The sequence below is a fragment of the Melospiza melodia genome, chromosome 18, assembly GCF_035770615.1.
Source record: "Melospiza melodia melodia isolate bMelMel2 chromosome 18, bMelMel2.pri, whole genome shotgun sequence".
Lineage (NCBI taxonomy): Eukaryota > Metazoa > Chordata > Aves > Passeriformes > Passerellidae > Melospiza > Melospiza melodia.
This window is the reverse complement of record NC_086211.1, coordinates 14,991,918-15,270,837: the sequence shown is the minus strand read 5'-3', so window position 1 is coordinate 15,270,837 and position 278,920 is coordinate 14,991,918. Positions and strand designations below refer to the sequence as shown.

General features: G+C 52.5%; 11 protein-coding genes across 24 annotated transcripts in view; 3 read left to right on the top strand and 8 right to left on the bottom strand.

The window, feature by feature from the left end:
• Nucleotides 1-24,036, bottom strand: part of CAPN15 (calpain 15) — a 59,302-nt gene extending 35,266 nt beyond the window's left edge. The window contains exons 1-5 of one of the 4 annotated variants that reach the window (XM_063171306.1): nt 23,950-24,036; nt 18,407-18,787; nt 18,148-18,318; nt 15,507-15,547; nt 7,926-8,242 (exon numbers count right to left, since the gene is read on the bottom strand). In XM_063171306.1, the coding sequence (XP_063027376.1) occupies nt 7,926-8,101 (176 nt within the window). In that variant the 5' untranslated portion in view covers nt 8,102-8,242; nt 15,507-15,547; nt 18,148-18,318; nt 18,407-18,787; nt 23,950-24,036. The remainder of the gene's footprint in view (nt 1-7,925; nt 8,243-15,506; nt 15,548-18,147; nt 18,319-18,406; nt 18,788-23,949) is intronic. The other 3 variants (XM_063171304.1, XM_063171305.1, XM_063171307.1) reach the window with 3 other exon arrangements.
• A 6,463-nt stretch (nt 24,037-30,499) lies between these two features.
• NDUFB6 (NADH:ubiquinone oxidoreductase subunit B6) lies at nt 30,500-33,149 on the bottom strand. The gene is made up of 4 exons (XM_063171302.1): nt 32,914-33,149; nt 32,746-32,838; nt 31,752-31,796; nt 30,500-30,652 (listed from the first exon to the last, which is right to left on the bottom strand). The coding sequence occupies exons 1-4, from the start codon at nt 33,091-33,093 to the stop codon at nt 30,584-30,586; spliced, it is 387 nt and encodes a 128-aa protein (XP_063027372.1). The 5' UTR covers nt 33,094-33,149; the 3' UTR covers nt 30,500-30,583.
• A 1,180-nt stretch (nt 33,150-34,329) lies between these two features.
• On the top strand, nt 34,330-41,954 carry EEF2KMT (eukaryotic elongation factor 2 lysine methyltransferase). 4 transcript variants are annotated; one of them, XR_010029965.1, is made up of 9 exons: nt 34,330-34,437; nt 34,515-34,577; nt 35,173-35,253; nt 35,451-35,555; nt 36,151-36,284; nt 37,451-37,758; nt 38,832-38,981; nt 39,698-40,070; nt 40,353-41,954. XR_010029965.1 is itself a non-coding variant. In XM_063171299.1 (8 exons), exons 1-8 carry the CDS (start codon nt 34,354-34,356, stop codon nt 39,796-39,798), a joined length of 1,026 nt encoding a protein of 341 aa, XP_063027369.1. In that variant the 5' UTR covers nt 34,330-34,353; the 3' UTR covers nt 39,799-40,262. The 4 variants fall into 4 exon arrangements, 3 of the variants coding, with proteins under 3 accessions (XP_063027369.1, XP_063027370.1, XP_063027371.1); XM_063171299.1 differs by lacking the exon at nt 40,353-41,954 and having other exon boundaries at nt 39,698-40,262; XM_063171300.1 differs by lacking the exons at nt 35,173-35,253; nt 40,353-41,954 and having other exon boundaries at nt 39,698-40,262.
• Nucleotides 41,947-52,975, bottom strand: ALG1 (ALG1 chitobiosyldiphosphodolichol beta-mannosyltransferase). The gene is made up of 13 exons (XM_063171468.1): nt 52,732-52,975; nt 52,548-52,625; nt 51,252-51,355; nt 50,643-50,791; nt 50,127-50,216; nt 49,384-49,494; nt 46,638-46,777; nt 45,699-45,737; nt 45,078-45,137; nt 44,260-44,370; nt 43,236-43,350; nt 42,464-42,539; nt 41,947-42,160 (listed from the first exon to the last, which is right to left on the bottom strand). The coding sequence occupies exons 1-13, from the start codon at nt 52,973-52,975 to the stop codon at nt 42,026-42,028; spliced, it is 1,452 nt and encodes a 483-aa protein (XP_063027538.1). The 3' UTR covers nt 41,947-42,025.
• Nucleotides 52,976-60,272: 7,297 nt separating this feature from the next.
• Nucleotides 60,273-72,442, top strand: NAGPA (N-acetylglucosamine-1-phosphodiester alpha-N-acetylglucosaminidase). Its single transcript, XM_063171467.1, has 11 exons — nt 60,273-60,297; nt 60,848-61,874; nt 64,679-64,818; nt 65,785-65,893; nt 66,326-66,454; nt 67,191-67,399; nt 68,104-68,151; nt 68,481-68,609; nt 70,572-70,703; nt 70,856-70,910; nt 71,440-72,442. The coding sequence occupies exons 1-11, from the start codon at nt 60,273-60,275 to the stop codon at nt 71,645-71,647; spliced, it is 2,211 nt and encodes a 736-aa protein (XP_063027537.1). The 3' UTR covers nt 71,648-72,442.
• Nucleotides 72,443-84,089: 11,647 nt separating this feature from the next.
• SEC14L5 (SEC14 like lipid binding 5) lies at nt 84,090-125,303 on the bottom strand. Its single transcript, XM_063171298.1, has 17 exons — nt 125,234-125,303; nt 121,485-121,590; nt 119,589-119,664; nt 105,118-105,267; nt 104,879-105,010; nt 102,683-102,811; nt 101,748-101,958; nt 100,023-100,135; nt 95,386-95,575; nt 94,483-94,571; nt 94,016-94,086; nt 93,145-93,316; nt 92,413-92,547; nt 91,307-91,444; nt 90,395-90,640; nt 89,364-89,542; nt 84,090-88,400 (listed from the first exon to the last, which is right to left on the bottom strand). The coding sequence occupies exons 3-17, from the start codon at nt 119,649-119,651 to the stop codon at nt 88,295-88,297; spliced, it is 2,124 nt and encodes a 707-aa protein (XP_063027368.1). The 5' UTR covers nt 119,652-119,664; nt 121,485-121,590; nt 125,234-125,303; the 3' UTR covers nt 84,090-88,294.
• Nucleotides 125,304-131,817: 6,514 nt separating this feature from the next.
• On the bottom strand, nt 131,818-181,496 carry LOC134426352 (syntaxin-binding protein 4-like). Of its 2 annotated transcripts, XM_063171296.1 has the most exons (22): nt 181,386-181,496; nt 170,588-170,661; nt 162,756-162,851; nt 161,907-161,976; nt 160,863-160,937; nt 152,637-152,722; nt 151,364-151,484; nt 148,318-148,459; nt 148,026-148,132; nt 147,128-147,281; nt 145,493-145,565; nt 142,522-142,619; nt 140,915-141,011; nt 138,838-138,965; nt 138,277-138,369; nt 137,729-137,794; nt 137,440-137,628; nt 136,855-136,971; nt 135,684-135,733; nt 134,702-134,832; nt 133,390-133,447; nt 131,818-132,625 (listed from the first exon to the last, which is right to left on the bottom strand). In XM_063171296.1, the coding sequence occupies exons 1-22, from the start codon at nt 181,451-181,453 to the stop codon at nt 132,523-132,525; spliced, it is 2,196 nt and encodes a 731-aa protein (XP_063027366.1). In that variant the 5' UTR covers nt 181,454-181,496; the 3' UTR covers nt 131,818-132,522. The 2 variants fall into 2 exon arrangements, with proteins under 2 accessions (XP_063027366.1, XP_063027367.1); XM_063171297.1 differs by lacking the exon at nt 134,702-134,832.
• A 7,723-nt stretch (nt 181,497-189,219) lies between these two features.
• Nucleotides 189,220-219,073, top strand: PPL (periplakin). The gene is made up of 22 exons (XM_063171313.1): nt 189,220-189,330; nt 198,284-198,383; nt 199,921-200,075; nt 201,245-201,365; nt 201,881-202,006; nt 202,272-202,313; nt 202,873-203,034; nt 203,437-203,544; nt 204,045-204,140; nt 205,084-205,206; nt 206,041-206,187; nt 207,193-207,344; nt 207,827-207,924; nt 208,179-208,336; nt 210,439-210,617; nt 210,701-210,839; nt 212,080-212,273; nt 212,599-212,749; nt 213,036-213,119; nt 213,646-213,762; nt 214,387-214,479; nt 215,517-219,073. The coding sequence occupies exons 1-22, from the start codon at nt 189,269-189,271 to the stop codon at nt 218,199-218,201; spliced, it is 5,292 nt and encodes a 1,763-aa protein (XP_063027383.1). The 5' UTR covers nt 189,220-189,268; the 3' UTR covers nt 218,202-219,073.
• Nucleotides 219,074-219,736: 663 nt separating this feature from the next.
• On the bottom strand, nt 219,737-248,870 carry UBN1 (ubinuclein 1). Of its 6 annotated transcripts, XM_063171314.1 has the most exons (18): nt 248,833-248,870; nt 247,992-248,394; nt 246,407-246,493; nt 245,424-245,519; nt 244,747-244,881; nt 244,206-244,309; nt 242,672-243,101; nt 237,824-237,894; nt 235,329-235,458; nt 233,929-234,047; nt 233,344-233,466; nt 232,418-232,561; nt 229,626-229,676; nt 228,524-228,566; nt 227,003-228,226; nt 225,381-225,633; nt 225,006-225,095; nt 219,737-223,619 (listed from the first exon to the last, which is right to left on the bottom strand). In XM_063171314.1, the coding sequence occupies exons 2-18, from the start codon at nt 248,229-248,231 to the stop codon at nt 223,519-223,521; spliced, it is 3,441 nt and encodes a 1,146-aa protein (XP_063027384.1). In that variant the 5' UTR covers nt 248,232-248,394; nt 248,833-248,870; the 3' UTR covers nt 219,737-223,518. The 6 variants fall into 6 exon arrangements, with proteins under 6 accessions (XP_063027384.1, XP_063027385.1, XP_063027388.1 ...); XM_063171315.1 differs by lacking the exon at nt 248,833-248,870 and having other exon boundaries at nt 219,737-222,134; nt 247,992-248,637; XM_063171318.1 differs by lacking the exons at nt 232,418-232,561; nt 248,833-248,870 and having other exon boundaries at nt 247,992-248,638.
• A 2,523-nt stretch (nt 248,871-251,393) lies between these two features.
• On the bottom strand, nt 251,394-256,846 carry LOC134426351 (nucleoside diphosphate kinase 3-like). Its single transcript, XM_063171295.1, has 5 exons — nt 256,730-256,846; nt 256,286-256,416; nt 255,806-255,907; nt 254,807-254,919; nt 251,394-253,508 (listed from the first exon to the last, which is right to left on the bottom strand). Exons 1-5 carry the CDS (start codon nt 256,836-256,838, stop codon nt 253,391-253,393), a joined length of 573 nt encoding a protein of 190 aa, XP_063027365.1. The 5' UTR covers nt 256,839-256,846; the 3' UTR covers nt 251,394-253,390.
• An 11,596-nt stretch (nt 256,847-268,442) lies between these two features.
• On the bottom strand, nt 268,443-277,931 carry SPSB3 (splA/ryanodine receptor domain and SOCS box containing 3). Of its 2 annotated transcripts, none has more exons than XM_063171288.1 (6): nt 277,803-277,931; nt 274,382-274,562; nt 272,498-272,685; nt 270,619-270,721; nt 269,704-269,829; nt 268,443-269,473 (listed from the first exon to the last, which is right to left on the bottom strand). In XM_063171288.1, exons 1-6 carry the CDS (start codon nt 277,914-277,916, stop codon nt 269,127-269,129), a joined length of 1,059 nt encoding a protein of 352 aa, XP_063027358.1. In that variant the 5' UTR covers nt 277,917-277,931; the 3' UTR covers nt 268,443-269,126. The 2 variants fall into 2 exon arrangements, with proteins under 2 accessions (XP_063027358.1, XP_063027359.1); XM_063171289.1 differs by having other exon boundaries at nt 274,382-274,559.
• Between the last annotated feature and the right edge of the window lie 989 nt (nt 277,932-278,920).

Here is a 278,920-nt window from a genome sequence, read left to right as displayed (position 1 = left end):
ACCCAGGGACAACAGGCCCTGCAGAACACAACCCAGGAACAACAGGTCCTGCAGGAGAACACAACCCAGGGACAACAGGCCCTGCAGAACACAACCCAGGGACAACAGGCCCTGCAGAACACAACCCAGGACAACAGATCCTGCAGGAGAACACAACCCAGGGACAACAGGCCCTGCAGGAGAACACAACCCAGGGACAACAGGCCCTGCAGGAGAACACAACCCAGGACAACAGGACCTGCAGGAGAACACAACCCAGGGACAACAGATCCTGCAGGAGAACACAACCCAGGGACAACAGGTCCTGGGGGGAAGCTTTGCTGGAGATTCACTGGGCTGTGTGTGAAGTGCTCAATGCCAGTCCCTGCACGGGCCACAGGGGCAGCAGCAATGCCACTGGTCACTCCATTCTTGCCATGGGCTGCAGCCTGAAGCTCCTGCAGAACAACAGGCTTTCCGTATTCCAGATGCAGCAAATGTTTCCCTGTTTGTCCCTCCCCACAGACAGGCACAGCAGCTGTGGGTGAGGCAGCAGGAGAAGCTCAGCTCCTGGGCAGGGAAGGTGCAGCTGGTGGCATGGCTCTGATGGAATGTCCCAGCTGCATGGGGCACATGCCAGCCAGCACCAGGGCTCTGAATGAAGGGTGGCCTCTCCTTGGTGTCCCAAGGAAGCAGGGGAAAAAATACAGCTATATACACATACACATCTATCCATCTACCTATCTATAGCTTCACTTTTCCAGGCAGGGAGATAAAATCAGATTTTAAGGAAGACAAAAGATCCTACTTGTGTCTGTTGTGGAATGCTGCTGAAGACCAAGGAGTGCACACACTCTTCTCTCCCACCAAAAGCTGGCAAGATCCAGCCCCCCAAAATCCCCTTTTGCTGTAGCCAACCTGCCATGCTCCAAGTGCCAGAGCTCAGCTCTGTGTAAGCACAAGCCTAGTGTGCAATGCCCAGGGAGCACTGGGAGCAGCAGGGCTGGAACCTGAGCGTCTGCAGCCCCAGCTGAGCTCTGCACAGCTCTGGGCAAGGGCAGGCAGGGCCCCCCCAGCCCCCTGCAAGCTGCTGCCTTGGCAGCCTGCGAGCACCTGCAGCCCAAACTCTGCTCACCCCCACACGGCAGCCCCAGCTCTCCTGCTGCCATCCAGAAGGGCTCCAGGCTGCCTTCACACTCCACTTCAGCTTCCTTCTGGTGTGGATGTCCTGCTGCAGCCTCAGAAATGCCATCTGTAAGGCAGGAGCAGCTCCCTTCTCCTGGGATCAGCTCCCCACAGCTCCTGAGGGTGACCTGGAGCACCTGCCCCTCTCAGGGCAGCGATGCCCGGGGTGCTGTGAGCTGGCAAGGGCTCTGCCTGCCATCCTGGTGCCCTGCCAGGCAGAGTGGCAATGCTGGCAGGGTGAGAAGCATGGGAAGGTGCCCAAGTCAAGGAAAAGCCCAGGGCAGTTTGTTTGAAGAGAGTGACTGAAAAGGCACAGGCACCTGTGGGTGGGTTGTAGGTCCCCAGGCAGGAACAGAGAGATGCAGCACAGCCTGGCAAGGGCAAACAGCACCCAAGCAGGGTGCAGCACAGCCTGGCAAGGGCAAACAGCACCCAGGCAGGGCTCTCTTCCCTCTGAGTGCCCTTCTGCTGGCAGCAGCCCCGTGCTGAGGGTTGCTCCATCCCAGAGAACAAAGGCCTGCAGAGGCTCCCTCAGCACAGCCTCCCCTCCACGCTCAGCACCAGGCTCTGGCTGCACTGGCATCAAGGGGCCTTTCAGGGCTGGGGATCACGGGGGAAGAGGCTGCAGGGAGGTGGGTGCAGCTCTGAGCACCCCCCCAGCTGTTTGTGACTCATGTTAGCCAGATTCCAGCCCAGAGCCACCAGTGTCAAACTGGATTAAGTTACTGGTTGGAGAAATCCAGCACGTGCCTCTCACAGCAAGCAGCACCTGGGAATCTGAGAGGGGAGCAAAGGGCCTGGAGTGATCCCAGGGAGTGCAGGGGGCAGAGAGGGAAGGGAGCTCCCAGCAGGATATTCCTGCCTTCACCCCTCCTCTCACAAAGCCACACCACGAGGTCACTGCAGACCCCTGTCCCTGCAGGACAGATGCTGCACACTGCTAGCAGGAGGTGTTTGCAGTTTCCATCCTGATCCTGAGAGAAGAAATAACCCTCCAAACACACACCTTCCTACAGTTCCTCCTTCCTGCAGCAGCTCAGCCAGGCTCCTGAGCTTCCCACTACCACCAAATCCATGCACCAGCTCCTGCCAGAGGACTGAGGCCATTCCACAACTCCAGGCCACGTGTGTGACACCTCTCAGGGGGACAAGGGATGTGCCATGAGACATGAGACCACGTTCCTCTCTATGCAGCCAAAGAAGCAATGCAGGGTTACTCTGGAAAAGAAAATCCTTGCTCTGGTTCCTTTTACTCTTAAAAATTTTTAAAAACCAAAAAGAAATCACAACCTGCCAATTCCTCTCCCTCCCCACCCTCAACATCCAAAGCAAAACTCCCCAACACCTGCACTTGGAGAAGGACCTGAATCCCTGGTCCTGGAGCAAAAGTGCTCAGCTCCTGCAGACAGGAGCATCCCCAAACCAGGTAAAGATGCTGGTTTTTCTCAGGTGCTGGGTTTTCCCTTCTCCAGGCTGGCTCTCTCAAAGGGACAGCTCTGCTGTGCTCTCTATGCTGTGACAGCAACATGCAGGCATTTTGCTCAGCTTTGGCCAAGCCTGCCATGGGAGATGAGGACGTGCTGCAGCTGCCTCTGCCCTGGATCTGACCTCCTTTGGGGCAGGATGGCTCTTGTGGGACATGGAAATGAGCAAGGTTGGAGGGCACACAGGGAGCAAAGGGAGGGTTTGTTTGGGGATCTACTGAGAACTCTGCTCTCCACTCTCTGAGATATTTGTGGCTCCAGAGCTATAAATAGCCCTAATTTAAACAACTAATAGGCTTTGTGACCCTGGAGCAGGCAGTGCATGGGCAGGGCTGGGAGCCTCAGGCAGATGAAACAGGCTCCATGCTGCCAACTCCTTGGCACTGCAACTCCTCCTTGAGCAAGACACTGCTCCAGATCCCACAGGCTCTGCTGAGAGCTGGTGAGCAAACAGTTACAAACCAAACATTGCCATCAAACAGGTATCCACAACAACCTGCAGCATCTTTACTCCACCAAATCCCAGCTGAACTCCTCAGCAACTTCCAGAGGGAGCACAGCCCACACAGGGATGGATCCACCTCCCTGCAGCCCCTGGGGAGCACAGGCTTCACTCCTGTGCTGAGCAGGCTTGTCCTGAGTATGAGAGCTGCTGGCAGTGTCCTCTGGTTTGGAGCATGGGCTCCTTTTTCTGTGGACACACACTCAGAGCATGTGCTGGTGATCCCCATCTGCCCCACAGCCACATCTGCTCTTTGCATGGGGGCTTAGGAAGGGACATGGACCAGCTGGACCCCAGAGATCCCTTCCAGCCTCAACCAGTGGGTGAGGTTGATGTGGTTGAGGTCCGTGATTCTTGAAAAGTGCAAAATAAACTCTCTGAGCACACCCAAATCCAGGCAGGTTGCTGACCAAGCCCAGGATCTGTGCCCAGCCCAGCTCTGCTGGGGTTCCTGTCCTGCTGAGGCTGCCAGAGCTCCCAGGGTTGATGCCCAGCCTGAGATCTGATGGCAGAAACAGAAGCAGCTGATCACCAGGTGATTGATTCCCTGTAGTCACCTGATGCTTTACCAGGAGCTTTTTTTCAATAATCTCATTTCTCTGGGCTCTGTTTTCCCCAGCAAGAAACACACAGAAACATTTAGTTGGGAAAGGCCCTCTAAGTACATTGAGCCCAACCACTGCCCCAGCACTGCCAAGACCACCAGTAACCCAAGTGCCACATGCTTTATGAACACTTCCAGTGATGGTGACTCCACCACTGCCCTGGGCAGCCCATTCCAATGCCTGACCACCTTTTCTGTGAAGAATTTTTCCCCCAGCTTGCAACCTGAACCTCCCCTGGCACAACTTGAGGCTGTTTCCTCTTGTCCTGTCCCTGTTCCCTGGGAGCAAGCAGAGCCTGACTCTCCCTTAGCTATACCCTCCTGTTGTCAGGGAGCTGTGCAGAGCCACAAGATCCTCCCTGAGCCTTCTTTCCTCCAGACTAAGCACTGTCCTGCTGTCCTCCAGACACTTCTGCCTGTGCTGCACTCAGAGCTGAAGTACCACAGGAGGAGGCTGAAGGAGCAGCACAGAGCCACATCCCTCCACACAGCTCCCTGCCACAGTTTCATATGCCAGAGTTCAGCTAGGAAAATCTCCACCAGCCTCAAAACAACTCAGAGCCCGCAGAAAAGGCCCCTGTGATGCTGCCCAGCAGCTCTGACTTGCTGCTGTTCATGGATTTAAGCCAAGGGCTCACAAACAGGACACTCAGGCTTGCCCAGAGATTCTCCCCACAAGTGAGAGGTGCTTCAGGAGCAGGGGATGGCACAGCAAGTGCCCTCCCACCACTGCCAACAACAAAGCAGGTCCCCTCACCTCCCTCAAAAGCAGGGAGATTTACATATTTTTAGCATACCATAATAATAAAATAAAAGAATAATAAAAGAGTGTGTTCCTCCCTCCACAGTCATTGAGACCCAGAGGTATTTCATTCTGCAAAGGCTTTTATGGAAAAATAAAAATCCTTTGCATGACACTGCACGAAACCCAGGAAATGAATATTTTATGGAAGAGAAGGGAGTTCAGAGAGCTTCAGCCAAAGTGAGTAGTGGGCAGAGACCCCCAGGTCAGCTGCACAGACCTTGCAACCCTTTCCCCAAAAGCCTCTCCCAAGAGCAAAATCCAGAAGTTCTCAGTACTCAACAGGACACTCTTCATGAATCCTGGGAGTGAGGAGGAGGTGAACAGGAACATTCCCTCAAATCTTATCAGGAAACAGTTCAGAACCCAAATTCCCTCCTAACCCCTTGCAATGAGGAAGGATGCACCTTGGAGATGTGCCATCATCCCTGGAAACCACTGTGATCCCACAGCTCCCAAACCATCCCACAGGGGCAGCCACAGCAATGGAGCCATGTCCTGCTGCCAGCACCAAGCCTGTGGCACTGCCCCTTCCTGCTCCCAGCTCCAGGAAGGGTCTGGCACATTGGCAGCTTGGCCAGGATGGATCTCTTGGCTCAGCTGAACCCTCCCACCCCACAACAGCCCAGGTCAAGCACATGAGCAAGACAGAGCTCATTGTAGCTGAGCCAGAATTTGGCTGCACACAGCTACCAGAGGTGAATTTAAACCCAACATCTTTGCCCTAAGCAGAGATTTCTGCAATCAGATCCCTCCCCCATGCACCTAATACCTGGTACCTCCAGTCTCTCAATAACTTGTCCTCCTGGCATGCTGGGAAAGGGACAGACTCCTGTTTAAATGCTGACACACAGAAAGAGACTGTGCAGTCCTGTCCAGAAAAGACCAGGGACCCCAATCTGGTTGTCACAAGTCTGCTGCTTCTACCACTAAGACCCTTTTTCTACTCCCTCTTGTCTCCCTGTCTTCAGCAGACAGGGAATTCCACACCATCAGCCTCACCCAGGCAACAGGAGACACTGAAGCCTCCTCCCAGGTTCTAAATCTTGAAAGCCAAACAGCACTGATTTCTCCCCTTATTCCCATCCCACCATAAGGAATGACTCCCCCAGCTCCCCCATCAAGTACAGACCAAAGTCACTCACTCACTATTTGTGTCCCTGTTTTTCTGCCAAGGAAGGTTTGTGTTCATCCCTGAGACAGCTCAGAGCAGCTTGGCTCTGTGCTGCTCCACAGCAGCCAAAGCATTATCAGCTTTGAAGGTGGCTGCAGGCAGGGACAGAAAATCAGCAGGAAAAGCAAAGTCTATCCCAGAGCTCCTGCCCAGCCTCAAATTGACTCCCCAGTACTCCACTTCCTTCCTACACGACGTGACTGCGGGGACGAGGACAGGCACAGGCAGGATACCTACCCTGACTTGTTCTATTGACTTACTTAATTTTTAAAGGAATATATTTATCTGTTCCTCTCTGGAAACCAATCCCCCACTGCTGCTGGGCCCTGGGGCTCCTGGGGAGGGCGGCCCTTTGATGCCTGGCAGCCTGGCTGATCTCAGCAGGGCTTTTGAACCCACTTCCATCACCAGCGCCTGCAGCGAGCTCTTCCCACGCAACTCGCTGCTAGTGAATCACAGCCCCTGCTCTTCCTGTCTGCAGGAACCACGCCACACTGAGTGGGGATGAGCTCTGCCCTCCCTTTAGCAGGGGAATCAGGAATTATCACAAAAGGCACTCCTGTCCCCACAGGACACCGGCGTTATCTGCGCCAAGACCGGCAGTTCCTGTTCTTGCCCCCACATCCGCTCCACCACCAAGGCTGGTTCTTCAGGAAATTTCTTTCCACATGTCAAGATATCATTTAGTTCCTCAAACTACAGACTTGGAGCCATGAGCAGCCTCAGCTGCAGAGACACTGCCTTTTTTAGTGCCCAGGGCCAGGTGTACACTGGAAGTTCCTAAATTCCAGCTGTGGCTGTGCACAGCCAAACCAGGGAGTTATCTGTGAGCTGAGACACCTTCCCAGCTCCTCAAGGTAACAGAGGGATAACCAGCAGTCCAGAAGGGATAATCCTGCAGGAAGGGCCCAGCTCTGTTTGCAGAATCCCTCTAAACCAGAGGAGACAAACCCACACAGCACAGAGCACCGAGCAGAGCTATGGACCAGCCACACAGGTTGGCACACACAGCAACAGAATTTGGGAACTGCACAAAATATCTTTTTTAAAAGTACTCAAGTCTATGCTAGAGAGTAAAGACAACAACTTATTGGTTTCATACTGTTCCCAGCTCAACAAGAAGACCCAAGAAAGGAGCAAAGCCTGACATTGCTGGAGGCTCTAGAGTCATGCACCAGAGCCCAGGAAGCACATCCTGGGCCTTGAAGCAGCAGAAGGCAGGAAAACAAGGACTGCACCACAGATACTGCACCAACATCACAGCAATCACCTCCAGGGGAAAGCCAGGACAGCTCAGGGACACTCAGCAAGCAGCTACTCCTCAATGACCAGCAGCTCCAAACAGACTCAGGCAGGTATGGAACCCATCCAGGCTGGAGTCCACACAAAGCAGGCATTAGGCAAAGGCTCAAACATTATCAGTACAAAACACGGCAGCCTCTACAGCCAAGCCCTCGGGCAGAGGGGTGGTGGATGCTTTTTGATAAATCTCTCAACTTGTCAGAGACTGAATGCAGGACACCAGGCCCCCAAAACAAGAGAAACTCCTCAATGCAAGTGGCTGATGCAGAAGGGGCAGAGGCAACAGCTCAGAGATACATCTGAAATGCTGATTTCATCGAGGTGGGATAGGAATTGAGGGCTGGAAACACTAATCTGGTTTTAAGAGTAATTCTTTTTTGGTGCATTTCATTCCCGTGGATCTGTTACTCAAAAGCATTTCACTGCTTTTGCATGAAAACAACTTCTCTGGCTCTTCCAGGTTCAGAAACTCTTGCAACTTGGTGCCACCCAACCTGGAGACACAATCCTCCACCTGAGACACTACAGTGTGGCTGGGAGGCCAGAAAGAAAAGGAGCCACGAGAACATGGCAAACAAGGAACTGAGATCCCATTCCCAGGCAGCCACCTTGACAATTTAGGTGAGAGAGGAAGAGCTGGGATGAGTCCTGCAGCCCATTCTGCAGGAGACATCAGCCCCCCATGTAAAGCCAGGATCTGGCACCACTCAAATCAGTGAGAATTTGGCTCTGGCTTCCCGAGGAACTGAACTGAGCCTCTGAATGCAGGGACCCAACAGTGAGTAGGATGCAAAGCAGCCGGTGTGGCAGAGGCAGCGGCGGGGCTGAAGCCGAGAGGTGAGCAGTGGGCAGGGGGCAGGGAGAGGTGAGCAGGCTCCTCCCCTCGTCCTTACCTGCGCAGCCGGTGCTGGAAGTGCTGCTGCTGCCGCGTTATAAGGGCACTTTCCCACACGGGGCCGCCGGGGCTGCTCCTATACCAGCCCACGGCCGGGTGCCCCGCGTAGGGCGAGCTACTGAAGCCATGGTCCGACTCGGTCTCTGCGGCCAGCGATGAGGCAGAGCTCCCCATGGCTGCCCCTGCCCGCCACGCCGAGATTGAGCCTAGGTTAGCTGGGAGCCAGCGGCATGGGCAGCTCGGCTGGGATGGGCGAGGCGCCGCGGCATGGGCTGCTGCACAGATCCCAGCACGCTGGACAAAGGAGGGTCGGTTCTGATCAGAGTTGGGAAAAAAAAAAAACAAAAAAACAACAACAAACAAACACAGAGAAAGGGGAAAAAAAAGGAAAGAAAAAGAGAGAAAGATAAGGTATGATTTCAGCAACAACGCTCCAGTTTTAAAGCCTATCAATGCATGCTCTGAGCAGGGTCCCCGTCCCAGAGCTCACTGGGAAGGGAAGGGAAGGGCTGTGTCACCGAATCAGCTTTTGCTGCTGGAGATGGGGAGTGTGGGGGCTCTAGAAAAGGCTCCCCCCCAAGTTAAGCACCAGGAGCTCCCAGGCACAGGGAAGCACAGCAGAACCCAGCACAAAGTCCTTCACACACAGGAAAGAAGCAGAAAACGGGACAAGCCAGGCCCACCTGCAGCCCAAACCAGCAGCACTTGGGGACCACACAGACCAGGTTAGACTGGGCTCTGACTGGCACACAGTTCTAGTTACTCAGCTACAAGCACTGGATGGTTTGTGTACTCACATATAAAATAAAATATTCCCCTTTTCCTGTTTCCCACTAACACCCCAGTAGGACTGGAACTGGACACACTGGGGATCTGCACAAGTATTTTCTGTGACTATTTACTTTCAGCCCAAGGCAAGTTTTAGCTGATCCTGAGCACGCCGCTACCCACAGAAGCAGATCTGGGGCTTTGCTCCTCCTTTTCTCCCTCTCTCTTTCCTACTTTTCAGAATTTATTCTTCAAGCATGCTCACAATTAAACTCCAGAAACATTTCATGTCCTCTGTATTAAAAGAAGTTGAAACACACACACGTCTCTCCTTCAAGTGAAAAGGCAGGACAATCTGGATGCATGTCAGGAGCAGTGGATCAAGGTAACATTTAACAGAGCAAAAAAGAAGAAACAAGGAAGATGGGAAAATTAGCACAGCTGAGCTTATTCAATTACCCACCAGGATTTAAGGAGATGAATGAACCACAGAAAGACCTTTGCAAAGAAACTACTTTTGCCGTAAAAAGGCTGAGATGAGGAGTCCTAAAATACAGCTTTTCAATCCCAGGATTGATCTAAGGGATCAAGAAAGACCTTGATAGATAATGGACTCCCAAAAGGAGCAGCTCAAGGAACAGGTGCAATTTTGTTACAAGCTCAATACCAGAATGTGCCTGCATAAGGTCATTAACTGGAGAATGTTAACTGCTCTGTCATGGTCTCTGTAGCCTGCAAAGCCTGGATGAACCAACCAAATCTGAAAAAAGTCCAAGAACACAGTTTTCCCTACCTCCTCCTTGTTTTAATTGGGCTGTCTCCCTGCTGTGTATCAGCTCCCCCATCCCCACTACCAACAGCAAGGTTTCACTGATTTCTGCACATCCACCCAAAGTGGATCCCTGGCACATCCCCTCTCATTTCCTGCTATTCAAGCAGTTAATTTGTAACAAATCTGATTTTCTGGCTACATGAAAGCCACACGATGTGAGGGGAAGAGCACTTCCAAATACCATCAGTCTATCTGGAGACATCAGTCTTCCCACACCTGTGGTGTCTCTGGCTCTTCCACCCCATCCCAGCAGCAAAGGCACAGGGGATGCAACTCTGACACCTACTAGAAGAACAAACTGTCTCTTACCTCAAACCCTCAGGTTCTTTCATGATAAAATAGGTAAAGTAAAGGCAAGGTGGCTAGAACAGCCCCTCAATGCAGGCCGAGCCAATCCGAGGAAGGATGCTCAGGCGTCAGTAGCCTTTTTCCCCCTTGAGTTGGGTTAAACTGCCACATAAAGCAATTCCACAGCCTGGTTCAAGATCACTTCCTCAAGCAGGTAAAGCAGAACCCTCGGTTGCTCCAGCTGCCCATGTAAATGCCAGTTTCAGCTCATCCCAAGAGGAGGCAGACATGCCTGCTGCCTGCATCGCTGCCAGCTCCCACCGTGGTGCTGCTGTCCTCCAGGAGCCAGGACAGGCAGCTGTGCTCTGCAGTGGGGAAAGGCTGGGAGCCCTGCTTCAGAACCTGCAGTAAAACCCCACACTGGGTGGAGCTGGGAGAGGAAAGGAGCTATAAATAGGTGGAGGATAACCATGCTAAGTCGGAGTGATCTCCGAGACTGTCTGGTCTAACTGGGCTGCTTGGCTGTGAGTGCTGCGTGAAATCGGATTTCTCCAGGCAAAGCAGTAAATCCTTCTCCTCAGGGTCATCCTCATGCCAGGTGAGAGCAGCCAATGAGTGATACTGAAGGGGGAGCGTTGCCCAAAGGTGGGGAGAGGGCAAACCAGTCTGAGAACAGGAGTGGCAGCAGGTTCCAGCCCAATGCAAAGCAGTACGTGCTCACCATGCCGAGCCCCAAAACGCCTTTGGCCAACACTAAGCAAATGAGGAGCCTCCAAGAAGTCAAGGTGAGAATGGAAACTGCACCCCAGAAAGGGAAAGAGTCATTAAGGAAGAAGAAAGCCACTCTGGAAGCACTCAGCCTTGTTTTTGAGGAATTTCTGCCACTGGGCAGGGAGCTGCCCCAGGAGATGACCTGCAGGCACGTGGCTGAACAGGGGAGGCCTCAGTCACTAAAAGGGAGCCAAGTGCCAGGAGTTCCTCTGTCTTGGCAGAAGGGAGCAGGATTTTTTCTCTAATTAACAAAGCACTGCTTCCACCTATCTAATCTGGGGAGGAAGCAACAACGTGAACAGATTGAAGTGTCTTGAGAAGGGTGGATCTCACTCATGGAAATTATCAGTTAAGCACCTTAGCAAGATGCTGAGTTTGGATTTTGGTTTTCTGCCCCTCACAGCTGCAATAATTACCAGGTTTGAACTGATGCTGGGTAACTGCTCTCAAAATATCCCTTCCAAAATGAAACCAGGTTTGATGTTGCCAGCCACAAGCCACTCCCAGCTGTTTAACCTGATCTGTGCTACATGATGCAGACCCTCCCTCAAATTCTGCACCACACCCTGGGCAGCAGGCATGTACACAGTGTGCAGGACAGCAAAGCTGTCCCATGGAGCTCCTCCTGCTGCCAGGACAGCCTGGATGCTTCCACATAACCTTATTCCTCCTTACCAGTGAGCAGTGCTGACCCTTGGGCCCCAGCTCTCGTGTCACAGCAGAGCAGGCAGGAAGGGTGGGGATCTACCCAACCCCCTTTCCTTCCCTCCAGTTTCAAAGCAGGTTTTGGCTCTGAAGAGAGAAAAAAAAAAGAAAAAAAGGGAACTAGCCCATGTGTTTCAATGCCTCTAGGAAGTTGCAGGATCAACTTTTCCTAGCATCAGCCTCAAACTCTTCCCTTTGGCACGCAGCAGGAAGAGGAGACAGAGGTCCCTGGAGCTGCTGCAGCCACTGAGGAAACCAGGGAGGCAGGCTCACCCCAGCTGGTCCCTCATGCAGCAGCCCCTCTTTGTGATGGGATATCCACATCCTCCTTTTCCTGGTAATTTATTGATCCACGTGGCACGAGCCAGCTTTGCTCCTGCTTGAATTTTCCAGCCTCCCTTGGTTCTCAGCCTTGGAAACTCAGGGACAAGACTTTGCCACTTCATTAACTCCTCCACTCCCCCAGCCTATAAATCAAGTCAATCCTGAGCTACTCCCTTGCTCCAGGGAAGATCCAGGAATGAAAATACCATCAGACACACTGAGATCAGACAGCTCTGGTCTGAAGTAAGGGCCAGCAGCTGGCCCAGGAGAAGGCTCACCATGTACCTGAGGGAAACACATCCCTCAAAGCTGTGCCCAGAGGAAGCTGCAGGAGATTGAAGGTGAAGTACCAGCCCTTCTCCTCCCTCTGCTGTGGGAGCTCCTCTGTCTGGGGGCTGACTGAGATCCACAGAATGTACTGAGTTAAAAGGTACCCAAAAGGATCCTAAGTCCAACTCCTGGTCCTGCACCAGGACTCCTCAACAATCCCACCTGTGCCTGAGAGCATTGTCCAAACACTCCTGAAGCTCTGGCAGCCTGGGGGCCATGACCATTCCCAGGGGATCCAGATGTGCTGGGAGCTGGTATACCACCATCCCCAGCAAAGGAGGAGCTCTCTGCCTTCTGCCCCATGTCAGCTGCTGCTGGCAGGGAGAAGCCAGGGCTCCTGAAGAGCTCTCACTGTCCAGTGCCCACACACAGCCCTGGAGGAGCAGCCTCCTCCCTGGGGACTGCAGGATGTGACTCACACCCTTCAACACCAAGGACAGCTGGAGGAGCTGGGGCTGCAGGGGGGAATCCAGCTGGAGGAGAGCACATCAAACATCCTGGAGGAATGGGCAAGCCTTGGCCTCCCACCAGTGCTGCCTCCATGCACAGCAGATCTGCCCTGAAGGAGGCACATGCCCAGGGAGGCCAGGGCAAGCAGGGAATGGTGTGCAGGGCTGCAAGGTGCACAGCATGAGATGTGACAGCCTAAGGAGGTTATAAAGTGCCAGAGCAGGTTGGGATAGCTAAGAATGCAAAGGGAAGTGTCTGATGGTGTTCTGCTAGCCAAGGAAGGAAAAGGAGCTCAAACATTTGTGTGATCCAGCCAGCCCCCAGCTCCAGGCAGGGTGGCAGGACTTGAGGATGTGCAAAACCATGGCTGGAATTCACCAGGCTGAGATGACCCTGAGAAAAGCAGCAACCCCAGGAGAGGAAGTGAAAAATCCTCTTTTTTTCCACAAGGCAGCAGGGGAAGAGCAGACAAGCAACAAGACACCCACGTCAGGCAGACACAGCACTGAAACCCAAGCTGCAAACACCAACCCAACGAGAGCTCCCTGGCTCAAGTGCAGCAGGAGAGCTGGAACACTCTGTGCTGAGCAGGTGTCCTGCACACAGCTGGGGACAAGACAAAGTTTTGCTGTTCTTTCTCCCTGCCCTCATCTGCCAAGCCAGCCCAAGTGCTGCAGTCTTGGCAGGAAATGAAGGTGTCAGCAAGTTCCAATTCCTTGCAAAGCTTCTACCAGGGAGGGGTGGGAAGGCAGCTCCAAGGACAGACTGAGGCAGGGGTACAGCTGGAGGGATGGGACAGTGGTTGGCACGTTCTGCTGGGATGGGGGAGGCTTTTCCAGCCCTTGTCCTCCACACAGAGCTCCCCAGGGCTCTGTGACTCAGAAAGCTCTGCCTTACCTGCCAGGGCCAAGGAGCCTTGAGGTGTGCAAGGCACGAGGATGACAGGCAGAGTGCAAACACTGCAGATGGGAGGACACAGAAAAGGGAGAGAAGGGTGAAACTCACCCACCCAAATGTTTGTTCTGGGGCAGAGGGCAGAGGGAAGAGAGTCAGAGATTGTGGCCTTGCAGGAAACTGAGGGGACAGGAAGCTTTAAGTGAGCTGTTTTGCAGGTCTTGGTGAGAAATAAGACCAGTACACAACTTGCAGAGATATCCCCAGCTGAAGTGAACTGTCTGGAAGCAGATTTCCAGATGGGCTATTAATGAGGTAACAAGATAATTGAACCTGGAGTCCCAGAACAGCACAGAACAGGATCTCACACTCCATGCCACAAAGTCCAGAACAGCAGCACCGGTCTCTGGTCACAGACATCAACATGCAAAGGTAAGCTTGAGGGTCTTTAGCTTCTTTCAGCTGCTCTGAAACTGGTTCTGGCCCAATTTTAGCCCAGAAGAAACTCATACACAGCAGCTGAATTGGGCTAAGCTGCATTAATGCACAGCATTGACTCTTTGTAAGTATGCAGGCAGAGGAAGAGGTGTCTGAAGTGTGAAGTGAAAGACTGATAAGGAAAAGCAGATGTATTGCAGAGCCAGCTTGGCCACACAGCAACTATCATCCAAGTCTGAACAAAGTTTCCTCTTCTCCCTTGCACTGGACACTGTAAAGCAGTGACAGATAATCCAGGGAGCTCCTGGAAATCTATCCCGGTCACTTTGAGAGAGGGGATTACACAGATCTGAAAGGGCAATCAGCATCTTAATCACAAGCAGGAGGGAGAAAAAGAGGAGTAGCAGGAAGGATTTTTCAAAATAAGGGTTAACTTCAAACCTCATCTCCACTGACAACTGTGAAGCAGTTTCTGAACAGCGTGAAAATGGCAACAAGGGCGCTGCTGCAGAAGGGTCTGAGTGCACACACGTTTAAGAAAACCCACACAACGAAATCCCTCCAAGCCCAGGGCTCTATTAAGTCAATTAACACTGCTCCATTGAAGTGCAGCGAGCCGCGTGTGTCCCGCAATTCGCGGCCAATTGTGGGGACTCCGGAGCTCAGCACGGCGTGGGTGGGCTGGCAGGGCCCTCCCTGCACCAGCAGCGAGGAAAAGCCACAGGGACACTCACAGGGGAAGGAACAAAACAACACCAGGCACAGCATCCAATCCCGGCAAGCTTTAGCAGCAGATCTCATTTCCAGATCTTTTCCTCCCCGTGTTTATAATCCTTGCAGCAGAGTTCTGCCATCCTACTCAGCTCGCAGGCTGCCCCAGCTACAAAAGATGTCAGGCTGAAAAATCACCTCGACAGACTGCCTGCTGAGACCAGTTGCATTATAAAAACAGGAAGCTCTTGCCTGCCTGCTCCCAATATGCTGAGGATTGAATGGGAAGGAGCATACGCAGGGATGCTTTGCAAGAAGAGCACACACATGGGACTCTTGCCAGGAAAAATGCATCTTGAGTAACACATGTGCTCTTAGTTTCCTCTTTTTTCTGAAAGGTTTAACTACACTCTGAGCTACCCAGCAGCAATAAACCACTTTTTTCCCCTCTTTCTCACTTATAGCAGAGTGTTGCTTGGTAAACAGCAGATCTTCCTGTCTGAGGCTGTGCCAGCCTGTGCTGAACAGAACTGTTGTTATTGCACATTCACAGCTAGAGATAAACATGAATAAGAGCCACAAGTAAGAGCCAGGCACTGGTTCTTCAATACACTGCTTTATCAGCTTCACCTTGATTCAAATGTTTCTGACATCTCTCCCTCCTGAAGGGGCAAGGTGGCACAAGCAGCAAGGACAAACATTAAAAAAGAAAAGACAAAAATGACAGCAGCACATAAAGTGCTCTTCTGTGCTCGCTAACATTCACAAACTGTGCAGCTCACAGCTCCACCTGCACTTGAAACACTCAAAAGCACAACAAGGAAACAAATGGGCCCAGCCAACCCAAGCTGCCCAAATGGGAAAACAAAACAGCCTTCAGCACATTCCTCAGGACAAATCTCCAACCAGAGCCACAAATGCTGCAGGACATAAAGGTAACAGAGAACCAGGGAAGGAAAAAAATGTGCAAGTCATCATCTCATCTGCAAGCTAACACTCTGCAATGACACAGGCACAGCAAACCAACCCAGGAAAAGTGGACACTGGAAGCTGAGGAGGGTTTCTAACCTTTCCAAGAGCAGACCTCTGGACCAGCTGCTCCAGAAGCACTGGGGAAAAAAGCACAGCATGAGTTCCAATAATTAGTTCCTGGACAAGTTCATGACCTGCATGAGATGACTGCCCATCTTCAGCAGCATGGAACTGGACTTGATGACCCATGAAGTTCCTTCCCCCCATCACTCAGCAACCCAAACTCATAGAGGCCCAGACATAGCACAGACACAAGGTCATTCCCAAAAGGACAGCAGGGATTGTATCTTCAGCTCATGCTAAGTTGACAGATAAGCAGATGAAGGGCTGGCCACTGCAGAAGGGAGGGGAAGAGAATTGCAGCAAGAAACAGTCTCACAGCCAGTGAAAACTCAGGGCACAGACTTGGAAAGCAAAGCCTGAGAGGTGGAGATGTCCCCTGAGCACACTGTCCCCAGACACTCCAGTCACAGCTGTAATTCTAACATAGATTACACAGACAGTAAATATATCATTTGCCAAAGACACATACAGTTGCATCCCTTCCTAGAGATAGCTCCAGTCCACACTGCAGTGCCCAAGCCACACAGGCAGCAGCACCTGGCTGTCTCCTTCTGCCATTTTAATGCAATTTGGCCTTCCCTGGCTTTCATCAGGCACCACGTCCCAATTTCCATCCAACTGGCCTAGATTTAAGCCAACACATCTCTAGCTGTGCCTCAGGCAAGCGCAGAGGTGGAAGAAGCCTGTCAGACAATGGTGCCATTTGGCATTTCCATCACAAACAACCAAGAGATAAAAGCACAATAATTGCTGAGAGCTGCACAAGAGGCCCCTGCCTTCCCCAGGAGCACAGGGAACTGGGAGAGAACAGGGAGGTGAGACAGACTCAGGGGGCAGAGAGGAAGTTCCTCATCTAGAATCAGAATCACACAATGGTTTGGGTTGGAGGGAAGTTTAAATCCCACCTCCTACCACCCCCTGCCACCTTTCACTATCCCAAGCTGCCTCAAAAGTTCCATCCAACCTGGCCTTGAACACTTCCAGGAGTGGAGCAGCCACAGCTTCTCTGAGCAACAGGGAAGCACAGCTCAGCACAATCATTTAATAACAGAGCATCACATTACTGCTCACCACCTCTTCACCTCCAGATGACACCTGAAAAACACATCAATCCTTCTGCACACTCATGTGGCAGCCATGCCATTGCTTGTGTTAGGAGATTATCCTGTATTGAAATTACAGGTGTGGAATAACACCTGCCACAAGGAAGTGATACAAACAAAACAGTGCCTGAGACCACCACAACCTCCCCTCTCCTCACCAGAGTAGCTTTACTGGCTCACTGTCTCCATCAAAGTGGCTCCTCTTCAGCTACACCAGTGCAGCTGGAATTGTAGGATGTGTTCAATTACACACACTTTAAGCAGTATTTTCTGGGAACAGACATTTGAACAAACACAATGGTCACATGAGGAAAAGGCTGTCTGTACTCTGAGAGGGCTGAAACACAATGCAGATGGTTTGAGTAATGGTGGAGCAAAGCCAGGCAGCCATGTGAGGTACCTCCAGCATGAGGAGGGAGCTGAGCTTTAACCAAGGGCTTTAACCAAGGGCTGCTGGCTGCATCCTGAACCAAAAGGGCAGATGGAGAGGAGCTCATGTTACTGGAGCCACTCCCACATGCCTTGCAAGGCATATCCACAGGCCTGAGCCTTGTGTGGTGCTGCAGACCCCCAGGCTCCCTCCAGCAGGCTCTGCTTGCTGAGACATGGCAAGGTCAGGAGCTTCTGGAAGACATTCCAAGGCTGCATCAAAACAGATCCAAGAGCAGGAACACCACCTCATCCCTCTCAGCCATGAGAAGGAGCCGTGGTGGAGATGTGACCAACACCTGCCTGCTGACAGTCACCAGCCAAACACCAGAGTGCTCATGGCCCAGCTTCACTGACCAAAGCCACGAGAGGTTCCTGCAAACCTTCTGCTGTGGCTGGGCATCAACAACACAAAAAGATTCCAGCTAGTCCATAACAACCAGCCAGGCCAGACCACACAGCAAGCACCAGTGTCCATCTTACTCATCCAAAGCCCCAACCTGGATGAGGCCACATCAACCTGGATCATCTGAATCCAAGGAAACACCATCACACACTGCAAATGCATCCTGATGGTCCAAGCTCAGACTGGCTTCCCAGCACCTTGTCCTGCCTCCAGGCTCTGAATTCCCAGCCACACAAGGCACAAGAGTCACCTCTCTGTCCCAGTGGGCTGGGAACTGCCACAGCTCTGTGGTTACTGCAGGCAAACCCATGCAGAGTTTCTTCATTTATTGCCCTGTCCTTGCACTGCCTCAAACACACCCTGGGACAGCCACGTGAGATTAAGATTGCGAGGTGCTGGAAGACCCCCACAACTTCTCTTCCACTTTCACAGTTCCTTCTTCACATGAGGAAACCAGAGGACATTGATATTCCCACCATTTAAGCACGTAGCCTTCACACAGCCAGCACAGAAACACTCAGAGGAGGAATTCAAACAAGGAAGAAAGACAAGAACCAGAGGCATGAGAGACACGAAGCAGGGTAACTGTGCTCACAAACCAAGAGAAGGTCTCCTTACTTCCTTGCAGCCCCTCCCAGCCCAGCCCAGTGCCAGCTGAGTCAGAAAAGCCTCTCACCCAACACGATTCCTGCTTGGCAGGGGCAGTGCTGGTCACTGGAGGGTCAGCCTGGTGTCCTGCTGCTGGCACCCACTGAGAGGCCTGGCTGGAGGAGCATGCTAGAAGGTCCCTGCACCGAGCACTGGGAGCACACCAAGCCTGGCAGGAGCAGCTGCTGTCCCCAAGCTGCTGGACAGAGAGTGAAAAAAGGCATGTAAGAATAGATGACTGCTGAGACTCCAGACCCATCAGCATGGCACCAGCAGAGACAACCAACCTCACATTGTTGGTCCCTCAATCAGCATCCCCTTGAACTCCAGCTTGCAGGGCTTCCCAGGACATCCAGCTGGAGCTTGGTCCCCCCTGGAGACAGCTTTTGGGTCAGCTCAGACTCTCCACTCGTGCTCTCGGAACTCTTGGCTGTGACTTTACAGTTCCGTGCCCACCACTGGCCTCCCTCCCTGCTGGTGGCTGCTGCTCAGCATCCTGGTGGGAGCTGTCATCAGAGCAGGGATGGCACACCTCAGGAGCACAGCAGGATGGGGCACAGCAGGATCACATGCAGGAGGACTCTGGACAGCTCTCCACAATTAGCAACAGGGCAGGATCTCCCGCGGGGCCGGACGGGAACGCAGCGATGTCTGGCGGGGCACGCTGCCTGAATGTTCAAATACAGAAACAGATGTTAATTACTCTGCATAGCCAGGACATCATTACCAGCTACATCTCCTGGAGATTCTCAAGTACAAATTCCTCTGATTATGGCAAACATGCCCATCCCACCCCCAGAAGCCATGACGTTTGATAGTTGCCTCGGCAAACCTCCCTCCTCTGAGATATTTCCCCTTCCTCCTTCATCCTCTGTGCTCTCAAAACAACCTGTTTCCATGAAATTGCTGCTTTGGGAAAGTGCTGTCTCCTTTGGGACAGGCTTTTAGCAGATGGAGGCAACAAGAACCCTTGTCCATAAGTGTCTGGCTCTCCAGCACACTCTCACTTCCTCTATTTTAGGCTGGGGAGGGAGGACAGAAATAAGGATTCAGCTGGCACCATGTGATCAGTGAGCCTCTTTAGCAGCATGGCAGAGCAAGGGACCCCATTCTGCCCCCTCACCTTGCTCACCATCCCCACAGCCACACCATCAGATGCAGTGTGATACCCCTGGGGTAGGTGATGAATTCACAAAGAGCTTTTCTCTTCCAGCACTCCCCAGCACTGACAATTCCAGGCAGTGGGGAGAAGGTGCCCTGTGCTGAACACCTGGACAGGTGCTGCTGAGGGAGGGTGTACAGAATGGGCCAGGAACACCACTCAGGAGCAGTAATGAGTAAATAAGGGACTGATTCAGGAACCCTTCAGGCTCAAAGGGACCACCCTGATCCTTTTAGCCCAAGGGTCTGTGCAGCTGCACAGGGAATTCCAGGCCCACAGCCCCTCCAAGGCACTCACTGAGTTGCTCCTGCACTGAAAGGCAGGAGAATCAGGAGAGCTAACGAGGCAGGGAGACCAACACCAGCAGCCAGAGCACCCCCCAAGTGCCACATCACATCAGTATCCTTGCACATTCCAGGGGATAGGAAGGGAAAGCACTCAGCCCCCAGCAGCTCAGCACAGACCTGCTGGCCAGGGCTGGAATTCCAAGGACTTCCCGAGCTCTGCCTGCTGGCCAGAGTCTGCAGGAAGCAGACTGACAAGGGGCAAGCTGGAGAGCAAGACCTTGATCACATCAGTGCTGCAGCCTCTGTGGATTGAGCACAGAGCTCAGCACACAAAGACCCTGGTGCTGTGCTCCCACTTCCACAGACCAGCACAAACACAGGGGATTTGCTGCCAGCAAAGCTGTCCATGAGTAACTTTCTCTTTTTGTTACAGGAGCAGAAGGACACAAGTTGGGAAGCTGCCTGTGATATCCTCAGTAAACTGAAATCACCTGGGCTGGGACTGGGAACAAGATGCTGAAGGGGAAACTTTGGTGCCACTGGAAGCATCACATTAGAAATGGAGCTGGGCAGCATCACTGGAGGAGGACAACAGCTTTTTGTAAGGTCTTGGTCTCTATTTCACCAAACTGAGAATGCACTGATAACCCTGAGGTTATCAGGGCTGCTCACGCCAGGGCTGGGGCAGGACACCAGCTCAGTCCCCTGACACAGTGACACTGCCACCATCCCTGGTGCTGAGCCTGCTCAGGCCCACAGCATTTCCTACAAAAGGGGCTGCACTGCAGGAACAGAAAAGCTCTTTCTTTTTTTATGAACACTCATTAGAGTTCACACCATTGGCAAAGTGTGGAGGCACGCATTTGTGGAGGAACAGAGATATGGTTCCAACACTGGTTTTAATGTGCAAGCCTAAAGACTCGGCTTCAGTTTTTAGAAATCAAACTTGATCATCTCAAGCTGGCAAAAATAGCCCCATGTTCCCTTGAGTTATTTTCTTTTCAAATAGGCAGGGTACAGCACAATAGGAAATATCAGCAGTTATGTATTCAACCTCCAGAAACCCAACGGGCCAATTCCAGCAACCCACGGCAGCTTTCCAATCCTCCCTGATCTATTTGCTGGAGTTAGTCTGAAAAGCAGGCTGCCCCCGAGCCATTCAGCAAACTCCACATCCCGCTAATTACATCAATATAAATGTATTATCTTGGCTGTCAAACATGGGCTGCCTCAACAGGACAAGGCTCTGCCATGGAAATGCAGGAAAACAATTGCTCTTTCTGCTGGTGACACATTTCTCTGGATCCTATTTCCTTGCCAGGGCTCCCCCTTCTCCCTAGGCACCAGGGCACCAGCGTTCTTTTCTTCCAGAGCAAGAGGAAATGGCACACAAAAACCCTCCTCATCCTTTGAGCAACTGAACACCAAATAATTTTGGGAACACCACCAGCATTTCCTCTCAGCCAACCTGAGAGCTGCCAGCACACGGGGAAGGGAGCTGTGAGGGCAAGAGTTAAATGTTTCTCATGAGCAGGCAGCAGCTCTTCAGCCTCTCTTGGCTTCCTCAGCTGCCACTGCTAAACGCAAGGCAAGTGTCAACACTCCAAACAGCAAATGTGACAGAAATTGGGAGCAGCCTGCTCCTCCCTGCCCAGCCTGGTGACTGTGGCCTGGAGAGCAGGGAGCCTCTCAGGAAGGCTCCAACAGCAGGCAGCAAGGCTGAGGTGAGCACAGGCAGATGCAGAGGAGCAGGGAGGCAGCTCGCTTCGCTCCAGAGTGGGATTATGACAGAAAATGAGGAGGAAGCCACTGACTCACCTGTCCCACCCGCATAAGCAGCTTTCCCACCCAAGGCTGCACTGAGTGTGACCTTGATCAGAGCCCCAAGTTCCAGCAAAACAGGGGCTCACAAAGTTCTCCTCAGCTCCGGGCACTGGGAGAGAGCCGTGGTGGCAGGATACTGGGCTGACACACACTGTCCAAATCTGCCTCCTCTGACCGCAGGCAGCCACAGTCCCTCGCTCCAGCTTCCCTCTGCTTCACAAAAATCCTCACTTGGAGAAATGCCACAGGGTCAGGTCCTTCCCAGACCCCTCTGTTCACAGGAAGGGTCAGAACAAAGCCAGAAAGAAACAAGCCTGGATTCAGATGAAGTGGGAAGATGGGAGGAAAACAGCATTTCTCCACCTAGGAGCAGACAATGTTTCCAGCAGCGGGGATTAACACAACCATGGGCAAACGACACAGAGATCTAGAGAGAGACTCTAGATCTCACAGATCTCACGTGCAACCAGCACAAACCTGGAAAGCCCCCACAAAACCTCCAGGACAGAAGAGAGCAGCATGTTTTCCATGAGTCAAAGCCAACTGCTCTCAGCTGGCTGAGGGAACACCAGGGCCGTGGCCACTTCCCTCTGCAAAGGCAGCAGAATTCCAAGCACAGATAAAGGGTGCCAGAGCAAAGATAAGGGGGGAGCAAGCAGGAGAGTGAGGGGCAATCAGTGCATCTGCTGAGGACATCCAGGCTCCTCTGTGGGGTCACCCAGCCCTTCCGCCACCACGAGACAGCTCCAAGTCTGGGCACGCCGCCTGACCTTTTTTACGTGCAACTTTAGCACTTCTGGGTTGTTTTCCAAGATTTATTCAGATTCAGGAGACACCGTGCCTGGCCCACGCCTCCAGTTCCCTTATGCACCAAGTCATCAGGCTGGAGGAGGCTGCTCTCCCTCCTGCCAAAGCAACCGGGCTTAGCAAAGCCAGCCACTCACATCAGGCCTTCAAAGGGCTCTCCAGCCATTCCACCCCTCCCAGGAAGGGAGCAATGCTGGGTCTTGCCTTCTGCCTCCAACTCCTAAAGCCTTGGATGCAAACAGAAGCTGATGCAACTCAAAATGAGTTAATATCCCCACACACACAAAATCAGGGTAATTTGAATCATGCCTTGCACAGGTTATGCTCAGACAGCTCAGCCCTGCTCTGGTGCACTCAGGGGCACGAGCCAGACTGCTCAGCAGGATCTCAAAAAATGGCCAGACAAAAGCCACCAGCAGACTCTCGGAGTCACAGGCAGCCAGTCTGTCACTGCAGGTGTGCTCCAGTTTAGGGAAGAGCACAGCCCTGAAGCACAAGTCCCAGGTGACAACGTGCAAAGCATGGCAAGATCTCTGCATTCAGAGCCACAGTCTGGGATAGCACCCCTCACCTCAGCTCCCTCCAAACACATCTCCCAGTCTCCATCAGCTCTTGACCCACCCACAGCAGTGCAGCAGTGTCCTGCACCAGTGCCCCAGGCCACGTGCACGGAGCAATTCCCACAAAACCTTCTGCCCGACCATGGGAACCCACCCAGCCGCATCCCGGGCCTGCGGGCCTATGGAGAGCCAAGCTCCACTGAGATCCCCAGCTTGGAGGAAACAGTCTGACATTTCAAACACAACGTTCACATTATCCCATCTCCTCTAACAGGCCCACGGATGATCACCCTGAACAGTGGTTTCCTGGTGCTTGGGGGGATGCACCCCAGGAGCAGGGAGAGGAGAGAGCTCGGTAAATGGAGAGGCTGGCAAGCACAGAGCTTTTCCATCCTCTAAGACTCCTGCATCCAGGACCTGGAGGCTGAGATGCTTCAGCTGCAGCTGAGCTGACATGCAGCAAAATCCAGGGGTCTTGATGAGACACTGGGACCCAACAGCCTTAGGATGTTCAAGACCCAAGGGTAACAGCCAGACAACTGATTCTAAAGGGCAAACTCGCAGAGGCACGAGAAACACTGCATAAAGCCCTGCTCAGCCCCAGCGCGGGTGTCTGAGCTGGAGGTGAGAGTGAAGAACTGCAGGACAGGCAGCCCGGGGCGCTGGGGGCTCCGCCGTGCTCCAGCCCGGGGCCGGCGCTCGGCGGTGCCCCAGGCGTGCCCTGCCCGCGGCAGGACCGGGAGCTGCGGGGCGCGGGCAGGGCAGGCACTGCAGCCTGAGGCGGCCAGTCACGGAGCCGCCCCGTCCCCCCCGGCTGCTGCACGACCCTCAAGCCCGTTAAAACCCCTCCGGCCGTGCGGCCGGGCCGGGGGCGAGCGGGGCCCCCGCAGCCCCCGGGTCTCCCCGCAGCCCCGGGCAAGGCGCCCCGGCCGCCGCACAGCCCCGAGCCGGGACCCCGGCACCGCCCGCCCCCCCGGGCCGCCCCGGCCTCCGGCCCCCGCGCGGGCCCACCGGCAACAGGTGGTGCGGGGCGGCCCGGGGGCGGCGGGGCCCAGCCGACGCCTCCGGCCGGGAGAGCCCCGGGCAACCCCCGGCGCGGACGAGAGCCGCGGCCCGCGGGGCTGCAGCGGGAGGCCCCGGGCGGCCGGCCCGTCCCCGCTCCCTTCCCCCGCGCCCCCGTCGCCGCTCACCTGGGGGTGGAGGCGCCGCGCTGCCGCTCCGTCCCCCCGGCCCCGCGCGTTCCCCCGAGCGGAGCAGCTCGCGCCCGCTCCGGCCGCCCCGCCGGCCCTTCCTCCCGCCCGCCCGAGCCCCGCGCCCGCCCTACGCCGCCGCCGTGGCGCAGCGCCCCGTCCCGGCCGCGGGCGTGCGGCGCGGAGACAGCGCAGGGACCGTCGTGAATAGCGCGGCGGGACTACGAGCCCCGAGGGGCGCCGCGCGCAGGAAGCGGAAAGCGGCCGCCGAGCGGGGCACCGGGAGCGGCGTTTCGGGGCCGGGGCAGGCCCGGCGGAGTCCCGGGCAGCGGCAGTGGTTCGGACCCGAGGGAGCGGCGAGCTCCGGGCGCGCGGAGGGCGCGGGCCGCAGCGGCCGTTGAGGGGCGGCCGGCACTGTGCGGTGGGCGAGGACTACGACTCCCAGCGTGCCTTGCGGCCCGTGAGAGAGCGCCCACCCCCGGCCGGGGGTCGCAGCGCAGGCGGCGCTGGCCTCGGGGGCGGTGGGACCCGGAGGGGTGAGGGTCCCGCAGGGTCCCGGAGGGTCTTGGCGTGCTCCGGGGATCCCGTGGCTCCGTTCGTCCGAGGCCGCGGTTTGGGAAAGGCGGGTGCGTGGCCCTGAGCCCTCACACGGAGGCTCCGTGCGCCCCTGAGCGTCCCCGGCGCTCCCCTGAAGGCGCCGCCGTGAGGGGATGGAGGATCCGGGCGTTCCCTCTGCGGAGCAGAGCCCGCGGCTGAGCCAACCTGGGCAGACACCGCTCATAATTACAGCTTTAATGACCTGGCGGCACATGAAGCGAAGGTGGGGCCGCAGCGATGTGCTCGGCGCTGCGGGCGATGTGCAGCCGCGGTTCGGCGTGGGACGGGGAGCGGGGCCGGGCCGGGGTCTGCACCCACCCGGCCTCGCAGTTCCGACCCACGTCCCGAGCCAAACCAAGGCCAGACTCGCCGGGCTAAGAAGCGCCTTCACACCCTCCCACCCCACAGAGATGAGAGATGAGAGATGGGAGCAGTCCGACTCTCCGTGCTGGGCTGCTCCCTCCCGGAGCCGTGAGGGAAAACAGAGAGAGGGCCCCAGATGGGACCCAGCCCAGCTGGTCCGGCACACCCTGATGGAAGTCGGTGGTCGTTGTTCCAGCAAAAGCAGCATCATTTCAGCCACCAGTCTTGGAAGGCGATCACTGCCTGCTAAGTGAAACATGACAGTTGCTAAAGAGTGAGGAGAATATTCTCTTCAGGCTGTTGGACCCTCCCCAAAAGGCACCTCAGGCTTTCTCTGTGGGGTGCTGAAATGGCAAATGTTCATGAAACCTTCTGTAGCACAATGCAGGGACCAAAAGCTGATGAAGAGCTTGGGCTTCCCTTCATCCCTCTGTAAAATGTGACTGCCAGTCATATCAACACATTTATTTGCAGACATCTTTTCTAGAGGCTGCAGACAGTTCTGCTGGTGTTCTTTGGCGTGGGCCAGGGGAGAAGCAGCCCCATGCTGCCCTCACTCACAGATGGGATTCCTGGTCTGGGGAAATTGAGGGCTTGGTGCTCTAACAGTGCCTGAGGAAAGCACAGAGCAGGTATTCCAAATATCACAGGTTTATGGAATATCCCAAGCTGGAAGGGACCCACCAGGATCATCAAGTCCAACGAGCCCCTGCAGCTCCTGTGGGCTTCAACATCCTCACAGCACAGAGCCCAGCCCTGGCATGACAGGGACTTCCTGGCTGGAATTATGTCACCAGCCTGGCCATCTTTATTTGAAGAATAAATGTGTGAAGCAAACTTGGCCCAGTTAGAAAGGGGTTTCAAAAAGTGAATGTTTTCAGTGTGTTCAGTTAGGAATTACAATCGTGGGAAGGTTTGGGTTGGAAGGGACTGTAAAGCTCATCCCATTCCCACCCCTGCCATGGCAGGGACACCTCCCACTGTCCCAGGCTGCTCCCAGCCCTGCCCAGCCTGGCCCTGGGCACTGCCAGGGATCCAGGGGCAGCCACAGCTGCTCTGGGCACCCTGTGCCAGGGCCTGCCCACCCTCACAGGGAACAATTCCCAATTCCCAATATCCCATCCATCCCTGCCCTCTGGCAGTGGGAGCCATTCCCTGTGTCCTGTCCCTCCATCCCTTGTCCCCAGTCCCTCTGCAGCTCTCCTGGAGCCCCTTCAGGCCCTGGCAGGGGCTCTGAGGTGTCCCTGGAGCTTCTCCTCTCCAGGTGAGCACCCCCAACTCTCCCAGCCTGTCAGAAATTCAATGAACTGGGATCCCCATTCCCTAATTTTAGCTGGATAAACTGAGGCCCATAACTGGCAGTGCCCATCACATCTGTGAGCACTGCAGAAAGACAGAGGTTTCCAGTTATTCCAGGATAATTCCTGTTCCTGTCTTGGATGATAAAGTGGATCTAACATTCAGTTGGTGCAGCAGAGGCATCAATATTGCAGTGAGCTGCATTCCTGGGAATGAAAGGTGAGAGGAATGTCACCTCCTGCTCTGCCCTGAGCAATAATAGAAACAGAAACAATAATTTCCAAGTGTTGTTACCCAGCTTCTCTTCCACCTACCATGCCTCCTAAAACCATTCCAGGGCTTTTCCTGGAGCTGCCTGGACCATCCTGAGCTTTTCCTGACCATACAAACCTTGCTTTCCTCTGGCTGCAAAGGTTCTCCCCCACCACCAGCACTTCCCAAATCTGTCAGAGGAGAGTGTCAGCCAGCTCTCCCTGATGCCTTGTGCAGGCTGGCCTGGAACAGAGACTGGGCAGAGTTACAGAATAAAGCAGGGATCTGTTAGGAGGGCTCAATGGATCCACCTTGGGCAGCACAAGAGCCCAGCCAGAGCTGCACCCAAGGTGAACCAAAATGGTCACAAAATGAACAACTGGTCATGGGGTCTCTCACTTTTATAAGTTCTAGACTATTTACATATTGGAGTTCATTATCCAATGACAGCTTTAAGTTATGCAGTCCCATCCTGCTTATTTTTCTCCATTGTTTGTGCTCTTGGGCCTGATATTTGGATCATTTGTCCTTAATCCCCTGCTAGACAAGGAATTGTTTTGTGTCCCTACTCTGTGAAGAGAGCTTACCATTCCCCAATACAAAGTTCAGAAGTGCACACTAAAGCAGTGCAGAATCTGAAAAATAGATTCTGAAAAAAAGCCAAAACCTGAGGCACCATCCCCACACCATGGACGGGCACAGTGGATCGATGTGTGTCAGCCCAGACACGGCTCTGGATGTCCCTGAGAGCTCCCCTGGCCCCGATCCCGAGCTGCTGTGCCATGGGACACCCCAGAGCATGGGCAGACCCAGCTGGCCAAGGCCAGGGTACACACCCAGGGCTGGCAGGGACTGGAGGATGCACAGGGAGAATTCCCTGTTGTGTTCTGGCACTGCTGGAACCAGCAGCTCCTGCCTGAGGCACCTCAGGTGAGAGAGAGGAAGGGTTGGCATGTTCCACATGCCAGGATCTCCCACGGGATTTCCCAGGACACCAAGCTTGACTGAGCCTCCCCTCAGTTCTCACCTCTGCTGCGACCTCCCCTTCACACTGGCAAGTGGCTTTTCCTGGTGCCTGCCCTCAGCCCTGCCAGCTGCAGGTCCTGGTGGCTGTCAGAGGGCAGGACAGAAAGCCTTAGATCCATCATTGTTTTGGAGGAGATTTCCTCCTTGAGCTGTTGCAATGGAAGGTGCAAGGCAGGTGCAAAGAAGTGTTAGAGTAGCTTCTTTGAGTTAGGTTTAATAAGCTTTGGAGGGCTCTAACACACCTTAGATAGCTCAGCTATCTTTGGAGGCATAAAAATTGGTAGGATGGCTTTTGTTGCAGTGTTTGAAACAAAAAGGTTTAATAAAAGGCAAAATAACAAACAGAAAAACGGAGCTGGGTGTCAGACGTTCTTGTTCCTGGTAAAACACTTTACAAAGCCATTCGTTTCTTTGTTTTCCTCTTTTTTTTAGTTAATTGCTTAGGTGGGACCTTTTGGCTTCTGTTTAATTAGCTATATTTAAGTTTGAGGTGAAGTTCCCTGGGCCTATGACGTGGCTTTTTTCAGCTAATCAAGCAGAGAAACTTCTGGGCTTCTTTCTTTTTTGAGGGGACAAAGGATAGTTTTGTCACTCAGTCAACGGGGGCACACTCTTACATCTCACCCTTTCTATACACCTAAAGAGGAGAAAGGAACAAGAACTGAAAAAGTTTGGTTGACAATTTGTAGTTCTGCTAATAATTTTTAAATTTGGTTCTAATCTTCTATCTTAACAAGGAAATGCAACCCTTGACTAAATATATAATGTATATATTGTATAAGAGTGGGCAGGCCCTGGCACAGGGTGCCCAGAGCAGCTGTGGCTGCCCCTGGATCCCTGGAAATGTCCAAGACCAGGCTGGGCAGGGCAGGGCTTGGAGCAACCTGGGACAATGGGAGGTGTCCCTGCCCATGGCAGGGGGTGAGTCAAGATGATATTTAAAGTTCCTTCAACCCAAACCACTCCATGACTCTGTGATTGTCTATGTGTGCATCTATCACTGGTCAGTGATATGTTTTTAGTGGCAGGGATCTCAAAGTTATGTAGATGTCGAGCTGTGTGTAATATCTGTGTGTGCAACACTGAGGGCACCTGAGGGAACAATGTGGTACAAACCCAGATTTCGCTTTCATTGTCAAGAGAATGCATCTCCCACATTTGTGGTGTGAGGGAAATTGGACTCAGTGACTTTGAGAGGTGCAGGGATGGCCCAGGGGAGATGCACCCTGTGTTTGTGGGGGCACATGGTCCAGCAGCTGCCAGCAGTGCCTGGGCTCACACCAGGCTCGTGGCTCCTCCTGCTTGCCCAGCACCACGTGCTGCCACCTGCAGTGGGACAGCTCAGGGGATGGAGGTGAATGCTCCTGCTGCAGCTGTGCCAGGACATGTTCAAGGTGCTCTGTTGTCTTTTTTTATGTGGTAATGACACTTAAACCTCTCCCTGCTTGAGGGAAAGGTATCCATCCCCTCTGTTCAGGGAGGATTATCTGTTCCAAAGCCCCCAGGTGACCCCAGGGCCCCACACCTGTCCCTGGGACTGAGTCTGTGCCTAAAATGGCCCCCTGGGCCCCATATCACAGGGACATGGGGAATTGGTGTGTCTCTAGGATTGCTGGAGCTGTGGGAGTGCTCATAGCACTCTGGGGGTACAAGGAATTCCCTGCAGTCCTGGGGGAATTCTCACTAGAGGAGGAGAGTTGTCAGCATCTCCTTAGGGGAACTGGAGAGTCCTGGGAGTATCAGGGCATTCTTGGGGGAATCTGGGAGCTCTGGGAGTATCAGGCATCCATCCCCCTGGGTGTGTGGAGTCCCCAGGAGATGTCACAGTCCCCAGTTCCTCACAAGCACTGCACAAGTGCCTGGGGAGCCAGGGATTTGGGGTACCCCAGCTGTCCTCAGTGGGGTGGGGGTGTCAGAGGAGCCCAGGGAGGGAAGGCCACCCCGATCACTGGCCAGGGGGGTGGGCTCACTGTGGCCCTTGGGCACACCTTGGGGCAGGGGTGGTGACAGGGACCCCCAGGGCCTTGGGAAGGACAAGTCTCATCCCCCTGCAGCCCCTCTACCAACCCCAGCACCCCTCAACTCCCAGGCTCCCCCTGACTCTCTACTTCCCCAGTGCTCCCCTACAGCCCCTGCTCTCTCAACCTTCCCCAGGGATGACCCAGAGGATCCTGCTGCCCCCCAGTTCATTCCTCAGTGCTGTCTCACCCTGAGCCACTGTGTGGCCAAGGAAAGAAAGGGATGTGGCTTTGGCAAGGGCCTGGGGTCCATGGCCTCCCTCATCTCCTTTGAGTGCTGGGGTTTTCCCTGTGTTTGCCACAGCCCTGATGGTTCCAGTCCCTACTCCATTATGAGGAGTCTGGCTGTCCCCAAACACAGTACAGGGGCTCTGACCTGTCCCCTGCTCCTCACACACACAGGCTGGGCTGCTCTCTCATGGCTCCATGAGGGAATTGTGTCACAGGCACCCAGGTTACCCTTTGGATTGTGGTTTAACCATTCCTATCCCCAAAGTACCTACTAAAGCCTTCAAATCATAGAATATGTCAGGTTGGGAGGGACCCAGAGGGATCACTGCTCTTTCAGAGACCAGTCTTCCCAGTGCAAAGTGCCCCTGGGATGTGGGGGCTGGAAGACTCTTCCTCAGAAAGGGCTGAAGGCAGAGGGAAGAGTGGTAAAAAGGGTTTTGGCAGCAGGGCCTCTTCTGCCACCCCCCCTAGGCAGAGAGGTGGGATGACAAAGGTGGAATGTCTGGAAGTCTGTCAGAAGGGGTTGGTAGAGTGGGAGAGAGAACCAAGTGTGTGAGGGGCTCAGCTCTGCTCCAAAATCCCTGAGATCTGGAGTGTCTCTCTGGTCACCCCAAGCCCACACTGTCCTTCTGCCAGGTCTCACTGAGAGCTGAGCAAGGGCCTTGGAGATCCCCAGGATCCAGCAATAATGAACTCCCACAGGAGGAACACCTGGAATGACATGGATTAATGGGACAGTAAATGACAGAGGAGCTGAGACAATGCCCAGTGAACACTCTTTTATGGAACAGACACAGCAGGTGCAGCTCTGGCCATGTTCCCCCACAGAGGAAATCAGCTCCTGGCCATCAGTGGTGCCTGTGGTGCTCATCTTTCAGGGGTGGCATGATCTCTCCAGTCTCTAAAATCCTGTCCCCCTGTGGGAAGAGAGCATGGTGAGCATTCCCTGTGGCACCCAGGCTCCCCCCACACAGCCCAGTCCTTCAGGGAACCTGCAACTGTCCCCACTTCAGGCAAGGATCTCACAACACACCCAGAACACTCTAATTCCTCCAACGTCCCCAGAAAGCTGGAATAACATCACAGCAAAATTTCCTGGAGCCTGTGCTTGCTTTACCCCTTGTTTTCACTACAGAACAGCAGCCACACATTTTGAGTTGCTTTGTTTTAAAAATTACTTCTAGCACTGCATAATCCCCTCCAGCAGTGATCAGTGAGTCCAACACCATGGCCCAGAGCCCATGGAGAGCCATGGAATCCCTCAAAAATCAACCTGCTGCCCCAGTGTCACTTGTTCCAGCTCCAGGCACAGTCCTGGCCTGCTGAGCTGCCCTAACTCAACTGAAAAATGAGGCTGAAGACAGAGGCCAACAGCTTGACCTTCAGCATGTTGCTTTGTGGCTGTTTGGGATGTAATAATTTATAATTTTATTTTAGACAGAGCTGATTAGGAGGTGTTATGCCAAAAATGGGCAGCAGTCAGAAAGGGCAGAGCTGATTTTCTGTAGGAATATTTGCCCTCTGACTTATTACACCCATCAGTAACAGCTCAGAGCAGCCTGGAAAAGAAAATACCAAACATTGTGACACTCTCTGCTTCATAAAACTTGTCCCAAGCTGAGGTGACACAACTCTTTGGGGACACCCGAGTGTGGGGCACCTTCAGGGACAAGTGGGACCAAGCCAGAACCAACATTCTCAGGGCTTAACAAGGAGAAGCAGAGCCACTCCTGTGTGATTCCATGTGTAAACAATCACTGGGGCTTTGGACACCCATTCCCAAAGGGAATGTTTGTATTTCCCACCCAGGAGGGGCAGCATCAGCCAGGTGCTACAGAGAGGTAACACTGAAACAGGCACTGAGACAAGATTAAAGTGCCAAACCCACTGTTGCTATGCTGCCCACAGGACCCAGCACATCCCTTGGGAAAGCTGTCACTGGACATTTCCCAGATGCTCCCTGGAAACCCTTCCTGTGTGTGTGACAGAAGATAAGACAGGCCATGAGAGACTTACTGGGAATATCCGTGGGTTGGCCACAACCACCCCGTGCGGCGATTTCTGGAACAGGGGGAGAACACAGGGAAGGGCAGAGAGAACAGTGTTACTTGGAGAAAGCACAAAGGGTGTTCAAAATGGGCACCACGACCCTTCCAGGATACAAACTGTGCTAAGCACAAGTCCTGTTAAACCTTCCATTGCTGAGAGAAACACCTGAGGCTGCAGCAGTCACACCTGCCAGGGAGGCCAGGGCTGGCCCTTTCCCTCCCCACACCAATTGCTGCCCTGGTTATTCTCAGGGCTGTTCCTGCAGGACAGGAACAATTCAGTCACAGCTTTTCTGCTCAGATCACAGGAGAAGCTGGGCACTGCCATAAATCATGGAATGACTTTGGTCGGAAGGGGCCTTAACCCTTCCACTATCCCAAGTTACTCCAAGCCCCATCCACCCTGGTCTTGGGCACTGCCAGGGATGCAGGGGCAGCCCCAGCTGCTCTGGGCACCCTGTGCCAGGGCCTGCCCACCCTCACAGGGAACAATTCCCAATTCCCAATATCCCATCCATCCCTGCCCTCTGGCAGTGGGAGCCATTCCCTGTGTCCTGTCCCTCCATCCCTTGTCCCCAGTCCCTCTGCAGCTCTCCTGGAGCCCCTTCAGGCCCTGGCAGGGGCTCTGAGGTGTCCCTGGAGCTTCTCCTCTCCAGGTGAGCACCCCCAGCTCTGCCAGCCTGGCTCCAGAGCAGAGGGGCTCCAGCTCTTGGGCATCTCCGTGGGCTCCTCTGGACTCTCTCCAGCAGCTCCAGGTCCTGCTGCTGTTGGCCCAGATCTGGGGGCAGCTCTGCAGCTAGGGTGTCACAAGAGTGATTCTTTGGGATGAACAGGCCACGGGGAATAACCTTCATCAGCAGCCGAGTGTGAGCAGCACCGTCCCCCACCCGCTGTGGGACCAGTCCCGCTCCATCCCCGCGGCCCTTCCCGGCCATTCCCTGCCCCGGCGGGCCCGCACGCACCAGGAGATGGTACTTCACGAAGTAGGTGATGGCCCAGGCGGGGAGCAGCACCCGCAGAAACACGAAGCGGCCGCCCTGGTAGAAGTTGTGCACCTGCGGGCACAGGGGCGGTCAGGCGGGGCCAGCGGGCCGGGCGAGGCCGCGCGGTGCCCGCGTCCCGCCGCTCACCTGGTGCCGCCAGGGCTCGCCGGGCCGCAGGAAGCGCTCCCAGAAGGCGGCCACGGGCCCGAGCCGCTGCGGCGGCAGGACGGGCTCCCGCGGGCTCAGCTCCTGGTCCCGCAGCCAGCGGCGCCGCAGGGCGCGGAGCTGCTGCACCCGCAGCCTCTCATCCTGCGTGGGGCTGCTCATGGCGCCTCTGCCCGCCTGGGCCGCTCGCTCCGCTCCGCTTCGGTTCGGTTCGGTTCGGCCCCGCTCAGGTCACTCCGGTCCCGTTCGGCCCCGCTCGGGCGCCGTGTCCTTCGCGGCGGCGCGCGGCGGTGACGTGCCGGCGCGCGCAGTGGTGACGCGCCAGGCAAGGCCGCTGAGGTGGTGCCGGGGCCGAGGCGGCTCCGTGAGGGAAACCGGGAGGGTCTGGGGAAAGGACAGCGCAGGGGACTCAGCTGGGACCGCTTCCAGTGCCCGCAGGGAGCAGATAGGGCAGGTGTACTTGTAACAGCATGGAGGGACAGGACACAGGGAATGGCTCCCACTGCCAGAGGGCAGGGATGGATGGGATATTGGGAATTGGGAATTGTTCCCTGTGAGGGTGGGCAGGCCCTGGCACAGGGTGCCCAGAGCAGCTGTGGCTGCCCCTGGATCCCTGGCAGTGCCCAAGGCCAGGCTGGGCAGGGCTGGGAGCAGCCTGGGACAGTGGGAGGTGTCCCTGCCCATGGCAGGGGTGGGATGGTCTCTAATGACCCTTCCCAGCCAAACCACTCAATTATCCCTTGATTCCATTATTCCAATATTCTGTGATTGTGTGTTTCCATGTTTCCAGTGATTCCACGATTCCATAATTACAACGTTTCCATGGTTCTTATGATCCCAATGATTCATTTATCCAGTGATTCCACGTTTCCCCTATTGCAGTGTTCCATGATCTCGATGTTCCCCCATCCCGGTGCGCATTCCCCCCATCCCGGTGTGTGTTTCCCCCCATCCCGGTGTTCATTCCCCCATCCCGGTGTGTTCCCCCCCATCCCGGTGTGTTCCCCCCTATCCCGGTGTGTGTTCCCCCCGTCCCGGTGTGTGTTTCCCCCCATCCAGGTGTGTTCCCCCCCATCCCGGTGTGTTCCCCCCATCCCGGTGTGATCCCCCCCCATCCCGGTGTGATCGCCCCCCATCCCGGTGTGTGTTTCCCCCCATCCCGGTGTGTGTTCCCCCCCATCCCGGTGTGTGTTCCCCCCGTCCCGGTGTTCCCCGCTCTCTCCGTTCCCGCTTGGGCAGCGGGTCCGTAGCGCCCCCTGGCGGCCCGGGCAGCTCTGTGGCGGAGCGGTGTCCGGGGGTCGCGGGTTCGATCCCCGCTCTGGCCGTTCCGTGCTCCGGGCCCGTGGGGCGGCGCCGCTCCGCCCTCGGGGCGGCTCCTGCTCCGGGAGCCGGGGCCTGCCCGGCCGTGTGTGCTCCGGGGCCATGGCCGAGCCGTGCCCGGGCCTGGCCCTGCGCTTCCAGCGCCGCTTCCTGGCGGCGCGGCCGCTCCGCTCGCTGCCCTGGCCGGTACGGACGGGCCGGGCGGGGGGAGGCGGCACTGCGGCGTTGTTAATTTATTTATTTATCTATTTATCCTGTTCTAGGAACTCGAGCAAAGCCTGCGGACCGCGCCGGACTCCGCGCTGCTGGCGGATATTCTGCACAAGGTGAGGAGCGGCTCGGAGTCACCCCCGTGCCATCACCGGGGTGTCCCAAATCCGCCGGAATTGCTCAGAAATACGGAGATCGGTGATCTGGTGTTGCAGTGCTTCTTTAGGTCCCGCAGAACCGCAGATTTCCTTCTTTGCCCGGTATTTGGGTGTTCTTAGATCAAAACAGACCCGCGTGCCGGAGCACTGATGTGGTGGTGAATGGCTCCGGGATGCTCGGGATACAGGGATGGGGGTGCTAAACTGTCCCTGCGGATCACAAATCAGGCAGCAAGCCAAAACGGAAAGAAGGAAGAGCAAAATAAAGAGGAGAGGAAATTGGATTATTCTCACTCTGTTTTCCTCTTTGCTCTATTGAAAAATGATATTTTTGTTGCCACAAAAAGTAAGAACTCTGTGGCCACAGTTCTGTAAACTCACAAACCTGTCAGAAATTATCCCATTTCAATTTCTGGCTTAGCATCTCTTGTACAGACTAAATTCCAAAGTATTTCATGGCACCCAGACCCAATTAATGGTCCTGCTGTGGTCCTTAGTGCCTTTCCTAAACCCTGCCCCGGGTAATTGGTTTCCATGGTTCTTCTCACTGTAGACAATTCTTCACCCTCTGTGTGTGAAATATCCTCCTTCAGCCAAGTACAGGAGGTGCTTCCTGACTGAGCTCATCAAAAAGGTACCTCTTGCTTTTCAGCTTATTTTTCACTTGTTTTTCTCTCTTTTTTTTTTTTTTTCCCTTGAGAATACCCCATGTAATAACTAACCACAACATTCAGTGTAAATACTCTGTACTAAAATGGGGCTTAGGGTGCAGTTGTTTTCTCTTTGATGACAATGTGATGCTCAGAGCTGCCCTGTTCTCCTCCCCCACAGCTGGAATCCACAGCTGCTGAACCCCTGGATGAACTCTATGAGGCACTGGCAGATGTTCTGAAAGAAGAAGAAGAATCTACTCACTGTTACAAAAACTACTTACTGGTAAAAACTGACTCTGCACTGTTCTAAACCACATTTACTCACCCAAATGAAGCAATAATTGGCTTTAAAAACACTCACCTTTATTGTAAATGCAGGGTGCCCTGACAAAGGCAGGAATGATGCATCTGACTCCATGTTTTCAGAAAGCTAATTTATTACTATTATATTAAAGGATACAATACTAAAGAATACAGAAAGGATACTTACAGAATGCTAAAAAGATAATAATGAAAACTTGTGACTCTTTCTAGAGTCCTGACACAGCTTGGCACTGATTGGCCAAAGAGTGAAAACAACTCACAGCAGAATCCAATGGAACAATAACCTGTGGGTCAACAATCTGCAGACACATTCTAGATGAGCAAAACACAGGAGAAGCAAATGAGATAAGAATTGTTTTCCTTTTCTCTGAGGCCTCTCATGCTGCCTTTCAGCTTCCCAGGAGAAAAACCCTGGGTGAAGGAATTTTTTCAGGGAATGTGAATGCAACGCACCCTGAAGCCTGGAGTGCTTCCTGCCTTTTTCCAGGTGCTCCTGTTGATTGTAAGCTCTCAGTCATGGCCTGTGCTGATCTTTGCCTCCCTGTGTCCTGCAGCCCTCGGGGGACTGTGTGAGCCTCTGTGAGAGCACAGCGCTGATCTCCGGGGGCACCACGGGGCTCCTCACCTGGGAGGCTGCCCTGCACCTGGCCCAGTGGGCCCTGCAGAACCCCAGCCTCTTCAGGGGCAGGTATGGCAGCACCACAGAGCTCTGATCCTGCAGGGTCACCCAGGGCTTTGGCTGGAAGGGACATATTCCATGGGCAGGGACACCTCCCACTGTCCCAGGCTGCTCCCAGCCCTGCCCAGCCTGGCCTTGGGCACTGCCAGGGATCCAGGGGCAGCCACAGCTGCTCTGGGCACCCTGTGCCAGGGCCTGCCCACCCTCACAGGGAACAATTCCTCATTCCCAATATCCCATCCATCCCTGCCCTCTGGCACTGGGAGCCATTCCCTGTGTCCTGTCCCTCCATGCCTTGTTCCCAGTTCCTCTCCAGCTCTCCTGGAGCCCCTTCAGGCCCTGGCAGGGGCTCTGAGGGGTCCCTGGAGCTTCTCCTCTCCAGGTGAGCACCCCCAGCTCTCCCAGCCCTGCTCCAGCCCTTTGGTACTGTGAGCTACACTACTGTAGTTTAATAACAGAAATATTTAATAACAGATTATGCACCCAAAATAACTGACATGACACCCTTTTGCTGCTGAGTAATTGCTGCTCTTGTCTGTTCTGCCAACTTTAACCCAGGAGAGGGCCTGGTTTAGGACCTGGTTTGGGATGGGACCCTTGCACTGTGCAGTCTGACCTGCTCTGTGAGGTCATCTGTTCAGTTTTCAGTAATTTCATTAATGACCCTCACCTCATGATGGAATTCACCAAGGATTATTTACATTAGATTAGTGTGCAGCTCTGATCACATAATTTCCAATTTATTTATAAGCAGTCAAGATGAGCAAGGAGTTTTGAGGAAAGATAATTTAATAATAATTAAACTCACAGGGGAAGGCACTGTGCTGCTCAGTGTCTGTTTCTCTCAACTGACTAAAAGCTGGAGAGCCAGCTCAGGAGGAAACAACTGTGCTGCCGATGGCCAAAGCCAGGTGGGAATGTCTCTCCTCCCTGTGGTGGGAATGCTTTGTGCCTTACAGAAATCAGCATTTCAGCTAATTAATTTTATGCTGACAATTCCACCCTCAGTTATCCCCAACTCTCCAGTTGTTTGGGACAAAGGTTAGATTGTGGATGGTTCACTCAAAAATTATTGTAATTATCTGGAACTGATTTTACCTTTAATTATATTTAGAATGTTTTGATTTTAACTCAATGCAGAGTCCTGATAGTCCTTTTTACTCCATTACCCTCAGGACAATCCTGGAACTGGGAAGTGGGGTTGGCTTCACTGGAATTGCCATCTGCAAGAGCTGCCAGCCCAGGACATTCATATTCAGTGACTGCCACCCCCTTGTTCTCAGCCAGCTGAGGGAGAACCTGCAGCTGAACGGCCTCAGCCTGGAGCCTGACAGGACCTGGAGCCCCCAGACAGAGTCCCAAGGACAGGAGGGAGAAGGACAGAGCTGCCAAACCCCAAAAGTGATTGTGGCTGAGCTGAACTGGGGCTCAGTGACAGAGAAACAGCTGCTGCCTCTCAGAGCTGATGTTGTGATTGCAGCAGGTACCACAGGGAGCAGGGGTGGGCAGGGCTCAGCAACCCCAGCAGCCTCTTGAGGAGTAACAAATAACAACAACCAACTACAGACTGTGTTTGGACTTGTCTGTGTATAAAATCAGAGGGAGAGCTATAAAAAATTAGTCGTGGAAAACCTAGTGGCAGTAGGATGATGGTGGTGATACCCAGTGAGAGCAGAATGCCTCAGCTGTAGGACTTACACCCTGATTTGGGGCTGTGCAAAGAAAAAACCTGAGAATCCAGGTGCAAAAAAATGATTTTGGCATCCCAGGTATCACAGGATGCAGTGATTGGGAATTGTATAAAATGAAGTCCCTGCATGGTACCTAATGGCAGTGACACTGCTCAGTGCCCAAACCAGCCCCAGCTGCACTCTGAAGGGAAGAGCTGAGGGGCACTGACATCTCTCTATTTGCTGTTACTCACTGCAGCACGAGTAACTGCAGTGGAGCACACACCTGCACTCCTCTGTGTAGGAAACCTTCACACCTGCACTCCTCTGTGTAGGAAACCTTCACACCTGCACACCTCAGTGTAGGAAACCTTCACACCTGCACTCCTCAGTGTAGGAAACCTTCACACCTGCACACCTCAGTGTAGGAAACCTTCACACCTGCACTCCTCTGTGTAGGAAACCTTCACACCTGCACTCCTCAGTGTAGGAAACAGCCCCCCCTGAGCATCAGCACTCTGCTCCCCTTGGTGTTCCCTGACCTCTCACCACCATTTCTGCTCTCCAGGGAATGACTCCAGATGAAAACTCCTTGGCAGCAGCTTCTAAACCACTCATTCCTAACAAGGCAGGTTTGTTTTGCCAGGGGCAGTGGGAACAGAGCACCAACACTCAGTGGTTCTGCTGCCTCCCTTAGGATGGGCTTAAATAAAATATCTGACAATCCATTTACAAAAAGGAGCACTGATTTTTAGTGATGAGGGCATAGCCCATAAAATATCAATATTCTCCTGCACTGTGAAGATTTTATTTCTGCTTTGCAGTTTTTTGTCTGGTTTTTGCTCAATTCTCAATAAATATTGTATGGGGTTTTTTTTTCTTTTAGATGTGGTGTATGATCCTGAGATAATTGTAGCCCTCATTGAGATGCTACAGAAACTCTCCACCTCCAGAGCAGACAGGAAAGCTCCTGAGGTGTTCATTGCCTCCACAATCCGAAATCCAGCCACGTATCAGCTGTTCCAGGCTGAGCTGGGTGGGTGCTGTTCCATCCAGAGCTCAATAGTTCTGCCTTTTTGCCTTTTCCCATTCCTTGTTTTGTGGTAGAGGAGCAGGAGCATTGTCCAAGGGCAGGATCTTATCCTTGAGCTGGATTTAGGAGCAGTGGCTTTTGCACATGGATTTCATCAGCTTGGAACTCACTTTGGGTCCATCCTGGCTATCACAGCTCACATCTGTGAGGGATGATTTGTAATCTGGTGCCAGTAGGAAATAAAAAGAGGTTTAAGCTTAAAGGAGGGAGCCATCAGTGCTGCACTGTCAGTGATAACAGCTAAGATGCAGCCTAAACCCTTAATCTTATCTTACTTGTTCCTTGACCTGACTCTATTTTCACCTTTTCTCTTTTGACAAAAAAACCCCAACTAGAGATTAAGTAAAATAGATTTGGGGATTTTTCTTCATATAAACTCCTAAGGCCTATCTTTTGCAGTGTCAGCTGGTGTTCACCACCTGGACCTGATGATCCCTGTGGGTTCCTTCAGCTCAGGATATTCTGGGAAATTCTGGTTAATTCACAAAGTGACACTGAGTGTTCAGCACAGCCATTTATGGGATTTTTACAAAAACACTCATAAGCATTTGCCTGACAATCACAGCATGCTAAAGATCTCTCCTTACAGAACTTGTCATGCAACTTTTGCTCTTCATTTTATTAGGCATAAATATGATTCTCAGTGTTTCTCTTCACAGATAAAGCTGGGATCAGGTGGCAGGTGATTCCAGCCCACAGCAGCTGTAATTTTCTCTTTGATGTGCAGCCAGATGTAACTATTCTACAGCTATTTGTATAACAGCAAATAGAACTGGAATTTAGAGACCAACAGGAGCTGTGTCAGCCTTGTAACAAGATTATCCTGAATTGTGGAAAGGAGGTTCTGAGGATACAGCTGGACACATGGAGTCCTTCCTCTAATTCCCAGCATGGATCCAAGCCTGCAGCTGCCCCTGGGAAGTGACTGAACCTCAAGCAACAGGAACCAAAAAGCCCCAATCACACTTCACTTGGATTCTGTAGAAGACAGCAGAATTCAAGCAGGGATTTTTCCCAACTCTGTTGTGATTTGTAAGTATTGGGGGCAACCTGCAAATCACAGGGTGAGGATCTCCCAGACAAGGGAGCAGAGCAATGTTTCAGAGTAATCAGTGGGTTTTGGTTTTAAAACCAGCTGTAATAATCTACTCTGGTGTTTTTCTGTGTATATTTGCAGTTTGGGTTGGCTTAAAAACTCCCAATAAACAGTGAGCAGTACCTGCAGCTGTGTCCCAGGGTGACTCTGCTGTAAATCAGGTGCATCTTCACTCTGCAGTGATGATGAGTCAGAATTGTTGTCCCTTTCTCTCACAGTGGCTGCTGGGAATCCAGGCAGGGCTGGCAGTGGAAAAGGAATCTCTCTCCATAGCAGTGTTCCAGGGATCCTGCAAAAAGGACTGAGCTCCCTGCTCTGAAACCTCCCATCATCATTCATCCCTCTCCTGTTGGGCAGCACTGGTCCTGAAGCACAAACATTAAAGTGATGCTCATTCTTCTCTTTTAGCTTCCTTTTCTCTACTAAAAACTACTTAAAATGAAATGAAAACACTTCAACCTCCTCCTTCTGTAGCAATGGAGAGAAAACTGATGATACCTAACTTGAAACCTGAAGAATCTTCTTATTCTTCAAGCTTAAGGAGACCACGACTGCTGGGATCAAGCAGAACCCCAGGCCAGGTTTTGGCTCCCTGTGCCCAAAAAGAACTCAAAGTTGTTATTTCCAGAGTAAACACAAACTGGCAGCCCACACAGGAGCTCCTTTATCTCCCCTCACACAAAATTCAAGACAAAGGTTCTGTATAGAGCTCGTTTTGGATCTAAAAAGTTCTGTTCTATGAAGAGGAAACCTCTCTAAAGCCTTTGGCATTAGTGTTTAATCAGAAAAGTGCCTAATTTACCTCCATGTGCACAAGAATGGCCAAATCTCTAGACAGGATTTTGACTGAAAACAGGAAAAAAACCACTAAAAAACAGGCAAATCAATCTTTAGGAATCATTCTTCAATCCATAAGCTGGAAGTTTTGCCGAATTCCTGCAGTAAAGCAACTTGACCCTATATTTACCTTTTCTCTTTTGACAAAAGCAGATATTCAAGAGTTGCTCAGAGTTTAAAACTGCTGGTTCAGAGCCCAGTCCTCACTCCCAGCCTGAAGCAGGAGCTCTGTGAGAAGCAGTAAACACATTCCAAGCCAAGTTACCAATGACTGACATCTGTTTTATCATCAAAAAGTTGATGAAAAAAATCTTGTAAGCATTAGGCTTGCATGTGAATACTGAGCTTAACAAAAAGCTGAAGGCTGTACCTGAGTAAGCACTCACAAAGCAAAGTGCCTTTTGACTAAGTTATACATACTTTGTTCATGTATTTTGGGTTTATTTTTCCCTTTTCTGTTCAAGGAGATAGGAATTTTAGGTCCTTTCCCAAGGTAAATGGGCACATTCATTTCAGAGTACAGGGACAACACTCACTGCAAGCTCTGCTTTGCTCCAAGTGCCCAGTAAAGCTGTCACACACCAGTGCTGTGCTTCCACACCCTTGCACACATTGTCAAAAGGAAAAACAACTTGGAAACAAAATGGTTCTGTCCCAATAAATCCACACAGGAATATTCAGTGCTCGGGCAATTACTGGCCATCAAACTGACCAGATTAAATGAAACAATTCCAATGAAAAGCATCTGCCATGTGCCAAAGAAACCATACCCAAATCACCTACTGAGGTGCTGACTGTACAGGATGTGAAGCTGGTCATAGTTTCTATCTGTATTCAAGGATCTTCACCAAAAGAAGCAGCACAGGTTCTCACACAACAAACAGCTCAGCACCTCCAGCACCTCCTACTCACCCAGGAAGCTGAAACTGTACAGGAAGAGTGGGAGAGCCAAGAAAAGGAGTTAGAAACTCTAAGTGCAGACAATACAAAATCTTTATTCACTGTTCCCCAATCCCTGCAGCTGCAGGGATGTGTCTGACACCCTCCTGCCCCATCAGTCCCTGCTGCCCAGCAAGGGAAGGACAGTCTGGTCCCAGCTCTGCTCCCAGCGCAGCTGCCGCGACTCGCGCAGGTTCTCTCGGAAGCGCTGAAGTTTCCCTTCCAGGCTGGGGAAATCCAAGAAAAGCATCTGTAATTTAACAAACAAAACCACAGAAAAATAACTGTGAGGTTCCATTTCAGGCTCATTCCAGCCTCCCCTCAACTACAGCTGCAGTTCTGGGGTCTGGCTCCATGAAGAGAGACCAAGGACAGAGTTTGAAATGCTTTTTTCAGGTTCACATTCACACAGAAGTGAGGCAGACAATGCTCACCAGGCCAGGCCAGCCTTGTGAGAATGCAAAACAGGTGATGTTAGACCTGAAAAGGCTGCTCACACAGTGGCACCTCTGGGGTTATTTCTGGGGGGAAAGAAATCAGTCAGAGCCTTTACCTTCAGCTGCTTTGCAAGTTCCTGTGAGTCCCTGAATATCAGCCCATTCTCATTGTGCTTCACCAGCTCGTGTAAACTGTGAAAAAAGACACAAAAAAAGGAGAACTGAGGCAAAAAGCAGTGAGTGGGACATTTGCAGTGCTGCACAGTGACATCCAAAGGGACCAGACCAGGGTGTCTGTATCATTATGGCCCCACAGCTGACATCAGGAGTTACACAGGCAGTGTTAAACACTTCTTCTCCTTTCTATGTCAGACCAAATCTACCACAACTGTGCCAAAGGGCCCTCATTCTGTCTTTGTGCCACTCATCTGCACATCCATTAAAAACCAGGGCAATTATCACTTTAATTCTTGTTCCACAAGGAAAATCTGTCCATGATCCATCATGAAATCTTCACAGGAATTTATCTTCTTTATAAAGCTGCTGTTTTCCCAAAGGACCATTAATTCCAAGAATGCCCAAGCACACACTCAGCCTTTCACTGAACAGGTGTGTCTATGCAGAAAAAAGATTGTTTTTAATTAAATATATGGAAACAGTGCAATACAGGGATTTTTTAAGACAAGTGTTTGCATTAAATGCTCCCAAGTTTTTAGAAACTAGTATTAATTTTTAAACTTAAACCAACCTTGATTTCTATCTTATTTAATTTTTAAAATGGCAGAATACAGGGATCTCATTGAATTCCTGCAGTAGCTGCTGAACTCTGGCTTTGTAAGAATATTGCTTTATGTGATTGCCTTGAGCTGTAACAGAAGAAGCTCTTACCATTCAAAATGTATTGCACACACAGGTAAACAGCAGCCAAACATATCCACCACCTTCATGGGCAAATCCAAACCACTGGAGGATTTATGGAGACACACCCCCAGGTCTGCTGAGCCTGAAATCCAACACAACACAGTCTGAACTCTCTGAAAGCAGCTCCTCTGCCCTGCAAACCTTCATTTTCCTGCTGCTTTGGATGGTGCAAGTGAAACTTTCAACTACCCAGACACAATTTCAAGCAATCAGGGAAAAAAACAAAGCATAGTGTGTTCTGGACTCAAAATTAGTTATGTTTTAGAAAAATGGTGAGTGCATGTTAAATTAAAGAGGATTTTGAAGTTTTATGTGTCTTAAAACAGCCTTTCTGCTTCTTAATCTGTTAAAAATGGGCAAGAAAAGGAAAATCCCATCCCAACCCCATCAGTAAACACTGTGACCTCACTAGTGACCTCTCCCAGCTGAAGGCAGCTCAAACAGAGGAACTGTAGTGTGATTTTACAGGCATTTTGTTTATTATTTAAAAAGGACCAAATAAACAGGGTTTTACAGCCACATAGACTGTCAGGCTCTAACCCTGCAGAATGAAGATCACATTGAATTTGTATTTTATAACTCTATTACTCCCCCTTTGTGCTGTTGCAATAAGGAATAACATTCCAATGACATGTTAATTTAGAATTTCAGCTCCTTTTGGTTGCTCAGCCAACAACATTTTAATTTCATTTACTGGCCTGACCCTGAAGGTAAAGTAGAACAGGCACTGGAACCTGTATTTCAGCACAGCTGGAAGAAACAAAGAGTGCCCAGGACAGGCTGAAACAGCACAGCTACTTCTTGGGAAAGCAGGGAAAAGCCAGCCAGAGGAATTTCCAACAATTCTTTGCTGGAATGAGTCAAATCCATGAATATCCTGTCACTAACAGCAACATTCCTGACTATGTTCTCCCAGTCTGCATCAGCTCCTGCAACTGTGCTGAGCTGTTTCCCACACATCCTCAAGGCTTTTCCATCCCCCACTGTTTACCAAGCAGAAGAGGGTAATCCTCAGCCTCCAGCCATGGGGTACAGATCTGGATGTGTTTAAAGTGCAGCTTTTGGATCAGCCCATTGTAGTAATTTTTTAGAGGTCCTTTACCTGTGTAAAACAGAAAAAAAAAATGTTTTATCCAGATGACTGAAAACAGTGTGGCCTGTGAAATGCAAGCTCGTGTTGGATCAGGAGCACAAATAGGATACAACACTTGTGGTACCCCAAAAAGACATGAAAAATCTTAAGTTTCCTTGAAAGGAATGTGCACATGGACTTCTCTTATTCAGTATTTCAATGAGTTTCCCATCAATGGAGAATCATGGAGTTTTTAAGGTTGGAAAATCCCTCTCAGATCAAGCCCAGCTGTTCCCCAGCACTGCCAGGGCCAACACTGACCCTGAATGTCACACCCCCATGGCTTTCAATTCCCCCAGGGATGGCGAATCCACCACTGCCCTGGCAGCTGTGCCAGTGCCTGACACCCTTCCCATGCAGGAATTCTCCCAATACCCAGCCTAAGCCTCCCCTGGCACAGCTTAGGCTGCTCCCCCTGACATTGCTTTTGCAGCATCATCTCAACATTGGCCTTAGAGTGTTTTTCATGCAGAGCTGGAGCAGACAGGGAGGCTCCTTAAGATGTGCCATAATTGGTGGATGGTGCAATAACTCAGCTGGAAATCACTGTCCTGATAACCAGCACAAAGGCAACAGTCCCTCCTCTCTGCCACCAGCAAGAGAAGAGTCAGCACAGAACAAAAGTGACAACTGAACCTTCTGCTGGCACTGAAGAATTGTAACACAAACATCCTCACCTGTTATCACACACACCAAAGCTGGAAGTGCAGCTCCCTCCTCAATAAACCTCTCATAATCTGGAGAAGATAAAAACTGGTCAGAGCTGACAGGGTGCTTGGCTGAAGAGTGGTGACAGTGCATGAATTACTGAGCTTCTCACCACAAGCAATTTCCTTACAAGCATGTATGAGTAACACAGCAGTAAATCCAGCAATGTTAACATTTACATTTCCTCCAGAAATAAATCAGGCTGTTTGTGCATGAAGCATTTCTTCAACTGCTCCCCAGTCAGTTGCTTCAATAGATCAATTTGGAACTGCAGCTGCAAAGTCTACAAGACAAGACCAAGTATTCCCTCCCTTCCCATTAGCAGATACCTGTGGAGAGCAGATGTAATAGCTCAGAAAATAAAACTGCAGTTTAGGAACCAGTTAGAGATTTAACTCCCCCTGACAACTCCTCTAATTGAATTCAGATGTTGCACTGCTGTATTTCAATTACTAATCTGAAATTAGTGCTAATTAATCAAATACAACTGCATTTTCACCTGAATATGGAAGCATTGCTCTTTAGCAAAACCCTTCTTAAGTGGCCAGAAGACCTCTTTGAAAGAGTGAGACCAATTCCTTCATACCAACCTTCTAAAGCTCTTAAAAGGACTGAGAAGTCTTCATCCTCTGAAAGAGAAGGTTTTATTAGTAACATTCATATTTCTACCATTTAAATTTTTTTACTTGAAATAACAATTGAGATTTTTCTCACCTTCACCTACACAATTTAAACACATACCAGGTACTCAAAGTTAAGTACATAGTTTGTACCTAAAGGTTACTATATACTAAAATGTTCTATTAAAAATCCCCTAGTTTATTTTCATAAATAGAAGTCCATAACCATACACAGTGTTTATTTATCTCCCTTGTGGGCAACATGACAGATAAACCAGCTACAAATACTTTATATCTTTGAAGCCATTAAAATTTGAAGCCATTAAAATTTTCTAGTTTCTGAAACTGAGAATTAAGTGTAAAAACTGCCCTGATAATTCAAAGATAAAGACAATCCTGCCCATGATCACTGGCAATGGATTTGTTTCTAATCTTTGTTCCTTTCCCCATACAGAGGGAAAAATGGACATAATTGTGTAATAAACATCATCAGAAATCATGGAATCACAAATTGGAGTGGGTTGGAGGGGACCTTAAAGCTCAGCTCATCCCAGCCCCCTGCCATGGGCAGAGGCACCCTCAGGGTGCAGGGTGCTCAGTAAGGAGTAAATATTTGAGTTTTTTCATCTGTTTTACACCACCATGCAAGCTGTATGTCTAGAATGAAAGCTAAAAACCAAAACAAATAGGAAGCCTCTTTTAATTATTCTTAAAGTTGAGCTCTATAATTAAAATCCAACTTCAAAAAAAACCATTCATTTGTAGTATTATTTAAGTCACACAATACTTCATTGCATCATACACACCTTGTCTTCAAATTCTCCCAGGAAAACAAAGGACAAGCAAAACTTCAAGTGTGAGAAAGCACAACCCCCCTATTTAACACGGAAAACAGAAGCGATTCCGGACCTGTCCAGCTGGTGCTGCTGATGAGAAGGGCGGGCCGGCCCCTGGCCCTGAGCACGCTGCCACTGCTGCCGTCCGTCTGGGTGAAGGCCGACCTGGCACCCATTCCCACACATTTGGCTTCAGATTCAAGCTCAACTTGTCTAGGAACAGAATCATTGCAACAGAAATACCAGGATAGGGCAGGCCATTTTTCCCTCTTTCCTGCTGCTACAGGCACAATTCCACTTTCCAGCCAAATGTTTTCCTTCACAAGCTGAGCAGAGTCAGGTTCCCTTTCCACAGTCTGTCTCACACCACAGCATGGAGGCCAACAGCACATTTACTTAACTAAACTCAGAACTTATGTAGTTTGATTTTTTTAAGATTTTTCTAAGCTTTTTGATGTTTACATTCTTGTAACGAACTTTCTCACACACTTTCTGTAAATAACTTTTTGGTTTGCATTCTTTTATAGAGGAAGAGAAATTTGATGGACTGTTGGTATGTCCAGTGTCATTGGAGAGGTGGCACTGTCACCCTCCAATCCACTGTCACTTTTAGAAATCTATAAATGTTGGAGTCAGAAAATAAACTTCCCTTTTTTCACCTTGAGAACAGTGCTGTGTTCTTGTGTTGTTTCATGTCCTATAGTGACAAACCTACACATTCTGAGCAAGGCATTTCCAAAAAATCCCCACCATGCACTGTGGATTTCACTGCTTTTTCAGGCCTTAGTTTGGTGAAGTCAAGCATCTGGTACATCTGCTGTAGGTGACATCCTGCACTGCCAGAGGGGAGTGTTTAACTCTTGGACCAAGATCCTGAAAGCTGTGCACAGTAATTAAGGAAGGGATGCTATTAAGGAAGCATCCAAGCAGTGGGGTCAGTGGGAGGCAGAGCTCCACCCCAGACACTTGGCACAGAGAGCCTCAGTGCTGGTGTCAGCTGCTTTAAAAACAAAACACTTCTACTGCCTGTGTCACCACAGCTCAGTCCTCTCACTGCCTGTGTCACCACAGCTCAGTCCTCTCACTGCCTGTGTCACCACAGCTCAACCATCTCACTGCCTGTGTCACCACAGCTCAATCCTCTCACTGCCTGTGTCACCACAGCTCAACCCTCTCACTGCTTGTGTCACCACAGCTCAATCCTCTCACTGCCTGTGTCACCACAGCTCAACCATCTCACTGCCTGGGTCACCACAGCTCAACCATCTCACTGCCTGTGTCACCACAGCTCAGTCCTCTCACTGCCTGTGTCACCACAGCTCAATCCTCTCACTGCCTGTGTCACCACAGCTCAGTCCTCTCACTGCCTGTGTCACCACAGCTCAACCATCTCACTGCCTGTGTCACCACAGCTCAACCATCTCACTGCCTGTGTCACCACAGCTCAGTCCTCTCACTGCCTGTGTCACCACAGCTCAGTCCTCTCACTGCCTGTGTCACCACAGCTCAGTCCTCTCACTGCCTCTGTCACCACAGCTCAACCATCTCACTGCCTGTGTCACCACAGCTCAGTCCTCTCACTGCCTCTGTCACCACAGCTCAACCATCTCACTGCCTGGGTCACCACAGCTCAATCCTCTCACTGCCTGTGTCACCACAGCTCAGTGCTCTCACTGCCTGTGTCACCACAGCTCAGTCATCTCATTTCTTCTGGCCTCTCTAGTGACAACTGAGGTGTAGGAGAGACATTCTGTGCTGTTCTTGTGAGGCAGCAAAGGCCTCCTGAAGAGAAAGGAAAGCCCCACATCTCTCCTGAGGAAGACACCAAGGTTGTCACCATGGAGATGTGATGAAGGAGTGAAAGTTGAGAGATACAGACTCTAGCTGGCTCACAGAATGACATGGCTCCTTGGTCACCCACTGAAAACTTTGTTTCTTTCCTATAACCACTGGGCAGTGAATGTTATGTTAAGTGAATGTAAATATCTTGAGAAAGTATAAAAGCAACATGTTGCTGTAATAAATGTCTCTTGCACCCTTCTGAGGGAGCTGTGGTGCTTTGTGCTGTGTTGTGCTCTATGATGACACTAGGGCCCCTCAGTGCCCCCTGTGCCTGCTGGGGTCAGAATGCCCCACACAGGATTTTGGTAACTGCAGTGCCACAGCTCCATGTGCCCTGGGCAAGGATGCAGTGTTGGGGAAGATGAAACAGGAAAGCCTTACAAATATCATTGCCTGGCAAAAGATTTTGAGAATATAGAAACTATAAGTGGGATTGAAATGAAAGCAAGCTTTGAGATACCTCAGTTACTGAACAACTGGAAAACAATGGCATGCCCAGCTGAAGGTGATCCCCTTTTTATGGAACAACACCCTCTGCTTGCAGGCAGGCCCAAGGGTCAGAGCAGACCCTACAGCTTGGCAGAAGGGGTTGAAAGATGAGTTTACAGGGTTTAAAATGTAACACAGTATGGTAATGTAATGATTCTTATAGGCTGTATGGAAATGCTGTAGGATTTGTATCTTGTACTAGATTGGTTAGTGAGAATCAGAATATTCAACACAGAAGAAGATTTATTGTATTGTAATGGGAACCTTGCTGTCTTACTCTTTTTACTCTCTATCCTCTCACCCTCTCTGCCCCTCTCTCCTCTCAGCCTGCTCTGAGCTGTGTTTGGCAGCTCCCAGCAGGGCCCTGCCCCCAGGCCCTTTGCAATAAACCCCAAGTTCCTGACCTGGTGCAGAGATCTCTGTCTCTGTCCTCACCATCCTGCCCCCCAACACTCCTACAATGCAGGGGCAGCTGCCCTTGCCCATACCGTGCTCTGAAGGGCTCGTAGTCCTTGGCAAGTTTCATAAACAAGTTGTGTTGGAGGTCTAATGGTGTTTCTTTAAAATAAGATGCTGGTCTGTCATACAATGTTACAGCCCTGGGAGGAAAGAAGAGGGCAGCTTAAATAAGATACAGATGTAACAACATGCACATGGTACAGTGGCAGGCTGCCACAATGTAATCAGAAAAAATTAACTAGAAAACTAAAGAAATAACTATACAGCAAAGCAATTTTTTGACTCTTACAACTTCCTGTATTCCTGAAGTTTACTGGAACACACCAAGGTGGGCACAAGTAACAAAGAACCCCTTTCTTGTGTGCTTATTCTAGGGGTGAAATGCACCACACTATGTGTGCTGATTTTCAAACTTACTCCATAACTGCCCCTGATCTTGAAGCCCTCAAGATAAACTGGCAGGCCAGAGTAATTGCTCAAATCCCAGTGCCACCTGTCCCTCTCTGGCTCCACAGGCAGCCTGCAGCACACTGCCATGGCTCCTGGAGTGCCACCTCAGTCACTGGGGTGTGTTAGTTCAGAAGGATGATGAAGATTCCTGAATGCCCACACCACACTGGCCCATCACAAAACTGAGCTGATGTGTTTCAGTGGTGATGGGTGAGCTCAGGAGAGCTGCTTTTGTCAGATCCCTCTGAATCCTGAATCCTCAGGGATCTGTTCTTTCATTTACTTAGTACATACACACAATAAATTGAGGCACATGACTTACTTGATCTTGAAATTCACCCAGAGATCTTTCCTCATGGCATCAGTAACACACAGGTTATAGTCAGACAAGCGCCCAAAAAGCTTTTCATACCTGACAAAAATGAAATATCAGTCAGAAACCACAACTGCAGCAACTGCTCCCAGCGCCCATGCTTGATGAAAGCCAAACAAAACCCAAAGAAACCCAACTGCCCCCAGAACTGAAATTTGATTGCTTTAACTACACAAAACCATTTCTATTCAGCAAGGAGCTGCTCAAAGAAGAGCTGGAGTGTAAAGCAGCATTAGAGAATAAAAAATTCAGGACTTAGAAAGAAATTCCAATAACAAGATCAACATTTGCATAGGTAGGTAAAAGCAACCCCCTCCCACGTGTTCAACAAAGAAGCTGCAGAACAGAAACCACACAGCAAAGCCCAGAAACCCCTCCCTGTGCCAGTTACACCCTCCCCACTGGCCTCCACTGTGAATTCACCAAGGCACATCATTTACAGGGAGCAGAAATGAGTGCACAAACCATTTTGCAAGCAGGACCAGTGGGTGGCTCCTCCCGTGACTCAGGCTCATGATGCTGTACCCATAGTTGTGCCAATCAATGATGAGGCTGCTCCCCCACCACAGCCCTGCCACCCAGGCAACAGCTATACTGGGTAAGCCTGGGGGATTCTGCTCAAAAACAAAACCAAAATAGCATCAGCTGTGACCAAGTGACAAACACAAAGCAAATACCAGAAGCAAAAATCAAATTGAGGTTGCATCACCTTAAAAGAGCTTCATCAACAGAGACTGTTTGTGTTCACTTATGAACACTGGCAGGTACTTCAAATTTAACCCTGGATCAAGATGAAAATTCCCCTCCAATAAACACACCAACATTTCCAGTAAGATTTATGCTTTACTGCCACTCATGGCAATGAAGTTTGAAAGCACAAGAACTAATAGGAAGAGAAAACTTGACTTGTTAACAGACCAATCCAAGTTTAGAGCCAAAAAATACCTGCATACAGGTTTACACCACTGAAGAGGCCAGCTCAGCTCTGAAATAATTACAACAATGTCTGAGATGGCCAAAACCACCCTGTGAAGCATTTATTTGTACTGAAATCAGTCCCAACACAAAACATACCTGAAGGAGAATGTAGGATGGCTGCTCTATCCTCAGCAACGTGTACAGTAACTGCACTGACTGCACGAGCACCTTCAGGACATACTGCAAAAGCTTTGGCCCCACTGCAGAGTGACAGAAAAACAGGTAAGAGTATTACAGCTCTCCCCACAGAAATGTGAATGTCAGAACCAGCCAGCTCTGCAGAGACAGGGCAGAATAACATGAAAATGGAAACACTTTACCAATGACCTGGGTACACCAGGGGCACCCTGAGCAAATTTGCACCAAGCTGGGTGAGAGTGTCAATGTGCTGGAGGGTGGGAAGGCTCTGCAGAGGGATCTGGACAGGCTGGATCACTCCAAGGCAGACACTGAGGGGCTGGAGCGTGTCCAGAGGAGGAAACAAAGCTGGGGAAGGGGCTGGAGCATCAGGGGGGGCTGAGGGAGCTGGGAAGGGGCTCAGCCTGGAGCAAAGGAGGCTCAGGAGGAACCTTGTGGCTCTGCACAGCTCCTGACAGGAGGGGACAGGCGGGGGGGTCGGACTCTGCTCCCAAGGAACAGGGACAGGACAAGGGGAAATGGCCCCAAGCTGTGCCAGGGGAGGTTTAGGTTGGATATTGGAAACATTTTTTCATGGAAAGGGTGGTCAGGCATGGGCACAGCTGTGCAGGGCAGTGGTGGGGTGCCTGTCCTTGGAGGGGTTTAAAGATGTGGATGTGGCACTTGGGGACATGGGTCACTGATGGCCTCGGCAGTGCTGGGGGAATGGTTGAACTCAATGGTCAAGGGCTTTTCCAACCTTTGTGGTTTTATTCTATGATCACTGTAAAGCCTTGTAAACATCTCGTGATCCCTACAAATTCTCATTCTGTATTTTGTATAGAAAGAAATCCTACACTCATTGAATGGTTTGGGTTGGAAAGGACCTTAAAGCTCATCTCATTCCACACCCTGCCATGGCAGGGACACCTCCCACTGTCCCAGGCTGCTCCAAGCCCTGTCCAGCCTGGCCTTGGGCACTGCCAGGGATCCAGGGGCAGCCACAGCTGCTCTGGGCAACAGGGCTAAACGCAAGGTGGGGGAGAAAGAGGCAGAATGAAAATCATGTCCACATTTCACTGTGAAATGCACCAATTTCACACGTGAACAGCACCAATGCACCAGCAGTGTTTATCTCCAGGGCTCCTGTTTAAAGAGAAAGGCAGAGCAGGGTGGGAGCCGGGCGTGCGGCGGGGCTGGGCCCGCACACGCTGCGGGCTCTTCACGCTGCCCCGTTCCCCCGCAGCCTCGGCTCCCGGCCCGGCCCTCACGCACCTCGCAGCCCGCTCAGCTCCGCCACGGGCACCAGCCGGATGTTCTCGGAGTGCAGCACGTCCCGGTGCGGCCGGCTCTCTGCGGGGGGAGAGCCCGGTCAGCGGCCGGCTCTCTGCGGGGGGAGAGCCCGGTCAGCGGCGCGGCCGTCCCGCCCGGCCCCACGACCCCGCGGCCCCTCACTCACGGAGGTAGCCCAGCAGCGCGACCTCCCACCCGTGGCGGGCCAGCGCCAAGGCGTGGTACTGCATCCGCGGGCTGCGGCCCAGGTCCCCCAGCACGGCCACGCACACCCGGCCCGCGCCGCCCGCCCGCCGCCGCCGCCGCCGCCGCCACAGCAGCAGGAGCAGCAGAGCCGCCACCACCGCCCACAGCGCCGGCCACAGCCCCGGCCACAGGCCCTGCCACGGCCACGGCGCCGCTGCGGCCATCTTGGAGCGCCCAGGGCGGGAAGGGCGCGCCGCCAGCGCCCCCTGGCGGGGCGGAGGGGCAGCTCTGAGGGGACCCGGCCGGAGCGCGGTACCGGCAATTACCGAGAGAACGGTTCATTATTAAATTAATCACAGCATAGATGGGGCTTAACTAATTACAGCGGCACTGGACTCTCGTCCGCAGTGAGACAGAGTAAAGATCCATTCTGAATTAGGTGAAGTGTCTAAGAGAGGTGAAAAGTCTGTGAGGCCAAAGCTGAAGGAAGAACTCGCATGCCGAGACAGCAAGGAGACAGAGAGAGAAAAACAGAAAAGACCACAAGGTCGATTTGCCCCCGACTTAGAAATTCCTTTGATAAAGAAGAACTGGTGCTAAATGTCACACGGAATGAATATGTATGAACTTATTGTGAAACTGTATGCATATGCATTTGGAAGGGGGATAAAAGAAGACCCGAGGTCTTCAGAAGTACGCATGCCTTGTTGGGGGACTTGCGTCCGGCACGTCGTAATAAAGGCATACCGGGCTTTACAACTTTTACAAAGTTGTGAGGTTTCTTCTTTTCTCCGCAAAACAGCAGTGTGGGGTTTTCTCGGACATTTTAGAGCATCTCAAATGTCGCAATCTCTAGCTTGTCAGAGTGACCCCGAGAAGAGTTAGAAAGTCTCTTTTCCCAGCCCAGTGCTTTAAGAGTCAGAGCTCTTAATTTCTCGGTCTCAAGGTTGTTTATTGTCCTTTATCTATAAAATTTTTTCTCCTGTCTTGCTGAGGTCTGTCCAGCAGGACAGTTCCAGGCATTCTGTCTGCCCCTGGGGTGGTGTTATATCTTTATACTAAAAACTATGTATACAATGTTTACAATTACTTTCCAATACCTATCACCTGTGTTAGACAGTGAGCTTCTACTCTGAACGAATCTAAAAGTGTCAACATCACAGCAGAAGATGGAGGTCAAGAAGAAGAAGGAGAAAGGCTGGACATGCCCAGTTCCCTCCATCTTGCCCCCCTGAATCCCCATACCAGAAACCCCAAAATCTACTTTTTCACCCCGTGATAACTTCACTATTATTCTACCTAAACTGTTGTGGCTTGCTGGTCTTCATGTAAGGTTGGTAATTTGTTCCATGGGTAATAATCAAACCCACAGGTGCTTTGGGCTCAGTGCCAGGATCTCTGAGCCCCCTGGCAGGGTCTTGGCTGTCCTGGACAGCCACAGGGATGTTCTGGGTTCCGACACTTGAAGTCAGGGTTGATTTCAGTGCAGTCCCATTACCATCCAATGCATGTGCTTTTCCTTAGTTTGAATTCAGCTAAATTCTAACCAGCCCTTCTCTGGATCTGAGTTAACACTCTATGTGTTTCTGTGCTATCCCTTGAGACTTTGTTGTCTCAGTCCCTGATCCTACTAGGTACTAAATCCCTTCAACATCTGCATCCCACTGATTTCTCATATGTGTACCTAATAAACAATTTCCATCTGTTTTCATCCTGCTGATCCCTGTTTTCTGATGGAAATACAGGACAAACAGAAGCCTGATGACAGAAGCATTTGCCACTTTACCTTGGCACCATGGAAGTGACTGAACAACACGTTGAAGAAATCATTAAGTTGTACAAGTGTTTAAAAATAAGTTCAGTTGTACTGGCCAAGTGTGGTATTTTCTGAAGCCCCCATCAAAGGGAAGAAATGATGAATCTGACTCCATGTTCTTAGAAGGCTAATTTATTATTTTATGATCTATATTATATTAAAGAATGCTATACTAAAGAATACTAAAGAATAGAGAAAGGATACAGACCAAAGGCTAAATGACAATAATGAAAAACTCTTGACTCTTTCCAGAGCCCCAACACATCTGGACAGTGATTGGCCATTAAGTAAAAACAATTCACATGAAACCAATGAAACAATCACCTGTTGGTAAACAATGTCCAACACACATTCCAAAGCAGCAAAATACAGGAGAAGAAAATGAGATCATATTTTTTTCCTTTTTCTCTGAGGCTTTTCAGCTTCCCAGGAGAAGAATCCTGGGCAAGGGGATTTTTCCAGAAAATATGATGGTGACAGGCCAAGAATTCAATAGGGTTGTCGCACAATGCAGAGAGCAAATGGTATTTCTTCACTACAAACAGGGATAAAGACACAAATTAAAGATGTTGGTGACCAGAGACAGGACTGGCTGGAGCTGTGTCAGGGCAGGTTTAGGTTGGATATCAGGGAGACCTGAGGGTGCTGGCACTGCCCAGGCTCCCCAGGGAATGGGCACAGCCCCGAGGCTGCCAGAGCTCCAGGAGAGCTTGGACAGCGATGCCCAGGGTGGAATTGCTGGGGTGTCTGTGCAGGGCCAGCAGCTGGGGATGCCCAGGGTGGGGTTGTTGGGGGGTCTGAGCAGGGACAGGGGCTGGGCTGGATGATCCCTGTGACACTCCTCCCAACCAGGAAATGTCACAATTCCACAATTCTCTCTGCAGACCTTTTGCCCACCCCCCATCTGAATGGCATCCTGCTGTTCCAGTGCTTCTCTCTCCCTTTGACAAAGGCAGATGTCAAATGTTGCATTTCCAGTGTAACTCTCCATATTGCCTAACAGCAAGCAGGCAGTAACAATTAAACCATTGTTTCCTTTTAAAACATGTAACTAATTATAAGTGTGGGCAGACTGGTTTCACAACAAAATAAAGCCTGGAACGTTTGTTCAAAGATTCTGCTTGGAATGCATATTTTTCTACTGACAAAACATGGAATCACAGAATCTTCTGGGTGGGAAGGAACCCTCAGGGATCATCCAGTCCAGCTGCTGGCCCTGCACAGACACCCCAACAATCCCACCCTGGGCATCCCTGGCAGCGCTGTCCAAGCTCTCCTGGAGCTCTGGCAGCCTCAGGGCTGTGCCCATTCCCTGGGGAGCCAAGGTTTCCTCAAGAAAAGCCCCACATCCCCTCCTGCTCTTACACACATCCATTCCAACCCGCAGGAGGTCTGATCTTGTGGGAATCCCTTCTTCCAGTCCCTCCTATCTCACCTGACAGCTCCTTGCTTGTACCATTTTAATGCAAAATGCAAATTGTTTTTCTGTTTGCTTCCTTGAGTAAAGTGCAAATATCCTGGCTGCAATGGAATGAGGACTGATGGATCCTTGGAGGCTATCAGGCTATAACACCCCAACTCCATACAGCTGTATTTTCTGGCAGGTTATCAAAGTGCTTAAAATTACAAGTGTTTCAGCTTTAGGGATGCAGTGACTTTTAGTTTATGAAGGTAGAGTTGCAATAAAAGTCCTTTTGACCTGTATCATCTTCAGAATACTTATCTGGAGAAAGATAAATAAGGTGCAGTCATCACTTCTGGCTGAGGCTCTGAGAACAGGGATGCACTTTAGAGAAATGCATTTTCAGAGACTACTGATCTCTGCCCGGAGAATTTTTCATATGTATTGAACAGCAGTTCTCTTTTACAAAAGTCTTTTCCTGTCTCTTCTTCCTGACCATTTCAGAAAGTTTGGAAATGCTGTTTGCACCTACCCTAGAAATAGTGTGTTTAAGCTCCATGCCCGGTCCTCCTGCCCTTGATGGACTGCTGTGAGTGCAATAAACAGAGACAGAGCAGCCAAAATCCCTCTCACAAATGGAACTTCTCTCATCCCAGAAGTCTCCACTTCAAATGTCTCAAGCAAATCTCATGACAGCCTGCTGCTACTGTGGTTACTCTTATAGCCACATGATATATGTAGTTGGAACCTTTTAAAACCCACCTTTTAATTTTTATTTATTTATTTGCACTGAAAAAAATAACATGGAATGTTCCAGTAACAAGTATTTGCACTTGCACTGTGGGGCACAATCCTCCAAACTCACCATGACTCCAAAGGGCTGCAAGCACTGGCACTGTACTACACCATGAAGGATAAATTATGGCCATTTTTAACAGCAAAGTGATTTGCTTCTCGTGGTTTTTTTCCTCTTTTTGCTCCATTTTTAAAGCACAACCCCTGCCACAGTGGAGATGAAAGGAGCTGGCTGCAGAATAGGCTCAGTTTGGAAGCCATTCCAGGTGGCCTGAAATGCCCCTGCAGGTGTCCCAGCCCTGAGCCCACAGCCTGGGCTGGTGCTGCTGGGACAGCCCTGGGCTTTGCCTTGGAGATGGAAAACCTCTGGTGTTTGAAAGGAGGACTGGCCCTAATGTTCCTCTAACCCTCCCCGTGCTCTAAATTAGTAAATTAATGTTATTGTTTAGTACCTGCACCTGCTTTACCTCATCTCATCTCAGCTGTTTCCCATAAACTTTTCACCAAGCCTTCCAAACTTCCTGTCAAAAGGGAAAATGGCACAGGGTCACAGAATCAATGAAGAGTTTGGATTGTAAAGACCTTAAAGACCATCTTGTTCCAACCCACTGCATGAAAAGACACTTTTAATGCTCCTTTTTCCTCAAACACTTCAAACTCTGCACCCATCTTGCAGTTGCTGCCTTTTGACCTCACCAACTGCTTTTCATCTGCATTATTCATTTTCCCCTCACCCAAAAAATACCTAAGGAAGGAGTGAAGGTAAAAAGTGACCTAGGAAATTTTTACATAACTTCCCAAGGACAGTTTCCCCTGAATGGTTTGTATTGGCTTAGACAACTTTTCAGACAGGTACAGGTTTAGGTTATAGAATTACATTTTTTATTCCTCCCAGGGCTTAGAACAGGAAGAAAGGAGATAATCAGGAAAAGCAAAGCCAGTGTGGTTATCAGCCATAGGATAATTCAAATTAGCAATTATTAGACAAGTTTTTTTCACAACACAAGATTTTCAAATTGCAGGAAAAGAATAAAATAATTCCTAATTGTGGTCATGGCCATATTTTCAGAGCTAGATTGAACTTCAGGCTCAAGACAGAAGAATATCTGCCTTATATTCCAATATATAATTGGAATTAGTATTAGCTCTAGACATCAGCAGGCACATTCCTCTCATGATATTCACTCTGATAACAGAGAAAAACACCCACTGGCTGACCTCCACTGAGTGGAGTAAACAGAGATATTTAAAGCCTGACTTAGATTTCAGTTGGGGCTGGGGTTGTGTCTTCATGCCAAAGCTCAATGTGGTCACAAGGTGTTTTCCCAGCCCTTGCACACACATGTACTTTAGACCCTGCATTTTGGGGACATGAATGTGGTTGTGACACAACCTGGAATGGAGACTGGTTATCTTTAACAGCAGGTGCTTATCTCAATTAGTGGGGAAATCATGTGTCACTGCAAAACAAACACTGGAATTCTGGCAATGCCACCCTTTCCTCTGAGCAATTCTGGAAAAACAAGTCCCTTGAACTCCAATTATACTTAATACTAATCAGGTGGAAGGAGCTGCTTTAGAGAGGAAAGTAAACTGAAAAGCAATTCACTATGTGGAAAGGAGACACTATTCCTTTTTGAAGTACTGCTTTGTTTTTCATTCCAATTTGGAAGAGGTTTCTGTTCCCCAGGGATTTCCCAAGGTGGTTTTTGGCCCATGGATTCCACACTGCATGTTGTGATTCCAGGCTCTCTTGGAAGCCATGGAAAAGCCTGGGTGAGTTTGGGAACTGGGTGGAAGCCTCCCAGTGGAACTCTTAGTACATGAAGGTCTCTGTGAAAAGGGTTGAGCAAAAGACCAAGCACAAACTTGCAGCTCTACTCATGCTTTATGTAGAGCTGAGTTTAGACCATGAAAACCACCTTTAGGCCACCCTGGAGTTCCACTGGACAGCTTGTTTCCAGCTGGAAACACAAGCAGGACACCTGCAGTTCTCCATGGCTGAATAAAGCTGAATAATAACCCACTAGCTAAGATCTTTGAATGCACTGGCTTGTCCTGAGGGAGTTTTCTGGTTAATTTGTGACATAAAACTCCATTTTCCCACCTGCAAGACACCTGAGAGAGCAGCACATTTATTTACCTGTACCAGGTGTGCTAATCCTGGGAAAGCTGAGGCATAACCCCCTGGCTATGGAAGCACTGGGCTCTGCTCCTGCAGTACAGCCTTGGGCTTGTGGCCCCACAGCCCCAGGGCACAGGGCTGGCTCCTTGTCACTGTCATCTCCTCTGGAAAAATCCCTTGGCCAGGATTTCTTCTCCTGGGAAGCTGAGAAGCCTCAGAGACGAATGAAAACAATAATTATCTGATTGCTTCTCCTGTGTTTGCTGCTTCGGAATGTGGTGTGGAGATTGTTTACCAACTGGTCATTGCTTGATTGGTTTCATGTTAATTGTTTTAAGTTAATCATGTCCAGCTGTGTTGAGGCTCTGGAAAGTCACGAGATTTTTATTATCATTCTTGTTAAGCCTTCTGTTTGTATCCTTCATTCTTTAGTATAGGTTTTAGTATAGCATAATATAATATAATATAATATAATATAATATAATATAATATAATATAATATAATATAATATAATATAATATAATATAATATAATATAATATAATATAATAGCCATCTAAGAACATGGAGTCAGAGTCTCAATTCCTCCTTTGTTTTGGAGACCCAGCAAATACCACAGTTCCTGTCCTTGTGCCACCTCATTGATGGAATCAAGGCCTGAAGAGAGCTGGGGGGACTTTGACAATGGGATAAGACAAGGGGAATGCTGTGTGTCCAGGACCCCCATTACCCCCAGAAGGGAATGTGGCCTGTGGAGAACCTGCTGCATGTTTAGGTGGGCTGCAAGTGAACCACAGGCTGAGACTGCAGGAATTTGTCTTCTTGAATACCTCAGTTCTTGAATGCCTTACTAAAGAGTTTTGCTGCTATGGGGAAACATGGATATAACTACTACTCACTGAGTAAACCAAGCTGCTGCCTGCCCTCTCTCTGAGCAGGCTGAGTGTCACTATCACCCCATTAAATTCCACTCCAGCAGTATAAACACTGATAAAAAATGTGGTGATAGGACAAGAGGAATGGCTTCCCACTGCCAGAGGGCAGGGCTGGATGGGATATTGGGCAGGAATTGTTCCCTGTGAGGGTGCCCAGAGCAGCTGCGGCTGCCCCTGCATCCCTGGCAGTGCCCAAGGTCAGGCTGGACGGGGCTTGGAGCAGCCTGGGACAGTGGGAGGTGTCCCTGCCATGGCAGGGGGTGGGATGGGCTGGACTTTAAGGTCCCTTCTAACACAAAACATTCCATGATTCTGTAAGTTAGATTCACTGAAGTTAGATTCAGGATAACCCAGGTACAGTCAATGTACAATCAATGTACCATCATTCCCTCGGTGTAGCAATTTTTCCCTTCTGGAAAACAGAGTCTCGGTCCTCCGAGCGGGGGGGATGATCTGCACTGGCTGTAAGGGCGGTGGGTGCTGTGCCGTCCCTGAGGGTCAGAGGTGCCGTGGAGAGAGAGACGGACACTCAGAGCCCGGGCTCCCGGCCCGTGTCCGTGTGGGAGCTGTCCCGGTTCCCGCCCTGTGGGAGCTGTCCCGGTTCCCTGTCCGTGTCTCTGTGGGAGCTGTCCCGTTTCCCGCCCCGTGGGAGCTGTCCCGGTTCCTGCCCGTGTCTCTGTGGGAGCTGTCCCCGATCCCGACCCGTGTCCCTGTGGGAGCCGTCCCGGTTCCCGCCCCGTGGGTGCTGTCCCAGCCCCGGCCCGTGTCTCTGTGGGAGCTGTCCCGTTTCCCACCCCGTGGGAGCTGTCCCGGTTCCCGCCCGTGTCTCTGCGGGAGCTGTCCCAGTTCCCGACCCGTGTCCCTGGGGGAGCTGTCCCGGTTCCCGCCCTGTGGGAGCTGTCCCAGTTCCCGGCCCATGTCTCTGTGAGAGCTGTCCCGGTTCCCGCCCCGTGGGAGCTTTCCCGGTTCCCGCCCGTGTCTCTGTGGGAGCTGTCCCGGTTCCCGCCCGTGTCTCTGCGGGAGCTTTCCCGGTTCCCGCCCTGTGGGAGCTGTCCCTGTCCCGGTTCCCGCCCTGTGGGAGCTGTCCCTGTCCCGGTTCCCGGCCCCGCTCCGACGCCCGCCCGCCCCGGCAGCCGCTAGGGGGCAGTGCCGCCGCCCGCACTCCGAGCGCCCGCCAAGATGGCGGCGTGTGGGACGGCGGGGGCCGCGGGTGGCGGTCCCGGCCGGGCGGGGGTCGGAGCGGGCCCGGCCCCAGGACGGGGATCGGGGCGAGCAGGGGTCGGGACGGTCCTGATGGCCGCCTTGGCGGTGCTCGGCTCGCTGCAGGTGGCCCGCGGCGCCGGGTGAGTGTCTGGGCACCGTCTGTACGGGGGCTCCCGGTGCCCTGTGTCGGGCCGGTGGAGCGGGTGCCAGGCGGGACGGCCGCCCTCGAAGCGCGGCGGGTCTCACCGGGGACGCGGGAGAAGCGGGCCTGGGTGCCAGCGAGGCCGTGCCCACCCCGAGCTGCGCCGCTCTCACCACCCCGCCTGTGCGGCCTTGGGACAACCGGGTGTTGTCGTTGCAGGAGCGGCCCCGGCGAGCCCCCGCTGCGGCCGTACCCGCCCGGGCAGCACGGCCCCCGGCACGGCCACCGGCACGTCAGGGACTGCCAGCCCGTCAAGTACGGAAACCTCACCCACGAAGCATGGCCCGGCGACAGCAGCACGGGCGGGCCGGTGGCCGTCACCAGGACGTTTGTCTCTTACATCCACCCGGAGGGCAGCGAGCGCAAGGCCATCTACGGGCACTTCACGTTCGTGAGGAACCCCCTGAGCACCTTCTCGGTGCTGGAGCCGGGCGGGGCCGGCGGCTGCCGGGCTCAGCGCAGAGCCACCGTGGAGGAGACTGCGAAGCTCAGGAAGTGTCTGGTGGCCCAGAACGGCGGGTACTTCAACATGGAAACTGGAGAGTGCCTCGGGAATGTTGTGAGCGATGGGAGGCTGGTGAAAGACTCGGGAGGCCTGCAAAACGCTCAGTTTGGCATCCGCAAAGATGGCACCATGGTGTTCGGGTAAGAGCTGGGGGGTGTTTGGAGAGTGCTCTCCAGCCTGAAGAGTTTCAGGCATCGCTGGGCAGGAAGCTCATCCCAGCACTGCCTCCTTGGCCTCCCCAGTTAGAGCAGAAGCTCACTTGGAATGCTGAAGATAGGGATGTTCTAGCTGCGCCTGGTGGTGGCCCTTGGCTCATGTCCTAGGATGAAGAGAAGCTCAGTAAGTGCTGACCTCCAGCTGCTTGGGCTCCAGTATCTCCTCTCCCAGCTTGCAGTGGGGACACTGGGTGGGGTAGAAGGAGAGAGGGCTCTGTGTTTTCCACAGAGGAGGCACAGAGTGCAGTGTGTGTGCTCTGGCTGCAGTACAGAAAGGCTGGGTTTGAAGGGAGCTCAGGAGGTGCCTCATCCAGCACCCTGCTCAGCACAGGTGGGATGGAGTGGGCTGCTCAGGGCCATGTCTGTTGGATTTTGAACATCTCCAAGGATGGAGACTCCACATCCTTCCTGGGCAAACGTGTGATTGACCATATTAGCACATTTTTGGAACACTTTAAGGGTGGTTACTCTTTGGAACTCTTTAAGGCTGTGGGCATCTGTGCCAGTGCCTGACCACCCTTTCCATGAAGGAATTTTCCCCATGTTCAACCTGACCCTCCCCTGGCACAGCTTGGGGCCGTTCCCTCTCCTCCTGTCCCTGTCCCCCGGCTGTCCCCTCCTGTCAGGAGCTGTGCAGAGCCACAAGGTCCCCCCTGAGCCTCCTTTTCTCCAGGCTGAGCCCCTTCCCAGCTCCCTCAGCCCCTCCTGGTGCTCCTGACCCTTCCCAGCTCTGTTCCCTTCCCTGGACACGCTCCAGCCCCTCAGTGTCTGCCTGTCATGAGGGGCCCAGCACTGGAGATGTCCCAGCAGTGCCAGCACGGGGAATGGTCACTGCCCTGGCCCTGCTGCCCACACTGTGGCTGGTCCAGGCCAGGTGTCACTGGCCTTCTTGCCCACCTGGGCATGTGACCCTCCCCAAGATGGAAACAGAAGTTCTAATCACCCTCTGATGAGGAATATTTGACTGAGAGACTGTAGTGCTCTCTGGAGTGCAAGGTCTCCAGGAGCTGCCCTTCCCCAGCAGCAGGAGGGTCCTGAAAGGCCCAGAAGTGTTCCCAGGACCCTTCTGCTGGTCTCAGAAGATGCAGCAGCAGCCTGGAATTTGCATCTCCACCCTTCTGGTAGCTCAGTCCCAACCTCAAGAAGGATCCCTGCACTGATTGTGCCAAGCCAGGGCTTTATCCCGCAGCCATTCTGGCAGGCCTGAGCACCATGGCCTTGATTTGTGTGAGAGAGGGGCTGGGTGGGTCAGTGACACGTCCTTCAATTCAACAGCAGTTTCAGGGTCCCTGTTGAGTCCCTAAGCTCAGCTCTGCCCTGCTGCTCCCCAGCTCTGGCAGGATGTCCCTGTTAAATGGAGCTGTCGCGGTCTTTGGTGGCTTTGTGCCTTCCAAACCATGATCAGAAAGATAGTTTGGGTGTGATTGTGGCTGTCGGGACAGTGGGGAAAGTCGTTGACACCTTCACTGTCAGCCTGCATCAGGCCAGCAGGACCGCCCGGGGCAGTCACCCCACCCTGCACAGCTGCTGCTGCTCCCTGGGCTGCCCGTGGGTGACTCCAGGCTCTGAAAGCTGTCACTCCCTGCCCAAACTGTTTTGTAGTTTGATCTGTTTTCAGCCACGTTCATGTTGTCTTCTTGTTCCTTTCCCATGGGAAAAGGGGATTGGTTTGGCATGTTTTCCTTTCAGGTGTTTGCAATTACACAAAGCTTTGTTTGCCTACAGTCATGGCTACCAAACAAAAGCTGAGCATCCAGCTCCCACAAGACATCAGAAAATTCACCTTTAAACCCAAAAAGCAGAGCACAGCTGTCCACCCCTCAGCTGCAGACATCCCCCAGCCCAGGCTCCCCTGAGGCAGGTGTTCCCCTGTATCCCCAATATCCCTGTGGTGACACACAACACCTGGGCATGGAGGTGGCACCTGAACTGTCCTTTGGCTGTCTGCAGGAGCAGGGGAAGCTCCTGCCCAGATGGAAGGAGCAGGTGCCACCCAGTGCAGCTGCAGGCAGGCTGGATGCTGCAGCTCCACATGCTCTCCAAAGCTGTTGGGTGTCACAGTTTTGGAGAATAGAAGCTGACAGGCAGCAAGATGTTACAGCTGCTTCCACAGATCCCTGAGTATTTGGCAGTGGCTCTGTGACACTGTTGAGTCAGGGATGGATGAAATGACTCCGTGGTTCAGAAGGTGAAAAAGAGAGATTTCATTAAGAGGTGGTGTCCTTTTATAACCAGGATCACTAAGGTGTAACCAATTGGTCTCAAAGTAAAAACCTTTCACACTATGGGTGAACTATGAATAGCACACTCTGAAGGTACATATTTATAAACAACATGAACAGAAAGAGAGATCATAATTGTTTTCATTCTTCCTCTCTAAGTTTCCCAGGCCTGAAGCCTGGCAGAATTCTCTTTGACTGAACTGAGACTCTCCACAGCTCTGTCCTTGTGTCCTGCCAGATGCTCTCTGTTCATTACCCTGGCTCAGATCCCCTGGCCACATTGCTGCCATTGTGTGAGGCACAGTGACCTGGGACCATGGTTAGCTGTGGCTTTGTCAGAGAGCAGGGGCTGCTCTGGCTGCTCAAGTGCTGTTTCACACTGCTTGGTCCCTGGATTTGGATGTAGCTGTCCTTCATTTTGCCTTTTCCTGCCCTCTCCCTAGCTCAGGAGAGGCTTTAAGGTGGTGTGCAGTGCCTGTGGGTGACCCTGGTGCCCTCTGTTCCCAGCTACCTGTCTGAGGAGGATGTGCTGGACCAGTCCAACCCCTTTGTGCAGCTGGTGAGCGGCGTGGTGTGGCTGCTGAGGGATGGAGAGCTGTACATCAACCAGAGCCGGGCAGCCGAGTGTGGGGACACCCAGAGCACAGGTAACTGCTGTGGGCCTGCCTGCAGCTGGGGCTGGCTGTCCCTGGCACTCTGGGCACAAGGGCACTTAAGAGGAATTGTGTTTGGGTTGGCCCAGATGAAGGGAGGAATGATGAATCTGAATCCAAGTTCTCAGAAGGCTAATTTATTTTACATTGCATTACATTACATTGCATTACACTACACTACACTACACTAAAGAATATAGAAAGGATACTCACTGAATGCTAAAAAGATAATAATGAAAACTCATGACTCTCTCCAGAGTCCTGACACAGCTTGGTCCTGATTGGCCAAAGAGTGAAAACAACTCACAGCAGAATCCAATGGAACAATCACCTGTGGGTAAACAATCTCCAAACTCATTCTAGATGAGCACAGCACAGGAGAATCAAATGAAATAACTCTTGTTTCCCTTTACTCTGAGGCTCTTCAGCTTCCCAGGAGAAAAATCCTGGGCAAAGACATTTTTCAGAAAATGCGAATGCCACAAAGAGGTCAAACTTTCATAGAATCATGAAATAGTTTGGGTTGGAAGGACCTTAAAGGCCATCTTACTCCACACCCCTGCTGTGGGCAGGGACCTTCCATTATCTCAGGCTGCTCCAAGCCCTGTCCAGCCTGGCCTTGGACACTTCCAGGGGCAGCCACAGCTGCTCTGGGCACCCAGGGCCTGCCCACCCTCACAGGGAACAATTCCCATCCTGTCCAACCAGAAACTCAAAGCAGGTGCCTATTACAGGAGTTTGATGCCAAGGGATTGTGAATCCCCTGCTTTGTCCCTTTGCCAGACAAAAGCTTAATCAAGAGCACTTTTGTAGGGCTTGGATGAAGGAGAGGAGGTTGGGCTGTGCTCTCCCTGTGTCTCAGTTCAGATGAGGCCCTTGCTGGGAGCTCTTTGCAGCCAGATGTGTCTCAGCAGCCTGTTGTGTGCCCCAGCTGAGTGTGAATTGTTCCCTGTGCTGCAGGAACCTTTGACAAGTTCATCAATGTGATCTCAGCCAGGACTGCCGTGGGACACGACCGCCAGGGCCGCCTGGTCCTGGTCCATGTGGATGGACAGACAGAGTCCAGAGGGTAAGGGCTGGGGAATTCCTCAGTTCCTGGGCTGGAGGGCTCTGCAGCTGTCAGGGACATGTTTTAAAGCTGAGCCTTGCAGAGCTCAGGGAGCCAGAAAAGGTTCACAGAAAAGGCTCAGCTACTGCACTTTCCCCTTAGCTGCCTTTCACCGAATCTGGCCCACGTCACTAAAAACTGTCTTCTCTTGCACTGGCAGAGCCCTGAAGTTGACTAGACTCCCCTTATTTATACATCCACATATTGTCTCCATGCAGGTCTTCTGCCCTGCACTTGCCTCTGGCTGCTGGGGAGTTCCCCTCATTCAGTCACCAAAGAACTGCCAAAAGCGGTCTGGGGTGGGAGAGCTTCCCCTTCCCCCACAGAGAGCAGCAGGCTCCTGGTCTGACAGCTTCACTGAAGGCAAATCACCAACCAAGCTCTGCTTTGCAGGGTCAGCCTGTGGGAAATGGCAGAATTCCTGAAGCAGCAGGGAGTCATCAATGCCATCAACCTGGATGGGGGAGGCTCTGCCACGCTGGTGCTGAACGGCACCCTGGCCAACTACCCCTCTGAGCACTGGTAGGTGCTGCTGCCTCTGCCCAGACCCTGCAGCTCCTGCCAGCCTGCAGAGCCCAGCCCACAGCCTGGGAGGGCACAGCCAAGGCAGGAGAGAGCAGCTCTAGGATTTAAAGAGATTGAGTGACTCCATGTTTTTTGCACTTAGTCATCCAGGATTAAAGCTGAGCTGGTTGCAGACAGGCAGCAGAGCTGTGGCTGTGACTGAGTGGCTGACGTGGGAATGGGATAAGGCAGCAGCTCTTAGTCTGGGAGATTCAGAGCTGCACATCCAGGGGAATTAGCAGAGATCTGTCAGCAGCTTATTATTATGGAAGAGAAACACTGACTGGGAGACTCTGTCCTTCCTCATTGGAGGGAATCTAAAGAATATTTTGTTTTAAATTCAACTTTTTAGTCGGTTCTGACTGTAAACATGAAGGGATTTAACATTCAGTTGCCATAACTACGGTGATATAATGTATCTCAAAGCAAATAACATTGAAGAAAATGTGTGCCAAAATGAGGGAATCTGGGACTGTTGCTTCTGTAATTCCATGTTTGAAACGATACCTATCAGATGGGATTTAGAACTCACCTAAAACATTGACTCCAATGCAGTTTGGTGTTTGTATTTCCCCAGTATTACCGTTCATGTTTGGCAGCGTGGCTCGGGAGGAAATCTCTGGGTTATGTGAGGGCTGTTGGTCGTGCTGGGCAGCGCGGGGTGAGCTCAGGCTGTCCCCTCTGCTGTCCCCAGCTCCTTTGACAGCATGTGGCGCTGTCCCCGGAGCATCTCCACCGTGGTGTGCGTGCACGAGCCGGGCTGCGACCCGCCCGACTGCAGCGGCCACGGGCTGTGCGAGGCCGGGCGGTGCCGCTGCGAGAGCCCCTTCTGGGCGGGACCCGCCTGCGACACCCTGGACTGCGGCCCTGCCAACTGCAGCCTGCGCGGCGTCTGCAGCGCCGGTGAGCGCCCGGGCCCGTGGCACCGGGGGGCGGGACCTGGCCGTGCAGCCCTGGGGATGTCCCGGGGGAATGTGGAGTGCCAGGCAGCAGCTGGGTGGGTGTGTGGGGCTGCTTCCCCTCTCCAGAGCATCCGAGGCACAGGTGGTCAGAGCACGTTGCCTTTAGGAGCCAGCTCTGTGCCTCAGTTTCCTTTTGTGCTTCGGGGTTGTGCTCTGGGTTTTTGTGAGGCTGCTGATGGGCAGAGCTATATATTACGCTGTGTGACAGCAGCTGCTTCTCTCCCCTACCCTTACTGCTCCTTCTTCACCTCCCTCTCCTACTTTATAATATTTACAAGTGTGCAGTTGCTACTCTTCCATGAATCTGAGCCTAGGGATTGCTGGAATGTGTGTCCCCAGCTTCTGCCCCTCTGTGCCCAGCCCTGTCACCCTGTTCCTGTCCTCCTGACTCCACTCTCATTCAAGTGAATGAGAGCTTGCTGGGTGCAGGTGTTGCCAGTGCTGCCCCAGAGCTGGTCCCAGGGAATGCCATCAGGGATTCTGCTGCATTTGCAGCTGGGGAGGGGGCTGTGAACCCACCCTTTGTGTGAGTGCAGGGTTCCTCCTCTTGAGGGCACTTCCAGAGGCAGAGGCTCCTAATTTCAGGTCCTTGCTGCCTGCCTGTGTGTTGTTGTTGTCAGTAATGCCTGTTCTGTGTTTGCACAGCTGGATGCCTCTGTGACGCCGGCTGGACTGGCAGCAACTGCACTGAAGGTAAACCCTGACTGCTGCTCCTGTGCCTCTGCACGGCCAGGGAGGGGCAGTGGGAGCCACTTTCCAGCAGCTGCCTGCCCCAGGGAGGGGCAGGGAAGGGAGAGGCTCCCTGTGGGCTGGGCTGCTCTTTTCTGGCAGTGTGAGTTCAGTGCAGCTGGGGCATCTACAGTTGGCTTGGTGGGAGACACTCGAGTCGTTGCTGCTTGTTCAGGGCACACACTCAGCTTGTGGGAGCATCCCTCCCCAGGGATGGGCTGTGGCTGTGTGCTGCTGGCACTGCTCACCTCTGCCACCAGGGTCCTGGTGACATCTCTGTTTGTGTCCCGCAGCGTGTGCTCCCGGCTCCTTCGGGCCGTCCTGCAGCCAGCGGTGCCGGTGCCAGCACGGCAGCTCCTGTGACCCCGTGCACGGAGCCTGCTCCTGCCCTGCCGGCTTCTACGGCGCCAGCTGTGAGCACGGTAAGGGTCACAGCGACCTCTGGGGCTGGGACAGCGCTGTGTCACCCCTGTGCCACCTCCTGGGGGCAGTTCTGCCACGGCAGCTCAGGCCTGAGCATCCCCAGCCGGCTCCCAGCTCTTCTGGGCCTGCCTGTCCTACCCAAATGGGCTGAAAAGGAGAGGAAGGAGTGTGGTGGTGGTCACAGGGGTCCCGGGATGAGGGAAGAGACGAGGGTCTCACTCCATGTTTCAGAAGGGTAATTTATTATTTTATGATATATATATTATATTAAAATTATACTAAAAGAATAGAAGAAAGGATTTCATCAGAAGGCTAGCAAGCCAAGGAAGGAATGGAATTATAATAAAATCTTGTGACTGAGAGTCTGAGCCAGCTGACTGTGATTGGCCATTAATTAGAAACAACCACATGAGACCAACCACAGATCCACCTGTTGTATTCCACTGCAGCAGATAATCATTGTTGACATTTTGTTCTTGAGGCCTCTCAGCTTCTCAGGAGAAAAAATCTTAAGGAAAGGATTTTTCATAAAATGTGTCTGTGACAGAAGGAGCAGAGAGGAAAGAGGAGTTTGCTTCCTCAACAGAGAATTGTGGATTCCTGTTCAGTCTCAGCCCCAAAGAGCTGCATTCTTTTCCCAGAGCCCCTGAGTGACCACAAAACATCCTCTGCTCCAGGGTGTTGCACGAGGCCCTGCTGAAGCCCAGGCTTCAGGTGATGCAGTCAGAGCCTGGGGAATGCTCCACAGGGCTGTCCTGCCTTCCACCCTCACACTCCCTGTGCCAGTGCTGGGAGTTCTGTTCTGCCTGGTGTCACCACTGCAGGTCCCCTGTGTCTGAGTGAATGAATTCCAGAGGGCTGTGAACTTCCTGGCTGCCTGATTGTGTCAGTGATGCTCTGTTCCAGCCTGGGAACACTCAGCTAATCCCGTCCCAGAGATGTTGCCCAGAGCAGCTGTGGCTGCCCCACCCCTGGAAGTATCCAAGGCCAGCTTGGACAGGTCTTAGAGCAGCCTGGGATAGTGGAAGATGTCCCTGCTCATGGCAGGAGGTGGAGCAAGATGAGCTCTAAAGTCCCTTTCAACTCAAATAACCATTCCATGATTGTGTGATCCCAGTTCTACACAAACTTCCCTCTGAAGCCCACCAAGGAGCAGCCTTGACCTGCAGCATGGTGCTCCCAGGCTGCTGCAGGCTCAGCTGAGCTGAGGGAGCTGCAGCCACGGCCTGGGTGCTCCCCGAGCAGGGGGAGCCGTGGCAATGACTGAAATAAACAGGGCCAGGAGACTTCTTCTCCTTTTTAATGCCTTTATTAAGAGTGATCAGCTCAGGATTGGGTAGCTCGGCAGGTCCTCAGCGTCCGTCGTCTTTCCCCAGGCAATTCTGAGGAGGAGGATAAGCACAGCTCTGTCCACAAGGGGCAGAGCTGGGGATCAGATCCTCTTGGGAACTTTTAAGCCTTGCTGATCCCCTTCCAATTGCTGGTTCTCCCACCCAAGTCGGCCCGGTCTCATCGCCAGGGACGACTCCCGCGGTCAGGGCGAGAGGGACTCCGAAGGTGTTCCGCATCTCTGCAGGTTCAGCACTCGGCTCCTCACGTCCAGACATCACTCCAGTCTCTCAACTCTTATTTGGCTCGTTGTTTTTGGGGTTCCTGCACGTTTGGAGTAGGGGTCCCACAGCATGCTGGTCCTTGGAGTCACTTTGCACAACCCCCCCCACCCTCTCAGGTCTCTTCACCCTTCAGGGAAAAGTACACCTTAGCCTCGGGCAAGGCTCTGCTGATACAAAAGGAGCGATTAGCCACAACGACCCGTGATTACAATAACAAAACACGAAGAACTTCGGCAGCTACAGTGATCTGGCTGCCTTTTTGTAACTTTTTCTCACCAAAAAAAAAAAAAAAATTAACCGAATTTTTGTTCATAACAATGACCAGTCCCTTTGTGATGCCATCCCCAGAGTGTCCCCTGGGCTGGTTTGGGCCGAGCTGCCGGAGCCGCTGTGCGTGTGACCACTCGTGTCCCTGTGACCCCGAGAGCGGCAGCTGCAACATCAGCCACCACGGGGCGCTGCAGGAGCTCCTGCACAGAGGTATCCCTGCAGGGGCTGGGCCTTGGGTAAAAGCTGGACCAGCAGCTTTAGTGCATAATGGTGTTTGCTCAGCCACCAGCTCTGCTTAACCTTGCTCTTTTTTAGTGGAATTTTACACCCTGCCCCACCTTTCTTCCCTCTTTGCTTTCCAGCTGGACAGTGTTTGGCTTCCCAGGGAAAGAGCAAAGACAAGTTCTTCCTGTCAGAGTAAGTGTTTGGTGCTCACTGTGCATCTCAGAGGCTGCCACAGAGCATGGGGGGTGTTCAGTCTGCAGAAAAGGAGGCTCAGGGGGGACCTTGTGGCTCTGCACAGCTCCTGAGGGAGGGGACAGCAGGGGGGGGTCGGGCTCTGCTCCCAGGGAACAGGGACAGGACAAGGGGAAACAGCCTTGAATTGTGCAAGGAGAGGTTTAGATTGGGGATTGGGGAAATTCCTTCATAGAAGGGTGGTCAGGCACTGGCACAGGGTGCCTGGGGAGGTGGTGGAGTGCCCATCCCTGGAGGGAATTAGAAGCCATGTGGATGTGGCAGCTGAGGACATGGGTCAGTGGTGGCCTTGGCAGTGCTGGGACAATGTTTGGACTCGCTGATCTTGGAGGGTTTTTCCAGCCATAACAATTCCATGGTTCTGTCCTGAGAGCAGGCCACAAGCTTGGGAACACACGGCAGGGAGGGCGATGCTGTGTACACTGGGGCACACAGGGGAGCTGTTGGTGCTGTGATTTGTGTCCCACAGGAGCTCGTGGCTCTCCCTGAGCTCTGCCCTGGCCCTGCTGCTGGTGCTGAGTGCCCTGGGGAACGTGGGGCTGCTGCTGCAGGGGCGGCGGCGGCAGCACCGCGACTATCGCTACCTCCCGCTGAAGGACATCAACGGGGACAGCCCTCACAGCCCCACCTCTGCTGCCTGGGACCACGAGGACACCCAGGAGCCTGAGGACACTTAGGAGCCAAACCAGGAGTTCCTTTAGAATCATGGATGGGATGAGGATTTCACCCTGCATTGCCCCTCAGCACCGACTGGGACTGGGGCTGCTCCCACTGGGAGCCTCAGCCCAGAACTGCCCTGTTGTGGCTGTGCTTTCCTTTCCTCTGCTGCCCCAGCAGCATCAGGGGATGCAGGACATCCCTTGGGTGAGGGAATTCCACAGCTGCAGCAGCAAAGGAGATGGGCTGGTTCCTTCCAGAACTGAAGGCAAACAGGTGAGGGATGCAAGTCAGCACCTCCAAAAGATCCCTGCTCACCTGAGCAGTGCTTTTTAAGATGCTAAGCTGCCTCTAGTACAAAGCTGGGCTTAAAGGTACTAATCAGTGTCTGTCCTTCCTTGCTAAGCTGATTTTAATCAGAAAAGTGACCAAAAGTTTGTTGTAAAACATTGAAGCAGGTGCAGCAGCCAGTGCCAGCAGAGCCCTCCTGTGCCAGCTGTGGTGATGGCTCAGGTGACATGCAGGGTTGTGACAGCCCCTGCAGGGCTGGGGTGCTTTCTGACCAACCCTCAGGCCAGAGCAGCCCCAGAGGGTGCTGAGTGCTGTGCTTTGGGGCAGCTCCTGCAGCACAGCACCAGGAAAGGCCTCTCAGGTCCCAGGTTCCATTTGTGCATCTCTCCAAAGGCTCTGCCCAGCCCTGAGGGACCCTGGCACAGCCTGGAGCTGTCCCTGAGGGGGAGGGCACAGACTGGGCCAGCCTGGCATGGCTCCATGGCACAGACAGGAACAGCCTGGCATGGCTCAGACAGGGACAGCCTGGCATGGCTCCATGGCACAGACAGGAACAGCCTGGCATGGCTGGCATGGCACAGACTGGGCCAGCCTGGCATGGCTCCATGGCACAGACAGGAACAGCCTGGCATGGCTGGCATGGCACAGCTGGGCTCTCCTTAGAGGGACCAGCAAGGGCTCCAGCCCAGCCAGGACCCTGAGCTGCTCCTCTGGAAATGTGGAACAAATCCTTGCACAGTTCCACTCAAACAGTGTTGGAATTTGCTGCCCTGTGAGGGAACCAGCCCTGGCCAAGCCCCTGGGTGCTGCAGAGGGGTGAGAGCCTGAGCCCCACACACCTTTATGCACTCACTCCCTTTTTACCTCTCCAAGTAAAGGATGTGTATTTTCTGTGCCAGTGTTGGCACCAAATCAGCCTGTAACCAAGAGACTCTATTTTTCTATGATTTACAGAACTTTATTTGAAACTTGAATAAAGTCTTTTAGTGCTACCTGCCTGAAACTCAGAATTCCTGATGTGCAGCTGCAGAAGGAGCTGATCCTTTCCCAGCTAACCTCAGCCCCCCAGTGGAACCCAGGGGCTCTTTTATGTTTAATAACACCCACACTGCAGGATGTGCTGTTCCAGCCCACTCTGTGCTAGGAATGCCAAATTTTGCCCCAAACAGGCAGAGTGACTGCCTAATCAGACTCAGCTTAAGTCAATTAAGCAGGAGGTATTTTTATTAGCGACGCGTCGGAGAAATCACAAAATGGATTTCTGAGTTCACATAGCAAAAGCAAGCCTTATATACATTTTTGGGTATAGGATTACATCAGATCAGATACATAATCATGCATATTCATATGGGGCGTGGTGTAGGCGGAGCGCGGGCGGAACGTAGGTGGAGACATCTCTTTTGGGGGATTCTCAGGTGGTCGTTCCTGTTGCCTTAATCATAGACGGGGTCTTTCCGATGAGTCTTCCTCTTTAAACTTTTGAACTCCTTTCCTAATCTGGTCAATTCCCGGTGTACTTGGCTTAGATCCCGTGGCTTGGCAAAACCCTTAGGGTCGTTTCGACATTGCTGGCTCTAAACCTGCTTAGCCCATTAGTTTCTCTTATACTTATCTCTTCCCCTGTCATGATGCTCTACCTCTTATTTAATTCATTGCTCTGTTTTCCTAGTGCTGTGCTTTCTCCGTGTGTTCTAGTGCTAGGCCCTGCTTTACATGCCTCACATTCCATGTTTTAACCCATTACTTCTGGAAGGCTATCTGCTTTAGGGCTTCATTTCCCCCCTTTTCTTGTAACTTACGAATTCTTTCGTCAAGTTCTGGTTCTACAGGACGCTGATAGGCTCGTACCATTGCCCAAATCATTTGGGTCCTTTTCATTATGCTCTTTAGTCTCCACCACAAACAAATGTTTGTAAGAGTTAGTAATAACAAAGCTACAATTACTATTAGCATTGGGTGCACCAGGTAATGGAAGACCTGTGTAGCTGTTGGGGAATATCTTGTAAAGATGTCTCACCAGTGATGCTGGCCTACTTGTTCTACTTCGGTCAGGACATTCTTTATTCTTTCTGAATTGTGTTCTATCTGCCATACCATTCGTTTAGTTGTTTGATTCACCTTTTGCACTAATTTCTTTACTTCAGGGTGTGCAAGCATTGCTTTGAGAATCTTGACGTCCATCCCTATTTGTAATTTCGGTATTTCTTGATATAGGTTGAAATTTGCGTTAATTAGCTGTTGGGTAGTTATTGGGACAGTGTAATGAAAATCACAACCTATGATCTTGGTAAAGTTACATACACAAAAGTTAGTATTGTTAGTCTCTTCTTGGCAATTATCTATAGTGACGTTGTCACAAGCTGTCCTTACACAAGCACACCCATTTCCTATATAGTAAACTTGTGATTGTGTTCTATCATGTGGAAGCATTTCTAAGGTACATACACTATTTTCAGCATCTAAGCATAAATCTTCGGCTTCTACCACAGCATTTTCGCAAACATAGCCTAATTGTCTTCTAGGGATACATGCTTCTGTGCTAACTGATTGCCACCTATTTTTGGTGTAATCATAACTGGCCCAGACGTTATGGTTTATTGGCCTGACAATGACATCTTGGTGTATTGTCCCTAGGGTGAGGATGGGAAAGATAGCTCTTTCCTCTGCCGCACTAATGGTGAGGACATAAGCTTCAATGTGTTCTTGTTGAGGCTCATAAGTGAAGTTTACTAGTTGCCACCAAGCCTGATGGTCCCTCTCAAATTGTGTAGTATGATTGTCCTTTAATATTGTTTCCCTTATTTCTTGAGGTAATATACCTGACGTTCCTTCTCTCATTATTCCTGCCGCTACTGATTGTACCCATTGTTGCGTCTGAGAGCATTGGATAGCGAGTGCAATGTCTCTGCTAAGTTCTCCTGTGTAGTCAGTGAGCTTTACAAAATCTTCTGCAGTATGGTTTGCTACCATGGTTAGTAATTTCACCACTAGCGATTGTGTTTCAGCTAATGTAAGCATGGATGAACTGAGGGGCATCTTAAGCTTTCCTAAGCTCGACGTGACGGTACTTAATTTGTTTACTAATACCTCTTGATCTATTGTGTTTACTATGCTAAATCCGGTGCCAATCCACCCACTTAGATCTCTTTTTGTTCTTCTGTGATGAGACCTTGTCGCTAGCCATGCATTCTATCCCTTAAGGCTTTGCTGTATAAATGGTCGGCAATCTTTTTGCAAATAAGTAATATCGGTGTGAATGTTCATTTGCACCTTTTTCAGGGAATAAGTGGGGTCTAACAATAATTTTAGTTCGTTAGATTTTCTTATCACCTGAGGCCCTATAAAGGTTAGGTTATGTACTGCTTTACATTCCACTGGTAGGGTGGTTTCTTGGGGCAAGTCTAGATCTGGATATAATGGGATCACGTCTCCTGGTAATTCTATCTTATATTCGACAGCACGCCCGGGGAAGCTAAAACCCTGTCCCAGTGTTTTCAACTCCCTTTCACATGTGAACGTCATTGACTGATCTAATCTAAATGCCATCTCACACTGTGCTTTTCTTTCCTCAGGACCACTAGATGCTACAATTTCTCCCGGAGAATGGAGAAGGGGGTGAGGGTTATAGGTTATGTTTTGAGGGTGTAGCTCCCCAAGTGAATCTTTTCTATAAATCACCGAGTTTCGGGGTTGTGATCCAGGTGGATCTTCCCTGAAGTCACTCCACTGACATGAAATTGGGCCCTTTTGCTGAGTCCAGGCAATAGGCTTGCCCATTTTCACTAGACTAAAGGTAATTAGGTTATGTTCAGAGGCTGGCATTGAGGGTTGAATTGTTAATACCAGCCGCCTTGTTTTTCTTTCTCTTCCTTCTGCTGGGTCAAGCTCTCGACACCTAATTTGGATTTGGTCTCTCTTGTATGCTATCATGGAGGGCTGATCTCATACTCCACTTGCGTATGGCTGATTATTACGTAAGGCATAAACCTCGAAATAGGGTCCGCTCATTCCCAACTCCGGGTGGATACACTGGTGTGCATGAGACCATGGGTCTATTGGGGAAGAGTCTTGGGGAAGAGCTATACTTATCGAGAGTCCAATGATCAGAGTTGTAAAGGTTTGAGGTGGAGTCGGGGTCATGATGTCTGGCTGTCAATTTTATTTCTTTTGGCGCTCTCGTTGCTTGATGTGAATTTGTTTTACTCGTAAAATAACTCTTTCTAGTTCAGTGTCTAAATCTCTTTGTTTTTTAAAAGGTCCAATTTGGTCACTTGTTAGTGGATGTCGTGGGACAGAAGAATGGCAACGGGTCGATAAAACCTTAGAACGACTAAGTTTCAAACAATATTGTAACTAGCGGTGTACTTTCTAATGGCACCACCCTAATACAATTTGTTCGGGAGCTTCAAACAATTCTTTAGCTTCTAAAATGGGTCTGTTGGCGAATTTCTCTAAGGCCAAATAGTGGTCGTTTTCCCTTGCTTCTTCGCAGCTACACTCATAGCATTGGAGGTCCAGTAAACAACTTTGTACGTTCTAAAATTTTCTATCACAACCTCCACAAAGAAATCCAATTAGTCCCACACAATTTCTTTCCCCACACCCAAAACACGGCTGATCGTGAATAGGGTCCTGTGGGTCAGGTCCTTGTTGACTGTATGTTTCAACCCACCCTGTCCACTGTATTGGCGTGCTACGCAATGCAGCTCTAGCTTCGGCATTAAATTCTGCTATGAGAGATAAAGGTTTTGGCAAAGTCAATGTTAGTTTATGTTGGATTCTCACGTGATCCTGCGGAGACAGCTGACTCAGAAGTCTGTACATCTAGGGCAGGTTTAAGCTCCTCTTGTTTGTTTTCCGGAGCTCTCTTGACCTGTGAATAGTGGATCCACGTAGGTCGTTCCTTGATCCGAACCGCGGTGAAGGTAGTCAGCAGCACTTGGAAAGGTCCTTCCCACTTTTCTTGTAGGGGTTTTCCTAAAAGATTCTTAACATACACCCAATCACCGGGGTTAAACGGATGCAATTTACAATCAGGTTGCTTAGGTTGGTGCTCGATCATCACAGTAGCATTCTTATCAAACTGTTTCTCCACCGCAATTACATAATCGTAAATGTATTGATTACCGATCTGGTCTATGACATCTCCATTTACAACTTGCATAGCATAGGGTCTACCATACAGAATTTCAAATGGACTTAACTTTTCTTTTGATCTTGGTTTGACTCTCAGTCTGAGCAGAGCAATAGGCAAAGCCTGATACCACTGCAAATTAGTCTCTTGGCATATTTTAGCAATTTGCTGTTTGATAAGATGATTCATCTTTTCCACTTGCCCACTGGCCTGTGGACGGTAGGGCGTGTGCAATTGCCATTTGATTTGTAATGCTTTGCTTATTGCTCTCACTACTTTTGCACAGAAATGTGTACCTCTATCCGAAGAAATGCTCTTCGGTACCCCAAACCGTGGAATAATTTCATTCAACAGTACTCTAGTTACCTCTCTTTCCTTATTTGTCCTACAGGGGAATGCTTCAGGCCACCCAGAAAATGTGTCAGTTAATACCAACAAGTACCGAAACCCCCCTTTTCTTGGGAGTTCAGAAAAATCAATTTGCCATACCTCACCTGGGAATTTACCTCGGTTTATGGCCCCTTGGTGTACTTTGGTTCCTGTATTCGGGTTGTTCTTCAGACACCGTTCACACTGGGACGTAACGTGTTTTATAGTAGTAAATAATTTTGGTCCTGCTATTCTGGTCTGCAAATATTGGTAAAGCGAATCTAGGCCCCAATGGGCCTTCTCATGTTCTGCCTTCACAAACTGCCACATCACGTTTCCTGGTATCACTAACTGTCCTGTTTCTAATTGACCCCAACCATTTTCTAGTATTTTGCCCTTGTTCCTTTGAATCCATCTATGATCTGATTCTTGGTAATCTGGCTGGATATTGATATCCAGTTCCCCTGGTATTAGGGCCGCTATTTCTGCTTCTCTATTTCTTGTGGCCGCCAATTTAGCTTCTGTATCTGCCTTCTTGTTCCCTATTTCTGGAATAGTATTGCCTTTCAAATGCCCCTTGCAATGCATTATGGCCACCTGTGTTGGGAGTTGGACCGCTTCCAGCAGTCGCAGAACTTCTTCTGCATGTTTGACTGTTTTTCCTTGTGTAGTCAACAGTCCTCTTTCTTTCTAGATGGCTCCATGAGCATGTACGACAGAAAAGGCATATTTAGAGTCTGTCCATATATTAATTTGCATGTTCTCTGCTAATTCCAGGGCTCGGGTCAGAGCTATCAGCTCTGCCTTTTGAGCTGAAGTCCCTGCAGGCAGGGGGTTTGACTCAATTACCCTCTCTGTAGTGGTGACTGCATAGCCAGCCATTCTTACTCCTTGCTTCACGAAGCTGCTGCCATCCGAAAACCAGTTGTCCGCGTCTTCGAACGGCTCTTCTTTGAGATCTGGGCGACTGGAGTAGACGGCTTCAATTGTTTCCAGGCAGTCATGTTCGATGGGTTCTGCTGGGGCTCTTCCTTCTAAGAATGAAGCTGGGTTCACAATGTTAGTTACCTGAATGGTTACATCATCTGATTCAGCCAGGATGGCCTGGTACTTTAAGAATCTGGAAGGCGACAACCAATGGTTGCCTTTCTGTTCCAGCACAGCTGACACAGTGTAGGATATTAACACAGTCACCTTTTGGCCCAGCGTAAGCTTCCTGGCCTCTTCTATGTTAATTATCACTGCGGCCACTGCCCTCAGACAGCCTGGCCATCCTTTACTTACTTCATCTAATCGCTTGGAGAAGTAGGCCACAGCTCTCTTGTGTGGTCCCAACTGCTGTGCTAGTACTCCTAGGGCCATCCCTTGCCGCTCATGGGAAAATAGCCAGAATGGTTTTGACACATCTGGGAGACCTAAGGCTGGTGCTCTCATCAGCTTCCGCTTCAGCCTCTTGAAGGCCCCTTCCGCCTCGGGAGTCCAAGCTAGGACATTCTTGGTTTCCTTCAGCAAATCATACAGTGGTTTAGCGAGTATTCCATACTGGTAGATCCATAGCCGACACCAACCTGTCATCCCCAGAAAGGCGCGCAGGTCTCTCACCGTCTCTGGTTTGGGCATCTGGCAGATGGCCTCTTTCCTGGCTGCTCCCAGGGATCGCTGTCCTCTGGAGATTTCGTATCCCAGGTACACCACTTCCTTTTGCACCAGTTGTGCTTTCTGTTGAGAGACTCGATATCCACTTAAGCCCAGGAAATTCAACAAGGAAATAGTCCATTCAATGCATTCTTCCTCCGTCACTGTCGCTATTAGGAGGTCGTCTACGTACTGCAGGAGGGCGCCATCTCCCGGCGGCCCTTCCCATTGTTCTAATTCTTTGGCTAACTGATTCCCAAAGATCGTGGGCGAGTTAGACCAGCCTTGGGGCAACCGTGTCCAGGTAAGTTGGGTCTTTCTCTCCTTATCTACTGATTCCCACTCAAAGGCAAAAATCTTTTGACTCTCGGGGGCTAAGGGAAGGCAGAAGAATGCGTCTTTCAAATTTAATACGGTGAACCAGGCCAGGCTATCCTTTAGCCTAGTTAAAAGCGTATATGGATTAGCAACCACCGGGTGTAATGTCTTGGTTATTTCGTTTACTGCCCTCAGATCCTGAACGAGCCTATACGTTCCATTAGGTTTCTTTACTGGCAAGATCGGTGTATTAAAATCCGATTCACATTCTACCAATAACTCCAGTTCTAAAAACCTTTTGATTATGGGCTCAATTCCCTTTCTGTCTTCTATCTTCAGAGGGTATTGTTTTCTTACCACCGGTCTTGCCCCGACCTTAAGTTCGACAACAATCGGTGTTGCTTGTTTTGATTTTCCAGGTATATCCGTTGCCCATACTAATGGATAAGTCTTGCTCAGGATTCGCTCGAAGTTGTGGTTCTCAGGTTTGGGTTCCACACAACTGATTGTTAGGCTTAGGGCTGTAATCAGTTGTTCATCGTTTACTTGAAATTCCAATTTGTCTTTGTTGAACTTTATTATGGCTCCCAGGTTTTCCAATAGGTCTCTTCCCAATAAGGGCTTTGGCGAATTTGGTAAATACAGGAACTGATGAATTCCCATTTGTTTCCCAATTTTGTATTTAATGGGTTTCAAAAAGTAAGCCTTTTCTGGTTGGCCTGTTGCTCCCACAACTTGTACAAATTCATCACTTTTAGGTACCAATTCTTGATTTAAAACCGAAAAAGTTGCTCCCGTATCAATTAAAAAGCTCAATTCCTTTTTACCTTCCCCTAGCTCCATTTTAACCAGTGGGTCTGCTAGGGTACGGCCCACCGGTCCCCGTCATTCACTATCCTGATGTGTGGTGGTGGTAGTGGCCATAAATCTTTCCCTCAGTTGGGGACATTCTCGCCTCCAGTGCCCCATCTGTAGGCAGTGCGCACATTGATTTGGCCCTACCCTAGTGGGGTGGGGCTGGAGTCTTCCTCCCCTTCCCATTGGGTTGCCTCTACCCCTTCCTCGAGTTCCAGGTTCCGGGTAACCTGTCTTTTGAGCTGCCACTGCTACAGCCACCACTCGAGCTATCCTCCTGTATTCCTTTTTCTTCTCTTCTGCTTCTCTATTATTGTATACCTTCCATGCCTCGTTTAGCAGTGTCTCTAGGTTTTTGTTTGCTGGATGCTCAAGCTTTTGTAACTTCTTCCTGATGTCTGGGTTACTCTGTTCCATCATTAACTCTAGCAAGTGCTGTTTCCCTTCTTCTGTTGCCGGGTCTAGGGGTGTGTATTGTCTCATTGCCGCCCTGAGTCTGTCCAAGAACTCCGATGGGGTCTCATCCTTTCCCTGCCTGATGTTATATAGCACTGACCAGTTGATAGCCTTAGGGATTGCATTACGCAAGCCCATCGCTATCAGTTTCCTATACTGCACTAACCGTTGATAATGATCCGCGTTACCTGGGTCCCATTCTGGTTTACTGCTGGGAAAATTATCTTCTATTCTCCCCGGTAACACTTGAGCATGTTGTCTCCCTGTTTCCAACACAAGCTCCCTTTCTGTATCTGTCAGCTCCGACAGCATCACTTCTATATCCTCCCAATCAATATCTAAATTCTTCGCCATTAGTTCAAATCTCTTTGCTACTCCCTCCGGATTTCTCCTAAAATTTTTTGCTTCATCCCTCCAATTGTTCAAATCACTTGTCGAGAACGGCACCTTTACTCTAGTCTTTTCCCCTACCATTGGCATAATTTGTCGGAGAGGAGCTATCGTATGGTTCCCCTCCTCTCTTCGCTTTGCTTCCCCCCGTGCCACAGATCTGGTATAATACGAGTGACTGGTCCTTGCCCCGGGGTCCTCTTCCTGTGCCTCTATGTCCAGTTCCTCATTTTCACCTCCTATCTCTATTACACAGTCCGTCCGACTCCCGTCCTGGGTCTGTCGTCCCCCTAATATCTGTCGGCTCCTATCCTGCCCCGGGCTACTACCCCTCTCGTCCTCTGCTGCTTTCCCATCTCTTTTATCCTCTATCTGTATTATTATACTCAGTCTCTGCGAGTTGTTCTCTGTCTCCTTTTCGCATGTCACATTACCACTCCCCTTACTATATTTTAATTCAGAGACGTCGCCCCCCAATGAGTCGCTCTTGTCCCCAGCCTTTGGTGTGCTGGTTTCCATTCTGCAAACACCAGTCCTTGGTGTGCTAGTTTCCATTCTACAGTCACCCCCATTTCTGGATGTGTTACTATCCCCATATGGACTAAGCTCGGGCGGGCTGCGTATCTCCCCCCGGCTCTCTACTCCCGACGGACTGCCTTCTTCCCTTTCGAGTTCCAGTCTGGGTGGACTGTCAGCATAGCTCCCCGACCCCTGTGGGCTACTTGGTTCCTGAGGGCTGCCCTTTCCCTCGCTAATCCCTGATTTTGATGGGCTACCCTCCTCCCAGCCGTTGTCTAGCTTCTGAGGGCTGCATCCAAACTTAGATTTCCACCACTGCTCCAATTCCTTTAATGGGCTAGGATCCCCTTGTTCCTCTTTTGGTCTGGGAAGGGGTCCTTCCCGCCCTGGAGCAAATGGATGGTATTCCCACAAGCTTATTTCGCTCTCCTTTCCACTATCTCTCCTTGTTAACTTGAGACACTGCTGTCCAATACTGCATGCATCACAGCAACGGTCCTTTGACTTCAGACCCTTCTTATCTCTTTCCAAAGCCAATACTAGGGGGTCCTGAGGGGCTACATTAATTCCACATTCCTTTTGCCACTCAGGCTTATTCCTTAGGGTGAAAAACATGTCTGTGTACATTACCTCATCCCATTTATTGAGCCGCCGGAGGAAGAGCATAAGTTGTAAAATGGTATTATAGTTAGTTGTCCCCTCCGGGGGCCATTTTTCTCCGTCATCAAGACGGTACAGGGGCCACCATTGTGTACAATACTTAAGAAGTGTCTTTTTACTTATGTTTCCCCATGGAATCCCTCCCAGGTCCTTCCAGTGTTTTAGGATACATCCTAAGGGGGTTTTCATATTTATATCTTTACTCTGTTGGCTTCCCATGGCTATTCTCTGTATTCGTGCTCTTTTCCACAAGTACTATATGCCAATATACCTTAACACTTCATTCACACAATTTCCATTTGCTTCGTCCGTCTCCGACCTCACTCCACACACACACCCGTACAGTGAGAGGTTCCTACCTTATGGTCTTATGTCAGAACAGACTGTTTTACCGGGTTTGGTCACAAGAGGTCGCCGATAGACCGTGAAATACCGGGTTCCCAAGTTCATGCACATACATTTCCAATCTGTTTACATAGAAAGTAATAAAAGCGTCCCCTATAAGATTTTACAACGGACACATAAAACAAACACATAAAACCACCAATTAACACATCTTTCTCCCGTTCTCAAAGAACAGTAGGCAATCTCCCATACAGCAAAACAAACCAAAGATACCAAGTTCAACTCTTCTCTACCATAACCTAGTCATTTCCTTTTGTACTCTTTTTACGGGACTTTAACCCGTATTTACGGGACTTTAACCCGTAGAATCAGGGATTTTTACCGAGGCGTCCCTCCGGCTTACCCTGCGAGCGGTCACGTCTGACCCTCGTTTCCCAAACAAAGCGCTTTATCTCAAAACCAACAAACAATTCAAATACCTCTTAAAGCCAATAGGCAATTAAAATACCTCTTAATTGAGCAGGAGATGCAGCCAGTGTCCATCCGAGAGCACCGGTCCAGGGAAGGAGCTTCTCCCGACGAAAAGCCGTCAGGGGCGCCCAGAAGACCCCGGCCCCGGACCCGGCTCGGGAGAGGACCCTTAAGGCTTGGATCTCCTGTCTGGTGCCATATCTCCTCCTGGCTGGCTCGCCAGAAATGATGCCGAATTTTGCCCCAAACAGGCAGAGTGACTGCCTAATCAGACTCAGCTTAAGTCAATTAAGCAGGAGGTATTTTTATTAGCGACGCGTCGGAGAAATCACAAAATGGATTTCTGAGTTCACATAGCAAAAGCAAGCCTTACATTTTTGGGTATAGGATTACATCAGATCAGATACATAATCATGCATATTCATATGGGGCGTGGTGTAGGCGGAGCGTAGGTGGAGACATCTCTTTTGGGGGATTCTCAGGTGGTCGTTCCTGTTGCCTTCATCATAGACGGGGTCTTTCCGATGAGTCTTCCTCTTTAAACTTTTGAACTCCTTTCCTAATCTGGTCAATTCCCGGTGTACTTGGCTTAGATCCCGTGGCTTGGCAAAACCCTTAGGGTCGTTTCGACATTGCTGGCTCTAAACCTGCTTAGCCCATTAGTTTCTCTTATACTTATCTCTTCCCCTGTCATGATGCTCTACCTCTTATTTAATTCATTGCTCTGTTTTCCTAGTGCTGTGCTTTCTCCGTGTGTTCTAGTGCTAGGCCCTGCTTTACATGCCTCACATTCCATGTTTTAACCCATTACTTCTAGAAGGCTATCTGCTTTAGGGCTTCACTAGGAAATTAAACACAAGATGCTGCTTCTGTAGGAAAAACCCCAAACATTTTAGTTAAAAAGCAGGAAAAAGTGAATACAGGCATTACCTCTGCTTCTGTGAGGGCAAAGAGAGCAGCACACAGGCTTGAATTTTCACTGCCCTGCAATTTCAACAGTTGAATCAAACAATTCCACATGTTCTCAGAGAAGTTTTATTTCCCACATACCCAAATGTACAGCTCTACCAGGACACACAGACACCATCACAGGAGGACATCTGTTATTTCAGTGCCCTGCAGTGGGCTCTTACAGGAGGTTTGAGGGTTTTGGCTGAGAAAAATCAGGATTTCAGTGTATAAAACCAAAGCCAGCTGCAAAGGAGAGAAAGTAAGTGCTGCTAAAAAACTTAATTAATGCCCATTTAACTTAGGTGTAACTGAAAGCTTGGAAGGGGGTGTCACTAAAAGCCAGCAAATGTGACTTGACTCCAATTTCACCTTCCAAGAGAGAAATAATCAGCTGTAAGGAGCATCACAAAGGTGTTGGAGGAATATTAAAGCTGATTGCATGCAGGAATCTTTGACAGCTGCTGTCAAGTAAATCTCTAATAGCTGTTCCTTGCATTAATTGCTCACAGTACAAACATTTGGGACATTAAAGCAGCGTGAGCTCATAAAATGCCTTTTGAAATGAGGGATTGAAAATGCCTTTTGAAATGAGGGATTCCCTGCCTGGAGCAGGGCTGGCCTCAGCCCCAGCAGCTCCCCAGCCCAGTGTGGTGGGCAGCTGGGCTCACCAATTCCTACTGGGAACTGAGAGTGGATTATGGCATTTTCAGAATCTGCCAACAAACCAAACTGGGATTACAAATTGTTATCTACACTTCTGAAAAAGAACAGACAGAACCAGAGTGGCTGAGCAGAGAGCACAGCTGCATCTCAGTCACTCAGGAGTGCCTGGATTGCTCAGTGTCAGGAATTGTTCCCAACAGTGAGCTCAGGAGCTGAGGAAGGACTGAGCTGAGCTCAGGAACTGAGGAAGGACTGAGCTGAGCTCAGGAGCTGAGAATGACTGAGCTGAGGAAGGACTGAGTTGAGCTCAGGAGCTGGGGAATGGCTGAGCTGAGCTCAGGAGCTGAGAATGACCGAGCTGAGGAAGGGCTGAGCTGAGCTCAGGAGCTGAGGAATGAGCTGAGCTCAGAAGCTGAGGAATGAGCTGAGCTGAGCTCAGGAGCTGAGAATGACTGAGCTGAGGAAGGACTGAGCTGAGCTCAGGAGCTGAGGAATCACTGAGCTGAGAATGACTGAGCTGAGCTCTGGAGCTGAGAATGACTGAGCTGAGGAAGGACTGAGCTGAGCTCAGGAGCTGAGAATGACTGAGCTGAGCTCTGGAGCTGAGAATGACTGAGCTGAGCTCAGGAGCTGAGAATGACTGAGCTGAGGAAGGGCTGAGCTGCTGCGGTGCCTCCCTGGGAGAGCCCCCGAGCCGACTCCAGCGCTCCCCGGCTCCGGTGACAGCTGCGGGGCTGGAGCCGGGGCTGGAGCCGCCCCTGTGCCCCGGGGGCTCAGCCTCCTCCTCCTCTTCCTCCTCCTCCAGCGGAGAGCAGCAAAACACAGCTCAGACTGTGCCCCGAACCTCAGCTGAGACCATCCAACATCCATTCTCATCCTCTGTGTTTGCCCTCCCAGCCCAGGGAATGGGGCACACCTGGAGAGCTCTGGCAATGCAGGTGCCACCTGTGGCTGTGTGACCCTGGCACAGCATCCTGCACTCGCCTGCCCCCACGGGCATGGCCCCAGCTCTGAGGTAGGTGTTGTGTTTGCATAGGGAATATCTGAACCAGGGACAGCCCCACAATTTCCTGGGAGCCACTTTTTAGCCAGCAGCTCCTTCCCTGCACACAGCCCGAGCTCAGCAGCCTCACTGCAGGGAGGGCTTTGCTGCACCACCCACAATGAGCCCATTGCCCAACTTCTGATTTCTGAGGATCCAAAATCCCTCCCAGACTCAGCTCACTGTGAAGAAAACTCTGAGTTTATTTTCTAAGCACACTGATGTAGTTTGAGGGGGAAAGGTGGTGTAGAAGAATTCTGTGTCTCTGGTATCTGCAGTTCACAAGGTCAGGTTTAGAAAGCACAGCACAGCATCCAGGCTGTTGCTTCCTTTTTTTCCTGTTAATATTCAAGAGAAAAAGGAAAAAATTACTGCATTATTTAAATTGATTTCAGAGTAAATTGTCAGATGGGATAAAGCAGGCAGCCTGGAGAGGTCACAATCTGCTTCACAGACCTCTGCATGATCTCTGATGGGCAGAGGAGTGGGACTGCCAAGGGACAAGAGGAAAAACTGGGATTGGGATGTCCCCAGAGCCAGGAACACCCTGAGGAACCATCCCTACCCCACCCTTCAGAGATCTGCCAGGGCCAAATTCCTCCACCGACAAAAGTCAAACTTCTGGTGAGCAGAAAACAGCACATCCCATGTTTCAAAACAAAATTACCAAAAAAACAAATTCAGGGCAAAGGAAGAGATCCTTCTTACCCAGAGCAAACCCAGGACCAGGATGTGAGCAACCCGTGGGAAGGGAAGGTAAAATCCTGAAACAGCACAGGGGGACAGGGCTGGGTTTGCTCCTGAGGCTTTGGGAGTCTGAAACTGTTTCTAAATTAGATTTTATTCTGGGTCAAGGATTTTCCATGAGGGATACACACATGCACTTTTGCTTCCAGAATTCCTGACTTTCCAGAGGAAATGTAGGAATTACATTTACACTTGTCCATCTTTATCAGACTCCAGTTATGCTGAAATGCCAGAGACAGAGATAGAAATTTCATTTGTCTGGGAGAAAGATGAAAGTCCATGCAACAACTGAGAATTGGAAATCAGAACTTCCCTGAGCTCTACATAACAAAGTTACCTGTTCACAGGGAGAGATGCAAGGTGCAGATGATTCCCTTGGCTCCAATCCTTAAAAAGCCCCATGTCAAGTTCTTTGTCTCCCATTGTCCCAAATATTTTGGCTCTTTTCTCATTTGGCAGAGCCTGGTGCTTCAAAACCAGTGATTTTAAAAAAAACAGGGTGGGAAGGAACAACTTCACAGATTCCTGAATAAAACTTGGTGAGTATTTGACACCTGCTCTCATTATGTTTTCACCTGGACAAGAACATGGATAACTTTGCTCCCCAACCTGAGTAGAGGAACAATCAGAGATTAGGGAAAAAACGTGGCATTTTTGGTGTGTAGGAAGACAGTGCATCTTCATGACAACTCCTGAACTCAATCCTTGTTTCTTAATCCTAAAAAACAGTCTAAAAAAGCATGGGACTCTCACCTACCCTTGCAAGGAAGGTGACACAAGCCCTTACCCCAATGCAGCCCTTTTGCAAGAACATCCATTGATCACAAAGATCAGGACCCAAGCAGAAAGATTGCTTGGGATTGAAGACAATCAGTTATTCCTTTCTAAAACAAAGTTCATCCCATTAAAAAAGGTGACTGTATTTAATAAATAGTCATTTCTGACATAATAAGTTAAAAATTAATTTAAAATAAGCTAGTATAGAATAAATAGGCTTCAGTAAGTGCTTACATACATACATGCCTCTCTGAATGGTTCAAGTGAGCTCATGTTTAGAAGAAGCAAGTTCTGTAATACTGCCAGAAAATCTTGTGCCTTCAGGAAATCAAATATTGCTTTTCTTAGCCCTTTAGGACTGGATTCAGTTCCCATCCACTTGGGAATGGGACAGACCTACTCATTATTGCTGTAAACCTGAGTAAAAAGAAACAATAGTTTGGAAGATGCCACTCACTGCAGGCAGATTCAATGCCTGGAATTTCTAAAAAAAAAAACCAAAACCTTTTGACTTTGTTTCTCAGCAGGGTTAAAAAAATCCAACACATTTCCCAGAGCATCCTGCCAGACCAGGAGAGGTTTTGGTTTGGCCTGGAAGTGATTTCTGAACCATGCTGCCTGTACCCAGGTGTTGGGAGGTCCTGCCAAGGCCCTGCCCCTGGAATGCCCCCCTGACTGCCCAGTGTGGAAGCAGAACCCTGTGGGCATCCAGGACATTCCCTTGTTTTGCCACCCAGGAATTCCCTCAAGGTGCAGCAGGTAAGGCAACATCAGCCTCCTCTGGGGGAAAGAACTGAAAAAAGCCCTTTGGAGTGGAGTGGGTTCCTGCAAACTCACAGGCACCCAGAACCCACAGGTGGTGAGGGAGGCTACTGAGGAGCAGGCAGCTGACCTCAAACCCCCAAACCTGCCCTTAGAATTTCAGTTTTTGTGGTTGAAGCAGCCCCCAGAGGCGTCTCAGTGTCCAAATGGCTGTGGCTGCCCCACGGCTCAGCCCTGGAGCTCTTTGGTTTGGGTGCCCCTGGTGCTGCAGCCCTGGCTCTGCTATCTGGAGAGGTGGGAGCTGCTCTGGGACTGGCTGGAAGATGTGGTGACTCCACTCAGCTGGGAAAAGCCACTGGTGCAGGATTCCAGGCTGGACATGGATCCCCTGGCATGGGACAGAACAGATGTGCTGTTAGCAAGGCTGCATTGAGGGATTCTTCCCACAGATCAGCTCCCCTCTCCAACATTTGCACAATTGCTTTTGGGCCCATCATTTCCCACTTGCTCTCTAAGAATCTCTGTGTCATGATGAAAAATTAATCAGTCAGAGACATTTTTTCCCATTTACAGATATGATTCCTTGTGTCTGAGTATTGTTCTGGGGAAAGGGACAGCTGGAGCCTCAGAGGTGAAAGAAAAGCTCCACAGGACTCCAAATGCAGCCCTGTGAACCCAAGAGCTCCAGGCTGCTGAACAGCAGAGTCCCAACTCAGCACCTCCAGCTCCTCCTGCCCAAGGCAGGCTGGGCTCAGGAATAGCCCCAGGAAGAGCAGGACTGGAGAGAGGCATTTCTGCTGCTCTGACCCCACAGCACCTGGCCAGGTCACACCTCAAGCCACCACCTTCACATCTGCTCTGCCCAACGCCTCCAGCTCCAGGGAAGGGCCAAGGCTTGCACAGAGCTCAGACTGACAGATGGGGAGGTGATTCTGGCATTGAAGGGGCCAGGCACACCCTGCCAAGGCTGGCTGTTCACCTGTCCAGAAGTGCTCATCCTTCTCAAGTGCCAAACAAAATCATCTGGGATACAGCCCAGCTGATACTTAAATTACTCCAAAAGCAGCTTCTAAAAATATTCCCAACTAAGATAAAAACCCTCTTGAGTCAAAAATCTCCTGCTCTTCAGGCAGCTGCAAGCAAGACCCAAAGCACAAATTTCACTGATGGACACAGATTGAAGGGAACTTTTAAATACCTACAGCACCAGAGGAGACTGGTTGCAAAAATGCCACCAATTTTGTGTCCATGCACTTGTCATTTAAACACACCCCCTGAGGGGATCTCTGATATCCAAATGTTTAACTCACCCCCAGTGCAACTCGTAGTAAAGCCCTTGTAAATGCCCTACCTGAAGTCCTTGGAGGCCAGCACCTCGTAGTAGTAGATGAGCTTGCACTTGTGGCTGGAGCCCTGCAGGGAGGCCAGGACATCGTCCACACGGGGCAGGCTGGAGCTGGAGCAGGGCAGGGGCCCGTGCATCCTCCACTGCAGGATGTAGAAGCCAGGCCAGCGAGTGACATGGGAGCCCTGCAGAGAGGGAGGGACAGCAGCTGAGCACGGGGGAATGGGGGAATGGGGGAATGGCTCAATGACCCAGCACAGGTGGCATTCACCTGTGTCACCTCCCTGAGACACAGCCCTGCAGTACCAGCAGGAAAAAAAACCCAACTTATTTAGCTTAATTTCCATTAAGAATTTTAGCTTGGAGTCTCTTTCCAATGACTCACTTGAAATAAGGATTTCCTATTTTCACAGGGCATCCAGAAAAATGATCACAGAATGGTTTGGGTGGGAATAGACCTGAAAGCCCATCCCATCCTCATCCCCATCCCCCTGTCCCAGGTCACTCCAAGCCCTGCCCAGCCTGGCCTTGGGCACTGCCAGGGATCCAGGGGCAGCCACAGCTGCTCTGGGCACCCTGTGCCAGGGCCTGCCCACCCTCACAGGGAACAATTCCCAATTCCCAATATCCCATCCATCCCTGCCCTCTGGCAGTGGGAGCCATTCCCTGTGTCCTGTCCCTCCATCCCTTGTCCCCAGTCCCTCTCCAGCTCTCCTGGAGCCCCTTCAGGCCCTGGCAGGGGCTCTGAGGTGTCCCTGGAGCTTCTCCTCTCCAGGGGAGCACCCCCAGCTCTCCCAGCCTGGCTCCAGAGGGGCTCCAGCCCTTGGGGCATCTCCATGGGCTCCCTGGACTCTCTCCAGCAGCTTCAGGTCCTGCTGCTGTTGGCCCCAGGGCTGGGGCAGCTCTGCAGGTGGGGTCTCACCTGAGTAGGGCAGAAGGGCAGAATCCCCCCTTTTCCAGCAGTTCCTGATTTCCCACACCATCAATTCCCTCCCCACCACTCCACTCTGGAGCTGGCAGGACCCCAGCCCTCTGACCTGGATGCTCTCTCCTTCCCTGCAGACCAGGGGAGACTCCACCCTGCTGTAATCCACCCCCAGCACCCAGCTCTTGTCAATGAGCTGCACATTGTCCCCTGCACCACAGGGACTTGGTGCTGTGGCTTCTTTGTGACTTGGCTCAGGAGCTCGTTTGGAGTGGAAGAGGCTGAACACCACATCTCCCTTCAGGATGTCAAAGTCCCAGGTGATGACAGATTCCCCCTCCAGGATCTCCACGAGTATCTGAGAAAGGAACAGAACAAGCCCCTTGCAGGGTCAGGTGGCAGCACTGTGCTCCTCCCCACTCTGGGGCAAACAGACTTGGCTCCACAATCCTTCAGCTGGTCTTGGTTCCTGAGGGGGATACACACCACCTCCCACACTACACCCACTCAGGTGTTTTTACCTTTTCTCCCCATATCAGAGTTACTTGTAAATGAGTTACTTGTTCTAGGAAAACCTCAGTGGAACTGAGGAAAGAGCCAAATCAGAGTGACTCCCCATCAGAGAGGCCAGAAGACTGATCTGACACTGATTTGCTCCTTTTTGGGACATCCTGTTTGGTGGTGACTCCCAGCACACACCTTCCTTTATCACCCCCATTACTGTCCCAGCTACACCACTAGGAATAGGAGCTGAACTATCACAAGGGAAACTGAGAGCCCTTTATTTCTCCCAAGAGGAGGAGGAGGGGCAGGAGGAAGAGACTGGACCTTTCAGAAGATCAGGCCACAGCAGAGATAAGAGCCCTGCTGCTCACACTGCTGCTCTTCACTTGCACCTGCTCCCTTGCAGGAACAGCAGCTGCTGCTGAGCTCCCTGTGCTGGGAGCCCTTGGCTGCTGCAGCCAGCCCAGCAGAGGGGACACATGTCACTGTGCCACCCCAGCAGCTCAGGTGTGCTCTGTACCTCGTGTGGGGCTCCTCTGAGGACACTGGCAGAGTGGTAGATGGTTTCTGTCCACAGCCGGATGTGATCCGAGTTCTCCGGCTCATCCTCGCTCTGGTACAGGGACTTGGGGACAAGTCCCCCCTCTGAGACAGTGCACTGCAACATCACACAGACAGACAGACAGACAGGGGCTCAGCATGCTCCAGCAGTGAGCCAGCACCTCCTGTGGCTGTCAGACACGGGCTGAGCCCTCAGCTGGGCCAGAACTGCACAGTGGCTCTGATGGGAACCACCGAGGTTTCTGTGAGCTCCCTGCAGAGAGCTGTGCCCTGACCCTGCTCCAGTGTTGGGGAAGGTGAAACAGGAAAGCCTTATAAATAGGATTGCCTGGCAAAGGATTTTGAGAATATGGAAACTATAAACGAGATTGAAATGAAAGCAAGCTTTGAGATCCCTCAGTTACTGAACAACTGGAAAACAATGGTGTGGTCAGCTGAAGGTAATCCCCTTTTGATGGAACAACACCCTCTGCCTGCAGACAGGCCCAAGGGTCAGAGCAGACCCTGCCAGCTTGGCAGAAGGGGCCCAAAGAGGAGTTTATAGGGTTTAAAATGTAACACAGTATGGTGATGTAATGATTCTTACAGGCTGTATGGAAATGCTATAGGATTTGTATCTTGTACTAGATTGGTTAGTGAGAATCAGAGTATTCAACACAGAAGAAGATTTATTGCATTGTAATGGAAACCTCACTCTCTTACTCTCTCACCCTCTCATCCTCTCTCCCCCTCTCTTCTCTCAGCCTGCTCTGAGCTGTGTTTGGCAGCTCCCAGCAGGGCCCTGCCCCCAGGCCCTTTGCAATAAACCCCAAGTTCCTGACCTGCAGCAGAGATCTCTGACTCTGTCCTGACTGTCCTACCCCACAACACTCCTACACCCCAGCATCCCAGGGCAGCACCAGCACTGCAGGAGGCAGCCCAGTGTACACAAATGATCTGCCCTGTGCCCACAGCAGGGCTATGCTCGAAGGCTTAACCCCTTCCAGAAGGCAGTGGAAGGCCAGGGGGGTGAGGAACAGGAAATCAGTTCCAGATTGCACCTGCACAGGAGGAAGGAAAACTCACCATGCAGTCTCCTCCCAGGAAGTCTGGGATCACATCCTTGTCCACATAGTCCACCAGCCCTCCTGAGCCCTGGTAGTTATTGCCACTGTAGATGAGGAACTTCTGCCTTGTGTTCTCATTGATAAAGGGACTGACCTGCAAGACAAAGGGCACACAGGACATGGCTGTCACTGAGGGCAGCTGGGGATGCTGGCTGAGCCATCTCATCACATGTCTCAGCATTGTGCAGAGCTTCACAGCTCTGAGGCACTTCCCAAACAGAGGGATACCAAACTGAAAATGTTCTCTCTCTCTGTATCACCATCTCACAGCACTTTCTGCTTCATGTAAAGGAAGTCTGCAGTCACTGCCTCACCCACAAACCTCACAAGAAATGTGACAACCATGTTCTCACACTGCCAGAGCAGTCAGCAGGCACCAGGCAGAACCAGATTTATTATTTACTACTGATTATTACTACTTATTACCCTTCAGTGTCCTACAGCATGAGATTAAAAGGTCTTTGCCCATTTACATGAAAGCCCACCAAGGGTGGAATGGGCAATTCTGATCCAGGCTTCTCATCCTGTCCTGGTGGATGGCAGTGACCAGAACCCAGTGAGCTGCAGGCACCCCATGGCCTGGTTCTGCTGTGGCTCTTCAGGAGCTCCCCAGAAGCTGCCTGGAGATTTTCCCTCCCTGCCTCTGCAGATGTAGCCATCTGTGACCCTGCAGAGCCCAGGTTTCACCCACCAGGGTCCAGAGCACAGGGAAGACCCGTGGTGCCCTCACAATCAGGAGCCTCCCCAGGGTCTCAGGGTAGTTGTCCTCCACCACCTCGATGATCCTGAGCAGGGCCTTCACCCCAGGCCGCCAGAGGTGCCTCATATTGAGCCCTTCCAAGTCCACCAGGCATGTCCAGGATCTAAAATAAACAGGCAGAAAAAGAACCTGTCAGAACTTTAGAGTGTGGTGGGTGCTCAGTTTAGGATCCACAGTGACTCCACAGCCCCTGCAGGACCCAGGGAAGCCAACAAGGGACACGAGCAGCTCCAATAAAAGCACATCTCCACCTGGGCAGCAGAATCCAGGTGAGCTCCAGGTAACACACACCCCCAACCCCAAGGGCAGGAACATCTGTCACTCTGGAAGAAGGTGGTGAAGGTAATGCAGGCCTATTGCTAAAAATAATGCAAAAATGCATTTTAAATGAAGGTGGAATCTGGCAGACAGGCTCCTGTATTAAAAAACCCCAGAATTTCAAAGATGTGGATTAAAATCACCAAAACAGAAAGATTAAATTAATCTGAGATGGGATATAAAAACGATGTAAGGAAGGATCAATACTTGCTTTCCAACAAAACTGTGGGATTTGTCTGCATTTAAGTCCAACAAATAAATATATAAATATCTTATGGGCTAGATGGGGACCACAGACACACTGCTGTCTGCACTGTAACCCTAAGGACATCACCCCAAACCACAGCAGCATCCTTCAGCATGGCCCTGAGAGTCTGCAAGGGCTCAGGAAAACCAGTTATAAACCAATGATAAACCAATGATAAACCAATGATAAACCAACCATAAACCAACCATAAACCAACCATAAACCAACGATACTGACGTGATGGGGCGGCCGAAGATGTTGGTGTTTTCCTCACATCTCTTCTGTCCCTCCTCATTAATGGACAGAACCTGGAATCAAAGACAGCACAGACAGGGATTAGCCTGAGAATGGCTGAGTAACCAGGATGGCTGGAAAATCTTATTTTTAAAAGTACAGAAAAAAGAGGGCAGGGATGGATGGGATATTGGGAATTGGGAATTGTTCCCTGGCAGGGTGGGCAGGCCCTGGCACGGGGTGCCCAAAGAAATTGTGGCTGCCCCTGGATCCCTGGCAGTGCCCAAGGCCAGGCTGGACAGGGCTTGGAGCAGCCTGGGACAGTGGAAGATGTCCCTGCTCATGACAGGGTGGGGTGAGATGAACTTTAAGGTTCCTTCCCACCCAAACCATTCCAGGATTCCTGATGCACCATGCCATGACTTCCCAGCACCCTGAGGGGACAGGTGGCACACAAAGGCACAGCTCACGTGTCGCAGCAGGGACTCCTCTCCCAGGGCCTTCACCAAACCCTTGGTGTCCATCTGCCCGAGGCGGAGGATGTAGAGCGGCCGCCCATCTTCAAGCAAAGGGGTTAGAGAGGGCAGCACTTTAGTCTCCCAGGATATCACTCTCATACCTTTTTTAAAAGCCACATTAAATATTTGAAAAGGAGAAAAATCACTGCCAAAAGCAACCTGTTCAGAGAAATTGCTTTGCACTGACTGATCTGTGCAGAGGAAATACAATTACAGGGACTCACAGGCACTGAACTGCTTTGTTAACTTTAAAAATGTCAATACAGCTTTCCTCAACATCCCAGGCCACCAGTGAGGTACCAGGGGCATACAATAAAATAACCCTCCATAAAATCAGAGGGTTTTGGGAAAGCTGCAAAAGGCAGGCCTCAGAGACAGCAGAACTGTGATTAGAGCTGAGCAGTAGCCATAGGATAGGTCAGCAGTAAAATGTAGGAATGTAAGGATAAATAGAACAATGGTCTGTGTATTAATGCTTGTCTAGCATAACTCCCTAAGCTGCAGAAAAGTGTATCTAGTGAGATATTAGGAAGTTTTAAGCTTAATAATGGAGCTCTGTGCATTGTGTTTTAAGGCTTATAAGCGGGTATTGTATCCAAAATAAGCAAGCATTGTTTAACCAAAGGTTATAGTGATTGGATAGAACTACTGTCAATGTGCTTTTGCTTTGTGTGATTGGTCAGAAAACTTTTAAAGTAAGTTCTAACATTGAGTTCTTGGTCTGCTGCTGGCATCTTCCCATTGTCATCACCATGCAATGAGAGTGGTGGTGGAAAATCAAACAGCTCAAGGCACGTTCCCAGCAGTCCCATCCCATTTGTGATTTGTACAGAGCCCCTGGCTGGCAATCCTCACCTTTGTCCTGGTAGTGCCAGCCCCCAGTGTAGTACTCCTGCAGCAGGGCTGGGGGTCTCCAGGACTGCAGGATGAGATCCACCTGGTACTGCTTGCGCCAGGCCAGCGACTGGCACAGCATCTCCCGCGCTTTGTCGATGTTGAAGTCGCGGGCGCGCAGGAACCGCAGGATGTGCTCATCCTTGGGGATCTGCCAGGAGAGAAAACCCCAGGATCAGCACTGCAATGTTCCATCTGGCCTGCAGAGGAGGCTGCAGTTGACACCAGTTTTAAATCTCTTCAAAGTAAGACGCCAAACATTAAAGTTCTCTTCTGCCTCCCTGCCTCGGCAGCTAACCCAGCTGGAAGCAGCAGAGGGTGCAGGAGCACAACAGCAGGGACCAGCTCACTTCACTGGCTGTGAGAAGCCCTTCCCCAGTGCAATTCCCAGGAGCTCCAGCAAACCCTGGCCTGGCTGATGTTTCCCCTGGCTGGTTATCCACAAGGATCTCCAAAATACTGCGTGAAAGTCAGGGAGCTGCAAGTTCACCTGCCCAGGGCAAATCAGCACATGATGGGAACAGGTACCAAACAGCCACAGGTAACACACTGAGCACAGAGGCACTGCAGGGAATCACAACTGGGCAGTCTGAATGATGCCACCAGAACCAATTCCAGCTCTTGTGCAGGCCCTGCTGCTGGTGTTGGGACAGGAAAGCTGCTGAGTGCTTCAAAGGCTTCCCTGCCCCATTACACCACAATAACTCTTGATCCAAATCAGCCCAAACTACAACACACCCTCTCCCAATCACTCACCCCAGCACTAGCCCTAATCCTCACATCACAGGCACAAAAGCTTCCCAAAGCAAGTCTGCAGAATGGCTTATCCCAACCTCCTCCCAGATCTGCCATGTTCTCTTTAGCTGAGGAATCAAAGACAGCTTGGCAGGAGTGCCAAGCAGCAGGAATTAACAACAAACCTGATGGGTTCCACAGAAGTGCCAAATCTGACTAAGAGCCTGTCAGCTGCAAATCCAACTGGATTAGAGCTGCATGTGCTGCTGGATTCACAGTCCCTCACTCCAACTTCTCCAAAAGTGTTTGGCCTCATTCTCTACAAGTTTCCATAAAAAAATCCAGCTCTGTGGAGCAGGGATTGTCTCTTCCAGAGTGTCCATGTTGTGCTAGCACAAGCCAAGCACTCCCAGCCCTGCTGGGACACAACCCCCCATGTTCAGCAGTCAAAGCCCCTTTGTTTGTCCACTGCCATGCTCAGGGAAACAGAAAGCTGGGTAGAAAGCAAGGCTGGCAGCTGTGTCAGGAGGGAGCAATCTTGGATTCACAAGCAAGAGATGGTAAGAATTGGCTCACCTAAAGAAGGGGCAGAGTTCAGGCAGCCTAAACCAATCTTTAAGCACCTTAGGAGCAGGGGGGAGGTTAACACTGGTTCTAACACTGCATCTGTGTGTCCTGGAAAGGAGAGGGCAGTCTTCCCAAAGATGATCTCAGGAGTATGTAGAGGAATTCAGTATGGCAGCAAGTTTAAAGCCAGCAGAGTGCTCATCAGATAATTCAGGATTGTGTTCCTGTGGCTCAGAGGCAGCTGTCACTCATCAGGCCCAGCCCAGACACCCACAACAACTCCTGGATCCCTGCAGGAGAGGGATGGCTGCTGGAAGGTTTGATGTTTTCCTGTTTCAAACCTCCCCTGTGCAGGACTCCAGGGAAGAGGCAAATCCAGCACTTCTGTTTGGAGCAAGGGCAGGAAGCTCCAAGAAGACTCATTCCACAGCAGAATTAGTCTTTTATCCTTGTCCAACCAAAGCAGTAACTCCCACATGCAAGAAAATGAAGGTTTAATTTCAGCCTGCTTTTGTATCCCTGGTAAAACTGCTGCACTCTCCTGCATGCTGCAAAGCCTTGAACAGAGCTTTAAGTTGCTGCAGTTTTAACACCATTTACAGTTTGTTCCTTCAACTCCTCAGATTTTTTAAGGAACAACATATCTGATTGTAAAGGTAATGTCTGCTTTGGAAGGAATGGGGGAAAGATAGTGAAATAGGACAGAGGACAAAAATAAGAAGGGCCATTTTCCAAAAAACAGGAGATCTATTTTTTGATAATTTCTGATAGAGGAATAAGGCCATCCCTGCTCTGAATTAAAAGAACAGATTGTCACAGCAAGGTAAGAGCCTCTCCAGGGACAACCCCAGCCTTGCAGGATAAGCTCCTGATTTTGGCCAGCACTGTCAGGGAATCAGGAGAAGCAGCTGAGCAGTCAGGGGGTTCAATGTGAAGTTTCAGTAGCCAGCACCTCCCCACCTGTGTGCCTACATCCTCCTGGGGACAGGGCCCAGCAAGGCCACCCAGAGGCAGCTCCAGTGTCCCCAGAGCTCAGGATTCAGCTGCACTGCCCAGGGGACAGGGGCTGCCCCTCCCTGCCCAGCTCCAGGCACCCAAGGGGCAGCTGCTCCACATTTGGCTTATGTGCTCTCACTTCTTCCTTCTCCAGCCTCTGACATGGAGGGGGAAAACCAACCTGTGGGTTGATACTTTACAACCTAAACAAAGGTTTAGCTGGTGCCTGTTCCAGGTGAAAGCAGGATCCCTGCAGGTCACAGCAGGGAAAAAGCCACCCTGTCTCTGGGATGTCCTCCCATCCAGGACCCACTAGGTGAGAGATCTCCTACCCCAGTGGAGCCCACAACACTTCACTGTCCAGTGAAGTGTCCAGGGTTCCATGAAAAGCCTCCTGTGCTCTCTGAGAGCCCACTCACACCTAGGGACTGACCCCTGCCTGTCCAGGGCCTCCCATCTGACTGGAGGATCACAGCAGACACAGATCAAAGCAGCTTCCAGCAGAGCCCTTTGCTTGGTGAGGCTGTTCCTGCTCACACAGCTCACTCACTGCCCCAGCTCCTTCCTCAGGGGCAGAGCATCACAGGGACACAAGATCAGCTGCCAGGGAGGTGTCACAGCCCCTCAAGGGGCCCTTTGCTACATCAGGTGTGTATATATACAATATATTATATATCACACATACCATATATTATATATCACACATCTGTTCCTGCAGTCTCTACCTGCCTCCAGCAGCCCCCACCCTTCTGGTCCAAGGTATCCCAGCTGCTGTTGATGCCACTGTACCCCAGTGGCCTTGGCCAGCTCTGGCAGATGTTTGGGGATGGGAATTTATCAGCTCTTACAATTCAACAGCACTGTTGGTGTATGGAGCTTACCAGCTGCTGGGAGCCCCTGACACTGCCCCAACACCTCCTGCTGTCTTCAGAGTGAGGTTTGCTGGGAGCTGTTTCTCCATCCACACTCCTGGCTACCAACAAAACCCACGTGCCTGCTCACACACAAGGGAACTTCAGGACAATAGCACTAAATCTTTGTTACATTTGATTTCTACAGAGGTGATTCACATTCACTTTTCCAAGAAGAAACAGCATTCTAAATCATGTTCAGACTCCCTGTACTCAGATGAGACATGCTCAGCTCTGAGACACACAGCATGCAGGACTGGCAAAGCTCCATGTAAGCAGCAGTGTCTTTTGGAAAGGGCAGGTAAAGGAAAAAGAATGAAAATCTTCCCAAAGCCAGGAATGCAGAGCACCTCACCTAACCCATCCTGACTGACTGAGCTGATTCCTTCTAAGCCAGGAAGATTTTACTGTTGAAACCTCATCCATCTGTTCTCTGCTTCCAAGCAGGATCACTTGCCCCTCTTCCTCAGTATTCTTTATCCACTCAGCCCACCCAACTACTCTCTCTGGTGCTATCCTTGGTCCTTCTTTCCTTCCCTCCTAATCCCTCTCCATCAGGAAATCTGGAGTTAAACCCCTTTTGAGGCATTCAAGCTGCTCTAGACCCTTTCTTTTCCCAGGCACATATCAGTTACCCTGCTGGTCTGACTTTCCTTTAACCAGAAGGAGCCCAGGAAATTCCAGCAGAGCAGAGACACATCCATCCCTCAGTGCCCGTGTTGCTTCTCAGGGAAGTATCAGAGAACCATGGAATTTCCTCGAGCAGGAAGGGATCATCCAGTCCAACCCCTGACCCTGCACAGACACCCCAACAATCCCACCCTGAGCCTGAGGGCAGTGCCCAAGCACTCCTGGATCTCTGGCAGCCTCAGGGCTGTGCAGTGCCAGCACCTTCTGGGGAAAGAACCTCTCCTGATTTCCAACCAAAACCTGCCCTGGTACAGTTCCAACCATTTCCTGTCCCTGGTCACAGAGCAGAGGTTTGAGCTGCCCCTCAGGAGGAGCTGCAGCCCCAGTGAGCTCTGTGCTCCATCTCCTCTCCTCCAGCTGAACAGACCAAGTGCCCTCAGCTGCTGCTCCTATGGCTTCCCCTTGAGACCCTTCCCCACCATCATGTTCCTCCTTTGGACACTTCTTGACAGCTTTAGATCTTTCTGATACTGTGGTGTTCAGGACTAGAGGTGAGACCACTGTGGCACAGAGCAGAGCAGGACAGTGCCCTCAGTGACTTTGGGCTGCCAGGGCTGGCTCATGCTCAGCTCAACATCCACCAGCACCCCCAGCTGGTGGTGTCACACTGCAGCCTCTCATTCCCCAGTGTGTCTGTGCAGCCAGGGCTCCCCATCCCAGCTGGGGATGCCCCTCAGTGCCCCTCTGTGTCCTGCCCACCTTTCCCTTGTGGGTCTCCTGGAGCCACTGGCGCAGGCGGATCAGGCAGCTCTCCTGCAGCGGGGTCAGCTGGCCCAGGTAGCGCTCGATGTAGTCAGAGTCCAGTTTGTCACCTGCAGGGGACACAACAGCTCAGAGCAACTGCTACAGCCAGCAGGGAGGGGAGCAGGTGCTTCTGCACAGTGGGCTCCCTATGGTTTACATGGGATTTGCTCAGAAGCCTCATCCCAGCAGCCTGAGGGAGGGATGGAGGGATGGGGGGACACTCTCCTGGTGATTGGGGCACAAGGCCATGGCAGCATGTGCTGTATCACTCCACCTGGCTCTGCCTCCAATATTCCATTCAGCCCTGAATTGCTCCAGCAGGAGCTTTAAAAGATCTCTCATGAGCTCTGGCATTCAGCTCACCAACCTCTCCAAGACCTGGGCACTTCCATCTCCACGTGTCCTAAATCTCACCCACAACTGCAGTGACAAGTGGCTTGCTGGGAAACCAAGCCATTCTTCTGCCCAGGGACACCAGAGACTGAGGGAGAACAACAGCACATTTCTGACAGCCAGGGAGGATTCTGGCAGGAGAAGTCCTGTGCACACCAAGCAGCTCAATGCTGCTCCAGCTCAGAGACAAAGGACAAGGGCTTGGTGACTGCCAGCACCGAGGGACAGGGGGATGTGACAGAGGGATGTGACAGGGGATGTGTCACCCAGGGCTGGCAGCTGCCAGCCAGCAGAACAGGGCAGCTGGGGGGAGCAGCCCAAGCAGCAGATGGGGTGGAAGGCATGGGCAGCAGGGCTGGGGATACCTCAGAGCTGGCTCTTTGTCAGCCACAAGGTTCCATTAGATGCCATCACCCACAGAAGGAGGCCTGGACACCCACAGGATAAGCAGGATGACAGAAACTGCATTTGGAAGTGAGACATCCCATGGAACCCCCAGCAAGGTGGGGAGCAGGCCCAGGGGAGCTAATCCTGTCCTGAGCAGGAATATGGGCAGAAAAACAAGGGCTACTCTCCTCTTCTGCTAGCTGGGACCCACCACTCTGAGGACAACATTAATCTCAATCATTTCTTCTAATCAGCTTCTCTGTGGATTCTTATCTTTTTCCAGAAAAGCTCCCAGAGAATGTCAGGTGAAAGCAGAACTACTGATATTTCCAAATTCCAAGCTTTTTGCTAGGTTACACTCAGCAAAACAAGTGCTGCCTTTCCTCCTCAGGAATGACAACAAGTGTTTCTATTACAACTCTGGATTCAAAGGTCCCTCCTATTTCTTTTTGCCTAGTATTTTATTTAGTCTAGAAAATATCATCAGACCAACACATGGAAAGATAAAGTTTGATTCAGGCATTTTGTGGGAAAAATGCATTAGGAGACATTCCTCAAGTTTGTCTTGGCCTGATACAGGGCCAAAAAACATCCAAACCTGTCCCCAAGAATATTAATTTTGGAACAGATAAAATATTTAATTCCAGCATACTGAAGACACCTTCTCTAGTTTAAAGTATAAAATACTTGATCAAATCGAATTTTTTTTTAAGCTCCAAAACACACTGCCTGCACAGTTTTTTTTTGTTTTAGGGGAAAGAAAAAGTTCCATTGTTTATTTTCCTTGAAAAAAGAAAATAGCTTTCCCTCCTCCTCCTCCTCCCCCACACTCCAGATGAAAAACCTGATGCCAAGAGAAATGGAAATAAGCTCCTGGTCAGTGAGAGCTGCAGTGCCTACCGTCGGGGCTGGCAGGCTCCGGGGGCGGGCAGGGGCTGCCAGGAGGGTCCCTGCTGGTGCCAGCAGCCCCCGATTCCTGCGGGGTGGCACCAGGGGCCCGCGCCAGCGCCGGGGTTTGCTCCTCCTCCGCCGCGGGAGGGCTCCAGCGAGGGATGAACGTGATCCCCTGCGAGATCAGCTCCTTCAGGTAGTGCTCGATCACCTCCTTGCCCTGGAGGGGAGAACTCTTGTTAGGAGAAGCCTCCTCCAGAGCCAGCAAGGCGCTGGAGTTTGCTCAGGACAGATGATGAATGCTGCTAAGGATAAATAGAGAGGAAATCTCTCCTTCCATCCCCCATGATCCTGTCAAAAAACCTCCAGTATCCAAGCTCCCTGTGAATGATGAATTACAAATAATGGCCAGGAAAATCCCAGTTATGGATGCCTTTCTAACACTTTTACCCCATCCTCCTGCTCTCAAACCCAATTAGCTGCCCTGTTCCTCTGCACACAGAGCCCCTGTCCCAAGCCCAAGCTCTGGAGACACAGGGAGTGTTTTTCAGCCAGGACTTTCCCTTCCTGCACAAAAGAGTGTCCTCAGTGCCCAGCAGCCCTGCACCCACAGCACCCAGTGCCCTGCTCCCCTGGCACAGCCACATTCCAGCCAGCTCTGCTCTGCTCTGGGCTCTTTGCCTTCCTTTGCCCACCTGAGGGACTCCAGAGCCACAAGCAAGGGCACAAAGCTCCACTGGGTGTGTTTAGAGAAAGGAAAACAGAGGGTCTGTGTGTTCAGGCAGCCAGGGGAGCCCAGGGGCAGCCAGGGAGGCCCAGGGGCAGCCAGTGGAACCCAGGGGCAGCCAGTGGAACCCAGGGGCAGCCAGTGGAACCCAGGGGCAGCCAGTGGAACCCAGGGGCAGCCAGGGAGGCCCAGGGACAGCCAGGGGAGCCCACCTTACCCGTTTGATGTTGGAGGTGTACTGCTTCATGGCAATTTTCTCCACGGTGCTTTCAAAGCCAAAAAAGGATTTGATGTCAAGGGAGGCTGACTGCTCAAAGCAGGTCCAGTCCTCGTTCTCAGGGTGAACCTGCAGCCAGGGGAACACAACACACAGGAGGGATGGGGGCATAGGGCTCATGGCCCTGGCACCACAGAGAGGGGGCAGAGGAGGCACTGCCACATCTGGAGTGACCAGCCAGGTTCATTCCCCTTGTGAACTGGACATCCAGACTTTTGCCAACCCAACATTCTTCATGTGCACAAGGAAATCAAGATTTAAACCCATGTCTGCCTCAGCAGACCTGAACTGCACAAAAAAAGTAGTGGAACTGCCCACATCAAGCATTCATATCAAAGTCTCCTTATGGAAAGATAGAGATGGCCTTGTGGAACATGCCATTAAAACTCTTACACCTGCAAAGAAGAAAAATGCAAACCAGGTTTCTTTTTTAGTTTTGGGTGGGAGACTCAGCCACTAACATCAGCCTTCTCCCCAAAACACTGGGAACATGGCAGAGCAGGGAGTTTCCCCACTCTTCAGCTCAACACACACCTTTCCCTCATTTCCCCTCTGCTGCTCTATTTATGACAGAATCCTTCCCTCTTTCAAACTTAACCCTTTCCTGAGAAGGCTCTGCCTCCTCTCTGCAGGTGCTGCTGTTCACAAACTGACAGGAAAGAAAAACAACTCCAGCCCCCACACAGAGATACCACAAAAGACAAATTCCCTGGGGAGATATTAAGTAACTGCAGGAGCAGGATCATATTTCTCCAAGTTGCCTCAGAGAAGGCAGCAGAAAAGGAAAGATGAGAATAAACCTGCTTCCGGTGCACTCTGGCAGGGAAAAGGGAACTGGTAAAAATAGAGCAGGGAACCATCTTGAGGATGCAGCCAGCAGCTCCCACCCTGTTCCCCTCAAAGCCCAGATGCTGACGTTTCCTTCCTAAGGACACAGCCAAAATCAGCAAGTGTAACAATCTCAGAGTTGACCTGGGAGCATTTCAGATCTGTCAGTGCCTTCGATAATGATGGAAGTTTAATTTACAGCAGTTTTTAGGATGTTTTTTGGCAGTTTTTAGGTGGCCTTCTGCAGCCACCAAGGGATCTCTGGCCCAGGAACACCCTCACCATCCAAAATGTTCACAGCTTTTCTACTCCTCCTCTTGCCTGAAGCTCCTCACAGCCTGTTTACTCCCAAGAAGCTGAGCTGCTGTCCAGTTGCCAAAAGTGCAGGTAGGTAACAGGAGCTGGACATTAGTGTAAGGAAAGACAAGTAGGATCTGATTGCTTCCAGAAACACCTGAGCTGGGCCCTCAGAGCAGCATTGCAGTGAAACAGCACAGAAACAGCCACACAGGGAGACAGCCTGGCCACAAATAAGGCTCAAGTCCTTTCCCAAATCTTTAGAGCACAAAAATAATGACAAACAAGGTGCTAAAACTTTCACTTATTTGTGGGCAAAATAAATGGTCAGGCTTTGCTCAGGCCCTCATAATAATGAACAGTGAGGGTTTAATTCTAGACATCCAGATTTATAGACATGCCTAAGCTCTAGAAGTTTTTGTCAGCCTGAATTTCAATCAAAAAGAAACTGAGGGGACACCAGCAGTTCTGGAGTATCAGCTCTGTTTTCCACTTTCACTCCAAGCAGGGAATCACAATCAACCTGAAGAAGTTTCTCAAGCCCTATGAAAGCACAGAATGGTTTGGATGGACACACAGAATCACAAGGTTGGAAGAGACCTTTAAGATCATCAAGACCTTAAAACCCAAAAAGTTCCACCCCCTGCCATGGGCAGGAAGAAATTTCCCTATGCCAGGCTGCTCCAAGCCCTGCCCAGGCTGGCCTTGGGCACTGCCAGGGATCCAGGGGCAGCCACAGCTGCTCTGGGCACCCTGTGCCAGGGCCTCCCCACCCTCATAAGGAAGAATTCCTTCCTAATATCCAACTTGTCTGTGAGAAGCCATTCCTCCTGGTCTTGTCTCTCCAAAGCAATTGAACAATCCCACACTCAGTACCCAACAGCCTTTCCAGCCCCAGAGTCTCTAATCCCATTGTTGCAGGGGTGCTCAAAGCCACCCATGCACCTTCCCCCAGTGTGTGAGTGCACAGCTGGCCCCTCCCAGCACAGCCAGCCCCAGCAGGGCTCTCACTGAGTAGCTGCAGGTCTCCCTGACCACCACCCTGTTGGCAAAGGTCTCGTTGTGGGCCTCGATGCGCAGCGTTCGCTCCCTCCAGTTCACCGTGTTCCTCTGGATGAAGAACACGTGCTCCACCCCTGCAATCTGAACAGGAGGGGAAACACTGAGACACGAGAGTAGCTTTAGGAGCCTTTATCTATCTGAGCCAGCCCACAGAATGCAGGCCTCTCTGCTCCCCAGGTTCCACCTGCCTTCTTCAGCAGCCTGGGAGCGTCCACGTTCAGCTTGCAGCTGCGCTCGATGACGTGGATGGCTCCGTCCTCACTCCTGGATTCGTGCAGGATTTCACTCCCCAGGAACACTGGGATCTCTGGGCACGTAGGAAAGCGTTTCTCGTAGGCCTAGAAGTGAAAATAAAGTAAATTTCAGCTTCTGGGTAAATCAATTTTAACTGTTTCTGAATTAAATAATTCCCTGACAGTGAAAGTCCAACAAAACACAGCCCTCTGAACTCTGGAGGTTTCCCCAGTTTTCTCAGAGGTGAAGTTAAAGCAGAGTAGGTACAAGCAGGGACAGCAGCATGTCAGTCACCAGCCAAACATGTCCTAACATAACTTTCCCTTCACACATGAAGTAGAAACAGAATCCTGCTGTTGAAGAATACTAGGAAGGGAATCATCACTTCAACAGCAGGAAGCTCCTAACTAGCAAAGGCAAACAGAGCTCTTCTGATTTCTGCTGGCTAAAGACTGGAATATTATAATCTCTGGGTCAATACTGTCTGTATGAAGCCTTAAAACGTGATGTGCTGAACAGTTCTTGTTGCCCTAAACAATCAAGGGTAAGACCACCAATTATTGGCTACTGACTTTGCCTCAATTTATCATTTCTAAACTCTGTCCTGGCTCTGAAATGTTCCCTGTTCTATCAGCACATTCCTGTGAAAAGCCCTTTCTCCAAAGCTTCTTTAGCAGCTCTAGCAGAAATCCACTCTTCCCTGGCACTTGCAGAGAAGTTAACTTGCATGAGCAGTACTCACTGCTGCTGCTCCTTCCCTAAGTGCTTCATCTCTTACTATATTCTAAGATGTTTGCAGGATGGAATGTTTTCCTTGGATTTCTGAAGAGCCTCTTGCACGTTGTGCTGCTGTTACAAATATGTGGTAGCTGCACAAGAATTCCACTGCAGCTGTTCCAGGAAGAGAACCTGTGCTCTCCTTCCACTCAGAGCTCCACATTTCCACCCTAAGATGTTTCTGCCATCTATCCAAGGCAATTCCTCTAGGAACTGCTGTCATCTTACCACCTTCCAGAAGACACCACCATTTTGTACAGCACAGAAAAATAAAAACATCCATGAGTTCTCTGGCCCAAAAGCAAACACTGCTGTGCTGATGCTGGAGCTGGGCTGTCAGCTCCCCATTAACACAGCCATGCAAAGCCTGGATGCCCCTGCACAGATTCATGTCCCTGCTCCCAAAATAGCCCAGGCACTTAAGGACACATTCCAGATCTGCTCCCAGACCTCTGGACGGGAAAGGAGCTATTTCAGATTATCATGTTGCTCCAGTATCAGGAGGGAAGTGCAGGCAGCTGCCAGCTGGAGTCCTGGCCAGAACAGAGCACGCAGGTTTGAAACCCTGCTCTCCCAGTCCCTCAGCCCTGTTTGCTTTGCCATACTTCCCAGAGAACTCTTCCCATGTTCTTCTACCTGCGCTTATCACTCCTCATCACAGCAATAACAAATCCAGTTTAGATAAATCCAAAATTCCTGTGCTAAGTGACTGTTTCCAACAGTTTCCAACACAGACCCCCCTGGCTCCAGCCAAGAGAAGCACTCTCACTGCTTTGAGCAGCTGAGTTTGTTAGGATGGGAGTTCATGGATCTGTCAGGCATTCATCTGCTCAGGCACAGTCAACACCTCCTATCTGTGCTTCCACCTGCCCTGTCCCAACCCTCCACACTCCAAACCACCATCCAGGGCTATCCTGAGGCCAAAGCCTGCACCTTGCTGGTCTCTTCTGTTCCAGAACACACAAAATGTATCTCTTCAGAGATACCACCCATTCTGAGTTACTGGAGTCCTGAGTGCTTGGGCAGTGCATGCTGAGAACACCTCAGAGGCCACTGGGATACCAGAATATTTAGCAACTGGTTTTGGGCACTTTGTCCCATGTCATCCCATACATGTGCCCTCAACACAGCTGCAAGAAGTGTCACTGAAAGCCCTTCCCTGAGAAAATGCTGCCCCAATTAACTCCACAGCAAGGGTGGACAGTTTGATAGGACAATGGGAAAGGGTCTTAAACTAAAAGAGGACACACTTAAATCAGATGTTAGGAAGAAATTGTTCTCTGTGAGGGTGTTGAGGCCCTGGCACAGGGTGCCCAGAGAAGCTGTGGCTGCCTCTGGATCCCTGGCAGAGTCCAAGGCCAGGCTGGACAGGGTTTGGAGCAGCCTGGGACAGCAAAAGATGTCCCTGTCCATGGCAGGGGCATGGGTGGGACTGGATGGGCTTTTAAGATCTCTTCCCACCCAAATTATTCTGTGATTCTGCCCTTTCAGGGGTGCAGCTGTGCCAGGAACATTTGAGGGAATTTCCAGACAAACAAGAGCTGTTCTAGTGGGACCAGGACCCTGAACAGCTTCACCTGTAAGTGCCCCCTCACCATGGAGGGATCACAAGAGCCAGTCTGAAACCACCACTGAATGCAGGTGTCTGTGGCTCCCATCTGAGGGTAAAGCACTGGATCTCAACTCCCAGCTGCTTCTTTCTCCACTAACTATGGAGCTGATCCAGCTGGAAACAGGCTCCCTAATAAACTGTCATTAGATCCAGCAAAACTGAGACCAAAACTGAGCGCAGGCACTTTTTCAGTCAGCTAAACAACATCTGGAGCAGGAAGAGAGGCCAGGGCAGAGGCACATGGCAGGGCACAGCCTGGTGATATAACTGTGACACGAGCCCAAACACATTGCCTAAATAGGGGGAACACTGCCATATTTGACAAAGAATCCATATCCACATCGATATTAAGTCCTTTGCTAATCTTCTTTGCACAACAGCTCTAAAAATACAGCAGGGAAGATGCCTGAGATCACATGAAGGACAGCTGAAGCCCCACGCTGCAGTCACAGCAAAGCTGTTCCCAGAGCACCCAGACTTCCCATCCCTGCAGACTGAGCTGAGCAGAGAGCAGCCCATTCCTGCACCCAGCAGAATCCTCTTACCAAAATCCTCCTCTTTGCCGCAACAGGGAAACTGAGGGAGCTTAGAAAGACAGAGAAATGCTTATTTTTTTTTCAAGCCATCACAAAGCTGTTATGTCTCCTCCTCTGTCAGGACCCAGGACATCCCTCTGGCTGTCCTGAGCAGCCAAGACCCCTGCCAGAGACCCTGGCACAGAGCCCAAAATGCCCCCGTGGGTTTGATTATGACCCGTGGAGCAAGTTACCAACCTTAGATGAAGATCTGCAAGCCATGACAAATTAAGTACAATGACAGTGAATTTATCACAAGGTGAAAAAGTAGATTTTGGGGTTTTTAGAATGGAGATTCAGGGGGGCAAGATGGAGGGATCTGGGCATGTCCTGCCTTTCTCCTTCTTCTTCTTGGCTCCCATCTTCTGCTGTGATGTTGGCACTCACAGATTGGTTTAGAGTAGAAGCTCACTGTCTAACATAGGTGATAGGTATTGGGAAGTAATTGTAAATATTGTATATGTAGTTTTTATTATAAAGATATAACACCACCCTGGGGGCAGGCAGAGTGCCTCTGTCTGACCTCCTGAGCAGACCTCAGCTGGACAAGAGAAAGAATTTCATAGATAAAAAACAATAAACAACCTTGGGACCGAGAAATGAAGAGCTCTGACTCTTTCTTCAAGCGCTGGGCTGGGAAAAGAGATTTTCAAACTTTTCTCGGGGTCACTCTGACCAGCTAATGATCTCAACACGCCTCTGGGATTCTGCAGAGTCCAAGGTGGACAACAGAACATCCCAGAGAAATGAAAGGCACAGAGTAGTTGGTATTAATTGTTTTAATGCTTTGATTACCTGCACTTGCTCTTTCAGCTCCTTCCTGCAGGAGCTCTGCACTGAGCAGGATACAGGAACTAGGATTTGTCTCTCCCTTCTGTGCCTCTCCTTTCCCAGAAGGAACAACAGCAGTGTTGTGCCAGCACTGGGTGTTACAGCTCTGCTGTGGGACTGCACTTCAGACTACACTGGGGTGGCCAAAGTCTCCACCAGAATCAGATATAGATCAAATATTTATGTATAATAAAATTAATGCTGCCATGAAGCCACTCCCTCCCTTCCTGTAAACCCCACTGGGATTAACACCTCATACCCAAACCAACCATTCCACCAGAGCTGCTGGCTCAGGACCAGTGTCCTTCCCTAAATCAAGCTGGTTTTCCCCAGATTTCTGACAAAAGAATTGCTGCAAAAATCAGTGATTTTGTTGTAGTGCACTGTAACCAACAGTTCAAAGAGTCAGTTAAATCCCTGCAGTCCTGAGACTGAAATTACACATTCAATTTCACAAGAGGGCTGAGTGAAAACAGAGGGACCTGGAATCTGTTTGAACTCATCAAGAGCATTTGCTTAGAATTATAACCAATTATTTCTGGGTGCATCTAAATGTAAAAAAAAAAAAAGAAAATAATAATTTAGATACAGCTCATTGGAATAAAAAAATTCGAATACAGAAGAAATTAAATGGAAAAAAAAAAGGTGAAACAATTTCTAGCTGAAAAGTTAAAACATGCAGGAAAGTTCAAGATCTCAAAGGTTCAATAGTGTCAGATTTTCCTTTCACACTGAAGAGAGCCCAGAGTAGGATAAGGATATTTCCAACTGGTTACAGTGACCTCTGCATCCCAACAAAGACCCCTTAGTGCCACGGAAGCTGACAAATGATTAATTACAAGGAACAATCATTAACAGTGATACAGCTGACTGTCAAATCAGCAGAGTGCTCTGACCAAGCTTTTGCCCTGGGATCTCCTGGGAAATACATCCCAGTGGTTTTACCTGCTCTGGTAAATATCCATCCCAAATGGATTATGCACCAACACTGAAAAGTGAAAATCAGCTTGTGAGAGGAGGAGAGTTTGAGAAGAATGCAAGAAGCCATGCTTGGAAGTGTTCTGAACTGCTGGCTAAATACTCAGGAACCAGTACAAACCCCACATCTGAGAGAAGACAGTACTCCAAAGACCAGCCAGATGGAAACAAGAACATATTATACAAACCCACAATGTCAAACCCCAGAAATGCCATTCTAAAGCCTCACAGCCACAGAGAAAAGAGGAATTTACCCTCTTTTACACCCCCCACTCCACCTGCTCAGCCCCTTCCCCTGCAGAGCAGGGCCCAGTGCAAGCCCTGCACACTCCCAGGTGTCAGAGATCCTGGCAGTGCCAGAGAGCTCCTGCCCCCCTTCAGGAGCTGTGACACTGCTGTTCCTACAGCAGCCACAGCACATGGCCAGGGCAGGATCTCTCCAACAGCTACTCCTGTTTCTCCTTGGCAGGGTTTGCTAGGAAGTGACCTTGAAATCAATTTACACCACAGGAATGCACAACAGGGACGTGGAACCACTGAATTACTGCAGGAAACAAAACCTCAGCAGCCAAACCCCCTGCACAGCCCAGGCAGCTCCCTCCAGCCTGCTGGGCCCTGGGTGCTTCCCATGTGATTCCAGAGGCAGCTCCTGTGAGATGGGATCTCCAAGAGCACCAGAGCTGTGAGGGGGAAATTGCTCTGTGTGGGGCACAAAGAAACTTAATTGTGATGATGTAGATGGAATTTATAGTCAATATTTCCTGATGTAGACAGAATTTATTGTCAATATTACACAAATATGTGACAAGGAGAAGACTTCATCCTTGTGCTAAAACACTTCAAATTTTCATGACCAGACAGTGTTTAAATCTGTATTAATTAATGAGAATCCTCAAGGTCATGTTACAGCCATGTGCAGGTTGCCAGGAAAAAGGAACTCCTGTGTTCAGAGGAAGGGAAGTGAGGAGGAGGTACAATACCAGGTTTTGAGCTGAAGATGCCCAGAACATCATCCCTTTGAAAAGAAATGATGAGAAGCAAGATGAAGACACCTCATCACTTTTAAGTAGGAAGTGGATGCCTTTGGAGCAGCTTTTGAGCAGCTCTAATGATATATAAATATTCCTCTGCAGATTGAGGCCTTCTAGGAAAAAAAAGAACTTCATCCTGCAGTTCCTCCCACTGCTTGGTCTCAGTGCTGAAGGGAACCACAGAGTCTGCACACACCAGACACAATAATCCACGTGCTTTGAACAGATCAGATCCCAGCTTCCCACTAGCCACAAAGTAAGATAAAATATACAAGGAACAATGTGGGAGGGACAAAATGCATATTTAGGGTACAGAAAGGCACTGATTCAGGGAAAAGAGAACTTCATTTCAAGGAGGTGCAGAGTATGCACAGCAAAAGTGTTTGGGGCCCAAGGGAAAATAAAACTCCACTTCTGTTGGCCAGAGGAAAAAGATTTGCCAGCGAGAAGTGCATGGGACAACAGCACCCAGGCCACAAACATTGACCCAGTGTTATCTCAGCCTGGACTAGAGCCAAGAATTTGCCTCATTCCTTCAGATTTTGGTGAAAGAAACAATTCAGGGAGCAGCAGCATCTATTGCAATAGAGGCACAACTGAGGGCCACAGCAGAGCTCCTACAGCCAGGCCCTGCCTGCAGCTGCACAAAGCCCTCCCAGGGAGCACCAACGTGCCTGACCTCCTGTCTGAGGAGGAACAATATCCCATTCAGGCTGTCCTGCTGCAGCCTTCTCTCCTCTGCTGGGAGAAGGAACTCTGTGTGGAGCAGCTGGGGTCACCAACAGCACAAGGCTCTGACCTTTACAAAAAACTGTGGAAGTGACACCTTATCCAGGAACCACTGCTTGTCACAGCCCAGTGTGGAGAGAGAGGAACCAAAATGGGAAGGCAAGGAGGCAGAGATCTGGTGTGACTAACACCTGAAAGAGCAAAGCACAGCAGTCAAGTGTCACATCACACATTTACTGCTTGCTGATTCACCCCAAAATCAAACAAGGCTGGCTCACAAACTGATGGCTACTCAGAAGGACACTCTGTCATTGCCAGAAGCTGCTGTGAGAATTTATACAAAGTGGCCATGATTCAGGGCCAAACTTGGGAAAGTCACTGTGCTCAGCACTTAAACAAGCTCATATTGGTTGAGGTGTAAGAATTAATTATGATTCTAAATTTTACCACCTGTTTTAGTCCCTGCTGAAGAGTTTATAATTTATCTTCTGCATCTACACCTTCAGCAGAGAAGGGTCACTACAGGAAGATGAGATAAAGGTGATGGAGCAGAGCTGGAGGTGTCTCCCTGTGCTGTGCCTCTGAACTGGAGCTCCATTCAGAGCTCAGCCATCCCTGCACCAGCCAGATTAAGCTTGAGACACAACCCATCCTTCAAGGAAAACCTCCATGCTGCAGCTGGAGAAGTGAGTAAACTGTACAGCCCTTGGAATTAGTGCAAACCTTCTGCAGGCACACATGGTCAGCACCATCCTGCCCAGCAAATGGAGTCTAAAAGCTCTCAGAGACCTCTGCCCTCCCCACACAACACACTGAGGGTGCTGTGCAGATGTTGCCAGCAGCTCTTCCATCCTCCAGCAGCTGGGACAAACAGCACTCACCAAACACCTCCTGCTCACCTGAGGGCAAACATCCCACACCACAGTCCCAGGAGAAATGTCAGCTCTTCCCCAGCCTCTGCTCACTCTCAACCTGCTGCATGCCAAGGGAGGAGGTGGCAGGGCCTGGGGCTGAGCCCCCAGAGCAGAGCCAGCCCAGCTGGCACCCACAGCATCACCCCCAGCTCCTGCTGCCAAGTGCTGCTCAGCAGCAAGATGAGGGGATATTTTTAGTGTATCTTGACAGCAGAGTTTCAAGCCTTCAAGTCACACTGAAGCATCATGTCTTGAGTCAACACTAGATTATCTCTAAGTGCATAAAATGTTAACCCAGTAGCTTCAGGCAGTCACAGTAAACTCACCTTCCAAACAGGGCAAAAAGCAGGGATGAGGGAAGCTGCCTTCTTTAAAATACTTGGCACAGCCTGCCAGGCAGAGCATGCACATCCAAGGGGGAATTTCAAGTTTTATATACCCAACAATCTATATATCAATAAAAGCCCATGGCTGCAGGCAGGCCATGCACATCCAAGGAGGAATTTCAAGTTTTATATACCCAACAATCTATACATCAATAAAAATCTGTAACATATAACAATCAATAACAAATAAATAAAATACACAAATAAACAAAAAGTAAAGCAGATTCTGCTTTGCAAGGATCTCTTAATTTCTTAACTGCTTAGGTTATTATCAAGACATTTCATGTCATGTGTGGCATGGGTTGACCACCAAAGAACACTTGTTTTGTGGCATTTTTCCCCCTTGCACCTTGATTTTCTCTCCATCTCCAGGGCCCTGCCACTCAGCAATAGCATTTCAAAATTTCTAAAAATTTCAAAATTTCTAAAAGCTGTGCCATTACCTACATCACAGCAGCTGCAAAGGAGCTCCCAAGCACTGGACACACAGCAAAGCTCCTCCCTGTGTCACCTGCAGCCATCCACAGAGAGGGCAGCAGGATCCTCTCCCCTGGCACTCCTGCACTGAGAGCTCCACTCCAAGCTCCCTGGCTGCTCCCTCTGTGCCTGCACTGCTGCTCCTAAGGATTCCAGCTGCCAGCAGCTGCTCTGCTTCCCTGCAGAAAATGCTCTCCAGAACTCACACCTGAAAGCAGAGGCTATGAGCCAGCATCAAATATTTCAGTCAAGATTCTACTTTTCTTTATTTAAAACCAGGCTGTGACAATAGCATAACAGTGACAGCAACTTGGAGCCCCAGATGGGGCCATTCCAGCCTGTAACTCCAACCTGGCATTCAGGAACCCCCAAAGTGTCCTCTGTGGTGCAGCAGTGCCATGGCACTGTGGGTGACCTGACAAACAATCTGCAGCACTTAGGATGGAAGACAGGACCAGCCTTTGAGGCCTGGCTGGGCTGTGAACACACACATTGAGCTGTCACTCTGGACAAACCCACAGAGCTGATGAGACACCTGCCAGACATCAGCCTGCTTGTGCATTGTCCAGCTCTCACAGCATTTGTCTGCTCCCAGCACACCCTGAGCTGTTTGGGTGTTAAGCAGCAAAAATGGGCTCAGAGGTTCTGCAGGAACATAATTTCATCAGCCAGTGAAAAATCAAACCCTTTAAGACACCACAGCACTGGGGAAGGAGGAGAGCACACCCAGCACACCAAGATTTAAGCAGTCTCTTTATACATTCAATCTGCTAAAGGCAACAGGAAGAAGTCATAAAATAAAGCTACTTAAAATCTAAAAACTTTAACACAATGCATGTTGATGCTGAAAAGGAAAATAAGTTTGAAAAAGTGGATGGAAAGCAGTTCTGGCTGTCAGAACCTGACCTCCAGCATTCAGAGCTTCTTCTCCTCCAGCTAAGCCTGACAGCCAAAACAGCAAGAAGCTGTTTTCAATTAGCCTGCATCTACAAACCTCCTAACTCTGGTGACAAAAGAATGTTGGATTGCTGTGAAATGAGTGATGCAATTGGATTTTAGTTGTCCTGGATGGTGACTCTTGCACATAACCCTGGGCCAGATCCTCAGCTGCTGGAGAGGAGCAAAAGCTTTGCCAGTGAGCAAACAGTGCAGAGCAGGCTGAGGGACAGCAGTGAGGCTCTGCCTAATCCAGTGACAATCACTGGGACTGCTCCTGAGAGTCAGGCACAAGAGAGAGACATCTCACACTGGGACCATGGATGTTTGCTTTCCATGGCTATGACCCTGCGTGCAGCATGAGAGAGTAGAGATGATGGAGAAGGAATGTTTCAGCTGCTTACTCCATGAGAAGTAAGTTCTGACTTGAAATAAACTTGCAGCAATTGTAGCCTGAATTAAACTTGTCACTCAGCTTGTTAGAACCTCTGACACTCAATCTATACTGAGCTGAAACAGATCCATCCACTGTTAATTTCCTACTTTGTCTTACCTGCAAAATAAAAAACTGCAGAACAAGTAAATGTAAAGAACATTGGAGACCTACAAATCTGGAGATGGACTTTGGATGAGGGAACAGAGTGATAGGACAAAGAGGAATGATTTCACCCTGCCACAGGGCAGAGTTAGATGGGGAGAAATTGTTCCCTGGCACAGGGTGCCCAGAGCAGCTGTGGCTGCCCCTGGATCCCTGGCAGTGCCCAAGGCCAGGCTGGACAGGGCTTGGAGCAGCCTGGGATGGTGGAAGGTGTCCCTGCCATGGCAGGGGGTGGGATGGGGTGTGCTTTAAGACCCCTTCAACCCAAACTGTTCTGTGATTCAAACACTGAATCACCACTAAAACCAGAAGAGTCAGGGAGCTGCTTGGAAGTGCAGGCCAGGAGCTGAGATGTTGCAGCTTTCACCTGCAGAGCCAGGCAGGGGCTCCTGAGCTGCCTCAGGTCTGTCAGAGACTCTGAGTGATGCTGGAGATGAGACACACCCCACACCAGAGGCACCCCAGAGGAGCCACCCCAGCCACATTCTCACTGCAGGAGCAGAACTGGCCTGGCTGATGGGCAGCACTCAGGCAGCACAGAAGCACACACCAAGGCTCCCCCATGTGTGTGTGTGTGTGTGTGTCCAAGAGCTCAGGCTCCCAGCTGCACAGATATGTGTCAGCACATGCCCTGGGCAGCACCAAGAAATGAGGTCAAGCAGAAAGCAGCACTGACTCACATCAGGCACATGTGGGGCTCCACGGCAGCTCTGTCTCAAGCACAAAACACAACTGCACAGGCAACGGGAGCTGATGCTCCTGCAAACCTCCCAGTGCCTGATCTTTGCTCTTTTTCCCCAAATCATGACTTATTTTTATAGAGTAGTGCAGAAAGATCTCTCTCTTGCAGCAGAAAGCATAACTGCTCTTAGCAGTGAGAGCTGAACACGAAGTGCACTGTGGCAAGAGGAGCAAATCATTGACAAGTGCTGCCAGAGATTTCTCATCTGCACCACTAATGCAGCAACTGAAATTATCCATCACATACACAAGGCCCTGTGAGGTCTCTGGGGGGTTATTCCCAACCTGTACCTTTAGGGACCTGACCCTATAAATTCCCAAAAGGGTGTGAAAATGGTCAATGTCCACCTTGAGTGTGAAGGGCTGAGGCACTACTAAAAAGAACAGGAGCACAACTCCCTACCACGTTCAAAGCTGAAACCCTCCAGCCCCAGCCATCTCATCTAACCTAATAATTCACTGCAAATAACATTAAATATGCAATATCTCTCTCTCTTGGCTGTTTCCTGCATGTTGGACTCGCTCACCCAAACCAAATTCTCCTCCCCAGTACAACACAGAAGGCTCACAAATATTTGCATCAGTTATATGTGGCAGAGGTACCTCTCCTTCTGGATTTTTCATTCATTATAACATTATAAAAAATCCCTTTTAGCTTTCCAGCTACAACAGAAAGAAAATGAAAAGTAAGTTTATACTTGGGAATTTTCTTAGCTGTAAGATAAAATTAGAAGACATGCAATGTCAAATCTACTGATCTAATTGAAGGGAAGACAAGATGAGGCCCAGAGAGGCATGGACAATCCATTGGAGGAACAGCTCCATTTAAAAGAGGACACAGACAAAAAAGATAAAATAGAAAGGAAAAACATGACAAGATAACAAAGCCTAACAGAAGTCAAGGTTCTTTTCAAGTATAAGGTATAAAGGTGCCAGGCACTGAATATGTGTTTGAAGAGCATAATACTTTTGATCCATTAATGTGAATCCAAGTTAGGAACAAAGCAGGTGGAAATGACTACAGTGACCTTGGACAGGTGTGGAAAAAACACCCTTTGCTAAAATCTGTTTTAGAAGGAAGGACAAGAAAAAAGAAAAGCATTCAGAACTCCCAAATGACAAGAAAAGACTTGTTAAGCTGATTCCCTTTTACTTGCTCAGATGCACAGGACTGGCAAAGAGAGCAAGGAGGGGAATGTTCTTCCAAGGACTTGGAATACACGTCAAATCTCCTGCCTGCAAATGCTCCAACCCAAGCTGCAGGAGCATTAGCAAAGGGCAGAGTGCAAATCCAGAGACAATTACCCTGACACAGTAACAAAGGTATCACAGGAAAAGCCCCAGCTCATCCCTGAGCACAGCCTCAGCACACACAGGGCCTCAAGGAGAACTCCTGTTCCTGGGGATGGGCTCTACAAAGGGCCTGGGGTGTGTGTGAGCCCAGAAACAAGGAATTGTTTGCCAAATTTGGCTGTGACACCCCTATTTCTCAAACTCTATGTGAGCAAAGCACACCCACACCTTTCTAGGGTCCAAACACTGGAGGTTCTGAGGGAAAAATACTTTTCCCAACTTATTTCCTGTGTTCTGTTCAGGCTGTGCTGTGAGGGATGACCCTTCCCAGTGAGGAATTAAGCACAAGTGTATCAGGCTGAAGGGTGCCCAGAGATCTGTAAAACATGGGGGTGTCTTGAGGTCACCCTGCAACCTCTGCTTCCCTACCACAGCCTGAGACCTCGGCACTCCAAAGGTTCCCACACAGCATCTGAGGGGAAAAGATGAAAGCAGCTGAATCTCAGTGCTGAGGAAGCTGCTGTCAGATTTATGGTGAAGGAGATTAACAGCAATGCCACGTGCTGAGGAGCAAAACAGCTTCACTGCACACCCACTCTTCCCTGCAAAACTTCCAGCAACTGACAGCTGGTACCTGACAGCTCCGTGAGATCCGAGCTGCCTCCACACAAACGGTGGCACTGAACGGTGGCACTGAACGGTGGCACCCAGCCCTGCCTGCACCGACCACCACAAGGCTGAAATGCTGCTTGACAACAGCAGATCCTGCCGGGAACACAGGATTTTCACAGGACACCGTGGGGGGAGCTAAGGGGTCTGTATTGTGCTCCCTACTCCACAGCACAGTCTGCTGGGTGAGCCTGGAAAAGGAATTTGTTCATAAGAAAGAGGACTAATAACTTTGTTAAGATTTGCTGAACAATAAAGGATGACATTTAGAACCCCAGCCCTCAATTCCCAGGGAATTTTAAGTTCTGTTATGCTGAAAAACTGAAAGCAAATAAACTTAAACCACTGCAGAATTAAGCCTAGCAGCCCCTGGCCTTTAGGCCTGTGCTAACAAGCTTACAAAGGATTTGTCTCAAGGCAGCCCTCCTCAATTAGCAGCCAATCGACCGAGGAGCATCTGGTGGTAGCTTTATCCTGGTAATAGACACAACAGGAATGTGGAGAGGTGTGCACCGAGCAAAGGCTCCCAGGATCTTCATCACAGCCAGTGGTGTCTTATTCTCACACAGGATGCACTGAGAGAGCAAAGAGCACAGCCAGAAAGCTCCACTGCCACAAACATCAGCCCCAAACTGGTCAGGGCAATTCTGTGGCACTTCACTGGTTTAGCTGTGAACAGACATGGCCAGTCTGGGGAAGACTGGGTGAAAAAGGGGTGGATTTGGGAGGGAGCTCAACTGTCAGCAAAAGCAGTGTTCATCTAGATGATCAGAGAGCAAAGTGAGCAGCAACCACTCTCAGCTGCTGCTGCCTTTGGGGTCCCCTGTTCACAATGAGGAACAAACTGATGTCCCCAGTTTTAGCTGTTGAAATAAAAGGTTGAGGCTGTTTTTCAGATAAAACAAATCTTAAGGCGTGAATTTTTCAGAAATCTTGAAGAGGTCACATTGTCAAGAGGAGCTCAAGAGAGGCTCTCCCTTCCATTCATGGGAATCACATCAGCTGTCTGCAAGAGCTGCAGCTTCCCACCTTCATTCTGGGCTCCCATAAACTAAAGGAACTGGGAACAGGCCATGGAGGAAGCAGCAGGCTGGAAGTGGCAAACACCAAACCTGAGGATCCCTTCAGCTGAAATGCCCAGCAGATTACAAAACAAAACTTTGCAAGATTTCATAAGCAAGCTCCTCTAACAACACCCAAATGCTGCCCTTGAAATGCAACAGCAAACCTTTGAGGAGGGTATTTGACTCACACTGATTGTGACAAAGTCCAGAATATTGAAAAGAAACTCTGCCTAAAGCAGCTCCCATGGTCAACATCAGCCTTCTGCATTACCAGTGGATGAACTCCAATGACAGCCCTCAAGCCCCTTGTGGAAATCATAAGATTTGGAGAGAGGTCTCTGGATAGCTCAATCACAGAGTGGATGGGGAAGAACAATACAGGAGACTTTTCCCAAAGATTTCCAGCCTTTAACCAAATCAAAAAGCTCAAGATTACTCAGAATCCAGTTGTAGATACATCCATACTACAGTGCTGATTGGGATCACAGCTGGACAGATTTTGAACTGAGTGGCAAAGGAGGTGTCTGGCCACAAACTGACCCTGCCTAACAATGTCAATTAGTTTCCCCTTCCTTGTCAAAGAATAATTACATAAGGTTGGATTTTCTTGTTTCGTTTTGTTTTCCCCTTCTAACAACTACGCTGCCATTCTTAACACTGAGATGCCAATCCTTATTTTCCCTGGAAAACTGGAGGAGGGGAGCTGAGGCTCTGTCCCTGCAGCAGGACTCACAGACATGCAGCCAAACCCAGAGTCCCCCACCTCCCCTGGCCCTCAGCAGCTGGAGCAGGGAAGGTGCTCAGTGTTACTCACTGCCATGACGAGCTCAAAAGGGTATTTGTAGACTCGAACTGGGGACTGGTATTTCTGCACCATTTTTACCACACACCTGTAACAGAGAGAAATTGGAACATTTCAGATCCCCCACATCAAGCAGTGCAATACATTCTAGGTGATTTTTACAGACCTTACTAGAAGCTGTAGCCCTTTCTTACAAATAGAAAGGAGATTTATTAGGTAGAATATCTTGCCTAGTAAGTGGCAGAGACAGAGGCAGGTCTCTGCAGTCCCAGTCCAGAGCAGTGCCCAGCATCCTGTGCTGCTTGCCAGCACTATTGCAATAAATTCAACTTGGAGCTCCAACAAAACTCACAATAATTAAAGCACAGTAGAGATGTAAAGCCAGAATGAAATGTATTTTGGAGAAGGAGCCTATCTTAGGAGCCTTACAGAGCCTACACAGCAATTCTTCCCCCTATCCCCCTTCCCTAAATTATACTTGTAATCATTAGGGCAAAATCTTTCTCATTGAAAGCTTCCACAGCTTCCCATACCATGTGTTTTAAATGCTTTTGTGCACAAAGTAGGACTCAGTTGTTTTAGCTCACTGAAAGGAAGGAAAAGGAAGCAGCATGCTGAAAGAACATGCCTGATGCTAAGCTGGCAATCACATCCCACTGCCTGGATGCCCACTGTTCCAGCTGAACTGAGGCAAGAACTGCAGGGAGCAGGAACAATCCTGTCCTCAGCATTTCCCTGCTCCCAGCCACCTCTCACTGTCCTCATCAGGATTCCTCCCTCAGACTCTCCTGCCTGGCTTTTAACCCTCAAACATGCACCAGTAACCAGAATCTCAAGGGAAGTGCACAAATCATTATAAAAAGCATTATTAGGCTGCTTTCTGCAATTCCTTTAGGAATTCCTTTGTACTGCTCCTGCCAATGCCATCCATGAGCATCAGGACACAAAAGGCTGGATGGATGGCTGGTTGGAGGCACTGTGCTCATTCCACCCCACTCAAATTCCACTGCTGAGCAGACACAGCCCTGGGCAGCGTGACGCAGTGTAGTGCTGAACTCAGAGCACTCACACAACTTATCCCTGACATTTTCAGCCCAAAACCCGAGGTGAAACATGAATAGGCAATAGATTCTCCCTCAAAAATTGCTGCAAGATGCCATCACACTGTAAAATCTAGGCAAGGATGAGGGGAAAAAGGACTTGAAGAGTTTGAGTACCTGAGAATGGGAGATTTTTGGAGAAATAGGGCCCAGTGATCAGCCAGTTCCTCTGCAGAGGATCACATCACCCAAGCAGCAAAGGTCAGGATTTGCTGGGTCTCTGTCTCACTGGGGCTAAAAGCCAGTCCATGCCAAGCCAGTCAGTGCAGAGAGAAACTCCCAGCAGAGCATCCAACCCAGAGTGCAGCAGGATAAGCACATCCCAGGGAGCCCTGGCTGCTATCAGGTGTCAGACACCCGAGCCAAGAGGCACAGGACAGGGCACCTTGGAACATGACCTGTAACACGATTAGGCTGGGCAGGGACCCTCCTGTGAGTGCAAACACAGCAGGAGAAGCCTCCTCAAGCACATTTAGCTGGGATCTTGCTTATTCTGACCTCACCTCCTGCACCAGGAATTCCTGCACCTTGGCAGGAGAAGGTCAGAAACCTCCACAGCAGAAAGGCTCAAGACAGATCAGTCTAGAATCACCCACAGAGGCACCAGCCATAGAGCAGTGGGATGGCACAACCTGGACAGAGCCACTGCTCCTGGCAGCTGCGGGACTCAACTGCCACAGGTTTATTGTCCCTGTGCTCCTCCAGCTGAGGGGAGGCTGGAGAAAAGAGCCAGTGACTATTACACCCACGGGAAGCTGTGGAAGAATGACAGATGATAACTCACACCTGCCCTAGAAATCTTTCCTACCTCGGGAGAGTGCAGTGGCAGCAGACCTTCTATGCCCTTTCCTCCAAACAGAGCTGTGAGATGGTCATTGTGCTTCTCAAAGCAACAGGGATTCTTGCTGCAAGTCCTGGAAAAAAAGAAAAAAACCATCAGAAAAGGCAGTGAAAGGTGGCTGCTTGGCACACCCAGCTGAAGATGATGATTAGCACTGATGAGGACAAAGAGTCCCAGGTGTTACCATTGGGCATCTGAGCCATATTAGCTCAAGAGTGCATCTTCCCAGGGCTTTAGCACCAAAGACAGATGTGGTTTTAAATTCATCTCGTGTTCTACTCAAATTATAAACAGGTATGGTCAACCACCAGAAAGAAACCACCCAACCCAGAGAGTTTGTCTGCTCCTCAAACATCCTCCCAGCTCTACAGTGGCCCAGGCTCCCTGCTCAACTTCCTATTTGCATCTGGCTAAAAAAACATTGAGGGAAGACAACTCAGGTGAAGAGCAGTGACCCGCTGAACTGCAGCATGACCACTTGGAAAGCCCAATCCACACGTGGAAGCACACCTGGAGCATCCATGGGGAAACACCAGGAAAGAGGCTCAATATCAGCTGGCCAAGCCCAGAGTAGCTGATAAAATCTCAGAGGTTGGAGTCATCAATGCATTGAAGCAACAAATCTGGCTACCAACAATCATCCCAATAATAGCAACCCTAACCAACCCAAGTAGGTTTTAAAAGTATTTCAATTCTTGCACAGCTGCACGCAGCAAACAGCAGCAGCCACCACATTTCCCAAAGCACCCTGTGACAACACACTGTGCCAACAGCACTGAGCCCTGGGAGCCTCAGCCCCCTGGGCACCCCTTTTGCTCCAGCCCACACAGCAACTCCTCTGTGAGCCAGAGAGAGCTCATTACACGCTTGAGATGCACCAGCAGGTGCTCCAGGGAAGGAGGTGGGAGGAGGAGGGATATGGACCCCTGATGGCACCTGCAGTAACTCCACAGAAATGGATTCTGAAGAAGCAGTGGTGCAGCCCCACTGTGCAAAGCTCCCCCAGCACAGGAGCCAGGCAGGAACTCACATCACTGCACACAGCAAAGGGACAGGCAGTGACAGTGACTGGGTGTTTCCTTCTCATCCAGAATCACCCACTGCACACCTGAGGGGTTTTCCATGTGCTTGACTTCTATTCTGCTGTTTGTAGGAGCAGCTTACTCAACAGAACGCAGCCAGATGGTTGGAAATCAGAAATGAGTGTATAGATGAAATACACAGAAATCCCTGAATCAAACCCCCTGCTCCTCATCAAGGCACAGAGCTCACCCAGCTCCTTCCACACTGGGGCTGCCTGCTGGATGTGGAACTGGCAGCAAGTGACTTTATTAACTTCTCCCACCTGTGGTGGCTGCTTTTCATCTTGAAGAGAACTGAGCAGGTTTTTTTGTTTTGTTTTTGACAAAGAACTGCTGAAAATAGCAGGATTCTTGACTTCCTCAAGTACCATTGCACCACGTGAAAGCCAGCTGTGGCACCCAGCTAAGCTGATATTTCCAGTTAGAAAAGGGGAATCCACAGGGCTGCATTCTTTCTAGAGAAAGGTGGAGTGAAAGGTGTGTGACATTTCCTCTGCCTGGGGCCCCTTCCACTGAGGGAGATATTGCAATTGATGCTTTACACACAGAATAACAACACAGCACCAAGCTGTAGGATATTTATTAGAGCTTCTTCACCTAAGAACTTAAGAACAAGTCTCTTGAAGCTTGATATAAGGAAGGCTCAAGGCAGAATGGTGCCAGAATAAATCTTTACCAGTTTTTAGAAGGAGACATCTGCTCAGGCAGGGCTTAGTCTTGCCCCTGAGACACACCTCAGGAGCAGGTGAGGCAGCATGGGAGGTACAGATCACTGTGCTGAGGTGGAGCCTGGGCACTGCTCCTACACCTGGCAGAGGTACCTGGAGTCCTGGTGTGCATCAAAACCAAAGACAAGCAACACAAACACCCAAACAACAACATTTATACACTCCTGACCACACAATAGGGAACAGTCTTTTTGGCTGAGGGGAAGAAGGAAACGGAACAGTGTCAGCACTCTGCTCTCAGAGCTGTTTCTCTTCCATGTGTGCATCACAACAAGCTCCATGCCCAATATTTCCACACATCCATCTCGTAAGGTAATTTTCTCACCAAAGAATCACCATGGAACTTTTATGCACAGCAATACATTAACTCTGTGAGATTTGCCAGCCTGCAGCAGGAGATAAGCACTCCTGAAGTAAACCCCTCATTCTTCACCTTACTACTCCACAGGAAGTCATAATACATCCATTTATCCATCCAGTGTAGGAAATAGTTCAATTCTCAAACACAATTTAAGAGTAGGAGACACAGAATCCTGGAATGGTCTGGGTTGGAAGGGACCTTAAAGCCTGTCCTGTTTTCTCTCCTCACTGGACAAGGACACATTCCACTGTCCCAGACTGCTCCAAGCCCCATCCTACCTGGCCTTGAACATTTCTAGGGATGGGGCAGCCACAGCTCCTCTGGGTAATCTGTGCAAGGCTTCATCACCCTCCATCCCTTGTCCCCAGTCCCTCTCCAGCTCTCCTGGAGCCCCTTCAGGCCCTGGCAGGGGCTCTGAGGTGTCCCTGGAGCTTCTCCTCTCCAGGTGAGCACCCCCAGCTCTGCCAGCCTGGCTCAGAGCAGAGGGGCTCCAGCCCTTGGGGCATCTCCATGGCCTCCTCTGGACCCACTTCACCAAGTTCACATCCTTCTTTGCCATGCTTCAGTTTAACACGTAAATCAAGAGCAGAGCCAGGCAGAAGCTCACTTGACAGCACAACAAAGCCCCAGCAAACTGTTTCAGCGTGCCTTGAGTTAAATCTGCAGCTGTATTTTCCTTTAACAGAGGCTGGCTGTCATCAGCCCCACCAGACAAGCGGTGCCATCCACACAAGCACCTTCTCACCCTCTACAGACCAATTTTACTGCTTGGAGGAGTTTAGCCAAGTGACCCTGAGAACATACTTGGTTCACCTTGAAGCTGACTTGAAAACATGGAATCACAGAATGGTTTGGAAGGGAGCTTAAATCCCATCTCGTTATAGCCCCACCAGCCCAGGCTGCTCCAAACCCCATCCAGCCTGGCCTTGGGCACTTCCAGAGATGGGGCAGCAACAGCTTCTCTGGGCAACCTGTTAAATCCATCAATGCACTCAACAGCCATTGATCAGGGTCACCCTTTGAGTTTATAAACACTTCAGGGCGAGTTTCAGGGTGGATCTGTTAACCCCGAGCCCGGGGAGCTCGGCTGGTGCCGGGGTGCCGCTCTCAGCCCCCGCCAGGCTCGGCCGCGCCCGCCGCGCTGCCCCCGGCATCACCGACCCGACAGCTCCACAACCGCTGCATTTTGTCCTTAGACCCCAAGGGATCCCCCGCCACCCCGGTCTTCACCGGCTCCTTCCCCGATCCCACAGGATTATGGCTAAAATTTCCCTCTCGGCTTCCCGTGTCCGAAGGAGAGCGGCTCCCGGCGCCCCCACACTCACCCAACCGCCCCCGCTCCGCCGCCTCACGACGCGCCCGGCCAGACACGCGAGGCAGGAAAAGCCTCACACCCACCCCCTCCCGCCCCTCCCTCACACGGCGGCGCCGAGAGATCCCCGGAGAGCGCTGCCCACCGCGGCCGCCTCCCGTACCCCACACCCAGATTCCCGAGCCCATACCCCATACCGCGGCTCCCCTCCCGCCCGTCCCGCTCCCCCTCACCGCGGGCGCGGCGCAGCCCGGCCGGACCCATCCCGCTCTCGGCGGCTCCCGCGGCTGCGGCGGCCCCGCCCCCTGCCGGCCCCGCCCCCGCAGGGCGCTGTCCATTGTGCTGCGGGGGCGCGGGCAGGCCCCGCCCCCCGCACGTGCGGCCCCCCCGCGCCCCCCGCCGCCATCTCGCTGAGGGGCGGGCGGGTCTCGGTGCCGCCGTGAGGGGACAGCGCTGCCCCGTGTTCCACCGAACCCTGCCTTCCCCCTTGGCCTGTCGTTCCAGCCCCTGTCCCAAGTCCCTCTCCAGATCTCCTGGAGCCCCTTTAGGCGCTGGAAAGGGCTCTGAAGTCTGAGTCTCCAGCTCTCTCAGGCTGTCCCCACAGCAGAGCTGCTCCATCCCTCTGATCACCTTGCTGCCTCCTCTGGACTCGCTCCGGCAGCTCCATGTCCTTCTTGTGCTGAGGGCTCCAGCCCCGGGCACGTCTCTCGTGGGCAGAAAAGGAGAATTAGGAGGGCTGTGTGTGGAGATGGGCTCACCCCACCCCACAGAGGGGTCGCAGCAACAACCCTGCCTGAGCTCCAGGCGTGCTGGGACAGCGCTCTGGGGCACAGGGTGGGATTGGTGGGGTGTCCTGTGCAGGGCTGTGCTGGACTGGATGATGCTGATGGGACCCTTTCAGTTCAGGATATTCCATGTTTCTGTGATATTCCATGTTTCTGTGATTCTCCCCCAGCCAGCACCTGCCCCTGAGGAGAAGGAGGAACTTTCTTGGGTCAGGGCAGGAGGAGGCAGAGCCACAGCTCCCAAACACAATCTAATCCTGTTTATCCCAGGGTAGGTCAGAGCAAAGGGACCTGCTCACCTTAGCTCTCTACTCTGTCACTGCACTGTATTGTTTAATTTATTACATGATTTATCACACATCTGTGAATCCACTCCTTGAGCAAATATTCCCCAAACTGTGCTCTGGGATGAGGTACCAGGGAGTCACCCAGACAAGTGAGACTGAGGAGGATCCTGGGAGGCATCCTCACCCCTCAGCTTCCCCTCTCCCACCAGCTCTGAAAGCCTGAGCAGTGTTTGCTGAATCCTTTGCAGTTCAGGGTGAGTGGCCCCTGTTTGTCAGGCCATGTGCTGGGCAGTTGTCACCATGCAGTGACAGTCCTTGGGGCCGTGGCTCTGTGCAGGAAATGATGCCAACACTGCCCAACTTTGGGGTGTCAAAGAGTGCCTGAGCAGCTGGTCCTGGGCCAGGAGAGGTGTGTTGCACCACGAGTGGGTGTGGGACACTGGCTGGGGAATGTTTTGCACCTTCAGAGCCTCCTTTCAGGTTCTCCCTAAGGACCAGCTGCCCCTTTGCCTGCTGGTATTGAAGTAACATCACATTTACTGCTGCTTTGTCTTTTCCTGCCTCCTTATCACTTCCAGCTGCGGAGTGTCCCCTTATCTGGGCAGGCATTTCAGGAAGCTGCAGTGCTATTTCTGATCAGCAATATTTCCTGAAATGTTCTGCTATCTCAGACTGGGGAAACCAACCTGACACTGCTCAAAAACAGACATTGACCATCAAATGTCAGAGCTCCCAGGGCTGCAGCCTGTGGAGACAGAGCACTTTTCCTAAAGACCTTTGCAGCACAACTTGGCATCAGAAACCACAAAGTTACTCAAGGCCTGCAACATCTACTTCATAAATATATATTCAAAATAAAAACAAAATGTATTTATTTATAAATAAATATTCTGAATTTCCCATCACAAAGCAACTTTCTTTTTTAAAGAAGTGGTATGTCTCTCCTGTTCCTCATTTACTGCTAAATTTCCTCAGAGAAAACAGAAGAAAAAATAAAGAACTATTTCCATCTTCTTCTGCAGAATTTACACCAGCCTGTAACTGCTTTGTGCCCTAATTGTGGTTGTTTCCCTTTTGTTCAGGCCATAAAAGCTGGATGAGATTTTGGTGAGTCCCAATCCATCTTTTTATCTGCTGTGCAGCCCTGACTATAATTCCTATTTTCCAACACTTTTTTCTCCTGCTGCCAGCAGGTCACCTTGGCATTTTTCCAGTGGCAGTGGGCTGCTTTTTCCCCTGACACATGGCCAGCTCTCCAGGGCATTCCCAAGGGCCCTGACTGCCCTCCCACCTACCAGGACTGGGTGTTATCCTCAAGGGCTGGCTCTGGCCCTCAGCTTTTTCTCATGGGAGCTCCTCAATAAGAAGTTCTGACCCTCAGCAGCCCAGCCCAGGAACTCCTGCAGTTAGAAAGGAGAATGTCTTCCAGGAAGGACATCTGGTCTGGAGATATCATTCAGCCTCCACTTCCCCCTTTACAAGGGCATTTCACTCCAAATTCTGCTTTTGTCTCAACTTCTCTGCCTCATCTGGTGGCATAAATTAAAAAACTCAACAGCAATTCAAATGCATTGGCACATCACGTGCAGGAAAAAGTTTGTAGGGATTGTTCATTTTCCGAGGTGGGGAGGTGGCAGAGGTGAGCTCCAGCCCAGGACAGTGTTATATTATATTGTTATTATATTGTTATTCCTATTTACCTTATTAGGGAAGCAGCTGAAAGAACTTGCAGAGGAGGTTTGTGGCAAAGCTGCAGTCAGCAAGGCCAGGAAATTCAGTGGTTTGTGATGGAGGTGCTGGGGTAACAGCCCTGAGCAGGAGGAGGATCCCTGAGGGAAAGGAAAAGGAAAAGGCAAAGGCAGCTTCACACCTCCAGCCCAGCCCTTCCTGCAGTGTCACTCTGGGGACCTGCTGTCCAACAGCCCTTAGAAAATCAGCACTGCTTAAACATTAAAGGCTTGCTTTAAAAATTCAGCAGTAAAGCTCACCTGCCTTTTAGAGCCCATTTAAGCAGCGTGGAGGTGAATTGCACTCTCTAAATGTGGGCTGCAGTCCAGGTGTCACAGGGGAGCTGGGAGGAAAAAGAGGCTCCCGACACACCTCCAGCACTGGGATAGACACAGCAGCTCCTCCCCTGCACTGCTCTGGGCTGGAGCTCACCTCTGCACCTGCACACCTCGGGAAAAACACCTTTTAACACTTCATCTCACTCTGCTTCACCAGAGCTGAGCAAAAGCTGCATCTGCTGTTCTGAGAGCCAGGAAAAGTTGAAATATTGATGTTTTCTTGACTGAAAGCAGACCTGCAGTACCCAACCCCACAGCACTCACTGACCCCCTCCTGTCAGGACATTGCCCTGTCACACACATCTTTTATGAAAAATCCTTTCCTTAGGATTTTTCCTCCTGAGAAGCTGAGAGGCCTCAGGAACAAAATGTAAACAATGGTTATCTGCTGCTGTGGAAGGCAACAGGTGCATCTGTGGTTGGTCTCATGTGGTTGTTTCTAATTAATGGCCAATCACAGTCAGCTGGCTCAGACTCTCTGTCCAAGACAGAAGCCTTTGTTATAATTCCTTCTTTTTCTATTCTTAGCCAGCCTTCTGATGAAATCCTTTCTTCTATTCATTTAGTATAGTTTTAATATAATATATATAATAAAATAATAAATCAGCCTTGTGAGACATGGAGTCAGATCCTCATCTCCTCCCTCATCCTCAGATCCCTGTGAACACCGTCACAACAGCCCCACACCCCGTGGATCCCTTTGGCCTTTGCCTTGCCAGTGCCACTTTCAGTCCTGTTTGTTTTTGGTGCAAACCTGAGATGAAATGTGCTGCCCAAGGTCACCCAGCAAGGTGGCAGAGATGAAACTGGAGAGCAGCACGCTGAGATTGGGTTCCTTTCCCCGTGGGACTGCAGATGAACATTGTGCTAATGGCTCTGCTACATTCACCTTCCCAGACAGTGCCAGGGCTCCCTGCCCTGCCTTCCCTGCTTCTGCAGCTTTTGAAATGGATGCTCCAGTCTTGGTTTGGTTTGTTTTGTGAGGCAGAGGGGGCTCCCACCCTCTGACCACCAGCAGCTAAGAACTGAATTTCTGCTTTGCATAAGAGAAATACAAAATAAACCCATCACATCAGTAATATTTAACCCCCAAAGCTTCCAGCTCAACAGCTGATCCCACTGATGCTCTTTAAATGCATCTTTTTGAGTTTATCACCTGCAGTGTGTTGACATACTCTGTTTATGGGGATCTCTCTGCATTTTGGCTCATAAAATATTTGCCATATTCCAGCCTATCATAGAATCATGGAAACACAGAATGGTTTGGGGGCTGGAAGGGACCTTAAAGCTCATCCAGTTCCACTCCCTGCCATGGACATGGACACCTTCCACCATCCCAGGCTGCTCCAAGCCCTGTCCAACCTGGCCTTGGGCACTGCCAGGGCTGGGGCAGCCACAGCTGCTCTGTGCCAGGGCCTGCCCACCCTCACAGAAAAGTTTTTCCTGATACCTAATCCAAACCTGCTCTCTGTCAGTGTGAAGAATTCTCCTTTGTCCTGTTACATGTTCTTGTAAAAAGTCTCCCTCCATCTTTTTGTAGGATCCCTTCAGGATCTGGAAGGCCACTCAGGAAGATCTAATACCATTCAGGTCTCATTTTTATCACAAACACTCCTTCTCATTTCTGTACAGTCATTCTGGGACCCTCCAAGGCACATTCTCTGAGACAAACACAGCACATTGTGACAGCAGCACATCTCCACAACCTTACAAGCAAGCTAAAAGTATTGCAAATTAACCCAGAATTCAGCTCTCTTACTGACTGCTAGACAGGCCCTGTATGAATAAAGAACATCCAATTTAAATAACTTCTCTTTCTGTGCTGTTTGTTCCTTTATGCATTTCCCCTTTTGCCTCTTGGAGCTCTGTGAGGAGATGTCACCCTGTGCCTTGCTGAGTTCTGCCTGATTCCCCTTGCCTGGGAGTAAAGCCTGACACAGGTTTGCTATTCTGGGTCACCAAAATCAGTGTCAGCTCCGGGAGCACAGCTCTCGTCAGAGCTTAGCTCTGAGCACTGCTCTGCAAGGTGGGGTTGGAACAGCAGGGTTAGCAGAGAGAGGGAGCTCTGCTGGGCTTGGAGCAAAGGCAGAGCAATATGGTAAATTCAGAGGAAATACTGGAAACCAGCTGAGAAACATGAGAGCTTGGGGAAGCATGCAGTGCTTGATCCTTGTTTGATGTGAGGCTCTCCAGTGGCTGATGGGAACATGGAGGATTTCCTTTCCAGAGCCAGTTAGCTGAGAGCACAGAGCTGTTGAGGCTCTGTGCCTCAGAGGTTGAAAATTTAAATTATTATAATTAAATTTAAATTTAAAAAGTTGAGAACTTCACAGCTCTTTTGGAAACAGACAGCTCAGGACACCCCAAATACAGCAGCCTTGGAGCAGCATCCCCTTCTTTCCACCCCTTGCCAGGTGCCAGCACCAACCACATAATGCTTATTTCATCCAAACGCTCACCCACTGTGATGCTTTAATACAAAACCTTCTTTCTTGGGACCTTAAATACACATCTGTGGAATAATACAGACTGTGGAAGCAGCATCAAGAGTTCCTCTTTCAGTTGATGTAACTGGTCTCTGCTGGGACAGTCCTGGTCTGTGCCTTTCCAGCACTCAAGGAGGTCAAGTTCAGAACTTGTATTTTGAGAAAATGACTCAATTCCATGACTGTCAGAGATGAAATTGAAACTTCTGTGGATTTCCACAACAGATTGTTGATTTTCTAGCTGATTAAGTGCAGCCTAAACAGGTGTGTTCCCCCCATAACTTTGCCCTTTTCTCCCAGGTGTCTAAAGTGACATTGGGAATATGAAATAACACAGCACAACCCAAGAATTGCTCCTTCCCAAAATCCTGTTTGTGCTGTTCCCTGACAAGTGTGACAAGCAGTGGCTGGAGACATCTCCCTGGGATGCCACCTCCAGCCAAATGCTTTTGGAGCGACCCTGCCAGGAGCAGATTGGGATCTGCTGGTTAACCCCAGGGGAGCTGGAGGTGTTTTTCCAGAGCCAGGGTACACCAGACTGGTGAGACTGGATTTTGCTGAGTGTGCCTCTTACCTGTCTGTGTAACACAGGAGATGAGAACAAAGCTCTGGGGCCAAGCCCACAGGTAACACCAGGATTTGCTATCATTCCATCACAGCAGAGAGCACTGGGCAATGAGCTATTAAACAGGATATCCCAAGATGAATATTTTCTCCTTCCTGGGAATATTCCTTGTAAGCAGTCCAAAGGATTACGTCTCCTTTTAAGAGAAGTCCTTTAATTTATATTCTGAGGTATGCACTCCCGAGATTTAATTTACCCCAAGCTATGAAATTAAGCTTACCCAGAATTTCAGACTGGTTATTTATGTGATATATTCCACCACACAGTTGCTGGTTTAGCAGTGCAGTGATACCTCCAGTGCAGGAGATGCTGGTGAGGGTCATGATTTTGCCTAAGCCTTTAATTTAGACAATAAAGGATCCACATGCTTTGAACCCCCACAAAGAAGACTTGAAGTAATCTTAACAAATTATTTGTAAAAGCCAGATTGTACCCCATTTTCCTGCAACTTCTCAATGCATCTCCCCAGGAGCTGCCAAAATAAAAGGGAGGAAAAATGGTCTCAGGCTGTGTCTTTGTCTGTGAGACGCTGAACGCAGCAGCTGCAATCAGAACCCAGAGAGCAAACTCCTTGTGAGTAGTGTTTCCATTTTATTTTCCAGACCTCTGCCCATCCCCATCCACTGCTGTCCCAGTCTTGCATCACGTGGATCTCATTTCCCAGTGACACCAGGGACCTTTACTGAGCTATGTTCACTATGTCCTGCCACGTTCCAGGGAGGGCTCGCTGTCCACGCTGTGACCAGAGCACTCTGCTGGCCTCCTGCACTCTGGCCAACAACTGCCTGAGCTGCTGCTTCCCACTCCAAGCACTGCAGCTGGGATAAGCTATACAAAAAGAATAAAAAGAGAAATTCCTATCCCAAGACAACTAGGACACTAGGGATTAAGCTGCTTTGATTACAGTCACTAAATAGACTTTGGTTTTTCATCTGAAATACCAAAAGGGATCTGTTGGAGACCCCTGAGTCCCTCAGGTACATTCATGCTACCCAGAATACAAGCTCTAAAAGGCTGCCACAGAAATCCAGGCCTCTGTAGCCTCATGAGAATATTTTTCCTATAAAGCTGCAAAACCGTGAGCAAAAAGCCTCGTACGATAACTCGGAGGTAGACACGCAGGGGAGGTTGCTGAAAAAGTCTTGGATAGTTAGGAAGAATGATTCTTGTTCTCAGTCTGCTTGGTCTGGAAGCTGAGGTGCCTGGGGGTGTCTTTCTCATCCCCCTTGGGATGGATGGCCATGGTTCAGGGCACCACCAAGCCATGGGGTATTTATGTTGACTTCTTAGGCAGTTCTGTGGGGCTTGGTGGCTGTGGTTGGTCACTCTTGGTCTGGCCTGCAGGAGGGGGCCACGTGGTCTTCTGATGGAGGTGGCTGAAAAGGAGAAAGATGCCTTAGGTGGTTTGGGAGAAGGACACAGAGGGTAATTATTATAGCACTTGTTATTTAGTAAAGAAGAAGCAGCCACAGATCTTGCCTGGTTAGACTGTGCAGGCTGCCTGTTTTGTCTGAAAATGCTTTTCATAACCTTGAAATTATCATTTGCAAATGGGTACTTTGTACGTAAACAAAAAACCGTGCTGGCAGATCTTCAGGTTGAGTTAAGCTAAGAAAGCAGTAGGAGATATTTAGGTCTCAAAGTGCCCTTTCAGATAACTTTAGGAAATGGCTTTGTTAAATACAAGCAATTTAAGAGGTTTCAGGGAAATTTAACAGTTTAAGGTCCAAACAAAGCCAAGTCAGCCTGCTTTCCTTGTCTGGAGCTTCACAGCATCTCTATATCACAGCATAAAAAATTAACATATTCAGTGATGCTTTTTCCCTTACACAGAGTGCACTATAAAAATGCTGGCTAGACAAGCCACAGAACCACAAATTCCCATCTGGCCTGAAGGAAAACCAGCATTTTATAAAGCAAAAGAGAAATCCAGGAATTCACACAGTGCAGGGCAGGAAGTCTCTTTCTGTCTAGGAATTTCACAGCATTTCTCTGTCATGGCCATCTGGAGGCCTCTCCTAAACTGTCTGATCAAAAGTCATCAAGCAACAGTTTTAGTTAAAAAACCCCAACAAAACTGACAGGAATTTTTAGTATCTGTGTTGTCCAAATTACAGACCACAGCAGTTTTGACACCTACTCCTTGTAATTTGGGATTCCTTCCGCAGGCAGGCACTGGTCCCTGTCCCATGGCAGAGCTGCAGATGGAAGCACAGAGCCAATGTTAGTGCAGAGAACATGCCCAATGCTGCTGCATTATGATAATGCACATTTTAATGAGGCAGGAGCTCAGAAAATGCTGACAGCACTCACAAACCAGAGGTGCTCCTGAAAGGCTGCAATTATTTCCTTTGTGTCTTGTGCTTTGAGACAAAGCCAGTGCTGGGCTGTGGCCACACTGAGCTGGTAAATAGCATCAAAGTAAGGACTGGGCACCTGTTTGGGGATGTACATTCACCTGGACATGACACTGAGGAGGTCAGACACTCATTTTGTGGGGGAGGAGACAAGCAGGGTCAAATAATTGCCACCAAGAAATGTCTCTGGCTTATGGACCAGCTCAGAGTCCCAGACTGAGAAAGCCAATCCAGACTGCCATGGAGCTGGATGCCTGTTCCCTGGTTTGCTCACAGATGTGAGGAAAAGGGAGCATGGCTGGTTTTTACTCCAAGGAAATGGGGAGGTGACTGTTCCCTTCTGCTCAGCACTGCTGGAACGGTACCTGGATAGCAGAAGGAAAGTTTGGATCCTGGGTCTAAAGCTGTTGGGAAACTGGACAGGATCCAGCAAGGGAAGCTCCAGGCCTGCAGGGAGAGGCTGGGGAGGGCTGAGGGAGCTGGGCTGGTTTAGCCTGGCAAAGAGGAGGCCAGGAGGCAACTTCACAGCCCCCACTGCCACATCAGGGAAATTAAAGGCTGTGGAGCTGAGCTGTTTTTGGCAGGGCAGCTGGTGTAAGTAGGGGCAGAGGCCACGGGCTGCCCCTGGGGGAGCTCAGGCTGGTGCTGGGAACATCTTTGTCACAGAGCAGTGAGGGAACACCATCCAGGAAGGCTGTGGATCTCCATCCTGGCTGGCTAAACCCACTGCAGATCCCCTCTACTGGGATGGCCCTACCTGGAGCAGAAGTTCTTATCTCCAGCAGTCCCTTTCAACCATCATTATAGTGATTCTGTGAAACCCTCCTCCTGCCTGTCAGGGCTTTCCCCCTGGATAAACAACTTTCCTCTGGCCCTGGGCACAAGTCTTTGACTCCATACCCTGCGACTCTGCATTGCAGATCCACAGATGAGTCACATGGATATAGGGTAATTACATCCCAGTGAGCATGAGAGAATCAGGGAGGCTCAACTGGTATGGAAAAATATGGAAGGTGCTGGAAACTGCCAATAACACTGGCAAAGATCCCTGGGACTTGCTGGGATTCAGCTTTCTCTGGTTCATTTAGTGCTTACCGTCCTTGTTGGAGAGGATTGGTGCTAACAGCTCTTTAGCTTCTGATAGCAAAAGGTCAACAAGATCTGAAGGTGGAAGAGATGTGTCTGAGACTGCATCTGTTTTATCCTCTTCTGTTTCATGGTTGACGCTTATAAATACGGAAAGTGCCATCAATAGTTCTGTCAGAGAATGGGCATTGACAATCCTGGCCAGCCTCTCAGGAAGGATCTGCTACATAAATTCTGTGTGTTTGGGGGGGTTGCATCTCCATCCCTTCACATTAAAGTGTCTGTTAGACACACTTGCATTGCTTTGTTACAGAAAAATAGCAAAGTACTCTTCAGAATTTGTCAAAAGCATTTCCCCCGCATTATATTAGAAAGAACCAACTTGGATACTTAAAAACTGATTTCCATCCCTCTTAAAAACTGGCTTTTAAAGGTCATTATCGATGGGACAGTGACTTTTCAATGATTTAATCAGTTAAAAACACACATAGAGTTGTGGTACATTTATGCCCAAGTGATAGGAGACAGGCTCAGGTTGGAGGGGAGTCCAGAAGCCTGAGCTCTGTTTCTGCAGCTATTCATGCAGCTGAGAGTCTGGAGAGCTCCTTGCTTACACTCTGTCTGCTCTAACTGCTGATAAAAAGGATGTGGTCCGGGAGCCAAAACTGGTTTATGTTTGGAAAAGCAGGTGGGTCAAAACTGTGCTGCTCTGAAACAACCTGCTTGGGGTCTCTGCTGACAAGAGCAATTTAACCCAAGCTGAGTTTCAGCTCCTCACTCCCAAAAAAAGCCTAAACACAGGCCCAATTCCCCCAGCATCAACCCACCAGCAGCCTCCAGATCATCTTTCTCACATGGTTTCACTTCCAAAGTGAAAGTGTGTTTAGAAACTCTGGGTAGGTTACGTGTGAAGCACCTTCCCCAGAGAAAGGTCAGAAAAGGACATTTCATGTTGCTGTTCACCATTCCCAGCCCAGAAGCCATCTCCTACCTTTTCTCATCTGGTAAATGACTGTGTGTGCTCAAGACCTTGTAAATGTTCTGTCATGCAACAGAAAAAAAAAAAAAAAAGGTTTCAAACTTGTAGGAATGAATAATTCCTGAGAACAAACCCCATGGGTTTTTCCTGATGATCAGATTTAATATGACAGTAATCAGCTTCTGCTTATTCATTGCCCTTGAAGCAAATATCTCAAGGCCTTTTGCAGCTCAGGCAGCATTCATGAATTTACAGACACATCTGAATTCTGCATTTTAATACCACTGCTAAAACACATGAAATGCAACACAAAAATCCTCTTCCAAGGAATAATTTTGCAGGCTGCATTTCAGTGATCACGGCTGCCAGCAGCCCCTGGCTCCTGGGCTGGACCTGCACGTGTAAGCTCTCACTACCATGCACTTCTCCAGCACCACTCAGGGGTGGAGGAAAAATGAAGACATTTTGCTCCAGTGCTCAAAATCCTGTGATGTTTGACCCTGGGAGATATATTTCCAAAGTCTGACCCCAAACTGCACAGGCTCTAGCAGATAGTGCTGAAGCTCTGGAGCATTTAATTCTTCCTTCTCTGGAGCAGAGGACACAGCATCTACATTGACACAGCATCTACATTTCCTTTTGCTCCACTGTTTCTGCTTGATTTCAGGAGTTCTTGGGACAGGCCACCAGTAGTCGTGGCAGATACACTGACTACTAATGCTTCCCATGCTGGCCAGTTTATTTATGACACAGACTGGTGTTCCCAATATAGGGAATGAAGTGGAAAACCCATCAAATGAAGCATTAAAATCTGAGATTTTACAGGAAATCCAAGGGGAAAAGCGCTGGAAGAGCAAAGCCACTCTCCAGGTTCCTATTTATAGAGCTATAGCAAGGGAAGGTGAGCATGGGTGATTTTGACATCAGCCTCAGCACAGGGAGCCAGGAAGAGCAGAGCCACCAGCAAAACCTGCACCACAGAGTTTGCATTGCTCCCAGGGGGATGAGGAGATCTGAGCTCATCCCCTGCTTCCTCCTAACCAACACACAGTGACTTTTTTGGGTAAGAGAGGGAAAAAAAACCCTCTTGCTTATGGAGCAGGAAGTTGATTGGACTTGCAAAAGCACCCTGAAGGAAAGGGGCCCTGGTGATGCTGCAGCAGTGGGCAGGTGCACACCTCACCTGCACAAACAGGAGCAGTTTCCTATTGCAGATCTCCAGGCGCTTCCGCGACACTTCGGATTTTCGTAGCTGGCCATCAGCCAGGGACAGCTGCCTCCTCAGCTCCAGGATGTCCTCCTGACACAGGGACACAGCAGGAGGAGAAAGGGGCTGGTGATGCTCCAGCCTTGGCTTTTGGAAACAACAGTTTGGGGCATTTGGGAAGGGACAGTGGAAGTTGTGCAAATTATAACACAGATCCAGAGACTGTGTTGGCCTTGTGGTCCCACACAGCAAATGATCTATGTGCTATTTCATTTTCTCCTGTGTAAATAGAAGGAGGGTAACCTTAGTTAGTTGTGGCCTGTGTAAATAGAAGGAGAGTGACCTTAGTTAGTTGTGGCTGCCCCATCCCTGGAAGTGTCCAAGACCAGGTTGGACGGGGCTTGGAACAACCTGGGGTAGTGGAAGGAGTCCCTGCCCATGGCAGAGGGTTGGACTGAGATGAGCTTTATGATCTCTTCTGGCCCAAATCATTCCATGACACTATGAACCCACAGAAGAAGAGTCTGAAGGGCTGTGGGTTTTTCCAGGGGGTTGCATTACCTCTATTTCAGAGACATGCTTTGCTTTTTTCCCTGCCAGCTGCATCTTCAGTTCTGCAATTTCAGCCTCCAGCAGGTGGATCACTTCCTCATAGTCCTGCTCGGCACTGTGGGCCTGTCTCTGCACCACCTCGGCCATCTGCAGTTTGCTGTGCAGGCTCCTGTTCTCTGACAGGAACCCCAGCGCCTTCTGCAAGCACCAGGAACTTCTGATGAGCACCCCACGTCCCCCTCAGCTGCCAAACCCACCCCCAAACCCACCCCAGCAGCCCAGAAGTCCCTCCACTAACTTGGTTTAGCCGCTGAAGCTCATCCTCCATCGACTTCTTGCTGCTCTCCACTTCTCTCAGGAGAGACTGTGGGAAATATTTTCACCAGATTAGGAGCAACAGATGACAGGACATTTTCTAGAATGTCCCTACCCACCAGAATGCTATTTAACAGAAGTTCTGTGCACTTTGTCCCCACACAGGGAGAGCTTTTAGAGCTGTGACCTGCAGAATTCCACCTGGACACAGCTGAGGCGCTCACAGCCAGGTGAGGGTGAGAGGACAGGTGCTGCTTCTGTTAATCACACACTGGAATTCTTAATGAGAGCTGCTTTTTAAATATGTTAACTCCCTGCTGAGAAGGGCCTGCTTCTTTGAGTACAAATAAGTTTTCCTTTGAGGTTGAGAGCGAGAAAGAGGCAATTAAGGAGAGTGGAGGATGAGAGGCTCCTGTGTGACTGAGGAATGCACAGAATGCAAACTGGTGACTTCTCCAGAGGGACAGGCCACCCCATTACCCCCACAGAGAGCTACAGCAAGAAATCCCAGCCAAGAAATCTGCTCTGAACCTTCAGCCTGCGGACTTCGTGCCGCAGATCCCTCATCTCCAGCTGCAGCTGCTCCAGGTCCTCGCTGCCATTGCAGTTGAGAGAGTCAAAGGTCTGCAAGGAGAGGGACAGACTCATCACACATTGAATCAGAATCACCTAAAAAGGGAGTCAGCGTTTTTATGCAATAGATCAAAAGGCACATTAAATAATTCAGCTCCAGCATGGTTCATTTTGCCCCACAGAATTTCACTCTCTGATCCCCATCATTGCTGATGTGGCTGAGCTAGAGTGAATTTTCACTTTGTGAACCAGATGAAATTACTTAGAATTGATTAATTATGGCTATTTCTCCTTCTGCATAACTGCCAGGCTGCTTCCTCATATTATCCCATAGATACTCTTCTTTCCTTATTACAAATGAGAAGTTTGAGGTCTTTTATGGAATTTTCTATTAAAAAATGATTAATTAATAGTTCTGCTTTGTCTTTCTAACTCTAGAACAACCAGAAAATTGTAATTTAGCTCTTCCCATCTCAGAATTCCATGGATTCAATGTAGCAGAGCTTTGGGGTGACTGACCAGGGAGTGAAAAGCTGATGTATCCAGCAAATTGGCCACTTCGTGCTGAGTGAAGAGCACAGAGCTGGAATCCAGACCAGCCTCATCCAGCTCCTCCTGCATCAGATCCCTGAGTGCTTGGAGAACATCTGTGAGAAACAAGCAGTTTTTACCAGGCTAAAAGAGAAAATTGCTGTGGGTTAGGGGAAAATGCCACTGGTTTTGGGGCCATCCAGGGTTTAGAGATGCCAGACAGGTTTCTCTAATAATCCTGGGTTTGTCAGCAACCCCATCAAGCTTAAATGAGTTGTTGACAGACTTTATCATACTCCTGTTTCTAATCCAACTGAAAAAAGCGACATTTTTAACACCCAGAAAACCCCAGATATTTTCACAGGGGAGTTTTGACGACTGTGGTTCTGAAAGTTTTAAAATTTTAGGCTAAACCCACATTTCTCTGAAAAAAGGCACCTGCTGCCCTTTCTCACGTCGCTGATTTAAACAAAAACTCAACTCAGTGAGTTCATTACTTAGAAAAGGTGTTAAATTTACAAGTTTGAAAATCCACATTAATTTTCTTTCAGACATGAAGGAAGGCACAGCAGAATGGCCTGTGTGGGACAGGTGGGGACCATCAGGGAGGTGGCACCAGGGTCCCAGAATCACAGAAACATGGAATGGTTTGGGCACAAAGGGACCATAAAGATGATCTTATTCCACCCCCTGCCATGGCAGGGACACCTCCCACTGTCCCAGGCTGCTCCCAGCCCTGCCCAGCCTGGCCTTGGGCACTGCCAGGGATCCAGGGGCAGCCACAGCTGCTCTGGGCACCCTGTGCCAGGGCCTGCCCACCCTCACAGGGAACAATTCCCAATTCCCAATATCCCATCCATCCCTGCCCTCTGGCAGTGGGAGCCATTCCCTGTGTCCTGTCCCTCCATCCCTTGTCCCCAGTCCCTCTGCAGCTCTCCTGGAGCCCCTTCAGGCCCTGGCAGGGGCTCTGAGGTGTCCCACAAGCTGGAGGCAGCTCTGCAGGTGGGGTCTCACCTGAGGGGCAGAATCCCCCCCTTCCCTGCTGCCCATAGCAGGGCTCAGCCCAGCCCAGGGGGGGTTCTGGGTGCTCCCAGCCAGGGCAGGTCCAGCTCTCACCCTCCAACACCCCAAATCCTCCCCCAGGGCTGCTTTCCTTCCCTTCTCTGCCCAGCCTGGGTTTGTGCTTGCAGCTGCCCTAACCCAGGTGCAGAACATGCACTTGGCCTTGTTGAACTCCATGAGGTTCACAGGGTGCCACCTTGAAGCCTGTCCTGGATGGTGCCTGGGCTGCAGCAGGAGCCAGAGTCTCTGTGCAAAAGCAGCACATTGCTAAATACCCCCAATCATCCTCATTTCTGTTTCCCCTAACTACAGCTCCAGTCACTCAAAGGAGAGGGCTGTGGTTCTGTGTGCCATCCCTCCCTCTGCACAAAACATTGATCCAGATGCCTTGTGACTGTTCTCTCTGCTGGGGACATTGCTGATGGTTTGGGATTTTTGCTGAAAGCCTTTAGGGAAGCTGACCCTGTGGGCCAGCCATGCTCTGGAAGGCCACAGAAAGCAGAACTGGCTTTCATTTTGTGTGTTTCATTTTCCTGCTGGGAAAACTGGGATTTTAAGGAAAGTAAACCCTTGCACCAGCTTTGTTTTAGTCTGATTTTACCCATGATAGGACAATGGGAATGGCTTTAAACTGACAGAGAGTAGGTTTAGATTAGATGTTAGGAATAAATTCTTCCCTGTGAGGGCAGTGAGGCCCTGGCACAGGTTTCACAGTGAAGCTGTGGCAGATCCTTCCCTGGAAGTGTCCTCTTGGAGCAGCTGGGATAGTGGAAGGTGTCTGATGGAATGAGATGAATTTTGAGATCCCATCCAACCCAACCCCTTCCAGCATTCCATGATTCTACAGAATGCCTCCTTTTGTGTTTGTGACTTCCCCTCTTTATAGGCTCCATCCCTACCCAGGCAGGTGTCTCACCAGCCACTTCTGTCCCTTTTTCCCTTTTTAGCTGCCAGTGAAGCTGCACAGAAATGTCAGATCTCCCTGGGCAGAGCCCCTGCTCACCTCCATAGGCCACAGTCCCCTGCGAGTCTGTGGTCAGGCTTTGCCTGAGCTGCCTCTTCTTCTCCTCAGTCACATCCAGACCAAGGTACTGCAGAACCTTGAGCAGAAACAAGGAGCCTTTAAAAAGAAAAATACTGGAAAAGCAATTCTTTGGGGTAAGCACTGGGAAGACACTTGGTGCTGGGTTTCTCCAGGCAGCATCTCCCAAAGGAACAGGCTTGGATTGGATTTGCAGTCTCTCCTTTGTTGCACGTGTACAGAAATGTCTGTTCCTGAACACAGGTTCACATCCCTCCAAGAACATTTTATCTGCAATCAGATTTGCTGCTCCAATGAGTTTTCAGGACTTTTATCAAAAGCCAGTGGAGTTTCAGCAAGACTCAGCTGGCAAGAACTCAGGCTCTCCTTTCCCTTACTGCTCAGAAATTGTGTTTGGGACCAGGGAGATAAAAGCTATTAACAGAGTGTTTCTCATGGAGAGAGGAGACATTCAAACATTTTGCTCCTCCACTGCATGTTTTGCTCTCTCATTACTCCTGATGCCCTAACTTCTCCTGATGTTTATCAGCCCAACCTCAGGGCAGCACACAGAAGCAGATCAGCCTGTGCAAGCCCCGCTTCCCTGCTGGCAGCAGCAGCTGAAAGCTTTTAAAAGACAAAGTCGAGCAGACTCTGGGAAAGAGCCCGAGTGAAACGCTCGAGTGCCAGGCTGCACTCGCAGCTCCTGCTCACAGGAAATTCCTTGGGAAGGGGCTCGGAGGGATCCTCGCTCACCTTCCCAGCACCAGCACCGAGTCCTGGGATCCCTCTGCTGTCCCATTCCCCCCTCCTGCTCCTCTGCTCACCCCCCTGAGCAAGGCACTGCTGCGGGCTCCCTCACTTTGGGATATTGGCCGCCCCAAAGCCACCTCGGGCTGCGCCAGTCGGTGTCACCCCCCAAAGCTAACAGAGCTTTGAGAAGCGGAGCCAAGCGCTGCGCTCCTGCCAGCCTGAGGAGCAGAGGTCGCTGTGCCGATGCCACCCTGGATCCGCTTCGGGAGAATCCCGGGCTCCGAGAGCGGCTCCGCGGCGCTGCCGTCGGGGGGCAGCAGATGTTCGTCACATCGGGGCCTCCGTGGTGGCCCTGTCCCCATGTCCCCCCTCAAACGCCGGAATAACCCAAGGTGCCAGACTGGAGAACCACCCTGTCCCTCCCCGGGGTCTCGGTGAGCAGATGGGCAGCTCCGCTCCATGCCCATGGAATGTGTTCTCCACAAAGCGATGGGAGAATCTCGATGGGATAACTCCTGTCTCAGCCTCCCCTCCCGCACACCAGGCTGCCTGAGGTCACCCTGGCAGTGACAGCGGCACCAAAAGTTTGGAGGGCACAACCTTAGCCGATGGCATGATGTCTAAAGGAGGTGCAGCTGCCAGGAAATGAATTCTGGAGCTTCATGGAGCACCAAGAAATAGCCAAGATGAGCCAAGGCATGTTTAAATGCCCCTTTGGACACAGTCAGGATCTTTCACCCTCGTAACCTGCAGCAAGCTCAGCTGAAGCTGGACTATTTCCTGCACAGTGCACAAGGAGGAGACCTTGCCCTGGGGACAGGGACCCTGCCACTCACCAGTTCCAGTTTTCCATCCTTGAGCCGGATGTGGGGATCCAGGGCTACTTTGGGTTTGGTGCCTGAAGCTGCTTTGTAGTTAGAACCTGAAGCAGGTGCTGAAAAATCAAAACCAAAGATTAATGGGGAAGCATTTGGGTAGAGGTGTCTGCAAAGCAAAATTCAGACCTCTTGTTGCATGAAATGTAAAGTGTGTGCAGCAGGGCAAAAATCCAAGTCCAGGATTTACTTAAACCAGCTCTGGAAGGCTGAACTAGGCCTCTCTTGGAAAGATTGGATACTGGGGAAAATCCTTCTGAAACTAGGCTTCTGCATGGTTTAAAGCGAGATGTTTCATCCAGGGACAAAGAACTGCAAAAAACTTCCAGCACTTTGGAAATCTTCAATCACAAAAAGTTTTGTGGAGTTTTGGAGTTATGGTGAACTGTGAAAAAAATGAATTAAAATCTGCCTGGTTCTTGTCTACTCTGATTAAACAAAACAGAAAGAATTCCTGACACCCATAGGAATGAACAGATTAAAAGTGATGTGGAAAAGCACCACTCTGAGGTTTTTTCCCTCCCCAAGACTGCAAAAAGCCTTGAACCCTTTTCCCCTCAGCTGGGCAGGCAGGGGTTTTGGGCAGGAGCCACATGTGCTGTGAGGCAGGCACAGAGGCAGAGAGACCCAGAGGCAGCAGCTGCTGAACTGGTGAAAAGCTGCCATGAGCTGGAGGATCCAGCTGCCAACAGCTGGCTCAGCATTGCCAGCACTGCTGAAATGGTTCAGAGCACAAAAGCCCATCCCTAGAGGCAACCCCACCTTCTCCATTATGATTAACCCTTGCCTGTAAGGAACCATGGTACCCCCTGGGAGGAGGGCTGCAGGAGGTGTTACTGCTCCTGGAGAGCCCACCCAGACTCCAGGAGGGTGCAGGGTGTCTGTGCCTGCCCCTGCCCACCCTCAGACCTTCAGCCCAGGTGACAAGCTTCCTTCTGGTGCCAGTCATGAGATTTGCCCAGGGAGCAATTCCTGTTGCTGCTTGGGTCTGGATAACATCACAGGGAGCTCTGTTTGGCCAAGTCCCACAGCTCCTCTGGAATCCCTGCAGCATTTCTCCCTCACCTCGCCCTCCTGGCCATCGGGGCAGGGCCCAGGTGCCAGGAGAAGGCAGTGAGTAGCAGAGGAGCTGCATAATCCTCCTAATCCAGACCTCCATCTGCTCTGCTAAGGCCAGCAGCTGGGAAGCAGCAAGAGGCAGCAAATGGGTTTGCTGGATCAGCCACCAGCACTTCCCTCTCCAAGTTCAAGGGCAGAGCCATTACCCTTGGAGCCATGGCTAATCAGGATTAGCTCCATGTGCTGTCAGCTCTGGACACAGCCATATCCAGGGCATCCATCAGGCACCCAGAGAGAGGCACTGCCTGGCCCAGGCTCCCAGCCTGTGGTTCTTTCAGAGTCACTTTGTCTCCGTGGATGACAACACTGGCACAAAGCCTCCTTGGCATCCCACACTCAAATCCTGGAGTGAGCAAATCCCCAGCTAAGTCAGGCCATGGGTGGGTCACTGCTGGTACTGGGCTGCTCTGTCCCCATCACCAGGACTGGCTGTCTGTAGTGGCCACCTGAGAGTGTCCCTGGCACCTGCAGGGTGCTCAGGAAGGGAGGACAGAGCTCATCCCCATCCCAGGGACTCTCCAGGGCAGCAAGGAAGGCAGAGCTGAGCTTGCCCAAGGTGAGCCAGGCATCCCTGGGAGCAGCTGCCCCATCTCCTGCTGCTCTCAGGGATGGACTAAACACAGTTTAGCTCCAGGGCTTGCTCTCAGCCTTCCAGAGAATTGCAGCAAGGCACAGGGATTTGTAAGCACAGGGAAGGAAGGGCTGTTGGATTTGAGGCTGCAAGAATGGTGGGCAGCACTTGTTCAGGATTTGTTGGGTAAATCCATCTTTCCCTCAGGGCAGGAGTAACCTTCCTCTCACAGAGGTGTGTGGTACCTTGTGGAGGTTGACTCCTGGGCTCTGGGGATTACTGAGGTTCCCTCAATAGCATTAAGGGATTTGGGAAGCTGCAGGGTGATTCAGGTTCACCCCTCACTGCTGCCACACTGTTGGATGAACAGAGTGGTTCTCTCCACAAAAGGTAAGAGCTCAGGAGACCCAGAGCATAAAGATGAAACACAGAATGGAAAATAAGCAAAAACTGAAGCTTGGATGTAGAGATAAATCTGATTTATTTAACATCTCTAAGCCATTTCCCAGTTTGGCCAATTGAGGGCATTCTCAAAACCTGTTCAGAGCCCAGGGTTGCTGTGTACATCCTGACTCTCTACCTGACTGCCTTTATGCTGTGTGCCCAAGACCCCCCATTACCCCCAGAAGGGAATGTGGCCTGTGGAGAACCTGCTGCATGTTTAGGTGGGCAAAGCCACTGCCGCAAGTGAACCACAGGCTGAGAGTGCAGGAATTTGTCTTCTTGAATACCTCAGTTCTTGAGTGCCTTACTAAAGAGTTTTGCTACTATGGGCAAACATGGATATAATCACTACTGACTGAGTAAACCAAGCTGCTGCCTGCCCTCTCTCTGAGCAGGCTGAGTGTCACTATCACTCCATTAAATTCCACTCCAGCAGTATAAACACTGATAAAAATGTGGTGATAGGACAAGAGGAATGGCTTTGCACTGCCAGAGGGCAGGGATGGATGGGATATCAGGAAGGAATTGTTCCCTGTGAGGGTGGGAAGGCCCTGGCACAGGGTGCCCAGAGCAGCTGTGGCTGCCCCTGGATCCCTGGCAGTGCCCAAGGCCAGGCTGGGCAGGGTTTGGAGCAGTTTGGAATAGTGAAATTTGTCCCTGCCATGGCAGGGGATGAGATGAGCCAGGCTTTAAAGTCCCTTCCAAGGCAATCCATTCTGTGATTCTGTAATTTCCTCAGCTCTGAGGAGCCACAGCTGTTTGTCACCCACACAAAGGGAATGGTTGAGCAGGACTCACCTGAGACTGTGAGCTCTGGTGGGCAAATGTCTGGAGACAAAGAAGGCACAGGAAAAGGATTTTCACGTCTATTCTAGAAAAACAAGACAAAATGGCACAGACAGTTGCTAAGGAGAATCTGTTGGTCTAAATAATGAGCAGGAGATAGAGTTCAAGGCAGAGCCATGAGGGCACCACATCCATCCCTTGTGCAGGTGAACCTAAAGAGATTCCAGGGGTTTCTCTGGGAGCACCTGGCACAGGCTGAGCCACCCCAAAACCTCTGGTCACACACAAACAGTTCTGTCCTTTCTGTAACTGTGCCTGCGTGCTGGGGCTGGTTTTGGCCTTGCCTGGTTTCTCCACAGAGGATCTCCCTGAAGCTCTGCATCCAATCCAGCAGGGAGGTCCCAAGTCTGGCCACAGCCAGGTGTGATATTTACCCCAAACCCATCATTATCCCAGCGAGCAGGGCAGGAAGCTGAGATCAGTTCACACCCTTTCTTGTGGGCTATGTCATGGCTGAGAGCACAAGGAAGAGGGAAAAATAATCCAAGAGTGAACACCACCAAGAGAGCTGTGACACAGTTGGGGACTTGGGTGCCAAGAGGGCACAGGACTGGTGTGAGGACATACAGACAGGCAGCACATCTGACTGGGCACTCTTTCCCTGGTGTGCGAGTCCACACCTCATTAGAAGTTCCATCTTTCAGCAGCAAAGTGAGGAAAGGAGCCAAATCTGTCCAGCCAATGGTGGGATTTCATACACAGCATCACAAGCTGGGGGTGAGGGCTCCAACCACAGTACCCAGCCACAGCTCCAGGGGCTCTGGTGCCTTTCCAGGGCACATCTCCAGCCTGGGGCACCCAAAGGCAACACATAGGTGACATTCATGTAAGTCTGTGTCCCCACAGGTCTGGAAAGCTAGGTGTTTTGTGAATGGTCTTGTATGAAAGGAACATCCAGCCAGCCTCTTTTGAAGGAAATTTGTGTGGAAGAGGGCAGAAAGGACACCCAGCACGGCACCAGTCCAGGAGGGGAGTGACAAATGCACAGAGTGGAGCTGCAGACCCTGAGGGTTGTGTGGTTAAACCCTGTCCAGCCATTCACAGCTCGAGCACTGCTCTGCAAACACAAAGTGGAGCTTGGCTTTGCAGCAGGAACGAGCCTGGCTTATCATTAGAGCAGTCAGGAGCAGGAATGGGCTGTGCAGGAATGCTGGGGATTCATCCTCATCACAGGGCTTGGAGAATAAAGAGTTGTGCCTGCCTTTGGCTAGGAGCCTAGATCAAACTGGCTCCAGAGATCCCTTCCAGCCCTATGGCTGCTGCTGAATGAGATGCAGGTTCTATCCACAGAAAGGCTTTGTTTTTTTTTTAAACCTGAGACTCTTGAAACAGGTCTGAATGCAGGCCCTGAAGATGAAACTCCTGTCATTACCTCCACAGATCCATCTCTGTCTCAAACCCAAGAGAGAAGAAATTACTTCAGATTTAAAACATCTGCCTGCAGGTAAATACATCAACAGCACAGACTTCCCACTGGATTTTTAGAAGTATTACCTGGGACTCCCTGAAGAAGAGTTCTCTGATCAAGGATTGGTATCTGTCTCCAGGATTGCTATCACACCTCTTTAGAGATGAATTTCCACCTACCTCTGGGGACCTCACGTGGACCTTCAGCCTGCAGGAGCTCAGGCCATTCCCCAGAGCCTTTGGAGGTGGGGATGGGCTGTTGCTGTGCACTGACAGGCCAGGGTGTAACCGTCCCCTCCCAGGGATAAAGGCCACTTCTGTGCTTCCCTCGTGTCTTCAACAAACAACAAACACACAACATCTTATTAGCCAAACAAAAGGCACAAATTTGCAGAGCTCCCATGCTTGTGGTTCTGTCTCCAGGATAACCTGACCTAAGCCTGAGTAGCCTGCACCAGTGCTGCTGGATCTCCACCAGCTGCAATCCATTGAATCATGGAATGGTTAAAGTTGGGAAAGACCCCTCAGATCATCGAGTTCCATAATTTTCTGGGTACTGCTAAGGCCACCACTGACCCATGTCCCCAAGTGCCACATCTCCATGGCTTTTGAACACCTCTAGGTGATTCCACCACTGCCCTGGGCAGCCTGTGCCAAGGGCTTTACAACCCTTTCCATGAAAGAAGTTTTTCCTAATATCCAATCTAAACATCCCCTGTCACTACTCAAGGCTGTTTCCTCTTGTCCTGTCATTTGTTAATTGGGAAAAAAGCCCAATCCCCACCTGGCTCCACCCTCTTGTACATATCCATAAGATCTCTCCTGAGTCTCCTTTTTTCCCCTTCTTTAACTTCAGTTCTGTTTCAAAGCAGTGATAGGAGATACTCATGAGGCCCAGAAAATCAGGAAGGTCTGGATTACACTTCAGAATGATCCATGCCTTCAAGATTTCCTGATGTGACCACCTTAAAGAATCATTTAAGGCTAATAGTGCCCTTGAAGCCAAACCTTGGTATGAAGTGTTCTGCCTAAGACTCAGCAGCACCTGATGATGACAGGAAATACTTTCTATGCCTACCTGAATTTGGCTTTTTCAATTATTTTTCTGGCCTCCTCATGTGTGCTGCCCACCAGAGAATCTCTGTTGATGGCAATGAGTTGGTCTCCAGGTCGGAGCCGACCGTCCTAAACAAACAGGGAGAAAGACACAGCATTGAGAAGGGACATCTCTGCCCAAAGCCTTCTCCTGCAACACAGATCCTCATTAGTCCATGCAATTATCCATCTACTCCTAGAAAAGCTGCTTCAGAACAGCCACAGCCTGTAGGAAAGGTGCCCATGGCAGAGCTCCCGAGGGTCTCGACACTTACTTTGTAACAGTCCCCATCTGGCAAAAGCTCTTGGACATAAATCATGGGCCCATCAGGCCTGTTGGATCCACCACTGATTGTCAGCCCCAAGCCAGAGGAGTTTGCTACAGAGATGCTCTGGATTCCTGAGTCAATGGAGTAGCTGCAAGGGAGAGAAGTCAGCAGGTGACTCAAGGTGATCTGGGTTATCTTCTCATATCACTGAACAAACTGCCTGGATTTATTTCCATGTGTGATCCTTCTACCTTCTCTCAGCCTTTTATTTGCATCCTTTCTTCCACCCATCATTGGAAAGGGGAAGTGAGGCCTCCTGTTCTTGGGCAGACATTGTTCAGTGTTATTAAAGTGACTGCTTCCCCTAATCTCCAATAGGGGAATACTTGTTTATAGAAGAAACTAAAGATTTAACCAGAATATACTTGGCATTCCTGGTTTTATAGCCAAAACCACACAAATGATCAACATGTTGTTGCTTGAACCCAACTAAATCACCAGACAGCAATTTACAGATGGATCAGCTATCAAGCAGTTCTAAGGAAACATCAAAGTGAAGCTCGGGATACACAGCTGGGTGTGTCTTAAGCAGGATTTGGACCCAAAATCATGCAAGATGCCCTAAGAAATGGGCATCCTTTACAGCAACACCCACCACACTGTGAGCTGCTGCTGTGGCAGGTGGCTTGTCCAGTTGAGGATGGAAAGGAGCAGCAAACAGGAGCAGAGAGTTCACTGAGCTCCCATGGGCAGCATTGCAACGGGGGGGTTGGGGAAGGATTTGGTGGCGCAGAAGGATCAACAAGCCTTTTCCTCCAAATGGGATGGGTGCAGCTGGTGGGTGCAGCTGGCTTTTTGCTTTTCAGTTTATTTCCACAGCAGCCCCTGCCCAAAGAGCCTGCACTGGCTCCTCGTGTTACAACTTCAGACACAACAGCAGCTGAGCATCCCACGCCCCACAGTGACACCAGCACAGGTTCCCAAGCAATGCCATCCCTGTGGTCACACACCCCAGGGGAAGGAGTGGATGGGCCATAGTCTTATGAAAAAAACATTGCTGTAAGGTGAACAATCTTAGGGAAATGAAGTCATGAAATACAGCATTAAAATGTTCTGTTCAACCCAGAATCTCAGACACTGACTGTGGTGAGATTACATTGCATCCAGCTCCCATTGCTCCGTGGAGGGACAGGACCTCAAGTGATACCACAATGAGAAGTCACAGCCTGGGGACAACCTGTGGTGAGCAGAAGGGGTGGCAGCCACATGCATGAAAAGACCCACGGCCCAAATTACATCTCACAGCTGACCACCAATGCTCAGGTGAAAGCAGTGGTCTGTGATTCCAGGAGGGGGGACCTGTGGGGCCTGGCAGCTGCACGGAGACAAGCAGAACATGGCACAGCATGGCAAGGAGGTCACCAAGACAGGCCCCTCAATGCCCATTTTCCTGCCCAGTGTGGGGGTTGGAATGAGATGATCTCTAAGGTTCCATCCCACCCAACCCATTCTGGATTCCATACCTCACCCTGGAGGGAATTAACAGCAGAGTGAGGATGGCTTGAACAAAGCAGCTGCCAAGTAGATGATCTGGTGTCTCCTCTGTTTGGGTCTCTCACTCCACGCAAGCAGCTTAAACCTCTGGTGCCAAATATTTGTCCTCTGCAAATCCCTAATAAGCTGGTATTTAGCAAGAGGATTTACTGGTTCTGCAGTGAGGGCTGATTCTCTTCACCAGTGCCTTGGCTTGTTTGTGCTGGCAAAAGATGGGAGCTGGGAGCCCTGGGGACAAATGGTCCCCATTCCATGACCGTGAACAGCCTCCAAGCTGTCCCTCTGGAGAAGGACCCTGGAGACGGGACTGCAGAAAAACCAGCTCAGCCTGTCCCAGCCTCTGACCCTGCAGAGTGTGCCATGGAAACACACTCTGGGAGATGCTCTGGCCACCAAAGGATGAGGTGGCTGCAGGATAATGACCCCAAAGCAAAGGGCATCAGGGATGTTTGCATGCAGAGGTGCTGGTGCTCTTGGAGCATGGAGTCAAAGTGCCAGGAGCAGGGCAATAGGACACAAGCTCCAAAAACAGCTCCTGAAAGCAGCACCAGCCTTGCAGGAACACTCTGCTCGTGGTTTACAAGGTGATCTGCAGGGCCCTCTCACCTGGCTGCAAACCATGGCCTCTCCCTGGCTTTCACATGGGAGGAAGAGTGTGGAAGCCCAGAGCACCAGGAATATTTCTCTGTCTGCTCTGGGGTGCCCTGACCCCCAGGGCAGCACTGACTTTGACCCTCATTCATGGAGAAAGTTTCCCAGACTTCAAGATAAACTAGAATCCACAAAAGTGTGAAATAGATTATAGAGAGTAGTGCAGGTGTGTCACTTGGTGAGAAATTTAGGTTTTGGGATTTTTAATATCTTGTGGATGGAAGCAAGATGGAGGCACAGGGTGTCATCCTGGGTTTCTTCTTCATGCTTCTTCTTCCTTCTTCTTCTTGGGTTTGGGTGGCATTTTGTAATTGGGCAGAAAAGTCCCCATTGCAGCTCTTTGGGATCAGTTATTGGGTTAAAAGAGAAATAATCTAGGTGTCAGTTTTAAATTGGATAGTTTAGTCTCAAAAAGACCTTGTAACAAGAGACTGTTGGCCATTTTGTGCCTTCTAATGAAAAGCTGCCGAACTCACAGCAGTGAGACTGTTTTACTGATAAGAAATAATAAATACTTGAATTACTGTCTCAAGTGCCTTCAATCCAGACTCAGAAAAACTGATGACTGGTACCCCCACAGAAGAGGACCTGCTGCATGGTGTAGACATATGGATTGTCTCAACTGGGAACCTTTTCACCCCCATTGGAACAAACCTCCCAGGAACAGCCAAGATGCCACCACCACATCCAGAAGATGCTGTGGCCCCTGAACTGTTCCGGCGATAGTAGAGTAGAGAGGTCATAAGGATGAACAAAACTGTTCAACAAGCCCTGGATTTCTTTAGTGGGTGCATCCTCTGACATTTGGTGGTGCCCTGCTGCCCAGGCTGGGAGGATGTGTACGTACTGTGCGTGAGGAGCGTGCGCCGGGCTGCCCAGGAAGGGGCCGTGCGAGGTGGCCGGGCTCAGCAGCAGCGGGCTCTGCGAGCGCGACGACGAGCCCGACGAGGTGCTCTCCAGGTACCGACCTGAACACCAAAGGCACGGTCAGAGCAGGGCACTCAGACACCCCAGCATCACCCTCCCCCTGCTCTGCTGCTGAGAGATGGTGCTGCACCCCTGGATTTCTGGGGAAAGCCACGTGGGGGCTAAAGACATCAGGATATTCCTGGATTTCTGGGGAAAGCCACATGGTGGCTAAAGACATCGGGATACTCCTGGATTTCTGGGGAAAGCCACATGGTGGCTAAAGACACCAGGATAGGGCTGAAGGAGAGGAAACATTCAGCCTCTTTGGCACAGTTCTGTTGTCATTATAGTGCAAGAGTTCTATTGTCATTCCAATGCAAGGGTTCCATATCGCTAGAGTTTCGTACGTCCTTGATGTTTCTTGTAGGCAGCTCCTCTATGCACTGACTCTTCCTTGCCCTCACGGTGGCCAATTGACTCCAGTTCCTCCTCAGCCAACCAATCTACTCTTTTATAACACTCTTCTGATTGGCCACAGGTGTGGCTGTTAATATCAGGCCTGCTCCTAATCCTTAATAATTGGCTCAGCTGCAACTCTTTAGGGGGGTAAGATTACTTTCTATACTACCTTTATTTACTTATGTTACTATCTTTATTTACTTTATGTTCTATCCTCCTACACTCTTCCAACGTGGGACTGCCAACCCCACACACCTCTGCCACAGGGGAAGGGCCAGCAGCTCTCTGGTGGGATGTCAAGCTGTAGGGAAAGCTTTCTTCCCCAGGCACACATGGCTTTTTGTGCTGGCACCATGCTTAGGGCAACCTTGTTGCATCTCCTTAAACATTTCTCATTAGCAAATGAAAAATAATGATCTTTAAATGAATTATTGCTGAAATGCCTTGAAATTCAGAGCAAAAATGTGCAGCTGCACTTACTGATGGAGTCACCTGCCCAGCACGTGAGTTAGGCAGAATCTGGGGATCAGGGGAGTGGTTATGATCCAATTCAAGCCTCCCTTGATCACCCCGTGGCAGCATTAGCCATGCTCTTGGCATGCACCAAGGGTCTGCAATAAGGACAAGCCTTCTTCAAACCTCCACCCCAACACCTCCTCAAATGCAACCACAGCTCCTTCAGAATGACACTGGGATGAAGGGAACTCTCTCTGCAGAGAGAGGAGATTTCAGTTCCCTGCAGAGCTACTCACTGCCGCCGTGCAGGACCGGCGAGCTCCGCGCCGAGCCCGTGTTGCTCTGGGAACCAAACTTCTCCAGCAGCTCAGAGAACTCTCTCCTGCAAACAAAACCATGGTGCAGTCAGCTGCTGCTCAGAGCTCCCCCCACATGATTGTATGGCCAGAGAGCCCCCGATGGCAGGGACTGGGTACCAAGGCTGCAGGGCTGGTGCTCTCCAGCTGTGGGAGCAGACAAAGCTTCCTCCTGGGAACACCCTGCTTTCAAGAGCTTCAGGTCTATAATCAATCTCATGGCAGGGCAGCTCTCCTGTGATGGGCTAGAGCTCCAGAGTGCTCCTTCCCTGCCCTGGAGTGTGTTCAGGACAAGAGGAGCTGGGAAGGGATGTATCCTTAAAGGTCTTTTCCAATCTTTATGATCCTATGATTCTATGGACAGGCTCTGTGCTGAGAGCTGTCATTCCTGAGAGAGGGCAGATGAACACTGGAGCCCTGCCTTGCATTCTGCCTTGCACCCCTCCTCATGGACCCTCCTGGGAATGTTTTCACCCCCATCTATAAGGCTCAAAAGTTTTGCAAACACACCACCCAAATGAAACCCTGACAGAAGGAGCTGTAACTGTGCAAACAAAACCCAAAAATTCTCGGCCTATTTGTGGCTCCTTCTAGGACAGTTAAATACAGGTTATTCTCTGGTTTTGCTCCTCTTTTTCTGGACAGAAGGCAGATCCTGTAGCTCTTGCTGGAGTAAAGAGGGAGATGGCTTTTGAGGCACCTGCAGAAGCATCAGCCCTCTTTCCTAACCCATCCATGATGATGCTCTCCACAAACATGACAAGCTATACCCTTGGAGCATGACACCTCAACAAAGACCTGCATGTAATCTCATCCCCAAAATCCCCTGGAAAGTGATCTCCATGCCCAGGCACAAGACAATTTGTTCCAGGTTGAGTTTGACCACTGTGTGTTGAGCCCTTGATGAGCTGGAAGTCCCTGTACACCACAGGTGATTTTCTTCATGACCTCTCCATTAAGAACCACCATTGTCCACATCTACCAGCTCCTGCCTCATTTCTGTAAGTTTTCATTGAGTTGCTGTGAGCCCCTCACATCCTTTCAGATGAGGAGGCATGGAAAGGAATCACATCTCCATGGTGCTCATGTTCAGCAGCCTTCTGATCCAACCCTGCCACGTTGCTCTCATGTTGTCCCCCTGCACTGGGGGGTGTTCTCTCCCTTCATAACCCAACCTCACCTGCAGGATCTGACCTTTTGGCAGAGAGATCCTCAAGGATGACTAATTTCTTACACATGCCAGTTAATAAGCATCCAGGCAGTGGGACAGACCCTGCAAATGTTGTTTCAGTGGCCACAGCAACACCATTAGATGTCGTCTTTGAAGGCAGGAGGGAATCCCCATGGGAAGGAGCCTTCCTGATGCCATAGCCCCAGGAAAAGCCTGGTTATGAGTGGCTCCCTCTCAGGCTTGCCAGTCAGACAAGCTCCAGAGGTGAACCTGTAGGAAGCCAGCCACAGCAAAGTTCCCTGAGCGAGGAGACTGCAGTGACACACTCGCAGACGCTGCGTCATCTGCGTTCCTCACCAGGACAGATGTGGGGTGTTATTGGCTAGATTAGAGTCAACAATATTAAATGATGAATGAATCATCAGCTCCTCAGGTTCCTGCTGGAAGTGCTCTCAGTAATTTACATCTTCCCAGTCACAACCAGCTCATTAACAAACTTCAAAGACCAGCGCATGCCTTATCTAATATTGCCATCAAATTTATGCCTTATTCATTCCATTTAATGCTAATTTAAAACCCAAGTGTCACACAATGCTCAGTGACATGCCTTGGTGAATCCCAATATTTGCATCCATACTATTGTCTTTATCAACCAAACCCATGACCTTAAAAAAAGACCATGACTTTGTTCAGAAACCCCACAACCCCACAGAGCATTTTTGGCTTTCACCTCTTGAGCACAAACTTCCCAGGAACAGCCAAGATGCCATCAGGACACCCAGAAGATGCTGTGACCTCCCAGTCATGGTGGTGATAAAACAGTAGGGAGGACAAGAGGATGATCAAAGCCATTCTCCAAGCACTGGAATTCCTTATTGGATCTACCCCTCAGACAGTGGCAGGCATTTTTGGTGGCCCATCAAGGGACAGGTGTGTGGGGCCAGCCCTGTGTGATCTGCACTTACTGTGCATGAGGAGAAGGCAGTTTCATAATGTAAGGCACCAAAATAAGTAAATTATTAGGAAAATTTCTCCACTGAAAGGATGTCAGGCACTGGAACAGGCTGCCCAGCGAAGTGGTGGAATCTCTAGAAGCGTTCAAAAACCATGTGGATGTGACACTTGAGGACATGGTTTAACAGTGGCCTTGGCAGTGGTGGGTTAAGGGTTGGACTCGAGGGTCTCAGAGGGTTTTCCAACCTAAATGCTTCCACAAGCTCTGGGGAAGCACAAGGACAAGGCAGCCCCTGCTTTGCTGATCCCTGAGCTGAGCCTCGGGTGGATCTCAGCAGAATTATTCCAGTTTCCCAGCACAGCCTCTGTGTTTTTGCAGCTGATTCATACCAGTTTCACTGGCAGCTCACACAGCCATGGCCTTACCCTCCCTGACCCCTGCAGGGGCAGGTCCGACACGCTGCAATCTCACACATTATTCCCAGTGCTTACCAAGCCACCAGCACTCAGGCTTTGTTTTGGGCTGGGTATTTCTGTGGTCATCTATTGTTCCATTTTCCTCAGATAATAATCCAGCAGAGCACAGAGGAGGCTATAAACGCCAAACAATGGCTGAAATACTCTTAGTCAATGCAAATGCAACTGGTGCAGCAGCTCTGTGACCCTGCAAACCCCGTCACCAACCCGTGCTGCCAAACTCTGTCATAAGTGAGCACATGCACGGGCTCAGCACTCCTTGTTGTTGTTTATTTTGTGTCCTGAAATTCATCCACAAAGGAGGTTTATCATTATTTTCTCAGGAGCCTGAATGAGCTGTGAGGCTGGGTCCAGCCCAGGGACAATGTGACCAAATGCCACCGTCCCAGCTCCTGCTTTGTTGGTCACTCCTGCCAGCCCCAGTTCCACCAGGGACACAAACACATGACTAACTTGAGGCACACATTTATTTATCCCAGCAGAAAGTAAAGCACTTTCTGGTGCCAGTCTCATGGGAATTAATTTTGTGCTCAGTGCTGTGTTTGGAGGAGCTGGACAGGGCAGACAATGCCCAAACATTGCAGATTAATGAAGGAGCACACTGAAGGAATGCCAGCAGGCCTTGCTTTGTGCTTTCAGACACCAAGAAGCTTCAGAAGATGTCTTTAATATTTAAAATTTGACCCTTACTAAAACATTGTGAATTGTCAGGTGCCTGCAGGACTAAAATGCCCAGCTTGATTAAAAAACAACAACCGTGGCGTTGTATGAGGTGGAAAGTTCATTTTAACGAGTCCTTCTCCAGTTTTTTTTTTTATTAGGATGCAAACATTTGAGGTCTGAGGGATGCTTGCAATGGAGCTTGGCCCTGCAGAGCCTCAGCCAGCCCCAGGGTGGGATGGGGGCTCTGCAGGATCAGCCAGCTCCAGGATGACTTTGCTGTAGATTAAGCAGCAGGGGGTCAATCTCCCCGCAGAAAATTGTTATTTTATCTCATAATGCCTCTTTGTGCTGCCCTTTTGTTCCTGGAAGAACAAAGGGTGAATCCTACATCAAAGGTTACACAGCGTCTGGAAACCTCAGCTCTGCACCACAGCTGGGAGAGAAAGTGGAGCCTGTGACATCAGAAATTACTGGTTTGTCTCAAAAAAAAAAAACAAACAAAAAAAAAAACAAAAAACAAACCTGCAGGTGAGTGGGAGCCATGAACCCAGAGCACTCCAAAAGCGTCACAAAGGCAGGTTTTCTCACACAGCTGCACTGGAATGAGGGCACCCCCAGCCAGCCTGGAGCTGACACCCAGCTCTGTGGGGAGGTCACACCTGCAGGGGAGGGATGGGGCATCCAGAGGGACCTGGGCAGCCTGGAGAGGGGGAACCCTCAAAACTCATAAAGCAAAACTCATAAAGCACCACCTGTGCAAAACTCATAAAGCACAACAAGGCCAAGTGCCTGGGTCAGGGCAGTTCCAAGCCCAGTCCAGGCTGGGCAGAGAAGGAATCAAAGCAGCCCTGGGGAAGGATTTGGAATGTTGGGGGGTGACAGCTGGACCTGCCCTGGCTGGGAGCACCCAGAGACCCCCCTGTGCTGGGCTGAGCCCTGCTATGGGCAGCAGGAGGGGGGGATTCTGCCCCTCAGGTGAGACCCCACCTGCAGAGCTGCCCCAGCCCTGGGGAACAACAGCAGCAGGACCTGGAGCTGCTGCAGAGAGTCCAGGGGAGCCCATGGAGACACCCCAAGGGTTGGAGCCCCTCTGGAGCCAGGCTGGCAGAGCTGGGGGTGCTCACCTGGAGAGGAGAAGCTCCAGGGACACCTCAGAGCCCCTGCCAGGGCCTGAAGGGGCTCCAGGAGAGCTGCAGAGGGACTGGGGACAAGGGATGGAGGGACAGGACACAGGGAATGGCTCCCAGTGCCAGAGGGCAGGGATGGATGGGATATTGGGAATGAGGAATTGTTCCCTGTGAGGGTGGGCAGGCCCTGGCACAGGGTGCCCAGAGCAGCTGTGGCTGCCCCTGGATCCCTGGCAGTGCCCAAGGCCAGGCTGGGCAGGGCTGGGAGCAGCCTGGGACAGTGGGAGGTGTCCCTGCCATGGCAGGGGGTGGGATGGGATGAGATTTGAGACCCCCTCCAACCCAAACCATTCAATGCCTTCCCTCTCTGTGCTGGGATGGAAGCAGTGCCAGGCCCAGGTGCAGCTCACAGCTCTGGGAGAGGCTGGCAGCTTGTCCCAAAGCCCAGCCCTCGTCCCTGGCACACCCAGGCTTGCTGCAGCCAGCCCCAGCCCTCCCTGCCAGGTTAGCACTGAATGCTCAGCACAGCAGAGCCATGGGCTGGGCTGTCACTGCCACAGGCAGGGCTGGCAGGGCAGGAGGGACCATCCTGCATCTACACCAGGCACCAGCTCCTGTCACAGCCCCTCTGCTGGGAGAAACAGGGTGGGCACAGTGACCTGGGAGCTGATTCTGTACCTGGGCCTGGGGGCAGATCTGGGCCCCTCACAAGGCAGACACGGAGGGGCTGGAGGGGTCCAGAGAGGGGAACAGAGCTGGGGAGGGGCTGGAGCACCAGGAGGGGCTGAGGGAGCTGGGAAGGGGCTCAGCCTGAAGCAAAGGAAGCTCAGGGGGGACCTTGTGGCTCTGCACAGCTCCTGACAGGAGGGGACAGCCGGGTAAGGGTTGGGCTCTGCTCCCAGGGAACAGGGACAGGACAAGGGGAAATGGCCCCAAGCTGTGCCATGGGGGGGCAGGTTGGACACCAGGAGGAATTTCTTCATGGAAAGGGTGGTCAGGCCTTGGAAGGGGCTGCCCATGGCAGTGGGGATGTCCCCACCCCTGGAGGTGTCCAAGGAACAGCTGGACATGGCACTCTGAGCTGGGACAGCAGTCAGAGGTTGGGCTCAAAGATCCTTTCCACCCTCAGAGATGCTGTGAGTCTGACCCTGCTCCACACTGCAGGGCACTCACAGAGGAGCAGCCTTTCCTTCCTGCTGGCTGTGTGAGCCCTGCTACCCCACCAGCCCCTGCTCCTGCCATGCTGGGGATGCATCTCATGTGGGAACACAATGAATTTAATATTTGATCCTGCCAGGACCCAGAGGTGCAGCACAACCTGGCTCCTCCCAGTGATAAACCTGACAGACCAGGCCCATATCTGTGCAAGGCAGAGAAACAAGGAACTATTGTGACTTTCGGGCTGAGAATGAATAAACAATAATTATGACTATGCAATAAAATTATCCTCATTAGCTGAAGGTGAGCACAGACGAAAATCAGATTTAAGCATCACCTAAACCTGGTGAGTCCAGCTCCAAATCTGAATCCTCTGCTTCAAGCCCTGGCATTACTGCTGCTCTCTGCAGCCCAGCTGATGCGACAGGCCCCAAACATGCATCTGATACATGCCAGAGACTGAGTTCCATGAAAAGCACAGGTAATTTGGGCCTATAATTAACTCCAGAGACAAATAATAGCGTTTATGACTCAAATTCACCCAAGGGCAACCACAACAAAATGCTACTCAGCTGAGTCATTGGGAAAATTGGCAGGAGGGTTGGATCCAAACCCAGAGCCACGATGTTCCCTCCTCCTTTGAGAGCTCTGGGTGAGGAAGGATCTGAAAATAAACTGAATTTTCTCTGCCCTGTGTCCTTCTCAGCTTTCAGGTCTCATGGGATGCTTTGCTGGGCAGGGGGAAGGGGGGAAGGTGCCCAGAGCTCATGGCATGGCACCTCCCCGGGCATCACCCTCCTTTCCATCGATCACCCTGCTCAAGGACAGACTTAAAAGATAGCAGGGCATCAATGAAAGGCAGAACTAAGTGAGAAAAAAAAAAGTGGAGAGTGGAAAAATCCTTCCCCGTGTTCCCCCAGCTCTTAATCCTGGAGATATGTATTCGTGTATTAAACAGTTTGCGAGGTGATTATGTAAGTGAAATCTCTGCAAATCTTTTGGAAAAAGGAAAAAATAAACTGATTACTTCTCCCCTCTGCCTCTGGCTAACCTTTTGCAGATTTAACAGATAACAAACAGTGAACGAGGCCAAATAAATCGCTTGAAGTTCCATTGCCCTGCCCCAGCTCCCCGCAGTGCTCGGGGCGGGGGGAGCCGGGGCCACGCCCGGCCCAGGAGCGCTGCAGGAACATCTGCTGCAATTGGGGATGCTGGAGCTGCGGAACAGCTGGGAACAGAGCACCGTGGAGGCAGAAAACCCAAACTGGGGGCTGTGGCTGAGAAATCGAGTGTGTCAGAGCACAGGGATCCCATCCCTCCTGCTGGGAGAGTGTGAAATGCCCCTGGCACTCAGCCCCACCAAGGGGACTGCTGTGACCCACAGCTGCATCCTGAGCATCCCCACTGGAGCAGAGCATCCCTGCTGACCTACTGGCTTCACCCAGCACCTCCTCAGAGCTGCTGAAGGGCTTGCACTCAGTGTAATAACAGGAGATGGCATTTCCCCTGGAAGAGGGTGGCTAAAAGCAGCCTGTCATTAATAGCAAATAATTCTCCCAGCAGTGTATGGCTGTGTCAGAATTGGTCTCACGCCTGTCATTAGGGCACTCTCACTGCTGTGCCAAGGCAGCAAGGCTGCACAGCAGCTGATGGATAAGGAATGCAGCCATCATTAATCATCCATCATCTCCACACTAACGGGATCCGGGTGTGCTCAGCAGGGACTGACCTGAGGCAGAGCACAGCCTGCCCACAGCCTCCCTCTGCCACATCCCACCCTCATTGCTCTGCTTCCTCAGCGCCTCAGCTGCCCCTGCTCCTGTCAAGGGAGAGGCTGTGCCAGCACACTGTGCCAGATCTCCTGTGGGATATCAGCAAAGACCCCACTAATCCATGCCTGGGCTCCCACAGCTCTGCCCTCTCTCATCATTGTCCCACACAGCTTTAACCCAGTCAAGACAGGACTGAGCTCTTCCCTTCTCATTCCAAACCCTCTGAGACAGCAAGGTTTTCCAGGGAGCAACAAAGGGACAGGTTTAGGGAGAAACTTCTCATCCTCCCTGAGAAGGAGGAAAGCTCTGGGAAAGGAAGACAACTCAATGTGTCTGATACATGCCAGATGCTCACCCATGCTCAAGGACAGACTTAAAAGATAGCAGGGCATCAATAAAAGACAAAACTAAGCAGGGAAAAAAAAGTGGAGAGCAGAAAAATCCTTCCCCGTGTTCCAGAAAGGAAAGGGAAGATCCTGCTGTCCCTACATCCAGAGTTCTGTGCAGGATGTGCTGAAACACCACAGAGCAGAGATGAGGGAGCTGTGCCACCCTGCAGCCAAGCCTGGAGCAGCCCTGGCTCTAGCTGGGGAAGGACCTGTGGGAATCTGCTCAGTGCTGGAATGTCCCACAGACATGGGGACCTCACCCAGGCAGGGCTGGAGCTGGGAGCCACCGAGGGAAGCTTTGTTTCCTTCCACTACAGCTCCACTGAATTCCCACCAGTGCACAGTGACCAAGGACCCCTGGCCACCTTCCCTGTGGGCTTTGAGCTCCATTTGCCCCAAGACTGTCCAGCTGTGGTGCCAGGAGTGCCCCAAGGTCCCTCCCCGTGTCCCCTGACCTGGCGTCGTCATCGCGGGCGATCAGGAGCCGCATGTGGCTGGTGGCTGACGCCGTCCTCAGGATATCCACGGCCCTGGAACACAGGGACAGGTCAGTCCCAGCTCCCCTGGCCTCACCCTGCTCACCCCACAGCTGGCACAGCCCCCTGCCCTGGGCAAGCCCTGCCAGCAGCTGAGCTTTGGCTGCATGCCCCACTCCCTGGCCTGGCAGCGAGGCCGAGGGCAGCCCAGCAATACCCTGGTTTCCCACTTCTGCAGGAAGTGAGAAGTCCCTGACAGCAAAACCCAGCAGACACCAGAGAAAATCCCCCTGCACAGCCCATGGCAGGGGCTGGAACGAGGTGCTCTTTAACATCCTTCTGAACCCACACCATTCCAGGATTCTGTAATTCCCAGCCTGGGGAGGCTTCCATCCCAGGGACAGCCATTTCTGGGACAAAATTCTAGTACCCCTGGCAGGCAGGGCAGCTGTGGGAGCAGGCACAGCCTCCCACAGCCACAGAGATTTCTCATGGACAGCACCAAGCCCAGCTGCTCTGGGCTTTGGCTCCTCATTCTGCTCCCCATCCAGCCTCTGGTGCAGGAATGCAGGGCAGGCAATAGGACAGCACAATGTTTCATGGCAAAGGAGAGCCCCAAAATGCTGGTGTTCCTGTGGAGCTGGGAATGATTCTTCTGGTGGGAGCTGAGGGGCTGGGTTGTGGCTCCAGAAGGAGCTGGAGATGCACTGTCAGGCTCAGGCTCAGCTCATCTCCTGTGCTGGGAGCTGCAGGACGTGCTGGGAGCTGCAGCAGATGGAGTGGAGGTGCCAGGAGCTGTTTCAAACCCAGCTTTTGGGGAGATGTCTGAGCAGCTCTGATACAATTTGGGCTCTCTGGTTTATTTTTATATTGAATCATTCTGTCTGATCATCTCCAAGCTGGCTCTTGGGAACAGCACCCAGGATGATGCCCTGCTGTCCTCCACACAACCCACAGCCTGAGCCACTTCACAGAATCCCACAAAAGCAACAGGAATGGGACATTTCCATTTGGACATGGTACCTTTCACTGGTAACCCCAATTAGGGACTCTCCATTGACCTCCAGGATCTGGTCCCCTGGCTGCAGGCGGCCTAGAAAAGAAAACTAATGGATAGAAACTGTGGAAAATACAGCTGGAAGGGACTGGGAGAGGCTGGGCATTCCCCCTGTGCCCAGAGAGAGGATGAAAAATGCATGGGCTGTTCCTGAGATGCTCGTCCAACCTGTTTTTCCAGATGTCCATAAATGAATTTCTGCAACCTCCCAGAACAGCCCGTGCCAAGGTCTCAGCACTTCCTCTGCTCTAGGAAGTTGCAAAAGTAAATGCTGAAAACTGCAATAAAGCTTTTGCTTAATTCACTTTGAGGTCAAGCAGTTCAGTTCGAGGTCAGGTAGAAAACCATGAGAGGCATTTCCACCTGTTCTGGATTTATTTTCCTTTATTGGATGAAAAATTATGTCAGCTGGGGAAAAAAAAGATAGCTTTTAGCTGAAGTTGTAAAAGGGGAGCTCTGCAGACCCCTAATAGCTACTTAGTTGAACATATTCAGAATGAAATCAGTGAATCAGAGCAGAGCTGAGTTTGCAAAAGGATCTCTGGTAATTTTGGGGCCACAGGGAGGTGGGAAGGGACAGGAAAGTTCTTGTGTGGCAGAGATGGGTCAGGTTCTACACACACAAAGCAATAGAACAGATGCTGAGGAGCCAGTCCAAGGCTGCTGCCACACTAAAAAATACCCCCCAACCACTGGAAAATCTCCAAGCAAGCACCCAAAATATCTAATAAGGGATTACACAAATGTGTGGAATAAATGCCCTCAGTCTGGGCTGTTCTCAGACCTCATGGCACCCTGCCCTGTGTTCCACTCACCATCTGCATAAGCAACACCCCCTGGAAGGATCCTCTTGACATAAACTCCATATTCTTCTCCAGTGAGCTCCTTGATGCCACCGATGACCTTGATGCCTGCAGGAAGAGCACAGCCCGTGGCACAAAGGCAGGAGAACCAGAGCTGGCACAGGCCATGCCTGAGGGGTGCAGCCCCAACCCTAAATTCATGGAATCATGGAATGGTTTGGGTTGGAAGGGACCTGAAAGCCCATCCAGTGCCATTCCAATGGACATTCCACCATCCCAGGGTGCCCCAAGCCCTGCCCAGCCTGGCCTTGGGCACTGCCAGGGATCCAGGGGCAGCCACAGCTGCTCTGGGCACCCTGTGCCAGGGCCTGCCCACCCTCACAGGGAACAATTCCTCATTCCCAATATCCCATCCATCCCTGCCCTCTGGCAGTGGGAGCCATTCCCTGTGTCCTGTCCCTCCATCCCTTGTCCCCAGTCCCTCTGCAGCTCTCCTGGAGCCCCTTTAGGCCCTGGCAGGGGCTCTGAGGTGTCCCTGGAGCTTCTCCTGTCCAGGGGAGCACCCCCAGCTCTGCCAGCCTGGCTCCATCCTTGGGGATCTCCATGGGCTGCCCTGGACTCTGTCCAGCAGCTCCAGGTTCATCCCTGATGGGAAAGGATCTGCTCCCGCTGCAGATCAAATAAATCATTCCTGGTGGTGTTTCCCACTGGAGATTCCTTCCCTGGTCACACCTGGACACCCCCCAGGGGTTGGGGACCTCTCTGCTCCCTGGCAGCCCCCGCAGCCCCTCAGCCCTGACACGATGGCAGAGCCACCCCAGGAGTGTCAGAGCTGGGCCTGGGGCAGCAGCTGGGGCAGGAGCAGGGGGGTGACCCCAGCTCCATGTGTGACACCCCTGGGTGCCCTGCAGCACCTTGGCACGGGGTCCTGCTCCTCAGAGCCCCCTCAGAGTCCCCTCAGAGCCCCCTCAGAGCCACATCAGAGCCCCCTCAGAGCCCCCTCAGAGACCCTCAGAGCCACCTCAGAGCCCCCTCAGAACCCCTCAGAGCCTCTCAGAGCCACCTAGGGCCCCCTCAGAGCCCCCTCAGAGCCCACTCAGAGCCCCCTCAGAGCCCCCTCAGAGCCACCTCAGAGCCCCTCAGAGCCCCCTCAGAGCCCCCTCAGAGCCCACTCAGAGCCCCCTCAGAGCCCCCTCAGAGCCACCTCAGAGCCCACTCAGAGCCCCCCCAGAGCGACCTCAGAGCCCCCTCAGAGCCACCTCAGAGCCCCCTCAGAGCCCACTCAGAGCCACCTCAGAGCCCCTCAGAGCCCCCTCAGAGCCCCCCCAGAGCGACCTCAGAGCCCCTCAGAGCCCCCTCAGAGCCCGCTCAGAGCCCACTCAGAGCCACCTCAGAGCCCCTCAGAGCCCCCTCAGAGCCACCTCAGAGCCCCTCAGAGCCACCTCAGAGCCCCCTCAGAGCCCCCTCAGAGCCACCTCAGAGCCCCTCAGAGCCCCCTCAGAGCCCACTCAGAGCCCCCTCAGAGCCACCTCAGAGCCACCTCAGAGCCCCCTCAGAGCCCACTCAGACCCCCCTCAGAGCCACCTCAGAGCCCACTCAGATCCCACTCAAAGCCACCTCAGAGCCCCTCAGAGCCCCCTCAGAGCCACCACAGAGCCCCTCAGAGCCCCTCAGAGCCCCCTCAGAGCCCCCTCAGAGCCCACTCAGAGCCCCTCAGAGCCTGTCAGAGCCACCTCAGAGCCCCTCAGAGCCCCCTCAGAGCCACCTCAGAGCCCCCTCAGAGCCCCCTCAGAGTCCCCTCAGAGCCCCCTCAGAGCCACCTCAGAGCCCCCTCAGAGCCACCTCAGAGCCCCCTCAGAGCCGCTCAGAGCCCCCTCAGAGCCCCCTCAGAGCCCCCTCAGAGCCTCTCAGAGCCACCTCAGAGCCACCTCAGAGCCCCCTCAGAGCCCACTCAGAGCCCCTCAGAGCCCCCTCAGAGCCCCCTCAGAGCCCCCTCAGAGACCCCTCAGAGCCACCTAGGGCCCCCTCAGAGCCACCTCAGAGCCACCTCAGAGCCCCTCAGAGCCCCCTCAGAGCCCCCTCAGAGCCACCTCAGAGCCCGTCAGAGCCCCTCAGAGCCACCTCAGAGCCCCCTCAGAGCCACCTCAGAGCCCCTCAGAGCCACCTCAGAGCCCCCTCAGAGCCCCCTCAGAGCCCCCTCAGAGGCCCCTCAGAGCCCCCTCAGAGCCCCTCAGAGGCCCCTCAGAGCCACCTCAGAGCCCGTCAGAGCCCCTCAGATCCTCCTCAGAGCCCCCTCAGAGCCACCTCAGAGCCCGTCAGAGCCCCTCAGAGCCCCCTCAGAGCCACCTCAGAGCCCCCTCAGAGCCCCCTCAGAGCCACCTCAGAGCCACCTCAGAGCCCCTCAGAGCCTCCTCGAAGCCCCTCAGAGCCCCCTCAGAGCCCCTCAGAGCCCCCTCAGAGCCACCTCAGAGCTACCTCAGAGCCACCTCAGAGCCCCTCAGAGCCACCTCAGAGCCCCTCAGAGCCCCCTCACAGCCCCCTCAGAGCCACCTCAGAGCCCCTCAGAGCCACCTCAGAGCCCCTCAGAGCCCCCTCAGAGCCCCCTCAGAGCCCCCTCAGAGCCACCTCAGAGCCCCCTCAGAGCCGCCTCAGAGCCCCCTCAGAGCCCCTCAGAGCCCCCTCAGAGCCACGTCAGAGCTACCTCAGAGCCACCTCAGAGCCCCTCAGAGCCACCTCAGAGCCCCTCAGAGCCCCCTCAGAGCCCCCTCAGAGCCCCCTCAGAGCCGCCTCAGAGCCCCCTCAGAGCCCCTCAGAGCCCCCTCAGAGCCACCTCAGAGCCACCTCAGAGCCCCCTCAGAGCCACCACGGGCCTGTCCCTGTGCCCACCCTGAGCTGGCTGGCAGGAAAAGGTCCAAGAGACTTATTTATTTATCCAGGGCTCATTAAGTCCTACTTGGAAGATCCAGGCTGTGGACAGAAGGATTAAAAAGCCTGGCTTTAATTAACAAATCTGTGCCCAGAGCCATGGGTCGGGCGTTTGGCTGAGGGGGACAGGCTGGGGACAGGCTGGGGACAGGCAGTGCCACTGAGCCAGGCCCAGGCCAGCCCTGCCCCAACTCTGAGCCCTGCACAGTCCTGGGCTGTAGGGACAAGGCCCAGCTGCTGCCCTAAAACCTGGGAACCCTAAAAACTAAGGTAGAGGGGGATCCTGGGTGGGGATTTCTCAGGGCACGGTATCATTCCTATCCCTGCTTCCCTTCCTCTGGTAACCCAAGCTCTCAGGCCCCTCACAGCTTTCATCTGCCTCCAGGGAAAGACTTTGTGTCTCAAGTCACCTTCAGATTAGATTAGATAATAACTAAATTATAACAATTTCCCATAAATACATTTACATTTCTATATGCACCAATTGCTGCTTTTCCCAAGCTCCAAATCCCAGCCCTGTCTGAATGCTGGAGTTTATTCCCTAGGCTTAATGCATTAACCACGCCCTTGTGAGGAGCTGGAATTGTTGTTACTGCTGGAACTCACAGGGAACTCACAGCAGAACACGTCAGGAATGGGCACTGATATTTTCTAATTTATAGTATAAAATATAAAATATAAAACATATTATATAAAATATAAAATATTATATAATATATTATATATATTATATATTAATATATTATTTTATAATTTATATTAATATTTATTATTTTATAATTTATTTTATAAATTCCTATATTTTCTATATTTTCTATAATATTTTATATTTATTTTATTTATATATAATATATATTATGTAATATATAATATCTATATTATATATAATATACATTATATATTATTTTATATTTTATATATTATAAATTATACAATATATTATATTATTATATATTATAATTTATATTTATAATATTTTATAATTTATAGTGATTTATAAAAGAACTTCACTCAAATTTGAAATATTGTTCCATAAAAGTATCTATAAGCAGCACGAGCCTCACCAAGCTGTGGGTCAGGTCAAGCACTGGGCACAAAAGTAGGGAGGAGTTGTTGCTGCCATGAAAGATAAAACGTGCCCATGGCCAGGGATGCTGAGCAGTACATTCCTGTGCTCCCTGTGGAGCCAGGGGATCTCAGACACCCCAGGGAACAGGGGCACCCCAGGGATGGGCCTGGGAAACCATGAGGGGTCTGCAGAGGCCAAGCCCATCAGTTTCCTGGATGGAGCAGAGCCTGAAGTCCAGCCCAAGGCTGGACATGACTGAGGAACACATCCCACATCTTTCTTCACTCCTAACACAAAGGAATTAGGAATGATGAAGCACATCTCACAAATAATATAAAAATCTGCACCTTGCAGAGGCCCAGCCACAGCATCCCCCAGCAGCCCAGTGTGTGCTGAGATATCAAATCAATAATGACTCATTTCCCTTTTGTGTCTGCAAATCAATTGTAATAATGCCTTAATATAGCTGAGGTATCCCAAATCCTCCTTTATCCCCAACGATGTCAGGAGAAAATCCGATCTTGTTATTAAAATCACTGATTACTCACAGTATTGCTCCAGACACACTCAAACTTGGGTGGGGGAGGAAAAATCCCTCAGTTTTAACTCCCTTGTTGGGAAAGCAGCTGGAGGCTGCTGAGCTCTGCCCACTGCTCACACCCATCACCTCACCAAGAAGCTGCTCTGGGTGCCAGTCCTGCCCCCCAAATCCACTGGAGAGTCCCAGTGGGGCAGGGAGGAGGAGGAGGAATAGGAGGAAGAGGAGGAGGAGGGAGGGCTCAGCCTTTCCAGGGCTCAGATCACTCCAGGGGACAGCAGCTGGTGGATGGCAGCAAACCTGGACCATCCAGGACTGTGGTGGCAGCATTCCTGGGATGATAATTTTTTACATATTTTATAAACATTTACTTCAATCAGATTTCTATTTGGGACCCAGTGTAGGTAAATAACGGCTCTTTAATTATCACAGCATCAAAGTCCCAGTATAATGCTTATTAAGTCATACTTAGGGCCAGATAATCTAGCCTATTTTGGATCCCTCTATTTAATCTTTCCTTTCTGGCAAAGGTCCTGGAGCTGATGTCCATGTCCCTGGTTTTTTTTCTCTTTTGCAGAACAAAGTTTGCCAGGAAAACTCCAGATGGATTTAGAGGTAAGACTGACCAAGTCTGTGCTTTGTTTAGGCTCTTAACAATCCTATAAATTTCTCCAAGACCCTCAAGCTCCTCTGGTGCCTCTAATCCCACTCCCACTAATGCCAGAGTCACAGTTCTCAGGCTATAATCTCACCTGCTCCTGGATCCACACAGGTCAGGGGGTGTCCTGGCTAATCTGGTTGTTTAGTCCAACTGGGATCATCCTGACCCCAGTGCCTGCCAGGCTGGGCACACAGAGGGGCAGCCTGCTCCCTGCCTAAGCTGGCAATGTTCAATTACATTTCCCTTAATCCCTCTGTTGATCTTGCAGCCCCCGCCAGCTTTTTCTGTCTGGAGGAAGGGACAGATTGGAGGTGAATCACTCCCTGCCCTGTCCTAAGCAGATGAAGGTCAAGATAATGAGATCTCAGTGTTTCTGAGAAATGCTCCTTAATCAGCACTTCCCTTTGATGGCTATTCCTTAATTCGAGGTTCAGGTGAGAGGAGCTGCCAGGTAACCCCTTTGAACTTCTGCTGAGGTTCACTTGTGGGTTTGCACCTGAAGCCACAGAGCAACAGACCCGCGGCCAAACGCTGACCTGGCAGCCAGCACTGCTGCTGCTCCCAAGGAACTGCTGGGATAACACCTCATCCTGCCTGGGAACTGCTGGGATAACCCTGCATCCCACCTGGGAACTGCTGGGATAACACCTCATCCTGCCTGAGAAACTGCTGGGATAACCCTGCATCCCACCTGGGATAGCCCTGCATTCATCTGGGAACTGCTGGGATAATCCTGCATCCATCTGGGAACTGCTGGGATAACACCTCAGCCTACCTGGGAACTGCTGGGATAGCTCTGCATCCATCTGGGAAACTGCTGGGAAAACCCTGCATCCCACCTGAGAAACTGCTGGAATAACACCTCATCCTACCTGAAAAACTGCTGAGAAAACCTTGCATCCCACCTGAGAAAATGCTGGAATAACACCTCATCCTACCTGGGAAAATGCTGGGATAACATCTGAGAAACTGCTGGGATAACCCTGCATTCAGCTTGAGAAACTCATGAAGGCACTTTCTTTTCCCAAATAAACCCACTCTGACACCTCAGGCACACACAGGGATTCTGTAAGCAGCACTCATCAGAGAGGGAAGATTAAGCTGCCAGAGGGCAGGGATGGATGGGATATTGGGAATTGGGAATTGTTCCCTGTGAGGGTGGGCAGGCCCTGGCACAGGGTGTCCAGAGCAGCTGTGGCTGCCCCTGGATCCCTGGCAGTGCCCAAGGCCAGGCTGGGCAGGGCTTGGAGCAGCCTGGGACAGTGGGAGGTGTCCCTGCCATGGCAGGGGGTGCAGTGAGATGAGACTTTGAGGTCCCTTCCCACCCAAACCATTCCATGATTTCTGGAGGATGATTGCCTGTCCTGAGTGCTCCAAGCCCCACAGGAGAGGGTGAAGCCAGCAGCTGATGGCTTTAGGAAATCCACATGATTGCACATCGTTGTAGCTTCCTCCAGCACATCACAATTTGCTTTGTAGGTTCTGCTGGACCCTGCAGAGACCCTCAGGCCCAGACTGGGGGAAAGGAGAGGAGCTGGAACCCGAGGAAGTGGCTCACAAAGGGCTGCCACATCTGTCACCTCTCCCAGAGGTCAGTGATGGCCCCATCAGGCTTTTCTGGGCCTCCTCCTTCAATGAGCTAATCTAAGCCAGCAGCTGAAATCCCATCAACCCAACCAAATCCACCTCTGCAGATTAAAATATCATATTCACCAAATAAAGTAATTTCTCTGAGCTCCCATGAACCCCATGAATGTGGGAAGAGTCAGCAGAGCTGTTCCTGCCAGAGCTGGAAACAGCCAATAATGAATCCATAATTAATCTCGGGTCTCAGGAAACCTGAACTTGTTTCTCTGGTGACTCCTCAGGAGTTGTCCCAAATGGTCATTCAAGGGTCCCCAGCTGCTCTGTGGAGGGTGGGCTGCACTCACAATCAAGGATTAAGGGAGAGACTGTGAAATGCTGATGCAGGATAACACAGTTTTATAAAGCCCCATGGCAGAGCACCACTGGATACAGAGAGGTCAGAGAAAGGCTCTGCTGGATCCCTCTGGGCTGGGTGTCATGAACCTGGGACTCTGTCACGTTCTGATGGATGTGACCTCCTCCTTTCCCTCCTCTCCCATGCTTTGAAGTTCAGAGTGCTCTGGGAGGACAACTGACTCACCCAGTGCTCATTCCCTTCCCCGTGGGCCAAACTTTCCAAAGGCAGCTCATGCATCCAGCCCTCAGGAGTGCTGCAGGAAGCACCTTCCATCCCCCACTGGGATGGTTTTCCAGGGGAAAAGTCTGCAGAGGGGCAGGGGAGTGCTGGGGCTTCTGCTTTTCTATTTATTTAGCATTTTAATTGATTTAATCCAAAACATTCTGAAAGGCCACTCCTGCTCATCCAGCTGAGGGAAGGGGCTGTGGGCCTGGGCTCCTGCATTGGCTGCTCGCCATGACCATGGAATTAGTTGGGATTTTGACATTCTTTTAATGCCACAGCTGCAAAAGGTGCAGAAGGTGCTCAATGCAGGCAGGTACAAGGCACAAGATGCAGTGGGACACCAGCCTGCACACAGGGAGGCACATCCTGAGCCAGGCTCTGGGGCTGGAGGCTGTTTGAGGCACAGCCCATCCCTGGTACTCCCCCAGTCCCTGGTACTCACCCAGCCCGTTTGCACACTCGTAGAAGTCGAAGCAGTGCACGGCTCGGTCCATCCCGTACGGTCCCATGAGTGTCCTGGGGGAGACAAGAGGAGCAGTTTTGTGTCATGGGCCATAAAGGACAGGGGCACAGGTGCCCAGCCAGCACACCCTGGGGCACATTGTCCCTCCCAGCCCAGCACACACCCAGGCTGAGGCACAGCCCCACCACAGCACCCACAGGGGCAAAACAGCCCCCAGCCAGCCCCCCCAAGCTGTGCCCAGATAAATGAGAGAATATGTGCAGGGCTGAGCATCATCCTCCCCACCCAGCAAATCTGCTGGACCTGTCTGTGCTTCATTACCCCAGATTATCGGGGCTGCACAGCTGTGCAGCTCCTGGGAAATGAGATCAGAGCTGGGAGCCCTGCTCTGCAATAAAGCACTTCACAAACACAGCCTGGAATGAACACACACAGGCACAATCCACTCTCAAGGCTTTTAATGCAGGCAGAGGGTCTGGAAAACGGGATGTAAGAACTGCTCCCAGTCATGCCTGGTCTGGTGGGAGCTTCTCATCACAAGCCAGAGCAGATGGAAGAGCATCACACACCTGAGATTCCCCCTAAACATCCCACAGCCTCCCCTAAACACCTTAGGCAAGCTCCCAGATGAATGACCCCAAAACCACCCTGCCCAACCACAGATGCCAGACACCAAACCTGGGACCACCAGCACTTCTCCTTGGGCTCCTCAGGATGGATGAGCCCTGATCTGAAACCCCAACCCAGATGTGCCAGGTGGAAACCAGGGCTGAGGAGGCACCAAAGCACTCCCCAGCATCTGAGTGCCAAGAGAGAAAGTGTTTCCCAATCCATATCAGGTCCCAGATCTGAACATGGATGAGGAGGAACAGCAGCGTGGGAAACAGGAGGCAGCTCCAAATCCAGCAGGATGCAGGATAAGAATAACCTGCAGGGACTTACCAGGAGTCCAAAATAAAACTCAAAATATCGAGCTGTCCTGCAAAGCCAGTAACTCCCACCTCTCAGATTCAGACTGGAGGCGTTTTCTCCATGATAAAAAGTGCCCCTTCTTGCCATCCTTGCACCTCACTGAAGACTGAACAAACAACTGGCCACATGTGGCTATTGAAAAATTGAGCTCGAAGGCATCCCAGGGAGGCAGAGCAGCCCTGGATTCAGGCTGGTTTGGGATTTTCAGGGTATTTCGAGTAAATCACAGAGGAAATTCCCCAAGCAAGCCGGGATCAGGGCAGGCACCACTGGCTGCAGCTCCAGTGGAGCAGATGCTCCTTGATACCATCAGCTCTTATCATCATCCCTGCCATCAACCCTTATCATCTTCATCATCAGCATCATCCCCACGCCGAGGCACGGCTGCCCGGCAGCCCCAAGCACAAAACGCCACCAAGGCACAAAACCCAACCAGCCTCAAATGCCACCAAAGCACAAAATGCCACCAAAGCACAAAACCCAACCAGCCACGAACGCCACCAAAGCACAAAATGCCACCAAGGCACAAAACCCAACCAGCCACGAATGCCACCAAAGCACAAAACCCAACCAGCCTCAAACACCACCAAAGCACAAAACCCAACCAGCACCGCTGTCCGGGGCTCCTCCTGCCATCCCTGCATCCCAATCCCGCTCCGGGGGAAGCCACAGGGCACAGCCTGGGCTGGAACTGTTTCTGTTGAGCAATTCCATCCCCATTACCTGCTGATGATGATGACTCCCTTGTAAAGCACAGAGACCGCGGGCATCGTGGCGGCGGTGCCAGCCCGGCCCTGCCCGGCACCGCCACTCGGATTTGGCAGGAATCCGTTAAAGTGATGGGGGAAAAAATGGGAAAAAAAAAAGAAAAAAAAAAAAGGGGAGGTCGGAGGGCATCACGTGGTGTCCCCGTATGCATGTTAATTCCTCCCAACATTAACACAGATCAGCTCAAAACATCTCCAACTTTAGATTAAAGCTTACGCAAGCCGGGGCCAGCGCGGCCCCTCCAGGCGCGGGGCCGGAGCAGGGCTGGCCCCTCATCCTCAGCACAAGGGGATTCCTTGGGATGTGCTCTTGGGAACGGCCCCTGCAGGGATGGAGGGCAGTGTTTGGTGTGCAGTCACCATCCCTAAAGAGTTAAAATCCATAGCAGAGCTCTGGAAGCAGGAACAGACTGTGGCACTTAGGGGGTTTAGGGTTGATGTTGATTTTTTTCCTTTTAGCATCTTTTCCAGCCCACAGGATTTCCTTCTTAATGCAGGACAAGTTCAGCTGTCCCCTGCGTGCTGGGAGCTCAAAAGCCTGACTTGCCTTTGAACAGCCAGAGAATTCACAGAATCACTGGGTTGGGAGAGACCTTCAAGATCATCGAGTCCAACCCAGCCCCAATACCTCACCTAAACCCTGGCACCCAGTGCCACATCCAGGCTTTGTTAAACACACCCAGGGATGGTGACTCCACCACCTCCCTGGGCAGAACATTCCAGAACTTTATCACTCTATCAGTAAAATCTTTTCCCTAATATCCAACCTATATTTCCCTTGGTGCAGCTTGAGGCTGTGTGCTCCATCCCTATCTTGGTGCCACCACCCAGCTGGAGAAGCAGCAGCACCCCTGTCTTTTGGGATGGGGGGATGAAATAAGATTATCCAAGGTTTGCCAGTGATGGGAACGGACCAGAAGAGCCACCCTGGGGCTTGGCAGGAGCAGGGGGAAAGCTCTGGTGGCTTTCCTGAGAAGGGAAATGTCCTCCCCTGGACCCAAAGGAGGACACGGGTCCTGCATCCCAGCCAGCTCTGGGGGACATCTGAGGTCACAGGGAGCTCCTGTGCCTGCCTCCCCATCAGTGTTCTCCTCGTGCTGTCCCATGTCTCAGCAGGCTCCTGGCCAGGCCCCATTAGTGGCCCCTGCCCTCGTTAGCAGAGCTCTGACTGCAGCCACTGTGGCCACGCCTGGCACTGCCACCCCTTGCCAAACCATCCCTTGAGTCCAAGCTGCTGGATGGATGTTGCTGTTCCCATGGTTGAACAGCTGATTTTATCAGCTGGATGTTCCCCGATGGCTTCGTGCAAAGTGCTTCAAAACAAAGACAAATTGGAAACGTTCTCCTGCATTTTGTCTTCTTTTTTTTTAAATTGTTTTCACTTGAGGACATTCAGATGCCGTATAAAACCTGAATAGATTTGACCTTCAGGTGGCCAAAACTTTCCTAAGAATTAAATTATTTAGCTAAAAAAAAAAAAAAAAATTGGATAAGTAATGCCAACTAGACAAACATAGATGCATCTGGTGATAGATCATTTTGCACACTCCAGCACAGCAAGATGTGGGGTCATCAGATGTTGGAATCTCCTGCCTTAATTTTTGGCTCTCTTGCCTTAATTTTTGGCTCTCCACATCCTCGCCAAGGCTTTGGCTGAAGCAGGCTAAGCCTGAGGGGTGGAACCTGGGCCCATCTCCAAATCTGCTGGAGAGACAAAAGTTAAGGCAGGAGAGTCCAAGACCCGATGATCACCAGCTCTGGGTTTTGGTGCCTTGTTCAAGGCTGGCCAGGAGGTTTTGTGGCAGAACATGCACAGGAATTCAATGCTGGGCTGTGGAACCCTCCCTCTGTGCCCACTCTGCAGTGGGAGCTGTTCCACACCAGGGGACAGCTCCCTGAGGGGCAGGGGAGCCCTGGCACCATGCCCACCTTGGGGTGACCTTTTGGGCACCCCTCACCCAGCAGCTCCTGCCACTCACACTCAGGATCACACCCTGAGTCCTCTGATGCATCAAGAACCTTCCTGGTCAGAGGAAGACACCTTTCCATCCCACCACCAAAACACCACCAACACACCACCAAAACACCACCAAAACACCATCAAACCACCACCAAAACACCGTGTACAACCATCCCAGATGCCCTGGGACTCTGCTGATGCATTGTCCCACAATTCCTGCCCCGATCCACGGGCCAGAGTCTTGGCTGGGATAAATGAGCGATGCTGAAGGGATTGCACAAGCACTGGAGGCAATGGCAGTGGGATAAAGTTGAAGCACTGGCACAGGGTGACCAGAGAAGCTGTGGCTGCCCCTGGATCCATGGAAATCTCCAAAGGCAGGTTGGAAGGGGTCCATTCCCAAGACAGGGAGTGGAATGAGATGATCTTTAAGGTCCCTTCCCACTGAAGCATTCTGTGGCTCTATGATAAGGTCACTTCTCTGCCCAGTTTCAGAGGGGCTGCAGGAAAGCTCACTGGAGCCAGGCCAAGCCAAAACTTGCAGGAAAATGGGGAAATTTTCCTGCCTGGCAATTTAGCAATTCACCCACCCTGATTTCTGCATCTCAGGGAACAATTTCTACACTCAGGGTTACACAGGTGTGTTTGGGGCTCACATTTCTGACTCAAAGTCCTTCAGCTGCCCCAGGCTGGGGTTCCTGGTCCTTCCCACTGGGTGGGATGTTGCAATAAACCACAGGCTTGTCCACAAGCTGGTAAAAGAAATGAAAACCAAATCCAAGAGGCCCTCAGGGAAGAGGAGCAATGCTCAGCTTCCAACTTTCTCTCCAAACACTCAGTTCCTCAGTTCCATCCTCCAAAACACACACCAAACCTGGCAAAGCACCAGACAATGCTGCTGCTCCCATTCATTAATACATCTCCAATCAGAGGAATCTTCAACAAAAACAATTCAGAGGATTTTCAGTGGTTTAAAACTTGGGATCACATTCAGGAAGGATTTATAAGGGTCCATGATCTACCCAAGGGTCCCAGGCCTAATTTGTGTAACAGTGTTGAGGGCAAACATTCCCCTGGCAAAGGGCCTGGGCTGTGTGCTCGAGATCCTTGTGGAGCTGGGACCCAGCTGAGCCACTCCAGGGTAATCCAGGGAACTGCTGGTGAGACTTCAGATTTTAAATCAGATTTTAGCTTTTTAAGTGAGAGAATAGAAGAATTAAGAATAGTTGAAGTGAGAATTGATGCCCCATGGGGCTGGACAGCAGATAAACATGTTTCACTTGTTGTCCACTTTTTCTTTGACTTCTAGAAAAATGGGCTTAAAACCCCTTCAATTTTTTTTTTTCCAATGGAAAATTACTTTTGCTTGGAAAATATATTTTTAATGGAAGTTGAGTGAAACTGTATAAGTCAGCTTTACTTAACAGTACCGTTTATAAGCAGGGGTGGGTGAAACTGTAAATAGAATCAAAATGAGTCTTGGAGCAGGAGCACAGAGTTAAAAATGCTGGGTCAGCACAAGTCAGGTGCATTTCCAGTGTATTTTTCTGGGAGAGCATGAAGAGGAAAGTGTGGGAGAGTGAAACTGGGAGCGCTGGGAGAGGCACAGGAACCAGAGCCAAGAGGAAGCACTGCAGAAGGTGGTGGTGATGGGTTTGGGTTTCAGCAAGAAAAGAGGGGAAGAAAATGGCTGAAACAAGTACAACCAACAGTAAAGTTATGGTAAAAAACAACTCAGGTGTGCCCTTGTCAAGGAGCAAACAGAGCTGGGAGCAGCTGGAGCACGAGGGCAGTGATGGGTTTGGTGTCACTGTTGGACAGGTTGGCATGGCTCGGGCAGCGTGTCCAGCAGCAAACCCAAATCCCATGGGAGGCATCACCCCAGGCTCCTCTCCCGTGAAACACATTTCCTTTGAAACTGAGGGCTCAGGGGGTTCCCCACAGCCACACAGCCCCTCACAGCCCAAAATGTCATTGTGTTCCATAAATAGCTGGGCCCAAAAATTGTTGTTTTGAACCAAGACATGGAGTAATCTCCAGGCCATGTTGAGGCTGTACAAGAAATGGAACCATCATCTCCATTATTAATCTGAATTAATCTGAATAATCTCAGTTGTTCCAGCCCCAGCATTGAGGCTAAACCCAGGAACCAGGAGAGGGGAGCAGCTGTGACCAGGCATGGCCAGACCCCGTGGGGATCCCATAGCAGCATCCCTGGGTTATCCCTGAGATCCCCCCAGGACCACATCAAACCACAAAGGGACAGCCCCAGGGAGGGTCCTGAGACTGGCCAGGCACGGGCACAGGGATGGGGAAGGGGAAAAGGGGAAAGGGGAAAGGGGAAGGGAAAAGGGGAAAGGGGGAAAGGGGAAAAGGGGAAAGGGGGAAAGGGGGAAAGGGGGAAAGGGAAAAAAAAAAAGGGGAAAATGGGAAAAGGGGAAAAAAGGGGGGAAAGAGGAAAAAAGGGGAAGGGGAAAAGAGGAAGGGGGAAAGGGTAAAAGGGGAAAAGAGAAAAAGAGGAAAAGAGGAAAAAGGGGAAGGGGAAAAGGGGAAGGAGAAAGGGGAAGGAGAAAGGGGAAGAGAAAAAGGAGAAGGTGAAGGGGAGAAGGGGAAGGAGAAAGGGGAAGGGGAAAGGGGAAAGGGGGAAAAGGGGAAAAGGGGGAAAGGGGGAAAGGGGGAAAGGGGGAAAGGGGAAAAGGGGAATGGAAAGGGGAAAAGGGGAAAAGGGGAAAAGGGGAAAAAAAAGGGGAAAAGGGGAAAAGGGGAAAAGGGGAACGAGAAAGGGGAAGAGGAAGAGGAAAAGGAGAGGGGGAAAGGGGGAAAAGAGGAAAAGAGGAAAAGGGGAAAAGGGAAAAAAGAGAAAAAGGGGAAAAGGGGAGGCCGTGCTGACAGCAGCACCCTGAGCCCGCAGGGAGCCTCTGTGCCCGGCTGAGCAGAGGAGCAGAGTCCAAGCAGGTTTGTGTGGGTGGGGATTAGAGGTGGAAAGACATCCTGCGGTGGAAGTGAGATCTGTCTGAGGCCTTTTGGCACCGGAAAGCAGCATTAAGGAGGCGGAGGTGGGAGGGCTCACCCCAGCAGGGCACTGGGTCACGGTCTCTGCCATCCTCCCACCCCTGGGAGCAGCAGGAACTGAGGATCATTATTGGGTGAGTTCACTTCATGACACAACAAAATCAGTGTAGGCTGCAGAGGTTTCTCCATCTGATTAGAAGTTGGAAAATTGCAACTGTGCTGCTTGCAGGATCGGCTACAAAGCGTTGGGGATAAATCAAAAAACCAATCAGCTGGGAAAGAGCTGGGAGGGAGCTGCCCACGGTGCAGCCCACGGTGTTCTCACAATAGCACCCATGGAGTCACTTCAGATGAGCTCAGGAGATCAGAGATGCTCACAGACAAGTCTGAACAGAAGAGGGAACAAACAATCATGGAACACCGGGGTGGAAGGGACCTGGAGGAGCGCTTGGTGCAACCATTCTTGTCCAAAGTACAGTCTGGGCAAGACAGCCCAGCACCCTGCTCAGCTGAGCCTTGGAAGCATCCAGCACTGGGGGATGCACCACGTCTCTGGGAAGTGATTCCAAAGGCTGATTGTTCCCAAAGTTTTCCTCTCATGTCCAGCTGGAACCAGTAACTGGAACTCAGCAGTAACTTGCACCCAAGGGAACCACAGTGCCAAAATTGTGGCGATGGACCAGGCAGGTCCCACAGGGAGCACTCAGGGATGGGCAATCCTGTGCTCCCAGCCCAGCCCTGGGCTCAGCATCTCCCTGGGCACCAGCTGCAGGTGGGCAGAGGGTGGCAGTGGCTGCAGCCAGCCCTGGGGGGTGACACTGCTCCTCCAAGCCTGTGGTCTCCATCCCCATGGGCAGGGCTGCCACCCCTGTCCCCACAGCCCTGGGCTCTTTCCTTCTCCCAGGGACCCTGTGGGCCCCAGAGCTCCTTCAATCCCTCCCCCTGACCCCTCAGAGGTCACAGGGGGCTCCTGGGGGGCGTTTCACCCTCCCCACTCCTGCTGGTGTCACCTCGCTCCCTCCCAAGCCCAGCCTGACAATGCAGAGTGAGGAGTATCTGGTGGCCGGGCTGTTCTCAGTGCTTGTTCCTCCTCCTGCTGGAGGAGAGTGGCTCCCCTGAGGCTGAGGCACGCTCTCACTCCTCAGGGAGGAAAATCCCCTTCTCCCAGGACACTGCACCAGCCACAGAGACCTCGGGCAGCCAGAGATCCACCTCACTGCTGGTCAGGCTTTCCTGTTCTTCAGCCCCTTGTATCACCCTCCCCTAAACTCCATCCCTATTTCCATCACCCTTCTCAGCCTGTGGATTTCTGCAGCATGAGGGGCTCATCCCAATGACCCTCTGCTGTCTGACAGTCAGATCCCTGCTGCCCATCCCCTTCACCCCAGGGAGAGAGGGGCTTGCAGGAGGAACCTGATGCCACCGACAATTATGCATCAGGCCAAGAGTGGTGGAGCATTTCTGGAGGTTCTTCTTGCCCAGGAGAAGATGCTCAGTGCGTGGGCACCTGCCTGGCAGAGCTGCTCCTGGACACTGCTGGGGCTTGGTTAAACCACAGCAAGGGTTACAGCTCTCTTCCAATGGGCATCAACACACAGATCGCCCTGTGCTGCTCCAAAAGGTTTTGGTTGGGAGAAGGCAAAAAGAACCTCTGCAATTATGAATTATCAATTCAACCTGTCCTGCAGCAATTAGGAGAGATTGTTTAAGGTAGAAGGGAGGTCAGGCTTGGTCTGCCTTGGAGTTTTTAGGAAAGGCATTTATGCCAGAGCCCAGATGAGCTGAACATCCCCCAACATCTGCTCCAGCCCAACCCTTGGATGTACCCCTGAGATGGGGATTAACACAAACACAGGGGAAAGCTCAAACAGGGCCTTCATTTCCACCACAGCAGCTCCAAGGTGTGATAACATTAACATCTCTCCCACGAGGAAGCCTTTCTCCTCCTCCTCCCCTTCCCATCAGAAGTGATTTGATGCTCACCTGGGGACTGGTCCCATGGCCCCTGTTTGGGTGTCAACTGCTGTGAAGGGTTAACAGGATTATAAATCATCCTGCCTGCCTAAATCCCCTGGGCTGTGGGATTGCACTGGTTATAAACTTATTAACAGGGGCTGGTGGGGGCTGCAGGACCTGCTCTGCTGGCCTGGCCACCCCCTGTCCACCCCACAGATGGGAGAAATCCTGAGAACCACAGCACGAAATTCACCCAAGTGAATCCCTAAAAACAGAAAGGGCCAGGCCCCGAGCCCTGCCCGGCCCCGGTGGCCCCCTCGGGGCTGTTTGAGCTCCTGCTGGCTCTGGCCGAGCTCCTGCACAGAAACCAGCACTGCAAAACTGGCTTAGAGCTTCCAGCTGCAGGAGAACCATTGGCATCACCACCAGGAGAGCCCGGCATGAGGGACAAGGGACGAGGGAGGAGGGATGGAGAATGAGGGATGGGGGATGAGGGATGAGGGATGGAGAATGAGGGATGGAGAATGAGGGATGAGGGATGAGGGAACAAGGGACGAGGGAGGAGGGATGGAGAATGAGGGATGGGGGATGAGGGATGAGGGATGGAGAATGAGGGATGGAGAATGAGGGATGAGGGATGAGGGATGAGGAACGAGGGATGAAGGATGAGAAACGAGGGATGAGCTGCTGCTCCGGCCGCGGCCGCCGCCGCCCCCGCGCTGATGCTGCCGGCCGGGTGAGGTTCTGCCGAGGGCTCGCGTTTATTTATCAAATTCCTATTTCAAACTCCAAAATTAATCTTTTAATCAGCGGCAGAGCGGGGTCATCCCTGTCGGAGGGCCGGGGAGGTGTTATCTCCCCGCCATCTGCTCGCCATCCTCGCCGCGTCCCGGCGGGGCCGGCGGACAGACGGACACCAGCCAGCACATCTGGCACCGCCACATGGGGCGGACGCTCCCCCCGACCACCCCTCTCCTCCCGAACCAAACACGGCCCAGTGGGCAAAGCTGAGGGACGGTTCGAGCCAACATTTTAGCATTCCAAATTCCACGTGAGGTGGAAAATGGGGTTTGAGCATTTCTGCCTCGCAGGGCACCAGGGCTCAGCAGCCCCATGGAGCCAAGGATGGCCAGGGGCCCCAAATCCACCCCACGGCCCCACAGCATCAGCCTCCACCTGGTATCCCTGCCCCAGCACAGCCACGCCTGTCCTGCACCTCCTCCTTCCCACCGGCAGCCGATTCTGCCCTTTCCGCCCCCAAAAGCAGCAGAACAGCCCCAGCACCGCCGCCCAAGGCCCGGCTCGGTGTCGGTGACCCCGAGCTGCTGCCCTGCCCATCCCGCGGGCACGCCGGGGGCACAGCCCCGCAGCCCCCAGCCCTGCTCCCCTGACCTACTTCAGCCGCAGGTGCATCGTGTCCGGCACGGCACGGACCGGCCCCGGCCGCCCCCAGCGTGCCCCGGCCGCGGTCCCGGCTGGGGGGAGCCCAGCTCCGGCCCGGTCCCGAGCAAGGCTCCGCCGAACCCACGGTGGTCCCGGAGAGCCCGGCGGGGCCCAGGCCGGCGCTGGCTCCGGCCCACTGACCCCCAGTTAATCGGCTAAAGCCGCACGCTCTGAACCCTGGCCCGGGCACGGCCGCGCTCTCCGTGCCCTACATAGCGCAGACATCCGCGGCCGCCGCCACCTCCCGTTCCCTCCGCGCCCCGCTCCGCTCCCGGCACCGGCACCGGGCCCTGCCGGAGCTCCTGCCGGAGGGGACAGCCCGCAGCAGAACTGCGGCTGCAGCAGCGCCACAGCTGCTCCCCGGGGCTGGGGGTGCTCCCCTGGTGCTGCCTGGAAAATCGATCCCCTTTGGCAGCCTGGCTGCTCCCGGCCTCACCTGAGCGGTCTGTGCAGCCGCGGGACCCCCACCGGACCCTGCCCCGCACGGACCGAAAATGAACGCGATCAAAGCAACCCCGAAAATGAACCCAATCAAAGCAACTCCGCCAAGAGCCGCGGGGTCACCGAGCCCAGCATCCTCCCCAAGGCCATCCCTGCAGAGCGGATCCAAGGCTCGGGCTCCCGTTCCCGGGATCCCGTTCCCGGGGCCGGGGCGCATCCCGCTCACCAGTAAATGAGGGAGAGCCCATCGAAGCGCTCCAGGGCCCGGCCAGGGGGCTGCAGCAGGTTCATCATGGGGGCAGCCGCGGCCGGCTCCCGCTGCCCGGGGCCATGGGCTCCGAGTGCCCCGGGCGGCTGCGGGGCCACGGCCACAGCTCCCGGGCACCGCCGCTCCGGGCACCGCCGCTCCCTGGCACCGCTCCCCGCCGCAGCGGCTGCACCTAATCCCGGCCGGGCGGGCGAGCGAGCATGTGATCGCCCCTCTGCCGGCCCCCAGATAAACCCTGCCGGACAGAGCGACAGAGCGACAGAGCGGGACAGAGGGACAGAGCGGCCGGGCCGGGACCCGCAGTGGGGCTGATTCCAACCAGCGGGGCTGGGCCACACCTGGGCTGGGAGGGAGCCACGGCCCCACGGGACCCCCGCGGCAGCCAGCAAAGTGTCCCATCACCCGTGTGCCACCGTCCCGCTCTCCCTGCCCACCCTGATTCCATAACCCGAGCGTTTATTTTGGCACAGGGAGCCCTTCAGGCCCCCCCTCCTTCACCCTACACCTGCAGTGGCTGCTGCTGATGGCTGTAATCATTAATGATGGTTGTGATCCATGGTTAACCTGGACCACAAACTATTTACAGACAATTGCAGGCATCTCTGACCTGCACTAAGCCTGGGCTGTGGCAGCACTCGGGGCTCCCCCCACCCCTGGCCACTGCATAATATTTTATATAAATAAGTATATTATTTTATATTTTATATATATAAGTATATTATTTAACATGGGGCACAAGTCTTGCATTTGGATATTTTCCCTTCCTGTTTAAAGTCTTCTGATCCTACCCCAGCAACCAAATTATCCTTTAGACTATTTAGGAAAACCCTGGGAGTGAGCGCTGGTGGGCAGATGGAAACTGTTTGAAGTGGGGAATTATCCTGGAATGTAAATTATCCCAGAGCAGTGAAGCCACAGCCAGCCCAGTCATGTTTGTCCACATCCAGCTGTGGGTGGGATTGAAGGACAGCAGGATGGACGGACAGGCCCTGATTCAGGGCGATGAAAAAGTCCCGAATGAGCACCGAGCCACTGCATTTTGTGTATTTCATTTCTCCCTCTCCCCACCAGTTTTGATCCCAGGGCAGCAGCCGCGGGTGGCTGGGACCTGGGGATTAGGTGAGACCTGGGGATTATGAAATGCATCTGTCTGTGTCTGGGGTGGCCTGGGAATGGCACCAGCCTCCCCAGGGCCAGCTCCTGTGCTCATCAATCCCCCCCAGCTCCAGGTAGTGCTGGCACAGAAAATCATGGAATATCCTGAGTGGGATCATCCAGGGCAGCCCCTGTCCCTGCACAGACCCCCCAGCAATCCCACCCTGTCCATCCCTGGCAGCGCTGTCCAAGCCCTCCTGGAGCTCTGGCAGCCTCGGGGCTGTGCCCATTCCCTGGGCAGCCTGGGCAGTGCCAGCACCCTCTGGGGGAAGAGCCTTTCCTGATCTCCAACCTAAACCTGCCCTGGCACAGCTTTATGTCACTGCTTCAGGGTGGGACATGTGAGGACCAGCAGAGGAGAGCTCTGAGCAGCAGAGGGGGTGCCCTGTGTGTGCTGGCTCTGCTGCTATGGGGGTGCCCTGTGTGTGCAGCCTCTGTTCCCCATCCCGCGGCTGCCAGGGCAGGGAGCTCAGGGCGCCCGTGTGACACCGATGGGGACACCCGGCTCCCTGGGGCAGCACAGCCGCCCCAGCCCTGTCACCCACGCTGTGACCAAGAGCAGGGAGGGCCCCGAGGCCGGGCCGGGCCCGGGGTGCTGCCCCAGGGCGCTGCTGCCGGGACAAGGCGGGGAATTGAGGCCGATCCCGCTCGCATCCTTTGCGAGTGACTGTGCAGGATGTGCCGCGCCAAAACCCGGCTCCCCTGTCCCTCCCAGCCGGTGCCAGGTCCCCTGAGGAGGCACAGGGCAGCGCCACCAGCCTGTCACCACCCCACTCTTGTGTGCAGCTCTGTTTTGGGGCTCAGCCCAGCACCCCCATCCGTCGAGGCACCCCAGGGCGGGTTTGGGGCGGTTTGGGGGGCACGGCCTGCGCAGCCCAGAGGTGCCGGGGGTGCTGGTGCCAGTGCCAGGTCCCCGGTGCCAGGTCCCCTGAGGAGGCACAGGGCAGCGCCACCAGCCTGTCACCACCCCACGTTGTGAGCAGCTCTGCTTTAGGGCTCAGCCCAGCACCCCCATCCATCGGGGCACCCCAGGGCGGGTTTGGGGGTGTTTGGGGGGCATGCCCTCCGCAGCCCAGCGGTGCCGGGGCTGTGCCAGGCGGGCCGGGCGGTGCCGGGTGTGGCTGCCGGGACTGGTTTGTGCCGCCGGGACAGGACGGGCCCTGGGTTTGCCGAAACCGCGGGGAGCGGGCGGGCTCGGGGCAGGGCGGCCTCTCCCATCTCGCCGCTCGGGATTGTCTGAGGCGGTGTCACCCGCTCGGGGCAGGACAGAGCCCGGCTGGACACAGCGGCGGGGCCGCCCCGTGCCCGCCCCGGTGCCACCGGGCCCGCAGTGCCGGGGCATCCTCTGCCCGCCCTCCCGCGGCTCCCCAGGGATGTGTCCCCTGTCCCCGCAGCCCTGGGGGTCACAGCATCCCCGGGGCCGTGAATCAGCGGCCCTGCCCTGCCCTTCTCCCCGCGCTGGAGGAAGCGGGGCGTTCATTATCGCCCTCGCCCATCGCAGGCAGCTGCCCCTGGGTGCGCTCCACTGCATATTTATAGAGATGCAAACATTACACCCCGGAAATTCCCACTCTTTACATCACAGGCCAAAGGCTGCAGTGAAGCCCTGACCTTTATTCTGCCTCTCGATGTGTTCTGGGGCTCTGTGGCAGAGTGGTCCCAGCCAGGATCAGGGCTCAGGGCTGCAGCACCGTGCCACCGAGGGGCACAGGGGACACAGAGGAGCTCTGGATGCCCCTGGAAATGTTCAGGGCCAGGTTGGATGGGTCTTGGAGCAACCTGGTCTAGTGGAAGGTGTCCCCGCCTTGGCACAGGGGGACTGGATGAGCTCTAAGTCCCTTCCAACCCAAATCACTGCACAATGATTCAATGATGATGATGATGATGATGACACCTGTGTGTCCCCACTGGGGGTCTGGGACCCCATCCCTTCATGAGACAGGAGAATAAGGACCCAGAGAAGCTGCTGCTGGATGCACATTCTGCCCTCACCATCCAGCCCAGCTGTGCACAGCTCAGTGCCACTCCAAACTCACGGCTGGGGACACAGGACAGGCGCCTGCCAGGGTGGCTGTGTCCCCCTCTCCCCTTTTCCCCCAGTTTGGTGCAGATGTCCCTGTGCCTCCCCAGTGCACCCAAAGCCACCCAGCACGGTGACAATGCAGCCCTCCCGCTCTGTACCTCTGTGCCGGGAGGAGGAGGAGGAAGAGCCAAACTTAATTTATTCCGTGCTGCATTTCCATGCCAAATGAGTCAGAGCACCGGCCTCTCTCAGCCTTTGTTTTGCTTGGCTGCCTGCGCCCGCTTTCGCTTGGTGTTTGCTCAGTATTGAGTCCCTTGATGGCACTTGGGCTCAAAGCAGCAAGTGCAGCAGAAAAAGTGCAGCAGAAAAAGCGGAGCAGAAAAAGGGCAGCACTTCCCTGCTGCGACAGGAGCTCTCCCATCCTTCAGCATCGGCAGCGATGCACTTGTTTTATTCTATTTCTTCCTCACCCTTTGAGGAGCCCTGAGCCCGCTCCTTTGAGCCACCAGGTCCCACCAGAGCCACCCAAAGCCCTCGAGGCCGGCAGGGGCTGGGGCTGGGGCTGGGGCCGGAGCAGCCGTGCTGGACGCTGATTTCAGAGCAAACAGCCCCAAACGGAGCTGGGGGAGGTTTCGGCCGGCTCGGGAGCAGCCAGGAACGGGCACGGCCGCATTCCTGCGCACGTGGGAGCCGCCAGGAGGAAGCACGGAGGTGTTTCAGTGTTTCAGTGCCCTGCTTTCCTGCCCGGCGAGAGGAACTCCCTCCCCACCCCAATCCCTGCCGTGGGGGCCGGCAGCTCAGCTGGGCCCTCCTGGGGCTGTCACAAACTCCCCACCCAGAGAATAAATGAGATTTTGGCTCATCTACTGCTGTTTGTGTTCCATCGAGCTTTTGGAAGAGATTTCCAAGTTGTTTTGCCTCAACCCCCCCTCCCCTCCATCAGAAGTGAAATCTGGAAATTCCTCATTGAGGAACATTGCCAGGGCTGATCATCTCCATGCCTGCCTCCTCTGCTCTGATGGGTCCCCAGAACCCTGGGGACAGTGCCACGGTGCCTTTGGGGCCATGGGGAAGGGGATGGCACCACCCTAATGCTGGCATCACCCACCCAGTCCTGGTGCCATCCCAAATTACAATGGGCTGAGTGGGGCGGGATGGTGGGCACAGGGGGGTGGCCAAGGACGTGGCTCAGGTGTCAGCAGGGAGTGAGACCCTGAGCAGGGATTGGGACACTCAGCAGGGATTGGGACACTCAGCAGGGATTGGGACACTCAGCAGGGAGTGAGACCCTGAGCAGGGAGTGAGACCCTGAGCAGGGAGTGAGACCCTGAGCAGGGATTGGGACACTGAGCAGGGAGTGAGACCCCCAGGCTGGTGCCCATCCTGTGCCCTGGGCAGCAGGGTCGGCCTGGGCCGGGTGCTGGGGCTGGCACAGGGTGGAGCAGGGTGTGGGATGCCAGAGCAGGGCTTGCCAGCAAAATGTCATCTCGTTGCATAAAACGTGCTCCCCTCCCGCTCCCCTCCCGCAGCAGCGGCAGCAGCTCAGGAGATTCTTCCCCAGGTTAAGTCAATATTGCCACATTGCTGCCTCTGTCCAGGGGCTCAGCCCCATGGAAGGAGCTCCGTGGGTGTTTCAGGGCTGGGAAGGAGCCAAGGGAACTCATCTGGGTGGGTGCAGCACCCTGGGGCTGGGCATCCTCCCACCAGCCACACCTGGGGCAGCTCGTGGGGCATGGCAGGGGCCAGGCTGGCAGGACAGCCCCACTTCCCCAGGCTCAGGTGGCTCCAAGGAGCCGGTGGCACCTGGGCTGGACACCTGGACACCTGGACATCTGGCTAGCTGGACACCTGGATATGTAGACATCTGGACACCTGGCTAGCTGGACACCTGGACACCTGGATATCTGGATATGTAGACATCTGGACACCTGGACACCTGGACACCAGCAGCAGCAGAGGGGAAGGCACAGGGCACAGCAGGGAGCAGCTGCAGCAGCAAAGCCACCCAGAGGCTCATTTGCAAAATAAACGCTGCAAAACCAACCCTGGCAGAGCCCAGCCGAGGAGGGAACTCCAGCACGGGCTGTGCTGTGCTCTGGGCAGGCACCAGAGCTGGAGAAGAGCTGCCAGCACCCCCAAAGCACAGGCCCCCAGGTCCCCAAAAGCACCCTGTGCACAGAGGGTGTGCAGTGCCTCTGATCCCAAGCCAAGGCAAAGGCAGAGTGCCTGGGCAGTTTACATAAGACAGAGTTTTCCACTGCACCGGGGTTTCTCTCCGCCTGGTGTTTCACCCAGCAGCTGCAATTTTGCTGCTCTCAAGGGCATTTGCACACAAAAATGAGCCACGCCAGAGATGTGGGGAGATTAGGAGGATTAAGGCTGCAGAACTGGCACAGGAGGAGATGGAAAGCAAACCCCCTGGTAGGCAGAGGCCGTTCATCCCTAAACCTCTGCTCACCTTCCCACAGGGTCAAGAAGGGGGGCTCTGGGATGGCTCTGGGAGCTTTAAGAAGAGCAATCAGTCCTTTGAGCATCCAGAACATGCTGCTAGAGATTGAGGGGGGGATCCCAAAGCACAAAAAGCAGAAAGTGTTTCCAGAGCCGAGTAAGGATGTGCAGGATTTCACACAGTGAAGCGAAAGCAGCCGGGCTGGGTTTCTCCCCTCAGCTCCTCTCTGTGGGGCTGCAGGGAGGGCAGGGATGCTCACAGCCTCCAAAAGAACCTCAGCACCGGCAAAACCCTCCTCCCAAAACCCAGGGGAACACCGTGTGCTCCTCAGCACGGGCAGGAAGCTGGCACTGAGGCCATGGCAGGCACTGAGGGTGCCAGGCTCCAGGCAGTGCCAGGGATGCCAGGGGATAAGGGGCTCTGGGGATCACATGAACAGTTCCTGCCCGGGGGATCCTCATGATCTATTTAGAAATAAGAACAGAAGCTGGGCACCATGGAGAGCAATTCACACCCCAGTGATGGTTCAGATGGAGCTGGTGCCATCACTGGCAGCAGGAACAGCCCAGAGACGGCCCCAGCCAGGCCAGGGTGAGGCCCAGCCCCAGCTCTGGCTCTCGGGGGCTGCTCCAGCCTCACACCAGCACACCCAGCACCGAGTGACAGCGCTGGGCTCCGTGCCAGCAGGACCCTGCCGCCCCCAGCCCCAGCTGATCCACCTCCAGCACCACCCTGGGCCCCGGGAGGGTTTTAAACCCATCCCCAGTGGCCAAGGGCTCTGAGGAGCTTGGCTGGATGGGGCACACCAAGAGCTGCTGTGCGTGGGGTGACAGCCCGGCCCGGGGGGCTCAGGGCTCTGTGGGGCTCGGGCTGTGCGTTCCTCACAGCTCAGGGGATGGCAGAGCCAGGCAGCAGTGCCAGAGCCCGGGAACAGCTCTCACTTCCTCAATGAGCCAGGAGCACAAACCACGGCAGAATGGCATGGAGGGGCCTGCCACAAACACACACAGAGCAACACGGACAGACAGACGGACGCACAGACGGACACACAGGGACGCGAAGCCGCACTTGCCTGCGCTGTGGCTGCCGGCCCCGCCGCCTCCCCGCTCCCCCGGCCGGGAGTGCCGGGCCCGCAGCGCTCGGAGCTCTTTAAGGGCGCCCCGGATCCGGCACACGCAGGGATCGGGATCAATAGGTCACAGCGTGCACTGACTTGCCCCCAGAACAGAGGATTTGGGGCTGGTGGGGAAGCTACAATCAGGGCTTTAATCCCGCATGGGCACAAAATCCCGGGATAAAAAGGCCAGAGCTGGTCCTAATTGCTGACTGCTGTGGGCATGTGTGAGCAAAACCTCTTAGGCTGCGGGGGCCTGGGGGAGGCAGCTCCGTGCCTTATGGAGACCTCGAGGTCGGAGCAGATCTGTCAGATCATCAAGTCCAACTCCCCCAGCACCATCGTATTTGCCACTGACCCTGTCCCCAAGTGCCACATCCAGAGGGCTTTGAATCCCCCCAGGGATGGGGACCCCACCACAGCCCCGACAGCAGGGCCAGGGCCTGGCCACCCTTTCAGGGAAGATTTCCCAGTATCCAATCTGAACGTTCCTGGCACAATTTGAGGCTGTTTCCCCCTTGTCCTGTCCCTGTTCCCTGCTGTCCCCTCCTGTCAGGAGCTGTGCAGAGCCACAAGGTCCCCCCTGAGCCTCCTTTTCTCCAGGCTGAGATCCTTCCCAGCTCCCTCAGCCCCTCCTGGTGCTCCAGCCCCTTCCCAGCTCTGTTCTGGACCCCTTCCATCCCCTCAGTGTGAAAAGACCAGCGCTGTCCCGGCAGTGCCGATGTCCCTGAAGGAGCAGGGACGCTCCCAGCACCGCTCGTCCCCAAACACAGAAACCTCCCGGGAGGAGCCGCAGCTCCCCTTGACTGCCCCCTGTGCCCATCCCGGGCCCGTGCCTGGCCCGGCACATCTGGGGGGGTCTCAACCCTGCCGGGACCCTCCCAGGGGCGCCCCCAAAGCCAGGGGAGGATGCTGCGGGCTGGGAGGGGCACGGCGGGAGGAGCAGGAGGGGCAGGAGGAGGCAGGAGGAGCCGCAGGAGGCAGAGGCGGTGCTGCCCCGTCCCGCCTCCCGGCGGGGCCCGGCCCGGTGGCGGCGCAGAGGCTGCGGGCGGCGGCGGGGACGGGCAGGAGGAGCGCGGCGGGCGCCGTGCGGGGACGCGATGCACTCGCTCTTCAGGAAACGCAACAAAGGCAAATACAGCCCCTCCGTGCAGAAGAAGAGGTGAGTGACCCGGGCCCGGGCAGCCCCGCTCCTCGCAGGACGGGCAGAGGGGATCGCGGGGATCCCGTCCCGCAGCATCCCCCCCGCTCGGCGGAGCTGAGCCCCCCGAGGAGAGAGAGCCCCCCGAGGAGTGGGAACCCCCTCAGGTGCGGGAATCCCCCCGGTGTGGGAACCCTCGAGTGTGAGAACCCCCGAGGTGTGGAACCCCCAAGTGTCGGCACCTCCCCAGGAGAGAGTGCCCCCGGAGGTGTGGGCACCACCGAGGTGTGGGCACCACCGAGGTGTGGGCACCACCGAGGTGTGGGCAACCCCGAGGAGAGGAACCCTGAAGTGTTCCCACAGCCTCGAGGTGAGGTGCGGGCACGCTCTGGGCGCTGGTGGAGCCCTGAGAGCCGAGTGCGAGCTGCGGTGTTTGCCCCCCCGTGCGGTGCCAGCTCCTCCCCGAGCTGGGTCCGTCTCCTGCCCCGGCTGTGGGCACAGGGATTGTCTCTCCCAGCTCCCCTCCCACGGCAGCAGCTCCGGCGAGCAGGTTCCTTCCCTTGCCAGGTGTGTGCTGCGTCAGATCTTAGGGGAAAATAGTCTGGTTGTTGTCCACCTTGGCCCCTGTTCCCTCCGGACCGAGGATTCGGTCCATCGTCGTTTCCTCGGCTCTCTCTGGCGGGGTGGGGACGCGTTTCGCTTGTACTGGTTGGCTAAAAGAAAAAGAAAAAAAAAAAAAAGAAAGAAAGAAAACCAGGGTGTTGAATGCGCCCTGTGAAAGGTCACTGATAAAAGGGAAAAGGTGTAAAAATCCCTCCGCAGGAAGGCTCGGCCTCTCTGGGCTGGATGTTGGACAGTCCCCAGCCCCTTCCTGCGTTTCCACAGAGGTGGACGTTGCGATTAATCAGAAACGTGCCCTGTGTTTCCCAGAGTAGCTACAGGGGCTCTGGAGCATGTGGAATGCTCCAGGATTCTGAGTGATTCAAGGATTCAAGATCCCAGCCCGTGTCCATTCATCCCCTCCCATCCCTCTCCATCGGCACCAGTCCCGGCTGGTGGAGCCCGAGCAGCCGCCCCCTTCCAAAAATCTCCTTTGGGAAGGGAGCTGGGGAGCGCTTGGGGCTGAGGGGCCTCTGAGCACCCAGGAGGGGCCGGTCAGCCCAGCAGGCGCCGGCATTTCCCGAGCAGGGGATCCCCGGCTGCCCCCTGCCCCGGGAGCGGGGCTGTGCCCGTGGCAGGGGTTCCGTGCCCGCTGCTGCCCGGGCACCGGGCACTGCTGAGCTCCAGCCCCGGGAAGGCTCCCCCGGCCGGCTCGGCAGGGCCGCCCAGGCTCCCTGGGCACGCTGTGCTGCCCATCCTGGCACACGGGGCTGGCACCGAGCCCTGGAGGCTCCGCACCTCCCTGGCGACCGCTACTCCCCCGGGTGAGGATGGTGCCAATGCCCATCCTTCTGAGCATTTCTGAGCTTCGGGGGATCAGCGGGCGGCTCGAAAGTGAGAAACCCCCCAGCAGGGATGGGATGGGATGGGATGGGATGGGATGGGATGGGATGGGATGGGATGGGATGGGATGGGATGGGATGGGATGGGATGGGATGGGATGGCAGCTCGGGACCCCGGGAGCAGGGGGAGACAGAGCTGCGGTGTCACAGCATTGTCAGGAGGCTGTGGAGCAGGAGGGGACAGACTGCACTGTGCCCCACCGTGGGGCTGTGCCCGGGTCCCCTCGCTGCGCTCCAGCCCCGGGTACCCCGAGCCCTCTCCATCCGCCGGGGATGGATCAGCGCAGGAAGGAAGGAAGCTGCTTTCCTCCTCCTCCTCCTCCCTGCCTGCAGCCCAGCGGCCCTGGGCAGGTGCCAGAGCACCTCGGCAGGCTGCGGGCCAGGCTGGAACCTCTGTTTTTCTGGCTGGTGGTGGCTGAGGAAGCCGCGCAGGGCTGTGCCCGGGGCCAGCCTCCCTCCCTTCCTGCGCCCCGGCTGTCCGTGCACACCTCGGGGAGAGCTGTGCTTATTAGCCCCAATTTGTTAATTCCTGCCTCGGAGTTTACAAACATCTGTGAATCCAGGGAACACTCCCACCGTGTGGAAACAGCCCCACCATCAAGATGGGGAAGCCGGCGCCCGACCGGTTGAACAACTCGCTGCAGGAGGATTGCGAAGAAGCAGCGAGGAGCTGCTGCCCCGTCCCCTGCTCCAGGCACTGCCAGGCGGCTCCCGCCCCGCTCTGCTGCCAGGAAAACAGAGCAACACTCCCCAGATCAGCCTCCCGCCCCCGCCGGCAGCGGGGACCGCGATTTCGACACGGCGGGAGCGCGGCCGGATCGGCGGGGCTGCGCCCTGGGCAGGGCGCGGTGCCCGGCACGGAGCCTTCAAAGCACCGAGGGACGGGGCGAGAACCGGCACCGGTTTGGCGAGAGAGAGAGAGAGAGAGAGAGAGAGGGGGGCACCGAGCGTGTCCTGCCAGCCCCGGGAGCCTTGGTGGCTTCCTCAGCCTCGGGACAAAGCCCAGGATGGGAACATCTCCATGAACAGCACTGGCACCAGGAGCTGCACCCTCCCCATGAACAACTCTGGATGTGACAGCCGCCCTGTCCCACCCCCAAAGTGGCCCTCAAGATCCAGCAGCACCAGGGTCCAGGTCTCTCCTCAGGAATATCTGCTGCAGCTCTGTGATCTGCCTGGCCTCCAGGCTCAGGAGCCATCCCCACCCAGCCCTGGCCATCTCCTGCCTTGGCTGGGGATCCTGGGGGATGATGGTGACATCTCTTCTGTCTTCTCATCTCTTTTGTCTCATGGACTTGCTTGCTTCACTCTGCTCTCATCCCTGAGCACGGGAAGGCCCTGGGAATTCAGCTGTGCCCAGTGTTGTTACATGGATGTGTGTCCCTGGGAGGGAAGGCAAAGCCTTGAACAGAGCCACAGTGTGGGGAAAATCACCAGCCTCCTTCCACACCACGTTCCTCAAACCCTTGCCATGCTTAGAACACAGGAGAGGTTGGCTCCTTCTTCTTCTTTGGTAGTCCAGGCTTGGCAGGTAGGAGGCAGTGAGGGAGGTGCTGGATGGAGCTTGGAGCACCCTGGGATAGTGAAAGCTGTCCCTGCCCATCTAATTTAAACAATTTGATCATTTTATGATAAAAACCAGCTCAGCCTTCCCAGCTGCTGCTGAAACTCTCTCCTGCCAGCAGGAAGGTTGTTCATCCTCGGGGTGGGAGCACTCCCAGCCCTGGGGACCCTCAGCAGTGTCAGTGGCCAGGTGAGGGGGTGCAGGCACTGGGACAGCTCTGCCTGCAGGGCTGGCCCCATTTCCAGAGGCTGTTGGGAAGGGCTGGAGTCAGCAGGTGAGTCAGGAGCTGCTCAGGCTGAGGGCGGAGCCAGCTCCCTTTGCCCGCCCCGTTCCTGCCCTCATTTCCATGCAGATTACAGAAATATCACCATTGCTCGCAGGGAAGATAAATACCCCTGGAACTGGCTGGGCTGAGCACGGCAGCCCTGCTGTCCAGCCTCACCCTGCCGTGGGCAGCCTGACAGAGCCTGCTCTGAGTTTTCAGCCAGATCCCAATCTCTCCCAAACCTGAATCACCGCAGCCAGAGCCCAGCCCTTGTGCCACAGCCTCACTCCAGGGTCATTAAAAGCAGCAGGAGAGAATTGCATGCAGGCTGGAGGAGCTTTAAGGACATTTAGAGCTCTGTGGCCTTCTGGAGGATTCATTCAGTTTAATTCCTCCAGCAGCAGGGCTGACCTGGGAGAGCTTTCTGTGAAATTTCTGTGCATGGACATTGAATGGGAGGGAATTGGGAGCAGCAGAGGGTGGGCACTGCCTGCTGTGCTCATTGTCCATGCCAGGGGTGGGATCAGAGCCATCCTCACCCAGCTCCCCATGCCCTGCCAAGCCATCCCACCAGGAGAAGGGATGGGAAGGGTTCCTGACAGCAGAGCAGCATCCCTGAGCAGGGGATCCCTTCCCATCACCCTCCCAGCAGGGATCAGGCTCATGGGGCAAATTCCCAGCAGGAGCCTTCCCAGGATGAGCTGGAGCTGCCAAAACTCAGGAGTGTCTGAACATCTCCCTTGGAGGGATTAAGGAAAAAAAACTCCTTGTTTGGAAAAAGGAAACTTGAGAAATCAAAGGGATTTTCTACCACCTGCCAGCAAGCACAAGGCCTTTGCACATCCTGGAGAAACTGATCTCAGGGAGGTTTGCTCCAAAACCTGCTCTTACCACTGAGGGTGCAACCTAATGAGAAGAGGAAAAGAAAAATGAATAGAGGAAAAGTCCAGTTTTTAGCAGCAAAGTTTTCACATTACAATAATTATAATCATATTTGTCTGTTGAGAACACCTCTTTGTAAAAATATCTCAACTAAAATATTAAGAAAAATCACCAAAACTGTAAGAAAACAGAAGAAAGAAAAACCTGAATCCTAAAAATCCCCCCTAAGCCTTCAGAAACACCTGAACCCCTCTGAAAGCAAGGTCCTGAGGGCAGAATTGTGGTACATGGATGAAGCTGCTTCCTCCTGTTCCCCAGCTGGAAGAAACCCCAAAACCAGCTCCCATTCCCCATGGGAATGATCTGGGGTCCCTCACCCCAGCCAGGCAATGGCACTGACAAAAATCAACTCTTGTGCTGAGCACAGCTTTCCATGAGAGATCATTTTTTCCTCCCTGACCAGAGAATGTTAAAGTTCTCCAGAAATGGCAAAGCCAGTTTTTCCAGGCTTTTATTTATTTTTTTTTTCATCTCTCAAACAAAGCCTTATCTATTCCAGCAGAGCTCTCTGCATTCCCCCTGTGCTGCAGCCCCACAGGGGCCGTGCCCTGGGCACTTCACTCCTGGCTCTGCTCAGTCTCGTGTGTGCTGCCCATCCCAGCTGGGCTCTGGCCAAGTCCTGCTCTGCTCCATGCTCCAGCCATCCCCCCAGGCTGCTTTTGGGCCCTGGCATCCCTTTGTCTTCCCTGGATGCATCCATGGCTCTTCCTGCAGCTTCCCAAAGGAGCCCCATCCTCCCAGTCCCATCCACCCACTTTTCCTGGGGCAGCCAAGGCTCCCTCACTGCTTTGCCCATCCATTTGTGCTTCTCCTGCACAGAATCATGGAGTGGGTTGGGGTTGTAAGGGAGCTTCAAACTCATCTCATCCCACCCCCTGCCATGGCAGGGACACCTCCCACTGTCCCAGGCTGCTCCCAGCCCTGCCCAGCCTGGCCTTGGGCACTGCCAGGGATCCAGGGGCAGCCACAGCTGCTCTGGGCACCCTGTGCCAGGGCCTGCCCACCCTCACAGGGAACAATTCCCAATATCCCATCCAGCCCTGCCCTCTGGCACTGGGAGCCATTCCCTGGGTCCTGGCACTCCAGCATCTTCCCCCTTGCAGCAGATGAAGCCAAACTCCTCCATCCCCTGGCATGGAGAGTCCAGCCCGGCTTCAGCTTTCCCTGTTTGACATCCAGCTGGATGCAGGGGCTGTGCTCCTCCTCTGGTTTATCCACACAGCCCCAGCTGTGGCAGGGACAATGGGTAATTAACAGGCCTGATGGCAATTAACAGGCCTGATGGGTAATTAACAGGCCTGATGTTCTCACATCAGCGATGTCCAAGCTGGTTGATGAAGTGGCACCAAAGTGACAAGTGTGGAGAAATAAATACACAAATAAGAGAGATCTCCCATGAGGGGTTCCCATTCTCTCTTATTTCTGTTTATTCCTGCCCACTTGTTATCCCTGCAGTGGCTGGGGGTGCACAGCTGAGCTCAGGGCAGGATGGGGAGCAGAGTTGAGCTCAGGGCAGGATGGGGAGCAGAGCAGCAGCTCCCCAAAGCTGCAGTTTGAGCTGCAGCTCCCATGGGAGTGTTTATGAGAGTTCCCTGTCCCAGAGCCTCAGCTGTGACTTTCACACAAACCACAGAGCAGCAGAGGGCAAACAGCTCCTCTGGGGTGCCAGGAGAGCCCAGCCATGCCCACAGCACTCCCAGCATGTCCTTGCCTGCTCTGAGCAAGGCTGCATTTCCTGGCCCTGCTCACCCAGAAATTGCAGGTTCTGGATCACCATCACCTCCCTTCTCTGCCCTCCCCTGCTCCATCCTGCCCTGATGGAGAAGGGATGTCACTGTCACCATCACTGTCCCCAGTGCCAGGGGCTGAGGGTGACTCTGCCCCAGCCCTGGCAGTCACTGAGGGCAGGAGGGGGTCCAGGGGCAGCACCCCCAGCTTGGGAAGGGGCTGGCAGGGCACAGGGATGAGGAGGGTTTGTGGCTCCAGGCTGAGAGAGGAGCAGAGGGAAGGGGAGCAGGGGCTCATCCTCACCCCACCCCAGCTGGGCAGCGAGGGGAGGCTCAGGGCTGGGTGTTACCCTCACTGCTTCCAGCACCTGAGATCAGTTTTGTGATGCAAAGTGAGCACAAGGCTGGGCCAAGGCTCCAGGCTCAGCTCTCCAGGTCAGCCTGAGCCACAGCCATACATGCAAAATTCCCTGCCTTGGGTTTATTTCCTGCCTACAGTTCAGAGGTTTCAGTCAGAGGTAGAACTAGAAAAAGCTCAGACTTCTCCTGGGTTTTAGGATGGTTTTCACATCCATGCTGCAGCCCTGAAGATCCATCCTTGGACTTGCTGGGGTCCCTGAGCCCAAGGCAGGGCCCAGGGAGAGGAGCCAGCAGGAGCTGCCAGCTGTGCCCAGCTCAGTGCCAGCCCAGGAGTGCCCAGCTCAGTGCCAGCCCAGCCCTCACAGAGAGCATCCCAAGCTTGGATGATGAACCCCTCTCACCCCCCCAGCTCAGGTGGCTCCAGTGCAGGGTGAGGGTGAGGAAGGCTCCTTGGTGGCCTCAGGCTCTGCCAGGGTGCAGGAGCTGCCAGCTCTGAGCAACCATCACCCAAAGAGACCCAAACACGTGCAGCACACTTCAGGCACCCACTCCAAACCACTGATCCCACCTGACTCCTGCCCTGCTTTCTGTGGGATGGTGAAGGTTGGAAGAAACCCCAAAGTGGATTTTGAGGAGCTGCTTCTACCACTGGAGCAGGAGCCAGCACCCACATCCCATCTCCCTGTGCACCCTCCAGCTGTGATTATTGAACACAGAATGAGAATCACCCTTGGAATTATTGCAATACAGCTCCCAGTGACCCCTTCCTTGTCTCCTCTGCCAGGAATGCCCTCTGGGCTCATTGCTGCTGGTGCAGGAGGTGCCAGGCAGGCAGCAGGCACAGGGACGGGCACAAACCTCCGAGTACCATCCTGATGATGCAGCTTCTATAAAAAGAAAAAAATCAGTGTAAACCATGCCCATAGCAGAACTTCCCAGGGAAGTGTGAACTTTTCTGGATGCCACAAGGCTCCTGCAGCCTGGGGCAGGTTTGAGGTAGGGAGGAACAAGCCCAGAGCTGGGGTTTGGGTTTGTTCTGCTGCACTGAAGCGACAGAACATGGGGCAGGCAGGAACAGGTCCTGAAATTCAGCACCAGAGTCCTGGGGGAGCTGCAGCCCCAGTCCTGGGGCAGTTCTGAGCCCTCCCAACACTGAGGGGCTGGAGGGGATCCAGGGAAGGGTCAGGAGCACCAGGAGGGGCTGGGGGAGCTGGGAAGGGGCTCAGCCTGGAGCAAAGGAGGCTCAGGGGGGACCTTGTGGCTCTGCACAGCTCCTGACAGGAGGGGACAGCCAGGGGGGTCGGGCTCTGCTCCCAGGGAGCAGAACAAGGGGAAACAGCCCCAAGTTGTGCCATGGGAGGTTTAGGTTGGATATTGGGAATATTCCTTCATGGAATGGCCAGGCACGGGCACAGCTGCCCAGGCTCACTGTTCCTGGAGGGATTTACAAGCTGTGTGGATGTGGCACTTGGGGACACAGGTCAGTGGTGGCCTTGGCAGTGCTGGGGGAATGGTTGGACTCGATGTGCTTGGAGGGTTTTCCAACCTCTACAATTCCATGGTTCTGCCTGGGGATGCAGGAACTCTCTGTGCCATGAGCCAGCACTGCTGGGGTGCTGCTGCTCCTCCAGCCAGCCCCGCTCATCCTCTCCAGCAGCAGTTGACACTTCCAAGTGCCACATAAAGATTCCTTCTGCCACCACGTAACGAGCTCATTAAGGCTCACATGAAGATGGTTGGTGCTGCACTGAGCCAGCCCAGATGGCAAAGCAGCACAGCTGGGGCACCCCAGCCTTGCCAGCAGCCTCAGCCCCCTCTGGCTGCAGGGGTTCGGGGGGCACACCCTGCCCCTGCCCCTGGTCAGGGCTGGGTGAGCTGGGCAGTGCCTGGCACAGGCTCCTGGCATGTGCAGCCTCTCCCTGCAGCCACAGTGACAGACACGGGATGAAATGTTTAAAATAAGCCCAGCAATGCAGAGCCTGCGTCACAGGGTGTTCTGCTCTGCTCCAGCCCCGCTGTCCCTGCAGTGGGATGGGAATTTGGGCTGGCCCTGCACCCTGCCAGCCTGGCCAGTGTCACCCTGGCAGCAAAACCAGTGCAGGAGATGCAATGTGTGTGATCCCATGCCCTGTGTGGGGTTAAAGTGTGAACAGAGAGGGAAACTCTGAGCCCAGAGGGGCAGAGCAGGGCTGCAGCAGGGGCTGCCCGTGGCCAACACCCTCCAAGGGGCACCTGACTGTGGGCATGGGCCCTCCCTGCTGCTCCAGCTCCTCTATTTCCACACTGGAGCCCCCTTTCTCAGACACAGGGTGGGACTGTTGGAGTGTCAGTGCAGGGCCAGGGGCTGATGCTCCTCGTGAGCCCCTTCCAGCTGAGGATATTCTGTAATTCTGTCCCTGCTCTGAGGCCGAGGGAGGCTCAGGCCCCGCTCCCCTTTCCAGCCGCCCCCTCCCGGCCCCCTGGCTCGGTGTTTTGGACAGGGCTGGAAGGCAGCAGTGAGTCACACACAGCTGCAGAGCCTGGCAGGCCCGGCTGGCCCCCGGCCACCCCCGGGTCACCCCCGGCAGCTGTGCCCGCCCCCGAGGGGTGACCTGAGCCCCCCTTCTGTCCCCAGCATCTCCAGCAAAGAGCTGACCGAGCTCATCGAGCGCCTGCAGAAAAATGCTGACCAGGTGGAGAAAAACATCGTGGAGACCGACTCCCGAATGCAGAATGTAAGCAGGGCACGGTCCCGCAGCCACAGCTCCTCCCTGAGCCCCTCTGCCCCCTACCCCAGCCCTCACTGGCACCTGGATTGTGATGATCTGCAAGGGTCATTCAAGGGTTATCGGGGTCCTCCGCTCGTGGGAAGAGGGTGGGAGGGTGTTCCAGGCAACAGGGCCCCCCAAAATTCCCTCTTAACCTGGGGAGCAGGACTGTGCAGAGTGGGGTGTGCATCCAGCAGGGAGCTGGGGATGAGGAGGCCTGAACCACCCTCCTGATCCCAAAGGCCTGAGCCATCCTCTGATCCCAAAGGCCTGAGCCCTCCTCCTGATCCCAAAGGCCTGAGCCACCCTCCTGATCCCAAAGGCCTGAGCCACCCTCCTGATCCCAAAGGCCTGAGCCATCCTCCTGATCCCAAAGGCCTGAACCACCCTCCTGATCCCAAAGGCCTGAGCCATCCTCCTGATCCCAAAGGCCTGAGCCATCCTCTGATCCCAAAGGCCTGAGCCATCCTCCTGATCCCAAAGGCCTGAGCCATCCTCTGATCCCAAAGGCCTGAGCCATCCTCTGATCCCAAAGGCCTGAGCCATCCTCCTGATCCCAAAGGCCTGAGCCATCCTCTGATCCCAAAGGCCTGAGCCATCCTCCTGATCCCAAAGGCCTGAACCACCCTCCTGATCCCAAAGGCCTGAGCCATCCTCCTGATCCCAAAGGCCTGAGCCATCCTCTGATCCCAAAGGCCTGAGCCACCCTCCTGATCCCAAAGGCCTGAGCCATCCTCTGATCCCAAAGGCCTGAGCCACCCTCCTCCCAATCCCAAAGGCCTGAGCCACCCTCCCGGTCCCAAAGGCCTGAGCCATCCTCCTGATCCCAAAGGCCTGAGCCACCCTCCCGATCCCAAAGGCCTGAGCCACCCTCCTGATCCCAAAGGTCTGAGCCACCCTCCTGATCCCAAAGGCCTGAGCCACCCTCCTGATCCCAAAGGCCTGAGCCACCCTCCCAATCCCAAAGGCCTGAGCCACCCTCCTGATCCCAAAGGTCTGAGCCACCCTCCTGGCCCCAAAGGCCTGAGCCACCCTCCTGATCCCAAAGGCCTGAGCCACCCTCCTGATCCCAAAGGCCTGAGCCATCCTCCTGATCCCAAAGGCCTGAGCCACCCTCCCGATCCCAAAGGCCTGAGCCACCCTCCTGATCCCAAAGGTCTGAGCCATCCTCCTGATCCCAAAGGCCTGAGCCACCCTCCTGGTCCCAAAGGATGCATTCCGAGGTGATGCAGCTCCCCAGCCCTTCCCCAGCAGCTGAGATTAGAGTGACCTTGTCAAGTGCAAGGTGTCCCTGCCCATGGCAAGAAGTTGGAGCTGGATTGTCTTTAAGGTCCTTCCAACCCAAACCATTCCATGATCCTGTGACAGGAGATGGAAAGTGAAATCCATCCCAGGTGGGTGGGAGACAGCAGAGCTCCTGCTCCTCTCCAGTGCCAGGGGAGAGCGGGCTGGGATGACCTCCTGGCACCCAGGGGTGACCCTTCCTCCTGTCCCCACCATGCAGGACCTGCACAAGATCAAGTCGTGCCAGCTGGCACAGTACAAGGAGCTGACAGCACAGAAACTCTCCGAGTCTGACAAGCTGCTCTACGTGCTGGACGGGGACGCGGCTGTGGCCCGGCACATGAAGCACCCCCAGGGGGACATGATCACAGAAGAGTGAGTGACACGCATGGGCCACTGTCCCCAGAGCCCTTGGATGAGTGGAGGCCTCTCCAGGGGCTCTGCTGAGCTAAAGAGTTGGTCTTTATTTATCAATTTCATTGCAATATTGATAAGGGAAGAAAAAGACCTAAGTCCTTAACTTTCTTAACTCCAACAAAGATTTTAAAAATTCCTTGTAAAAAATGTATCATAATTATCAGACTATGAAACCATTTTAGGTGGGAAAAACGTTCAAAATTTGTCGAGATAGTGGCTGAATGCAGGGCAGGGGTCACCACGGGCTGCTCTGCATGCCAGCTCCTGAAAAGGCAGGGGAACCAAGCCCGCCCAAGCCCCCAGCCCCCAGATTTGGCTTAACCCTGAGCAAGGCAGTCCTATCCCAATAACTCAGTCACTCTGGGAGACAGAGTGCTGAATGCCCAGTCAGCTCACAGCCACTGGCTACCCTAAGCAAGCTCAGTGATTTCAGCTCTTTAGTGATTCTCAGCTCTCTTGGGATTTCAGCTCAAGCTTGCTTGCTAGGGTGCCTTTGTTTGGGGCAGAAGCAGAGGAGAGAGAGGAGAAGGAGAGGTCCTGGCAGTTCCACAGTGATGGTTTATTGAGGGGTCTGTGAAGGTTCCAGTGACAGCTCTTCTTCTGCTGAATGGGCTAAAAGAGCCCCTTTTTATAGGGTATAGGGGGATCCAACCTTGTCCAATAATAAGGGTTAGGGAAAAGTGACCTATGGGGTTACAGAGATAAGCTATGGGGTGAGGGGTAGAAGGCAGGAGCTTATTTTGCTGTCTCATCATAACTCAGCAGTTCCTACTGTCAAATCTCAGCCCTCCACAGAGCCTTGGCCAATTCTATGGAGTCTGCTACAAGCTCCCGTTAGGGTGTGTGACCCACACCATCCTGGGCACGGGGAGTGTGAGATGATGGCAGCCTGGCAAGGTGGCCCCACACTGCCCCAGTGCCCTGAGCTCACAGCCCCTGGCAGAGGGCAGAGCACAGGGGGTGCCCTCTCCCTGCCCACTGCACAGCCCAGCTGCTGCCAGCCCCCCTGGGCTCTCGCCAAGCACAGCCACCATCCAGGGGACCTGGAGAGCATCAGCTACACCCAGCAATGCCAATGCCAGCCATGCCCACATCCTGATTCCACTCTCACCTTTCCCTTCTTGCAGCATCCGGCAGCTGAAGGAGCGTGTGGCAAACCTGAAAGTGAAACACGAGCAGATCTACAACTTCCCCCTGCAGCACATTGAGCCCCAGGTCAACTGGTCAACAGTGATCGAGGAGAAACAGGTACAGGAGCCACCAGTGCCACTGCCTGGCCAGCAGCACCAGCTGGGCAGGGACTCCTGCAGCTCCCCATGGAGATCCTGGCTCTTGGAAAGCTTCTGGGCAGCTCCACAGTGGGAGCTGCAAACAGCTGGGTGGCAGGGGAGGGGCAGAGGTGGTGGGACAAGGCTGGCTGCTGTGGCACCAGGAGTCAGTGCTCGAGGTGGCACCACTGCTGGCCTCAGCATCCGCAGTCACCACCTGCTTTAGGCTCTATGCCACAGCCTTTACTTTTCATTTCGTCCCACTCCCTGCACTCCTCCAGCCAGAGAAGGGTTTATTTAACCCCCCAAACTGGTTTTCCCATGGCTGCCCTCCAGCACAGCTGATTTCACCCACACTCTCCTGGGGCATCCCTGCACTGCAGCCACTGGAGCCCATCCAAGCCCAGCTCCAGGGCAACTCCAAGAGGAGTTTCCTAGGCCTTGGCAGCCTTTCCTCACTCCCCCATTGCTAACCCCAACTCCTGTGCACCCCAGGATGCTCTGAGCAGCAAAGGCTTTGGGACTGACCTGCCGCTGGTCAACAGCCAAGTAGAAGAGCACAACATCTTCCACAACGAGGTCATGGCCATCGGGCCCCACATCGTCAAGGAAGGAAGCAAGGTCAGCTCTCCTGCCTCTTTCCCTGCTGCCCTGAGCCCAGGATGAAGGGGAGGGTGTCCCTGTCCCACCATCCAGGGGGCTACAGCACGTTTGGGTGGGTGCCCAGATCCCCTCCAAGCCTGAGAGCCCAGCATTGCATGCCAGCTCTGGCTTTACAATGAGGCAAATCCCATAAACCACATCCCCCTGCACCCTCAAGCCCCCATCAGAGCACCCAAGTGTCTCCAGCCACCCCTCCTAACCCTTGGCCTTGCTCCTCCTCCAGGAAAGCATGAGCGACTTCCAAGCCAAATACCAGAAGCTGCTGGTAAGAGCCCCTGGGATCCTGGGGAGGAGCCCCTCCTGGAGGGGTCCCTCCTTGGGGTGACCCTGGGATCCCCTCCTGGAGGGTTCCCTGGTTGGGGTGGCTCTGGCATCTCCTCCCAGAGGGGTCCCTCATTGGGGTGGCCCTGGGATCCCCTCCTGGAGGGGTCCCTGGTTGGGGTGGCCCTGGGATCCATCCTGGAGGGTTCCTCTGTTGGGGTGACTCTGGGATCTCCTCCCAGAGGGGTCCTTCATTGGGGTGGCCCTGGGAGGTGACTCCTGGAGGGTTCCCTGGTTGGGGTGGCCCTGGCAGGTGACTCCTGGAGGGTTCCTCTGTTGGGGTGGCCCTGGGATCCCCTCCTGGAGGGTTTCTCTGTTGGGGTGGCCCTGGGATCCCCTCCTGGAGGGTTCCTCTGTTGGGTTGGCTCTGGGATCTCCTCCCAGAGGGGTCCCTCATTGGGGTGGCCCTGGGAGGTGACTCCTGGAGGGTTCCTCTGTTGGGGTGGCCCTGGGGGAGGCACAGGGAGAGTTCTGGGCTGAGCTGTCCGTGTGTCCCTCCGCAGGCCGGCTCGCAGCAGCGGCAGCAGGACCTGCACTCGCTGCAGGATTACATGCAGCGCTGCACCAACAAGCTCTACTGGCTGGATCAGCAGGCCAAGGACAGGACCCATTACGACTGGAGCGACCACAACCTGGACTACCCCAGCCGGCGCCGCCAGTACGAGGTCTGAGCCTGGCCTGGGCAGAGGGGAGCTGGGCACGGGGCCAGGAGCTGCATGGGGGCAGGAAATGTCCCTCCTCTCGTGCCTCAGTCTCCCCCAGCCCATCACAAATGGCTTTGAGATGTGCAGGTGGTAGTACAGGGACAGTGAGGTTAATCCTTAGCTCTGCCAAAGATAACGTGACGGGGAAGTGTCCCCATGACAGGGACAGCTCCCTCAGCCTCCTGTTCTTTATCTCAGCGCTGGCTTGGCAGCAGTTGCATCTTTAGCAACATCTGCCAGGGAAGGAAAAGTGAAAGCTGCAGTGGGAGAACGGCACACTGTCTTGTGGAGCTGCTCAGCCCCAGAGTGCAGCCAGGCTCCCACCCTTTCATGGGGATCAGTATCTCACCTCTCTCCATCCAGAACTTCATCCACCGGAAGCTGGAGGAGAAGGAGGAGGCCATCAACAAGCTGCACGCTGATGGGGATCAGCTGCTGGCCCAGAACCACCCCGGGAAGAATGCCATCGAGGTGAGCACCAGGGATGGCTCCCAGCTCCTCAGCCACCCTGGAGCATGGGAGACTCACCCAGCCCTTCTCCAGAGTGGGACCCAGTGCCAACACCACTCGTGACTTTAGTTCCTGGGATGCCAAGGGGGAAAAAGCCTCCTTCACTTGCAGATGTGTAAACACCACAGGAGGAGAAAAGATAAGCCTAAGGAGCTCCTCCCGTCTTCCTCATTCCTGTGGCAGTTACCTTGTGCCCACCTGGAGAGGATAAACTGTGGTGGAACCTTTCCCTGTTTGGTGGGAGATGGACACAAGGATGTGCCACCTGCACACAGCCTGTGTTCCCATGGGATCATCCCAGCCTTGGGTGTTCCCATCCTGGGCTCCCCCAAGAGCATCTGGGGGGCTCCAGAGGCAGCCAAGGAGCTGCTCCCTCAGGATGGCAACTGGGACCTCCTGGAGGGCAGTTCAGGCTCCCCTGCCAGGGGGTCCCGCTGATGTCCCCTGTCCCTGTGCTGCAGGCTCACATCGAGGCCGTGCACGCTGACTGGAAGGAGTACCTGAACCTGCTCATCTGCGAGGAGAGCCACCTGAAGTTCATGGAGGACTTCCACCAGGTACCACATCCCTGGGCAGTGACTTGCTGGAGCCTGGAGAGTGGGTGCTGGGTTGCAGGAGATCCCAGAATACAAAAATTCCTGTTATTCTGGAAACTGGGTAGAAGAGATGGAGTGCTACAAACCCAGGACTAAGGCTAGGAGAGCACCTTGAACTGATAGAACACAAGTCATAATTGCTTAGGCACCTAAGGTAAGTGATTGCTTGGCCAAAGCATGACTTGCAGAAAGCTTCTGCTCCACAGAAGTGTCCTGAGCCACAGTGGGTGTCAGCTTCCCTGTGCCCAGGACAACAGAGATCCCTCACCCCCAAACGGCATGGGGAGAGCTTGCATGCTCCTCTGGGAAGCAGAACAGGTCCATGTAGGAAGTCCCAGCTGCCAAAGCCCCCCGGGGAGCCGGGCACACGGGCTGAGTGTCCCAGCTGAGCTGGGCAGACAGATGTCTGCTGGATAAATGGCATCCGACAGCCAGGGAGGCTCTGCAGGGGAGCAGGTCGGGCTGGATTCCTCTCCCACAGCCTGGGTGTGTTCCCCACCCCAGGAGGCTCCTGCCAAAGCTGAGCTGCGGTGCCCAGCCCAGGCAGTGCCTATTGTGGGGATGTGCCAGAACAGCTGCCCCAGGGCATGGTTTGTGTGAGCAAGGGCTGGGCTCTCCCTGCTGCTGGCGCTGGTGGTGGTGGCACCACACACCGTGGTGATGCTGTCCCCGTGAAACAAAAGTGAGGGCAGGGAAAGCTCAGCATGAATAAGCTGCTCCTCCCTGGTTGTTGTTTCCTTCAGTCTGATCTCCTGAGCAAGGGAAATAGTGATCCCTGGCCTTTCTCCACATATGCTAGTGTTCAGATTCCCAGAGGAGCTCTTGGTTGCTGTGTGAAGACCATGCAGGGTCTGCTCCAGTTTCAGCAGGATCCTCTCTCACAAGAAACTTTCCCTCTCTGCAGTTTCAGAAGGACGCCAAGGATGCTCAGGAGCTTTTGAAGAAGGTGGATACAGACCTGGACCAAAAATTCAGCCCGGAGTTCAAGGACAGATACCAGCTGGAGTCGCTCCTCCGGGAGCTGGATGTGAGTGTCTGCAGGGTTGGCAGCAGCAGCAGCCACTGTCCCCTGGCACTGTCACAGGGATGTCCCTGCCTTTGTGGGCACCTGGCCCAGCTCTCTCCGTGGGGAGCAGCAGGGCCGTGCTGCTGCCTTCCCCCAGCTCTTCCTTCCCCCCTGGCTAGAGATTGCCTCTCCCCTAGCAACGTAATTGCTCACTGGGCTGGTTTTTATTTGTTCTCTCATTGAGTTAGCACTCGTTAGGGGTGGGAGCATAATTAGAACTGCTGCCAGAGGAGGTGGTGGAACTCGATGTGCTGCACTGAGCTGGGCTGGAGATCACCCACATGGGAAGGGCTGTGCTGGGCCTGAGCCTGAGCCTAAGCCTAAGCCTAAATCCAAGCATGCTGCAGCAGGCCAGGCTGATGCAGGTGTCCCAGGATAGCTGATAGCCCTTCCCAAGAGCTGTCCCCTCTGTTCCTGCATGCTCCATCCCACGCAGCATCTCGGGATCTCCACCTTCAGGGAGATGCTGGAGAGCCTTGGGACAGGGCTGGAATCAGAGCTGGCAGTGGGGCACCAGCACAGCCACATGTGGGCTAGGCACAGGGACCCTGTCACTGCCCGCTGGCTTGGCAATCCCTGGGCATGGTGCCAGCCCTCAGCCCGGCTGCAGAGGGAGGCAGGAGGGTGCAGGAGCACCTGAACAGGAACCCAGGGCTGCAGGAGGTGCCTTCAGCACAGAAGCAGCTGCAGTTTCTGTCCCGGCTGCGAGGAAATGAGCTCCTCCCTGGCTGTGAGAGCCCAGCAGTTCGCTCTTCCCCTGTTTTCCTACTGTTTCTTTTTATTGTCCCATGCCAGGACCAGGAGAAGGCCCTGGACAAGTACGAGGCCGTGGTGAAGTCGCTGCAGGAGCGCAGCCAGCAGGTGCTGCCCCTGCGGTTCCGCCGGCAGCCGCCGCCGCAGCCCGTGCCCGTGGAGGCGCTGTGCGAGTACGAGGGCGAGCAGGTACCACACCCATCCGTCCATCCGTCCATTAATCCATCCCCCATCCATCCATCCATCCATCCATCCATCCATCCATCCATCCATCCATCCATCCACCATCCATCCGTCCATCCATCCATCCATCCATCCATCCATCCATCCATCCATCCATCCATCCATCCATCCATCCATCCATCATCCATCCATCCCTCATCCATCCATCCATCCATCCATGATCCATCCATCCATTCACCCCAGCCCAGGCGGGCAGCGCTGCTCAGGGCACGGCAGGGGAAGCAGCACTGGAGGACGGAGCAGGTTTGCCCAAGCAGTGGTGGTGGCTCCTGCAGGGGGAACGAGGCAAAGGTCGCCCTGGCCCCGGTGGGAAAAGCAGGTTTTGCAGCGGAGGAGCAGGAGGGATCTGGGGGAAACGCGGCCTCGCTGGCTCTCACACCCCTGGGGATGTTGCGACAGCACAGCTCTGTCACATTCCCACGCTCCCCGAGCTGCTGTCCCGGCGTGTTCCTGACCAAAGGAATGTCCCACCGCCACCGGCCGTTCCCAGCCCTCATCCCCTCATCCCTTCATCCCACCGGCTCGGTCTGAGGGATGGGACAGCACAGCCGGCAGCCACCACGGCAGCGACAGGGGTGGGATGGGAGCCAGCAGCTCCAGCCAACTCAGCTGCCTGCTCCTCCGAAAAGGAAAGGCAAGGGCACAGCCCTGGGAACGCCTCCTCATCTCTGCCCGAGTGGGAACGGCTTGCCGTGGCTGTCGCAAGAGGCACGGCCCGGTGCCTGCAGGCTGCGGGCAGGGAGGAGCAGGAGCAGGAGTTTGTGAAGAGGGGCAGGAGGAGCAGGAACACAAGTTTGTGTTGAGGGGCAGGGAGGAGCAGGGGCAGGAGGAGCAGGCACAGGAGGTTCTGGCGAGGGGCAGGCTCCCCACGGAGGAGCCGGGAGCAGGGCTCGGGGCTGTGCTGCGGGCGGTGGCTCGGGCCGTGCTGCTGTGACCGGTTCTGTCCCGCAGGGCCAGATCAGCCGCGGAGCCCACTACACCCTGCACAGCAACAGCGGCGACCTCTGGGAAGTGGCCGACAGCGCAGGAGACACCATCAGCGCCCCCGGGGTCTGCTTCATGATCCCCCCGCCCGACCCCGAAGCCATCGCCCTGGCAGAGCAGTACGTGCCCCCAGCCCGGGTGGGACCGTCCCGCTGCCCCTCCGGCCCTTGCCTGCCCCAGGCCCAGCCCCGGGCGCTGCCACCGGCGCTGCACCCTGCTCTGGTGCCCCAGGGGTTCCCACAGTGAAGCTCTGCCTGCTCGGAGCCTCAGGCTTCCTCCCAAAGGATTCCTGCCCTTCCCTGCTTGCCCAAAGGTCCCACCCAGGCTCCCCCTGCTCTGGGGGCCATTGTGGCAGGAGGAGCTGCCCACCCCTCCCTCAGCAGGCAGGTTCCTGCCCGGCTGCCTCTCCCCTGTTCTAATGAAGACGCTGCTCTATCCCAACATGGGGTGAGGGTGCTTTTTCCCCCACCTGCCTCATGGCTGTCTCGAGAGAGCAGCCCCACAGCCCCTCCAGAGCTGTAGCTCCTTCCTGGAGCTGGGATGGTGACGGGTGATGGAGAGGCTGAGGGTCTGAATGACCTCCTGCTGTCCCTTTCTGCAGGATTGCCAAGCAGTATGTGAGCGTGAGGGAGAAGACCAACAACTGCAAGAACGTTCTGCAGCAGCGCTATGAGGGGCTGAAGGCAGACAGCATTGGAGGTGTGGGCAGGAGGGCAGCCTGGGGCACAGAAAGGCTTGAACTGAGGTGGTGGAGCATCTTATGGGCATGTTCCCATCTCCTAAGGGTCCTGGGGACAACGGTGGATGGGTGGGGGGCAGAGCAGCCAGGCTGTGGTCACAGCAGGCCAGGCTCAGGGAGAGCAGCAGGACGAGGATTTGGCACTCACCAGTGGGACTGAGCCCACACCCAGCTCCCATAACCAGCTTTAATCTGGTCTCCTCTTGCTGTCCAGATGCTGCATCGGTTCGGGGACGCCAGCTGCTGGCAGGGCTGGAGAAAGTCACCAGTGACCTGGAGAAGCAGGAGAAAGCAATAACAGCGAACCTGCGGCCGCCGCTGGAGCAGAGCCGGGCCGTGCAGGACAGCACCGAGCGCTCCAAGGACCTCAAGGTGGGGCTGTGGGGCCGAGGGGCAGGGCCTGGCAGAGCTCCTGCTCCCAAAGCATCTCCAGAGGGTCTCATTGCCAAGGGTGCTTAAGGTGCTCCCTGAGCCCTGGAAATGGGATGTGGAGGGATACTCACAGCTGCTTCCCGCAGAGATGGGGAGCAGCCCTATGAGCAGCCTCAGAAGCCCAAAACCTTTGCCAGCTCAGTCAGATGGGAAAAAGGTGATGGCTGCAGGTGGTGGCTGTGAGGATGAGGGGGGAGCCCTCAGGTTTGGATCCTGCCTATCATCCAAGCACATGTCTAAGTCTCCCAGACCTGAGACATGAAACTCTTTATTGAGAAGAACAGCAATTCAACACAGAATCATTGAAGAATCTTTGAGTCACTGCTGTGAAAGCCAGGGCACTAACAAAACTTCTTTCCAGAGCTGGGGCAGCTTGTGGATGATTCTGTGCATTGTCATGATTCAGAGGTCTACAGTGGCTTATCATACTGAATGATTGGCCTGCTATCCAACCCAATGATTTATGCAGGATAAAATGGAGTTCATCATAGCCAGTGAGCCAGAAGGGATGTAGGTTCTTCTTAATTGCTATTCAAAAGTATGTTCTGAACCCACCTTATAGACTTCAGAGTTTCAACATTCACCCAGTATTTACACTGATGCTTGCTATGAGTGTACTGACAGTGGAAATAAGTGGAGGTGCCTTCTTGATTTATTTTACCCTGGATGAAGGCACACAGAGCAGCTTTGAATCATACTTTACAATAATTTTACATCAGACTGAGCTCTGCTCTTTCTCATTATTAGCTCTCAGTCTGAGATCTGTGCTGATGTGAAGATCTCTCAGAATATCTCCAAGGATATTGTCATATTGAATGATACTGGCCTGCTATTTAACCCAATAATTTATGCAGGATTTTTGCCTGGTGAACTTTGCCACCACTATCACCAGCTCAGAGAGGAACAGGAAAACCCTTGTGGTCCCAGGCAGTTTCTCCTTGTGGACCTGCTCCTCCAGGCTCCAGTGCCAGTAGCATCCAGCTCCTTTCCTCTTTTTCAGACCCCTAATTAAGCCAGGCTCCATGCCACAAACCTCCCTTGGTTTAGGAGGAAGTTCAGTCCTGGTTACATCACTTGCCCAGGGCTGTGTCAAAATCCAGGTGCTACCACAAGAGAAAGCAAATTGCCTTTGATGTCCAGGCAAGGATTCATCTGCCAGAGCCCAATGGCCCAGATGAACCCAGCATGTCCCTGACAGAGCTGGAGTGCTGGGAACCACTCCCCAGCTGGAGTTTCCTCACTGAGGAGAGACAGGTCAAAAGAAAGTCAGCCCAAAATATCCTTCTGTGCCCTGCAGGGCTGGAAGGCACCTTCCACCAAACACAAATCCTCAGCCCTGACTTCCTTCCTCTCCCTGGACAGCCAAGTGTGGCTCCTCTGTAGCTGCCAGCTCCTGGCCTAGCTGCTCTAAAGGCTTTGTTCCTCCTGCAGAACATCACCAACAAGGTGATGTGTTCCTCCTGCTTTGTTCTCCTGCAGAACATCACCAACGAGGTGATGTGTTCCTCCTGCAGAACATCACCAGTGAGGTGATGTGTTCCTCCTGCAGAACATCACCAACAAGGTGATGTGTTCCTCCTGCTTTGTTCCTCCTGCAGAACATCACCAACAAGGTGATGTGTTCCTCCTGCTTTGTTCTCCTGCAGAACATGACCAATGAGGTGATGTGTTCCTCCTGCTCTGTTCATCCTGCAGAACATCACCAGTGAGGTGATGTGCTTCTCCTGCTTTGTTCTCCTGCAGAACATCACCAATGAGGTGATGTGTTCATCCTGCAGAACATCACCAACAAGGTGATGTGTTCCTCCTGCTTTGTTTTCCTGCAGAACATCACCAACAAGGTGATGTGTTCCTCCTGCTTTGTTTTCCTGCAGAACATCACCAACGAGGTGATGTGGTTCCTCCTGCTTTGTTCCTCCTGCAGAACATCACCAATGAGGTGATGTGTTCCTCCTGCAGAGCATGAGTAGTGAGGTGATGTGTTCCTCCTGCAGAACATCACCAACGAGGTGATGTGTTCCTCCTGCTTTGTTCTCCTGCAGAACATCACCAACGAGGTCCGTCGGATCGAGCCTGAGAAGAACAGGAAGATCCAGGAGTGTGAGGCCTTCATCGAGTCCGTGCCCAACACGGGCAGCGCCACCCTGGTGAGGAACAAGGTGGACAACACCAACAAGAAGTACGAGCGCGTGGTGCAGCTGCTCAGCGCGGCCCAGGAGAAGTAAGTCATGGCTTAAATCCCAGCCTGAGCCCTGCAGGAGGAGGGTGCAGCTGTGCTTAAACACCTTCCTTGTGTCCTGACAGAGTTGAGGTGGCCACAAACCTGGAGAGGAGCCTCCAGCAAGGGCGAGACCTGCTGTCAACCTATGAGAACAAGCTGGTCATAGATGACACGGTACCAGAGGACTTGAGGGTGGTGGACAGGAAGAAGGAAGAGCTGCTGGTGAGTTTCCTGCCCTGTTTGTGTGCTGTACATGCAAAAACACTTTCCAAAAGCTGTGGTGATTTCTGCTCAACTCCCAAGCTTGGATCTGTTGGTGACAGGATGGGCTCCCTCAGCTGGGGGTGAGAACTCACCTTGACTGCAGTGACCCCACCTGCTTCAGACACAAACACCTCCCATCCTCAAATCCAATCCAATCCAACTTTAGGTCCTGGGATTTGATGAAAGGACTAATGCAGATGCATGCCCCCTCTACTCTGCCCTTGTGAGACTCTCCCACAGCAGGGCTGTGTCCAGGTCTGGAATCCTCAGCACAAGAAAGACATGGACCTGTTGGAGCAGGTCCAGGGAAAACACTCCCAAGGCCAGAGCCCCTCTGCTCTGGAGCCAGGCTGGGAGAGCTGGGAGAGGAGAAGGCTCCAGGGAGAGCTCAGAGTGGGCAGATACTGTCAGGACAAGAGGAATGGTTTTAAACTAAAAGAGGAAAGATTTGAATTAGATATTAGGAAGAAATTCTTCCCTGTGAGGGTGGGCAGGCCCTGGCACAGGGTGCCCAGAGCAGCTGTGGCTGCCCCTGGATCCCTGGCAGTGCCCAAGGCCAGGCTGGGCAGAGCTTGGAACACCTGGGACAGTGGGAGGTGTCCCTGCCATGGCAGGGGTGGGATGAGAGGAGCTTTAAGTTTTTTCCAAGCCAAAACCTTCTGTGATTCTTAGAAAAGTGAAGGATAAAATGGTCTGGGAAAAGCAAGTCAGTGCCCTGATACTGGAAAGATGGGCCTGGCAAGGCTTTGAGAAGTTATTGCTTGGAAAAACTACCCAAACTGGCAATTCTTCTGCTATAGAAAGACCAAGAACTGGCTGGGCCAGAATTTTCTGTGCTCCTTCAGCTTTTCCATGAAATCCCAAATTCACACTAACATGGAAGAGCTTTCACTGCTCCTTCCACAGTTGCTGCACTGGCAAGAACAGGATCTAAGCCTTGCATGAAGAACAGCAGCTCCTCACTCATTTTGCACTTTGCATGGTTACTCTTAAAGGTCAGCAGGTGAGGAGGGAGTAAGAGGCAGCTTTTCTCCTTGTCAGGTTTACAGGTGGTCCTGCTTACCACATAAGTATTGAGCTTGGTTTTTTCCACAACTGGTGGCACTGCTGCAGCTCCAGTGCAGTTGCTGGATCAGTGTGGGTGACAACAGTGTGAAACCCCAGAGAATCCCCCTCCTCTCCTGTTTTTTCCCCACAGGCCATGGGCAGCGAGCTCCAGTCCAAGAAGTTCCTGCTCAGTGAGGCCGAGCAGAACCTGCAGAGGACCAAGACGTGCTCCAACACCCTGGCCAGCAAGTTCCAGGAGCACTGCCCCGACATCGAGCGCCAGGAGGCAGAGCTCTACAAGCTCAACCAGCGCTTCAACAACCTCAGCAAGCAGATTGACCACAGGTGAGAGCACAGGGCAGGGAGCTGGGATGGCTGCTGGGGTGGTGGAACCACGCTGGAATGGGAGGAGGCACAACACCATGGTCCTGGGATGGAGGAGTTGCAGAAGGGATTCCAGGGAGGTCTGAGGAGGAAGAGGGAGAAGTTGCTGGCATGTGGTGCCTGGGTAGAGCTGGGAAAACAAAGATTGTTGCAACAGAGGTGCCAAGAGAACAACCTGGCTCAAATCCATGTCTTAGGGAGCAGGGGAGGCGGGATGGGTTGAGAGGTGTCTGCAGCAGGCACAGGAGATGGGACAGGACTGAAGCTGAGCTGGTTTCCCCCACAGAACACAAACCCTGCAGAAAGCAAAAAGTGCCTACTCCAACTACCGCACCAACTACGACAAGGTGAACCAGTTCCTGTGCAACATCCCCAACTACGAGCCCCAGGAGACTGACAACATCCAACAAGTGGAGATGAAGCTCAAGAACCAAGCGGTAACTCCCAGAGCACCCCGGGCTCCTCAGGGAGAGAAAAGGGAACAAAACTAAAAGAAGCAGATCTTAGATAGCTGCTGGACATCAAATAGAAAAACAGAAGGTTTATTAGCTTTATCTTTGTGCTCTAAGGTCCCGTGGTCCTCCTGTGCCTTGTTCACACAAAAGAGGGCTGCTCAAGGAGGTTGGAATTCTCAGGGTTGTGATTTTAATGGTGACCCCCAAAAAGGCTGAAGGATGCATTTGGATGTTGTGTTGTCTCTGACCTGTATCTCCATGCACCCAGGCACTGCTCAATGACATTGCAAGCAAGGAACAGGAGGTGCAGAAGGTCTCTGCCACAGCTCAGCAGTACCAGCAGGCAGTGAAGGTAAGGACTGAAATTCTGCCTGTGAGACAACAGAGTATTTGGGTTAGGAGAGACCTTAAAGCCCATCTCATTCCATCCCCTGCCATGGGCAGGGACACCTCCTACTGTCCCAGGTTGCTCCAACCTGGCCTTGGGCACTGCCAGGGATCCAGGAACAGCCACAGCTGCTCTGGGCACCCTGTGCCAGGACAAATTCCTTCCCAATATCCCATCTATCCCCGCCCTCTGGCAGTGGGAGCCATTCCCTGTGTCCTGTCCCTCCATCCCTTGTCCCCAGTCCCTCTCCAGCTCTCCTGGAGCCCCTTCAGGCCCTGGCAGGGGCTCTGAGGTGTCCCTGGAGCTTCTCCTCTCCAGGTGAGCACCCCCAGCTCTGCCAGCCTGGCCCCAGAGCAGAGGGTGGGGTTTATTGCCTTCCCAAAAAACAGATCAAGGGGTGAAGTTGTTAAAGCCAGGGCAGCTCAGGAGGAGCCCGTGTGTGAAGGGGATGCAGCAGTTTCACATTTCTCCTGGGAATGTCTTTGCACAGGACTACGAGCTGGAGGCTGAGAAGCTGAGATCCATCCTGGACCTGGAGAACGGCCGCAATGGCTACACCAGCAAGAAGCCCAGGCTGCAGTCCCCAGCTGCCAAAGTGAAGGAGGAGGTGAGCAAGGGCTGGCCAGAGCAGAGCCAAAGCAGAGGGCAGCTCACGGGACCACAGAGGGTTTGCAAACACCTACATTTATTGTGGGGACCTTGGTTCCACAGGGAACCACAGGGAATCAGGAGGAAGGGATTTTTCATCTTTTTTTTGAACTGGGCTGGCCACAATGAGGGAGGGAAAATGCTGGATTTAACACTTTTAGAAGGCAAAAAGGAGGAGAAAAGCCAAAAACCTGGAAGTTTTTCCCTTCTCTAGACTTTCAGAGAGATTTCACTACCAAAGATAGAAATACTTACAGTGAGATGAGGCCACAAGCTACTCACACTTATGCAGAATCTGTTTGCTACCTGCTTCAAACCTATCCTGCCTAGAGAGGCAGGCAAAAGTGTCCACCTGGTTCTTCCTCAGCTTCCTCACCTGGTTCTTACTGCACCTGTTTTTGCTTATCTTGAGTAGAAAAATCACAGCACGACCATGAGTGTGTCTGTGCTTGAGAATCCCTCTCCCCCCCAAAACTCAGCAGTTCACTGCTGTAGGTGTTTAGAGGAGCACCCAGAGCTACCAGTTTAGAACCTGTTTTTTCTGGCCTTCTCAAGCTCTTCCCAACACGTTTTTGCTCTGCAGGAAGCTGTTCTGGCAGCCAAATACACAGAAGTGAACGCTGTGAACAAGCAGAGGCTGCAGAACCTGGAGTTTGCCCAGAGCCTCCTGCGGCAGGTGAGTGATCACAGGAGCAAGGGGATGCTGAGGGGACACACCTGCAGGACCCAGGGACACCTGTGAATGGCACATGTGGGGCTCTGCCAATACAGGCTGGACTGGGAACAACTCTAGCTGGTGTCTTGTCCCCCTAAATCATTAATCAACAGACACTTAAACCAGACAGACCAACCCCCAGTCCCATTGCCAACTCATCCTAGGAAGCTCCATATAATTTTCGACACTCCTTTTGCCATTCTGTGACAGAATTAGTGTCCCTGGTGGCTCAGAGCTTTGTTCTGACATTGCAGAAAGGATTTCTCAGGCTGGGAACCTGCAGAGGTCCATTTGCAAATGCTCCCTGCTCAGGGTTTGCCACAGCTCTGCTCCCTCCTGCTGCTTTGTTGGAGGCACTGATCTCCTGGGCTGGGTCAGGAATGGCCAGCAGGACCAGGGCAGTGATTGTCCCTCTGTGCTGGCCTTGCTGAGGTACCTGGAGTTCTGTGTCCATTTCTGGGCCCCTCATGAAAAGAAGGACATGGGATCACTGGAATGTGTCCAGAGAAGGGAACAGAGCTGGGAAGGAGCTGGAGCACCAGGAGGGGCTGAGGGAGCTGGGAAGGGGCTCAGCCTGGAGCAAAGGAGGCTCAGGGGGGACCTTGTGGCTCTGCACAGCTCCTGACAGGAGGGGACAGCTGGGGGGTCGGGCTGTGCTCCCAGGGAACAGGGACAGGAGCAGAGGGAACGGCCTCGAGTGCCAGGGGAAGGTCAGGTTAAACATCAGGAGAAATTCTTCACTGAAAGGGTGGTCAGGCCTTGGAAAGGGCTGCCCAGGGAGTGGTGGATGTGTTCCACCATTCTTGGAGGTGTCCAAGGACTGCACATGACACTCCATGCTCTGGGCTGGGTGGCAAGGTCGGGACTGGTCACAGATTGGACTTGATGGAGTTTTTTTCCAACCTAAATGATTCCGTGATTCTGTGATGATAAGCACCAAAAGTGTGACTAACTGGATTTTTTGCACTAATTTTTTTTGATCCTTTTGCCAACAACAGCAGCCAGATATTCAGGTGACACAAGACTTTGCCCAGACCAGAAAGTCTGTAAGGCCTGTGGAAGAAGTCTGGAAGTTGAAGAAAGAGCTTGAGGATGAGACTCAGCGTCGGCAACAGCTCGAGGCAGAGATTGAAGCCATTCAGAACAACATTGTCCACCTGCAAAACCAGAAGCCCCAAGAAACTGTGGTGAAGAAAGAACTGGTGAAGAAGGTGCCTGACCCCCAGCTGGAGGAGAGTTTCCACAGACTGCAGCAAAACCTGGCAGAGGAACAGCGCAAGAACCAGGCGCTCCAGGACGAGCTGGAGGCTCTGAAAATCCGGCTGCGAGTCCTGGAGCACGAGAAGAGGGAAGGAGGGCAGGAGTACATAGTGAAAGAGGTGCTGAGGATTGAACAAGATAAGGCCCAAGCTGCTGAAATCCTGAAGCTCAAAGAGGAACTGGAAGAGCTCAGGAGGCAGGAAGGAACCAGGGAGAGTGAAGTCATCCTCTTACGCCAGCAAATTGCTGTGCTGTCCAGCGAGAAGAACAAAGAGCAGGAGAAGGTGACGGAGAAGGAGGTGCTGAAGCTGCAGAATGATCCCCAGCTGGAGATGGAATTCCGGATGTTGCAGGAGACCAAGGAGAGGGAGAGCGCCCTTCGGCAGAAGCACGAGGAAGAGCTCAGCTTCCTCCAGGAAAAGCTCAAGCGTCTGGAGAAGGAACGGGCCATCGCCGAGGGCAAAATCACCGTCAAGGAGGTGCTGAAGGTGGAGAAGGATTTGGCCATTGAGAGGGAGGTGAACGAGCTCCGGCGCCAGTATGAAGATGAGAAGTCCAAGGGCCGTTCCAACGAGCGGGAAAAGGCTGAGCTGCTCAGGAAGATCCAGCTGCTGGAGGAGGAGAACTCCAAGGTGGTTGTGCAGGAGAAGGTGCGTGAGATTGTGCGCCCAGACCCCAAGGCTGAGAATGAAGTTGCCAACCTTCGCCTGGAGCTGGTAGAGCAGGAGAGGAGGTACCGTGGTGGGGATGAACAGCTGAAGAGCTGCCAGAACGAGCTGGCTGCTCTGAAGAACAGAGGGCCTCTGGTAGAGGTCAAAGAAGTAATTAAGGAGGTCATTAAGTACAAGAATGATCCAGAAACTGAAAAGGAGCTACAGCGACTCCGGGAGGAAATCATAGAGAGGACCGGAGCTATCGAAAGAGCTGACCTGGAGATCTACCAGCTGAAACAAGAGATACAAGCTTTGAAAGACACCAAACCCCAAGTGCAAATGAAGGAAGTTGTTCAAGAAATCCTCCAGTTTCGGGAAGACCCCAAGACTAGAGAGGAGGTAGAGTCGCTGCGAGTGCAGCTGGCAGACGAACAAATGAAGCACATTGACCTGGAGAGGGAACGGCTTCTCCAAGAAGAAAAAGTAAGACTGAAGGAGGAAGAACTTTCCCAGGTGAAGGAGAAGGTGGTCCAGCAGGAAGTAGTGAAGTATGAGCAGGATCCTGCCTTGAAAGCCGAGGTGAACTCCTTCTCGCAGAGCATCGAGAGCGAACTGAAGCAGATCGACGGGCTCCGTGAGGAGCTGCGCAAGCTGCAGAGGAGACGCTCCGAGCTGGAGCGGCAGCTGGAGGAGCTGGAGAAGGAGAGACAGGCCCGCAGGGAGGCCGAGCTGGAGGTGCAGAGGCTCAGGATCCGGCTGAACGAGCTGGAAGAACAGGAACGAGAAACGACAGAACGAGTGACTGTGAAACAGAAAGTGATCCTTCAGCAAGATCCCCAGCAGGAGAAGGAGCACTCCCTCCTCAAGCTGGAGTTAGAAGAAGAGAAGCACCGCAGGCAAGTCCTGCAAACCGAGCTAGAAGCCCTCAGAAAGAAGCTCCTTTCTTTGGAGAAGATGGAGGTCAAGGAGAAAGTGGTCTTTTCAGAGAGTGTCCAAGTGGACAAAGGAGACACGGAGTATGAGATTCAAAAGCTGAAGAGCAACCTGGAGGAAGAAAGTAGGCGCAAGAGGGAGCTGGATGCAGATATCAACCGCCTGGAAACCAGGCTGTCCGAGGTGGAATTCAACAACTCTAAGTCATCAAAGGAACTAGACTTGTTAAGGGAGGAAAACCACAAGCTCCACCTCGAGAAACAGAACCTACTGATGGAAACAAGGAGACTGCAGTCAGAGATTGAACTCACCGCAACAGAAGCTCAGGATCTGAGAAACATGACCCACGTGGACAGTGGAATAAACCTGGACTCCAGGTTCCAAGCTTTGGAAAGAGAGTTAGAGGATCTGAAGCAGTTGTCCAGAGAAAAAGATGCAGAGATTGAGCAACTTCAGAATCGCCTGAAGACAGTGGCTATCAAGAGGGAGCAACGAGAGAACCACCTCAGGCGCTCCATCGTGGTCATTGACCCCGACACCGGGAAAGAGATGTCTCCAGAGGAAGCTCACGTGTTTGGCCTCATTGAATGGAGCCTGTTTGTCAAACTGAAGAGCCAGGAATGTGACTGGGAGGAGATCTCAATAAAGGGTCCCAACGGGGAATCGTCTGTGATCCTGGACAGGAAGTCTGGCAGGGAGTTCTCCATCGAGGACGCCCTGAAGAGCGGGAGGCTCACGGCGGCCCAGTACGACAGTTACCTCAACAAGGAGATGTCCATCCAGGAGCTGGCAGTCTTGGTGTCCGGAAGCAACTACACAGCGCTCGCTCCACTCTAGAAACTTCACTTCAAGAGCAGCCAGTGAGAGCTGCAGCACCTTGCAGACACCCAGATCACTGCAAAGCCTCGCCCTCCTTCGCCTCTTCCAAACCGCTACAGCCTCTGCCCCGGCCATGCTACGCAGCCACTCCGCTTGTTGTCACACACTGCAGAAACACCACCCGTAGTGGAAAACATCTGCCAACCTCCTGAAACCCCTCTTCCTCCCTGCCTACCAGAAAATAAGAGAAAGCCTTAGGACAGTGAAGTGCCTCAAGTCCAAAAGACTCAGTAGAACCTGCAATTTCCTCAACTCCTACTCACATAGTCGTGCACGAAGCCGTGTCAGGAGAGAGACTGAGGGTCCAGGTGACTCCGAGGTGACCAGCAGGAGCTGGTTACATCAGCTGCATGGTGATAAGCCAGATAGTCCCACTGTGGACAACTGACTCAATGATGGGCTCATCCTCTGAGAAAACCAGCTCTGTGGAAACCAAGGTTTCAGCCCAGAATCACCACGCCAAGACTCACCACCACCATTTGTTCACCTCTGTGCCTGTGCTGCTGGGGAAGAATGAAGGTGTACTTTGATGGCACCAGCCACTGATCCAGGAGGAGCATTCACATCACCCCAGAGGTCAAGGAAAAGGACATGAAGAGATGGCAGAACCACCAGACACAAGGGGTTGTGCACAGCATGCAAGGGAATCCAATGCAGAGGGCCTCCCACAGGCAGCTCCTTCACTCGTGGTTAAAAGCTGTTAGTGCTGGTGTTTTCCTGGATGGAGTTACATGCAGCTACATGTTTCATTTATTTGTGTTAAGGGAATGGGGAATAGAGGGGAATTCTATTTATAGTACAAAATAAAAATGCAGTGGTTCCAATCAGAAGGTGTTTGGTTTTCATTAATTATGGCAGCATCCTGATCTTTGGGTGTACAAGAAGGTGCCATTAAGGAGTCAGAATTAAAACACTGAGATATTCATTTTAGCTGTTGGCTCTTTTCCAAGGGGAAATTGCTGGAGCAGCATTGAAGCTGGGACTAATGAGCAGCATTAGATGGGAGTGAAGTGCACTAAAGAATGGGACTGACTGCAGGAGAACAGTGGATTTCAATGGGATGGTACCTTTGAGAACCCATTCACTTCCTTTTGCCCCAATTTCAGCTAATACCCACACCCTGGGGAGCTCTGATGTCCACAAAAGCATCATAAGCATTCCCTGCTTAACCCTCTTGGCTCTGGCGATTAACTCCACTATTTTACCTTTGTGACTGAAGGCATCAGGGAGGATCTCACTGGCCCTGCAGGGTCTGAGCCCCACATGTCCTTTCCAGCAGAGGCCAACTTCAACCATTAGGAACAGAGGGAATGAGAAGAAACATTCCTACCCCTACAACAGCTGTAACACAGCTGCCATTCACTCACCACATAGGAGGCTTTAAAACAGTCAATAATTCATTACTCACTCGAGACACAGATGAGCATCCAAGCTGCAACAGAAATTCTTGGGAACAAAGGGAACTAGAAGTAAGGAGATGGGGAAAAAAAGCGTTTTGGAAAGTTTGAAACAATTTATTGAGTTGTTCTGTACAAGATTAACATTTTTTCATACCACCCCCACCATCTTCAGCAAGACAGTGCCAACACACACATAAAAAAAAATAGAATAGTAAACTGCAGCTCTTACAGCCAAAAGGAACTGCCATCCCCAGGTAAGTGCCATGGGAGCCTATCCCTCCCCATTCCATCCTGGAAGCGCTGCAAGTTGCCTCCCCAAGGCAGAGGTGCCAGCCTGGCTCCCCATCAGCTGCTCTGCGTGGGCCTGCCTTGCTGCCACTCTGCTCCACACCACTCACTCACTCATTATAGCATGTAAAGAAAAAATATCCCACAGAATTTCCACCACATAAACGTTTCCCTGAGGCAAGAGGCTTCGCTAAATTCCTAGAAGGAGGGATTCTGCACACGGGGGCTTCCCAGCAGAAGCATTCAAGTGAAAGCAAAGAGAGGGAGGAGAACCAGTACCTCAGGTCACTCACTGAGAGCCCCTGTCCTGCCAGGAGTCCCAAGCTTTCAGCTCCCAGGGGAAGGTGAAGGTGCCAAGCACCCCTCAGGATGAGGCCTTCAACAGGAACCACACGAGATCCACTGCTCAGAGTCCAACAAGAAATGCTGTGCTTCCTTTGACCCACACCAGTTCTGTCTTTGGCTCTTCTGCTACAACCTAGGTATTTTCTGTAAACAGACTTGAAATCTGAGCTGTGTCCATTAATTTGAAATACAATCAACTCACTGATCTCGGGCAGTTATGTATCAGCTCAAATTGAAAACAGTCATTCTCAGATCTTAACAAAAACCAGAGGAAACTAAAGCAGACATTTGCTGGCATCCTGGGCTCAGCATCCTTCCCCAAAGCTCAAGGAGGAAGCTGCAAGCCTTTCCTTGGAATACCAGTAAATTCTACATGGATCAGCACTACCCCTGCACAACTGGGACGTGGCTGGGAGGGCCTGAGAGAAGACAGACTGGGCAGAGCAGGAAACCAAACCTCAGAAAGCTCAGGTGGAGCCTCAGCCTGCCCTTAGCCTGAAAGGGGATGCACAGGGGGAGTATTTAGCTCTGAAGTTAAAAAATGAACAAGAGAAGACACCCCCAGAGTGTAGATGGTCCCTGTTCCTGCAGCTTGCTGTGCACATGATCCTGGTGCAGGCACCACTGAGGTGTTTTTCTCTGGAATTCACTGGACAGGTCGTGACCTTGGCTCATCTCACTCATTCCCTCTGCCCACCAAATTGATCCTAACTCACAACCCTAGGAAAGAATGGCTTTAGGGGAGGGCCTGGGACCCGCCTGCACAGACTGGGATGGGAACTGGTGCTCCTGCTGGATTTGGGACTGTGCTCAGTCACCAGGTCACCACTCAAGTCCAGACAGTGCAGCTTTTTTTTTTTTTTTTCTTCTGATGTGCAACCATAAAAAGCTCTATTAAATAAACCAGAATACATTTTAAATACAGAATGATTAAAAAAGGGTTGAGGAGCACACAAAATAGGGCTGAAATGTGTGTCACTAGTCCATTCTTGCTCCACCATAAAAGGCACTGGAATTATGTCTTCCCATCCATGTGACATGCTAAGAGGTGTCCCATTCAATCCAATGCATTCGATGGCAATGAGGATAAAACTGAGCAGGAAAAAAGCATCCCTTTGGAGGGAAAAAAATCCAAAAACTCAAAAGAAGTAGAATTCTAAAAGTCGATGACTGCATCTAAAAATGTCTTTAGTCTCTAGAGAGTCTTCCTTCTCCTCCAGAGGGGAACATCAGGTGGTTCCTCACATTCACCACACAGGAAATATTAAATCCTCCAATGAAGTGTAGCACAGTTTTATAGTACAATTGGAAAGTTCCTCAAATGTCTTCAAGAAAGCACTGGCAGTGCTAGAATTATCCAAGTAAATCCAAAGCAGAAGAAAGAAGCACCTTTCATACCCTCCACAGGGAGACCAAGGAGGTAACTGGACTTGGAGGTACTTGGCAGCTACAGACACAGGAGGGTGGGAATCCACTGCAGGACCAGCCCAGCCTCCCTGTGAGTTCCAGCTCCTGCCAGTGCCAGGGAATGCAGGAAGGGCAGCAGCAATAAACAGTGCTACAAAAGGCTCCTCTCATCAGGGCATGGCTCCAGGTGGCCCCAGGTGTGGGGCTCAGCTCTGAAAGCCTCTGAGCAGACGCCCCAATGAGTTCCTTGTTGCAGTTCAGTCTCTCCAGTTATCATAAAAAAAAAGAAATAGGGAAAAAAAAAAAAGAAATCAAAAGACACAGCTGGTATCCAAAGTCCATGAGCTGTTCCTCTGGGTTTTATCCTATGGGTGCTGGAGCTCCCCTCCTTGCAGGCGTCACAACTTGCGCTGCTGTGCATTGGACCCTTTGCCGTGAAGCTGAGAAGCATCTGAAAGAAAATAAAACACCTGGGAAGGGGCTCAGCACCCCCAAAGGGCAGCTGGGACAGCCAGGCCTCTGCACAGTTTGGAAAGACCTACTCCTCCTTCCCAGCACCAGGGGATGCAGAAGAAGAGGATGTGCTTGGAGACATCTCTGCCCTGGGAGCAGCCTCTGAGGAAGGGACAAAGGAAGCACTGAGGGTCCCCTGTGGGCTCCCAGCAGAAGCCCCAGGCACAATTCCAGCTGCCAGGGAGCTCCTTAGCCTGGGCCCTTCTCTAAATCCCCCCTGCCACATCTCCCCCTCCAGGAATCCCAAAACACATGCTGGGGTTGCCTTGCCCCTAAGGTGGTTGGAAGGAACCTGTTGAACACTTTTGCTGTTGTAATCACACAATCACTGAGGTTGGAAAAGACCTCAAAGGGCAAGGAGACCAACCTGTGACCCAACCCCAGCCTGTCCCCAGCCCAGAGCACTGAGTGCCATGTCCAGGCCTTCCTTGGACACCTCCAGGGATGGGGACTCCAAACCTTCCTGGACAGCCCCTGACAATGCCTGACCACCATTTCCATACAGAAACTCCTCCTGATGTCCCACCTAAACTCTCCCCATCTCCTCTTGTCCTGTCACTGGTTGTGTGGGAGAAGAGGCCAACCCCTCACCTAGAAACCCCTTTTAGGTAGGGCTTTAAGTGCTTTATTGGTTATTTTTTTGAACTATTTAATTAGGTGCTTTTTAAATGAAGGCTTTAGGTGCCCACTGATAGCAACAGGATCCATAGGAATCTCACCACTGATGAAACAGAAAGGAATGGATGTGGAGGACAAGAGAAAATGCACTGAAGAGAGAAAAAGGAAGTTTAAGGAAGCAAAAGTTTTCCAGGAGCAATCAAAACCACTTCAGACTGTGAAGGACAAATGGGAGCACTGAGACGTGCAGCCAAGCAGCAGTGGCACCCAGCAGTGCAGCAGCAGCTTCTCCTCCAGGCCAAGAACAGCTCCTCTGCATGCAAGAGCTCAGCCCAGCACATCCCATCTCCACATTCCCAGCACAAGGAACCTCCACCAGCAACAGAAGCACCAACCACACACAGGCAAGCACTGGATGCTCTTTGCTCAGAGGCTCTTGGATGTACATGGATATAAAAGCACTTTTATTTAAGGCATCAACATTCCCTTGCACTTGCAGCAACCTCCCAGGCAGCTCCAGTGCTCAGACACAGCAATGCAGCTGTGGGCAGGTGTTGGCACAGCCAAACACAGCTGGTGCCACAAAACACAGGAATTCATTTTAAGCTTATGGGAGTCACTTAAATATCTGCTGTGTTCTCCTCCAAAACACCAGAACTGGGAATGATCCAAGAGATGGCAGCACCAGGCTCCATCCCCAATCTTTAAGTGAAAACACCAAGTGAGAAAGTAGGTCCTTGCTGAGCTGGATCCATGGTCAATTCTCCTTCACTTATTCCCAGTGGTCTTCTGGCCCTGCATCCTGCTGAAGAATTCATCAAAAAAATCTTCTGTTATAAGCCCTCTGAACAACAGTGATCACTCTGAACTCCTTGAACTAAAGGGACAAAGAGCTGCTCCTCAGTGACATGGAATAAACTCCACAAGCCATGTGCTATCTCTGATCTCATTCCAGAAGTGTGATTTACAAACAGGAAGGAAGGTTCTGTCCCACCAGTGATCACTGCCAGGACCTTCTTCATCTCTACCACACCAGCATGGCACAACCCACATCAAACTTAATCAGAGGAAGCAAACCAAACCAACTCTTTGCATCTTCCTGAGTGCACAACACACTCTTCCTTCTCCAGCCAACAAGCACCGTGCTCAGCACTCAAGGGCTTTTGATTCCATGACTGCTCCAGGAGGCTACATGGTTATCCATGCACACACCACAGGGCCAGGCTAGCACCCCTAAATCAGGCTCACTTAGCCCAAGAAGACCATCCCAGCAGGAGTAGGTACTAAGATAATGGCACTGAACTGCACCAAAGTGCTAAAGAACATGTCTAAGAAAGCAGAAATGGGAATTACCAGGGGACTAAGCAGCTCCCTGGAGCAGGTAAGAATGATCTGCTGGCGCTGAATTTCAATTTTCCTTACTTCTCTCCTTTGGAAAACTCCTGTTTTATGCATCACTTCTGCAGGCATCAAACTGGGGCAGGAACAGGCTTAACTGCCAAATCCTCACGTTGTGAGCAGCAAGAGGAGCAATCTGCATTTACACTACAAGCTTGTTGTGAAGGAGATGCTGGCAATTAACTCAGTCACAGACACAAGACAGTCTGGTCTGACACATTTTATGTAGGCCACCAGGAACAAAACTCCCCAGAGCTGGAATATTCATTCCAGGCACAGCTTTCATCCTGGCAGGATAATTCAGAGTATCTGCAGGAACCAACACTTGCTGTAAGCACTGAGGACTCATTCCAGAAACCACAGAATCCCAGGATGGTTTGATTGGAAGGGACCTTAAAGCCCATCTTATTCCACCCCCTGCCATGGGCAGGGACACCTCCCACCGTCCCAGGCTGCTCCCAGCCCTGCCCAGCCTGGCCTTGGGCACTTCCAGGGATCCAGGGGCAGCCACAGCTGCTCTGGGCACCCTGTGCCAGGGCCTGCCCACCCTCACAAGGAAGAATTTCTTCCTTACCATGGAATGGTTTGGGTTGGAAGGGACCCTAAAGCCCATCCTGTTCCACCACCTTCCACCAGAGCAGGTTTCCCCCAGCCCCTCACTGTGTACCTCAGAGAGGCATTAGAGAAAAGCACCGAGCTGGAAAACATGGAAACCCCTTTGGCTGCAGCCCTGGATCTGCTGAGATAGAGGGAGACTCACGAGGCAGAAGGACAAACACATCTGAGAAGTTACCTGGCAAACTCTGTGGTAAGTGAGTGGCCAGGGCAGAGTGTGGGAGTGGCGCTGCGTGGTGGGGGCTGGAGTGCAAACCAGCCAGAAGACCTAGAGAGAAAAACAAAGAGAGGACAGGGAAAAAGGAACAAATACACATCCAAGACAGAATGAGCAGAGGAGCTGCAGCAGTTAGCAGAGGTCGGGTTCCAGTTATTGGCACTTCTGGGTGAGCTCTAGGGATGTTCTCCAAACTGCTGGAGATACAAAAGCAGGGAGCACAGCACGAAGCAACAGCCAGAGAGATGGGCTGGTGTGCAATGGGGCAGCCCAGCAGAGCACTGGTGGTCTAGGTGACAGCACAGGTGACACACAGGTGACCAGCAGGATACTCACTGTGCCCGAGGCCGTGGTGGAAAGTTCCTGGAGCAGGTCCTGTAACTATTGCATCCTTGGAAACTCCTGCTTTGGGGGAGGAGTCGGAACTGAAGGAGATGACATGGAGAGGGAAAGAATGAATAGGAGAGATAATACCTAACGGGGTGGAGCTCAGGGCAGCTGGCAGCTTTGGGTTGTTGGACTTGTAGGATGGAGCCAGTACACTTAAGGAGGAAGAGCTTGTTAGCAGCACAGCTCCACTAGTTCCTTTCTGCAAAGCAATGGAAAAGGTCAGTCAGGAGAGGGAGAATCAAGGTACAGCATCATTCAGACTTACAGATCTGCAAAACATGGAATGCTCGAGAATTCCCCCTTGGAAAAAGCACCCTCCCAGCAAGAGATGCCAGCACTTGAGGCCATCTGCAGATGGACATTGGCAAGCCAGCTCTTCTGAATGTGGCCACACTGGATTTGCCTCCATGACTCCCTTGCTGGGAATTGTGCCTCCATTAGGCAGAGGAAAAGATTCCACACTGCCTGTGAGTTCCAAGGTTTGCTTCCCACTCACTTATGGCAGCACACACTGCTGACAACTCCAGGCACTGAGGTCTGACACCCAAGGCACCCCAGGAGGTTATTCAGCACCTCATTCATGGAGACAGGCACCACTGGGGACTGCTGCCAGCTCTCTAGCTCAGGAACAGACAAGCTGTATCAGCTGAGCAGTTCATGCTTTCCATTTAAACACACTCCTTGTATTTCCCAGCTCTTTCCATGGGGCACACAGGAAGGCAGGCATGAGCAGCCAACAACAAATGAATACAACATTAGGAACTATTACTTTTTTGCTATAGATAAAAATGAACCCCCTTATACAATTAAGTAATAAAATATTGTAGTAACACAAGTCTGTACTGACAACCCAGAGGTCCTTCCTGAAATGTTCTATCCCAACAAATATTGGGAAAATTTGTCCATGGAAGGGGTGGTCAGGCACTGGCACAGCTGCCCAGGGAAGGGGTGGAGTCACCACATCTGGGAGGATTTAAAAGCCATGGGGATGTGGCATTGGGGACATGGCTCAGAGGTGGCCTTGGCAGTGCTGGGGGAGTGGTTGGACTCATGACCTTAGAGGGCTTTTCCAACCTGAATGATTCCATGGTTCTATAACCACAGGTTATTTATACTGGTTATGGGCCAGTCATGACAAACATGGCAATAATACTAAAATGACTTGGAATAATTTAAAGAAGGCTAAGTTTGTAGATCTAATTAATAATGCATTCATCATTATACTTTTAGTTTATGCAATGAATTTTATCTCTTGCGATAAATTACCTTACTGCACTTTCTCTTAATCCAAATGGGAGCCCTACTGTCCCCCATAACTCACAGGGCCAGGGCAGGACCATGACACAGCCTGGGCAGTAACTGCCCTTTGGAAGGCAGCACAGTATTTATTCAGCTCAGTGGTTGTTTAGGCTGAAAGTGAAAGCTGGAATTCTGGAGGGCAAGCCCAGGGCAAAGGCCACAACTTTCTAGTCTAAAGCAGCTGAAATCCAGAGAGTCATTCCAGATTTAGCTTCTGAAGTGCCCCCTTCAGGGCAGCAGTGCCTGCCAGCACAGCAGGGCCCCCTTACCGGCACAGAGGTAGAGGCTGCGGTGCTGCTGACCACAGCTGGCTTTAGGGACGAGGTCAGCAGCTTGGCCACGCCCTGGGTGCCCCCGCTGGAATCCCCGTTGGAGCCCCCAGGAGGTGCCACCAGGGTCAGCTTCTGGGCCACGGGAGGTTTCTTCACCGAGGAGCCCGAGGCCGGGCGGCCCGAGGCCGAGCCCAGGGACGGGGCCGCAACACCGGCGAGCAAAGTCCCAGAGGAGCCGCCCTGGTTGGCAGGAGCTCCAGAGGAGCTGCTGGAAGAAGCCCCGTGCTTGGAGAGGGAGCCAGCGACAAAAGGGGATTTGTAAGATTGTCCTGAAGAGCCGGAGCCGCTCGAGTGCTTCCCGGTGTAGCTGAGAGAGGAGGAGGACAAGCCTTGGCTCTTGTGGGAGCTGCTGGAGTTCTGGGTGCTGCCTGGGGACGCGGAGGAATGGAAGCTCTGAGCTTTGGTTGATGACTTGACCTGCTGGAGGAGGGAGCGCTGGGGCAGGGGCGTGGAGGATTTGGGATTCTGCAGTTTGACAAAGGGAGCTGGGGAGGTGAAGGGTTTCTGGAGCTGAGCACCAGGGTGGAACACCTTCACCTGAGCGCCCGGCACCGGCGCCGAGGCCGGCGGCCCGTGGCCTGGCCTGACCAGGCTGTGGTGCTTCTGTTTGGCCTGGTGGGCATCAGGAAGGATTTTGCTGGGGGAGGCTTGGCAGGAATGTTCTTTGTAATTAGAGTTCTCTGTCTTCTTGTCTTGAGAAGACTGGCCCAACGCCAGGGCCTGCTCAGCTAGGAAGTTTAGAGGAGACTGGAGGGAACCAGAGGATGATGAAAGGGAAGGGTTCAGCTTTGGAAATGTCCTCTTCTCCTCTGAGGATGCAAGAGCTGGGATCTTCTCTGGTGGAGCTTTTGGAGCTGCAGGAAGAGTAAAGTCAGGGCTCCCTGCTGCCCTGCTGTTGAGCACAGCCAGTTCCTTGGACACGGCTTCCAGGGAGGAGGTGGGGTTGTGAATCAAGTCCTCATCCAAGGAATCATCCTTGAAGGTGGCAGGAGCAGCAGTGCTGCTGGCAGCCTGGGCTGTCCCAAGGGACAAGAGCTCCCTGGTTTGGGCACTGATGCCCAGGGCTCCTCCCTGGGGCTCTGAGGACATGGCCAAGGTGCTGCTCGAGTGCAAGGAAGGGACAGACACCGACAGCTTCTTGTCTGGCTTGCAGGAAGAGTCCTGGAACATCACAGGAGAAGGCAGAGTCAGAAGAGAGATAGGGTTTACTGCTGAAAAGGGAAGGAAGGTTCACAATCTGGGGATAAAAGGCAGGACACGCATATTCTGTGCCCATGAGCTCCCACTTCCCTCCCAGCTGCCACTGCCATCAATTTTAGCTGCTGCTCCAGTTGATTTTTCCAAGCAGAGCAGAGCCATTTCACAGGAGCTGATACAAAGCTCAGACACAGGGTTCAGGGTGGCAGTCACTTGCCATTTGGCACACACCAACCATGAGAACCAGAAAACAGAACTCACCTTCACTTTCACCTTGGTAGGAGCTATGACTTTCTTCTTCGCCCTGTTTGGAGCAAGACAAGAGAAACATGGCTGAGTGACTGCCCCAGGGAAGGAGCCAGCCAGGGAGCACTCCTGGGCCCTGCTGGTGATGATCCACTGAGTCTTTGCAGGGAACAGAGGCAGCATCTCAGGTTGCTAGGATTCAAAAGCACATGACATTTGGTTGCTGCTCTTGGAAGCCCCAGCTCCCACCAGGGAGTGGAGCAGAGCCTTGGAATGGCAGCAGAGCAGTGAAACACCCACACACACATCTGCACCAGCTGCAGGACCCCACTGCTGCCCTCCTACAGCAAGGCCCAGAGAGAAACTGGCACAGAGACTGTTCTGCAGAAGTTACATCCTTCTTTTGGCTTCCCAGAAGAAGCAAAAGATGCAAAAGCATCTGCCAAACTCCCAGAGAATAGATTTGGTCAGATGCAATCCCTGGTACAAGACACCCCTGAGCTGCTGGGTGTGTGGCTGGGGGAAGGATGACTCCACACCCTATTCCACTTCCCCTCACTCACCAGTGCCAAGAACAGGACAGTCTGCCAACTGACACCAGCCTAAATCCACATCCTCATCTGTTATCGACCACCAGCAAGATCCATGAGACCCTTTGGATTAAAGCCCCTGCCAGGTGGATTCTGATGGCTCTTGGTGAGCCTGCTGCACCCACCTCCACCAGTGTGAGCTCACGGTGCCCCTCCTTGAACCAGGCAGCAAGAGAGAGGGAATGCAGAACCCAGCAAGTACCAACAGGACAGGCTGCAGAAATCACACTCCACCTGACCTCCCTGAGCCTCCCAGGCCCAGCACAGAGCCCTCACTCCAGGCTGTAGAACCAGAGCTAACCTGGCTTTAAAGCTGTTATTGTTGAGCTTGCTGAAGGCTAAAGCACCTGAGGGAAGTGTTGGGAGATGTCACACACAAACAGCTGCTGTCCCTAGACCTCCCCAAAGGAAGCAGCACTGATCTATGAGGGGGGAGCCAAGCAAGCTCAGGTGCTCCTGCAGGATCCCCCAGGCCCCAGGGATGGAGATGAGCAGTTGTCACTCCAGAGGAAGGCTGTGATACTCACAGGACTGATGTGAGGTGTCCGTGCACACGCCTGCTCTCCTTAAACAGTGTCCTAAGAAGGGAAGAGAGCAATGAGAAGTGATATCCAGCAAGACCCAGTAGAGCAGCTGGGATCACTGGAGACAGAGCTGCACAGCACAGCAGGGGACTTGATGAGACTGAAACCACAGAGAGCAAACCAATATTCAGCCCTTTGCCAGGAGGATCATCCTGAGCTGCCCCACACAGTTCTCTTGCTTGTAGGCACTGCAAAGGCCATTGTGGCAGTGGTTGGACAATGCCTAAGGAAAGAGCTCAGCCAGCTTAAAATGCCAACTGGAGGGGCAGGATCATCACTCAGGGCCTTCCTGCTGCCAGAGATCATCCAAGAGCTCTTCAGCCTCCAGGGAGAAAGTTCCCTTCCCGTGCCTCTCAGCCAGCAATGAAGGAGAGAAGGGTCTGTGCTGCCTGTGTCCCCAGCCTGGAGCTGAGGTGACTCTGTACACCACAACCCTTGCTGGAAGGACTGACTGAGCACAGCCATAGACTGAGCCTCATCCAAAGCCTGCACTACTGAGGGTAAAGCAGAGTCTCCCCCAAACACTCTCTGACCCAAACCAGCTGCCACTCAGCTGCCCTCCTACATGGCAGGGAGGAGCAACAAACATTCCTTCAGTACTGGCACATGGAATGGGATTCCTGGCACATGGAATGTGATTCCTGGCTGGTATTAACAGACTTTTGTTTTATTTTTCTCTTAAAAAGCAAGCTTATGTTAACCTAACATTTTGCTAATCATCTCTTAGTGCTCATGGAGGAAACAGACTCATGGCAGGGCCTCTCTAACTCATCCATGAAATTGCTGCTCTACCTTCAAGTTCCTCTCACAGATGAACTTCTGAGACCATGATGACAGCAAATCAAGCTGACTTATCCATGGAATTGTTACAGTTTTCCTAGAGCCACCAATCCCTCCCCATGGCTGTCACTCTACCTTCTGTCTTTAAACCACCAAGTCAGAGAATATCTTGAGTTGGATGGGACCCAGAAAGATCAAGTCCAACTCCAAGTCCCAGCAGGAGAAACCACTGTCCTTCAGCCATTGGAAAGCCACCAGGAAATCCACTTTTACTGAGGTATTACTTACTGTACTTAATTCCACTGGAAGTGCCTCCTACACTGAGGCTTTGTGAACACCTGAATGCCCAAGATCGGTTTCACCATCAAACTTGAAGATTTTAATTACAAGAAAAGTTTTTAAATCTTGGCAAGCTGAGGCCCTCAGGCTGGGTATATCTTCATTAACTAAGCAGGAATCTTCTCCCACCTCCTCATGCCACCTTTCAGCTCCTGCACCACCACACCACAACCATGCTGAGCACTGAGCTTCCTGTGCACATGCACCAAACAGCCCTCATGGACTTCTCCAAGTGCATCTCTGATGTCACTCATTCTTACTGCTCTCAGGAGCTGCTACCTGCATCTTCCTTCACCCTCCAACACCCAGAAAGCAAACTCAGCAGAGAACTCAGCAGAGAAGTCAGCACTGCCCAGCTGGTGAAATGCAAAGAGACACATCATGGAACTGCTTGGGTTGGAAGGAACCTTAAAGATTCCAAAGTAAGACTGCAGAGTTGTCCTTGCTTTGAAAGTACTGAGCAAAACAAAGCAGGCCAGAAGGTGGTGACAGCCCCAGCAGAGGGACTGTGCCATTTGTGTGGCTCTCTGCCACTGCCAGCTCAGGGCAGGGATGATGGAGAGTGGGAAAGAGCAGGAAACAGCAGCGAGGGTGCAGAAACCACACCAGATTCTACTGACTCCAGTAAGCCACTAAAACCCTTCTTTTGGGAATACTCCAGAGAAGACTTCCCAAAGTGTCTGGAAAATGTATCCTTTGTGATTACAAGTGGATCTTTTGTGATACAGAGCCAAGAAAGCAGAGACTGGCCCATGGGCCTGAGCTCAGAGCCAGTTCAGTGCCAGTGGCACCTGTGTGACACCACCATGGCACCAAGGCTGCCCAGTCCTGGCTGCACTCAGGCATTTGGGAGGTGAAAAGGGACAGAGGCAGGGGAGAAGGCAGGGCTGCCATCCACAGGGCCCTTCCCAGGCTGGAGAAAGGGACCTACACAAACCTTGTGAAGCTCAGTGAGATCCAGCACCAAGTCCTGCAGCTGGCATGGAACAGCCCTGGGCAGAGCCCTGCAGGAAAAGGCCTGGGGCTCCTGGGGGCAAGGGAAGGGAAGCACTGCTGCAGAGGTGTCCTGCTGAGGGCAAACCCTCCCCTGATCAGCACCTGGGAGGACATATCTGGACACAGATCCAGCTTCAGGGTCCCCACAATCCAAGAGAGATGCCAACAAACTGGAACCATCCCAAGGAACAGCAACACAGGACAGTCAAGGAGAGGTGGAGGGAACTGGGTTTGCTCAGCCTGGAAAAAGAGAAGCCCCAGGAGGAGTCTAATGGCAGTTTGCCACTACCTAAAGAGTGGTGGGGACAGGAACAGGATGGAGCCAGACCTTTCTCAAAGGTGCACAGTAAAAAACAAAAGCAGGGAATATTCAGTTCAGTGCAGCAAGGGGAATTCTTACAGGAAATAAGGAGAAAAGATCTCATGAAGAGTGATCAAGTACCAGAACAGGAGCCCAGAGATGCTGTGGTAATCTCCATCCTTGGGAATTTCCAAAATTCCACATGCCAAAGCCTTGAGCACTCTGATCTAACTCTGAAGCCAACCACTCCCTGAGCAAGGGTAGGACTAATGACCTTCCCAGGTCCCTTGGGACAAGGAATCCCTTGGTTCTTGCTCACCTGGCCTGCATCCAGCCTTTTGGCCAAAGGGGCTTCACCTCTCCTTCTAGGAAGGTCTTCACATAATCCTCTAGAGACTGAGCCTTATTCTTGTCAAGGTCATAACCATCCAATTTAATCTTCACCAAGTGGCAAAGCAGCTCCCTGAGGAACAGGAAGATTTCACATACAGTTATGCAGATTGACCTTTCCCACTTGGAGATCATTCTCTTTATCCAGGCTGGATAAATTCACCAAGACACAACCCTGCACTGCCTCCTTAGGAAAGGAGAAGGGAAAAGCACAGTCTGTGTGTGCACAGGGAGAAAAGTCTTGTTATCCCTTCCCAGTGTGAACTCCTGAACCAGCTGAGGCAGCAAACCAGTGCCAGAGCCACAGGCACCAGTAACAAGCACAGAACTGAACCTCTCTGCAAGGAAGCACAGCTGGCTGTGTCCTACATGGATCAGCAGCACAAATCTGTTCCAGAATAAGAAGAAAAAGACAGCAGGACTGATTTTCCTTTTACCCTTTGTCACTCTCCCCTGTTCTCAGCACTCCCTTTTCTGTCAGCCCCAACTCCAGGGGCAGCAGAACCCAACAGCTTCAGCTGCTTCCAGAACCAGAACCTGGGCATGTCAAAGTCTGGGCTGTAGGATGCCAGCAATTCAGCTGAATCCCTTCTGCTCCCAAAGATCTGACTCTCTCTTTTGGACTCTGCACAGAGGCTCTCAGCACTTCTCTCAGGGTTGGCCTGGGCCTGTAATCAGCTTCAGGGTGAGATGCAATAAATGCAGAAATGGCTTCCACAACCAACACCACGAACCTCCACGCTGACTGCTCCTACAGGTGCTTTGTAAACAAAACACAGACTCCAAAATGCTTCACTGCCAACTGCAAAGAGTAAGACAGGTCATGAATTTGCTTAATATCTGAGTTATTCAAACCTGATTTCATCATTCCACTGGAATTTCTTCCGCGGGCCCGCGACACGCTTCCCTCCCTTTTCTTCATCCTCATCCTCATCAGAACAAACTCGCTGCTCTTTGTCTTTTTCCTCTTCCAGCATCCTAAAATGGAGACAGAAAAGGTGGAAGTGATCATCCTGTAGGTACAAGTAGATAGTTAATCTGCAGTATTAAGTAGATTAAGTATCTCTGAACAGCACTGGAGGTCTCAGTATCAGCAATCTCTGGCTTAGGGTGCAAGCTGAGCTATGGGCTGAAGGTTAAGAAATCTCCCAATATTTTGTAACAGAGATGATGGGACTAATGCAGCCTGACTGTTCCCAGGCTGTTCCCAAGGACATGTCTGCACATGCAAAACCCTTCAGCCAAGCTCTGTCCCATCAGTGCTGCTGAAGGTGGCATAGCCACAGACAGCACAAAGAACACACACAGCTCAGTCAGGCCAATCAACAAATGTAACCCACGGAACAAAAAGAGGTGGCAAACTTCAGGAGAGCAGCCCAGGGCACAGGGAGCCTGCTGGGAAAAGCCACAGAGGGGGGAATGAGCAAATGAGGAGCTTACTTGGCAAACTTGGCCTGAGTATGGGCTTGGCATTCCTCCTGGTACTTGGCCACCTGCTCTGGCATGGCCCTTCCAATGGCTTCCTTCAGCTTCTGCAGAGGCTCCTTCAGGCGCCCACCCTGCAGCAGGCACAGAGCTGTCAGCACAACAGCCACGACTGCCTGGTAAACCACACACACTCCCTGTATCCACAGAAGGCTGAGCAATAATCTGTATCAATAAACCTATGCTTTTGTACCTTAGTTCACTACAGGAGGAATTGATTAGTTCTTTAATTAAAACACTGTCGCCATTAGTTAATTAACAAATCATCCTTTGGTAAACAAATCTGTGTTACACATTCCACATGTTCACAATACCAGGTGCAGCAAGTTAAGAATTGTTTCTCATTTTTTTTCTCTGATCTTCTCACAGATTTTTCCCAGAACAATGCCTGGGAAAGTGTCAGAACCCAGGACATCCCTCTGGCTGCCCTGGATGGCTCGAGCCCCTGGGAGGGGGCTCAGAGACCTTGGCATGAATCCAAAGACACCTGTGGCTTTGATTTTAACCCATGGAGAAAATTACCAACTTTATGTGAAGGTTTACAAGCCACAAAAGTTTAAGTAGAATGACAGTTACTTTGTCAGAGGGTGAAAAAGTAAAATGTTGAGGTTTTTAGAATGGGGGTTCAGAAGCCAAAACAGAGGAATTTGGGTGTGCCTTGCCCTTCTTCTTTCTTCTTCTTAGCCTCCATCTTCTGGGTGATGGTGGCACTTTTGGATTGGTTTAGAGTAGAAACACACTGTCTAACATAGGTGATAGGTATTTGAACATTATTATAAATAAAGTACAGGTAGTTTTTAGTATAAAAAGATAACACTGTCCTGAGGGTGGTCAGTGTGCCATGGACTGACCTGCCAGACAGATCTCAGCAGGTCAGAGAAAGAATGTTAGATAGATAACAAATAAATAGAATAACAAATAAATAGAATAACAAATAAATAGAATAACAAATAAATAGAATAACAAATAAATAGATAGATAACAAATAAAAGAATGTTAGATAGAATAATAGATAACAGAGAATAAACCTTGAAAACCAGAGCTGAAGAATCCTGACTCTCCCCTTCGATCTCTGGGCTGGGAAAAAGAGACTTTCCAACACCTCGGGGTCATCTCAGCCACAGAGACTCCAAAAGGAAAGCTGTGTGTTTCTCTCTGTGGTCAGAGAGCTGCTGCCATACAGAACACCCCAAAATGTTCCCATGGCTGGGACACCAAACTCCAGCCAGCTCCAGCCCCCACCCAGCCACCGCGCTGGGCTGATGCTCCATGGAGGACACAGGGTTTGGGGACAGCAACAGCCACACTGTGCCCAGCAAGGCCACCACCCCCCAGGCCTGGTGGCACCTCCTGACCTGCTCGTAGAGGTAGAGCCTGCGGGCTCTCTTCAGCAGCGTGTCCTTGCTGCAGGGGAAGAAGGCGGCCAGGTGGGCGTAGACCCCCGAGCGCACCTGGCTGCTGAGCTCCCGCGTCTGCAGCTCGATGCTGGGGACAAAAACACAGCCTCAGCAGGACTGCCAGCCAGCCCTGAGCCACCAGGGCCACCCTGAGGGGACTGGGAGGCAGGGACATGTAGGAGTGTCAGGGGTAGGACGGTGGGGACAGAGACAGAGATCTCTGCAGCCAGGTCAGGAACTTGGGGTTTATTGCAAAGGGCCTGGGGGCAGGGCCCTGCTGGGAGCTGCCAAACACAGCTCAGAGCAGGCTGAGAGAAGAGAGGGGCAGAGAGGATGAGAGGGTGAGAGAGCAAGAGGGTAAGAGAGCAAGGTTCCCATTGCAATACAATAAATCTTCTTCTGTGTTGAATATTCTAATTCTCACTAACCAATCTAGTACAAGATACAAATCCTACAGCATTTCCATACAGCCTATAAGAATCATTACATCACCATAGTGTGTTACATTTTAAACCCTATAAACTCCTCTTTGGGCCCCTTCTGCCAAGCTGGCAGAGTCTGCTCTGACCCTTGGGCCTGCCTGCAAGCAGAGGGTGTTGTTCCATCAAAAGGGGATCACCTTCAGCTGGCCATGCCATTGTTATCCAGTTGTTCAGTAACTGAGGTATCTCAAAGCTTGCTTTCATTTCAATCTCACTTATAGTTTCTATATTCTCAAAATCTTTTGCCAGACAATCATATTTATAAGGCTTTCCTTTTCATCTTCCCCAACAGGGACAGAGGGATGAAGGACAAGGTAAACTGCATGAAACTTCTCTGGATTCTAGAATCAACAGATTTTATCCCAAGCTGTGCTTTGAATCTGCTGGAGAAGGAACAGGTGGCAGTCTGCAGTCTCATCTGCTCCCCCTGGCACCTGCAGGCAGCAGGATCAGGCAATAAAATGGGAAGTGCACACTGGTTGTATCAGGTGCTGTGGCAGTGGAATTCAGGACAACACAAAATCAAACTTTATCCCTTGGGTTTCAACTTCCAAGTGAGCAGATGAGAGAGACAGCATGTGCCAAACCCAAACCTATTGCACAATCAAACAGAAATTAGGAGCCTGGCTTTTTAAGCCATCTCTCAGTATCAGAAAGTGTAAAAAATATCAAGTGATTCATCATCACCATTATTAAAGTCACAGAATGCTTTGAATTGGAAGGAACCTTAAAGATCATCTTGTTCCTCCCCTGCCATGGCAGGGACACCTCCCACTGTCCCAGGCTGCTCCCAGCCCTGCCCAGCCTGGCCTTGGGCACTGCCAGGGATCCAGGGGCAGCCACAGCTGCTCTGGGCACCCTGTGCCAGGGCCTGCCCACCCTCACAGGGAACAATTCCCAATTCCCAATATCCCATCCATCCCTGCCCTCTGGCAGTGGGAGCCATTCCCTGTGTCCTGTCCCTCCATCCCTTGTCCCCAGTCCCTCTGCAGCTCTCCTGGAGCCCCTTCAGGCCCTGGAAGGGGCTCTGAGGTGTCCCTGGAGCTTCTCCTCTCCAGGTGAGCACCTCCAGCTCTGCCAGCCTGGCTCCAGAGCAGAGGGGCTCCAGCCCTTGGGGCATCTCTCTAACAGCCCAAATTCTTCTCTCAATCTATATTCATGTCTGGGGTTCCCCTGTTCCAAATTGTGCAGCAAAATTGTACAAATCTGTCTAAATCTCCTCTGAGTGAGGCTGAAGTGATCAGTTCACCACCAGGCAAGGACTGTTTGTGCAGCCAGCACTGGAATGCTGGAAGGTGATAATCAGCCCTGGAAATGAGAGGGAAACAGAGTCCCAAACTCCCCTTGGCAGTTCCCTGCAAGTGCCTGGATAAACCTTAATGAAATTAAAGCCTGGGTGTCAGTGTAATTGCACTGATCACAAAACCCTGTGCATTCATCAGCCCTGTCCAGGCTCTGGCAGAAGAATGAAGCCATTATCTGCAGCTGCCTGAGCAACACTGGCACTCTGTAATTTGGGCCTCAAAACACAGAGCAGGAATGGAATTCCTCCAGTTTTCCCAGAGAACCAGTTGAACACAGCAGCCTTATCCCAGTTACAAACAATTCTACATAGCATGCAAGTTAAGTAGCAAAACCACACCTGACATCTCTCACAGGGAGAGATTTACTTGCATCAGGCTCAACTCACAGGTCAAGTGACCAAATTTAGGCACAAAAATATCAGGCAGCATCCTGAGAACAGGAGGCCTGGGTACATTCCCTCCAACACTCTCCTAGCTCATCATATTTCAACTGAAAGCCATTTATAGGAGACTTTCATGTTATTCTGGGCATGTTCTGCCTGGAAGACCTGTACAAAGACAACCCCACAATTCCTGCTGAACCTGCTCCTGGATTTACCAAAAATGCTCTGCCTAATGCTCTCCTTAATGCTCTCCTTTCCCACAGCTCTCTGCTGGCAGCACTTACTCCAGGATGATGTTGTTGATGTCCTGAGTGAAGAATCTCTGCTTGCCTTCTCCCTCAGCAGCTCTGGCAGCCTGGAAGTCAGGAAATTTGTGTTACAAATCATCAGCACTTCACAGCTGGCACAAGCAACCAGGTGTCTTCAAAACCACCCCAGAACTACTGCAAAACAAGGCACAGCTTTATTACACAAACTCTGCCACAGCTAAAGCAAAGTAAAATTTTTCCAAAGTATAAATCCACTTTGATTTAAGTGAAATGTACATTTTTGAGTTGAGTCTGTAGTTAGAAAACATAGCTATTTATTTAGCCTGACTGCAAAAAGCCTAAGCTCAGAGAAACTGCTTCAATGAAAGACAGAGATAAAAGGAGAGACAGAAAGTGATAGAAAGATACAGAGAAACTGCTGTGAGACCAAGTCAACCTGACCTAAGAATTCTTTCTGATAAAGAACTAGCAGCAAATGTCAGGCGAAATTCATAAAAATGAATATGTATGAACCTATTGTAAAATTGTATACATAGGTATCTGAAAAAAAGATTAAAAAAACCCTGAAGTTCCCAGAAGTACACATATCATTTTAAAAAAACAATTCCCACATGCATCCAGCACTGTAATAAACATACCAGCTTTACAACTTTCACAAAAGTTGTAGAGTTTTGATTATCTCTGCAAAACACAGCAGAAGTGTGAACCTCCCCTGCTCAGGTCCCTGCCTGACCTGGTAACACCTGCCTGACCTTCCCAGCGTGGATTCTCCTCTCCAGATTGGAATCACCACTCTGGAGTGTTTCCTAGGACAAAGGAGGTGACTTCTCTGGCAAACTTGCCATGGGGACAACAACAGCTTCAAGCATGGTTTTATCTTCTCAGTAAATGGAGGAATATGAGCTCAGAGCTTGTCCCTGGACCAGGGAAGCTCAAACTAATCACATCTAAGGAAGGTTGAGGAGACTTATCACCAAGTTTACTAGATCCATCTGGAAACTAAGCCAAGACACCAAGAGAGAAGAGTCACAGCCACAGGGGATGTGTTACTCCCAGTCAACACCATGGAAACAAAAAAAAAAGTCCAGTTCAGGAAGCTTCCAGAGCTATGACTGCAGCTCACAAAGTGCTGCCCAAAACCATCACACCCATGAAAAATATGTCCAGCAGGAAAATAATTCCAAGAGATGAATGAGGTAGAAGCAAATTGCCAAGAGCTTTCAGCTTTTTCTGAGTGGGGATATAAACAAAACTGGGATTTGGCACAAGGCAGCACCACGAGTTAGTGATTCCTTGCACAGGGAAGCAGACTAGGAGAGAATTTTGAAATCCCATTACTTATCACTCCAAAGTTGAGGCAGGCAAGCAACTAATGGATGCCCAGAGGGTGAACATTCCTCCCTGCCAGCAGCAGGTGATGTCAAAGGACAAGAGTCAATGCTAAGGAGAATCCTAAACAGGAAAATTACTCAGGAAGGAGAGGGTTAAAGTCAAAGCAGTTCAAGGAGAAAGGAAATGCCTGGAGGCTCCATTTAGCTCAGGAGATGCTCCCACCTCTGGGATAGAGATCTGGCTCTCAGGCAGAGGTCCAGCACCTCTTCAGTGCCACCTGAGCTCATGTCCCACAGCCCTGACCCACAATTTCAGTTTCTTTCTTCTCTTAACACCCACAATCCAGCCACAAGAGACACAGCAGCAGGAAAATCTAAGCAGGGAAACCAGCGGGGACTCTGCTATTAAACTGTTTCACAACACCATAACAATTAACCTGATATCATGGAACTTCCAAAACATTCTCCTTTAACTCAGATAGAGCCACAAACAGCTGTTTTGGTGCTCTCTGAAACAGAAACATCCACCAAGAGCCCATTATTTTTATCAGCTGTGGCAATACCTGCTTCAGCTCCTCCTCCCCTCCCATCTGCTCACTCCCAGTGCACAACTCAGCAGAACAGTTCTCTGAGAGCAGCTTATCTTCAGTGACAGGAGTTACTCAGCATCCCTCACTTCAGCAAGAGGTGCTCTGCACTGAAGTGCCCCAGGAGGCAGAACCACGACAGAGCTCCAAGGGCATGTTTAGGACTTAAAATCAATGTTTAAAACCACACCAGCAGCAGGAACAAAACCTCCCAGCACTTGCTGACAGGCTGATGGTGACAGCCCTCACACCACAAGGCTGACAGCACACTGTGACAGGCCAGGAAGAGATCCCTGACCAGCACCCAGTGTTTTCCTTCTCCAAATTAGACTGGAGCTTCCCAAAGAACATCACACTATGGAGAAGGAGCCCACCTGCAGGAGGAGCTACTGGTGAACAGACAGAAGATCATCCTTCTAGACATCAATATATTTCACTCCTTTGCTGGAACCCTGGTCACTGAGAATTTCAGACTTTCTGTGCTGCCAGGCACTGACCCCCAGGAGAACACTGCACTGACCTGAGGCTGTGGAGAAGCTTCCAGAATGGAATGGCAGAACTGGGATTGTGGGTGTGGAGTTTGAACAGAAGTGTATAATATGTGGTGGAAAACTTAGAGTTTAATGTTTTGGAATATAGTAATATATATAAAGCAAGATGGAGGTTTTAGGGCAGAGGCTGCTCCTTCTTCTTCATCTTCTTCCATGGGTTTGGGTGGTTTTGTGTAATTGGATAAAAAGTCCACATTGTGGGCACAAGTGGTTCGTTACTGGGTTAAAAGTAAAAAAAATTTTGGTGTCATTTCCTAATTGGACAGTTTAGCCTTAAAAGGCCTTATAGAGAGAGATACATAGCCATTTTCTACCTTGTTAGAGAAAAGCACTGTAAAACTCACAGCTTGTGAGACTGTGACATAGATAAGAGCTAATAAACATCTGAGTCTGACAAGAAACACTGTCTGTTCATTTAATCCTGGCCCTGGCAGAAAAGAAGCAAAAAATCCATTCCTCCCTAATGGGACCCCAACAACCAGATGTTAAAATTGGCTGAAGGACTCAAATTGCCAAATTGGTGCAGCTCCAGTGGTACCCAAGCTTCAGCAAAGGCTCTGCCTGTGACATGGAAATGGTTCTAGCAAATCCTCAAGCCCCATCTACAGGGCTTTCCAGGCCTTCTCCCAGTGCACAACTGTGCCAGTGCTTTCCAGCTGCACCCTCTTATTTCACACACACAGCACTGTGCACCCCTTCACTGTCCTGACCAGCACAGCACATTGAAAACATTATGGTGGCATTTGTCCTTGTCATGGTTTAACCCCAGCCTGCAACTCAGCCCCTCACAGCTGCTGCTCCCTCACCCAGGTGGGATGGGGCAGGAAATCACAGAGGTGAAAGTGAGAAAACCCAGGGAATGAGACAAGGCAGTGTAACAGGGAAAGCAAAAGCCATGCAAGCAAAGAAAACAAGGAATTCATTCCTCACTCCCTGTGGACAGGCAGTGTTGAGCCATCCCCAGGACAGCAGGGCTCCATCCATCACATGTTTCATGTGGGAAACAAATGCCATCACTACAAACATCCCCTCCTCCTTTTCCCCCAGTTTTATCTGCTGAGCATGACTCCCTGGCCTGGGATATCCCTGTTGGAATCCCTGTCCTGGCTGTCCCCTCCCAGCTCCTCCTGCCCCTCACTGGCAGCCTGGGGTGGGAGCACCAGAGGCCTTGGCACTGGGTGAGCACTCCCTGCTCAACAACAAAACATCCCTGGGATATCAGCTCTCTGTACAGCACAATTCCAAACTGCCCCAAAACGGCCACTCTGGAGAAAATGACCTCCATCCCAACCCAAACCAGAACCCCAGGCTCAGTAATTCACATTTCAGTCCATTCATGTCAAACTGACTTTGGAAATTACTGCTTGCACCAGGTCCATACTTTTCCAAAAGGGGTAAAGAAGGAATCCTGGCCAGCTGTGATCTCAAGTGTCACATTCAGCACTTGGACATCACTTCACATCTGGGCCTTCAAGAAAATCACTTAGAGGAAACTGAGTGACACAAAGGTGTGATTCCAGTGGATCTGAGAAACTCCCACTGGAGTGTGCTCTGTCCCTGTGTGCTGCCACACACAGCCAGTGGAGCTGTGCCCTCCTGTCACACACACAGAGCCAGCAGAGCTGTGCCCTCTTGTCACACACAAACACAGAGCTGTGCCCTCCTGTCACACAGAGCTGTGCCCTCCTGTCACTGTCACACACACACAGAGCTGTGCCCTCCTGTCACACACACAGAGCTGTGCCCTCCTGTCACTGTCACACATACACAGAGCTGTGCACTCCTATCACACACACACAGAGCTGTGCCCTCCTGTCACACACACACACAGAGCTGTGCCCTCCTGTCACACACACACACAGAGCTGTGCCCTCCTGTCACTGTCACACACACAGAGCTGTGCCCTCCTGTCACACACACAAACAGAGCTGTGCCCTCCTGTCACTGTCACACACACACAGAATTGTGCCCTCCTGTCACACACACACACAGAGCTGTGCCCTCCTGTCACACACACACACAGAGCTGTGCCCTCCTGTCACACACACACCCTCCCGTCACACACACACCCTCCCGTCACACACACAGTCACACACACACCCTCCTGTGTCACACACACACCCTCCTGTGTCACACACACACACACCCCCTCCTGTGTCACACACACACACACCCCCTCCTGTGTCACACACAGACACCCTCCTGTGTCACACACACACACACACACACACATTCCTGTCACACCCTCCTGTCACACACACAAAGACACACACATTCCTGTCACACCCTCCTGTCACACACACACAGACACACACATTCCTGTCACACCCTCCTGTCACCCTCCCAGCAGAGCTGTGCCCCCGCCAGCCCCAGTGTCCCCAGGAGCTGCTGTACCTGAGCCAGTTCCTTGATCCTTTTCTCCAGGGGGGCAGGCAGCCCCTCGGGGAGGGATGGGGGCTGCTTGAACTCCTGCTCCAAGGCAGGGTCGCTGCCATCCTCCAGCTCAGGGCAGGGGCTGCCCTCGGGGGACTCGCTGAGCAGCCGCTCCAGGTCCAGCTCGCTCAGGGAGTCCATGGCTGAGGCTGCCTGCAGCAGGTCACTGTCACTGGCGTGCCCAAAGAGGGACAGCAGAGGGTCAGCCATGGCCTCTGCCTCCCTTGGGCCTGCAGGGTCTGCTGGGGAAGGGGGCACCGCTTTCTGCTCTTCGTCTTTCTTCTTCTGAGCATCCTTCTCCTTCTGGAACTTCTTCAGCATCTCCTTGACACTGAGAGCTCCAGAGTATTTCTTCTTCTTCTTCTCCTTACTTGCATTTAATGCTGTGAAGCTGCAAACAAAGGGTAGAGGGGGAAAGGGAACTGAATACAAGACCAAGGAGCAGACAGGGTCCCTTTTCCCCAGTTCACTTCAGGCACAACTCCCTGAAAAGTCTTAGCTCCTTAACCAATTACAGCAGAAAAAGTATTTTACAGCTTCTAAAAGTCTCAGGGTTCTGGCTGCTCTTCTCAGCTCAGAGAAGTCTGTCCTGACTCACTGCAGAGAGGTGCTGGGGCCTAAACGACCTCCACAGAGCTCTGCTTTCACTTAGCTACATAAAAATTATTGTTATTCCAGCAAGGAAGGTTGGGAAATGCACAATTAGTACAGAGGAACTGAGGCAGGACAGAGTTGGTGTGAAGCTTTCTGCTGTGTTAAAACCAGGAGAGCAAATTCCTTTCCTTGCTCACTTTGAAGGAATCACACACTGATACCATGTCAGACACATGGGCTGCTGCTGCCCAAAAGCAGATCCATGCAGGAAAAAATAAATTACAAAGAATAGTTAAAGGTAGAAGGAAAAAACTTAGGAGGAAAATACAGGAAATTAATGAAAAGCAACAGATATAGATACTGAAAGAGACAGGCCAGGCAGATCAAAGCATGGACAGAGCTACAGCACAAGATGACTCAGAACAAAAAGAAAAATCATTCCATTTTACAGCCCAAAAGCTATAAAAGAGCTGAGCACTCATCCAAGAAATACTTTGGGCAGGAGTACAAAGGACTGCCCAGAGAGAGCAGTGACACAGCCTGCCTGCCTTGTAACCTCTCCCTCCTGGCAGCCCCAAGCCCTTCCCACCTGCCTTTCCTCCCACAGCTTCATCCCAACAGTTGTTATCTTTCCCTCTCCTCTCCAGATCTGTTCCCATTAAACAGAGCTCCAAAAACAACACCACTCCTGCAGCCAGCTGTGCTCCCCCCATGCTCACACCCTGCTGCTCTGGAGCTGTGCTCCTTCCCTTTTTCCACCTTGGGAAGCAACAGGGGTTTTCTTGCTGGTGTTTGCAATGTGCATTGAAGCCACCCCACACTGCAACAGGTTCCTACTGCAGCCAGCTGGAACCCTGGAACAAGGTGCTGAGCAGCAAGAATTGCCTCCTCCCCTCCTTACCCAGCTTTTGGAAACTTGGACTTCTTTGATTTCTTTTCCTTGTCATAAGAATCATCCTTCTTCTTCTTCTTTATTTTTTCACCCCCATCTTTCAACTTCCGCTTCTGCAGAGGGTTTAAAAACAAGTCACAACCAAGGAGTTTCCCACAACATCACCAGCACTCCCAGAGCCACTCTGGGGCCTCTCCCAGGCATGTGAAAACACAGGATCATCACCCCAACCCCCTACATCCCTCTCCATGGCTCTGGCATGTGTTGCCTCCAGCATCTGACACCACTCCCATAATGCTGTGACTTCCAGGGTGACAGGGAGCTGCTGCCACCTCTGCTCTGGGAACCAGGTAACCCCACCAGAGTCTTATCCATGCCAGACATGCTTCATTTTACTCAGAAATTTTAGGATACAATGGGATTTCATGTGCCTATCCCTATCCTGTCCACGCCAAGTCATAAATCTCTCCCACTCTGGATGTTAACACACTTTCATGCAGCAAGCTCTGAGCTGTAACAGAGGGGATCATTGAGAAAGCTCCTTCCTGACCTTGGGACACTTCTTCTTCTTCTCTTTGACATAGTCATCCTCAGACTCAGAGGCCTGCCGGAACTGCAGCGTGCCTGAGTTGATGTAGAACCCTCCATACTTGGTGGTGAGAGAGGCAGGAACCAGCTCATCATACTGCAAAGAACAGACAACACTTCATTGCCACTGGGACCTGCTTACCTCATTCCACAGCTCAGCTGCTTGGAGGATGCAGTGGGATCCATGGAATCACAAAACATGCTGAGCTGGAAGGGACCCATTAGATTGAGTCCAGCTCCTGGCCCTGCACAGACAACCCAACAATCCCAATCCCTGAGAGTGTTGTCCAAACACTCTGGAGCTCACACAGGCTTGGTGCTGTGGCTCTGAGAAAGCTGTTCCTTGAAAGGGGAAGAACCTTTTCCTGATATCCCACCTAAAGCTCCCTGGCTCAGCTCCAGCCATGCCCCCAAGTCCTGTCCCTGGTCACGAGGAGGTTGTGCTCCCCCAGGAACACTCTGGATGCCCACCAGCACCTCCTGCCACACAGCTGCCCCTCTCACAGAGCTCACCCCCTGCCCCAGAGCTCTCCCTCCCTGGCCCTGGCAGCCTCGTGGCTCAGTCCCAGAGCAGGTTCAGCCTCCCCTCAGCCCCCTTTAGGCACTCCCAGCCCCAGCACCCCCAGCCCCTGCACTCACAGCCTCCGAGTTGTCGATGAAGGAGTCGGACTCATCGTAGCCATAGCCCATATCAATCAGATCCTGGATCCGGTCCTTCCTGCGCCTCTTGCCACCCTGAACAACAAACATGGACACTGGGATCACTCTTCCATCCCAGCAGCCCACAGATACTCTGACACAGTGCTCCAGGACACAAAAGCTACAGCAGAAGCAAAGCAGGGCTGGCTCCCATCACACTGCACTCGCAGGTTGTGTAAATCCAGTTTTAAGCCTTGTCATAGAGAAACAAAACAGTGCAGCCAAATGAAAAACTTCCAGCCAGACTCCACACTCAGCTGGGTCTGCATCCCTCCAACAATCCTGCCAGGGCTCTCTTCCATAGGGCTTGCTCTTCCTCAAGTGCTCCAGCAGGTTCAGACTCAGTGCTGCAGGCATCAAACACACACACAGAGTGTGCCAGGGGGACCCACGGGCCAAATCTGTGCCACAAAACAACACAACTTGCTGCCCCAAAGTGCCAAAGGGCATAAAAACCACAGTGTGGTTTTAGTGCCAGCCACAGAAATAATGGAAAAGGAAGAACAGAAAGGACAGGTAAGAGAGATCCATGCAGCACTGTCCTCATCACAGCCCCGGGCTCACACTCTGAACATTCCACTCTGCCACAGCAACAAGGCCTAGGAATCCATTTTTGCTTAAGGAAAACTCAGTTTTATCAATCACAGCAAGTGATTTGCAGCTCACTTTAGTTCATGTAATTTGCTTTAATCAGACTCATCTGATTTAAGAATGAATCTGAACTATTTTTGCAGCCCTGAGACAGAAAAAGAACATAAAAAGCAGCACATGGCAGCCAGGATAAAGGACTGGGGGAGAACAGGAACTTGAGAGCCAGTGAGCATTAAAAGCACTGCCTGAGACCTGAACAGCACTGCCCAGCCCAAAGAACATCATTTAAAAAAACAACACAACATAATTAAAAAAAAAAAACCAACACTTACATATTTTTCTTCAAACTTCCTAGCAAGAGCCTCCACTTTGTGCCTTTCCTTTTCCTCATCATTGAAGGGATCAGCTGGGTCTTTCTTCTGCAGAAACAAAGGGGGTAAAACAATGACAGCCAAACCTGTCACAGTGCCACCAAAACTGCAGGAATTAAGCCCATCCTGAATGGAGCAGCTGGGCAGAAGCTCAGATAAAGCAACCTTTAGGACAGTGCTGATCAACATCAGTGCCAGGGACAGTGTGATCAGGGCACTCTCAGCATGCCTGGGGATGCCACCCAGCTGTGGGGTGGGAGGGCATCCAGAGGGACCTGGGCAGGCTGGAGGGCTGGGACCACGGGAACCTCACAAAGTTCAACCAAGCCAAATGCTGGAGCACCTGGAACCTGTGGGATCAGTGCAGGCTGGGAGATGAAGGGATTTGGGGGGCTGGAGGGTGACAGCTGGACCTGCCCTGGCTGGGAGCACCCAGAGACCCCCCTGGGCTGGGCTGAGCCCTGCTATGGGCACCAGGAGGGGGGGATTCTGCCCCTCAGGTGAGACCCCACCTGCAGAGCTGCCCCCAGATCTGGGGAACAACAGCAGCAGGACCTGGAGCTGCTGCAGAGAGTCCAGGGGAGCCCACGGAGACACCCCAAGGGCTGGAGCCACTCTGGAGCCAGGCTGGCAGAGCTGGGGGTGCTCACCTGGAGAGGAGAAGCTCCAGGGACACCTCAGAGCCCCTGCCAGGGCCTGAAGGGGCTCCAGGAGAGCTGCAGAGGGACTGGGGACAAGGGATGGAGGGACAGGACACAGGGAATGGCTCCCAGTGCCAGAGGGCAGGGATGGATGGGATATTGGGAATGAGGAATTGTTCCCTGTGAGGGTGGGCAGGCCCTGGCACAGGGTGCCCAGAGCAGCTGTGGCTGCCCCTGGGTCCCTGGCAGTGCCCAAGGCCAGGCTGGGCAGGGCTGGGAGCAGCCTGGGACAGTGGGAGGTGTCCCTGCCATGGCACGGGTGGGGTGGGATGAGCTTTAAGGTTCTTTCCAAGCCAAACTATGCTGGGATTCTGAGAGTGTCCCTGTGGTTTGGGTGCTTTCCCAGCTTGTTTTGTACCTGCCTCTGCTTCTCACAAACCCCAGAAAACACCCCCAAAAATTAAATGGCATAAAACATCAACTGACTGCTAACAGTCCTGAAGGCAAACAGTAAAAGAAACAGAATCCAGTAAGTTTCTTTTCACAAACACTCCTAACTCAAACTTTAGATGCTACAGGAGTTTTCATTCATGTCCCCTTTGGAACTCTTTGGAAAACAGCTCCTTATCACTACCCGCTGCCCAGGTACCAAAACTCACTTTAGATCCACTGAACGAGCATCACATCCCACACCTGCCACAGCACAACACCACATTTCAGCAGGGCAAAGGAGTGCCCCAGCATGGCCTGACAACAAGCACCCCAGCCTGTGGGTCAATGCTCACCCACCCTCCTCCCTCCTCGCAGCACTCATAGCAAACACAGACCCAGCTCTCACAACTGAGACAGCCCTTGAGACGTTCAGCTGCAGCACAGATCCCCACAGATCCCCCAGGGACACTCACCTTATCACCTGAAGAACTCCCTTTCACTTTCCCCCGACAGCTCTTGAGGAGATCGGGGTAGAAGAACTCGGGGCAGCGTTTGTGGTCGGGCTCGAAGAGGGTCAGGGTGATGCGCACGGCCGTGGCCGCCGGCTCCGCCTCCGGGGGCTGCTCCGCCTCGTCCTTGCGAGACCTCTTGAGGAAGCTGCTGCTCAGGGGCCCGTGCAGAGTGGTGAACGACACCCGGTGCGGCTCTGTCATGGCTATGGCCGAGCCTTACCAGGCCTCACGGCATCGTCCCCACGGCATTAGGAAAGGTCTGTGGGGTTTCAGCGCGGGTAACGGAGGATGCTGGCAGCGGAACGAGGGCTTTGCTTTCGGAGTTTTCCCGGGAAGTGACAAAGGGCCGTGCTGCGAGCGCTCGCTGCAATCATTAGAGAGAAAAAGGAGAGAAAGAAAGAAGTCAAGCCTTGTAGCAGTGTTCCCTCCAGCACCGGCAGTTCCTCGCTATCCCTCCAGCTCCATCGCGGCTCTCTCTCCTCGCACCACACCGCTCCATGGGTAAGGGCTGAAGGAAATCCAGCTGCGGGCAACAAAACCAGCCCGCCACACTCGCTCTGACGCGGCCCGGGAGCCCTGGGCACGAACACCGGGCCGGGCTGCACCTCTCGGGCCGGGGCTGCACCTCCCGGGCCCGGGCTGCGCTCCGGCCGCGCGATGTCCCGCTGCACGGAGGCCCGCTCACCGCTCACCGCTGTCTCTGGGACAGGGGCCGAGCGGGGCCCGGGGAGGCAGCTCCGCCGGAGGGAGCAGAGGGGCGGTCCGAGGCCGCGGTGCCGGTGCCGGGCCCGCCCTCACTCACCGCCGCCTCAGCCGCCGCTCCGGGCCCGCTCCGGCCCCGCGCCCGCGTCACGTGGGCGGTGCTGCCCTCGCGCCGAGCCGCGCGCGCCACGGCCAATCAGCGACCGCTCCAGCGGCCACGCCTCGCACCGCGACCAATCAGCGGCCGCCGGCGCGGCCACACCTCGCGGGAAAGGCTCGCGGACGGCTGCCCCTCGCCACGTGATCGCGGCGGGCCAATCCCCGGCGCCGGCACCGCCCCGTCCCGGCGGCCCGCGCGCGGCGGAGGCTGGGGCGGGAAGATGGCGGCGGCCCCTGAGGGAGCGCGCGCAGAGCGGCCCGAGCCCGCTTCACTCACACAGCAGCGTTTGTGGAGCCTCATAGGAATCAATGGCGTGAAGCCTCCAGGAAGCTGCGTTCGTCCTGCCCCTCGTGTCCCTTAAAGAAGCTGAGGTTTCTTCCATAGAATGATTTGCGACGTAGGGAATGTAATGATAAGGGATAACAGAATAATCTGATATATCTAAATAGGGGCTCTCATGGATAAGGCTGCAGGCCTGTGCTGGACGATGGCAGACTCACAGCAGCCCCTGAACCTGTTCGGGACACGATGGGATTCCTGGATTTGGAGCATTTATAAAACTGCTCCACCCCAGGGCACTGCTGGTGTCACCCTGCCACCTCTCCGTAGTTTTTCAGGGTTTGGGGAGTCTGGACAGCCTCTGTTGAGTGGAAGGTGATAAATGTCCCAGTTCTCAAGCAGATTTAAGGAAGAAGACCCTACATCCTACAAGCCTGTCAGTCCCACTTCAGTGTTGAAATCCTGGAGGTTATTTAGGGAGTTGCTGAAAACCCCTTGAGAGACAATGCAGGCAGCAGTCACTGCCAGGTCAAGCTCAAAGGATTCCAGCAAATGGGGTCACATCAGGAATGGCCCCAAATGGCTTTCCCTGTATCCAGCCTGGTTTTCCCAGAATTTCCAGGGATGGTGGGGAAGGGGCTGGGACATCCAGATGTGCAGGAAGATCCAAAAATCCCATTATTTGGGTGGCTGGATATGGCAGCAAAGCTGGGATGAGGCTGGAATGAAAGGAGACCCCTCCAAATCCAGGGAGAAAGAGGAGAAAATCCCATGATTGCCATGGAACTGGATTTTCCAGGGCAGGGACAAAGGACAGTCACCAGTGGGGTTACACTGGGCTCTGTCTGAGGGCTGGTGCTCTTGAATGTTTTTACAAATGCTCCAAATCCAGGAATTTACCATCCATTAAGCAGGTTTGCCAACAACAGTGACCTGAAGGGGCTGTGGAGCCCCAGAGGGCCTCAGAGGGAGCTGGGCAGGCACAGCCTGAGTGAGATCCAACAGCAGCAGGGCTGGAACCTGCACCTGGGCAGGGCTGGACGCAGTCTGGGGGATGAGAGGCTGGAGAGCAGCCCAGCAGACACACCTGGGAGCAAAACTGTGGAGAGAACAGGTCCAAAGAGAGAACAGGTCCAAAGAGAGAACATGGAGCAAAATTGTGGAGAGAACAGGTCCAAAGAGAGAACAGGTCCAAAGAGAGAACATGGAGCAAAACTATGGAGAGAACAGGCCCAAAGAGAAAACAGGTCCAAAGAGAGAAAGAACATGGAGCAAAACTATGGAGAGAACAGGCCCAAAGAGAGATCATGCAGAAAAACTATGGAGAGAACAGGCCCAAAGAGAGATCATGCAGAAAAACTATGGAGAGAACAGGTCCAAAGAGAGAACATGGAGAAAAACTGTGGAGAGAACAGGTCCAAAGAAAGAACATGGAGAAAAACTGTGGAGAGAACAGGTCCAAAGAAAGAACATGGATCAAAACTATGGAGAGAACAGGTCAAAAGCCATTTCCCAGCCCATAAAATTTGTAACCATCTTTCATTTTCAAATGCTCTGTGTTTGTTTGGCTGACAGCAGCAGCTCAGACCCAACTCTTTAGATGGTAATCCAGGGAAAGGCCCCAGGAGCAGAAAGCAGGGTCTGACATGGGCTGGCATCCCCCAAAAGGATGGGCAGGGCTCTTCCAGTGGTGCCCAGCAAAAGGAGGAGGAGCAACAGCCAGAAAGTGAAACACAAGAAGTTCCCCCTCAAGATGAGGAAGAATTTCTTTACACTGAGGGTGGCAAAGCACAGGAGCAGGTGCCCAGGGAGAGTTTGGAGTTTCCTGCTCTGGAGACATTCCAAAACCCCCTGCACTCATTCCTGTGATGGCTGCTCCATGTGAGCCTGCTCTCACAGGGAACTGAGTGATCTCCAGAGGTCTTTTCCAGCCCCAGCTATTCTGGGGTTTTGTGATTCCTGCAGGAGCACAGCCCCTGCTGTTTCTGCTGCCATGAGCATGTGGTGCTGCAGCACCAGCCTGGCTCCACTGAACACCACCCAGCCAGGCTTCTGCTTCAGTGGGGAGCACAAAACCCTGCACAGGGCAGAGACAGGGCCATCTCAGCTGCCTTCACCTCCTCCAGCTCTGACACCCAAACCTCCCCTCCACGCTGCTGCCCAGGCTATTTTTGACAAGCACCTGCAGCCTCCTGCCTTCAAGGGCCCCAAGAAGAACAACAGACAGCTTCAACATTTATTATTACAGTTTAACACAGTTTTGGACAGAGGAGAAGCAGCAGAAACCAACATGCAAAGCAATTAAAAGTGCCCAGGGGCTCGAGGAACAGCAGGCACAGCTCAGCTCCTGGCAGGGGCTGTGGGGGCCCTTTCCCTGCAGCTGCTGCTCCATTGTGCCCCAGAGCAGGACAAGGTCATGGCAGACACCAAACCTACACACACACAGAGGAGAGGATGGGCTGGGATTGTGTCTCAGTGAGTCAGGTCTGTATCTGACTGGAGTTCAGTGCACTTTGAACCAGGAGGCATCTTCAGTCTTGTCTGTGCAGACAGGGAGAAGAGGGATCCTTCAGGAGGAGGCACTGGCAGGAGATGAAGCTCAGCTATTTGGGCAGAGTTTTCCTGTGTCAGAGCTGGCAGCTCTTGGTGCCAGCAGCTCTTCTCAATGCATCTGTTAAACAACAAACATGGCCTTCCTCCCACCTCAGTCTTCACCAGCACCTTCTCCTGCAGCCAGACTCCAGGTTCAGCCAAGTGGACAAGTTCCAGGAGCAAATGGGATCTGTCAGGTATTTAGAGCTGGACACAGTGCTTGGAGAAGGCCCCAAGGCAGGAGGAGCCTTGGCTGAGGCAGCTGGACAGCCCCACTCACTGGGGGACACCTCCCACCCCTGCCCTGCCCAGCCCCACACCTGGGGCCAGCACAGAGCAGGGCTGGGGGTGACCTCACTCTGCTCCCCCAGAGCTGCCCTCATTCCCCAGCACCTACAAAGCTGAGCAGCCAGAGGGACAGGCTGCCAGGGCACAGGTCAAGCTCATCCTGCACACAGGAGAGCCCTGGGATCTTGTTCCCTTGGTTGAACCATGTCCCTGTTCCATGGCAGGATGTCACTGTCCCTGTCCTTTTGCTCTGGTGAGGCTGCACAGGGAGCTCAGGCACAGCTCTGAGGAGCTGGGTGGCCCAGGGACAGCCCACAGGGGGTGCCCAGCCCGTTACAAACTGGTTTCCAGACACCCTCCCAGCAGGAAAGCTCCACTGCAAGCTCTCAGGGGGACAAGGAAGATCCTGGCACACTTGCCAGAGCTCAGTGCCAGGACTCCACAGTCTCACAAGAGAGAACTAAATACTCCCCTAAACAGTTCTTCCTGAGCCCCAGATCCACAAACCCTTCCCTGCCCCCCTCTCCCCCTCTCTTCCTGTGGCTGCTGCCTCACATCAGTGACCAGGGAGGGACAGTCTGGTGTCAGGCTGGGTCACGGCCATGCAGGGTCTGGCTGTTTCTGGGTCTCTCTGGCCCCAGAGAACCAGAGCAGACCTGAAGGAGCTGCTTCCCACCCCACAGCCACAGCCCAGGAAGCAGAGCCTGAGGAATTGTGTGTTTAGCAGCATTTGGAGAATCTTCCTTCCATGGACTCACTCATCACATCAGGAACTGGGTGAGCTTCTGCCAGCCCAGCACCCAGGGCTCCCACCAAGGGAGAGAGAACTGTCCCATCCTTCATTCCTTGTCTTGGAATGAACTCCAAACTGAGAATTTGCTCCCTTATCCTACAGCAGCCTGATTTTTTAAGAGCCTTTGGTGAAAAGCCTTCTAGAAAAGCAGGTAAATTGTCAAGCCCATCACCTTGTGACCAGCACCTCTCCCAGCAGCAAGGAAAACACATTCTCCTGCTCCAGGCAGGGATGAGAACACCCAGAAAATGGGCCAAGAGCCCAAGTTTTGCTAAAATTAATCAGCTTGAGCTACTTGGGATTTAAGATGCTGCAGCAAACAGAGCAACAATACCAACTACTTACTAGAGCAGAGAGAGAAAAAAAAACAAAGAGCTGCCCTTGGCAGGAGCTGAAGCAGAGTTCCACACACAACCCAGCTCCCAGCATCCACAGGCAGAAGAGGAATCCCACAGAGGAGCTGCAGCCAGCCCAGCAGCTGCCAGGAGATGGATGGAGATGTGCTGTGTCCCAGCAGGAGGGGGTGAGCTGCCCTGGGCCTGCTGCTCACTCGTAGATCCAGCGTGCAGCCGTGTCCTCCCAGCACGGCAGCTCCTCGGGCCGGAACCACAGCGAGATCTCCTGCTGGGCACTCTCCACTGAGTCACTGCCATGGATCACGTTCCTGTGGGTGAGGAGAAAGCTCTCACCAAGCTGGGAAAGGTGGGAGAGGGATGCTGCAGCCTGCAAAATTCCCCCTTGACCAATTTGATTAAAGTGATGCAGCCAGTCCTGTCCCATGATGCTGGGGAAGATGAGACAGGGAAGCTTTATAAATATGATTGCCTGGCAAAAGATTTTGAGAATATGGAAACTATAAGTGAGATTGAAATGAAAGCAAGCTTTGAGATCTCTTACTGAACAACAGGAAAACAATGGTGTGGCTGGCTGAAGGTGATCTTTTTTTGCTGGAACAACACCTTCTGTTTGCAGGCAGGTCTAAGGGTCGCAGCAGACCTTACTGGCTTGGCAGAAGGGGTTTAAAGAGGAGTTTTTAGGGTTTAAAATGTAGCACAGTATGGTAATGTAGTGATTCTTACAGGCTGTATGGAAATGCTATAGGATTTGTATATTGTACTAGATTGGTTACTGAGAATGAGAATATTCAACACAGAAGAAGATTTATTGTATTGTAATGGGAACCTCGCTCTCTTACCCTCTTGCTCTCTCACCCTCTCACCCTCTCTGCCCCTCTCTTCTCTCAGCCTGCTCTGAGCTGTGTTTGGCAGCTCCCAGCAGGGCCCTGCCCCCAGGCCCTTTGCAATAAACCCCAAGTTCCTGACCTGGCTGCAGAGATCTCTGACTCTGTCCTGACCATCCTGCCCCCTGATGCTCCTACACCACAATATCCCTTCCTATCCCACACCATTCATCCTTCCAGCAGTGCCAGCTCCCAGCACTCCCCCCTCCTGTGCTGAGGAACCTTTTTTTTTGCTACAGGAGAAGCTGCAAGTGGCTGTAGCTCTGAGATGTGCATTTTTTATGTCAGGGATTCCAGATTTTCCCCCTTCCATCAAAGCAGGGTTGGTGTCAGACACCAGGAAACAGATCTAAGGCAGGATGGTTCAGTAAGAGCCAGGCTGGGGCCACCCAAGGTCACCAGCCATGGATATTCACCTGCTCCCATGAAAGGACTGAGTGGGAGCCTCCCTTCCTCTTCACAGCCTGACAGTCCTGATTAGCAGAGGAAAACAGGCAAAGCCCACCTGCTTTCAACAGAGCACTCAGGAGGAAGGAAAGACACAACCCAGGCTCTTCCTCCTATTAAAGCCAACCCTGGCAAGCAGAGCTCAGCTCTGGTCTGAGCACAAAAGGGAAAACTTCTGCTCTGGGAATGCAGACTCATTCCTGGCAGGCTTAGCACAGGAATGCCTGGACAGGATGCCCTGAAACACTGAGGGAAGAAAAAGTCACAGCTCTCACTTGCCAACTTCAACACAGAAGTCTCCTCGGATGGTGCCAGGCCTGGACTCAGCTGGGTTGGTCTCCCCGATCATGGAGCGAACGGTTTTCACCACATCCAGGCCCTGCCAGACCTACAGGAGAGCAAAAGCAGGATCAGCTTCCACAGCTGCCCCAGCAGGTCACAGCTGCCCGCTGAACTCCCCACCCTGGTGACAGACAGCAAAGGGGGTCTCCAAATTATTCTTCCAAAGTTGATTTTGGAAAATAATCCAAATTGTCAGTGGATTTCTCCCCATCCCTGGAAGTGCTCAAGGCCAGGCTGGACAGGGCTTGGAGCAACCTTGGTCTAGTGGAAGGTGCTCCTGCCATGGCAGGGGGTGGAATGAGACCTTAAGGATCCCTTCGAACCTAAACAATTCTATGATTTAATGTTCAACAGAAAACATCCCTGCAGTTCAGAACAGCTTCAAGAGACCCTCTGAGTGGGGATATTGAGACAGAGTAAAAATTCTCCAGAGTAGAAATCCATTTTGATTTAGGTGAAATGTACATCTTTGAGTCTGTGGTTAGAAAACATAGCTATTTAGCCTGACTGCAAAGCCTAGGCTCAGAGAAACTGCTTCAGTGAAGGACAGAGATAAGGGGGGGAGACAGAGAGTGATAAAGAGATTGCTGTGAGAACAGGTCAACCTGACTTAAGAATTCTTTCTGATAAAGAACTAGCAGCAAATGTCACTCGAAATTCGTAAAAATGAATATGTGTGAACCAATTGTGACATTGTATGTATATGTATTTGAGAGGGGGATAAAAAGGGACCTGAAGTTCCCAGAAGTACACATGTCTTTTAAAGAGAGAAATCTCCACATGCATCCAGTGCTGTAATAAACATACCGGCTTTACAACTTCCACAAAGTTGTGGAGTTTTTGGTTATCTCTGCAAAACAATATCACCTTACTTCCACTGTGCCAGCAGGCACACACCTGGCACTGTGTCCCTGTCCCTTGGCAGCACTCACCATGGCCACGATGGGCCCGGAGCTCATGTACTTCACCAGGCGGCCGTAGAAGGGCCGGTCCCGCAGGGCGCTGTAGTGTTCCTTCAGCAGCTCCTCCGAGGCCTGCACAGAGCACACAGCTCAGTCTGCTCCCTCAGGGGCACCCGGGCAAGGGCTGCACCTCGGGGATGCAGGAAATTCACAGAATGAAGCTCTTGCACAGATGCCCAATTCCAGCAGTGAAACAGCAGCAGCCTGACACAGACAGGCGTTTCCAGCTGCTGGATTACAGTGCCAGCCTGGAGTATGGGCACAACCAAGGGCAGACACGTTCCCCACAGCTGGAATCACCCTCCCGGTGCCAGCTCTCCTCTGAGCTGCGAGTGACACCAGCAGGCTCTACAGGCAGAACCCCAGCAGTCACCAGCACAGCCACGGCCTGGGGGGCCGAGGGGCTCCTCCACTCCAGGGACCCCCAGGCTGGCTGGGCCCGGCCCTCACCTGCAGCAGCTTCATCCCCACCAGCTGCAGCCCCTTCCTCTCGAAGCGCCGGATGATCTCCCCCACCAGGCGCCGCTGCACCCCGTCCGGTTTGATGGCCACGAAGGTTCGTTCATGGACCCCGCCGAGGGCTGCAGGGACAGGGCACAGCTCTGAGGGGGGAAGGGGGCGCCTGCGGGCCCTCAGCCAAGCGGGCACAGCGGGTGGCAGGGCCTCAGCTGAGGGACAAAGGGGGTACAGGGCACAGTGGGTTCCCAGGTTCCCGCAGGGGAGGGCAGGGCAGGGCGGAGCTGGCCGCTGAGGGCACAGGGACAGCGGGGCCTGGCCTGGGCCTTCAACCGCGGGGTCTCTCCCGGGGAAGGGAGGTCCCTGGCCCTCAGGCACAAGGGGAGTGGGGGTCCCTGCTCCTCAGACCCCGGCCGCGGGTCCCGTTCCGTTCCGTACCATTGTGGAAGAGGCCGGCGAAGAGCCCCAGCACCAGGCAGATCATGGCGGCGCCGCTCTTAAAGGGGCCGCGCTCCCCCCGCGCTGTCACCGCCCCCCGCGGAACCATCGTGCCGGGGGCGCGGAGCGGCGGGGCCGAGACACGGGGACACCGGGAACGGCTCGTTCCCATAGCAACGGGCGGGGCCCGGTGCAGGCCCGGTGCAGGCCCGGTGGGACACACCGGGCTCCACCGGGGCGAGATGTCCCGGCCGCGGCCTCCTTGGTGCCGGCTCTGAGCGCCCCTGTGCCGCTGCGACAGCGCCCCGGGTGTTTATAAGACTTTTACCTCCGCCGTCCCTGTCGTTGCGGTTGTTACTGCACACTATAGATCAGGCCGGTGTGGGGCGGCTGCTGCGGTACTGAGCAGCCCCTCTGGCCCGGGCAGGGAGCTCAGGAAGAGGAGTTCTGAGTTCCCCAGGGCCATGCACTGATTCCATGTTCCATTTGTCAGACCCGGCTGTCAGTGCCCTCTCAGTCTCAGGGCCCGTCAGCACTGCACTCCAGGGCTCCATTTCCTGCGCTCAGGAACTCACCTCTTGGTTCAGCTCCCTCCAAAATCAGCCTCTGGAAACACCAGCCCATGAAATACCTGCACCAGGTGCCCTGTGGAGGGCTGGCTTTGCTCCCAGAGCTGCTCAGGTGCCTCACGGGGTGCTGGCTCTGCTTCCATCCTGCGTCTCGTGTTCAGAGACAGTGTTCTGCTCCCTCTCCTCTGTTCTCTGCTGGGACAAGCAGGGATCCGTCTCCAAACAGCAGGGGCCCAGCTGCTTTATCCAACACTGTTTTGAGTAAATCATTCCCACGTTTGTACCAATCAATAATTAGTGGTTGCATCCCGGTGGTCCAGTGCGTGGCCCTGGAAAGCTGACCCCTTTGCTCCAGTACGGTTGTTATTCTGCCCGTGGAAAAGCCTTTGTAGGATAAACTCTGTCCCTTGTGGAGACGTGGGCACTGCTCAGGAGGCGAGGGCGGTGCCAGAGCTATTCCCAGGGCGGCTTCCAGAGGCTGTTCCCGGGGCTGTTCCCATAGGCTGTTCCCAGAGGCTGTTCTATTCCCAAAGGCTGTTCCCAAAAGCTGTTCCCAGAGCTGTATTCAGAGACTGTTCCCGAGGCTGTTCCCAGTCCGTTCCCAGTCTGTTCCCGGGGCTGTTCCCTGTCTGTTCCCGGTCTGTTCCCGGGTCTGTTCCCAGTCTGTTCCCAGTCTGTTCCCGGGCTGTTCCCGGGGCTGTTCCCAGTCTGTTCCCAGTCTGTTCCCAGTCTGTTCCCGGTCTGTTCCCAGTTTGTTCCCAGTCTGTTCCCAGTCTGTTCCCGTGGCTGTTCCCAGTCTGTTCCCACTCTGTTCCCACTCTGCTACCAGTCTGTTCCCGTGGCTGTTCCCAGTCTGTTCCCGGGGCTGTTCCCAGTCTGTTCCCAGTCTGTTCCCAGTCCGTTCCCAGTCTGTTCCCAGTCTGTTCCCAGTCTATTCCTGGGCTGTTCCCAGTCTGTTCCCAGTCTGTTCCCGGGCTGTTCCCAGTCTGTTCCCAGTCTGTTCCCAGGCTGTTCCCGGGCTGCTCCCAGTCTGTTCCCGGTCTGTTCCCAGTCTGTTCCCAGTCTGTTCCCGGGGCTGTTCCCAGTCCGTTCCCAGTCTGTTCCCGGGGCTGTTCCCAGTCCGTTCCCAGTCCGTTCCCAGTCCGTTCCCAGGCTGTTCCCGGGCTGTTCCCAGTCCGTTCCCGGGGCTGTTCCCGGGGCTGTTCCCAGTCTGTTCCCGGGCTGTTCCCAGTCCGTTCCCAGTCTGTTCCCAGTCTGTTCCCAGTCCGTTCCCGGGGCTGTTCCCAGTCTGTTCCCAGTCTGTTCCCAGTCCGTTCCCAGTCTGTTCCCAGTCTGTTCCCAGTCCGTTCCCAGGCTGTTCCCAGTCTGTTCCCAGTCTGTTCCCAGTCCGTTCCCAGTCTGTTCCCAGTCTGTTCCCAGTCCGTTCCCGGGGCTGTTCCCAGTCTGTTCCCAGTCCGTTCCCAGTCCGTTCCCAGTCCGTTCCCAGTCCGTTCCCAGTCTGTTCCCGGGCTGTTCCCAGTCTGTTCCCAGTCCGTTCCCAGTCTGTTCCCGGGGCTGTTCCCAGTCTGTTCCCAGTCTGTTCCCAGTCCGTTCCCAGTCCGTTCCCAGTCTGTTCCCAGTCCGTTCCCAGTCTGTTCCCAGTCCGTTCCCAGTCTGTTCCCAGTCTGTTCCCAGTCTGTTCCCAGTCCGTTCCCAGTCCGTTCCCAGTCTGTTCCCAGTCCGTTCCCAGTCCGTTCCCAGTCCGTTCCCAGTCTGTTCCCAGGCTGTTCCCGGGCTGTTCCCGGGCTCCGGTGCCGGCAGAGGGAGCGCGGGCAGCGCGGAGCCGCTCCCGGTCTGTCCCGTCCGGGCATCCCAAAATCACCGCTGGTGTTTTCAGGGGCACAGGCAGCGTTGTCAGCCCTCCCCTCCCGTTCTTAGGGACAGCCGGGCTGTTTTCTTGGAACATCTCGAACAACCCCCGTCGGGAGCAGGTGTCTGTGCGGGGAACAGCCCTCACACGGTCTGGAAAGGTCGCAGCGTGCTCTGAGGACGGTGCCCGCAATGAGGTGTCAGCTCTCACTGAGCTGCTCACAGAGCCACTAATTAAGAGCACATTGTCCGTGTGCTGCCGGTGACATCTGTGTGTGTCCAGCCTGGTGTGCAGGAATGTCACAGTTGAGACAGAGACAATGCAAAGCAACACTCCATTTTCAGAAGGCTTCAAAGCTGTTTTTATTTTAGCATGCATGCTTTTTATACATTCTTACACAACTCCTAAGTTTACACTTTACTCATTGGTCAGGAAAGACAAACAAAGTGCTCATTGGAATAGACATTTGCAGGTCTCTCTTATTTATCCTTCTTTCTTTCTTGGTTTCTATGTCAACGATCTTGGTAGAAAATTCTTCCAGAGCAAACATGGATCCTCTTATCAAACTTCTCTCTGGCTCACAGGAGTCACTGTGAAACCTCTTCCACACAGGAGTGGCAGTGGGGCTGAAGGAGTGTGGCAGGTGTCAAAGCTTCCCAACTCCAGCCCCACGGCTGATCTCAGTCTTCCTTCACAGAAGGCTGGTTCAAAAATAATAATGTTGCTGTCAATTCCATAAGATTTATTCTAGGACACTTCTCAAGGTGCCTGCAGAGGTGTCAGTGATGAAATCAGCAGCTCAGTGCCCAGCCCAGCCAGCACCATGTGTGCTGCAGGCAGCCAAACTAACACAGGCAGCAGCCCTCATTTCACACTCATTTTATTTCTGCTGTTTGTCAGTGCTGATGAAACACCTCATTTTCTCATACCAGGGTTGTTCTGTCACTCTCCACAGGTCTCCTCAAAGATCCTGGTGCAGGTTTTCATTTCCTTGGACTGTAAATGTGCCTTTGAGCCTCAGGCAGCTCCCTGCAGCAGAACTTGGAGGAGAAACATATCAAACACTCTCCACTTGGGTGAGTCCTTCTCATCTTCTCTGGCAATGCTGTGCTGTGGGGAGAAAGCTTTGATTTCCTCTCTAGGAGCCCCAGAAATGTGGGGAGTAGCTTGGGAGGTGGAGCTGGGCCTGATTCCCAGGCAGATTCTTCCTGAGCCAGTGTTTTAGGCAGGTGTGTATCTAGGGTGAGCACTGGAAGCTGCAGTAAGCAAGAATGAGACAACAAATCCTTCCTGCAGAGCTCTCACTTGGGTGCTCAGCATTCCCAGCCCAGATGTGTGCATGGAATGGTGCCACAGGCAGCAGCTGCACATCTGCAAGGGCTCAACAGGGGGAATCTGGGGAAGGGGAGATCTGAAAAAATTTGCTGCCTCATTTGGAAAGCCCAGTGATCACTTTTTGAAGCCCTGAGTGGAAACTGAGAGGTGCCCTGTGGCACCAAAGACCTTTGATTTCAGTGGAGGATCCCAGTGTGGCAGGAGCTGGGAGGGGCTGCTCCCCTGCTCGCCCCCGCTGCAGCAATGGCAGGCGGAGGCACAACTCTATTTTTGCTCCTGCTGGATGGAACATTGCAGATCCTGTGCTTATGTAAGAGACTCCAGAGCATGTAGGAGCAGATAAGGTGGCCATCCAACGCTGTGCAGTGCAGACAAAGGCTTTTTGTCTCTTTTCATCACACTTAGCAACTCCTGCAGTTGGAGGAGTTCCTTCTCAGGCTCTGCCCACCTCCCTTCTCAGGCTCTTTTTGCACGTTTTTGGTGGTTTTGGGGAGGATTTTCACCTTTCATTTCAGCCATGGGCTTTCACATAGCACTGGCACAGCCTGGAGTGTTGGTGCCACTCACAGTGCGGGCTCTGCACAGCTGCAGACCTGTCTGCATTCATCCTGGACCACTGATCCTGCTGGAAATAATTCACCTTTTAGGATAAAGAGGGGTTGGTAGAGCCAGAAGATTTCCTGAAGCACCTTTTGCTGGACACAGGGGATACAGATGTCAGAGCCAGAGCTACACAAAGTGCTCCACAGCAAGGGAACATGGAACAGGCAAGAGGATCCATTCCAAAATGCCACTGCTCCACCCTGAAACAAAGCTCTGATACAGAAATGGGAATAGCTGTCTGAGTACAGCAGAAGGTCTACAGGGATACATCTCTAACCTCAGGAGGGGTGCTCCTTCCTCAGAGGGAACAGCTCAAACCTTGCCTTTCCTTGCATTTGGCTTTTCCATTCTCATGGAGTCCATGAAAGATTTCAAGGAAAGAAACACTCAGGGTACCCAGCCCAGGGAAACACTTGCACTTTGGAGCAGAGCTTTGTGTTAGTTCTCACTTCTGTGCAGTACTGCAGATTTTATTTATACCTGTCTGGGCAGCCTGTGCTTCTCCCCTGAGAAGTTCCCAGTCCATCCAGTGCCCTGCAAGGCCAGAGAAGAAAGCCCAACCCACCCCACCCCTGCCATGGCAGGGACACCTCCCAGCCCTGCCCAGCCTGGCCTTGGGCACTGCCAGGGATCCAGGGGCAGCCACAGCTGCTCTGGGCACCCTGTGCCAGGGCCTGCCCACCCTCACAGGGAACAATTCCTCATTCCCAATATCCCATCCATCCCTGCCCTCTGGCAGTGGGAGCCATTCCCTGTGTCCTGTCCCTCCATCCCTTGTCCCCAGTCCCTCTGCAGGTCTCCTGGAGCCCCTTGAGGCCCTGGCAGGGGCTCTGAGGTGTCCCTGGAGCTTCTCCTCTCCAGGTGAGCACCCCCAGCTCTGCCAGCCTGGCTCCAGAGCAGAGGGGCTCCAGCCCTTGGGGCATCAGGGATGATTTCTCAGGGACAACTCCTGTCTCACCACCTCCTCAGCTCCTCACCTAAGCCTGTGAGGACAAATATTTTTATATAAAATCCCACTGTGGCCTGTGGAGTTCTGCCAGCAGAGGCAGCCAGTGGGTCTCACCATGGTTTGGGGTCTCCCCTCACTCACAGGGGAGCCTGCTGCCACATCTTGATCTCCTGCTCCAGGTCAGATCAGAGGTGGCAGATGTGGGACTAAGCCTGACCTTGCCCTCTTTACACACAGCAGCCCTGGGTGTGAGTGTGTGAGGCCCTGCATGAGCTCTGTGCCCAGGGCAGGGCAGGCAGCACCCCCTGAGCCTGGCAGTGCAGAGCCCCAGCTCCCAGGAAGCTTCCTCTGCCTCACAAGGAGGTACTGGGGGTAAAACCTGGGGTCCTTGAAGCTTTCTGTCAGCTGATGGCCCAGTCCCACCTGTGTGAGCCCTGTGAAGGAATGCTGTGCCAGGGAGGGGGTGGCTGCCTTGGGTCAGGTGGCATCCATTGCTTACACCTTCACCTTGCAGTGGGATTGAGGAGGAGCTGCCAGCTCTGGGCACTCTTTGAACCCCTTGTTCAGAGGGGCCTGAACACAGCCTGCCCTCTCTAACCCACCTGTTGTGGTGTGCTGTAATGTCCCATTTTGGCCTTCCAGGTCATTCCCCCAGGTGTGCCTATACCTCTCTCCCTTCCCCCTTGCCCCCATGCTGAGTGAGTCCTGTCAATCAGGCTGAACATTCCAGCAAGGCGTCGTGTGCTTGGTCAAGTTCAAAGGATGCCCCTATGCCCAGGGGTCATTGGCCTGTCTGGGTGTCATCTTCCCCTGAGACCCTGCCCCTCTCACCTGGTTGGTGGCTCACCTGTACCTCCCCTCCCCCTGTCCCTGAGCTTAAAAAGGTGATCAGACCATGCGGCTGCGATTCTGTTGGAGCAGTTGCTCACGTTCAGACCTCTGTAACCGTGGAATAAACCTCTGGACATTAAACCCTCCAGCAGAATCCTCTCCTTTTTCTCTTCACCATCGCCTGAAGCCATTCCTCCTGAGGTAAACGGGGTTCCTAACAAGCCTGGACTTGTTCAGTGCCCAGCTGCAATCTCCAGCAAGCCAAGGTATCTCTGGGGTGACACACCGCAGTTGCTGCCTTTGGCCCAGCAGCGAGGGTCAGACTGGCCCAGGCACAATCTAACTGGTAATATTGGAACCAGTATTCCAATACCCACCCCCAGCTGCTCAGCTGTGAGAGGGGCTCTTGGATCTCCCTCAGTGCCCTGCAGAGCCTGTGTCCCCCAGCAGGGCTCCCTGGGATGCCACAGCAGCCACAAAGTGGATCCAACACCATCTAAATCCTGCCTTGATATCCCTTGAGCTAAATTGCTGCCCTGCCTGAACGTGCAGGAAGCAAGAGGGGTTAGGACCCATGGCTTACAGGGAGCTAAGAACCATGAGCAGCTTTGCAGCAGCTGAGTAAACAGCTCTGGGCAGCCGGGCTCATCCCCTCCCCTGCCATCCCTGCTCCATCCCTGCTCCCTCCCCTGCCATCCCTGCTCCCTCTGCCATCCCAGCTCCCTGCCCTCCATCCCTACTCCCTCCCCTGCCATCCCTGCTCCATCCCCTGCCATCCCTGCTCCATCCCTGCTCCATCCCCTGCCATCCCTGCTCCCTCTGCCATCCCTGCTCCATCCCTGCTCCCTCCCTGCTCCCTCTGCCATCCCTGCTCCCTCTTTGCCATCCCTGCTCCCTTCCCTGCCTTCCCAGCTCCACCCCATGCCATCCCTGCTCCCTCTGCCATCCCAGCTCCCTGCCCTCCATCCCTGCTCCCTCTCCCATCCCTGCTCCCTCCCCAGCTCCCTCCCCTGCCATCCCACCCCTCCCCTGCCATCCCTGCTCCCTGTCCTCCATCCCCTGCCATCCCTGCTCCTTCCTTTGCCATCCCAGCTCCCTCCCCTGCCATCCCTGCTCCCTCCTCTGCCATCCCACCCCTCCCCTGCCATCCCTGCTCCCTCCTCTGCCATCCCAGCTCTCTGCCCAGCTGGGCCAGCCCGGGCTCATCTCTCCCTGGGACGTGTCTAACCATGTGTGCTTTTTAAGGTTGGAAAAGATCTCCAAGATCAAGTCCAGCCTTTGACCAAACACCACAGCCTGCTCAGCCATATCAGCCAGTAGCACATCCAGGGCTTTTTGGCCATTCCCAGGGACAGTGACACCAGCACTGCACCAGGTGACACCACCAGGAGGGCCAGAACCTTGGGCTGGCTGTCCTGGCTCTCCTGAGCCTTGCTCCATGTGTTACACATCTCACCTCCCACTTCTCTGCCTGCTGCAGCCACGGGGTAACACAGGGCTGTGTGTAGTAGGAATTTGGCCAGCACCTCTCTGACAAGGGCAACAACAAAACACCCAGACAAGTGAATAATTCCCTCACATCCCAAGCTCAGAGCCTTGGGAAACCTCAGTGAAAGTTACAGGGTTGTTTGTCTGTGCCTGCCAGCCTGTCCTTGAAGCTGTCAGTGGCACCCAGGTTATTTGTGTGTCTCAAGATGCTTTTGAGTCTCTGCAGATGAAAATATGTCCTGGTGGTGAATGCAGTGGTGACTCAGCACCAGGGAAGGAGGGAAGATGACCTCAGGAAAAACTTTTCACCCCCGTGCTCTGGAGATGTCCAGGAAAGGAAAGAAGATTGAGTGGGGAAAAAATATTAGCCCTTGGCAGAAAGAGGCTTTAGAAGAAGCCCAGAGCTTAATGCCAGAGTGATGCTTCAGGTTTTAGCTTTTATAGTTTTCAGATTCTGTGCTGCTTTAGTGTGTGGGTCTGAGCTTCACATTAGGGGATGGTGAGCTCTCTGCACAGAGCAGGGAGACAAAACAATTCCTTCTCTAGCTGGGGACCAAGGACAAATGATCCAAATCTCAGGCCCAAGAGCAGAAACAACATGGACTGAAGAGAGAAAAACAAGGAGGATGGGACTGCATGGGCTAAAGCTGGAATTGGACAATTAACTCCAATATGCAAATGGAGCAGAACTGATCAAAGTGAGAGACCCCGTGACTGGTCGTGCATTTTGTGACCATTTTGGTTCACCTTGGGTGCAGCTCTGGCTGGGCTCTTGTGCTGCCCAAGGTGGATCCATTGAGGCCTCCTAACAAATCCCTGCTTTATTCTGTAACTGTGTCCAGTCTCTGTTCTGGGGCAGCCTGCACAGGGCATCAAGAGAAGGGCTGCAGACTCTGGGCTCTGGGCACACAGCAGCCTCAGGCCTTGCTCCCAGCTCTCTGTGCAGCTGGAGCTGCAGAGTTTCCTTCCTGCCCTCCCAAGAACAACCCAGGACTCTGGCAGGTGTGGAAGGGACAATTCCAGCAGTAGAACAGTCAGCAGCAGCAGCAGCTGCAGTAGAAACAACCCCTCCCTGCTCCAGGTGAGCCCCCAAAGCCCTCTGTGGCCTGTTAAAGCTTGGAGGGCTGGGGCAGGGAGGGCTGTCAAGGGAATCTTCACCAAAAGCTCTGTGCTGATAGAGCAAACAAGCTCTGAATGTGCCACCAGCTCTCCAGGGAAGCAAGCCCTGTCTCTGGGTGTGTGATTACACCAGAGCCTTGTTCCAGTGGTATTTGTTCACCCTCCTGTTGGTTTTCCCAGGCCTCTCCCTGCTCACATCACCTTGGACGTTCCCCAGGGCGTTCCTTTGGCTGCCCACCCAGCCAGGGCAGCTCAGTGGTTGTTGGGGCAGTCACTGTCCCCCATGGTTTGATGTCCCAGTGGCTGCTGCAGCCCCTCAGGCAGAGAATGTGTCACTGCAGAGCTGAGGGGCCTTTCCACAGGACACCAAGCTCTCCTCATGCTACACCCCACACCTTCCTCTCTGATCCTTCAGGGAGCTGTTTTAGCTCACCAGGGTCTCCCTGAGCTTTCTGCTGTTCCTGACAGAGAATGGCAGGAGCAGGATAAGGCTGGGATGCTCTGACCCTTCTGACAGCAGCTCAGCCAGTGGATGAAGGTGCATTTTTATCAGCATGTGCTTGTTTTTTGTGAACATTAATCATATAAAACTCCTACTGGATGAGGAACTCTGACAGAACCTTTCTTTATATAATCTCATGCAGTCAAATACTCTCCTGTCTTTTTCCTTGCCCTGGAGCCTTGGTCTCTGGCCTCAGCACAGCCTCTCTGGATGATGAGTTTCTTCCCACTGCCAGAGGGCAGGGATGGATGGGATATTGGGAATTGGGAATTGTTCCCTGTGAGGGTGGGCAGGCCCTGGCACAGGGTGCCCAGAGCAGCTGTGGCTGCCCCTGGATCCCTGGCAGTGCCCAAGGCCAGGCTGGGCAGGGCTGGGAGCAGCCTGGGACAGTGGGAGGTGTCCCTGCCATGGCAGGGGTGGGATAAGATGCACTTTAAGGTCCTTTCCAGCCCAAACCATGCTAGGATGTTATGAAGTGGCCTTACAGCCCTCTCTGGAGGGATAGCACACAACTGAGTGTGTGCAAGGTGTATCTCCAAGTGATAGAGATTTGTTTGTTCTGAGCTTTATCTCCCCCATCCTGATGTGTTTGGATGAAGTCTCAGTCGTGGATCCTCACTGTAACAATGGGATTGAGTCCTGCAGGGAAGATTGGGTTCTTCTGGAGCATCTGTGCTAACTGTGCAGCACAGAAGGTGACAAGTGACACCCTCTGAGCATCCCAGAGGGTGACATGAGACATCAGTGGCCAAGACCACTGTGCTGAGGCACATCTCTAAGCCCTGTTCTGGCTCTGTCCTGCTCCCCACAGAGGGACTGTGGCTGCTGTTGGTCACTCCTTTATCTGCCAGGCTTGGCTGTGGCTGAGCTGCAGCTGGGAGCCCAGCCAGGGGAAGCAGCTGATTCTCCTTCAGAGCAGAGCCTTGCACATCAATAAATGTCTCATTACAGATGCTTTCTTCACCCTCTTGGCTCTCATTTCCTCTTTTCTCCTGCTGGCTGGAAAGCTGCCTGGCTCCTGTGAGAGCTGAGGAATGCTGGAACAGGGACTGGTGCAGCTCTGTCCTTGCAGGTGAGGTGCTGGACAGGCCATGTATTTTCTTCAATGTTTATCCTGACCTTCCATGTCCTGCTCTGGCTCTCTGTGGGATCTGTTTCTGTAGGTCCTGTTGTGGCTTCCAGGGACATGTGGGTGCTGTTTGAGTCACTTTGGAAAGCATCTGCCAACTGTGAAACCCAGCTGAGAGGAGAGGAACCACTTCCTTGGGGTAACACAGCTCAGGGCAGGGCAGTTTGTTCACTGAACTCCCAACAAGAGAAAATGCTGATTGTGCTCTGGAAAATCCATGGGAAATGGTGGGTTAGGATGGGATTCTCCTTTCCCAAAGCTCCATCATTACCCAGAAATAGGCACAGCCAGGATGGGGGTGGGTCAGGGTGCCTGCTGAGGTTTGGGATTGTTCACTGGGGCTTTCCATAGTGGCACAGAAACCCTGGAGTTGTTCCTACAACCAGTGCTGCAGGAGCAGGAGAGCCCCTCCAAAGCATGACCCTCCCTGCTCTGCCTGCAGCTGCTGCTGCTTGAGTCAGTTCTGGGGAAGAGTAAAAGCAAAGCAGCTTGTTCTGGCTGCAGCACCAGCCCAGGGCATGGACAGAGCCTGACCTGCTGCAGTGAAATTCTCATTCAAAGCCTGGCCCCAGAGCAGCAAGAGCCAGCTTGGTTTCAGGGTTGGAAATGAGCTCAGCAGGGAAGTGCACACGGTGCAAGGAGTTTTACCTGAGCCTGTGGGGGTCTGTGATGGGAGCAGAGGAAAGGGCAGCAGCTGGAACATGAGGGGAGGAAACCCACAGAGAGAACTGGGTAAAAGCCATTTCCCATCCATACCTCAGCCCTGTTCCACTTCCCAGTGCCCTTTGCAAGGCTGACAGCACCAGCTCAGCCCTGACCCCTCAGCCCACCAGAGGGGAGCTCAGAGGCTGGGGAAGGGCCCCTGGGCAGAGCACAGGCCCTGCAGGGACTGGCCTGGGCTGGCACCAGCCCTGTGGGAGCACAGAGCCCATCCCTGGCAGTGGCATGAGGCCACAGCACACTGAGGCACTCATCCAGATCCCAACCCAGCATTTCCCCTCAGCAGGACCACAGAGGCTTGGAGGGGCTGCTCTGACTGCCAGGCTCTGGGCTGGGGGTTTGGGGTGTTTCTCCCAGTGTGACCTGCCAGAGGACAGGCACTATAAACTCTGCAGCCTCTCATCCAGTACACAGCACCAGCCTGGCTCCACTGAACAGCACCCAGCCAGGCTTCTGCTTCAGTGGGGAGCACAAAACCCTGCACAGGGCAGAGACAGGGCCATCTCAGCTGCCTTCACCTCCTCCAGCTCTCCCAAACCTCCCCTCCACGCTGCTGCCCAGGCTATTTTTGACAAGCACCTGCAGCCTCCTGCCTTCAAGGGCCCCAAGAAGAACAACAGACAGCTTCAACATTTATTATTACAGTTTAACACAGTTTTGGACAGAGGAGAAGCAGCAGAAACCAACATGCAAAGCAATTAAAAGTCCCCAGGGGCTCGAGGAACAGCAGCCACAGCTCAGCTCCTGGCAGGGGCTGTGGGGGCCCTTTCCCTGCAGCTGCTGCTCCATTGTGCCCCAGAGCAGGACAAGGTCATGGCAGACACCAAACCTACACACACACAGAGGAGAGGATGGGCTGGGATTGTGTCTCAGTGAGTCAGGTCTGTATCTGACTGGAATCCAGCACACTCCAGCCAGGAGACTGTCTGACCATCCTGAGTGGGAAGGGAGCTGTGAAGATTATCGAGTCCAATCGTTATCATCAAGTCCAACTTCTTAAACGTTGTCTGTGCCAACAGGGAGAAGAGAGATCCTTTGGGAAGAGGTGCTGGCTTCCATAGCAAGTCAGGAGATGAAGCTCAGATGTTTCACCACAAATTTCTTGTGTCAGAGCTGGCATCTCTTGGAGCCAGCAGCTCTTCTAACTGCCTGTGATGGATGTCAAGGCCAAAGATTTGCACAGCACTGGAGAAATCTTTGCCAACACGTGGAAATGGATGTCCCCAGAAGGAAGAGGTGCATCAGGCTTGACTGGCCCTTGCAGACAACCCAACAAAGCCCACCCACGTGCTGTGCAGAGCCTTTATGTCCTCCTGCACCTCTTCCTTTGGCAGGCCTCCGCATCCGAGCCGCACAAGCTGTCCGAGTCGCTCCCCGAGGATGAGGAGGAGGAAGGCTTCGATGTGCTATAGTTCATGCTCAAGACCCAGCCCAGTTTGTTGTGCAGCACCTGTTTGAGTCCTGGGGGCAGGGGCAGCACCTCCAGCGTGTCCACGTAGTCGGGCAGGAGCTGGCGCAGGCGGAAGCAGCACAGGTACTGCAGGGACGTGCGGCTGGCGCAGGACCTGATCACCTTCATGCTGCTCTTGGCCGCCGTGGAGCACACCATGGGGTAAAACTTCTTGTTCTGCAGCTTTGTGGCTGCCACCCCTGCCAGGGCACAGCACCAGGGAGGGCATGTTAGTTTAGACACAGGGATCTCCCCCCCTCCCACCTAGCCCAAACCCATTAACTGTAAAGCTGTTGGGAAAAGCTTTCCAAAATCCCAATCTATTAAACAACAAACGTGAGCTTCCTCCCACTCACTTCACACCTTGCTTTCCCAGTGTTCTTCTGCTGCAGCCAGACTCGAGGTGCTCCCACCCCATCCCTGCTCTCACCTATGCACTTGCGGTTCTTGAAGAAGGTGAGTGTCCCGTGCCACGTGTCCAAATGCACCCCAATAATGGAGCCTTGGCCAAACCTCGAGGAGAAGTTTGTTTTGTCCCCCTTGTGGTGCAGCAGTCCTGAAAATACACCCCAAAAAAAGGCATTCTGTGGAAAACCTCCTCTCCAGAAATTCATCTCAACTGCCATGCTGCTGCTACAGCCTCGCTCAGTGCCAAAGATATCCCTGCATTTCTGACCCCTGCCCTCCCATCTCAGAGGGGCTGGTGGAAAGGCAAAAGTGAGGTTTTACAACTCTAGAGCACAGGGAGCAGCACTGGAACCCCAAAGGGCTGATGTGACAGTAGTACCCTGGTGCCCTGGCAGGGTCCCACACCAGCTCTAAGGGCTCTGCTGAAAGTGGGCTGCGATGGTGTTCACAGGGGTCTTAGGATGAGGGAAGAGATGAGAATGTTCACTCCATGTTTCAGAAGGCTGATTTATTATTTTATTATATATATTATATTAAAACTATACTAAAAGAAGAAAGGATTTCATCAGAAGGCTGGCTAAGAATAGAAAAGGAATGATAACAAAGGCTTGTGACTGAGACAGTCCAGACAGCTGGGCTGTGATTGGCCATTAATCAGAAACAACCACATGAGACCAATCACAAATGTACCTGTTGCATTCCACAGCAGCAGATAACCATTGTTTACATTTTGTTTCTGAGGCCTCTCAGCTTCTCAGGAGAAAAAATCCTAAGGAAAGGATTTTCCATAAAACATCTCTGTGAGAGTGGGCCAGGAGAGATGCTCCAAGGGCTGCGAGCTGCCAGCAGCTGCTCTGGTGTCCCTAACAAAGGGATTCACTGCCTGGTGGCACCTCCTGTGCCACTGCTGCCCACCCAGCCCCCCTGGCTGTGTTACCTGTGTAGGAGAGGCCCCAGCTGTCCTCATCCTTGCCCAGCAGGCTGCAGAAGGTGTGCCTGTACTTGTCCAGGTTCACATCTGATGTCCCAATCCCCACCATCTGCCAGGCAAAGCAGGGAGGGACAACACAAGCTCAGTGTCTTTTCAAACAAGACACAAGCAAGATTCCACCTCCAGTTCTTCCCTCCTCTTCTTGGCTCAGCCCAACACACCCAGAGGGGCTGGTGAAGCCAAGGCAGAGGTTTCAGGGTGGAACTGAAGGCTCCCAGCTCTGATTTCCTTTGCTAAGTGAGGAGGCAAAGGTAAAATGCTGCAGGAGGTCCCTGTCCTGTTCATAGAGTCACAGAATGGTTTCAGTTTGAAGGGACTGTAAAGTGCATCCCATCCCACCCCTGCCATGGCAGGGACACCTCCCACTGTCCCAGGGTGCCCCAATGTCCAGCCTGGCCTTGGGCACTGCCAGGGATCCAGGGGCAGCCACAGCTGCTCTGGGCACCCTGTGCCAGGGCCTGCCCACCCTCACAGGGAACAATTCCCAATTCCCAATATCCCATCCATCCCTGCCCTCTGGCACTGGGAGCCATTCCCTGTGTCCTGTCCCTCCATCCCTTGTCCCCAGTCCCTCTGCAGCTCTCCTGGAGCCCCTTCAGGCCCTGGCAGGGGCTCTGAGGTGTCCCTGGAGCTTCTCCTCTCCAGGTGAGCACCCCCAGCTCTGCCAGCCTGGCTCCAGAGGGGCTCCAGCCCTTGGGGTGTCTCCATGGGCTCCCCTGGACTCTCTCCAGCAGCTCCAGGTCCTGCTGCTGTTGTTCCCCAGATCTGGGGGCAGCTCTGCAGGTGGGGTCTCACCTGAGGGGACAGAATCCCCCCCTCCTGCTGCCCATAGCAGGGCTCAGCCCAGCCCAGGGGGGTTCTGGGTCCTCATGGCCAGGCCACGTCCAGTTCTTGTCCTCCATCCCTCCATGTCCTTCTCCCGGGGCTGCTCTCACTCCAATCCCTGCCCAGCCTGGATTGGTGCTTGGGATTGCCCTGACCCAGGTGCAGCACCAGCACTTGGACCTTGTTCAATTTTATTCCCATGGCCCCAGCTCTCCAGGCTGTCCAGGTCCCTCTGGATGCCCCATTCCTCCCCTCCAGGTGTCACCTCCCCACACAGGTGGGTGTCAGCACCAGTCTGGCCAAGGGTGCCCTGATCCCACTGTCCATGTCCCCAGCAGACATGTGAAACAATTCTGGTCCCAGTGCCAGCCCCTGAGCAATGTCAGTTGTCACTCACTGGTCTCTGTTGACTCCCAACTCTTTGCCTGTGCTCATCCAGACAATTCCATACCCACCAAGTGGTCCCTCTGTCTCTCCAGGTTAGAGACAAGGATGCCATGCAAGGCAGCACCAAATGCTTTGCACAAGTTCAGGCAGATGAGATCAGTTCCTCTTCCCTCCTTCACCAACACTGCAACCCCATCACAGAAGGCCACAGAATCCCTTAATGAAGCCATGATGGATGCCATCAATCACAGCCACTCTTTGCATAGCTTCCAAAGGATCTGCTCCATGTTTGCCAGGCCCAGAGGTGAGACTGCTCAGCCTGCACTTCCCCAGATGTTCCTTATTTCCCTTTCTAAAAATGGGGGTTATATTTCCTTTTTTCCAGTCACTGGGAACTTCACCAGACTGCCACATTTTCTCCAGTATGACAGATAGTGGCTAAGCCACTTCATCCACCAACCAGCTCAGCTCCCTCAGATCCCAGGGATGCATCTCCTCAGCTCCCCATGCACTTGTGCACTTCCACACAGCCTCAAACCTCACTGCCACGGTGGAACCTCATCCTGCCAGCCCCTGTCCAAACTCCTGGGCATTTCTGGTGCCCCACACGTACCATGTCAGTGCCATACACTGGGGAGGTCATCTTGATCTCCCAGAAGTGCTGGCCCTCTGCCAGCTCCTTGTTGCCGCGGATGGCGGCCGTGCCACAGCTGTACTCCATGTGGAAGTTCACCTTGCGGTTGTCACACGTCAGCAGCGTGGCCGTGGACTTGTTCACCTCATCCCACACCCAGTCAAAATCTGTTGGGGAAGCACACAGGGGACAAGGATGGGCAAAGACACTCAGGGAATGAGCCCCAAGCCAAAGCACAGCAAGATATTTGTTTTGAAGGCTTGTTAGTGGGTTTGTTTCTATTTCTCTTATTCTTTAAGAGGATAAATCTTAAGCTGTGCACATCAGAGAACTGCTTGAGGTCTGAACTACTCTGCAGCATCCCACCAGGGATGGATCAGTGCTCCAAAGCTGTCAGCATTCACCAGGCCAAATTCTGGGTGACACTGAGCAGAGCCTCCCTTCTCCCCACCCTCCTCATGGGATCGAGGGGTGGCTCTGCCCTGCCACAGGCTCTCCCCCAGCCCAAGCCCACCCTGTGCCCTGAGCCAGGCACCCTGCCAGCCCCTGCAGGGATCAGGAGGGCCCTAAGCAGGGCTCTGTGTCACTGGGGCCTAATCCAGATCCCAGGAAAGCAGGTCCCAGGGGTGAGTGCTGACGCCGTGACAGCATCAGCCCTGAGCCTGAACCACGACAGCAGCCAGGGGCTGGTAATCCTCTGTGCCTCAGGGTGTGCACACAGGGAGGCTGGGACAGCAGCAGGACACTGCAGGGGACGCCCTGTTGCCAGCCCAGGGCCTGCAATGCCACCATGGCATTCAGCAGCCTAAATAGGAAATGCCTAGTCATGATGACTGGACCTTGAAGCTCCTCTCCCCTCTCCAGACCCTTGCTTATCTCCCTGTAAGACTACAGGTCACTTTCCTTTGACCCTCACTATTGGACAATTCCTAAAACCCCTGTACCCCATATGAAGGGCTACTTTTAGCCAGCTCAGCAGAAGAGCTGTCCCTGAGAGCCTTGGCAGAAGAGCCAATACAGACATGGCTGTGGAACCTCACACAGCCTTCTCCTCTCTCTCCCTGTATTACCAGATGGAACGTGCCTGGGCTGGTCTGGCCCTTGCTGCTTGACCAAAGGTGGCAGCTGTGGTGGTTTCACCTCAGAGACACCTTTGGCTGCCTGGATGCTGCAGCTGGGTGCTTGGGACAAGTCCAGGCATGCAGGAGCTCAGGTTTACCTCTGGCTGAGAAGCTTAAGGCAAGGTGAAGGAAAGGAGTTGGTTCTGATGGAGGGTTTGCATCCAGAGCTTTATTCCTGGCCCAGAGGCCTCTGAATCCAGCAACAGCTCCAACAGAACTCCCTGAGCCCGTGCTTGCTGTGTCTTTTACCCCCAGGGAGAGGGAAGGGGTAGGGATCCCACCAACCAGGTAAGGGGGGGAGTCTCAGGGGACAAATGACACCTGGATGGCCAATGCCCCCCAGGGCTGAGAGGCATCTTTTGAACTTTGCCAATCACACAAAGCCCTTTCTGGAATGCCAAGATTGATGGACAGCACTTAGCAGCAGGCAAGGAAGGGGAAGGGAGAGGTTATGGCACACCTGGTGAAGGAACTAGGATAGCTGAAACAAGCTATTACACTGCACCACAACATCCCTGCCTCTGCCTAAGGCACCTAGCAAGCAAAGAGCTGAAATCACACAACGAGCTGATAATCACTAAAAGAGCTGCTATCACCTCAGCTTGCTAAGGTAGCCTGCAGCTGGGAGCTGCTTGGGAACTCAGGCTGTGCTGAACAGGACTGTGTTATCCAGACCCACTGGGGACACCCCAAAACCCAGCAGAGGCCCCGTTGTCCCCCATCCCCAGCCCCTGACACTCACACTCATCCTCCTCTCCGCAGCGGCAGTCACGGACACGGTGCAGGGCGTGCAGGCTGGAGCAGTAGGGAGCTTCACTCTGGTTCTCACAGTTGCAGTAGGACTCCCCAGTCACAGGGATGGCACTCGGGATGGAGGGAGACAGGGAGGAGAACTCTGGCTCCGAATCTGAGTCGCTGTGCTGCTGGGGAGAACAGCAATGGTCACTGCTGGGTACCCTGGCCATGGCAGCCGGGCTGGCAGAGCTCCCTGAGGGCTCTGCTGGACATCCCCAGGCTCCTGTCACACAGGGAGAGGCTGTGCCCGTGGGATCACCCTGCCCTGGGACATCCCCAGGCTCCTGTCACACAGGGAGAGGCTGTGCCCACGGGATCACCCTGCCCTGGGACATCCCCAGGCCTGTGTCACACAGGGAGAGGCTGTGTCCATGGGATCACCCTGCCCTGGGACATCCCCAGGCTCCTGTCACACAGGGAGAGGCTGTGCCCATGGGATCACCCTGCCCTGGACATCCCCAGGCTCCTGTCACACAGGGAGAGGCTGTGCCCACGGGATCACCCTGCCCTGGGACATCCCCAGGCTGTGTCACACAGGGAGAGGCTGTGCCCATGGGATCACCCTGCTCTGGGACATCCCCAGGCTGTGTCACACAGGGAGAGGCTGTGCCCATGGGATCACCCTGCCCTGGGACATCCCCAGGCTCCTGTCACACAGGGAGAGGCTGTGCCCATGGGATCACCCTGCCCTGGGACATGGACAGTGCCTGCTGAGCCTCAGGGACCTGTCAGCACTCTGCAGTGCAGGTGCAGCCTGTGTGCCTGCCAGGGACACAGAGCTGTCACAGCAGGGTGACAGCCCAAGTGTACAACACACACATTCTGAAGGAAATGCTGTGCTAAAGCTTTGGCTTTCACCAGGCAGGTTCCAGCCATGGCAGAGCTGAGCACTGCTCTGGAGAGGCTGTCAGAGGCACAGGAGGAGAAGGGGCATGACAAAGGGAGCCAGGTGAGCAGCATGGCTGCAGCTCCTCAGGCCAGCACTGCAGACAGGCCCACAGGGAACCCAGGGCAGGATTAAAGGGCTTTTGTTTACTTTCATGAACACAAAACCCTGATTTACTGTTCCCCAGTGCCAAGAGACCACAGTGATCCTGGACTGGACACAGTGAGAGCCACAGCCCAGTTTCACTCCTGTGTTATGGTGTTGCCTTAGGGATTCTCTTCCCACTGGTTGCAGAGCTACTCCAGGTTTATGTGCTGCTCACGTGTACCTGCTTGTTATTAACCATGGTCAGGAGCATTTAATGACAAAAATCTTCTTAACTCATGTTCTTGCAGCTGTGTAAGACAGGGAATTGAAACTGCTTGGGCTTACATACATACTACCCAGGCCTGCTCTGGCCTGCAGGGTTCTGCCTTTCCTAACTTCTAACTTTCCCAAGTACTGCTGCCTAGAAATCCTGTCCTTCCCCTGGCTGCAGGGACAGCAAACTGCTCATTTTCAGGGAGCACAGTGCCTGGGTTTGGACACTGTGCTCTGGCAGAACCTCCTGGTTTCAGTGTGGCTCTGAAGCTCCTGGAGCAGCTCCTTCTGTCCCATCACAGCACAGGGAACTCAGCTCACACACTGAAGGATCAGGGAAATAGGGAAGGATGGCAGAGGTGAATCAGTCACTCCTTGCACTGTTTTACTCTTGCTCTCCCTGCTGTGTTCCCATCTCCAGCACACCTGGACCAGGTTCAGAAGTGAGGCTCACACTGCAGAGCAGGAAATGTGAGGACATTTCAGTCTGAAGACACTGCCCTGCAAATTCCACCACCATCTCCAAGGCCCTCACAGCCCAGGAGGGAGCACAGCCAGCCTGACCAGGGAACTGATCCACTTCAAACACTTATCTAAAGCTCTGCTTCCAAAAAAATTTATAAAAATATGGAGGGGCTTGACAGCTGGTCTGCAAGCAAAGCTGAGTTAATAGAAGAAATAATGATTGATGATTTTCAGGTGTATCCATACCAAAGAAGACAAGGCCATTAGCACAGAAACAGATTAGAAAAGATACACGAAAATTTTTGTAATTTTTGTAACTAGACTACATGCATAAGTAGATGTGTATATGAGCCTTAATACATTTCTGTAAAACTTTTGCCAATTATATTGATGCTAATTGCTTTGCACCAATGAATATAAGAAGTTATTGTGATGTAGTTAATGACTTTAGATCGTGCTTTGGTAAGAGTATGTAAGCTAGAGAACATGCAAAATAAAAAACTTTTTCTTCTTGGACCCTGATCATGTGTATGTCACATCCAACCTAACAACAACATAAAAATACTGTATGTATTTTATGTATGACACACCCATTCTATGCTTGAAAAAGTTTTTAGTTTAGTATCAATATTGACCATTACTGAATCCTTCACCATTACTGAATCCTTCCTGCTTTTGGCCAGTTCAGACTGGGTATCAGGGGCAGGAAAACACTCCCTGTTGTAGGGGGATAGAATATAAGAAAATAAAGATAGTGTAGAAAGTGATCTTACCCCTGGGCCAATTATCAAACATTAGGAGCAAGCCTGACTTTAACAGGCCACACTGTAAGCAATGAGAAGAAGATGCTATAAAAGAGTGGGGTGGCTGGCTGAGAAGGGAACTGGGGTCACTTGGCTGCTTTAAGAAGAAATAGTCAGTGCTCAGAGGAGCTGCCCATGAAAAACACTAAGAAGGTGTAGGAGCATCGGGGGGCAGGATGGTCAGGATGGAGACAGAGATCTCTGCAGCCAAGTCAGGAACTTGGGGTTTATTGCAGAGGGCCTGGGGGCAGGGCCCTGCTGGGAGCTGCCAAACACAGCTCAGAGCAGCCTGAGAGAAGAGAGGGGGAGAGAGGATGAGAGGGTGAGAGAGTAAGAGGGTAAGAGAGCAAGGTTCCCATTACAATACAATAAATCTTCTTCTGTGTTGAATATTCTGATTCTCACTAACCAATCTAGTACAAGATACAAATCCTACAGCATTTCCATACAGCCTATAAGAATCATTACATTACCATAGTGTGTTACATTTTAAACCCTATAAACGCCTCTTTGGGCCCCTTCTGCCAAGCTGGCAGGGTCTGCTCTGACCCTTGGGCCTGCCTGCAAGCAGAGGGTGTTGTTCCATCAAAAGGGGATTGCCTTCAGCTGGCCACACCATTGTTTTCCAGTTGTTCAGTAACTGAAATAAAAGCAAGCTTTGAGGTCCCTCAATCTCACTTATAGTTTCTATATTCTCAAAATCTTTTGCCAGGCAATCATATCTATAAGGCTTTCCTATTTCATCTTCCCCAACAGAAGGTAAGAAACTTTTGCACTAAGGAGACACCAGCATGGACCCCCTGCAATGAGATGACACCCCCCCCATGGCACCCAGAGCCCCCAGCCCATCCTACCTGGCCGTCAGAGTCGTAGCCCCAGCCCCGTGCTCCGGCCCGGCCGTCGGCCTCGCGCCGCACCCCGCTCAGGACGAAGCGCCAGGCCCGGCTGCTCCGCGGGCGCCGCGCCATGCTGCCCCCGCGCAGGTAGGCTGGGGAGGAACACAGGCATGGTCACACTGCTGCCACACCTCTGGCACCTCCCCGGGCCACCAAACACCCTGGGGAACCAGCACCAGATCAGCAAAGGAAGTTCCGTGTCGCAGACAACTTGATGAAAAATCCTTTCCTTAGGGTTTTTCCTCCTGAGAAGCTGAGAAGCCTCAGGGACAAAATGTAAACATTGATTATCTGCTGCTGTGGAATGCAACAGGTGCATCTGTGATTGGCCCATGTTGGATGTTTGTGATTAATGGCCAATCACAGTCAGCTGGCTCAGACACAGAGCCCTAGCCACAAACCTTTGTTATCATTCTTTGCTATTCTATTCTTAGCCAACTGTCGTGGGTTGACAGCCTTTATCCCAATATCGTGTGTTGTGTCTGGCAGCTGTGCCTTTTCTCTCTTCCCACGACACCAACCTTCTGATGAAACCTTTTCTTCTATTCTTTTAGTATCGTTTTAATGTAATATATATCATAAAATAATAAATCAAGCCTTCTGAAACATGGAGTCAGATCCTCTCTTCCCCAACCCAAGAACCCCTGAGAACACAGTCACAGTTCTCTGCACAAAAGGAGCCTCTGCAAACTTCAACCTCTTTCTCCACCCAGGGTCAGCTCCTCCCTGAGCCAGTGCTCAGCTGGCCCCAGGAACGCTGCCAACATCCAGCTGTGGTGGCAGCAGCTGCCCCTCTGCAGGAATGGGGTCCTGCAGCCACCTCCCACCTGGCCTGGGGAGCCTCAGGGCTGTCAGAATCAGAGTCCTTCGGGTTGGAAGGACCTCCAAGCTCATCTTGTTCCACCCCCTGCCATGGGCAGAGACACCTTCCCCTATAGCAGTCTGCTTCAAGCCACAGCCTTCCTTGTACCCAGTGACCCTGCAGCAGCTGCCCTGGCTCCTGTCCCAGCCCCTGCAGCCTGGCTGTCCCCAGGGAATGCTGCCCACCTGCCCTGCCCCAGGCCCTGCAGCCTGTC

Coding starts and splice junctions, on each gene's coding strand:
- NDUFB6 (XM_063171302.1), bottom strand. CDS start 33,093: ATGAGCAGCCCCACGCAGGATGAGAGGCTGCGGGTGCAGCAGCTCCGC. Junction 32,839..32,913: donor GCGAGCCCTGGCGGCACCAG/GTGAGCGGCGGG, acceptor CTGTGCCCGCAG/GTGCACAACTTCTACCAGGG. Junction 31,797..32,745: donor TCGTGAAGTACCATCTCCTG/GTGCGTGCGGGC, acceptor CCCCTGTTCCAG/AAATCGCCGCACGGGGTGGT.
- EEF2KMT (XM_063171299.1), top strand. CDS start 34,354: ATGGCCGAGCCGTGCCCGGGCCTGGCCCTGCGCTTCCAGCGCCGCTTC. Junction 34,438..34,514: donor TCCGCTCGCTGCCCTGGCCG/GTACGGACGGGC, acceptor ATCCTGTTCTAG/GAACTCGAGCAAAGCCTGCG. Junction 36,285..37,450: donor CCCAGCCTCTTCAGGGGCAG/GTATGGCAGCAC, acceptor CATTACCCTCAG/GACAATCCTGGAACTGGGAA.
- ALG1 (XM_063171468.1), bottom strand. CDS start 52,975: ATGGCCGCAGCGGCGCCGTGGCCGTGGCAGGGCCTGTGGCCGGGGCTG. Junction 44,371..45,077: donor TTTGGTGTGTGTGATAACAG/GTGAGGATGTTT, acceptor TGTTTTACACAG/GTAAAGGACCTCTAAAAAAT. Junction 42,161..42,463: donor AACTTGCAAAGCAGCTGAAG/GTAAAGGCTCTG, acceptor GTTAAATTACAG/ATGCTTTTCTTGGATTTCCC.
- NAGPA (XM_063171467.1), top strand. CDS start 60,273: ATGATCTGCACTGGCTGTAAGGGCG. Junction 60,298..60,847: donor CTGCACTGGCTGTAAGGGCG/GTGGGTGCTGTG, acceptor TCTCTGCGGGAG/CTTTCCCGGTTCCCGCCCTG. Junction 68,152..68,480: donor TGGCAGCAACTGCACTGAAG/GTAAACCCTGAC, acceptor TGTGTCCCGCAG/CGTGTGCTCCCGGCTCCTTC.
- SEC14L5 (XM_063171298.1), bottom strand. CDS start 119,651: ATGGTGCAGAAATACCAGTCCCCAGTTCGAGTCTACAAATACCCTTTT. Junction 94,572..95,385: donor CTGGCACTACCAGGACAAAG/GTGAGGATTGCC, acceptor CTTTGCTTGAAG/ATGGGCGGCCGCTCTACATC. Junction 94,087..94,482: donor AGGAGTCCCTGCTGCGACAC/GTGAGCTGTGCC, acceptor CTTTGATTCCAG/GTTCTGTCCATTAATGAGGA.
- LOC134426352 (XM_063171296.1), bottom strand. CDS start 181,453: ATGATGAACCTGCTGCAGCCCCCTGGCCGGGCCCTGGAGCGCTTCGAT. Junction 160,938..161,906: donor ATTGGGGTTACCAGTGAAAG/GTACCATGTCCA, acceptor CCTGTGTTCCAG/GGCCGTGGATATCCTGAGGA. Junction 133,448..134,701: donor AATCCTCTCCAACAAGGACG/GTAAGCACTAAA, acceptor TTCCATCTGCAG/CTCTGCCATGGGACAGGGAC.
- PPL (XM_063171313.1), top strand. CDS start 189,269: ATGCACTCGCTCTTCAGGAAACGCAACAAAGGCAAATACAGCCCCTCC. Junction 189,331..198,283: donor CCCTCCGTGCAGAAGAAGAG/GTGAGTGACCCG, acceptor TTCTGTCCCCAG/CATCTCCAGCAAAGAGCTGA. Junction 210,618..210,700: donor CTCAGCGCGGCCCAGGAGAA/GTAAGTCATGGC, acceptor GTGTCCTGACAG/AGTTGAGGTGGCCACAAACC.
- UBN1 (XM_063171314.1), bottom strand. CDS start 248,231: ATGACAGAGCCGCACCGGGTGTCGTTCACCACTCTGCACGGGCCCCTG. Junction 235,459..237,823: donor ATCAACAACATCATCCTGGA/GTAAGTGCTGCC, acceptor TTTTGTCCCCAG/CATCGAGCTGCAGACGCGGG. Junction 228,227..228,523: donor CTACCAAGGTGAAAGTGAAG/GTGAGTTCTGTT, acceptor GTGATGTTCCAG/GACTCTTCCTGCAAGCCAGA.
- LOC134426351 (XM_063171295.1), bottom strand. CDS start 256,838: ATGGTTCCGCGGGGGGCGGTGACAGCGCGGGGGGAGCGCGGCCCCTTT. Junction 256,417..256,729: donor CGCCGGCCTCTTCCACAATG/GTACGGAACGGA, acceptor CTGTCCCTGCAG/CCCTCGGCGGGGTCCATGAA. Junction 255,908..256,285: donor TGGGGATGAAGCTGCTGCAG/GTGAGGGCCGGG, acceptor TGCTCTGTGCAG/GCCTCGGAGGAGCTGCTGAA.
- SPSB3 (XM_063171288.1), bottom strand. CDS start 277,916: ATGGCGCGGCGCCCGCGGAGCAGCCGGGCCTGGCGCTTCGTCCTGAGC. Junction 272,686..274,381: donor CTGCGGAGAGGAGGATGAGT/GTGAGTGTCAGG, acceptor CTTCCCCAACAG/ATTTTGACTGGGTGTGGGAT. Junction 269,830..270,618: donor CTGGGGCCTCTCCTACACAG/GTAACACAGCCA, acceptor GTGTATTTTCAG/GACTGCTGCACCACAAGGGG.